This window comes from Artibeus jamaicensis, unplaced genomic scaffold, assembly GCF_021234435.1.
Source record: "Artibeus jamaicensis isolate MK-2021 breed Jamaican fruit bat unplaced genomic scaffold, CSHL_Jam_final scaffold_1019, whole genome shotgun sequence".
Classification (NCBI taxonomy): Eukaryota; Metazoa; Chordata; class Mammalia; order Chiroptera; family Phyllostomidae; genus Artibeus; species Artibeus jamaicensis.
Genome location: NW_026522025.1, coordinates 35,749,841 through 36,038,198, shown reverse-complemented (window position 1 = coordinate 36,038,198; position 288,358 = coordinate 35,749,841). Strand labels below are relative to the sequence as shown.

The 288,358-nt window shown below is 38.9% G+C and overlaps 1 protein-coding gene, 1 non-coding gene and 2 pseudogenes across 20 annotated transcripts; 1 reads left to right on the top strand and 3 right to left on the bottom strand.

Moving 5' to 3' along the window:
• Window positions 1-13,162: 13,162 nt before the first annotated feature.
• Window positions 13,163-13,358, bottom strand: LOC119056114 (small nucleolar RNA SNORA73 family). Its single transcript, XR_005083822.2, has one exon. It is a non-coding gene; the product is annotated as a small nucleolar RNA SNORA73 family (small nucleolar RNA).
• A 53,884-nt stretch (window positions 13,359-67,242) lies between these two features.
• LOC119056108 (tubulin alpha-1C chain-like) lies at window positions 67,243-68,543 on the bottom strand (annotated as a pseudogene).
• Window positions 68,544-92,486: 23,943 nt separating this feature from the next.
• Window positions 92,487-97,981, bottom strand: LOC119056109 (activated RNA polymerase II transcriptional coactivator p15-like; annotated as a pseudogene).
• A 56,545-nt stretch (window positions 97,982-154,526) lies between these two features.
• ZNF644 (zinc finger protein 644) lies at window positions 154,527-259,930 on the top strand. 19 transcript variants are annotated; one of them, XM_053655412.1, is made up of 9 exons: window positions 154,527-154,842; window positions 155,643-156,253; window positions 170,797-171,107; window positions 188,739-188,799; window positions 236,170-239,203; window positions 239,380-239,985; window positions 241,874-241,996; window positions 257,197-257,299; window positions 258,248-259,930. In XM_053655412.1, exons 5-9 carry the CDS (start codon window positions 236,200-236,202, stop codon window positions 258,438-258,440), a joined length of 4,029 nt encoding a protein of 1,342 aa, XP_053511387.1. In that variant the 5' UTR covers window positions 154,527-154,842; window positions 155,643-156,253; window positions 170,797-171,107; window positions 188,739-188,799; window positions 236,170-236,199; the 3' UTR covers window positions 258,441-259,930. The 19 variants fall into 19 exon arrangements, with proteins under 19 accessions (XP_053511387.1, XP_053511386.1, XP_053511392.1 ...); XM_053655411.1 differs by lacking the exon at window positions 155,643-156,253; XM_053655414.1 differs by lacking the exons at window positions 154,527-154,842; window positions 155,643-156,253 and adding an exon at window positions 155,151-155,571.
• Window positions 259,931-288,358: the final 28,428 nt, after the last annotated feature.

Sequence of the window (288,358 nt, the reverse complement as noted above, 5' to 3'; positions counted from 1 at the left end):
TATGTGATCTTTTTTCATACCTCTCATCTAGGAATGTATTGTTTTGGTGAAAAGTTTGAAAGTTAAACACAAATCATCACTGAAAGTACTTGATATCATAAAAATATGACTGAACAAAGTTACTTCTGAAGTTCTACTTTTATCTTAAATTAAATTTAAAGAAAGGAAAGGGATTAGCAGTTATTATTAGATTTTTATGTTAAAAATTATTAACTTTCAATATATAAATTTCAGGTTTTTCCCAATAGGCTTTATTACTTCCTCTGATTGTCTTTTCATTTTCTTGTGCTGTCCATCAACCATTTCCTATGCTTTTGGGATTTTCCTCAATTTCTGTTTGTATTACAATGCCATACTTCTTTTATTTTAAATGATTTTAATTTCATTTCTAATATATAGTGAGAACACACCGTAATAAGTTCATTTCACTACTTTTCACTTTCAAAATAACTTTGTCTTTTGAAATGTTTGCCTCCTAAAATGAGCCAAGCATATTTAGAGTCTTCATAAAAAGACATATTGTCTTTTCTCTGAATTTTCTTTATTCATAAAAAAAATTTCTTTTATCCACGTTTTAAAAGTACAGATGTTTAGTAAAATAGAATCTGTAGTGTAACAATTATTTCTCCATTTGAATAGTAATTCCATTTACATAAAGTAAATGGAATTTACTTACATAAAGTAATATATGGCTTTATGCCTTTGGTAGAAGAAAGATTTTTTTTTTCTTTTTCTTCACAATAAAAGGGCTTCATTGGATTTTTCTGATGACAGAAGTAGCATATGTTTATTCACAATTCCTATACTATAAAAATACTTCAGCAGTTACATGCAGTAGACCAGTACCCATTGTAACATAGATCTAAAATATGCTGCCCTGGTCAGTGTGGCTTGGTTAGAGTGTCACCCATACGCCAAAAGGTTAGGGGTTCAATTCCCAGCGAGGGTACATATTTTTAGGTTGTGGGTTTGATCTCTGGTTGGGGCGCATATGGGAGGCAGCCCACAGATGTTTTTCTCTCTCCCTTCCTCTCTCTCTCTCTCAAAATTTAGTAAACATTTTTAAAATAAATAAAAAATAAATAACAAAATACTAAATGAAAACATATAAAACCAGGATATGATACTAAGTAAATTTGAAATACCTGTACAAAAATGAAAAATACATTTTATAGGAATACATACAAACTAAAAGGTTTACGTCAAGTGAATATTAGGATAGTTCTTGTGAGGGGATTGGAGTGATCTGAATGGGAAATGGGGTTAAAAGAGAAGAAAAGAACTGTCGGATAACACAGAATTGTACAGAGAAGTTAAAATCACCCTGAGTCTTGTTGTTTGGTGATAATCACAGCAAATTATGGAACATAGCCATTCAGATAAACACACATACATACCTACACACACCCATTTTTAGTGGTATTATCATCTGTTTTTTATCTTAATTTTAACAATTCATAAACAATGTTTAACAAAACATTGATACACATAATTTTTATGTAGCACATGTGTGGATATCATAACTTATTTAAACACCCCCATAATGATGCATATTTAAATTATTTCCAGTTTATAACTAATGTTGCAATGAGCATTCTTGTACATACATCTTTATATCCTTTTAGCTACAAATGTATGTTTAAATTATTGAAACAAATCATTCATTTGCCCTTCAGAAATACCATTTCTATGTTCTCATATAAAACTTTCTGATTCCTACAAGGTTCTAAAATTTAAAACACTTGTAAAACACATCAGCCAGCAAAAAAACAATTATCATTAATTCCAGGTATCTGAGTGTCCAGCTGTCAGCAATAGAGTGAATTTACTCACAGAATGTGGCGTATTCAGTGAGAGATCGAAGATTACCAAACATGGTACAATGTTCGTGCACAACAGTTTAGCACTGTCTTCACCTAATCCAAACAGCAGGGACTAAGGGAAGTGCAGCAGAGAAAGCAGAAGATGCACCTAACATCTCTCCTTTCAGTTACACATATTCACTTTAGTACATCAGCTTTTTTTTGCATATATATGCATTTGAATCCTGAAATTTTTTAAAAAGCCTTTAATTACTAATAGTGGGGCTTGCGTCCTAAGTAATTGAGTTTTCTATTTTTCAACTTCATTCCTAAACTGTCTTTTAAAAAAATATATATTTTATTTATTTATTTTTAGATGGGGGGGAAGGGAGACAGAAAGAGGAGAAACATCAATGTGTGGTTGCCCCTCATAGGCCCCCTACTGGGGACCTGGCCTGCAACCCAGTCATGTGCCCTGACTGGGAATCAAACCTGTGACCCTTTGGTTGGCAGGCCAGCACTCAATCCACTGAGCCACACCAGCCAGAGCCTAAAGTGCCTTTTAATTTTCATAGAAGTTTCTGACTTCACTGGCAACTTTAACAGCCAAATGAGTTTTCAAACACAGCTGCCAGATCAGACAGGTCCAACTCAGCAGCTCCAGCCTGGTGGGCAGTGGGACTTAGCTGCAGAGCCAGTCAGACCCCAGGCTCTGTCTAAACCCAGGCCCTCGGGGTGGTCATTGAGCACCTCTGTTTGCATCTCCTCAACTATTACACGTAGATAAGGGTTTCCACTTGGCTGTATCTTCTTTATCTAGAGCAAATATTTCAACAAATATTTGTTCGTGAGTCAACTCAAGGCAACAATTAGGAGTAATGAATGTGAAATGTCGGGAACCTAGCACATACTCATGAAGTGGTAACTATTGTCAACATTAAGACATAATATGGGGTTGTGGTTGAAGAAGAGAAGCAGAGAGCAAAAAATTTCAGGTAATCCTGGTGGTGGGTGAGAGGCTGAGGTTGGGTGTTGGGGCCTGAGTGAGTCTAAAACGTGAGGATATTGACAGGTTAGGAGAAGAGAGGAAGTTGCTCCGAATTAGGCTCAGCCTCAGGCTTACCAACCGCCTCTCTGCATGGAAAACACCCATGTATGTGGCTTTTAACAATGTGTAAATGTGAATAATCAACTCATCAAGGTAAAGTCCTTAAGCTTTTCTACCCAATATCATTGTTATACCCCAAGCCACACTGCAGAAAGAATTGCTAAAACTCATGTTTTCCTAATGCTACTGTGCGGCAGGAATTTAAGTTGATAAGCTCTTTTCGAAGCATATCTTTATTAAAAGGGAATTATTCAAAGCCATCTGAGTGGTAATTACTGTATAAAGGCTAATTGACCTAATTAATCTACTGTGGGTCAATGGCTCCATAGTACCCAAAAGAGAACATTTTCAAATGAGAAAAAAAGAAAAAGAAACTCCAAAGGAATTTCTTTAAGTGAACATCCTTAAATTTCGTTGAGTATGATTTATTTCTTGCACACAGATACTATATTGCTGCATATTATAGTGCTGGAGTGGCTGCGCTTGGATCCAAAGAGATAGAAAGACTAATTCTCTGAGGATACCGAGGAATATTCTGTTCATTACTCAGGGGAAGGCACTATATAAATTACATTATAACAATACTGCCTTTCTGATAGCGTAGCACTGAAAGAAGAATTCAACATGACAAGAAGTCAAATTTACTGTCATACTGTTTTGATTCTCTTGGTGATGTGATAAAGTGCATGCTGATACCTGCTTTTATTTGATTAACTTCAGCTTCTCTGAATGCCAGCTTGTCCCATTTGAACTATTGACTGCAAAATATAAACCGGGACAGATCATAGCTGGGCCCTATGACTGAGGAGAGAAAGTATACTCTACATCTGTGGAAGACAAAAATCAGGCCCCAAAGATGTCTACGTGTTAATTCGCAAATTTGATAGTATGTCACATAACCTGGCAAAAGGGACTTTGCAGATAATAAGCTAGGGATCTTGAAGTAGGGAGATTGCACTGCATTATCCAGGTGGGCCTGGATATGCTGGAGGTACTCACAAGGCTAAATGAAGGGGGAAGGAAGCAGGGGAGTCAGAAAAAAGATGTGAGAAGGGAAGCAAAAATCAGAGAGAGGGGGACGGATGTGAAGATGCCACACTGCTAGCTTTTTTTTAACCATTACCCAAAGATATGCTTATTAATTTGAGAGAGTGGGAGGGAGACGTGAGAGAGAGAGAGAGAGACATCAGTGTGAGAGAGAGAGACATCTATCATATCACACCCCTGTACACACCTCCTGTACATGCCCTGACCAGGTGTTGAACCTGCAACCTAGGTATGTTCCCTGACCAAGGATTGAACCCACAACCTTTTGGGGTATTGGATGATGCTCCAACCAACTGAGCCACCGACCAGGGCTATACTGCTATCTTTGAATATGAAGAAAGGGGCCACAAATCAAGGAGTATAGGCAGTTGCGGAAGGCTGGAAAAAGCAAGGCAATGGATTTCCCCCCAAGAAGCTCCGGTAGGACTGGAGCCTGAATTTTAAAATCAAGCGACCCATTAACACTGATTTCTGGATATATGACCTACACAACTCTAAGATAATTAAGTCGTGTTGTTTTAAGCCACTAAATGTGTGGTAATTTGTTATAGCAGGAATAGAAACTAATGCACCGCCTTTGGGCTCACAGCACAGAGCTCCACTGACGTCCTGTTAGTTGGATTGAAATGAGTTTCCCAAACTGTGCCTGTAATCCAAACCGAACCCTGACCATAAACAAGGGAGGCCCTGCGGCAGGAGCTCTTGCTTTGATTCTTGTCAGTCAGAAGCTCACTTTGCTATTTCTCTTCAGGTCTTTTGAGAAATCAAGTGCTGGGCTTCCTAAGGATGGGAAGAAACCAGTCCTTTTACCAGGGAACTCCCTCCTCCAGGTTTTTAAAACCCAGAGACATTTCCTAAAAAGATATTTACAGTGACAAGTGAAGTCTTTAATCAAGTTGGCCTCTGTTCTGTGCTCAAAATTAAACAAAAGTGAAGCACTTGGAGGATGAGGAGAACGTTCACAAAGCCTTTAGGAAATGGTTAGTTTTCTTCACGGGAAGTCACAAGCTCTTGGTTTGTGTTTGGACTAATAGGGGAGGCTGGGCTTGGGGCAACTGGCCAAAATCTCACATGAGACTGAGGAGGTGAATGATGGTGATATTAACAGCCACTGTGCCAAGAAGCACTTACATCACATTAAGAAGCCTATGCACTATCTTATTATCCCATCCTTACTACCCATATTTTCAATTAAGGAAATTAAAGCTTAAGAAATGGCCCCCTTCCCACTATCAGCTGTATCCAACTTGCTGTAGGTTTGACTCGCCCCAGGCCTGGGCTGTTAACCACTACTCTATGTCCCTTCTCCGTGTCCTTACAGCTGTAACTGGGAAAGCGTTCTGCGCGGCGGAGTCGTGGCAGGTTCGTTGTATTCCTGACGTTCTAAGTGGGGTACCCCAGCGAGGTCCTGCAGGTACAGGAAGGGCTTACTTAGAGGAAATGTATATGAGCACCAAACAAAATCTCTTTTTAATTGTTATCGTTTTTTCAACTACAGTTTACATTCAGTGTTACATTGAGCAAAATCCTATTGGCCAATGCAGTGAGGAAGTGGGCAGATGGCACCGCAGGCTTGGCTTTCTCAGAAGCGCAGCGGTTCTCATGGGCCCAAGGGAAAAGCTGGCCAGCTGATGTCACGACAGTGGCTCCATTAGAAGTGAGGCAAATCATGAAAATGAGTAGGTGACCTTTGGATTCTGACCATTGCAACGGGCCCACTGAGGAAGAAAAGCTGGTGGAATCAATGAGACCAGTTAGGTTGGACAGCAAGCTTTTTGATCCATAGGGATGGAAGATGAAGAGGATGGCGCACACCCACGGTCTTGGGGTCACTCGCGTATTTGAGGAAGACTAATACTCAGAACCAGGTCAACATGTTAAAGGAAATAGAAATTCAGAGTGGAAGGTGTTCTGAGAAAGGATGGGCCCCGCCTCAGCTTGAAGATAACGATGCTCGGGTGGCATGCACGCACAGTGGGGACACAGAGCCGCCCCACTCCTGTTCACTACCTTGTTCTTTCTGAGTAAGAAGACTGCTCATCAGAGTCGACTGCGAAGGGTGGAACCAATACCGACCAGAAGGAACAGGAGCTCCAACTGTTCTAAGATTCCACGTCCAAGTCTTTGCATCCCAAGGGAAGGTAATGTAATGCATTGATTGAGAAAACAGTATGGAAGTCAGATAGACCTACAGGATACTTGATCTCCTAGAAAGTTACCTGACAGCTCTAAATTTCCATTTTTCATCTCTAAAATTGGCACAGTGGTATTACCTCTTAGGGTCAGGGTAAGAAGTCGATGTGAAGCACTTGAACATACTACCTGGCACATAGTCAAGCATGCACCGTAGCTATTCCGTTTATCATTGTTATTTGTATAAGCTAAATAGCTGGAGTGACATCAGAAATCTTTAAGAAATTGTGAAGAAAGAATAACTAAATAGTTGATAAAAATAGAACTAATTACATTGAACATAGTTTTACCAGTTCCCAAAGTAAGAATAAGTCATACCAACCCCAATGCATTTTCCTTTCTCTAGGGAGCTCTTGAGGGAGAATCAGCAGAAATTTTATAGACAAAGAGAACTGTGAGTTCACCATGACTAGGAATCCCATGCTATCCCTGTGAAAGAACTGTGGCTGGTTTTTATAGGTAAGAGGATTGTTAACTTGTTGAATAATCTGAACAGTGCTAGTTAAGAAATTTAAATCCAGAGGGACGTTTCCAGGAGGAAGAACTTAGATTAGTCCCTCAGCCCTAATTGTCCAACATTCTCATCTAATACGTTTAATGCTAGCATCTGTCTGTAGCATGGTGATCAGTGAAAGGATGCTGAGTCACAAAATAAGGGTTGGAAAAAACCTCATGTGGCTGAAACAACAAACCAAACCAAACAATACAAAATATGCCCACAAAAATTCTAGTCTTTTTTTTTCTTTACTTTAGTCCAACACCAAACTTTGTAAGCAGAGTATGGGGCACATGTCTTAGCAGCTTGTATTTTTTTAAAGGTTTTATTCAAGGGCAAAGGTGGTGTAATTTGACCATGTGGCTCTGCTTCCATCCCTGGAGATGTTTAAGCAGCAAAGAGAACCACCGGACAGGCCCTCACTGAGGGGGTCCCACTGCAGGTGGAGCCAGTGCTGAGTGACCACTGAGACTGTAGGACCATTCGTTTGTCAGAGCCTGGTGAGTTGTCTCACAACTGAAACGTGGCCTGCAGATCTAAGAGGTGGTTCAGCAGAGTTCACTGTGCTGAAGGCGAGTAAAAAAGATGCATCCTAAAGGAGAGACTAAAAGGCTAGCAGTGGGACCACCCCTTCTGCAGGTCAGGAATGGAGTGGAGACATGGCACCTGCGGAATGCGGCAGGCGGCTCTGCCGTGACTCAGGCTGGCACCCTCCCGCTGCTTGGGCTGGGTGTGTGCATCTCCACCTTGCCTGGGGGCTGGTCTGGGGTGTGAGTAGGGACCAGCAGCAGTGATGACAGCAGGGAAGAGGCAGGCAGGGCTATCTGGACAGCTCCATCCCTATTTGAGTGGCCATCTGCTTGCGATAGAGTTGAGATAAACGGTCTCTTTCCTCCACTATTCTAAGTGGAGACTGGTTTGCATTTCAGTGTGAGCTGCATTTGACAAGGAGTAGTGTGTTGTTGATGGCGAACGACTTCTCTCACCCTGCGCTGAGGGGCCCTTCTTAAAACTGAATGTGCATAAGCATTATTTGGGGATCCTGTGAAAGTGCAGATCCTGATTCAGTAGGTCTGAGCTGGAGCCTGAGATTCTGAACATAAGATCTCAGGTGATGATGATGGTGACCCAAACCCACAGTGTGAAAAGTAAGAAAGTAACAGGTTTGCAAGAAAGTAAAATTGCAACTGAATGGATACGGGTTAGCGGTTACTCACTAGAATCACCAAAACACTGACGTCTGGGCCTGTAAAACTAAGGTTTGTAATTTATATATATGTATATAAATTACAAAACTTTTTAGGTACCACTATGTATGTATGAATTGTTGTAAGTGTACACATATAATTGAACATAAAAATAACTTGAGGGAGCAAATTACCATTTAATTTATACATATGAGGTCTCTCCAGAAAGTGTCCACCTATGTACTATGAAAAATAGAGACATGTATTGAAGAAGATACAAGATATAAGACACATTGTACATAGGACAATGACACCTCAGTCCCCTTCAAACTAGGCACCTTGGGACCTCACACAGTTCTTCCAGTTGCCATCAGCTGCACCAGCATATTTTCCTGAATTTTATCAACAGTCTGAAATCTTTTCCCTTTCAAAGGTGATTTTAGTTTTGGGAAAAGCCAGAGGTTACAGGGCACCAAATCTGGGCTGTAAGAAGGCTGAGTTACCTGGGTGATTTGATGTTTTGCAAAAAAACTCTGCGCAAGACGTGATGCATAAGTGGGCATGTTGTCATGATGAAGCCGTCAATCACCAGTTGCCCATAGCTGTGTCCTTCTGAATCATCCAAATAGTTTCCATGGAGGAATGTTCAAGCTTGATGCAAAATTTGATGCAGATTTGTTGCTCTATTTGCTCAGTCATTTTGAATGTGATGGCCACACAGTACATGTGCTCACTCAGTGGCATTTACCTGCCCCACTGACTAGTACAGTGAAGTCATCACTGTTCACACATGTGCATTTCACTCTCCTTGGCTGCCAGGTCATATCGATTTCCAGAAAATCACTGCTGATATACTAACAATGGCTGGACTTTTTCCAGCCATTGTTAATGTAATTTATGTTATATTTATCACATTTATATTATATTAATCATATTAATCATATTAATCATATTAATTATATTATATTATATTATATTATATTATATTATATTATATTATATTAATAACACATAAAATACAAATGTCAGAGAAGCTCTGAAATCACTCTCTGCTATCACTGTAAATACACTCAGTAAATTAGTATCTGATCTATAATTTAAAAAATAAGTCATTCCAAATATGAAATTTTTGTAGTATTAGACAGTGCTTCCTGTATATAGTATATTAAAAAATAAATCAGTTATACACCTTATGCCCATTAGGAGTGATTACTACCAAAAGAAACAGAAAAGAAGCGTTGGTGAGAGCGTGGTAAACTGGGGCCCACACGCACTGTTGGTGGGAATGTAAAGTGGTGCAGCCACTACAGAAAACACCATGGCTGTTGTTCAAAAAATTGAAAATAGAACTACTGTATGATATAGCAATTACATTTCTTGGTACATATGCAAAAGAATTCAAAGCAGACTCTCAAAGAAATATTTGTGTGCTCATGTTTATAACAGCGTTTTTCACAATAGCCAAAAGGTACAAGTAAACGAGGTGTCTATCGATGGATGAATGAATAAAAGAAACGTGATACACACACATTCATACACACTTATTCAGCCTTTAAAAAGAAAGGAAATTATTATTCATGCTGCAACATGGATGAAACTTGAGGACATCATGCTAAGTGAAATGAACCGGTACTGGAGGACAAATACTGTATGGTTGCACTTACATGAGGTCCCTAGAGGAGTTAAATTCACAGAGATGGACAGCGGAGTGGTGGGTGCGGGGGCTGGGGGGCAGGCTGAGGGGTTGCTGTTTAATGAGTACAGAGTTTCAATGATGCAAGGTGAAAACAGTGCTGCTGAGCTGTGCACTCAAAAATGGTTAAGATGGTAAATTTTATGTTCTATATATTTGATCACAATTTTTAAGTAAACCAATGTAAAATCTTAAATATACCAAGAGCAACTTTGTACAGGAAGATGGAATCTATTACTATAAGATACTTTGTATTTAGTATGTTTTAAAATTTTGATTCTCATATTATGAGATGAGCCATACAGATATGATCTCTATTTTTAAAATGAAAGGCACCCAGGATCGGAAAGCTGAGAAGAGATTCCAGGACTCCTGGCCCAAGGGCTGGGTGTCACTCCCTTCCAACTTCTCCCTGGCCACGCTTTGCTCCTAGTGGCTGGATTTTGAGGAGGGTGTGTGTGTGATTTCAGTTATCCACATTAATATTGTGCTTGGATTTTTTGAATTGATAAACATCTCAGATAGGTTGATGTGGTAGGGATGTTTGCCAAGCTGGTGACAATTTAATGATAGTGTTGCCAACCCGTGTCTTCGATGATCACGCACGTTTATCAGACAGTGCAGTCATCTCCACCAGACCAGTCGCACGCCCCGGAAGCGGAGCTCCAGGAGCAGGCTAGCACTCTGACAGGCACAACAGGTCACTGCTACCAAATCAGCAGCGCCGTGCTTTAAAAACCGACGACCCTGCTTCCCGTCATTATGTTTCATGAGTGCTTCAGGTTTGTCTTCGTACCCACGTCTTAAATGGTCTTAAATGGTAAATGGATTATTTCTGTTGACCCCTAAGTAAAAGTCTGGGTGGTTTTATAGGGACATTAATAGAAAACGGGTAGAATTGATGTTATATGCACACAAAATGCATATACTCTTTCCCTTTTCCATCTAATTATGTTGAAAAAAAATGACCAGCTAGGAAGATGGGAGTGGGAGGGAAAAAATACTATCTACTTATCACATGAATTAAGGTGAGTTTTTAATGTTCCCTTTATGCTGTTTGATCGGGCCATCAAAGTGGACAAACAGTTCCCAAAAGCCGTCTCCTCCCTGTGTCGTGTTTTAAAAGGGGAACTCAGAATTCATAAAAGGAGAAATTCCTCTCTACTTGCCCAGCAGTACCCTCTTCTTCCCCTCCTCAGACAGGACAGCCTTAGGGGGCCTGCGGGGTCTTCCTGAGGCTGGACCTGCTTGCTCTTACCATCTGGCAAAGCCGTTCCTGTACTGAGCCTGGATGAAATCAGACCCAGCCGGAGAATGGAGGATGCCACAGCTGCGATGGGAGGAGGCACCAGGGGGGACAGGAGCGTTTGTTTACTGAGAAGGGAAGGGGGAGAGCTGGCTGGGTGTGAGGAACTGTGTTTCTCTGGCAACTGAGAACCGTCCTGTTAGAGGTGGCTGCTGGCTTTCAAAACAAAAAGAAGCTTGTAACTGTAAAAGGCTACCAATGGATTTCTTGCTCCCCTACCCATTTAGAGGCGAAACCTATCTATGAGGCTTTATTAAGTGCAAATAAGTCCCTGGGCTGCATCGGAGAAACAGCAGCTGCTGAAGATGTGGTCATTTGCATATAAATGACATGATTTCAGCTCAGAAAAGAATATTGAAAAATATACATGTCGACAATGGAATCCTGATAGGTTCACACATATTAAGGTCAGATAGTGTAATTTTTAAGGCTGCTGCATGCTGATGACTGCATCATATCACACATACAATGCTATTTCGGTTATACGAGTTTTATCTTCTATGAAATGGAGAATTTTTATTGTAAATTAATTAAACTTTCCCCCCTAAACATGAGAACATTTAGGTCAATAAGCTAAATGCTCTACAAATGCATCAGCTCGACAACAGCCAAAGTTACCAACTGCAAACTTGGTTGACAAAGAGGGGTGTGTCCCCAGGGCCTCCTGGGGACAAAACTGTGGCACTTTCTCAATTTCAATCTGCCCCCTGCAGGGTCAGCCTTTTCTTAAATGGCCAAAGAAAGCCCCACTTTCCATGGTCTAAGAAGTTTTCTAACAGCCTGGCTAAAAGATTAGGAAGGCAATTACTGTAGCCCAGAAATTCCCACAGATTTGCCAAGCCCCCCCACCTTACCCTGTGGCTTGTAGCACAGCTGGCCCTGGGAGGCTCCACCCTGCCTCCTGACAAGTGTCCCCTCCCTGTCTGGAGCAAGGAGATGGGTTCTTCTGAAATCTGCCCCACATCTCGGCCCTGCATCCGTCGGGGTATTCCTGGCTCCTTCCCCCAAACAGAGCTTGTTTAGAAGCTCTTGTCATATCTGGCTGCGGGAAGGCCACAGAAACAGTAGCACCTGCCATCACCCCGCCAACCGGTCTGACTCAGCTCCCTTGGGGAGATTCCTGTAAGTGATGGCTTCGGAGTTTCTTGTACAAAAGTACTACCTTGTGTTCTGTTAAGTAACAGACTCTATTCATATCAATTCAGCATCGGATCACTGAATTATTTAAGGAACTCAGGTAACTAATTCTCAACATATTTTTAAACCCTACATACTAACACTTTCTGGATGAATAGTCTTTGGTACACACACACTTTTTAAAAAAGATCATTAGAGAGGATTAATAAATAATTAAATAGCTAGCAGCGGAGAAGAAAAATTGAGAAATTCACCATAAATACACGCGTTTTACAGAGAATTTTAGAGCCTTTAGTGAACATATAGAATTTTAAAATCTCAATGTCAATTTGCTGATGTATTCAATATATTATGGAGACATATGATACTTTAGGTTTAGCAAAGATTTTAAAACTATAAATTCTAAAAAGCTTAATCTGCCTTGGTTGGTGTGGCTCAGTGGATTGAGGGCTGGCCTGCAAACCAAAGGGTCGCCTGTTTGATTCCCAGTCAGGGCACATGCCTGGGCTGCGAGCCAGGTCCCAGTAGAAGGCATGTAAGGAGAAACCACACATTGATGTTTCTCTCCCTCTTTCTCCTTCCCATCCCCTATCTCTAAAAATAAATAAAGAAAACCCTTTAAAATTTTATTAAAAGTTTAATCCTGGTAATTGATCAAACTATGTACATAGAAGATAATTATATTATCCAAAGTTTGGAATCCCAGGATTAGAGAAGGATGATTAAACTACCCAGGGGAGAACCCAGTTATTGTGAGGCCTGAAGCTTATACAATTTGGAGGCCTCTCTTTAAGAAAAAGAATGATATAAAATTGGGTACAGAGTGAGTATTTATTTAGATTGAAAGGGAAAATCACAGCAAATTATAAATTTTTTTGACTGTCATATATTTTTAAAGACTTTTAGAGATGGGGAAAGAGAAAGAGAGGGAGAGAAACGTCCAGGCCCGAGAGATCCAACATTGATTGGTCGCTCACACGCAGCCGGGAGACTGGGCCCGCAACCCTGCCTGTGCCCTGACTGGGCATTGAATTGGCAGCCTCCTGGTTCGCAGGCTAGCACTCAGTCCACTGAGCCACACCAACCAGGGCTAAAATTAGACAATCTTAAGGGAGAAAAGGCCTGTGCCTAAAGCCAGGTTCTGAATGTTTTAAAAACTCTAGGGACACCACCAGCCGAAACTGCTGTTCTACAGATGTTTCCTGCATGGTTTGTCTCAGTCATCATCCCAAAGACTCTGAGAAGCTGTAGAATATGCAGGTGCAGACTCCAGGCCTGGCTTTCTCTCCAACACTGTGGAAAGGACACATCACAGGGCAGAGCCCTGTGCTCCCCTACGGCTCCTGGACAGAGCCAGGGGAGAGTGACCTCCCAGGGTATCCACATTGGTTAAATTATAATTTTTAAAAAATCACAAGCGATTACAAGCCTCACAAAAGCCACCCACGTAACACGCTTTGTTTGATGAACTGGCTACACACCTCTGTAACACCTTCTACAACTGACCATCTCTCAGTCTGTTCTCTAACGGGGTTGACAAAAATTTGGTTTTTATTAATGATGGTTTCAAGAAACGTATTTTATCTCCACAACTGCTATTGGTTAGACCGTGTAAAGTTCCAGGACAGTTGTCAAATTGGGGGAAACCTTCATTTCTTTTATGCGTGGGCTGTACCATTCCAGGGGGTTTTAAGTTTTCTGTGGAGTGACCGAGCCCACACACCCCACGTCTTCCTAGTGCCAGGGCCACAGGGCAGGTCGGCTCTGTGGCAGCGTGCTCATGAGCACCGTGCTTTTGGGTCCTTGGAAGTGGGGCTTATGGAAGCTTTCCCTGTATCAGGATGGCTAACAGTATCCGTGCTGTATACAGAACTGACTGCAAAACATTTAATTAATGTATTCCCAGCTCGATTTTGACATGGATGGAAGGGAAAAGTGTCTTCTTGGAATGAGCCCCCCCCGCCCCGGAACGATTTCTGGCCCTCTCTGCATTTGGACAGGCTGCCGGTTCTTACACAAATTGTCGTTGCTGAGTCCCCAGGCCCAGTGTCTGTGATGAGGGCAGGGGGGTTGTGAAAGCAGCTGGTGGCAGTTGAACAGTTTCCCTTGGGCAGCAGAAGCCCCTTCAAGTTTGGGTTGGGGGAGATGCTCTCTATCCACAGTTCAGTTCAGCCAAAGTAGGATTAAAGCCAGAAGATGCTACAAGAAATTGAAAAATAAGAGCCCCAAGTGGATGCCAGTCTCTCTGGGGTGTGATTCACTGAACACAACCAATTCTCCAGTGGATCAATGGCCAGCAGCTTCTGGAGGAGCTTTGCTAAAAGCAGCCCATCCCAGAGCTGCCAGAGATGAAATGGACACTCTGTTCTGTCCTAGAAAGAAGATGAAGCGGGTAGTTTAGATTGCCGAAAACAATTTGAGATAAGCTTGTAGTTCCATAGAAATTAATCCGTTCCTCCAGATAGCACGTAAGCCTGTTGGAAAGCTTCTTCAATTCAAGCAGTTAATAATATATCAAGTCTTGTAGCTTAAGGGATACAATTTTCAAAATTATTGTGCTGAGGGAATCATAAATTCCACCAAGAGGAAGGTTGTAGTTCAGATATTTTATTTTCGATTTCCATCTAGGGTGCATTATGACACTCCACATGAAAGTCAAATCGTCCATGTAAAATGGTTTCCAGGTGATAAGTTTACCCCAAGGGGTACAGTAAAGTAATACATTCAGAGTTATATCTGACTTTCACAATCTATAAAGACTAGTTATCAATTTTTTGAAAGATTTGATAAGCAGGAACAAAAAAATAGCTTATGGATGCTGACATTTGTCTCATTAATGGGAGCAGCATAAGAAGTACAAGCTCCTCCTGGATTTGGCTGTAAATACGCCGCTGACATACATTTTGGAAGGTTGCTGTTTTGTGCCGGTGGGAACGTGTTTGTCTAACCTTGTACTGACTGTTACCGACGTAAGGAAGCCGGGAGATTGCTGTCAGCCACATTCAGCTTTTTAAAACAGGGACGCCCGCACGGCCAATATCTGTCAGATTCCAGGCCGCTGCATATGAAAAATTATGTTCCATCAACACTGCCTGGCCTAGTGGAAGTTTTATTAGGAAATAATTCTCCTGTTGTGTTTGGGGAAGGGAAGAAAAAAGTCCCACTTCACCCAATAGGATTCAAAGGAATAATTAATGTTTCTTCCAGCCTCAGAATAGGAATGACATTGACTTCTCTGGTGTTTCATGTGGAATTCCACAACCCCACCTTGCAAGGGCAAAACTAATAAGCATGTTAGGAAAGGCAGGGGGCTCAAGTACTAATTAACCACCAGTTCGAGTGTGGCCTATCATCGCATCATTCTGTGTATTGATGCATTATTTTCCTAAGTTATTGCCTTGTTACCAGGGGAAGGGAATTAGATTCTTTTTTATTCAGGATGATAAGATTGGTGAGTTTGCTGAAGACACTTATTAAAACAATAAGAGTAATAACAAAGTGGGTACATTGGCTTTGCTTCGGTTAAATTTTCTAGTTGCAAGTGGATTCCTGGGAGGGTGCTGACTGCCCGCCTCACCATTTGAGTGCACGAGGCGAAATGCAAGGAGCGGCCACTCTATTCGTCTGTGCGGAGTTTACCACTAAACCAAAACACTCACCGTGCACTCTGTGGAGCGTGCCCACATCTCTTCCCCGCTCCTCCCTCCCCCACCCCACATGTTATTGCTTCTCTCTCTCTCCTAAGCTTCAAGGACCCTTCTTTTGTCTTTGTATCCTGTTTCCTGAACCCATGTCTTCTGCAGCTCACTTCTTCTACCTCTGTGACTTTATAAATAAACTTTCTCCTGTGGTTTGAGTCTTGGCTCTAATTATTTCTTAGCCAGGACTCAAGTATCAAGGTTGCTGAACCAAGGTCCTGTCTGACCCCACTGCCCTAACACTTGGTGCCATTCTCGCCATCAACAGTTCGACTGCCTGGGGGCCTTCCTTACTCACTGTGGGTCTGCTCCTGGCTACTGGAGGGCTAACCTGGCCAGCGGCTCGCCCTGGAACATGTGAACAGACCATTGCTGTGTCTCATAATTAAAGCAGTACCATCCAGCACCCTCTGTGCATTTTTTGTTCATCTAGCTATATAAATAAACTTGTTTATTTCTTATTATTTGGAAATGACTGAGCCAATTTCACCCGATTTGGAGGCCTGACGTTGCATGTTAACTTCTTCCGATGGTAACTTCAGGAAGACCTGGGGGCCCTCAGATGGGTGGTTCTCAGACTTGAGAGGGCATCAGCGTCACCTGAAGGGCTTGTAAAAGCACAGGTTCCCGAGCCCCACTCCCAGCGTTTCTGCTGGAGGAGACAATTTCCATGTCAGACGAGTTCCCAGGTGAAGTTGGTGCTGATGCTGATGTTGCCGGTCTGAGGAACCACACTCTGAGAACCACTGCCTCGGGTGATCCAAAGCAGGATGGCTGTTGTGAATTTGCAGGCAGCCAGTGGCACACATGTGCTGCTCTGTGGGCTAATGAGCTACCTGAGGCAGGCTGGGAGGCCAACTAGTTGCACTCAGCTGAAGCCTGCCGTTAGGAGCAAGTGATTATGTGCAACTCGATGCCTGAAAAGAATCTCACCAAGGTGAGATGTAAGGCATATTTTTTGTAGGCTTAATGCCTTCTCACACATTGCCTAGTAAATGCAAATAGCTGGAGCACCCCGGCACCATCAGTGCCTGCCCTTGTTTCCGGCTAAATCACAGTGGCTGATTAATTCAGGGTTTGAGTGGTGCTTGTGGTCTGAATTATTAGCTCCAAGGTAAAGTGAGACTCATCTACATTGTTCTTTAAAAAAAAAGACTTTGTTTATTTATTTTTAGAGAGAGGGGTAGGGAGGGAGAAAGAGAGGGAAGGAAATATTAATGTGTAGTTTCCTTTCACAAATCCCCCACTGGGAACCTGGCCCACAACCCAGGTATGTGTCCTGACTGGGAATTGAACCGGTGACCCTTTTGGTTCACAGGCCGGCACTCAGTTCACTGAGCCACACCAGCCAGGGCTCGTTTACATTGTTCCTAATTTCCCACAACATACTTAGGTTGGGAAGAAAGCAGTTTTGTAACTATTTGCAAGCCAGAAATTATGTTCATAAAACATTTAACTGAAATAATTCCAAGCCATGTCTCTAAAATCTAAATCACACGTAGTTAATTAAAATGGAAACCAGCTTTCTGAGACCTGGGCTCAAGGCCCTGGCACTGCAGGTGCAGGTGGTCCAGGGAACTCGCTCACAGGCCCAGAGACGTGAGCTATCGCTGGGGGCCAGGCTTGTCCTGCCCACGTCTGTGTGCCACCTGAAGAGAAATGTGGGGTAGTGAGGGCCCAGGGGGCCCGGGGGGCCAAAGGACAATTTTCAAATCGATTGTTTGATGTGTTGTTTTGTTGTATAACTGCTAAATGTAGGAGGAGCCCGCTGCACGCACTGTTCTGTGTTACTGGGATTCATGAGGGTCGTGGTCCCCACAGATGAGAGAATAGAGCAGCCCAGTGGGTTCTGCCGCATCTAATGGGCGTGGCTGGCCTGGGGAGGTAGCAAGTGGCAGCAAGAGAGCATAGCGCCCCCGCCCCGGGATTTCCTGAGATCCTGTGGGGAGGTCACTAGACTTCCCACAAGAACATTTGGCCCACAAGACTTGCCATGCTTTCATTTAAATAGTAAAGGAAAAGGTGACCTAGCAAGGGGACACCTACTGACAGACTTTGAGGTAATCTGAGGTTATGGAAATCAACAAGCTGGCTTGGTTTTGCCTCAGCCCTTTCTCAGGTCTTGCCAATGGTCTGGCAGAGGTAACGCCTGCTTAAGTGTGGTTGGTACGGTAATAACATAGGTGTAATAATTTATAGTTTTAATTTGCACATTTCACCTAAAATGTCATAGGGTGTGCTTGAGTGTGATGTTGTTGTTACAGAATTACATGCTTATGATTTTGTAATCATGAAGGGGCATTAGAAGGGTCTAGTCAAGGAACACGTATAGAGGACCCATGGACGTGGGCAACAGGGTGGGGACAGACAGTGGGGGTGGGGGTGGGGGCAGGGGAGAGCAAGAGGGGAAAAATTGGGACAACCGTAACTGAATAGTAATAAAATAAAATAAGGGGGGGCGTACTTGTGCGTGTATGTCCGAGGGGCTGCAGGGTGCCTGGCTGTGTTCCAGATGCTGAGCATGTCGTGATGACGACAAGGCGGGCCCTGTTCTCAAGGAGCTCGTTTTCCTCCCACGTCTCCTCGTCCTCCAAAGCCCAGTTCCGTCCCACCTGCATTCCAATCCCACCTCCATCCTTTGTTCTCTCACCACTGATCCACTCCCAAGGCTTGCACTACTCACCCATTTATCAAACAACTGTGGGCCAGGCACTGTTTGGGGCAAGGGGAACTCGGCAGTGAACAGAAGTGAAAATCCATGCCTTCTTGGAGTGGAAGGAGACAGACAACATATAGGATAAAAATTAAGCAAGCATAGTATGTAAAATATTGGTATGTTAGGCAGTGATAAAGGGGGAAGAAGGAAAAGGGAATGGAGGGTTCTGGTGTGGGGTTTAGGTGGGCTCGCCAGGGCAGGGCCTCTTTGAGAAGGTCTGAGTGCAGGAAGGTAGGGCAAGGGCAAAACCCCGGGGCAGCAAGCTCATTCCTGGCAGCACACAGAAGAACTCAGAGGCTGCTGTGGCTGGAGCAGAGTGCAGGAGGAAGAGCCAGAGGCCGAGCTGAAAAACCCACCAGGTAGGCCTTGCAGAGCTAAGCTGGGACTTGGCTTTTTCTGTGTGATGTCATAGGAGGGTTTCAAGCTGAGGGTGACCTGGCCTGTCTTAGTGTTAGCAGAGTCACCCTGGCTCCTGTGTGGGGAATGGGCTGAAGGTGAGCAAGAGAGAATAATTTGGAGGCTACTGCGAGTCCAGGTAAGAGGTGATGGGTACCCGGACCAGGATGTGATGGTGAAAAGTAGTCAAACCAGATAAGTTTTTAAGGTAGAGCCAACAGGATTTGTTGACAGACTATAAAGATATAAGAGAAAGAAAGGACCTAGAGAACTTCACTGGACATTTTTCCAAAGAAGACAAACAAATGGCCAGCCGGCACATGAAAAGGTGCTCAATATCACTAATCATCTGGAAAAGGCAAATCAAAACCACAGTGAAATATCATCTCACACCTGTTAGAATATAACTATCATCAAGAAGGCAAGAGATGGCTGTAGATGAGGATGTTGAGAAAAATGAACCGTTGTGTACTATTGGTGTATTGGTGGTAATATAAATCGGTACAGCCACTATAGAAAACAGTATGGAGTTTCAGGAAATTAGAGATAGACCTCCCATCTGACCCAGCAATCCCGCTTCTGAGTGTGTTTATGTGAAGGAAATGAACTCGCTGTCTCGAAGAGGCACCCGCACTCCCACGGGCACTGCGGCAGGATTCACAACAGCCGAGACACAACCAAAACCTGAGTATCCATGGACAGATGAGAGCATAAAAGATGGAAGTTTATTTCATCACAGGAAAGGCAGAAATCCTGCCATCTGCAATAGCATGGATGGAGCCTGAGGACCTTATGCTACATGAAATAGGTCAGACAAAGTCAAGTACTAATGACCTCATAAAAGAACAAAAAAGCCAACCTGTACACACGGAGAATAGGCGGGAGGTTGCGGGGTGCTGGGGAGTGGGGGGAATGGTGGGGGCGGTCAGGGCACCCACTTCCAGCTGTGAGATGGATTCGGTCCTGGGATCCGATGTACAGCACGGTGGCTGTGTTAGCAACACTGTGTTTACTGTGCACTTCGAAGTTGCTAAGAGAGTCAATATTAAAAGTTCTTACCACACACACGAATGGTAATTATGTGAGGAGACATGTGTTAACTCACCTTATTGTGGCAATCATTTCACAATATATACCTGTATAAATCATCATGCTATACAACCTTAAACATACACAATGTTATATTGCAATTGTATCTCAGTGAATTGCAATATTGAGGGGTGGGAGATGCAACAAGTGTTTTGACCTGAGCAATTGCAAGAAAGGGCCTCATTTACTAAAACAGAGGAGACTGCAGAAGGATCAGATGGGAATGACCAGAAGCTTGATTTTGGACCGGAGTTTGAGAAGTCTGTTAGACACCCATGTGGAGATGTCAGGTAGATGTCAGCCAGGTATCTGCTACTAGCTCAGAAGCCTGGACTTGAGATGTAAATTTAGAAGTAATTATAATGGTTGACCATGAACTTAAGTTGGGAAAAGAGAATATGAGGGGGCTGAGGGACAGTGAAAGGGGTAATGGACCAATGAGTGGGGTATGGGGGCACTACCAAAATAGGGCCACAGGGATTTTACTGATGACCGATGGCGTATTCCAGACAGCACAGGGGAAGAGTTTCAAAAGAAAAGCAGAGGTGGGCGATGTGGTCAGGAAATGTGATATACTGAATTGCATGTGTGCCAAGTGTCCAGGGATGAGGACTGACCTTTGAGCTCAGAGAAAGACACAAACAGGGAAAAATGGCATGAGAGGCCCCGGGGGACAGAGTGACCCTGACTGTGCGCCTGCGTGCCGGAGGGGCGTGCCAGGGAACTTCCCCACCAGGCTCCTGGGTCCCCTCCGCGTTCTCTTTGCAGCCTTGGCGCTCGGTCGTGACAGTTTGCTTCACTGCATGTCAGCCTCCTGTCCGGGCTCTTTCTCTGCTGGACAGATTAACAGCGGGCTCCCCACAGGCTCTGGCGCGAGCTGGGGTCCCTCTTTTGTGCTGCTTTAGAAACGCCAACGCTTAGGGTGGGTCCTTCTTTGAGCAGACACTGCGCCCACCTTCTTCAAGTTCCTGAAAGTAGAAACTCATTTGGGACTCCAGGAATTGCCAGTGTGTGCCCGGAGGGGCTCGTCTTTCACAAACCGCCACATGTCCCCAACGTCTTTATTTCTATTTCTTTTCCCATATATCCACCCTTTAGCCAGCCATAAATGAAGCCGGACCCTTAAAAATAAGTGTTTTAGTATAGTGGTTACCAGAGGGGAAGGAGGGTGGGAGGAGGAGGTCGAAGCAGGAAAGGGCGTCAAATATGTGATGACGGAGCGAGACCTGACTTTGGGTGGTGAGCGCACGATGCAGTATACAGACGATGCGTTGTAGGACTGACACTTGAAACACGTAATCTCATTAACCAGTGTCACCCCAATAAACTTAATACAACAGAGTGAAACAAAAATAAAAGCATATAGTCACCAAGTTTTAAAAAATCCAGTATTTTGCATTCCTTATTTTGAATTTTTAGCTGATTTGATTTTATTTTTTCCCGTCACCATTTATCACCCCATAACCTCTTCTATCTTCACCCACACCTTTCCCCTGCCCCCACCCCATAATTACCACTCTGTGGTTGTGTCCATGAGTTCTGTCTGTCTGTCTCTCTTCCCTAAATAATTCCTCCTTTAACTATAAGATTGGTAGCCTTCTGCCCCTTGGAAGTATTTGTTTTCCAACAGAATCTTGCTGGGGAACTTCTATCTGGGGACAGTGGTCTGGCCACAGCATTTCTCTTGCTTGGGGTTTGTCTGGGCGCCTCTTCCTCACCTCCAACTTGGCACTGGCTCTCCAGGACCCCATCTATCTTTGAGCAACACCAGATGCAAAAAGAGTCACCTGGCAGAAGATGGAAATGGAATGATGGTGTTTCGTTTACTACCCACCCAAGAATGAGCACAAACAGAAAAGGCTCATTACACAGTTGCCGTCAGATCAAAAATACAAGGGCGATTTGAAGGAGAAGAAGCCCCTCTTGCAGCCTGGTTATTCTCTCTAAAGATGCAATCTTTTCTAGCTATTTTTTGCAGATGTGCCGATGGTTTTCCCGTCAAAGATCCCAGGGCAGAATAAAACTAATCACCATTAAATGTTCATTAACACCGAGTTGGATGAAAGCAAGTGATTGCTGAGTTCTGGCTTTTACATTTTTTTCCAACACAAGCACACAGAATTTGGTCATCCTCCCTGGCAGGCAGGCAACTGGGCCCACACCCTGCTTCCAGGCTCTTCAGCACAGGCTTCTAAAGATCGGGGAGAAATACATCTCCCATGATGCACCGCGCATTAACTGCTTCAGTGTTTTCTCACATTAGACAGGTCCCCTTCCTAAGTATGACCACAACCCGAAGCTTGACGCACTTTGGAAAGTCACCCATCTGCTTCTGTGTGTGTGTGTACATGTGCTGTGTGTGCGTGTTCTCCTAGGAAAGAAAAGTCATCACTTGCTGTTTGAAGTATTTTGTCTTGCTACTCCTTTAAGAAAATAACCTGGGTGATAGGCAAGGGAGCTGGTTATACTTAAAGGTTTCTGAATATATAAAATGAAAATGTATATAAAATGTAGTTGACAAAGTAGATTAAAACAGAGCTTAAATTGTTTTAATTAACATTTATTGTCTACTAAATGTTGCAGGCACTTCGGATACAAGAGCTTGCTATGACAGCCCCAGTGTTAGGCATTGTTAACCCCACTTCACACAGAAGGTGAAGTAACCTGCTGAAGAATAATGCGGTTAAACAGAGGTTTGAACCCCACTCTCTCTTATTCTAAAGTCCATATTTATGTCCCTGCATCCTGATGAATTTTGAAGAGACCAATTGGCCTGTGTATAAGGTGAAAATGTCCTTTGCCTCTCAAGTAAGCAAGAAACGTTTACTAACTACTGACTGGGTGGGTAGCACTTGGCACATTCAAATGGGATAGAAGTTAATGCTCCTGAGTAACAGCTGAAAGAGTGGCTTGTCTGATACTATACCAAACTTGCTTCTCAGGTAGCAAGAGATAAAACTGTTGATGTTTTTCTGAAGGCTGCAGAAAAGAACTAGGCATACTCCGCATGAGGAAAGAGCAAATTGGGGTGTATATCCGCACTGAAATAAATTGTCCTATGACCTGAAACTGTTTTAGGCTCTGCTCAGAGGGCAATGCTAGATGAACTGTATTCTGCTGGGAACACAATTTCCTTGCCCCTCACCAGTGCGAACTGGAGCAGGCGGCGAGGCCTCCAAGGGTCCCAGGAGTGCAGCCCTGCCCTGCGTCTGGGGCCAGCCGTTCCCGTCTTCTGCCCGACAGTTTGAGAGAGCCACCGCCACACCAGTCAGGGCAACTGGCTTTTCCCACAGGGAGCCTTCCTTGGAATATTTTCTCTCCTGCAGAATCTACTAGATTCAATATACCCTCAAAACAGATACTATATATACATTTATATCAATATTCCATATAGATATAGATACAGATATGAATAAAAATATAAATATAGGTATGTGTGTATATATATATATATATCCTCACTCCTTCATTGTTTCCAATAATATAACTTAATGTGGAAATACTTCTTGTTTAGGATACAACATCTAAATAACTGTACTATATCTATAACTCTATCTACATACCTATACCTATATCTATACACTCCTCTCTTGCAAGGCACCAGCCTCCTCTCCTGCTGGGCCCTGCTGGCAAACACTTTGTCTTCATGCACTGGGTGCATAAAGGACACTCACAGCCTCGACCCCATTGTTCTTGCAGGGCCCAGGCAAGACCGTGGGGAACCTGAGCTGTTTCACGTGCCAGATACCTTGCCAAGGCCACTGCCACTGAATGTCTTTGGGCAGCAACCCCAAACAACAAACCAAAAATACAGGGTGGCAACTCAGAGGCAGAGAAAACACATGCCAAGATCCTAGAATTTGTCCTGTTATTAACCATAGTTCCCTGAAAGCAGCCGCCAGAGCATTTAAAATTCAAACAAAAGAGGGGCCATGGGCACACAGACCCCACACCTCAGGGTCCTGGAAAAGAGGCCCCAAGAGGAAAATAAAATTTAGGAGGTTGTTGAACCCACTGTAGAGCTGATCCAGAATTTAAATTGATTCCATAATTTATTGCATTTTAATTAGCAATCACAAGAGACCAAGTATTGTTTACTCTCTTGTTAGGAGCTGGAGCTGGAAATAAATACCAGTGAGTCTTAATAAGGATGAGTTATATTTACTGTTTTCCATTTTACAGTCTTGTTATAATCATCACAAGAAGAGATTCATTTAGTGCTCATCTGTTCTTGGTGTGACATTTGTTGACCACCAGGGTGACATAAAATCAGAACAAACCCCATACGCCAAGGAAAAACCCCTCCCCCTGCCCCACGCCGTGCTCACTCCTTCATTGTTTGCAATAATATAATATAATGTGGAAATACTTCTGGCTTAGGTTAGAGGACATGCGTTCCCATGTGTCAATGTCACCCAAAATGTATTTAAATGACTGCGGGCAGTCATTTATTTAGAGCCGAATAATGCTACAAACAGCAGACAACCGAGCTGACGTGCACCGCCCGACACGGAAACACCGGCCGCCTGGGATGGTGGGGAAACCGGGAAGCCCTCCCTGGGCCTCAGTGTGCGCCCTGGCTGCTCAGGCCGCTCCTCCCAGGGGTCATTGCGCTTGTTTCGTTTCATTCTGTATTTTTGTTTGGAGGTTAATAGAATATCAGTTCTCTATAATGACATTTCCGCAGGGCCAGAGTTTGTGCAGTTTCCAAACAGCTCTTGCTATTATTTCTCGAGCAGGAAGAACCCTGAACTTGTCCTTGTGGGGCCGGACTCCGTGGGACAATGCGTTTCCCTGGGAGCACTCTGGCCCTGGCTCCTCGCTGGGAACGTTGTAAAGTCCTTTGTAAACACCACTGCGTATCATTGCGGTGATTCCCAGGGGCCATCTCAGCTCTGCCACCGGATTGGGCGTCGCGGCTGGTGATCGAGCCCATCAGCTCACTCTAAGGGACGGTTCATTAAATGCGGCAGGAGGACCTGACTCTGAAAGGCCACCTTCAAAAAAGGGATGTTTTGTGTAACCAGAATACACATACCCTTTTGAGGCTTTTCATTCAAAATGGTCTTTTTCCCCCTAAAAGTAGATAAAGTAGGTGTCATTGTTTATTTACTTCTTTTTTCTTTTTTTTAACCCAGTTTTTCCACACAACTACAGAGGCACCAATCTGATGCTCAAGTTTTAATTAAACCTTGCTTCCTGTTAAAAAGCTCCTATTGTTCTTTTCATTTCAATAAGATCCTCCTTAAATCTTTAACAAGACCACAAAGGAGTAATAAATCTAAGTAATTGTCCTTATTAGAAAAAGATTATTCTCATAAGATTGTAACAGTCACCAAAGTAACCAAACCCCTGTCTGCACAGCACTTCCAGTATCCTCCTCCTTCCCCAATACAGAGAGGCCTCGTTAGTCACTTTCTTTGCAGCCCAAATTAAATTAGATGGCATTCTGTTTATTTTTCATATCATTGGCTAACAGAAGGGAATTTTCCCTTTGATGATATCCATCAGGAAACCTCAAGTTCCATCATACCAAGTTCACAAAATAGAGATGACTCTTCCTGCCTTCCTTGGCCGATTCTGGCTTCCCACTATGCCAGGCCCTCTGCCAGGCAGCAGTGGTTCAAAGGTGAAGGGCATAGTCCCCTGGATGGGATATTGCCCACTCATCTAATACTTACTAAGCATCTTCCATGTGCGAGTCACTGTAGTAGGGGCTGAGTTTTCAGAGGGGGAAAAAATCCAGACACAGTCCCTGCAGTTTTGGTACTTGAAATGTTGCAGGAATATAGACCTGAAGCCAGTAATTGCATAATTAATTAACTTCAACCACAGCAATAGTTATGAAAGAGAAGAACATGCTCCCAATCACCATGTGAGTGCGTTCTAGGAAGCTGGAAACAGTCCCCTCAGAGGTACCCACTCAGTGTATTACAGATGATCAGACCTCCGCTTCCCTAAACCAAAAACTGCCAGAGGAGCTTTCTCATTCCCCCAGTTCTTATGCAGGCAGTGTTTCCTGATGTGCTCAGTTTTCTTGAAAACTCATGTTCTACACTAGCCTCCCTTGCTTAGACAAAGCTAAGCTAACGTGCACAGAATAGAGATGACAAAGAAGTAGATGGCTAAGCTTTATTTATTTCAGTGCGTACACATGTGTGCATGTATGTGTACACGAGAGCCTGACAAGAAGCAGATGCCCAAGGAGCTTGGGGAGGGAGCTTCATGCCAACAGGGAGAAAATATGGGTTGCCAGCCTGCTTGGCCCCAGCCTCTGTTTTCAGATCTTGAGGACACAGCTTGTATCAGCTCAGCTCTTATACACGCTCCATGTGGGAGTGCTGTGATTTCTTGTTTGGGAATTGCTAATAAAAACTAATAAGTTTGTGGCTTCCAGAGTTGCCAGTAACATAGAAATTGTGGGTGCTACTTGCAAAATTTATTCTTGGCACACGAAAGGGAAGCAACCTAGAGCTGTGTGAGATGAGGCTTGAAAGTTTGCCACTAGGAATGGAAAATATCCATCACATGACAGTAGGGAAAATGAGCTGCATTTCACCCACCCAACAGATGAAAAAGTTTTCTTGACAAGCAAGATCAGCAGTCCGTCTGCTGGGAAGCCTTGACTTGCGGTCATCACTACCTGTGTGGATGCCCATGGGCTGGTCTGGACTGCATCCCAGCAGATGCCGCACTTTAATCATCCGCTACAAGCAGACCCATTTTTGGTGGCAGAGACTCATCAGCCAAGTGGTGAGACTGAAGGGTAAAAGCAATGTGCCAGGGCACTAATTGGCAACGACAAGTAACTGTCAGAGGGACCACATGCTCACAAGTCTACAGATGAACACATTCTTTCTCTGCAGGCGGGCTGTACGTCATGACCAGAAGATCATTTGTAGAGCAGAGAGAGGATTATGGAATCAGAGCTAGAGTGTTAGATGATGTGAATAGTCAGTGAAATCAAACTGATATAGACTGATGCTTCCATCTGGCAAGTGGAGCTCAAAGTTTAGAATTCAATTGGCCTTGACCCCCTGCATTTATCTCCACATTACAGAAGTGTTTGACAGTGGGGTCTAGTGGCTCAGGTTGTTGAGTTAGATCCCCTTTAAACTGTGAATCTTCCCCAAATAGTGCTCTGCTATTCACAATAAAGAAATTGAAAGATAGAAAATAGATGGGGGGGTTTGAATATTTGGGGGGGGGGGGGTTTATAAGAATTGAAAGAGCAGCCTCCCAAGAGCCTTTTTAAGATATGAAATATAAGACCACTTCCTCTTTCCCAAGGGATAATCATTTAGGAAAAATCTTCATCTTACAGTTGAGTATGTATGGTCAACATTTATAATTAACTTAAGAATCAATGATTATGTTCCATAACCATGACCTCTATAGGGTAAGATTCCTTTCCATAGCTTCCTATTGCATTTGAAAAGCTTGGTTTTAGGTTTTTGTTTTGTTTTAAAGAAACAAGATAATACAGTATTGTTTGACTGGGGAAAATGGAGGGGAGGGGCCCTAAAATAGTTGAAAAAAATAAAAGAGGGGGGCAGGGGGCACAGAAAGATAGAGGAAGAGGAGCGAGAACAGAAGGGCACTGAAGTCAAATGCACCAGCTTCATCCCTTTGGGATCCAGTCCCAATCCCATTGTCTCCAAGACGCTTGGCTCATGTCATTGGCACACGTCCAGATTCTCTCCTTTCTCCAGCTTCCAGGGCTGACCATCTCTTCTTCGAGGGGACATTTCTTCTTTTAGACATGTTACACATTCGCTGCATTGCTAGTGGAGGTCTCCTCTAAGTGACTTTGCTTCTCCTTGATGTTGACCGTAGTGTTCGGCTCTCGAAGGGCAATCTGAGAGCCTGGTCCCTGAACAAGTGGGGTGAGGTGGGGGAGCAGCATTCTGAAGTCCCAAGTACACAAATAAAGGCGCTATCATCACAGCATATTTTCGACTTTGGCAGGTATCAGAATGTGTGTGGAAACATACACTGACACTTCTCCTTCTGTCATCTTTATGTTGAAACTGTTCAGAGATCCTCTGAAGTAACAAAGGGAAACTTTTGCATTTTCTCTTAGCTTCATAGGGTTCATTCTTATAACTTTGTCTAGGACAACTTAGTGTAATGAATTTTCAGTGACAATATTTGCCAGTAATGATCAGAAAACTACGTGGTGCTTCAGATCTAACCATATATTTCCGGTTAAAAAGAGAATGATGTTTTTAAAAGTTAAGATTTACCTGCAATTCAGGATACAGTACACATTCTGTGCTTATTTTGGGGCACCCAGGAAACAGAGGGTGTATTAATCTTTCTAACACTTCCCTTTACAGAATTTTTGCTGCATGTTGTTGAATTTCTTGGGTTATTAGATTTATTTCTTGACCAGCAAAGAGGCTGTCGTCCATTTTTTACCCCGTCCTAATACACAGAGCTTTCCTGGGAAGAAGATGGGCAAATCAGAACACCTGTGTTATAAGGCCTCTGGCTGAGCCCTGGTCGGTTGGCTCAGTTGGTTGGAGCGTCACCCCGCACAGCAAAGGTTGCAAGATTGATGCCCCGTCAGGGCGCGTATGGGAGGCAACCAACTGATGTCTCTCGTATCAATGTTTATTTCTCTCTCTCTCTCCCTGTCTTTCCCTATCTAAAAATAAATAAACATATCCCTGGGTGAGAATTTTTTTTAAGTCTCTGGTTTAATGACCATGGATATATAAGAAAAATAGCCTGGTAGATGAAATAGGAAAATTCCAGAAAGAATTGAAAATGACATTTTAGTTTTAAAATTGTCCCCAGTGGAAGTGACTCCCCTACTGTGTGTGGTAGAGACTGTTGGTGCTCATTCGGACCCACAGGCGTGTATGCATATCAGGGCCTAGCCCCTAAAATGTCCAGCAAGACCTTCCATGGTCCCTCGCTTTGCTATCTCCACGCCTGCAGCAAAGGACTCTGATATGTCAGAGCCATGCACAGTATCAGGAGCTGAAACCCTGAACTCATGACTTAGGGTTGCCCAACCAGTGACATTCACATTGGACTGTATGGGAATGAAGAACAACTTTCCTTGTGTTAAGCTGCTGAGATTTTGCAGTTGTCTGGTGCCATACCTGACCCAGCCTGGCCTGGCTGTGGGAAGCAGGCGAGCCCAGTGAGTGAGACGCTGCCGATACCTCATGGGTTTCATCCTCAGGCACGTCTGTCCTCTTCGTCCTGATGCATGAACATGGGAATGCACCTACCACCCAGGACACATTTTCCTCTGGGAATCCAGCCAGCTCACTGTTCTCTAGCACATTTGTAAATAATTTTTCTTATTAAATAAATATTTCAGATAGAAGGGCCCATCAACTCTAATTTGTACCTCAAGTTAGCTGGGGTCTGCTCATAGTAGACTCTATTTTTAAGGCTGGCTTTGAGCCAAGCTTGAAGCCAGTGTAACGTGGTGCCTGGTACATATCAGATTCTCTACAAACATTGACTGAGCCTTCAGATCCTGAGGGACATGCAAGAGACAAAGTCAGGAGTTCAGACCTGGCAGAAAGTGTAGTGGGGCAGGAAGGAGCAGGCGCAGAAGGGAGGGCTGGCAGGGCCGTGCCACTTGCATGGATGGGGAAGGGCTGAGTGGTGTACCGAGTGGCCCGAGGTACATGTTCAAAAGCCCAGTTTGGTTCACAGCAAAATCAGGCAGACAGTACGGACAGTCCCTCTATGCCCCATACTCCCACACATGCATAGACTCCCCATTACCAGCCTCCCCCACCAGAGTGATGCATTTGTTACAACAGGACCTAGATGACCCAACATCATCACCCAAAGTCCATAGTATGCATTACTGTGGACCCTTGAGGTGGCACATTCTATATGTTTTGACAAATGAATAACAGCATGTGTCCACCATTATAGTATCAAATAGAATAGCTTTGCTGCCCTAAAAATCAGAAGTACATTTTTACAGTAGGCACAAATAAACAACTTTGTCCACAGCTTTCTCTTAGGAGGCATTTTCCCAGCTCACAGCCAAAAGACCCTGAGAATTCTTCAGACACCCACATGGGAAAGAAAAGCCCATCCAGGTTCCTGGCCATTGTGAATGGAGCCTGTGGCTCCACTCCCAGCATTCTCTGGAGTTTAGCTTGAGAAAATAATAAGAATCCTATAGGATCAGTGATCTCAATCATTTGGACTACAGTAAATCTCTTCTATATTACTGCTCAGCCTCTGAGGATATTATATTGGGTCTCATTTTATTAAAGAATGTTGTGCATACCCAGAAGTCGCTATTTAATTTTTAGCTGCAAGACACAATTTTGAAAAAACCATTATCTAGAAAGTGCAATAATCAAACAATGTAATCAGGAATGTTAAACCTTCCTGGAATATTATTTTAAATGCTTGCCAGCTGGAAGCAAAAGTTGACAAGGAAGTGTGTGACTTGGTCGGCTTTCTAATTTGTCAAAGCATCTACACTTTCCAACAAGATATATTTGTGAAAATATGGTTTTTCTCTGCATGATTGTTTTGAAATGATCAAAAAATGCAAGATCCTTAAACAAAAAAGATAGATTTGCATTTTCTATTTGTTCCAGCCTAAGATTTAGGATGAAATCACTGTGAGAGATGCAATTGAATCCTTTCTCAGAGGAGCCAGACGGTCCACATACATCACCAATTGCCTTTCTGGCTGCTCTGTGAGATCAGACTCGTAAATTTTGTGACATATGGAAAATATCAGAAAACCACAGCATACATACATTTTAAAGGGGCCTAGAAAGCAGGACTCACGCTGTCGTGAAACACCTTTGGTAATTCACCCATTCTTTTCCTCACCAGCCCATGAATCTCTACGGAAAGGGCCAGCTGGGTATTCAGCCAGCGACTGGGACTTCCGGGGGCGTGATTCGGCTGTTTGGGAAGATGTGCAGCCCTGTCTGCCCACAGGAGATCCGGCAAAGCTGTGGCTCGCGGTGCAGTGCCACAGGAAGGGTGTCCTTCTCTATGACTCCGGGTTTGGGCACGTACAGCACCTGCCATTTGCAATACCCTTCTGTCTTGGTGAATTTCCCATCCCGTTCCCACACACTTCCTACTCACCCCTCTCCCAGCACTTGTTTTATCCTACTGTAACTTACATGTCTGTCTTCACTATGGGATACTGAACTTATGGAAGCCAAGAATAAATGTGCCCACTTGCCTGAGGAGCCAAGGAGAGCAGGGAGTGGTCTTAGCTCCGGCTTCTCTTATTCACACAAGCTTCGTGGCCTAACCTTTCTATGTCTATTTCCTCATCTATAAAATGGGAATGATAATGGTGCTTCCCTCACAAGATGTGACTATTGAATGATTTATATAAGTAGGTACTATATTTTCAATGATATCTTGCAATTGATCAATCTTAGCTAACAATACGAGCTCTCAAAAAATGTGAGCTGTCTCCTTATCAGTCAAAACAATGTCATTCCAAATGGCCAACCTGCATTAACTTCCCACATTCAAGAATTCTGGGGCCTTTTCACCCTGGCAGACCAGCTAAGAAGCTGGGAAGAAAACACATTAGAAATCTCTGAAAAAGTGAACATTTCTTCCCAGGGAGGGGGAGATGGGGAGATGGCAGACCACAGGTACCTTGTATGATTCATCAGAGCAAACTGCGTCTGTCCCCTGACCATCAATCTGGCTCCCTGGAGGGGGAGGCTCAGCTCCTCCGTCATCTCAGATCAGTGAGACCAGCTCTCTCCTGCCCGTCCAATGCTCCTCCAGTGAAGAATCACACACTGTTAGGCTGAAAGGGACCCTAGAAGATCACTCAGGTCAGTAGGTGGGTTGGAATTCCTGGGAAGAAAGACATTTGACTGAGGAAGTCCTGTTTCTGAGGGAAAAGACACTATGTGCCTCCTGAGGCCAAATGCAGAGCAGAAAATAGGCCCCTGTGCTGTTGAGGGATTGACAGTATATTCCAACCGTTCCATAAACACTCCTTGAGCATCTACTACAGCCCCATGCCATCGAGAATGTCACAGTTTAGTAGAGGGAGGCACATGGTGAGCAAGTCATGGCATGATGTGGTTGGAACCATGTTGTCAGCGCTTATGGGGTGCTGTGAACGCTGAGGGTGAGGGCACCGGACAGCAGGGGGGCAACTGAGGAGGGTGCTTTGGAAGAGTTGGTGATGCTCGAGCTACCTTTAGAAGGGGAGAAAGGAGTAGCTCAGGGATGGATGGAAAGAAGCTCCCATCAGAATGAAGAGAATGAATGAACAAGCAGGGGCTAAAGTGTCTGCTTCCAAACATAGTGGAAGCAGGCAAGGCCTGAGAGATGGGACCCAAAGTGGGCAGGGCCTCGTGTACGGAGGTAAGGACTTGAGCTTGGGGAACGGGAGGCATCAATAAAATGCTGAGCAGAGGAGCTGTGCAAATCAAATGTGCCATCTGGAGAAGCCACCGAGGGGCTGCTGGGTGGAGGACAGATGGAGGCAGGCAGGCCTGGAGGAGCTTGTCCTGTTAAAGCTCCCTCTGTGTTATCAGATGCGTTTCCCTAGTTCCTTGGTGAGCAGCAGGACTTCCCAGAGACCTAGGTCACCAGTGTCACACAGACAGTCCACATGTGGCCAACAAACACATTCCATGTTAACTGTTCTTAATCACCCCGGTATTCCCCGCACTCCCACAGAGCCCATTGTACTACAGGAGAAACTCCATTGCTCTCCTGAGGCAGGAAGCTTAGGCTGCAGGGAATGAGCCCAGCTCCACCTCCCTGGTCACACTGTTTGCTTTAGGAACGGGCAAGGGATTCCCTTCAGGCTGCTGAGACCCAAGGCAGCATTTCTGGGGGATTCAGAGAAAAATGTGCAGATATGAGGCCAGAACATGAGGAACAGCCACCCTAGGACACAGCTGGACAGCAGAAAGCATCAGAAAAACAGACCCAAGGCTTTGATTATGGGGTCAAACCAGATCAAACCAGATCTAAGGCATGCATCCCTCTCCCCAGAGCAAACTTCTGGACTTTTCAGTTACACCAGCCAAAAAATTCCCTTTGTTTATAAACTTTTTTTGTCTTGGTTTTAAAAGCTCAGAGACCAGGGGCAATAATCTAGGGCACAGTGGCCAGAACTGATATAAAATATTTAAAAAATCATGAGGAGGTTTTCCGGACACCATTTTAGAACACTTAGAAACTGTTTTAAATTAAAACCATTTTGCAAAGCTCCCTGCTAGCTGGGCCTTGCCTCCCAAAGCCACGCTATCTGAGTCCCACTAAAGCAGTGGTGTGCCGCCACCTGCTGGTCACCAAGCAGAATGTGCCCAGAAAGTAAATTTAGTGTTAAGATGGAAAAGGCCTTTAGGATCAGCGTGTGAAATAGAAAACAGAAATTCATTCTATGCTAACATATATTGGTGAGCTGTTTGAATTTGGGTTAGCATGTGTTATTTTTATAATAAGAAAAAATATATATACTCACTTTGGGAAATGATTATACTTCGCTGTTTTCACCAACACCTGCCGTTTCCTTGCAAAACAAACTACAGCAATGACACCACAATAAAAACGCTTCCTATTTTCTTTCTCTGCACATCTACACACACACACACACACACACACACACACACGCTGCCCCTAATCTGGAGCAGCTGCCGCTTCATTATTCCTGCTTCCAGGGCAGGCAGTTCTATCCAGTCTGTTGGATCTTCTAGGCAGAAGTCAGACCCCAGTCCAGTGTCTCTCTATTCAAGAAACACTTACCAAGTTCTCCGAGTATTCTCCTTAGAGTGTCTCCCTGGGTTTGAAACACAGAGCAGACCCCCACCCCCAATTCTAGGAGGGATGGGACTTGAGAGCAGCTCACTCTAAAAGTTCTCTTTTTTTCCCTAGTGGCTAAGGAATTTAAGAGTAGTTCTTGATACTACTTTGAAATTTCTGCACAGTGGTCCTTTTGGAATTTAACACCTACTATGTTCATGCCTCAACCAAACTAAGATGGTAAGAACCGCTTTACAAATCTGCTGCGAACTCCCTCCCCGCCTCCATTTGCAGTGGCCCCGAGCAGGACCCGGAGACTAGCAGCAGCCTCAGCCCACCGGCAGGTGGCGTCCCAGTCAGCCCTATTGCTTGGGCTCTACCCAAGATCCAGCGTGTTGTCGGTGCTCTCCCACCGCCACCTTCCCCGCAAACCCTCCCTCTCCTCCAGCCCCCCTCCAGTCTGCCAACAGATCCACCTAGATGTTACCTGGGCTTTGGCTTCAATTCTGCAGTAAGTCGTGAGACTCACAGGGGCCTTGACATTGCTCTGCTCCTATAGACTACCCCCTTCCCCAGAGATTTTTCCGTTACTCGGACCCCAAGCCCCACCACCTGGCAGGGGTGACTGGGCTGGGCATTGCCCTCATGAGCTTCCACAGCTATCTTCTGCTCCGCATTACAGCACCTGAATTACCACGCCCTCTGTAACAAGCCAGAATTTTCTAGGTCCATTAGGACTTGGCATCCTGGACAATCACCCTTGTAGAAGAAGTTCATTATGGCCAAACTGGTTCTTTCCTGGCCCCTTTCTAGCTGATCCAGGAGCCTCTTTCTCTCTTGAGGCAGTGAGGAGGCCACTCCCCCATATCCCTAACACATGTTCATTTATCGCCTGGAGCCTGCAAGGGCCAATGTGATCTGCGCCCATTCAGCCTCATGCCTTACCCTTCTTTCCCCACTGACGGCGCTGACTTTCCTCTTTCCTCAAAGAGATATGTTCCAAGTTGCAGAAAACCATTCTCACACCTGCCTCAGGGCCTTTGTACTGTCCTTCCCTCTGCCTTCCGCACTCCAGCTCGTGCACAACCCTATCTTTGCAATCAGGTCTCAGCTCAAATGTCACGTCCTGACTATTCTCTCTAGACTAGACTGTCAGCCACCACCACAGTTGGTGCTCCTCCCCTATTTTCTACAAATACTTGACACTCTCTGAAATTGTCTTACATACTTTTTACTCACTTGTATATTATCTAGACAGATAATAAACTGTACCTAAGACATAAAGCTCCATGAGGATGGAGACCTTGTCTATCTTGTTCACTGCAAAATCCTCAACGTCTAAAACAGAGCGGGGTATTAGTGGGGACTCAGTCAGTACTTGTTCATGAGTGAATGAGTGAAGTGTGCCCCAGGCCACCTGGCCTGAATGTCACATCCTCAGCACCTTCAGTTCAGTTCATCTGCATAAAACATTGCTACATCATCTGAATCCAATTACCTTTCTTAGTCTCTGCCCTGTGCTTATTGGTAGAAACTCCGGTTGCCCTTGGAAACCAACCTTTCCACTATTTCAAGAGTCTTCAGCTTGAACCTGCTCAGCTGCCAGCTGGTACCTGACATTTTCTCTAGTCCAGTTCTACGCGTGGTGTCTGATGCTCAGGTTGCTGAGGCCCGCAGGCCCCTGAAGGTACCCAGGCCTTGCCATAGCTGCCATCCCCCTCAGATGTGCACCCATGTCAGGTGATGTTGCCCCCCGTGGCATCACGACTCTGGGCACTGAGAGCTCAATGCCATGGGCAGGCCCCCCGACCCCCCGCCTTGTGCTAACCAAAGTGTCTTCCCCAGCTTATCCACCTCTCATCCTTTAGGTGTTGGCATTAATGACTGCTGTGGGCTGAACGTTATGCCCACCCTCCCCTCCCCCAATTTATGTGTTGAAATTCTACCCCCCAAAGCCACGGTATTGGTAGGTGGAGCCTTTAGAAGGTGATTAGGTCACGAAGGTGGGGCAACCTCACGAATGGGAGTAGTGCTCTTGGAAACGTGCCCTGGGTGGAGAGCATGATCCCACAGCGCTCCCTGGCCCTTTCTGCCATCTGAGGACAGGACAAGGGGTCTGCCACCTGCAGAGGGTTCTCGCCCAGCCTTCAGAACCGTGAGCAATGAATCTCTGTTTATAAGCCACCCAGTCTGTGGTATTTTGTTATAGCAGCTCAAATGGACTAAAACAATGACCTCTGTGAAACAGCCCTTGTGTTGGCAGGCATGTTCAATTGCACTGGGTGTGTTGCACCTTCACCTTGACTCCGAGTTCCTCTTGCTCAGCCTCCTCACTGCTCCTGCCTCCTAATCCCCACGTTGATCTCTGCTGGCTGGTTCTACCAGGGCCCTTGGAATCTCTCTGCTGTAGGGTGGGATGAAGGGCACCTGTGTCCAAAAGCAGGCTTCTCCGATCACAAGCACCATGAGATCTAAGGCAAGCAACCAAACCTCCCCGAGCCTCTTCTGTAAAAGGAGGTTGATGACAGCCCCACAGGGGAGCCACGAGGCTCAAATGTGGCAGACAGTGCACATCAAGTACCCACTCAGGGGCCCGGCACGGAGGTAGCCTCTCTTCAACAGCAGCGATCATCAACACAAACCCTAGGCTGCACCCTACATGTCTCTCATCTCCAGATGGAAGCTCCCTTTGAAGACAACTGCTTTTCCTCACTTTTCTATTCCCAGCACTTAGGAGCATGCTTGATACACAGTTGGTGCTCAAATGTTGTTTTTTAATTTTATTGATTTTGTAGTGAGAGAGGAAGGTGGGGATAGAAAGAGAGATTAAGCGAGAGAAAGCTTGATTTGTTGTTCCACTTATTTAAGCATTCATTGGTTGCTTCTTGTATGCACTCTGACTGGGAATTGAACCCACAACCTTGGTGTATTGAGATCACTGAGCTACTGGGCCAGGGCTCAAGTATTTGTTGAGTTGAAGAATTTGATAGCACAAAGTTCTTTCCTCTCATTTGGACTTTATGTTTTTTAAGGATAAAAATACTGTGTTGGTTTGGGTTTTGTTTTGTTTTTTTACAGCACGACTTATTTATTGCGGTACAATATACATAACCATTAAATTGACCATTTTAACTGCTTTTAACGTGCAGTCAGTGGCAGTAAGTACACCCACGGTTGTGCAACCACGTGCTATTTCTTTTAAAATTCCTAACAGCAGCAGGCAACCGGAGCCAGCAGCGGAGCCTCCACAGACTTAGTGGATGTGAATCGAGACCCTCCACAGCATGTTGGCCTTGCTCAGGGGCACGGGGACTATGCCCGTGGCTCAGCGCTGCTCCTTGACAGGGTGGGTCAGTAGGTGCTCAATTAATGTAAAAAGAGCCACCAAGAGACGTTGCAAGCTCGCAGGATAACCGGACAGGGCCTTAAGACACGTTGTTTGGGGCCCATGACAGGTTTTGTTTAGTCGGTTTTAGTGTTTAACAAGTTGTTTTGAATAAGCCACAATCACACACACACACAAATCTACGTTGTGGAGTGAAAGACTGGCTGCTTTGGACCTGCGCTGTGGGGCGGCAGGACCCTGCTTCTGCTGAGTCCCGCTGCCCCTGCGGGCGGCGTGCGTGCTCTGGATCCAGGCCACGGTCGTCCTTTCCATCGCTGCCCTGGTCCTCGGGCATTTGAGTTTCGAACCCTACGTTGGAGTCAGATGAACTGGGCTTGCCGTCCTCCCCAACTTCCTAGTCAGTCAGCCCGCCTGGCAAGTGTCTTCATGAGCTTTCAGTGGAGAGTGTTATAAACAACACGCCTGCAAGTGTACAAGAAAATGTCACAGCCGCTATATAAACACTCACCCTATGCCACCGGCCTGCTGCTCCGTCCTTCGCCTGCTTGCGCAGAGGAGTATGGATTCGCCTGCGGTTTAGCACGTGCAGGTTTTGTACATCAAATACTGGCCTGGAGAGACGCCAGCGTCTGGTCAGCACATGGCAGCCGACAGCTACACCCATCGCCTGTCACTCTGCTTAGGGCCATGGCAAAGGCTCTGCCTGTGCCTGGGGCGGTCAATAGTGAGTCCCCCAGGCACGGGCTGCTGCCCCGCCCCTTCCATCTGTGGCCCTTCCACACGCTGGACAGCAGCCGAATGGGCCTTTGGCTCCACCTTGTGCATCAGTGCAGAGGTAAACTACAAATGTGCCACATTTAAAATCTGCTCCTAGGACTTTTTTTTTGAATCCTCACCTGAGGACACACTGTTAGAGAAAGGCAAGGGAGAGAGGAAGTGAGAAAGAGAAACGTTTATGCTAGACAGAAATAACAACTGGCTGCCTCCCCCATGCACCTGGACCTGGGATCAAACCCACAACCCAGGCATGGGCCCTGACCAGAACCGAGCCCCTGACCCTTCAGTCACCGGACGACATTCCAAATGCTGAAGCACAACGGCCTGGGTTAGGACTGGGGTGTTGGCATTTGGGTGCCTCCCATGTCCCCCTGCCTCCCCTCTCTTCAGAGCTGACACAGTTTCTGTGATAACTTTTCTGCTTCAGAGGCTGGAGGAAATCAGGGCTCTTTCCTAGTCCTTTTTACAAACTCCTTTCTCACAATTCACCTCAAAACTCAGGTCAACTGTATTTCATTAGTAGCATCTCGATACTAAAAAAGAATTCAAGAGAGGCAATAAATAGAAAGGTAAGTCAGGTGATACGGTTTTGAAATGAAACAAGTTTGTATAGTAACTGGTTCCAGATTGCCTTACAGTCTTGCTTGGCAGGTAGAGATTTATTCCTGATAGTGAACCAGATGTCACGCTTGCTCTTCTAAGGCATTTGCTTTTATCTCCAGCAGTTCCTGATGGAACAGATACAAAGAAAAGAGCAGAGCCTTGTTTAAGCAGGGAGTACTGTGTTTGCATCCTGACACCGGAGAGGATCTGATCATCTGAGAGCTTCCAATCTAGGTCTTAACAGCTTTCAAAAATCAAACATGTCAAAACAAAACAAAACAACATAAAACCTGAGTAAAAACCAAAAAGTACAGAGAGGCAGTCACACACTTTGCAATCATGTGTAAGACAAAATGTGCCCGTGACATAAAAACCACCTACAGCTTTGGTTCTTTTAGAAGAGCAGGGTCTCCAAAAGTCAGCTAATGGTTTTATGGAAGACAACCAGTCACTTGACAACGTTTTGTTGTAACAGTGAACCCAGAACTCCTCTGAGACTCCTTTCAGCCAGAGTGGCAGCCTGCGGCCCTTACAGCCCTTAGCAGCATCCTGCCCTGGGCCTTTCCTGCCCCTTCCTTCCTCCTTCTCTCCACAGCGCAGTCCTGCTCGGCCTTTGTGAGTCAGCAAATGTAAGTGCTCAGGCTCTTGGGTGAGTCACGAAAACCCACTGCAAACTGGTATTTAAAAAAAATCACAGTCCTCAATGAAAACCCCAGTAGCACTGATCCACGGACCTTGTCTCCAGACCTCCGTCATTAACAGCCCTTGGTGGTTAAGGGCCCCCAGCCCCAGGCCCCAGTGTCTCTTAGCTCAAAATGTTGAGAGACGGTTTGCTCTGGCATGGCTCACATGTCCATTCTGTTCCAGGCAGCTCTGGCCAGCTGGGAGGGTCGCACGGCAACATGGGTGTCAAGGCTCATCCCGAAGTTGGGGGAGTGCTGGCAGAGTAGGTCGTGGGCTGGCAGATGCTCCGGGAGGAATCTGCCACGTTTCGGGACTTGGCTTTGATTTGTGGTTGTGGCCTGGGCAGAGGAAGTTCCGTGGAGAGTGACTGGCAGAGAAAGGCATTACCGTATTTTGCCATGTATAATTCGTACCCACATTTTTGTGTACATTATACATGGGATTATTATACCCATTTTTATATGCCTATGGTATGTAATCATTATATCCATGTATAGTGCACATCCTTATTTTTCCCTCAAAAATTTGGTCCAAAAAGTGTGCGTTATACACAGCAAACTGTTTATGGAGAATGAGGGGTTGTCGTGGGGATAGGTTATATAAGTTTTTCTATTATTATTATTTTTTTTAATGGAAGGAGACTTCCTTTTTAAAAAATATTTTATTTATTTATTTTTAGAGAGGAGGGAAGGGAAGGAGAAAGAGTAGGAGAGAAACATCAATGTGTGGTTGCCTCTCATGTGTCCCCTACTGGGGACCTGGCCTACAACCCAGGCATGTGCCCTGACTGGGAATCTAACCGGCGACCCTTTGCTTCACAGGCCTGTGCTCAATCCACTGAGCCAGCCAGGGCAGTTTTATATTATTGAGATAACAAATTACCACAAAATCAGAGACTTAGAACGGCACAAATGTTTTCCTACGGTTCTGTATTGAAGAAGTCTGACAGATCTCACTGGGCGGTGAGTCAGGAACCAGCAGGGTCTTTCTGGAGGCTCTCAGGGAGCATCTGTGTCCTGTGGCCTTTCAAGGCCAGGCAGGTTCACACAAGATTCAGGCAGACGGAAGAAAATTCGTGGAGCCGTGGGGATGCCTGACACGCCTTTATTCAGGGGTGGGGCGATCCACACACACCACAAGTTACGTGTCCCACTGTGAAAAGTTCCAATTCCCTTATATATCAAATGCACACAAAGCCGGCAGTGTGCCAAGTGATTACAACACAGAGTGTGATTCTGTGCATGCGGGCCCAGACTCACAGTTACATGAATACTGCTGAGTCATAGTTGCCAGGACATCTGGGTGAAGGAGCCTGACTAACTCCATTTTTCCCACAATCTGTTACTTCATCTTTTCTGGCTTTGGAGGCCACCAGTATTTTCTTGACTTGTCACACCTTCCTCCATGTTCACAGCCAGCAGTACTGCCCTTCCTGGTGCCTCTTGTGTCATCATAACTCTCTCACTGACCACAAAAGGGAAAGGTTCTCCACTTTATGGGTCCTGCGATTAGATTGGGCCCAACTGGATAATTCAGGGTAGTCTCTGCACTCATGGGTCCTAACTTTAATTTTATCTGCAGAGTTCCTTGTTTTGGTTGGATTGTGTCCCTCCCGCCCCATAGTCATATGCTAAAGCCCTAACGAAACCCCAGAATGTAGACTGACTTAGAAACAGGGTAATTGCAGATGTAATCATGTAAGTCCTTAAGATGGGCCTTAACCCAATACAACTGAAGTCCTTATTAAAAGGGGGAAAGACACAGACACGTGTAAAGGGAGGATGCTATCGAGAGAAGGAGAAGATCGCCGTCCACGAGCTAAGGAGGGAAGCCTGGAATGTATCTTTCCCTTACATCCCTCAGAGGGAACGAAGTCTGTTGACACCCTGATTTTCACTATGAGAGAATAAATTTCTTTGTTTAAGCCTCCCCGTTTTCAAGACTTTGTTAGAGCAGCCCTAGCAAACGAATATATCTCTTTTGCCCTGGAAAGTAAATATTTGCTGGTTCTGGGGATTAGGACATAGACATCTTTGGAAAGCCGTATTCTACTTACCGCAGGTTTGGCCAGTGGCTCTCAGTCGATTGTTATTTACTTGACTTTGTCTTGGAACTGCGCCCCATAGCTTGTATACCATAAGTGAAAGTATGTGCTGGACCACAGGCATGTTGCTCACAAACACCCTGAAAGTAAGTGAGCAGACGCAAAGCATTTGGTCCTTGCATGGGAACATGGGACAGCTTTGGGCACACTGGCATCTGTAAACCACAATGCGAAGGTGCTGGCATTTATTACCATTTTTTGAGGGGGAGACATTGTGTTTGCAGAATCCAGTAAGCTACTATCCAGTTAGCTACTTAATTAGAACAAGAAAAACATGGGAGTGATGTTAGCAAAATGTCAGAAGGGGAGTTTTCTACTGTAACCCCCCCCCCCCCCCAGGAACAGCAACTCTGACAACCACCCGGGATGAGAGTGGCAGCCTGAGGGTTCAGTGAGAACTTCTTGGACACCGATGAAGAAAACAAGTCTGAGATTGGACACATTGAAGAGGATGAGGACCAGTTTAACCTTACGAGTTCACCCCTCCCCCAAGGTAGCACAGTTCAATGACAAGAGAGACCTTCTGGATTTTTTATTGCTTTCCTGGGGGGAAGTGAGAGCATTGAGTGAGCACCTGGCTTCCTGCAGCTGAGCAGAACACTGCGGGAGACCCACTTCTTTCTCGCCCTGCCCGGGATGCCCAGGTGGGATGCACCACTATGGGATGGAAAGGAGTTGGGAGCACAGACAGGCCTCTTGGAGGGCCTCAAGGGACATGGATCCTACTAACTGCTTTGTGGAGCCATCGAAAGCCCCCCAACGAGATGCTCGATATGTCTTACCTCCACCCTGTGGCTGCCACCCTTTGTGCCCCAAGAGTGGCGAGTGCGAACCTTTGCAGATGGCTAGCACGCATGGGCAGAAAGCTGAAGGACTGGGGGAAAGCACACTGCCTTAAGCATTCAATGTCACTCTAAGGAAAACAAACAGGAGGCTGTTGGCAATGGGCCTGGCTTTACAGAATCGAGAAAAGTGTACAATGTGAAGAATTCCCCCCTAAAGAGGGAATGAGAAATGGGGAGCAGGGGAGTTCACAGAAAAGGTCTGAGAAAGCCTCAGAATCCCCAGCAGGACTGACAGATGGTCCTTCTCTCCCAAAGCCGAGCAGTGAAGGTACTTCTGTCTTCAAATACAAAGACAGCAATGCAGGCTTCAAGGCACGTCACAAATGAAGGAAACATGAGACCACCAAAGGAACACAATAATTTTCCTGTAACTGACCCTAAAGAAATGGAGACCTGTGGTCCTGAGTGTTCTCAGCACACACACAACGAGGTGAGTCTGTGAGGAATGGACATGTTTACTAACCTGACCGTGGTAATCGCTTCACAAAGTATGCGTGTGTCAGCTCATCAGGTGGTACGCTTTAACTACATACAATTTTATTTGTCCATTATACCTCAGAAAGCTGAAAAATGTTATCAAAATCTTGAAACTGCAAAATCTGAGCCACTGGTTTTAAATATTCACTACTATCTTCTCTGTTTTGCGTGTTTACAAAAAAAAAATGTGGAATGTACTGAGTGGTGAGAGATGAGGGGGGAAAGAAGGCTGGGCCCACCTGGAGTCGGCTTAAGTGCCAGTGAGGAACTTGGACTTTGTAAGTAATGGGGAACCACTGAGAGCAGGTGAATGATACTATCGACATTCAGGATGCAAGGAGTCTGGAACCTTCACTGCTACAGGGAGAGAGAGGTGAAGAAGCCGGGTTGGCGGAGGGGGGGGGGCAGGTTAGAGATACACTTGCAGCCGAAAGAGCCCATGAGTGTTGTGTTACCCTCCACTGTGAGAGAAGTTGACCCTCCTATGCTACAGTGAGCAAGTGGCCCTCATAGCCCTGCGGACCCACCCCACTGCCCACACGAGGACGAGGCTGAACTCACAAGGTCCCTCTCTCCTGTGGTCCCTGGGGCTGCTGGTGGGTTTAGGCCAAATGCTGGAGAGCAGCAACTGATGTAAAAGAACTGTCAGTAAGACATGAAAACCAACATACATTAACCATAAGAGCAAATCTACAACTAATAATAAAATAGCAGATTCACGTTCCCAGCTGCCTGCCTCCCCGCCCCCCGAAATAAGTGTTCAGGTCGCTCCGTCTCTCCACCACCACCTTAAGCACATTCTTATCCTCTCTTATTTGGACCATGCAGCACTCCTACTTGGTTTCCCTGCTTTTAGTCTCCCTCTTCTTGCTTTTCATCCTCTAGCTGCTGCACTGTCATCAGCAAACAGAAAAATAAAACACAGACATGCGCAGAGACACGTACACGCAGATCTGATCGTGCCATTCACCTGCTTAGGCTTGAAAGCACTCAGTGGCTTCCCATTGCTTGTAAAGCCCGAGTTTCTAACCTTGTGATCCAGAGCCCGCTCCAGGTGGGCCCGGGGTTCTCTTCTCAGCTCAACTCCCAATGCTTCTCACATCGACAAAATAGAGACAACTGTGTCGAACAACAGTAAAAAATAAAAGTAAAAACAAAAAAGAATCTATTCCACCGTTTCTCAAAGTATGGCCCCTGAGCATTGGAGTTGGCCTTCTGGGGTGCTTGTGAAAATCCCAGTCTCACGAGTCTGAGTGTTTTAACAAGCTTTGCAGCCACTTTGATGCACACATTGCTGGGGGCTGTTCATCCAGAGTCATGGGGCTCTTCCTCTGCCTCACGTGCCCTTTTCCTTTTCCACTCCATTGTTTTCCACTCCAGACCTTGTTCACATAGCATCTTCTCCTCATGGGCCAAATAAATTGTTCCCCTATATCCATTTTCTTAGTACTCTATACAGACTCTCACAATACAGCGTCATTTTTACAGATGCTTGCTACAGACCTGTCTCGTCTGTTGGGTTATGAATTTCTTGCCGTTAGGAATCACATCCTATTCACCTCCCACCCCCCCAAGTGACTAAACAGTTTCTCTGTTTCTACGACGAGAAATTTGCAGCTGACCATGTTTCCTGCTCCTCTTAGCCACCTACTGTGCTTAGAATCAAATTCACAGCTCAGGCATCACCACGATAAAGGCTGCCACGGAAGGAAGAACGATAAACTGTGTCCTCTTTTCTTCCTCAACATGACCTGTCTCAATTTATATTTTCCTTGTCCAGAATATTCAAAACCTTTACTTGGCCATTTTATTTTATATGTTTCTGCTACAAGCTGCCTCAGATCATTTCTCGAACAAGGTGAGAGAGATAAACTCATTACTTATCTCAGTATTCCTACCACCCAGCACAGCGTCTGGCAGACAGAAAATACTCATTAACTGTTTGTTAAATTTAATCAAGAGAAGAAAGTTATGTGGATTCCATGACAGCTATTTTACTCATCGCTTAGAAGACTTTAGTTACTCCTGGTTTTGATCACAGTGTCCAAGAACTAGAGCTGCTGGAAGGATGCCTGATGGATAAGTGCCTGTTACTACACAAACTTCACTTGATTTCAGCTACATAATTGTCTTAATTTTCCACCTTGACCCCTGTGCAAGCCATCTTAGGGACTCAGGCTACTCATGAACTTTGTAATCTGTGATTAATCTTTCTTTAAAAAAAGATTAAAAAATTTTTTTTCAAATTTAAAAAAATCTTCTAAGTTTTTTAAATTAAAAAATCTTTTAAATTGAAAAAAATTAATCGATGTGTGGTTGCCTCTCGTGTATCCTCTACTGGGGACCTGGCCTGCAACCCAGGCATGTGCCCTCACTGGGAATCGAACCAGCGACGCTCAGGTTCACAGGCTCATGCTCAATCCACTGAACTACACCAGCCAGGCTATGACTAGTCTTAAAAGATGGTGAACGGGTAGATTTCTGCCAAGAACTGAGGAGGGGAACAAGGATAATGCATTCAGGTGAGCAGGGAGAGCAGTGTTCAAATGAGATTGCACAAGGCAAGCGCCAAGGACAGAACACGGGGAGGAAGGAATGTCACATGGGGAGGTGGCAGCAGACCAAGCGTCGAAGCCCAATGGTAGATGCAAGACTTCTGTCTGCCGAAGACACAGCATTGTAATGTCTCTGTGTGATGCCGGAAAGATGAGGGTGTTCAGGCACATGGTTAAAGATGGCAACAGCAAACCACTGCAAAATAAAACTACAAAAAGTTAAGAGAAAAATCTTGAGAGAGGGAAAAAACTATTCTTCAATTTACATCTACCATTTCATCAAGAAAAGCCATCTTTTCCACCCCTATGTATTATATCTGAAGAAATAACAGCAGCACCCAAGTCTCTTTAAATCGGAGATATTTTTTCTTAGGAAACACATGAGCATGTGTAGTCTTGACTTTCAGTTGTCACCTCAGCTTTCTAAACAAGTCCTTCACGCTTCCAGTGAGCAATTCTCGAAGCATCATTGGAATTTTTTTTTCCTTTGAAGAAAAATAAAATGATGCTACGCTACCAATTGTTACACATAACCAACTACATGTAAAACCACATGTCTAATTTAAATTTTCTTCCAACATCTTTGTTTCAATCAAAAATATCAATTCTGCCCTGGCTGGTGTAGCTCAGTGGATTGAGTGTGGGCCTGAGAACCAAAGGATCGCAGTTCAATTCCTAGCCGGGGCCCATGCCTGGGTTGCAGGCCAGTTCCCAGCAGGGGATGCATGAGAGGCAGCCATACCTTGATATTTCTCTCCCTCTTTCCTTCCCTTCCCCTCTAAAAATAAATAAATAAAATCTTTAAAAAAATTCGTGTGCTTTCTCCATGAAAACCTAGAGAATATAGGATAATCTTTGAACATAAAAAGGTGTTAATATTAAATAGATTATGGTAGAAAGTTTGTAGAAATTAATTTGTTCACGTTTCATGTTACATATGATGTGACAAAAATCCTGATCTGTTAAAATGAAACAGCCCTTTACCCCAAAAGAAACAGAGGAACTGCCACTTACAAGTTGGCATATCTGGCCCATTTATGTTGTCCAGGGTCAGCGGGCTCTTAGTACTGACTGAGAGTTTGGTCTGGGCCTCAAAGGATTTCATGTCAATGGCGGGGCAGTCACCAAGCCAGCTGAGGCAAGGAGGCCTGGTTCACCTGTGATGTGAGGACCAACTGGCAGGTTATGTGAGAATGAGATCAGGGTCAGAGGTTACGTGCCAGCCCCCCTATGGCAGAGGGCCCTTGGTCAGCTGTAGCTGAGCTGAGAGTCAAGCGAATCTCCACTTTGTCACCCCTAGTCGTAGCCCATGGGCCAATACACTCTAACTTGCAGGCCTGGCTTTCCCACACTGTGAACCCAGTTAGTGTCTCAGTTTTCTTTGAACCTTTCTTCAATCCCCCAATTCCTGAAATCTTAGAACTGCTTCTGTTTCCTTTGTAACACTCTAGTTTCCTTTCTGGGACCTCAGCTCCTTTAATGGAAGTCCTGACACCTCATTGGAGTTCAGCCAGTCCAGTCCCTGCTCGCCCCCGACCCCCGGCCAGCACAGAGCCTGCACCCTGACTTGTTGAAAAACTCTTAAGTAATAGAGACAAGACTCAAATCCAGGACTGAAAAAGGACAAAGTCTGACTCTCTATCGCTAGCAATGAATTACAAACAAAGAGACCATAGAAGCAAGCTAGAATCTTAAAGCCGTTTCATTGACATGGTTTGGTGTATTGTACATGCCCATGTACCGCTCCAAATACCTGTAGCCCTACCTCTTCCTCCAGCCACTGAAAAAACAACCAGTTCTGTGCAGGCTTTAATCAGCTTCATGCACAAGCAGCCTGGCAGTGTCTTACTTCAGCCTGTGTCTCATCTTCTCACTTCCCTCTTCACAGCTTCTCTGAGGTTACACCGTGGGACAGCATGGCAAAGCATCCCCACATGGACAGCCCAAAACGCAGAGGAGTTATCACCTGAGGCCTCTGGCCACTAGGAGCAGATAAGAATTGACACATAAATGTTTCCTTCTTTCATGCCCCATGGACATTCTGAAATATATTTCATATAGATCCTTAGAAAGTTCCTCAGGGTCAAGTCCTAGATGCCCATGCTGTGGTCATTTCAACAACACATGCTTATGTTGGATTTCCTTTCACCTCTGTTGCTTTTCCCTTACTGCTACCCCTGGGACTACATTCCCACGTAAACTACCTGTGCTCCCGAGACAGACTACCATTGCCCCAGGCTCTGCTTTTAGAGGAGTCCAGGCAGGTGGACGGAGAAATTACCTTTTCACAAGAAAGCCAGTCCAATCACTCACATATTACTCTCTGCTAGTGAGCACAGTGATTTTTCTCTCCAATTCTCTCTGATTGTTTTCATCCTGGGCACATGATGGCATCCCAAACCTCCTTCCTTTTCAAAAGTCACTACTGATTGAAATGCCCTGGAAGAGATTAGGACGAAGATCTGACCATAGCTGAGTGCAGCCAACAGTCCTGAGCCAAAGCCATAGCAAGGGCAGGGCTTCCACAAGGCAGATAAACAATGTGAATCTAGACAGAAGATAAAAGCTTTTCGCACTACAAAGATAAAATCAGTGTTCTGGGAAGAAGATGGTCAAACACCTTTGCTTATCACACAAATGCAGGCATCTGGATTAGGGCGGCTGATCTATCTCCACAACTCTGTCCCTGCAGCAGGCAAGGTTCCAGCCCCCTTGTTTCCTTAGACCTTCGCTCCTTTCCGTCAATGTTGCCTCTTCTACATTTACACTGTCAATGGGGAGGTCAGTGCCATCACTGTCCGCCTGAAGAAGTTCTGAGGGAAATCAGAAGGATGCAGCAAATCAAGAGAAGCCCCACTGCAGCCACACTTCTCGTGGTGCCCGGGCAGCAGAGGCGAGCAGTGAAGGTCCCTGAAAGCCCTGCTTGAAGTCCTTCCATCTTTGTGAGCACAGGCAGAACTGAGGAGTGCACCTCCCCCTTGCCCAGCCCTGAAATGAGGTTATTCCTTTTCCCAGATATTTATTTAGAGCTGATATTTTATGGAGACTTTCTGCTAAAATAAGCTTTACCTTTTCAATTATTTTCATTCTGGTGATGCTTATTTGCTTTTAGATGCCATCATTTATTCTCTTACTCTTATGTAGATGCAACCATTTATTCTCATGGTACCTATAATACATTGCACAAAGAAATGGCACTTCCTCTTTTTGCTAAATCTAATAATATTCTAATGATTACCTACTAGTATCCTAAACCTCTGAGCAATAATGATCTCAATGGCCATTATCTTGCAGGCTCTGTCCCAGGGCTATAGCCCTCTAGGGCATATGGAGCTAATATGAGAGATGATTAAATCTCTTTGATGATCTCTCTTTTGTGTGTCAAGCATTATTTGTGGTCTAAATATTTAATACCTATTGCACACATATGTATGACTTTTTAGAATTGTTTGTACATGCTGCTGTGATTAGTGAAATGCAAACCCATTGATTTACTTTTTAGCTTAACAAATATAGTGGTGAGGCTAGTCTTTAAAAATATTTTAAATCGAAGTCCTAGTGCCCCCAAATATTGGGCAATCAGTGTCATGGAAAGAAGTCCCAAGACAGGAGCCACAAAGACTCAGGCTCCTGTCCTACCTCGGCTGTTGACAGGCTCTGAAGACTTAAGCAAGGTGCTGCCCTTGGTAAACCTCAGCTTCTTCTTCCATGAGAAGATTACCAAGCCAACATCATGGAACCGTTATTAGAAATATAAATTGGATTGCGTTGTTCTTTTTCAAGCTTTTAAAAATATGTCTTCCCCCAAAGGTTTTGATTCAAAAGTCATATTGGTATCCAGGATTCTGTATTTAAAAGATCTTTAGTTATTATCCTGGCCAGGTAGCTCAGATGGTTAGAGCATCATCCCAATATGCTAAGGTTGTGGGTTTGATCCCCAGTCAGGACACATAAGATATTGGTTGATATAAGAATCAACCAATAAATACATAAATAAGTGGAAAAAACAAATAGGTGTTTCTATTTCCCTTTCTCTCTTCCTCTCTCTCTAATCAATAAATTTAAAAAATTAAAAAGATCTTTAGCTAATTCTGATATAAACTACTTTTGACATATTCTGAAAACTAATAAAATATAAGTTAAATTCCTTGGAGTTATAAACTGCAATGAAAATAGAAAATATTATTACTAATAAGTAGGAAAACTTGAAAAATCTCATGAAACTAATATTTAAGGACTAGTCTTCCAGCAAAAGACCCTGTAGTGTCATGACCAGTAGGCTGTGTTTGAGATAAGTATTTCAGTGCCCCAGGTCTGTGCTCTTTGTCCAAGTGTGTAGAAAGTGAGGAAAAAATGGCTATGTTAGAATCAAGCACAGAGACAAACCACACCAAAGCACGATCATGATCAAATTTCTGTAAACTAGTGATTAAGAGACAATATTAAAAGTAGCCAGAGATGTAGAGTGGGAAGAGGGGTTGGGAAAAAAAAAACTAAATGTAGAGGAACAAAAATAATAATTATAGCAGACTTCTCATCAGAAGTCTTTAATGGATTAAAGCAAGCCAGAAGGCCAGGGAGCTTTAATGTACTAAAATAAAAATGATCAATCTAGTAATCTATACCCAGAAAGATTGTTTTTCTGAAATGAAGAAAAAAATGTGGGTTTTTTTCCCCGAGAAATGAAGCTATTAGAACTAACTTTTAGCAAGGGTGTAGAATACAAGGTCAACACACATAAACCAACTGTTTTTCTCTATACTAGCAATGAACTATCAAAAATTAAAACTAACAAAATAATGTCATTTAGTATGTCATCAAAATGATGAAACACTTAGATATAAATTTAACAGACGACATGCAAGATGAAATAAATAAAAACTATATATCACTGTTGAGATAAATTTTAAAAACAAATAAATGAGAACTACAGCACATTAATGGATTAAAAGACTTAATATTGCACATTCTGCCCAAATTAATCTATGGATTTAATGTAATCTCATTCAAAAGGTCATTATCTGTGCCCTGGCTGGGTTACTCAGTTAGTTAGAGCATTGTCCTGGTATGCCAGGGTCACCGGGTTGATCCCTGGTAAAGGCCAATACAAGAATCAACCAATGAATGTATAAATAAGTAGAACAACAAAATTCATGTTTCTCTCTCTCTCCCACTTCCTCTCTCTCTAAAATCAACAAAAAAATTTTTTTTAAATACTATTGTCCTCTTCTGTAGAAAGTGACAAACTGATTCTTACTCATTTGTATTAAAAATACAAATGAATAATTTCTCATTCTTTGTGTTAAAAATACAAAGATTTATAATAGCCGAAACAATTTTGAAAAAGAACAAAGCTGAAAGATTCCATTACCTGTTTTTAAAATTTATGATGAAGCTATAATTATCAAGAAAATATGGTATTGGCATAAAAATAGACATACACATGCCTTGGCCAGATAGCTCAGTTCATTAGCGCATTGTCCTGATGAGCCAAGGTTGTGGGTTTGATCCTGGTCAGAGCACATACAAGAATCAACCAATGAATGCATGAATAAGTGGAACAATAAATCAATGTTTCTCTCTTCCTCTCTGTTTTTAAAATCAATAAATATTTTTTTAAGTACACATACAGATCCAGAGGAGAGTGGGGAGGGGAGTAATGGGGGAAAGAAGGGGAAGTGTCAAGTCAAGGAACATGTATAAAGAACCCACGAGCAAGGACATTGGGGAGGGGGAGGACTGAATGTGGGAGGAGGGGGTGGGTAGGGCAGGGGAGAGTAATGGTGGGAATGGGGACAACTATAATTGAACAACAATAAAAATAAATTAAAAAATAAAAAAATACACACACACATCTATGCAATAGAACAAATAGTCTAGAAATAGACCTACAAATAAGGGTCAGCTGATTTCTGATGGACATGCCAACACTATTCAATAAAGAAAAAATGATGTTTTTAATAAGTGGTACTGAAACAACTGGATAGAAATACCATGTAAAAAAAGATAAAACACTTTGATCCTATACAATATAAAAAACCTTGAAATGGATAACAGACCTAAATTTAAGAAGTAAAACTATAAAAATTCTAAGAAACAAAAATAGAAAACATAAGGTAAAATCTTAATTTGGGTTTGTAAAATACTTTTTAAATATGACTAAAAATTCACAACATATAACAGGAAAAAATCAATAATTTGGACTTCACCAAAATTAAAAATGTTTGCTTTTCAAACAGCAAGAAAATGAAAAGGCAAGTCATAGACTAAGAGAAGTATTTGAAAGACATATGTCCAACAAGAAATATCTATTATATGAATATATAAAGAACTACAGTAGTACCTTAGTCTACTTGAAGTTCCCAAACAAAACACTGTACACTGGGTGGTTTCAACAACAGAAATTCATTTTCTCACATTTAGAGGTTAAAAGCCCAAGACTGAAGTGCAAACACAGTTGGGTTTTGGTGAGGGTGCTCTTCCTGGCTTGCAGATGGTTGTCTTCTTGTGTCTTCTCCCAGCAGAGAGAGATACTAAACTCTCTGATGTTATCTTCTTATAAGGGCACTAATCCCATCATAAGGGCACCACCTAAATGACCTTGTCAAACCTAATTACTTTCCAAAGTCCCATATCCAAATACTATTGCATTGGGAGTTAAGGTTTCAACACATGAACTTTGTAGGGGGCACAATTCAGTCTGTATCAAGTAGGAAGACAACCCAATTAAAATGGGGAAAAGGTTTAAACAGTCACTCCAGCAAGAAGATAAAGAGATGGCAAATGAGGACCTGACAAGATGTTTTACATCATATTACGACTAACATTAGACACAACTACACAGTCACTACACTGACTAACTTTTTTAGAGACAATACCAAGTGCTGGAAGATGTGGAGAAACTGGAACATTCATACATTACTGGTAGGAATGTAAAATGACACAGCCAATTTGGAAAACAGGCAGTTTCTCAAAATGTTAAGCATTGACTTACCACGTGGGCCAGCAGTTTCACCCCTAGTTATCCACCAAAGAGAAATGAAAACATGCCCACCCAGAGACTTGTTCATTAACGCTCAGAGAAGTATTATTCATAGTAGCCCCAAACTAGAAACAACCAAGTGTTCATAAACTTGTGAATGGATAAACACATTGTGGTATAGGTATTCATACATTTAAATACCATCTAGCAATCACAAGGAACAAGCTATTGATAAATGAAAGACATGAGTGAGTGTCAGAAGCATTATGTTAAATGAAAGGAATGAGATACAACAGACAACATATGTTTAATTCTAATTGCATGAACTTGTTGAACCTGATAGAGGGTTGTTGCCAGGGCATAGGGAGTGTTGACAGACTTTTCTGGGGTAATGAGACTCTTCTATACCATGTTTGTGGTGACTGATTACTTACATGACTATGTTTGTGAGAAGTTATCAAATTACACAGTTACAGTTTCTTATATGTAAATTATACATCAATAAGTCTGGCAGAAGAAGGAGGAGAAAGCGGGAAGGAGAAGGGGCCCTGTCACCGCCACCACCCCTGAGTAGTAGAGTTACCTTTGAGTTCAAGACTTTCTATAAACTTGTGGCAATGAAAACAGTGTGGCATTGGTGCAAAGAGACCTGGAGACCAAAGAAACATTGCCTGGCTCCCAGGAGCTCATCCCCACGATGCCTGTGAACGGTGGTGGACACGTTAAGGACCACTGAGCACTATCTGTTCATTTCGTTTCTCTTTTTAAAATGGAGAATAGGAGACCTAACCATCATACTACCAGTGGAGACAAAGGTCAACAAACTCTTCTTGGCTAGAATGACACACAGATGATAGTAACTATCTTGTTTACTATGCAAGGGCCCTGCATGTCTGGAGCTGCTAGAGAGGAGTATACAATGTGCAGACTGTTCCTGAGAATGGGAAGCCGATTCACAGGGATGCAGAGCTAAGAAATGGAGGGAGGGACAATTTCGTCTGCTATATTGGTCATATTGAGCTTCTACATCTAGATATGCCTGAAACCACATCTCCTTAGACTTCCTAATTATTTGAACTAATAAATTTCCTTTTCTGTCTAATCAAATTTGAACTTGGTTTCTGTCTCTCATAACAGAGGGTCCTGAATAATGCACGTGTGTACTCCGGGGTGGTATTAGAGGAGACTGGCTTACTCACAGATTGAGTGGTTTCTCTTAGGCAGGTCTTTTAAAGGCTCTGAGCTCAGGTTTCTCATCTCTTAGCAGAAGTGGTTGGATGGGAACAACAGTTTCTGAGAAGAGCTGCACGGAGCCGAGGCACCACGGGGACCTCAGGAAGAAGTGAGACAGGCACAGCGAAGGACCCCAGCCGCTGCCTGGACTAAACTAGAAGTCGCCTGCCTTTTAAAATTCTGTTTTACATATTAGAATTACACATAAAATTCGATTGAACGGAAATAATTTCCTTTGTTAAAAAAAAAGGCTCTGTGATTTCTTCCAATTCCAGAAATTCTAGCAGTCTCCGATGATTTCTGAGAAGCAGTGTGACATTGGCCATTGTGTTACGGACGGCCTGGTGACCGAATCCAGCTCCACCCCTTACTAATAGTGTGGCTTCGAGCAAGTTTCTTTGTTGGTTGGTGTCTTCATCGGTACAATAAGAGGATAATAGTGCCTGCTTCACAAGGCAGTTACGAGGGTTAACTGACAGTGTATGTGAAACCCTTCCAACAGTGTCTGACACCTGGTGTGGGTGTGCTCCATAGCTGCCCGCTGTGCGGATGAGGATGATAGGCCTGGGAGATCTCAGTGGCTCTGGTTTGCTGTTGTCAATTCCCTTAAGGAGTGAGCTGGAAAAAAATCAGGTCACCGCTCGTTCCCTGTAATTGTGTCAGTGTGTTGGGGGCAGTGAAAACTTTGGTCTCTGTTTTTTGTTTTCAGAATATAATCATTCTTTCAACTAATGACTAGTCAAAATGGTCATTTTGTGTGTGTGTGGTTTAAATGAAACTTTTTCTGATTATATAAATAGTACATATGCAATGATAAAATTTTGAAAAATTAATTTAAAAATATGATAGCACTTGTAATCTTACTATCAAAATATAAATGTTATTAACATTTTGATTATTGTATGTTTCAGTTTGGAGTGTTTTCTTCTGGACTTTCTTTTATAACATTAAAAATAATATATAGGCCCTGGCCGGTGTAGATCAGTGGATTGAGTGCGGGCCTGCGAACCAGACAATTGTGATTTGATTCCCAGTCAGGGCACGTGCCTGGGCTGCAGGCCAGTTCCCAGCAGGGGACCCACAATGTATCAACCATACATTGATATTTCTCTCCCTCTCTCCTTCCCTTCCCCTCTAAAATAAATAAATAAAATATTTAATAAAAAATATAAATACATACAAAAAAACTTCATAAATATATACGTATGTTTGTATGTATAGTTTTTTTTTTTTAAAGATTTTATTTATTTATCGTTAGAGGGGAAGGGAAGGAGAGAGGGAGATATGTCTGGGGGATGTCTGGTGAGCACACCAGCCAGGGTTTTTTTTTTTTTTTTTTTTGTGTGTATAGTTTTATGTCCTTCTTTTCACAAATAAGGTTGTATTGTAAGTAACACTCCATGACATTAAATATTCTTTAAAAACAACATTTATATGACATCTTAATAATTTATCATTGTATGGCTCTACCATGATTTGTTTGACAAGTTCCCTATAATTGGAATTTTAGTTTTTAGTTTAGATCCAGTATATAAATAATTCTGTACAAACATCCTCCGATATCAATCTTGAAATATATCTGACCAGGATCCTATACCTTGAGAAATCTCTGAGCCACCAAAATATGGCCATTTATACGGCTTGTGATACATGTTATAAAATAGTCTTCCAGTAAGCTTGCACCAACTTAAACATTGACCAGCATTATGGTAAATATCTGTAAACAGCAATTGTTAGAAATTATAAATGCTGGTTTTCATTATAAGAACTACCTTGGAAAAGCAAACTGTTGAAAGTATTGCCTTTGTTTGAGAAATTTGACTAAATTTAAAGTTTACAAAACTAGGCTTTCAAGGCCCAATACAGAACACATATTTCTTTCTAGAGCCCTTAAAGTTTACAAAATTCATTGTAAAAATCATTCCTCTTGGACCACAAAGTGAAAAATCCTTCACATCACACAGTGATGCAGAGTCTTTTTAATTTAGGCTATGATATTTACTAACCAGAAAATAAAGAAGTTGTGGTGGTGGTGGTCATCATTTTGATTGTAACTATTTCCCAGACCTCTCACACCATGCTTCGTGAAGGAGCAACATCCAATCACATGAATAGTACAGTTAAAGGGATTCCCCACATCACACTAATGCTGACTTCACTGGGGCCCTTGAACAATTAATTAATGCTCTCTGGGTTAGATTAGTGGCCCGTGGTTCATTAAACATGAACATTGGAATTTAAATGTGAAAGACAATATGAAAATATTCCTTACACGTTTTTCATTCAAGCCCTGGAAACTTTAAGTAGGAAAATGTTCCAAGGGGCAATGCTGTGACTAGAATACTGAGTTGTGAAAAGCAAGATGGCATCATCCAGAATTTAAAATAGTTTTCTTTAAAGGCCTCACAATGTCACTTCCCTAGAGCTGCGGCTGTGTTCTGACTGACATTCTGCTTCTCCATGAGACCCAAACGCGCAGCTCATGTAATTGGTTCTTGGCCGCCTTTTTCTCAGTCAGTCTGAGTAGTATTAACTGCATTTGTAGCCTGAAAGAAACTAACAGAGAAATGAACCTTGTCCAAATGCCAGCATGACAAACAGATTGCTAATAATCTGTACTCTACTCTTTCAACTCTGCCATCCTCCCTCATCCTTCTTGCTAGTCACATTGTTCTTTCTGCCATTGTCTGGACCACCTTGACCTTTGGGACCTGGACTGACTGTGTCCTCTAGAAGAGTCTTCGTCCCTGTGCAACCTGGTAAGTTTCACTCATCTAATCAGATTTCTGCACACATCTCCAATCAAAGATGCTAAGACCAAGATTCACACTTTGTTAGGCTGTATTGGTTCTAAGAAATATAAATCTCTTCAAGTTACTTCAAGTAGCAGGGGTTTGTGATGAACATGTCTGATACAGGGGGGTCACAGACAGGCAAAGACTCTCAAGGAAACTGAGAAGCAGCTCCTATTCAAGATCCAAGACAGGCCTAGAGTACAAGTGGTTTTATACTCTCTTCAGTTATAAAAGTCAAAGATCTCCATTCTGGTGCTCTGTTGTTATGGTGACTTCTACTCTCACAGGCCCTGTGCCTCTTTGTGTGTTAGCTCATTCCGAGACCGTCCCCCCTACCCCCTACCCCGGGCTCTCTGCACCTACACCAGTCTCTGTGCCACCTCATTCAAATGTACTTGAAGTCATTTCCTGGGTGGGGCTTTTCAGACAAGACCATCTCAGAGGCAGGGATCCATCCCCTGGAAGGCTGCGTTTGGCAGGTTCCCCAGCCTGCTCCAGTCCAGTGGCCACTTTTGCTTCAACCCCAGCCTAAGGCTCTGCAGTTGCCCTTAAAAAGAGAGAAAGGGCAAGTTGGGCATCTTGCTAGATATGTCTGACACACCAAATTCCTGACTTTGAACCTAGGAATATTACTTTTGTGGATAAAAGATCTAGTATCATAGTGCTAATTTGCTTCCTCTGTTGTAAAGGAGAGGACTGATTGTCATCCACCAAGCACTGTCCTGGATCCGTATCAGAGAGAGATTTTTTGAAAATTTGTCTTGCCTATTCCTAGGACAACAAACTGTCACCCAGTGCCCATCATTCCCTAGCCTGTAAATGAGGCTTGTCCACTTGCACAGGAAGCCCATGCAAAGCAGCCTTAGGCTACAACACCACTATCAACTCTTCAGCCACTCCGACCTTGAGTACCTTCAATATCTGGTGCCTTGGCTTCTTTGTCTAGCTCCCTCTGTCAGCCTCTGGCTGTCCTCCTCCTTCCCAGGATCCACTCTGCTCACATCTTCCCATGGGGGTAAGAGAACCTCTGCCAACAGTGATTCACCAGCATCCTCGCTCTCTCTTTCCCCACCCCCTATTCCATCCCTTCCCCTCAACCCTCAAAAGAAAAGATTCCTAATTCAGGGCAAAGTCGGGGATTGCCTTTAATGAGCTTTTGGTTTGGACTATGGCTAAAGAACCAGCATATTCTACTTACCTCAGACATTTGTACTAAGGACTAAATGAGATCACACATGTCAAGTGCTTTGAATAGCATTGACAATTCTTATTACACCTTAGTATTTGGAATCCTCTTGGCTGTTTCCTCAGTTGCTCATCCTTTCAGAGTAGGATCTGCTCTGTGGCACAGTCCAATTTATGCAGAGCAAGTATATTCCCATGTGAAGGTGCTGAAGCATTTCAATTAGAAAAAGCCTAGACAACTGTGGTAGTATTTAGTATTTATTGAGAGCTTATTAAGTATCAGACCCTACACTTAGCGCTTTGCAATTTTTATATAATTTATCTCTCATGAAGTACCATCATCATCCCCACTTTGTTCATGAGAAAACTAAGGCACAGAGAGTTTAAGTAATTTAACCCAAGGTCATAAGTATCAAAGTCAGTATTCAAACTAGTAGTCTCTTCTAGAGTTTGAACTTTCTGCCATTAAAGCATGCTGTCTCCAATTAGAATGGCGACTGTTTAAGCAGAAAAATGGCCTTGGTAATGATCTTGCCTCTACCCTCTCATTTTACAATTGGAAACAAAGGTCTAGGCAAAAGAGCTGATTTCCTCGAGATTGCAAATCTTGTTAGAGGCTAGAACCCATAACAGCTTTCACTTAAGTGATTTTTCCTACTGCTCCAATTCATGTTAATATTTTTCTGGACTAATTTTATGAGCATCTACAGAAATGCTATCTTCAGATTAATTTTGCTTTGAAGGAGTTAGTTCTTCCCATTTATCAAAACAAGCTTCCATATTCTGATGTGGTCGCCAAACTTGGAGGTATTACATGATTTCTTAGGAATTAGTTTCTTAGGATATTTTGTGTGGTAGTTGAGTTAGATGAGTGGTTTCTAGATTTGGGATTTCAGGGAACAGCAAATTTTAAAAAAAACTTAGGGACCAGGATATAATTGCCAATTTATTTTTTATAGGCAAGGATTTTAGAAACACAGGTGCAAAAGAGAAAAAACAAACTACCATCTAAAATACTATCACCATTCTGTAAAATAAAGAATATTTCAACCAAAAAGTTAGGAAGACCATCTTAGAATTAAGAATCAGTCATTTCAAATGAGTAACATTAATTGCATAGAAAGACTCAAAAATTGGCCTGAGTGTCTTCATTCATCACGGACCTTGACAATTTAATCATGGATCAGCATCTGAGAATCTGAGTTAGATAACCTTTGAAGTTCTCTCTAGCTTTTAAATTCTGTGATTTTGACTATCACTTCCCCTTTTACAATATTTTAGAGGTTTCTCGAAGTTAGGTCTTTATAACTAATCCTTCTTAAGCTTATCCTAAAAGCTTTTTTACACTGTGTATGGAATGACTATTAGAGATTTCACCATCAGAATAGTAAAGCAGCGAAGTATAATTATCAGTCCCCGTGTTAACACCCTTCAAGGCTTCCAGTTTCGTCCTCTTCTACCCTGGGGAAACAGAGCGATGATTTTTTAAAAATCTCTTTATCCTTTTTATTGAATCTATTGGGATGACACTGGTTAATAAAATTCTACAGGTTTCAGGTGCACAGTTCCACAACATAGCACCTGTATCTGTATTGTGTGTTCTCCTCCCCAAGAGCAGTGATTCTTGACACTGACCTCTCCCTTCTCCCCAGGCTCCTTTAGACCAAAGGAGTCAGGCTGAAGCTGCAGCTGGATATTTGCTTTTTCTTCTGACTGAGAGTCCTCTGAGATTTGACTACTGCCCAGGGTCTAACCAGGGAGTTTTGCCAAGCCTTGGACTAAGAGGGAGAAATTCTTTAAGGAAGGAATAACTGTCTCCATGTTAACAGCCTAGGGGAGGAGCAGAAATCTGGTCCCAGATACCCCTTTAAATTTGCCCCTTTGAAGATTCAGTTCTTTGTTTCCTACTTCATATTGCCATGTTATACCTATGTGTGTGTTCAGGGTGAGGGGGAGGGTTAGGAGGAAGTCAGAGTACACCAGGACTAGAGCGTATGTACACTGAGGGCAGAGATATGTCCCCCACATCTGCCTCTGCACTCCTAGCAATTTGCCTGGCCATAGTAAAGACTCAGCAAATGTTTGTCAAATGCTCCAAGTCTTAAGCACACTAATTTAATGGCAACAACCTTTTATTGTGTAACTACTAGTGTCTGGAACTATAATTGATGCTTTCAGAAAATTACTTTGAATGCTTACTAGAACTATTTTTATTAGCAGGTGAATTATTATTCCCATTGCATGGCTAAGGAAACTGAGGCACAAAGTGGTTAACAGGCTTGGCCAAGGTCATAGAATTAGTTTAAGTGACGGAGCCAGGTAGGCTGCAATGTGCCAAGCTGCAGTGCCTGCACATCATCAAGCTCCAGGGAGAGCAGGGGAAAGGCAGCTGGCATCGCCTTCCAAGGGCTTAGCAGAGGCCTTTCCTGGCCAAGTCTCTGCATCGGCAGAGAGCCAGTTCTGTCATCATCAGAGAGGAAGGAATCACTGACCTTCTTTTTAGACTCTCAATCTCTGAGACCATTAAGGTCTATCAGGAAGTGAGGGGTAGAGCCTAGTCCAGGACCAGCTCTCCTGACTCCCTATCTGTTCCTTTACCCACCATGCAGGCACCAGCAAAACCCAGAAAAGCCCCTTGTACCCATCAGGGTAGGCAAACTCTTACCACAAGTAGCAGTAGCTTGAGAAAACAAGAATTTATTTCTAATTTATGTCACAGTCCAATGTAGGTAGGAGAGGGCCTCCCCTTATTTACTCTGGGTTGGCTGTGCCCTTGGTGTTCTCTGCATTCAGCCAGCAAATAAACAAAGACAGCACGGATTGTACCTGTGAGGGTTTAACAGGCCAGGCCTGGAAGAGACCCACCTCACTTCCCAGATCCAGACTTCAATCCGGTGGCCGCATCTAACTGTAACAGAGGCTGGGAAATGTAGTCTGACGTGTGCTCAGGAAGCAGAGCACTCACAGACACCCACAAGTGCAGGAGCCTCTTCTGAGAGCAGCAGCTGTCACGGGGCCTGACCGCAGTGTGCACTTTTGTCCTTAATTTACTGTGGGCACTTGAACTTTAGGCTCCTATAACATATTTATTTAAATATAGGTTTGTTTGCTTGCTTGTCTTTTAGGTCACTGCAGCTAGCATTCTTGCAAATAAGGGTGGAATGGAAGGGAGCAGTGGCAGTGTTAAGCAGCTAAAAAATTGAACATGATCCTTCAGAGTTTCCTCTTTTGTCTTTATTGTTTGCTTGATTGGGTTTTGTTCTGTCTTGCTTTGTTTTGCTAACAGGTGTTGTATTCTTACTAGGTGTTATCTTTGTACATCTTCATAGCAGTCCTGGAAGGTAGGTGCTATCATCATCCCCATTTTCCAGATGTGAACATGAAAGCCTACCGAGGCTGAGAGAGACACTGACCAAGGTGAGGGAGCTGAGGTTGTAACCTGAGCCTCTCCCTTTGCAGATCACATGCCATCCATGCCATTGTCCTCTGGCTGGCAAGCATCAGGCCAGAGCTGGAGCCCAAACTGAGCACGGGACAGTTCTCTGAAGTCTGCATACCTCTGATACACGACTTCCATTGCTTGGCACTTTGACGTCACCACATGTCCCCTCTGTGGATGGAAACATGCTGACCACGTGAAGACATGTCAGTGTTGCAGTGACTCTTCCTTGCGTATAAAACAAGGTCTTTCACGTGCATACATTTTTGGTTCACATTTTAGAGACTAATTCCATCCTGAATAAATTAATTTATGCTCAGCGTCCTGTCTCCTAAATACTTTTTTATTCGGTGAGATATTTCAAAAGGAATACTGTAGCAGCTCTCTTAAACCACCATGGTTACAGACTAGTCGGATCATTTTCTATGTGCTTTTAAACACTTGGAATGCCCTGGGAGTGAAGCACTGGATCAATTAGGGCAAACTGATGAAAGGTTAATTTAACAGAGCCCTGAGCAGATGCTCTGCCTGTCCTTGCAGCTCCATGGTCTAACAAGCTGAGCTACTCTGACTGTGTAAACACCATTAAAAGCATAACTTGACCTGGGTCGGGTACCCACCCCACCATTAGAGAGTAGTTTAAAGAACCCTATCAGAAAGAAACTGTTGGGTGGGAGTGTGGGGAGCAGAAGCAGGAGGAAGGAGTTGTTGAGCTATTGAACTCTAATTGAACTATAAACAAGGGCTTATTATAAGCACTGCTCCCAGCACTCTCAGCGTGTGACCCCCTCCGGGAGTTTCATTGTAAGCAGAATTTAATCACACACCTGTCTTTCTAGGGTATTACGTCCCTCTACTTGCCTCTAGTTCAAGTAACTGAAAGGCGTGAACAACAGATTTTGAGATCAAGTTAGATTATGGCAGGAGCACTCAAGCAGCGCAAGGCTGAGACCACTCAGAGGTGGTCCCATGGCTCAGGAAGCAGGAGTGGAACTGGTTCCAATCCCATGCACTCTTCTCTGGCCCTGACAGCCATCGTTGTGACTGGCAGCCATATGTCAATTTCTCAGGGACATATTACCTGGTTTTCAAGTATTCCTGCATGAACAACTGAGTCCCCTACTCCTAATCTACCCAAAGGTTCTGTGTTCTGGCTGTGTATCAGAACTGCCTGGGCACTTTTTAAAATACTGATGCCTGGAGTTCTCTCCGAGAGAGTGCCTTTTTGGCAAGCTTTCTGGGAGGACCTAATGTGCCTCCTGGGCTAAAACCATGGGTGTTGCCCCCACCCTTCGCCAGCAGGGAGGAGTGCTTTGGTTCTGGACTCCTTGGATACAGTAAGTAAGAGGGAGGTGGGCGTGAGAGCTGCTTTCTATGGCCACCAGCAGCCATCGGGTGGGCTGGCTGTGCCTAAATGACACAGGGAAAACGGAGGGGCTGTAAATCCTGGGTGGTCAGCTCCCAACGCAAGCCCTCAGCCTTTCCTTTTTCCTGCCACATCTCCTTACTTCTTGCCACATGACAACTTAACAAACATTTATCAAATGTGCTGGGCTAGGCACTACAGAGAGAAGAAGAGGAAGAGAGAGACATGGTCCTTATCCTCAAAGAGCTTACCAGCTTTTGCCAGGGAAGCAGAGGCCAGTATGGACATCAGTTTCCTACTTATTAATGGCTCTTATTAAAAGTTCCATGGGATGAGATAAAAACATAGACTTTTATAACATTATCAGGGCTTATTGGTGCTTTTGCCCATTATAGAGATAATTAAGAACTGTCGATGTCAAGTCCCTCTCTCTCTCACACACACACACGTACACATGTACACACTTGTGCACACCTTCCTCAGAAACAGGAAAGAACTAAACACAGGTATTTTAGATACCACTCGTGAGCATGCTACCTTTTTTATATCTGGAACCTGTTTGTGAGTTTCATCAAGGCCCCAGACTCCTCCTGGTGAATCCCAAATCAGTAAGTGCACTAATCTAAGCTCACTGGGCCTTTTGCACATGGCTTCTTCAGACCCCCACATTCATTCAGTCAACTAAGACTTGAGACCTTTAATGGATCAGACAGCACACCAAACACCAAAATCTAATGAGCCAAAAGGCCGTTCCTGTTCTACCAGTGCTTAAAATCTATCAAGGAAGACAGATATCAATGTAAAATTACTATTGCGATACGTGAAGATAAATGTATATGAGCTATGTGAGAATATTAACTTGGAAACAAACCTGGGGAGTCAAGGAAGGACTCCTGAAAACTTGGTCAGGAACCTGGGCATCACATCTACAATGCGATGGCCTGGTGAAGAGGTTTGGGGGTAGGGGTGGTCTTGTTCAAGCCAGAAAGAAAAGTATGAGTCAGTTAGTGAGAATGGGCTGGATTGGTGGTTCTCAAAGTGTGGTCTTCAGACCACTGTGGGTACCAGAGATGCTTTCAGGGGTTCTGAGAGGTCAAAACTATTTTCATAATTACATATTACTGAGATTTTATTGCCCCCTTTCACTGTATTGATATTTGCAGTAATGATATAAAAACACGAGTGAGTAAAATTGTGGGGGCCTTAGCACAAAGCAAGTCAGTGGCCCTGGACTGTATTCGTAGCCACTGTGTTCTTACTCCGTGCACTTGCAGGGGGAGAAAGAGCCCGCTCCACTTAGACATGACTTTGATCGAGCAGGTGAAGTTATTTCTTTTATTAAATCAATACCCTTCAGTACACATCTTCTTACTATTCTGTGTGGCAAATAGGAAGTATGCATAAAACACATCTACTGTATACAGAAGGATAATGGTTGTCTTGAGGAAAAACACTTGTTTGATTTTTCAAATTGTGAATAGAACTAGCTGCTTTTACCGTGGAACACAGTTTTTACTTTTAAAAAAAGCTACTGAACAATTATGGTTTTTCAAACTTAGGTTCTTGGCAGACTTTTAAAAAAAAGTTTTTAGACGGAGTATCATGAACCTGTCACTTCAAGAAAAATCATTGGCAGTGTTTGTTGCCAAATATAAAATTGAAGCTTCAAGCAAAAATTAGAGGTTTAGAAAACTAGTAGCCACTACCATGAGCTTGACAGATTCCTAATACTTAAAGATTCCAACAAGATGGATGCTGATAGCGATTAATGCAATTTTTATTTACATTGTATGATGAAGTACGTCAACATTTGGAAGACCTGTATAACTCAGTGAACCAATCTTTTCCAAATAACCAGCACACAAGGTGACAAAACCACGTGTAGGTAAGAGATCCACTCAAAGTGCAAGATTGCCTAATGGATTTTCAAGTAACAGAGCATGAAAAGTTCATTAACGTGGCTCCAGGTTACAAATCATAACTAACTTTTAAGAAACTACCACTCTTCAAGTTTTTATGCAGTATCCAAAAAGAACATCCACAGTCATCAAAAAAGACTATTAAAATACTCCCCTATGTAACTACATTTCTGTGTGAGGCCAAATTTTCTTCTTGCACCTCAACAACAGCAACAAAACAGATTGTGGCTGATTAAATGCAGAAGCCGAAATGAGAATCCAGCTGTCTTCAATTAATCCAGAGATTTGGAAAAATGTAAAATACTGTCATTCTCACTAGTTTATTTTAGAAGCTAGCTGTTTTTTCCCTAAAAATATGTTATTTATGTTAACATGGAATGGTTTAATTATATTTTTGAAATTAACTAAGATATATACACTTTTAAAATTTCCCAGTTTTAATCTCTGATATGGAAATGTTGCTAGATCAGATCCAGATAAACAAAAGCTCTTTGGGATCATCAATACTTTTTAATTTTAAAGGGGTCCTGAGACCCAAATGTTTGAGAACTACTGGGCTAAATTACTGTTTTCTCAGTAACGAACTTGTCTGGACTCTCAGCCGCTACACAGAACAAATGTTTGTTTCCCTCTTGTGCCCAGACAAATCAGGCAGCTCTCTGAAGACAGCTGACTCAGCAGCCAAGTCACCCCCATCTTGTGGTTCTGCTGTCTCAACACATGGCCTCCACAATTGCAGCTGCAGGAGAGAAAACTGGAAGATAGCACATCAGCTCTTAAATCTTCTGCTGTGTGTCACTTCTACTCACAGCTCACTCAGCAGAACTCATCACGTGGCCCCACCCAATGGCAAGTGGCCTGGGGAATGTGGGAAAGTTTCTGAATATTTGGTAAGCAGTGGCAAATGGCGCTATCCACTGTAGAACAAAGAACTTGTGTGAAGAACTTCTGGTGAGAAACTGAAGTTTTGTGCAAAGAGCTGACAGGGTGCGGATAGTGACGTGGAGCAGAATGCAAGAAAAGGTCAGGGAGATCTGTAGGGGCCAGACTGTGTATGCTGGCCTCAGAAGCCATGGCAAAGATTGTGGTCCTTTTCAGAGCAATAGGAAGACACTGGGTGGTTTAAACAACCAGTGACAATGGTCAGCTTTACCTGTTGATGGACCACTGCATCTGTGGGAAGAAATAAATGTAGGGGGACAGAAGTGGAAATAGTGAAGGACAATGCCAATAAATCAGATCTTCAGGAAAAATAAAAGTCTCAATCTGTGGCACTTACCAATTTCTGCAGTGTAAATACTCCCACCATGGACGATTTCAAGCTGATCAGTTCGATACCACTTGAATGCAGAGTTAGGAAAAAACATCCACAGTCAATTCTTGTGAGCCAGCAGAGCAGGCTTTTGATGACATTGAGGCAAGACAGCTAGTAAGGAGGCTAATGCAGACAAAAGATGATGGTTGTTTAAATTTCCCTCTTGGAACACACAGCTGCAGCTAACCCACAGTCTACGCATGTCAGTGACTGAAAACCCCTACCTTCACACCAAATGTCACCAAGATTTTTCAATTATTATGGCACACGAGGGTGAGGGATATGGGTCTCTTTCCCATCTATCCATGGGCTCACCTCCAGTATAAAGATCTATGGGCCTAGATCTTTTAAGAGAAAGCAAAGAACTATCTCCTCCACCTTTAGCTCATTGACCCAGATCCAGGTTTGCAACCATCCTCAGATATTCTGGCAGAACAATCTTCCCCAACTGTTCCAAGGACGAGACAGCCCAGAAAGTTGCCAAAAAGGCCCAGGGTGGGTTTTCAGCCTCCTCTGATTTACGTGAAGATTCACAAGAATCAAACAGTTACAGTCCACAACTGTAGGTTACAAAAAAAGGCTTTGCAAGCTTGTCAACGAGGTAAAAACCTTGGCTTTGGCTGGTGGGCTCAGCACTGACCTAGATGACTGAGGAGGCTGAGGAACGGAGTGAGGATTTCTACCCCAGGGCACTCTCGCCCGCATGGCCAGTTACCTGAGGCTTGCAGCCTCCTCTACTCAAACCAGGCTTTAGCTAGTTCGCCAGCCTCTTTTCCCCTCTCCATTCCCCCCTGCTCAAGTTTCTGGAGCAGAATCACAGTTCATGAGTACCGGAAGTGGTACCTGGGGTGCTGCTATTTAAATAGCTCTGCCCCAAAATACAATAGGTGCCGCTCACCATCTAGCTCCCAAATTTTAAGGATTTTTTTCCTCCAGAGGAATATATGAATTTTTTATTTAAAGACCTTGCCTGGCTCAGATAATCATCCCCTTCTTCCTTTCCTTCCCTCTTTTTCTCCCTCCCTTTCTACCTTCCTTTTTGCCTCTTACTTTCTCTTTTACATATAAAACCATAGGCTGAAGTGTTTCTCAGCATCATCACCCACCTGTCCTGCTGGTCCTGAAATTTTCTGACCTTTGAGCCCGGCTTGCTGGCTCCAAAGTTTCCTTTTGCTGGCTTTGCCTGCTGGACAAACCTCTAAAACAGGAGCGAGAGACTCCACCCAGGTTCAGTCATAATATCTGTGTCCCTAGTAAAGGTTTTATATAGCCCAAGTCACCAGACACTGGACTATTCAAAGAAAGGTGACAAAGATAGGCATGTTAGGCAGATGGGGAAGAAAATGCCACAAAAAAATTAGATGTTGCCAAATGCTAACACTCCCTCTTGGGACAAATTAGAAGTATGAGACTAACAATAAAATTTTATGTTTTAGAAATTTCAGGTTTTATACCTAAATTCACAGAAACCACTGACCGAACAGAAGATCTGAAAGCAAAAGAGGGTATACCTCTTTACTTCGCTGGAGTTACTTAATCGAGACATTTTTGCCTGTGCAGGCACAAATCCTGAGTGACTAGATTAAGAGACTGACTTCTTACACAGCTAAATAAGGACATTTAAAAAAAGATATCCTATTACCATAATTTAATATATACTTGTTATCCTCATCCAAAGACATGTTTATTGATTTTAGAGAGAAGGGAAGGGAAAGAGAAAGAGAGAGGGAGGGAGAGAAACATTCATGTGAGAGACATCGATTGGTTGTCTCTCATACAAGCCCCAACCAGGGACCAAACCCACAACTCTGGTCAGGCATGTGCTCTGACCAGGAATCAAACCCACGACCTTTTGGTTTATGGAAACACACTCCAACTGAGCCACACTGGCCAGAGTTCCGTAAGTTGATATTTTAACATTAAATATTTCAGTGAGTTTCGTATAATGAAAACTTACTACATTGTCCTTTTTACCTAGCAGTAGACTAATAGAAATTATAGTCTACCTAACAGCATTTGAGAATCTGAATCTCAGTGCACCCAACACGATCTAAGAGAAGAAATACCCACATTTCCTGGGTATCCTCACTGAATCTATAGACAAATGAAGTTTCAGAAGGTTAAACAACTTGCTCCAAATCTCATAGCTAATAACATCAGAGCTAAAATTCAAACCCAAGACAAGCCCAGGCTGGGTATCTCAGTTGTTTGGAACATGGCCCTCATATGCTAAGGTTGTGGGTTTGATCCCTAGTCAAGGTGTATATGAGAATCAACCAATGAATGCATAAATAAGTGGAACAACAAATCAGTGTTTCTCTCCCACCACCTGGCTGACTCAAAGCACGTACTAGTGACCCTTGCTACAAAAAGCTGTTCATCATAGGCTTTCTCAAGAGAGATGAGCGGGGTATATGTGGCCAGAGGAAAGTTAATGCAGAGTTAGGGCATCTGGAATTTGTTCAGATCTACATTCAGGGCTCCATCAAATCTGAGGGAAGCAGTGATAGAACACAGTCTGGCTAATGGGGTGTTTAAGGCTAGTGTAGGTTGGGCACTCAGTACAGGGTGGAGCAAAAGGAAGTCTACAGGTTTGAGTATGTGAAACACAGAGTTTATTCTTGCACTTTTGTTTATTAATTATTGCATTATTTTCGTATGAACAACTGTAAATCTACTTTTACCCCACCCTGTATTGAGGTTTCCATGACAGATGTCATACATGGCCTCATTGTCAACCATGAAGGCACAATTAGAGTGCTCCATGGTGGTGTGGGTGGTAAGGATGGAGTTGTAGGGCTCAACTACCGCTATGGAAACCTGGGGGGTTGGGTAAATGGAAAACTCCACCTTGGATTTCTTGCCGTAATCGACAAATAGACATTCCATCAGCAGGGAGGTGAACCCAGAACAAGTTTCCCCACCAAAGACATGGAAAACGAAGAAGCCCTGAAGACCTGTGTATCGGTCAGCAAGTTTCCAAATTTGGTCCAAAACGAGGTAAAAGATGTCCTTGCCAGTTGTGTAGTGCCTGCAGGTATAGTTTTTAGCAGCATTCTTCTTGCTTGTGATAAGCTACTCCAGGTGGAAGAGCTGGAGGCAGTTACCAGTGCAAACTTTATCAATGACTTTAGGTTTCAGTCCTACAAACACTGCCCTGGCACATGCTTGCCAGTACCTTACTGAAGAAGGTGTTGAAGAAATCATCTCCTCCCAGTGGTCTTGTCGCTTGTCAGTAGAGCTCCCAGCAGGCTTTGCCAATCCGGACATCAGCCTGGCCAACATGGATGGAGATGCACTCACACATGGCTATGGGTTAGCAGGTTGAGGTAGACAACAGGAGTAGACACCAGGCCCTGATTACTGTTCCCGACAAGTTAAGAGTCAAGGTAAGTAATGCACTCAAAGCTATTTCACCTTGAGGAGTTCTCAGGCATGACTGAAAGGTAATTCATGTAGCTAGATAGAGCACGGTGCCCTACAGCAAGCACTAAGTGGTAACATTATCATAGATCTATATCTACTGCCTGATCACCTTCATTCATGTAGGAGTGTAACCTCAGCCCACGACCTGACAATGTCCCTAGGAGGGGCATGTTTCACACTAAATTAGTCAGCTATCATTACCACATTGCCTCAGATCTTTTCCTCCTCTTGTGTCCCAAGGACTCAGGTCTCGAGGTGAACTCTGTCAATCAGGAGAGTGCCAGTGTTCCCAGTGGGGGTGAACTTTGGGTGCTCCCAGGGCTCCCAGTCCCCGCACTGAACAAGGCAGAGGAGAGGGGAGGGGCCCACCTCAAACCAGCTTGGCTGGGGTCCAGGGTCTCACCCAGTGCCTCTCCAATAGTTATATCACCTTGGCCTTTATCCTTGTGTCTGCAGAGGGAGCCAGTAGGTAGCAGATGCCATTCATTCCATCACCGCCACCCTGTTCTGCCTCCCTGTCCCTTACCCTGTGGAGGCTTCCCCTATATCCTGCTCTCAAGATTTGGTGGGTGGGCACAGGTCAAGTTCATACCCCCCTCCTATATTACTAGTGTTGGAGTAGTGACCAGTTCCATGGGAAGGGAACTAAAGGATAAGGGAAAGAAGAAGAATTATTTTTCACTATACACCCATTTTACAGTTTGAATGTTATACTAAGATCATAAAATGCCTGTTTAGGCCCTAACTAGTGTAGCTCAGTGGATTGAGTGTGAGCCTGTGAACCAAAGGATCATGGTTCAATTCCCCATCTGGACACATTTGCTCCCTCTCTCCTTCCCTTCACCTCTAAAAATAAATAAATAAAATCTTTTTTAGAAAATTCCTGTTGAGTAAATAAGTTTTTAAAAACAAAATTTAAATAACTTTAAAAATCATCCCAAGGAACCTACTGAACTGCCCAACCCTTAGAGATTCTTTTTTCTTTGAATGTGTATTAGACACCATTGGCAAGATTCTGGTCAAAATTGTTCTTTCTGTACCTGTCTATAGTCACTGTGGGTGGTCTGCTCTGAAGCCACTGAGCATGTCAAAGGAGAAGAGAGTTGGACAGTGGGAGAGAGGACAGGATTTAGAGCAGGGTGTTCACCCCACGGCCTGCAGGCTGCCTGGGACCCAGGGTGGCTGTGAATGGGGGCCAGCACAAAATCGTAAGTTTAATCAAAACACCATGAAGGGTTTTAATCAAAACACCATGAAGGGTTTTTTTTGTGATTATATGTCTCAATGTCACATAAAATAAATGTATGTACAATAATGTTTTTTTACTTAGGCATGTACATTTTCTATATTAGTGATCACAAACTTGGGACCTGTTCAGTGATTTTAAAAGATTATTGAAAGGGCTGCTACATAATTAGGGTTGTTATATGAGGAGCTTTTTGCTTATCTGTTGTGGTGGATATCACAAAAATTATGCACAGACCTTTTTTTTTTTGCTCGTTTTCCTTAGTGTTTGTGTATTCAGTGTGTGGCCCAAGACGACTCTTCTTCCAGTGTGGCCCAGAGATGCCAAAAGATTGGATGCCCCTGATTTAAAGTCAAGCCCACTTAAGTTTGAGTCCTGGCTCTAGCACTTACTGGCTTGAGCAGGATTCTTTTTTCTTTTTTTTAAAAAGATTTTATTTATTTATTTTTATAGAGAGAGGAAGGTAGGGAAAACTAGAGGGAGAGAAACATCGATGTGTGGTTGCCTCTCACATGCCCCCTACTGAAGACCTGGCCTGCAACCCAGGCTTGTGCCCTGACTGGGAATTGAACTGGTAATCCTTTGGTTTGCAGGCCAGCACTCAATCCACTGAGCCACACCAGCCAGGGCAAGTTGTGGATTTTAAATGAGATGATACATAGGTAGTCCTCACAAAGTAACCTGCATAGGAAAATAGTTACTAAATTGTGTCTCTATCATGTTTTGTGTGTGTGTGTGTGTGTGTGTGTGTGTGTGTGTGTGTGAGAGAGAGAGAGAGAGAGAGAATAAAAGAAGATAAAGTGCCTGGTGCTCAAAAATATTCATGTGCATTTTTAATATTACTTTTCCTCTAGGATCTTTTTCTTCCTGGAGAGATTCTTTATGGGGAACTCTCTCCTTTCTGGCCTTTTTAACTGCTCTCTGAATCATATAATCCACTCCTTTCTTTCTGGTCATTATAACAGTCTTATATGAAGAAATCAACCAGAATAGCAAAAAAGTGAGGACTCAAAACTTCTCTAAAGTTGGAAGATTCTTCGAAGTTTCATTAATCCATCCATCCATCCATCCATCCATCCATCCATCCATCCATCCATCCATCCATCTATCCATCCTTCCACTGAAAATGCTTGGTTCTGAAATTGTACAATGGACCAGCACAAATGTGGTACTTCCTCTCAGGGAGCTTCCAGTCAAATGTAGGAAGGCATGAACCCAAGTCTGTGTTGGGCTAAAACTTCTTTGCATTCCCAGACCCAGAAGTTTATAAGAAGTCTGCATTTGTGCTCACCAAATACCGCTATGTCTGAGCTGATTGTCCCCAGTATAGACTCCAGTTGAATGAATTACAGTTCTACAGACAACTGTGGGAGGGATAGCCCCTTTAATGCTGTACATTTAGGAATCAATCTTAATCTGTGGGAAATGATGCAATTCCTCAGAGTATGTATAATGTATAGCAAATTACTGGTTTCCTTATCGGAAGCTTTTTCAGGCTTCTTTACTCTCAGGCAAATGTTCACCCTACAGGTATACTAAAGGCTGAATGTAGCCAAGCAAGTGAATACATTTGGAAATAGCAAGGGGCCATCTGAATATGGGGCATGATAGCCACCGCTGCCGAGGGTGGGAAGGAGACCAAGCTCCTTTAGTGGCTTTAGTGTGGGTTTCTATGACTGAAGCTAGATGAAGGTACATCTCATCCACTCAGCCAATTGATAGTGACAGAGCACCCCTCAATGCCAGGTGCTGGGACCCATGCCTGAATTAGAGAGACAAGTCTCTCCAGCCAGAAAGAAAGGGCTCTATGAGCAATTACACAGGGCATGCTGGCAAAGCAGAGGACCTTCACCTATGTTGCCTGAATTTACCCAAAGTGGACTTAGACAGGGTGTTCTTTGTCTATAGCTATGGTGCTCTAATTGTCCACAGCGTTGGTCAGAAAGGCAGCATGATGGAAAGGGGGCACAAGGAGTCGGAAACACATGGGGTCCAGTCAGAGCACCTGATGACACATCATTGCGCCTCTCTTAATCTCAGACTTTTCAGTATTAAAGGAAGGATTTAAAAAAGGAAAAAAGGATATCTAAGAATGCACCAGTAGAAGCTCTGATCTAGGAGTCAGAGAACTGTCTTGGCCATGTGGGCCCTCCTGCACTCTGAGGTTTCCTTGGCTGGCTCTTACACACACACACACACACACACACACACACACACAATTGCCCCAATGTCCTCAAAGAGAGGACACAGCAGTCACTTTCTTCCAGTCCTGTCTGACAGCCCAGTGTTACTAGATGTCAGCTAGGGATCTCCTTGACCCTCAAAATCCAGGTAAAATGGTCTAGCATCTGTCCATAAATCATGTTCCAATTCCCATAAGCTGTGGAAGCTGGAAGCCCTCCTGAATATTTCTTAGAACCCAGGGGAGTGGTGGAGCAATGTCCTTCTTCTCAGCCCTCTGGCTCCTAAACTCTGAGGTACCGGGCAGGGGACCCCCATTTCCTAAGTTTTTCATTGCCACTGCAAATGCCACATCCTAATACACGTGCCCATGAGTGCTTCTATCACCTGGACTCCAGAGCAAGAGACTGTGTCATATTTGTTTTCCTAACCCTAGTACAAATACACCTGGTACGTAGTAGGTGTTCCATATTATTAGGTGAACAAATAAAAGGAAGAAAGAAATAATGTCAAAGGTGTCACTGAGATTACATTGAAGGCAGGTCAAGGCTAGCTAAGGAGAAAAATATATTAAAGTCAATAAACGTTGCTTCTCATCCAGGATCATTCCTGCCATGCCTGCTCTGGTCTCCTTTGGGGCTGTAAGGACACAACTACAGGCTGTTAAGACACTAACCGGCAACGACATTGTTAATTCATAGTTCAACACATTTGCTCCCCTGGCTCAGCCTATTTGCTTTAAGAGGCTTTCTGCACCTCTGCCCCACCTTCCCAACTGGATGGAATAATGTAAGTCCTTCCCACCTGGCTACTCCTCAGTTTGCCAGCCCCAAAACTGATTGCACAGCTCTCTAGCTGGACTAAAGACCTTTGTATAAAACCTGGTTCCAGAAACATAGGAAGAGTCAGTAAATGTTTGCAAAATGAATAAACAATGAAAAAATAGAGTGCGGGTGCAGTAATTTTGAAGATCAATGAGCAAAAATGGTAGAAATGCTTATAAGCAAATGAAAGGGGAAAGTAAAAAAATTTTAACAGAAGGAAAGGTGGAATGTGAATGTTCAGCAGTATTAGATAGATAACTCATTTGGCAAAGCATGCTGAGGAAGAACTGGGTTTTCTAACCACAAACCCATGGTGCCTTTATCATCTCCGTCACATTATTTTTGTTTATGTTTTTCAGCCCGTTGGGAATTACAACATCAGTTCATTGTTTGCTGGGTTTCATAAATCTCACTTGCCATCAAGAACATTCCATGAGGAACATATAATAATTGCTTTTTATATATCCAAGAATTTAAATTATATTTTGTTTTGCAAATTTTATGACATCCCTTAGAGATAACTGGAAACACCTGGGGATGTTGCGAAACTAGGCTTAAGAATGGCCAATCTTCACCATGTGCTCAGCTGGGCGCTGCTGTTAAGAAAGAACATGTAGTTCCTACTTCCCTGCTGGTGGTGTTCTTTGCTTGTGCTTCAGCTCCGGTGCTTAAATTCTGAGTCAACTCAGCTGGAACCTGAGGACAAATGGCGGGATGGTCGAAATTATTAAGGAGTCAAAAAACTATGCAGAAGTAAGTCCTTTTTTCAGAGTTGTCCATTAATTTAGGTGAAGAGTTTTGACTTCAGTTATCAAACTTTTTTTTTATTCTATACTTGGCTGTGCATAGACCTGCGGCATCCAAAACTGGAATTACCAGTCACTTACAGCTACTGAGCACTTGAAATGTGGCTCCTGCTGATCTTGAAGACTTAGTAAAAAATAAAAACCAAACAAAAAACCTCATTACTAGTTTTAACATTGATCACATTAAAACAATACTTTACTAATATATTGATTAAATATACTATATTGTAAAAATTAATTTCACCTGTTTCCTTTTACTTTTTTAATGTGGCTACTAGAAAAATTTATATGACATATGTGGTTTGCATTATATGTCTGTTGGGCAGCTCTGGTGGAGATAGTGCCTCTATACATTCAGTAGACGAAAAGCGTAAAGGTTGGATCGCTGACAGTGAAAGGAGATTTTATTCTGGGGGGAAAAGATAGTTTATTTCAGATGAAAGCAAAACTTTGCTTGAATTATAAATTCTGCCATAATTTCCATTTGACAGTGAAATCTACTAATGAGCAAATGCTCAGAGTTTATAATGATGAAAATCACTTCTGTATTACAGCATTATTGGGTGCAGTAAATGTATCAAGCTGTCTTTTCCTCCTGAATGAAACACTACACCTAAACCTTTGGATTATCATGATTGCCTTAAATATGTTCCTCCATCATCTCTGGACTGTGAGCTCGGTGGGGACAGAGACATTGTGTTAATCATCTGTTAAAATGACTAGCCATCCTGGTTTTCCCAGGACATGGGACTTTCAGTGCTAAAACCAGGATGGTTCCTAACAGGATCTGATTGGTCACCCTAGTGGTGAAAAAATACTACAAACACTTCAATATTCCCTGTGCTTGACATGTAATAAGTATTCACTCAATAAAAGCTAGTTAAACTTGTACTAAATACAGTGAACTTGTGCTAAATTTTTTCCCATTTGTTTACAGACCTTCCTGATTGAACTAACCAAAGTGTCTTCTAAATCAAAGAAGGATTAGTATGAGGTGTATTTTGGTTTTTTTTATTTCTGTTCTTTGGGGGAATTCTGTATTTTTAATGTATATTTTGATTATGCTATTACAGTTGTCCTATTTATTTTCCCTTTGCCCTCTCTACCCAGAGAGGGCAAAATTCCCTCCAGCATTCCCCCTTCCTTAGTTCATGCCCATGGGTTGTACATAAAAGTTTTTTGGCTTTTTCATTTCCTATAGTATTCTTAACCTCCTCCTGTCTGTTTTGGACCTACCACTTATGCTACTTATTTCTTGTACCTTTTCCCCCATTCTCCCCTCTCCCTGTTCCCCACTGAAAACCTGCACGTGATCTCCATTTCTGTGACTCTGTTCCTGTTCTAGTTGTTTGCTTAGTTCATTTTTGTTTTTGTTTTTTTTAGGTTCAGTTGTTGATAGTTGTGATTTCGTTATTATTTTACTGTTCATAGTGTTGATCTTCTTTTTCTTAGGTAAGTCTTTTTAATATTTCATTTAATAAGAGCTTGGTGATGATGAACTCCCTTAACTTGACCTCATCTGAGTAGCACTTTGTCTGCCCTTCCATTCTAAATGAAAGCTTTGCTGGATAGAGCAATCTTGGATGTAGGTCCTTGCCTTTCATGACTTGGAATACTTCTTTCCAGCCCCTTCTCACCTGCAAGGTTTCTTTTGAGAAATCAGCTGATAGACTTATGGGAACTCCTTTGTAGGTAACTCTCTTCTTTTCTCTTGCTGCTTTTAAGATTCTCTCCTTATCTTTAACCTTGGGTAATTTAATTATGATGTGCCTTGGTGTGGCCCTCTTTGGGCCCAATTTGTTTGGAATTCTCTGTGCTTCCTGGACTTGTATGTCTATTTTCTTCACCAAATTGGGAATGTTTTCTTTCTTTCTTTTTTTTCAAATAAATTTTGAATGTCTTGCTCTTCCTCTTCCTCTTCTCCTTCTGGCACCCCTATGTCCCAGAGGTTGCTAAGCTGCTCATTTTTAAAAATTCTTATTTCTTCTTTCTGTTCCGGGTGAATGTTTTTTTTCTTTCTTATATTCCAAATTGTTGATCTGAGTCCCAGCTTCCTTCCCTTCACTGTTGGTTCCCTGTATGTTTTTTTTTTAATTTCACTTTGTATAGCCTTCACTTCTTCCTTTACTCTGTAGATGTACTCAATCATTTCTCTGAGCATCCTCATTACCATTGTTTTGAACTCTGCATTCAACAAGTTGGCTATCTCCTTGTCACTTAGTTCTTTTTCTGGAGTTTTTTTTCCATTGTCTTATTTACCTCTTTATTTAAATTTGTATTTTATTGTATTTTTGCCATCACCATTTCTTTTTTTCTTAAAAGACGTATTTATTTATTTATCTTTAGAGAGGGAGGAGAGAGGGAGAGAAACATCAATGTATGGTTGCCTCTAGTGCGTCCCCTGCTGGGAACTGGCCTACAACCCAGGCATGTGCCCTGACTGGGAATCGAATCAAGATACTCTTGTTCGCAGGCCCGTGCTCAATCCACTGAGCTACACCAGCCAGGGCTTCTTTTTAAAAAATATATTTTATTGATTATGCCATTACAGTTCTATTTCCCCCCTTCATTCTCCTCCACCCTGCACACCCCTCCCCCACCATTTCCCCCTTTAGTTTATGACCACGTGTCTCACGTTTTTTAGATTCTATATTTCCCATACTATTCTTGCCTTTCCCCTATCTATTTTCTATCTACAGTCTATGCTACTTATTTTCTGCACCTTTCCCCACTTCTCCTTCTCCCATTCCCCTGTTGCTAACCCTCCATGTGATCTTCATTTCTATGGTTCTGCTCCTGATCTAGCCATCCTCTTAGTTTGTTTTTGTTTTAGGTGTGGTTCTTAATAACTATGAGTTTGCTGTCCTTTTACTGTTCATGTTTTTTATCTTCTCGTAGAAACTCATTTCTATGTTTCTACTCCTGATCTAGCTGTCCTTTTAGTTTACTTTTGTTTTAGATGTGGTTGTTAATAACTGTGAGTTTGCTGTCCTTTCACTGTTAATCTTTTTATCTTCTTTTTCTTCGGTAAGTTCCTTTAACATTTCATATAGTAAGGGCTTGGTGATGATGAAGTCCTTCAATTTGATCTTATCTGAGAAGCACTTTATCTGTCCTTCCATTCTAAATGAAAGCTTTGCTGGATAGAGCAATCTTGGTTGTAGGTCTTTGGATTTCATGACTTAGAATACTTCTTTCCAGCCCCTTCTTGCCTGTAAGGTCTCTTTTGAGAAATCAGCTGACAGTCTGATGGGGACTCCTTTGTAGGTGACTGTCCCCTTATCTCTTGCTGCTTCTAGAATTCTCTCCTTCATTTTAATCTTGGCTAATATAATTATGATGTGCCTTGGTGTGTTTCTTCTTGTGTCCAACTTCTTTGGGACTCTCTGAGCTTCCTGGATTTCCTTGAAGTCTATTTCCTTTGCCAGATTGGGGAAATTCTTCTTTATTATTTGTTCAAATAAGTTTTCCACTGGTGGCTGTTCCTCTCCCCCTTCTGGTACCCCTATAATTCGGATGTTGGAACGTTTAAAGATGTCCTAGAGGTTCCTAAGCCTCTCCTTATTTTTTTGAATTCTTGTTTCTTCATCCTTTTCTGTTTAGTCATTTTTTCCTCTTTCTCGTCCACTCCTTTGATTTGAGTCGCAGTTTCCTTTCTATTACTATTGGTTTCCTATGCATTTCCCTTCATTTCAATTAGTTTAGCCTTCATTTGTTCCTCTAATTTGTGACTAAAATCAACCAGTTCTGTGAGCATCCTGATGACCAGTGTTTTGAACTGCACATCTGAAAGTTTGGCTATTTCTTCATGGCTTAGATTTATGGGCTCTGGGGCTCTGAGTTGTTCTTGAGCCATAGTTTGATCTGTTTGTGTCTGTTATGTACAAGGAGGTGTTCACCAGGGCGGGGCTACCCAGGTCGCTAGTTTGTGATGCTGTATGTGGGGGTGAGGTCAGAGAAGGACAATGGTGGTCCCCTCTGCCACTTTCTGCCACTGGGGCCTGCACAGTCTGTCTCACCACTTCTCTCCTTCACAGGTTTATCTGCACTCGAATGTGTGACCACGATCAGCCCTCAGTGGGTCCGCCCACTACTTCACACCTGGGATCTGCCCACTGCTGCTGCGTGCCTGGGTTGTGTGCCTGGGTTGGTCTGGTGGATCTTTTCTGCCCCACCCCGCTCTGCTGCTGGCTCTGCCCCTCTTACCGGTTTGGCTGAAGGGTTCGTTATTGTCAGACTTCCAGATAGTTCAATTTTCTGTGGTTTGGCTGCGTTTTTGTTGCTAAAACTTTGTTGTTTTTAAACTTGGTTGTGTGAGAAGGTGCAGTGCTTCCACCTACACCTCCATCTTGGAGGAAGTCCTCTTTTTCTGGAGTTTTGATCTGCTCTTTCATTTGGGCTGTATTTCTTTGTCTCCTCAATTTGTCGGTGCACCTGTTACATTGTAAGGGCAGAACCTTAGGTATTCATCAGGGTGGGGCAACCTGCTTCGCTGTGGCAGTCTATGTGGGGGTGGGGTCAGGGAGGGAACAATGCCCCTTGCTCAGCACTAGCCCAGCTTGCTCAGCACTAGCCCCACTTTCAGTAGCTTCCTCAGCTTCCCACAAGTGATTGGCACCCTTCCAATCACTTCCAGTAGTAGTTGCCCTGCTACTGATTTTCTGAGAGGGTACATTTGTATACACTCTATGGTCCCTGGGCCCCTCCAACAGACTCTCCTGTGAGATGGCAGATTCTCCCACCACTGCAACTCCCACAGGTTTTTACAGCCAGAGGTTATAAGACTTTATTCCTGACACTGGAGCCCTGGGTTGCACCATCTGCCTTGAGGCTGGGATTACTCACTCCCCTGTTGTCCCTCCTGGTTTTTATCTGCACACAGATGTGGGACCACCCATTCTGCCAGCCACCACTGCCTCACCACTATGTGTCCTTTCCACCTCAGCTGCCCATCTCCACCCTTCCTACCAGTCCAGAGAAATGTTTCTTCTTTAACTCTTTGGTTGTCAGACTTCCATACAGTTAGATTTTTCTGGCAGTTCTGTTGTTTTGGTTGTTTTTAGATTTTGTTGTTATCCTTCTTATGGTTATACAAGCAAGTGAAGCATTTCTACCTATGCCTCCATTTTTGTCAGAGTTTTTTTGTTTTTGTTTTTTAAATAACATAACAATTGACAAGAAACTAGTATAATTGGTATTCCCTTCCCAGGCATCAGCACTGAGAGAACTATCTTTTGTCTCTGTCAATGGACCTTCATCTCTTCCCCTTGGCCCACCCCACCAATTCCACCAAGCTCCAACCTGCTCCTGATGACTTAAGGGGCCCCAGCCATTGCCAGGGACCATACTCATGTCCCCTTTACTACTCCTGGCCAGGGGCGACAGCTAGTTGTTTGGACTGAAGGAGTTCTAATATACGTATATTTGTCAAGCAAAAACAATACATTTGTGTGTTTGAGGTGGGGGAGGAGCTGGGAGAATATGGGAAAGACTGGGGAGTTAAAGGTAAGAAAGAAAAATTTCCTGATTGACTACTGGAGTATATATATTTATTTATATATTTATATGTCTCTCTCTACATATATAATTTATATGTATTAGTATACATGGTACCTAGATTCTATGAGATCAGTTCAGAAACTTTTCCACAATAGAGACAATTTCACGAGTGGTTAAAGAGCCTGGGCTTCAGAATCAGTCTTAGGTTTATTTTCTATTTTTTTAATCTTAACTTTTAAAATATTTTATTTATTTAATTTTTTAGAGAGAGGGTATTGGAGGGAGAAAGAGAGGGAAAGAAACATCCATTAGTTGCTTCTTGAATGCATCTAGACCAGGCTCAGGCCCACAACCCAGGCCTGATTGGGAATTAAATCAGCGACCTTTCACTTTTCAGGATAATGCCCAACCGGCTAAACCACACCAACAAGGGCTCTGTCCTAGGTCTAAATCCTGGCTCTGTAAGTTGCTGAACTTCTCTGTAAGTGGTAACAAAAGTGCTTACCTCATAGGCTTATTCTGAAGAGTAAATGAGCTGATGGATGTAAAGTGCTTTGTGCAGTTCCTGGCACATAGGAAGTAATGGATGTAAGCGTCAACCACAATTATACTGCCACTCAAGGGCAATAGAAAGAGTTGATACAAGGAAAGAACATGAACTTTGGAGTCAAACCTGGAAATATTTCTGTTCAGATCCATACAATTGTGGTCTCAGACAAGTAATTTAATCTCTCTGTGATTGGTAAGGTAGAACTCTGCCCTGTAGGATTGCTATGAAAATTAAATGGGACATATAAGTATAGTGTCCAGCACATGGAAATCAATCAAGATAATTGGAAAGATCCTTTCTGTGTTCAGCTCATCTTTTTCTCCAATCTAAGCCTGAGAGGCCAGCAAATTTCCTGTTACCCAGCACATCCCCACCCCCGCCCCCTGCAACCCATGTCTACTACCTCTGAAATGTTAAAATACTGCCTAGCACTCAAGATCTAGCCAGAGGCCACCTTCTCAAATGTCCTTTCCGGCAGAGAAGGTAGCTCTCTCCTTAACCAATTATCCCCTCAATTAATCCATTCTAATGCATCTAATTGCATTGCTCATGTATAAATTCATCGTTCTACATCAGTAGTTCTTCAAAATGGCAACAGAGAAAAATGATAATACAGTGAGTTTCATAAACCAATGCATATATTTCTTCTCCTTTTTGAAATTAGTGCTAAAAGTTCCTTGTTCTACACAAGTATGGTGATAATAAGTGCTACTTACTAAGTTTCAATGTCCTTACTTGGCAAAATAAAAAGTAGGCAGTTCTATGCTGATCACCAAAATGTTTTTGGTTTTATTTATTTTTTGTTATTTTACTGATTGGACAAAAAAAATACACACACACCCATACCATCTAGGAACTACTTTATAGTGTACAGTAGAGAGAAAGGAAATGGAGAAGGAGAGGTACAAAAGGGGCTGGTCAGAATCTGAGTCTCCATGTGATCACCTTCTGCTGGTTGAACGGGGGCCCCAATGAGTCTATCCAGATGCTCACCAGGCACTCACATAAAACAGGCTACAGTTAAAAGTACATTCATTTGCTAGAATCAGTGAATGATCATGTCTTTCTAATTCCAAGTGACAACAGGTAAGACTGGCTCCACCAGTTTTAAAGCAATGATTTCCAAACTTCAATGTTTGAAGTTAGTTAAACTCTGGAGTCTGTGGCCCACCCCCAGGGGCTCTGAGTTAGTCCATCTGGGGCATCTGCATTTTAAATTAGCTTCCTGGGAATTGCTAATGCAGGTGGTCCTCAGGCCAGCCAGACACTGCAAACACCAATACTGACCATTCTGCTCTCTCCTGCATATCTAAAAGCTCACCCTCCCCTCACTTCTATCCTCTTCCCTAATATTGCATCTGCTTTCACATCTGTGCCACTCTCAGGTGTCCATATGATTTTTTCCTTCTTGGAACCTTAGTGGTGATAGGGTCTGAGGTGGGTAAATTCCCCTGAATCACAGTGAACTCTTATTTCAGTTTTTGACAGCCTATTCAAAAGTCACAAATATTGTTTGTCCCTAGGTCCTGAGACAAAGCAGCATGCCTTCTACCTCCCCCATCACATCTTCCAGTTCACTTCCTGTGAGAGGCAACTGCATTTCCTTTGCACCAGTGGTGCTATGTGAGAAGCAGTAGCATTCTGTTCCTTAGGGTAGGTGCTTACGAGTTTGTTGATGATCAACTATCTGAATTCAGTACAACCAGGTTTCCAGATGCCACAGGAAAAAAAAAATGTGGCTAAGAGAATCTACCTAATCTAGTTAATTTAGAAAAAGCAGAGAGAAGCTTATGTGGAAAATGGCTCTTTTGTTTTATCAAAATCACTAATTGCACTGACTTCATCTTCAGCCCACATCCATGACATTTATGCACTTTCTTGTTTTAATCACCACTTAGTGTTGCAGTCAGATTTTAATCATCTCTCCAAAACTTTTGTCCACTATTCAGGCAAAGAGTCCCCAAAGAAAGAGAAAATAACGTTGAGTGTGTGTGTGTGTTGGGGTGGGGAGGGGCTTTGGCAGCATGCATCCTGGTGTTTATTCAGAATGGCAAAGACTTTTGAATAGAATTCACAGGTGGAAAAATCTCTCAAAGGGGTTGATATACCAAATGCCAGCTAGGGCCCAGCCTCACTCCTAATGGACTTCAGTTTCTGGAGAAGTGAATTTTAAGGTCCTAGGAACAAAGCCAGATTTGGTAAGCTTAAGGATAGTTAAAGCAAAGAAGAATTGCTTTGCACACAGAAGAATTGAGAGAGGAAGCATGCGAGTGAGGAGCGTGGGGGAAGGGTGTTTATTCCTGTTTGAAAGAACAGAAAAGGACCATATTTTGCTTTTTAATTTTTTTCTTTTTTTTTAAATTTTGGTGTAAGGCAGATGGACTGTTGATTGACACTAAGTAAATCCTTGAATAAATGAGTCTCGCTTGCACTGGTGAGGGGATGGTGAGGAGGGAGCAAGGGATGGTGGGAAGTGGCTCGTGCATATGGAACAGATAACTTTTTAAAGAAAGGGGGATTAAAAGCAAGAACCCAGGGCATTTAATAACTGGCATTTTATTTTTGCCTCATGTGGATTATTGGGGATTATCAGCTAAAAGCAAGAGCTGAGTCTGGTGTAACTGTTTGACTCACCCTTTCTGTCCTCTCATTTAGAACCTTCTGTCTCTTCCATGGCTTGCACTTGGTTAACAACAGACAGATCTGGAGTGCGAAAAAAGTTTTCCTATAAATGGAAGGCTCTCCACAACCAACCTTTCCTAAAGAACAGGGATGGGTTTTAGGGTCAAATTCAACCTCTATAAAATCATAAAGCGCAATTGAAAGGATTAAAAAGTAGATCCATAAAAGACTTTTGCAGCAACTGCAGTGGCCTAAAGCTCCAAGCTGTGGAAGCTCAGGAGAGCCGGTCAGTGGCAGACTGCGGGCTGCAACCCGGGCCTCTGCAGAGAGTTCCAGGTCGTCGCTGCACCATGTCCTCTCTGTAGGTCGTCAGTGACTCCTGCTTATGAATCAGGCAAATGCTTATGCTTTGCCTCAAACATTACATATCATCTGACAGAGAAGCTATATTTCAAAAGGAAAGGTCTTTCCTTGGCCTTTGTGGAACCAAAAGGAAAGGACATTCTAAACTGAAGACCAGCATGGGGAAGTTTTAGCCTCCTAAGAAGTTTAGTCTGGTTAACAAAACAAACAAGCGAGCAAAACAGAACCAGAGACACGGAAATAAAGGGCAAACTGACAGTAACCAGCAGGGAGGAGGATAAAGGGAGAAAGAAGGGGAAGGGTCATCAAGGAACAGGTATAAAGGACCCACAGACAAAGACAGCGGGGTTGGGGGGAGGATTGAATGTGGGTGGTGGGGGTGGGTAGGGCAGGAGAGAGTAATGGAGGGAAAATGAGGACAACTGTAATTGAACAACAATAAAAAAAGCTTAGTTTGAGATTATCTGAGGTTAAAAATATCACAGTAGTCTCAGGAATGATGACCTCATGGAAAATAGTGATGGGCTTTGGAGCTAATTCCAAAGTGTGGATTCTAGTCCTGATTCAGCTACTCAAGGGTAGTTTGACCTGAAACAAAGTATTTAAGTCCTCTAAATCTAGTATTTTTATTTATACAACAGGAATAACAACATCTCTCTCGGGGTGTGAGTACTTACGGCATAATACACTGAAATCTCCTTCCTGCAGTATATAAATGTTCAATAAATATTATTTTTATTTCCTGCTCCCTGTACTTTTCTTCCACCCACCCACCACCAAACTCCTTACCCACAGAAACTTCTCGCTGCTGCTGTGCCTTGATGCCTCAGGAGGTTATTTCAGCATCACAGGAGAGTAATTTGGTGAAACCCACTCACATCAAGGGATGTTAACAAACACATTGGCAAGGCCTGCAAGCTCTGAGGGCAACTGTTCAGGTGGTAAGCGTGATTTGCACTTAGTCTGAAGTATATCATCACCAGAGAAACTGCCTCCCAGTCTTGGTTTAGGTCCAGCTAGAAACAAGAGAGAATGTGTCCCCAGGGAGTCTGTAGTCAGAGGGTAGAGAGCTGGTCAAGAGAAAGCAGCAAATGAGATGAAGGCGGGGTGGGGGTGGGGTAGAGCCTGGAGGAGGCAGAGAGTTAAGTCGGGAAGGCATCCAGGCCAAGGGATGAGCCAGCGGGGAGGACGAGGAGGAAGTTTTGATTCCAGAGGTAGAGTGAAGTCAGAGGAGGGGCAGGACTCTATGGGTGTCTCCAGGAGTTCTGTGGCAGGGACATGGGGACAGCAATCTTGCTAAAAGTGTGTTTTAAAGCTATGTTTATATAGCACTGTGTATTGATAAAGTTAATTCCTAACCTGAGACCCCCAAAATGGAGGTCACCCCAGTGGCCCAGCCCCATTACAAATCTAAACCCAAGACAGCCTGAACTGAAGGGAAATACCTCACTGTCAACTTCGCTTTAGCTAGCACGCCTCACCCTAGAAAACAGTAGCTGCTAGCCTTATTGGAAAGCTCTGACCTTGCAGCCAGCCAAGCCGAGTCTCCCGATGACTTCTGCTCACTCTGGGCCCAAAATCCTGCAGGAAGAGTGTGCTTTGCTGCTTGCGAGACACTGTCCCCCCAACCCATGCATTGTTTTCCCCTTGAATAAAAGACATCAAACTTGACTAAATTATTTTTGTTTGGTCATTTCTGACAGTATAAAAGTGGGAAAAATTGTCAATTAAACCTAACAAAGATGATGAGAGAAGTAATGGCGAAGTTTAAGGAGGAAAATGAGGGGCAGGGTAGCAAGTCCAGTGATGCTGAGACAGGAGATGGGAAAATGAGCCAGCTCAGTAGGAGAGAGGTGGAACAGGGGTCGGGGCCTTGAGCACAAGGAGGAATTTGGCCTGAGAATCTGTATTTTTTTTAAAGCTTCCCCAAGGATTCGGTCTGGGAGCTTGTCCATGAGTGGTGTCATGTTCTGCATGACTGTGAGCCAGCAGCGCCATCCGCCAGGTCTCTGGCTTTTTCTCTCATTGTTATGTAAGCCCATGCCCTGCTCACAGTTTTCTCTTCTGCAGGGACATGGCTGGAAAGTAGGAAAAGAAAATTTGCAAAATTAAAATGCATAAATTTTAAAAATTGTTATTCTATTACAGTTGTCCCTATTTTACCCCTTTGTCCTTCTCCACCCAGCCTACCGCCCCCCACAGTCAATTCCCACACTGTTGTCCATATCTATATTCATGCATGTTCGTCGACTAGTCCCTTCCCCTTCTTTCCACCATTACCTTCCTCCCCCCTCCCCCACTCTGGCCAATGTCAGTCTGTTCCATGCTTCCATGTCTCTGGTTCTGTTTTGCTGGTTAGTTTATTTTGTTCATTAGATTCCTGTTATAGTCGAAATTATATGGTATTTGTCTTTCACCAACTGGCTTTTTTCACTTAGCATAATATTTTCCAGTTCCACCCATGCCATCAAAAAAGGTAGGAATTTTTTTCTTTCTGCTGCATAGTATTCCATTATGTAAATGTACCACAGTTTTTTGATCCAGTCATCTACTGATGGGCACTTAGGCTGTTTCTAGCACTTGGCTATTGTAAATAATACTGCGATAAATATTGGGGTGTATAAGTTCACTTGAATTGGTGTTTCAGGATACTTAGGGTATATTCCCAGCAGTGGAATTGCTGGGTTGAAAAGTAGGTCCATTTTTAATTTTTTGAGGAAATTTCATACTGTTTTCCACAGTGGCTGCACCAGTCTGCAATCCCAGCAACAGTGCACTAGGGCTCCCTTTTCTTCACAATCTCACTGGCACTTGTGGTTTGTTGGTTTATTAATGAGGGCCATTCTGACAGGTGACATCTCATTGTGGTCTTAATTTGCATCTCTCTGCAAATTAACATAGACAAAAGATAAAAGATGCTGTTGAGCATCTTTTCATATGTCTATGGGCTATCTGTATGCTTAACTTTATGTCAGATATGACTCAGCTCATATTTTGTTATATATAAGTTATAGTCAAGTATTTAAAATTCTGTTCTTCAGTTTTCATCAATACAATGGGCATATAATAATAGTATTATACTTTTTGCATAGGTAATTCTTTAATCTATGCTTGACATTATTGGGAATAAATATAATGTTATATGTAAAGAACTACATAAGGGCCCTGGCTCACAGTATGACAATATAATGTTATGAATGATGTTTTTAATGATAATGAAGATGAAGACAATGACCGTGACAGCATACATTTCCCAAGTAATAGATTGAAGATTTCTCTGTATACTAAGCACTTATGACATTGATACTCTTCTCTCTAAAGTACAGTGGCATGTCATTCCCAAGCCAAACCACAGCTCTTTGTAAATAGTCTCCTACCTGTATGGCCTGGTGTGACTGGGGAGGATGCGTCATGTGCTCTCAAATCACAAAGTACACCAAGAGCTTTCACACCCATAATCTTCCAGGTAGGCAGTGAAGGCAGAGCAATGTAATGAAGAGTACCAGAGGAGTAAGGCTTGAGTCCCTGTGATTTCCAACAAGTTTTTTAACCTTTTTAAGGCTCAGTTTGCTCATCAGTGAGTCAGGAGAGAATTCCTGCTTTGTGGAACCCACAGTCTTATGGGAACCAAAAAGAGACTTGTATGTCCAAGTGCTAAACCACAATGCCCGCAAACAAGTATCTGATCTGCCCTTATTTTTGGAGCTAAGGAAACTAACATTGACAGAAATGACCCGACATGTCCACACTCTCTCAGTTTACAAGAGGGAGAAGCAGGACAGGAAATTGGGTAAGTGTGCCTTTCTTCACACAGCATAGCTTCCTGAACTGCTAACATTCCCTGCAGGCCCTTCACCCCACAGGCAAAGTAAGGAAAGACTCAGGTCACACAGACCCCTGTGGTCAGGGCTTTGTAAAGCAGATTCCACCAATAGATCACTGCATTCTGGGACCCATAGGTCAGGCTATCACCTCCCTGTGGGAAGTGTGGCTTCCTCTATCAGCCTCTGTGCCAAGCCAAAGCTATAGGGGCTATTTCCCTCTTTGCTACATTCCAATTTATACTAAGGCAGTGAGGTGCAGTGGGGCCTAAGGTTCCTTTTGATGCTCTTAAAGCCTGTATGACTTGGATAATTTATTTCTGTTTGAATTCAAGATACCAATAGCTATTATTCTTGAGTGTTTCATATTGGTACTTTACAACCATGTTATCTCATTCAGTTCACACTACAGCTCTCTGAGGCTGTAGGTGCTATTATTATCCCCATCCTTTGGATGAGAAAAATTAGGCCCTCACATGTTAGCCTACTCTGCCAAGGTCATGCACCTTCCTATGTAGGCTGTCTCAGAAGCCACTGCTCTTAATCACCCCATTGTTTCTTGAGAAATGGCCTTAAGACCACATATATCAAAATCACCTGATGTTCATTTCCTCCCCCAACCTACAGAATTGGATGGGGGTGAGTGGAAATAGTGGGAGCCCACGAATTTGCATTTCAATAAAGTCCACAGTTGATTCTCATGGACCTCCAAATTTGAGAACCCCAGCTGCACTGTCTAGCCTTCCAGATGCACTCTGTCAAAAGACAGGCAAGGAAGGGAGCAAGCTGACCTTTAATACTGAAGGAGCACATCTTTGGCGTCATTGTACAAAAACAAGCCATGTCCGTTTTCCCTCACATTTAGTGAATAACCTACATAGCTTCTCTTTAGTGGGTCTGGGTGGGACAAGGTTGTTCCTGTTGATTGACAGGATTTTAACATGAATATTTGATGGGCAGGGCAGCGGGTACACTTGTCTAATGTAATATTTCAAGCTCCACTTTCATACTGAAGGGATTTGCTCTCCCTTAATGCATGTCTACATCCTGAGCCAGTCCTGCCAACAGTGTTTTCCATACAGATAATGCCAGTTCAGGGAGCCCCTTTTTCACAGCTCTCAGTTTCAGATACCACTCACTCTTATCTTGAAATAAAGTTTTTTTTCCTGCAGAGGAAATGCCACTGGGCATTGTGTAGATTTTTATTGTCTATTTTTATTTCCTACCCAGGCCTTCCCTCTATGCCTTCTTGGTTAAAACCCATTGGCAGAATTAGCTTGGTTGATGTCATTCAGATGAATCATTCACACTTTACCTTTCTGTCTCTATCTCTGTTTCTATATTTCTCCTTACAGCCTCTGATGTTTCCCAACTTGCAAAATATTTGGGTCAAATATTGTACTTGGGGTTTATTTAAACCAATCAGAGGAACAAAGGACTCTGCCATCAAGATATACAATCTCGTTTGCTGTATTTCTGAAAATTCTTAAACAGTGATTTCATACAGCTAACATTATGCATAATGGCAAAAGATGAAATACTTTCCCCCTAAGATCAGGAGCAAGGCAAAAATGTCTCTGCTTGACCATTCTGTAAAGCAAATAAACAAATGCATTAAGATTGCAAAGGAGGAACTAGTATAAAGGACACGTGGACAAAAACTAAGGGGGGTGGAAATGGGAGGGAGGTGGGGAGCACTGGAGGGGTGGGCTGGGATGGGAGTAAAAGAAAATCGTACTTGAACAGCAATTAAATAAGTAAATTTAATTTAAAAAAGATTGCAAAGGAACAGGTAAGACTGTCTTCATTCACAAATGACACAATATTGTATGCAGAAAATTCCAAAGATGCTACAACAAAATACTAGAACTAATAAACAGGTTATGTTGTAAGATATGAAAAACATACCCATTATTATTATACAATTACTGCTAATAAAACAACCACACACTGTAAAATCTTTTCTATTATCTGAGCATTTTATTGCCATTACATAATTAACTATTTTTTAAACCAACAAAAAGAACAATGTATTGACGCTGTCATAGAGACAGTGACAGCATGCTGTGGGAGAATTGAACAGGAGTCACACCGTGTTAAACCAACTTCAAAGTTTGAAGGCACGGTCCTAAGCCTGGATTCATCAACTTCAAGTTTGGAGGTTCTCCAAATCACCCTTAAGTTCTATATTTCTTAGAGTGAATTTGAACTCACAGACAGCTATTCTCATGGTTACAGTTTAATTACAGGCAAAGGATATGGATAAAAGTCAACAACAACAAAAAGACACATAGAGCAGAGTCTGAGAGAGTTTCATGGGAGAAGCTTCCATCATCCCTCATCTGTGGAGCCAGGATGTGCTATTTGCCCAGCATCAGTGCATGGCAGTAACATGGAGTAGGTACCACACGCCAGGGCAGTTCACTTGAGCTTTGGCGTCCAGAGTTTTCACTGGGACTTTATTACATAGGCACAGCTGGCTGAAAGATTGATGATTGATTGATCGCATGTGGGTGCACTCAGTCTTCAGTGGCACTGCAGGATCCCAAGTTCTATGGACAGTTTTGCTTATGCCACCAGCCCTCACCCAAGACTGTCAGACGTGGTCAGCCTTTTCTTAAAATCTGGTGTGGCCAGCCCCTACCCTAAACTAAGTTACTCCTATGACAAAGTACCTCCCAGAAGCTGAGGACGATGGCCAGACCTTCTTTTGGGATGAAGCCAAATTCTTTAGTACACAGGACCTAACCCAGATTTGGAAGGCAGCTAAGGTTTACAGTTAGGGTTGAGATAAGTTGAAATCTTAATGAATCTGTAGAAGAAGCTGGCAAAAGCCACACTGGGCTGATTTGTTATTATTATTTTATATGTTTTTAGAGGGAATAATGTTCTTGAATATTTGAATATTAATGAAAATATTTTTTAGCCTTAGACTTTTGTGTGTCCACTTCTTTCTTCTTTTCCTGTTACCTCCTCATGGATATTTCATGTTTTCCTAAAATTAGAATGTTTTTAAGGGTTGTAAGAAAAACTGAAATGAGGTTTAAACACGCACATTTTACTTGGGAAAAAAAGTAAAAAAAAGTCCAAAATCAGATTTGGGATTTTATCTGTTTTCAGTATTCTATGCTTTAGTCTACTCATATATTGCTGTAGGTAATTGAAAGTTTTCTGCGATTGGTTTTTGTAAATGCTTAATTGTACCTGATTTTTACAAGGTAGTCACTTAGCAAAAGAAGTGTCTGAATAATTCCTCATTTCAGCAGTAACAGGCAAGAAAAGAAGAGCTAATCCTTGAACTATTTACTTAGATGAACAGAAATACCCTTTTTTTGAAGCAATGGATATGCAAGATTTAGCCACTAAAGGGTTAGTGTAAAAGAAAAATCCTCTCAGTAAGAGTTGAAATCTGAGAAAATCTTCCAAGGAAATTAAACACTTGATCAAAAAGAGAAAAGGGCTATTGGTGAGAGCTGAGATTAAACAGCAGGGTTGTCTGAGAAGAGGCCTCAATTGTAAGAACCAGGCAGTTAATAATATCCTCTCCAGGATCTGCTTTTCCTCAAGATATCTCTTTGGGGAAATACGATAGTTTCATTTTCTCTTTGCTAATATAGGAAAAAATGTCTCACCCTTAAAAAATGTGAAGAAAACTTCAAAATTTTGAAAAAATCAAACCAAGAAGAAAAAATTTAGAAGTGTATTTCCAGTACAAGAGAAAGTACCACTCCCAATCAGGATCTAAGACATTTAAAAAATAGCCCTAGCTAGTATGGGTCAATGGGTTGAATGCCAGCCTGTGAACCAAAAGGTGGCCAGTCGGATTCCTGGTCAGGGCACATGCCTGGGTTGCAGGCCAGGCCCCCAGTTGGGGATGTGCAAGAGGCAACTGATCCATGTATCTCTCACACATTGATGCATCTCTCCCTCTCTTTCTCCCTCCCTTCCCCTCTCTCTAATAAATAAGTAAAAAAATTTTTAATTTATAAACAAAACAAAACAAAAAAAGACATTAAAAATATATTTCCATTAAATTTTACTTATTTAAATGGAAGTATACTTTCATTTAAATAAAGCAAATAATAGCGATTCACACTTCTTGCGTGAAATTCAGCACTTTCGAGTACTTTGGCTCCTAGGAACACACAAATCCCCGAAATGGTCACTTATTTGAATCCTATCTTATTAACTCATCACATGAACTTGAGGAGAAAGAACTACTTTCCCATGGTGTATTTATCTATGAAAAAGAATGAGAATAATATAGTCAAAATAATACCATCATTATCATCACAACTACCACATATTAAGTGGCAACCATCTGCAAGCATTATACCTATACTTTCCATACTTAATTTAATTCTTATTAGAGCACCAAAGGTGAAAGTATTATTATACTTGCTTCATAGAAAAATCTACCACTCAGAATTCACAGATTTAGTAAACAGCAAAGTTAAAACTAGTTCTGCAGGGCTTTAGATGCCCCTACTCTTTCACCCTGCCCCTGCAGTTCACTTGTTTAGCGTTTCCTACGAGTAATTGTGTCTGTACTGCAGCCTGTGTTTAGGGCTGACACTCTCCTTGCCTGTGCTCAGGGTCAGCTCAGTGCCTGGAAAGACAACAAGGGCCCTGCTGTGTCCCAAGGCCTCAGGTTAACAGAGGATGGGTTCCCACAACTTGATGGGGAATGGGCTGCATGAAGTAGATCATCTTAACTTGGTTATGAAGATAATTCTGATTTACCTGGGTCCCAGGAGCAAGTTGACTAATCCCTGAGCTGGGTTAAATGAACCACTTGGTTCTGGTCCAATTCCCTTTCACACTCTATTCTAACACTGTATGTTGGTAATAGGTACTTAATACTTTATAATATTTGAAGTTCTAATATTATTTCGAGCCCAGCATGATTTCTTTCTATTACAACATACTTCTTTTCAGGTAAGTATACAAACAGAAAATATTTCATTTATATATTTAGTCAGAACTCTTTGGTTGAATGATACAAAACCCCAATTTTTGCTTAAGAAAACAAATCTGTTGACCCACACAGTGAAATTCTGAGAAGGGCCAGATGGAGCTGGTCCGAGGAGAGACCGCTTCCAAAGTCTCCACACTGTCAGGATGGTCTGTTTCCTCAAGGGCAGCACTGGTGGCAGGCTCCGGGCTCACACCTTCAGAGGACAGCAATCGGAAAGGAGAAACTGTATGTGAATCTCTATGGCTCCACTCTGGCAAATCCTGGGAGAGAGCTGTGATATTATCGCTTGGATCATGTGCCAATATCTTGGGCAATCACTGGGACCAGGGAAGCAGGCATATGAGAAGATGGCCATCCCCATTTAGACCACAGCGTTAAAGTGCAGGAAAGACGGCTTATTCCCGTAAAGAAGGGGATGATACCCATGTGGACAGCAGGAGAATTACTGGCAGCCTCCCCAGTCCTAGACCCCGAAGGGTCATATCTGAAGCAGGCCCTAGGTTTTAAAGTCAGCTGGAAGGTGCAACATCTTATGTCTTAAAATCATCCTGCACAATTATCTAAAATGAGTATAGAGCTTTAATTTTTAGTCATAGAAGGACTGAAAAACTGAGCTTGATGAAATAAAAGTACAAAATAAAGGTCTACAAGCTGATGTTTGAACATTCAAATGAGCTTTTTTTTTTTAAGATTGTATTACTAGATTTTGTTTTACACTAGATGGTGGATGCAAAGCCATCCTCCTTAATAAAGTTGACGATTAGCTTCACTCAGAACATTTTCAATGATGCACATTTAAAAAAGTATTCTTACAAATTGTTCTGCAATCCAACTATGCAATAGCTTGCAAAACAACATTCAGATAACAAAAGCCAATGTAAAAAGACAGGTTTAAGTGCCTTTGAACAGTACAAGTTTTTGTATGGCTCTGATTTTACAGTTTTCTTACTGCATCATCAATGTCAGAAATCTGTTCCTTCAACTGGCTCCATTGCTCGAGATTTCAAGAAATACCTTTTCTTCCTGGTTTCATTTCATCTCTGGATCCAGCCAATATTCTCTAACATCAGTTAGGTCTTTTTCTTTAATGTCCCAAAGGTTGACGTACCTCATTTTCTCAATCTGAAACATGCTATCATTTCTGCAGCTGCTGCTCTGCTTAGAAAATGACAAGGCTCTTGAAGTTTTACCAGTCTTTTGCTTCTTTACAGGTATTTCTGAAGTAACTTGTTTTTTCCTCTTTAACTTTTTGTCAACTTTACTGTCAGAATCGCTGCCAGAAGAGCTTGAAGAAACACGTTCTTTTGATTTAGGTATTTGCTCCACACCAGCTCCCGAACGGCCCTGTGCTCACTCACTCACAACCCACCCAGATGAGCTGGCTTTTAAGGTAGTAATCATATCCCTTTCCCAAGAAGAGGAGACACAGACAAAATTCTAAGTGTCCCTTTTTAAGCATCAGATATCATTCACTTAAAAAATTATTTGTTTTTGATTTGAGAGAAAGAAAGAGAGAGAGAGAGATTTTGTTGTTCCACTTATTCACCTACCATTCCTTGGTTGCTTCTTGTATGTGCCCCAGGGGTCAAACCTTGGCATATCAGGGCAACACCCCAACAAACTGAGCTACCTGGTTGGGGTGGGTACAATTCAGTTTTTTTTAATATGACACTTTTATTACCTTAGTGCGTATTAATAGAATCGTTTGTTTTGACAACAGTAATGTGAAAGTATATAGCACAGGGTCTGATCATAGAAAGTCCTCAATAAATGTCTGCTAGATTTAAATCCAAATATTCTATGAAAGCAAAAAGAAGGTTTTTGTTTGGGTTGGCATTTCCTGTGTGGCCCCTCCAAACAGCAACCATTTCCTGCTAATTTGGGCTTGGTCTCCCAACCACGATGGAATCACAGGGGGCAGAAGTTTCTTACAGCATGGGTTTTTGTGCCAGGAGAGGCAGCTGGAGTGGTATGAAACACACTAAGATAGTTTCAGGAGCCTGAGGTCTCTACAGAAATTAGCCATGAAACTTGGGCAAATCTTTTTATTTCTCTGGCTTCAATTTCCTCATCGGCAAAACCCGGATGCTAATATGTCCCTATCAATAAAGATGTTGAAGGGAGATTAGATTAGAGATAGCACACAGCTAACAAGCTAGCTCACATCAAGCACCAAAGTCATGGAATTTCTTTCCTTTCTGGGAAAAGATTACATTGTGCCAGACCTCAGGACAGCAACACCTGAAGAGAAGGTACAGCAGCCGCTGACTCAGCTGGCATGAACTAGTTAAAGCAACAACTGACTCAGAAAGAGAAAGGTGGGATGCAGTTCTTCACTGCCCTTTTTTTAGGCAACACAGCTAGCTTCTCCCTGCTTCCATCAAGTTGCCAAATTATTATTTTCAAGTACGTTGAGTTGTGCCTACTAAAAAAAAATCACTTTTTCAAAATTTGGACTTATATGTGTACATGTGATGAGATGCTGGTGAAGATAGTCAGCTATTGAGCTAGGAAAGCCTGTGCTTTTAAAAAGCATTCTGAACACATTGCTTACTGTTACATATATTCATTCATTCATTTATTTATACTTTACCACTTGTCCTAGTAATTTTTTAATATTTCACTGTTGGTAGTTGAATTTCTCCCTTTTCCAACACTGGCATTAGCCCCTTTAATCTTTCTTTATTGATTGCTCCAAAATAATTTACTGTTGTCCATTATATTGTAGCTCACATTATATGTTTAATGCATATTATGATTATGAGTACCCCTTCTGGCCCATAGAAACCCAGATAAAGCACTATATTCATAACACATGGTCCTTGCAAAATACCTGGCCTGAAGATTAAGCCAACATGGGAATAATTTGATGTAGTTCAATGTCTTGGAAACAATGTCTAATATAATTGCCTTAATATTATATTACTAATTGGTTAATTTGGATAAAAATAATTTTTGATACATGTAAATGAGACTCCTGTACGTATTTTATAGGAGAGATTAGGTTATTTATTTCAATTTAATGGCCTTTCAGAACCCCAGGTCTATTGTTGGTGAAATACAGAGCTGCCCAGTAATTTGACACCCAGTATTAATGAGTTTCTTGGGGAAATTATTACATATTGTTAGGCATAGACCTGACGAGCAACCCTGATTTTAAAAACATGTATCATGTGATATTTATTATCTTGGGCCGTGCACTCCCTATCATTGCACGTCATCTCTGAGGCACACATTCTCTAGAACAAACAGAACATTCACGATCATTAGGTATGTTAAAACACCTATGCACTGGAGCAAGGTCCAGCATGGCTCTCCAACCTGTACCAAGATCTTATCACAGTGTTAAGTGAGAATTGCTGTGTTGTTAATTTTTTGAGGAACTTCCATACTGCTTTCCATAGTGGCTGAACCAAATTACATTCCTTATGCCAACAGTGCATAAGGGTTTTCTGTTCTCCACATCCTCGCCAATACTTTATTTTTTATTTACAGTTTGCATTCAGTATTATTTTATATTAGTTTCAGCTATACAGTATAGTGGGTACAATGTGATCCCCCCCAATATTTCTACTACCCACCAGGCAACATACATAGTTATTTTTAAAAAGATTTTATTTATTTATTTTTAGAGAGAAGGGAAGGGAAGGAGAAAGAGAGGAAGAGAAACATCGATGTGTGGGAGACACATTCACCAGTTGCCTCTAACATGCCCCTAACTGGGGACCTGGCCCACAACCCAGGCATCTGTCCTAACAGGGAATTGAACTGCTGACTTTTGGTTCACAGGCCAGCACTCAAATCCACTGAGCCACATTGGCAAGGGGCTATCTTTGACAATTTCTTTTACTAAAAGTCTTTCATCAATTTCTTTGCATAATTTCCAGTGCACAAGTCTTTCGCTTCCTTGATTAAATTTATATCTAAATATTTTATTCTTTTTAATGCTATTTTGAATGAGACCATTTTATTTCTTTTTCTGCTATTTTACTGTTCAGGCCTGGCCCAGCTACGAAAGCCACGACAGCGTACCCGTTTTGCCAGTAGCATTCACGTGGTCACGCCTGCTTCTGACTGCGTCCTTCTGCTTTCTGTCAGCAAACCATGGGAAAGGCCTGCAGTTCTGACTCTTCCAAGAAAGCTGCCTTTTTAAACTACAGACATCACACTACCCCTTTATTTGTTTCTCTCCCTTTCCTTTCATAGCAGAACATTAAGAAATTATCCAATTGGTAGAAGAAAGAATTGCTACATTTTTAAAAACACAAATATCAGTTTCCTACAAAGGTTCACAAAGATGCTTTCACTATTAAGTCTTGAATGGGGAAAATAAAATCATTTGTGCAGAGTTTTCTCATAAATTAAATGTACTCTTTTTTAAACAGCTGTATTTTATTCAAAAATTATTTTCTTACTATTTTTCTGAATTTAAAATAGCTTTCTTTTATAAAATGGTGTTGACAGTAACTGGTAATTTCTCTTTAATGCCCTGTCTTGCCAACTGTGATGTTTGCCTTGCCCATAAACCCCACCCCCAACTTCTCACCTCCCTGCATAATTTTACCTTTCTGGAAACTGCTGCGCTAACATATCCCTTTTTCTTCTTATTGTTAATAAATTTGCTTATTCCCCCCCTAGATTCTCCTCTTTTGCTTGTTACTATTTATAAAACCTGATCAAATATAATAAAATCTCCAAATGTCCTTAGAATTGCAACCATAGCCTAACCAGGCAGGATTTTTACAAGCAGGGAAATACTGACAATACAACCATTCTTCAAAATACTTTCCCTGGTAAGAGTAGAAATGCTGTCTGATGAGGTACCTCACACCAAATGTGATTCTGCATTTCACCCAGTCAGAATTATAAGCCAAATGACTGCCATTAATATGTTAGCTCTTTGAAGGAAGTGACTTTCCAATACTGGAAGTGTGTACTAAACAGAATTGAAACAAAATTATTCTTGTACCTTATGCAGAGACTTTAAAGAAAAAAAATTTTGTCTAGTTTATTTAGTAAGCTACTTGAAAGGAGAAACTTAAATGCAGGCCTTCATTCCTATAGTATAATTTTAGAACCAAAAAAAGCCTTCATTCCCAAAGTTATCTCCCTGCCAACCTGTAACAAAACACAGCTCAGGGAAACTTTGAACAGCAAGTCTCCCAGCTGGGTTTGCTTTTGTAGAGGTGACCTTCTTCTGACATTATGCAGAAGCCCAGGTTTCCTGCCTTGGGACTCACATTCACTCTCCCTGCTCTTCTGTGGCAGCATCCTTCTCCCAGGCTGAGGCAACCTACTCTCCCTCAGACCTGCATAGATTGCTTACATTACAGTGAGAGAAAACTCAAGGCCACAAAATAGATATAGGTGTGGTAACTACTCCAAGATGGAATTGTTTGACTTTTGGTTCATGTCCCACCTAACACCGCCCATCCTTTCCCCAGAGTCAAGCTTTTTCAATCATTTTCAGCCCCCATTCCTAGTGAACTCAGGCTTCCTCTGCCAGGCCCAGAAGAGTCCACTGCCAGGAAAGCAATCTTGTCATTTATGTCTCGGCCCCTCCCCCCAACTCTACCCAACCCCAATGTTTTTGCTACAACCAGTAACAGGCTGGAACTCGCTCATGCAGTCCCTGAGAGAGCTGACTGTACAGTTTTCAGAAATTTTGCACACTAAGTTATTAAAATAATTATTAAAAATTAAATTGTATAAACTTATGCCCTGGCTGGTGTAGCTCTGTGGATTGAGTGTGGGCCTGTGAACCAAAGGGTTGGTGGTTTGGTTCCCAATCGGGGCGCATGCCTGGGTTGCAGGCCAGGTCCCCAGTTGAGGGCATGTGAGAAACGACCACATATTGATGTTTTTCTACCTCCCTTCCCCTGTCTCTAAAAATAAATAACTAAATAATTTTTAAGAATCAAGAAAAGTTATCATTAAGAAAATTATGTAAAACAAAAAAAATAAATAATCAAAACACTTCTTAATTATTTTACTCATTTTAATATTTTCTAGGTATTTAAGGCTCTTTAAGTTTATTATGTCTGTATGGTGGGAAAACTATATAATTGTGTGCCCCTGAGTTCACTGAGTGTGCCCCTCAGTCCTAAGACTGAGTTCAGGGACATCACATTGGTGGCCTGAAGGCCATCATGGTAGGAGTACTTATACCACAGCTGCAAATCAAGGTTCCTCCCTTTGCACCCCCTAAGGCAGTTCTGAAGTACTTAGCAGCCCATCTTTGTGCAACATGATGGGGAAACCCAGCTAGTCCCTCCCCAGTGCCTGAAGAAAACCACAGAGCGGTACATACCTGTACCGGTATACATTGTTACATACCTGTAACGGCACGCATTCAGAGTGGTCAGTTTCAGCAGGGCCCTCAGCACTGCTCTGCAATCTTCTGTCTCTCTGGTCAGTTTTCCCCTCCATGCTCCAGACATTTTCTTTTTCTGAGCTTTTCCACTTCCCTCCAATGTCTAACTCTCTCCCACCTTCCTTATTCTCAGAAGACAACTTAAATTCCTACTTCACGAGAAAACACAAGCTGTCCAAGAAGGGCTTCCTCTACTTCCTGGTTCCAAATCTGTAAGTGAACCTGCCTTTTCCTGTCACCATGAAATAGGTGTCCCTCCTTCTAAGGCTTACCTGTCTACCTGAGCCCTGGTCCCAGCCTTTGCTGCCTCTTCAGAAGCTTCCCTTCTTCCATTATATCCTGTCTTCTGTATCTTGCACTTTTCCCTCTCTATTGTCTCCACCCCATCCAGTATTTTAACTTTTTTAAAAGGTTTTATTTACTTATGTTTGCAGAGAGGGGAAAGGAGGGAGGAAGAGAGGAAGAGAAATACTGATGTGTGAGAGAAACGTTGATCGGTTGCCTCTTGCACTCATCCCAGCGCCCCAACCCAGAACCGCCTGCAACCCAGGCCTGTGCCCTGGTGGGGAATTGAATCTGCGACCTTTCACTGTGCAGGACGATGCTCAGCCCACTGAGCTGTGCCAGGCCAGTCAAGGCTGATATTTTAACTTCTACAGTTTTCCCCTTGCTAACCAAACAAAACTTCCTAATCTCATGGCTTCCTAGATCTCCTGCTTATCTCTTCCCTTCCCTTCATAGCCAGACTTGCAAACATTTGTCCAGACTCCTCTGGTCTACCTCCTTTTCTCCCTCTCTCTCCTCAACCTGTTGCAAACTGGTTTCCCACCCAGTCCACTGAGATGCTGTTGCTAAGGCCACCAATAATCTCCAATTTACTAAGTCAAATGGAACATCCTACTTGATTTCTCTACAACATTTGAATCTAAAATATTTTGTTCGATGCTCTAAAGTATTTTAATAGCTCCATCTTTGAAACTCCTTTTTTCCCTTGGCCTCTAGAACATCACCCTGGAGTGCCTTTCTTCATACTGCTATGGCCGCTATTAATTTTCTTTGCAGTTTCCTTTCTTCTTTTTGACAGGGAAAGAGAAAAGATCTAGAAAACCAAATTGCCTTGATAAAGCTGGCACTGAATTTTTCGATATTTCTCTTCTTACTCTGATTATCATCAGCAACAAACAAACCACCAGCCCTTCCACACACAAACTTGATAGGAGAAGGGACAAAAAATTCTAAAATATGTCTGTATTATGAGAAAGTAATGGAATGAAGCAAGGAAGGTAAGTAACATTTATTGACATTTATTATTACATATCAGGCATTATGTTAGACATATTTGTATATTGTATTTTGTTCAATCTCCATGGTTATACTGTAAGATGAATATTATCAACTTCATTTTACAGATGATGAAATTGTCTCAATAGTCCATAAATGCCAAGCTAGTAAATAGAAGAAGTGGAATTTAAATCGACCTCTTCTGATCACTAGGACAGTGCTCTTTCCAGGGATAGCACACCTGATTTGCTCTTAGTTTATATAGATTCTGAGGAAAGCAATTAAATAGTTCCTTTAAGCATGCTAGCTTTGGGTAGAAATGTCATACAGTTGTTCAGAAGAAATGGGTTGGTGGCCTGACTTGGTGGACTCCAGGCAAGACTTAGCAGTATGGCAGTGACGCACAAAAGATTTTACCGACAGGACGTGGTTTTCAGCCCATCAGCCTGAGACACGATTCCCGCCAGAGCACCCAGAAACAAGTACTGTCTAGGGGACAAACTCATACCACTGGGCCTAAAAGACTGGTATATAAATCAGAATGCCAATTTATATAACTATCAAAATGCTGGTATTTACTCACTAATATATTCTGAGCCTGTAAAAATATCTCTGTGAGAAGTAAAATTTTAATCAGCAGGTTATTGAGCAAGAAATTGAGTAAGAAATCAGAGCCAGGTGAGTTACACTGATTATATGTATTTTAAAAAATCCTCACCAAGGATATGTTTATTGATTGGAGAGGGGAGGGTAGGAGGGAGAAGGGGGAGAGAGAGAGAGAGAGAAACATCGATCAGTTGCCTCCCACAGGTGCCTCGACCAGGGATTGAACCTGCATCCTTTTTTGGTGTACAGAATAATGCAATGACTAACTGAGCTACACTGTCAGGGTTGCTTATGTTTTCTGCTGGAGCAATTAAACTATCACCTTGCTAACCGAAGGGATGATGTGGAAACAAATGTTAGGTACCCTTTGCCCTAGTTACCCTGGCAAGTTCTCACTCTAAGACCATCCATTCTCCCTTCTGCTTACATGATATAGTAGTTTTACACTACTCAGGTGATATAAATTTGGGCTGAAAAATAGCACAAATGCCAGCTTGTGGCTATAAATTCCCATACAAGGGTCCTCCTCTTTTCCCTAACTGCTCAGAACCAGGGTAACTTTCCTTGTTTGCTCTAGCAGTGAGGGTTGGAGGAGTTGCTTCTGGGTCATCCTACCCCAGGGTCTAGCCATTTTGAGTCCCAGCTTTATAGAGGGTTGGGGTTTGCCATTAGACTCCCCGACTTGAGTGTCCATGGCCAGAACTATGAAAACTGCCCCCCGATTCTCCCTCTTTCAGCAAGCACCATTACAGTGCAAGGAGCTTTAGTTCTCAGCTGGGCTTAGGATTCCCCCCTCACTTAGATTTTGGCCTGATAATTTCTTACCTAATGTTAACATGCTTTTAAGATGCTTTTAAAAAACATATTTCATCCATCATTTTTAGTTGTTTTTAGCGAGATGATTAGTTCAAATAGTACTATAAACAACATATTATAATTGCTCAATAAAAGTCCGTGGGTATCTTATCTAAATGATAAATGCTCAGTCGAACCTGAGTGCCACAGAATTGGACTTGTTCAGTAGTGGTTTGTCAGAAGTGTGTTCTTGCACCGTCTGCACCCTTTACTAGAAATGCAGGTTCTGGAGCCTATTCTTGGCCTACTGATTAGAATTTGGGACATCAAATTAGACCTTCATTTTCATAAAGCTCTTCAGGTAATTCTTAAGTGCACTGAAGTTTAGGACAATTGAACTAAGGCATGGTTCCAAATTAGACTGCATACGTTCCCAGGGATGCCTCATTTCTAAAGCCTTCTCACATGGAATGTGCATTAGCAAAGCATTCATTTATAAGAGAGAGATGATTTCTCAGCACATCTTTTCATATTCTTCATATTTATAATACATATTCAATACTTAAATTACCATAAAAAAGTGTATAAAACCTTAAAAATCCTAAGAATACCTGACAGTATAACCTTCATAAAACTCTGGAAACTGGGAATCCAATTATCAGTTGAATGGGAGAATTTAGACCACCAACTGTACTTCAAATCACAAACCCAGTATTCCTAATCAGCATAAACCCTTTTACAGTTGCAAGAAAATAAAGCAAAAACAAAAACGACAAAAAGCAAAAGGCACCTTTTGATAGATTAAAGCATTATAGAGCATTATTTTACAGCATTAAAGCATCTATAGCTTATATTTCTCTATAATAGTATTTTCCGTTATTTATTTAATACCACAAATACACCCTTAATTTCTTTATTTGAGGTCTTATGAAGATTATATTCATATAATCTCTGATTCCAGTGGAAGTTTGACTTTGAAGAGAACTACAAAAAATGGTAATTTATTACAGCCTAAAAATATGCTCATTAGCACCTATTTTCTTCTTAGTTTGGAAATTTGTATGAGTAGATATGTGACAAAAATAGCATAGAAATATTAATAGTAGGATCTGGGAAGCCATATACAGGTATTCACTATAATGTTCTTTCAACTTTGCTTTATGTTTGAAAGTTTTCATGACCAAATTTTTACTTGTTGATAAAAGGGATCAACAGCCCCTCATAGCTAATCTATGCCTATTGGTCAGTGGTGGTTCTACCCCAAGTCCTGCCATGACACACTGCTGCCTCACCCTAGGGCATTCGTCCCCTCCCTTGCTCGCCAAACTAAAGTCTACACTACCTTCAAGACTCAATTCAAAGATCAGGACTTTTCTGGTACCCTACCTCAACACATATCTGGGCATGGTCTCTTTCTTCTGTACTGTTCCTTCTACCTCCCACATTTGTAACTCTCACCACTTTGGGTTGAGGTTAGTAATTTCTATGGCCTAGATCCCTATTTAACTATAAGCTTCCTGTGGGGAGGGACTGTGTCATTTCACCCTGTATTCCCAGGGACCAGAGCAGATCTCACCTCAACTATGATTTCCTCCGAGAGACCCTCCCTTCCTGTCCTCTTAATAGGCAAGTTGCCCATTATACACTTTTATAACATTTTGTACTTCTTCAGATCTCAGCACTGCTCACACCTTATTGTAATCTTTGGTAAGTTGTTTTTCTTTCTTATTAAACTATAAGCTTTGTGGGAGCATGAATCCTAGCTGCCATTCAACTGCAGTGTCCCACGTGAAGCATACCACAGAGTTAACCTTCCATACATAGGTACTAGGTGTACATTTGTTAATGAATCAGTGATTAAGTGTTCCTCTCTAAAAGAGATCAGGCCAGAAAATAAATGGCAAAGCCCATACTACACTAAAGGTTCCTATTTTTTAAAATATATTTTATTGATTATGCCATTACAGTTGTTCTATTCCCCCCACTTTACTCCCCTCCACCCTGCACACCCCTTCCCCACCATTCCCCCCTTTAGTTTATGACTACGTGTCTCAAGTTCTTTAGATTCTATATTTCCCCTACTATTCTTGCCCTCCCCCCTATCTACTTTCTACCTACCATCTATGCTACTTATTTTCTGTACCTTCTCCCCCCTCCTCCTCCTCCCACTCCCCTGTTGCTAACCCTCCAGGTGATCTTCATTTCTATGCTTTCCTTCCTGATCTAGCTGTCCTCTTAGTTTGCTTTTGTTTTAGGTGTGGTTGTTATAAAATGTGAGTTTGCTGTCCTTTCACCGTTCATCTTTTTTATCTTCTTTTTCTTAAGTAAGTCCCTTTAACATTTCATATAAGGGCTTAGTGATGATGAACTCTTTGAATTTGACCTTATCTGAGAAGCACTTTATCTGTCCTTCCATTCTAGATGAAAGCTTTGCTGGATAGAGTAATCTTGGTTGTAGGTCTTTGGATTTCATGACTTGGAATACCTCTTTCCAGCCCCTTTTTGCCTGTAAGATCTCTTTTGAGAAATCAGCTCACAGTATGATGGGAAGTCCTTTGTAGGAGATGGTCCCCTTATCTCTTGCTGCTTCTAGGATTCTCTCCTTCATTTAAATCTTGGCTAATATAATTATGATGTGCCTTGGTGTGTTCCTTTTTGGGTCCAACTTCTTTGGGACTCTCTGAGCTTCCTGGATTTTCTGGAAGTCTATTTCCTTTGCCAGATTGGGGAAATTCTCCTTTATTATTTGTTCAAATAAGTTTTCCACTTGCTCTCTCTCTTCCCCTTCTGGTACCCCTATAATTAGAATGTTGGAGCGTTTAAAGATGTCCTGGAGGTTCCTAAGCCTCTCCTCATTTTTTTGAATTCTTGTTTCTTCACATTTTTCTGTTTGGTCATTATTTTCTTCCTTCTGGTCCACTCACTTGATTTGAGTCCTAGTTTCCTTTCCATCACTGTTGGTTTTTTGTGTATTTCCCCTCATTTCAGTTCATTTAGCCTTCATTTGTTCCTCTAATTTGTGACTAAAATCAACCAGTTCTGTGAGCATCCTGATCACCAGTGTTTTGAACTGTGCATCTGAAAGTTTGGCTATTTCTTCATCGCTTAGAGTTATGGGCTCTGGGGCTTTGAGTTCTTCTTGAGCCATGTTTTGGTCTGTTCCCACCTGTTACGTATGAGGAGGGGAGCCTTAGGTGTTCACCAGGGTGGGGTCACCCAGGTGGCTGGGTTGTGAAGCTGTATGTGGGGGTGGGGTCAGAGAGGGGCAATAGCAGTCCACTCTGCTGCTTCTGCTACTGGGGCCTGCGGGGGTCTGTCTCACTGCTCGCTCCTTCACTGGTTTATCTGCTCACAAATGTGTGACCACAGTCAGCCTGCAGCCTCGCACCCTCAGTGGGTCCGCCCATTGCTACCCCACACCTGGGATCCGCCAACGGCTGCCTGTGCACCTGGGTCGGTCCAGGGGATCTTTCCTGCCTGACTCCGCTCCACTGCTGGCTCTGCCCCTCTTACCAGTCTGTCTGAACGGTTGGTTGTTGTTGTTGGACTTTTGTATAGTTCAATTTTCTGTGTTTTGGCTGCATTTTTTTGTTACTAAAACTTTGTTGTCTTTAAACTTGGTTGTATGAGAAGGCACAATATTTCCACCTACGCCTCCATCTTGGTGGAAGTCCTAAAGGTTCAGATTTTTTTTTAAAGTATGTAAAATAAAGAACATGTTTGTAAAATTTTCTGTTTTAAAGGAAATGAAATCATATATGGGCATCATTTATTTTTATTTTTTATTTATTGATTTTAGAGAGAGAGAGAAACAGCCATCTGTTGTTCCACTTGTGTGTGCATTCACTGGTAGACTCTTGCATGTGCCCTGACTATGAAATGAATGGAACCAGCAACCTATGCCCATAGGGATGATGCTCTAACCCCAGCCAGGATGGGGACCAGTTTTAAAGTCAAGCAATAAGAGGGGAAAGTAACTTTTAATTTCTTTTTTTTAATTTATTTTTTATTGATTATGCCATTACAGCTGTTCTATTCCCCCCCTTCATTCCCCTCCACCCTACCCCCCCCGTCCCCATCATTACCTCCCTTTAGTTTATGACCGTGTGTCTCAAGTTCTTTAGATTCTATATTTCCCATACTATTCTTACCCCCCCATCTATTTTCTATCTACAGTCTATGCTACTTATTTTCTGTACCTTCTCCCCCCATCTTCTCCTCCCACTCCCCTGTTGCTAACCCTCCTTGAGATCTTCATTTCTATGTTTCCACTCCTGATCTAGCTGTCCTTTTAGTTTGCTTTTGTTTTAGGTGTGGTTGTTAATAACTGTGAGTTTGCTGTCCTTTCACTGTTCATGTTTTTTTAACTTCTTTTTTCTTAGATAAGTCCCTTTAACATTTCATATAATAAGGGCTTGGTGATGATGAACTCCTTGAATTTGATCTTATCTGAGAAGTACTTTGTCTGTCCTTCCATGCTAAATGAAAGTTTTGTTGGATAGAGCAATCTTGGTTGTAGGTCTTTAGATTTCATGACTTAGAATACCTCTTTCCAGCCTCTTCTTGCCTGTAAGGTCTCTTTTGAGAAATCAGCTGACAGTCTGATGGGAACTTCTTTGTAGGTGACTGTCCCCTTATCTCTTGCTGCTTCTAGGATTCTCTCCTTCATTTAAATCTTGGCTAATATAATTATGATGTGCCTTGGTGTGTTTCTTCTTGGGTCCAACTTCTTTGGGACTCTCTGAGCTTCCTGGATTTCCTGGAAGTCTATTACCTTTGCCAGAATGGGGAAATTCTCCTTTATTATTTGTTCAAATAAGTTTTCCATTGGTGGCTGTTCCTTTCCCCCTTCTGGTACCCCTATAATTCGAATGTTGGAGCATTTAAAGATGTCCTGGAGGTTCCTAAGCCTCTCCTCATTTTTTTGAATTCTTCCTTCTTCACTCTTTTGTTTGGCCATTATTTGCTTTCTTCTGGTCCACTCCATTGATTTGAGTCCCAGTTTCCTTTTCATCACTATTGGTTTCCTGTGAAATTCCATTCATTTCAATTAGTTTCGCCTTCATATGTTTGTCTAATTTGTGGCTATAATCAACCAGTTCTGTGAGGATCCTGATCACCAGTGTTTTAAACTGTGCATCTGAGAGTTTTGCTATTTCTTCATCACTTAGATTTATAGGCTCTGGGGCTTTGAGATCTTCTTGAGCCATTTTTGGTCTGTTCGTGCGCGTTAAGTATGAGGAGTGGAGCCTTGGACTCCCAGGTCACTGGGTGGTGACGCTGTATGTGGAGGCGGGGTCAGAGCAGGGAAATGGCGGCCCCCTCTGCTGTTTCTCGCAGGTGGGTGAAGAGCAGAGCCTTAGGTTGTTCACCGGGGCAGGGCCACTTAGGTCGCTGGATTATGACGCTGTATGTGGAGGCAGGGTTAAAGCAGGGAAATGGTGGTGCCCACCGATGCTGCTTGCCGTTGGGGCTGCTGGCTCTCATCCAATCGCCCACTCCCTCACTTGTCTATCTGCGCACAAATGGGTGACCACAGTCAACCCGCAGCCCTGTTCCCTCGCTGTTTCCCCACGATTGCTTGCTGAGTTGCCCACCAGGTCCAACCCTGCGCCTGGGTTCCATGCACCTGACTTCGTCCGACCGAGTTTTCCTGTGCTGCCGTGCTCTGCCAGCTGCTGGTTTCGCCCCTCTTACCGGTCAGGCTGAAGAATTTGTTATCAGACTTCCGAAAAGTTCAATTTTCTGTGTTCTGGCTGTGTTTTCTGTTGCTAATATTAAGTTGTCTCTAAACTTGGTTGTGTGAGGAAGCACAGCATCTCTACCTATGCCTTCATCTTGGCGAAAGTCTAATTTCTAATGTAAGGATTTTCATATGCTGATTTTATTAGTTTCCTGTGGCTGCTCTAACAAATTACATACTTGGTGGCCTAAACCATCATACTCTGTTCTTCTACAGTTTTGAAGGTCCAAAGTCCAAAATCTGTTTCACTGAGCCAAATCAAGGTGTTGGCAGAGCTGGTTCCTCCTGGAGCCTTTGTCAAAGAACCTGTTGCCTTGCCTTTTTTCAGCCCCTGGTGGCTCCCTACATTCCTTGACTTTTGGCCTCTGTCTCATCTCCCAAAAAACATGGCTCCGAGCTCTGCTTTTAGAATCACATGGCTTTTCCTCTGTGTGGTAAAACTTTCACTTCCTTTATCTTGTAAATCTTACAAAGACACACAATTATTAAATTTAGGGCCCATACTAATAATTTAGTATATTCTCCCTATCTCAATATCTTTCATTTTAAACACATCTACAAAGTTCCATAAAAGGTAATTCACAGGTTCTAGGGATTATGATTTGGATATCTTTATTCAGCCTACCACACTGATCTTTTTGTAAAAAATAAAAATACAGGCATGGTAACTTCATTCTGAAAGTTTACAACACTCTGAATTTTTAATATTGTTTTTGATACATGTATTTGCAATATTGACAATACATACATTACAAATAATATAGATATGGACGGGATTGAATGGACATATCTATATCTCAGAATGTATTGTGAGCCTGAAAACACAGACAGAATTTTAAGATCAGGGTGTATATTAGGCCATGATGCCCTTCCCCCTCCTCTGCCCGCCTGTTGTGCTCTCTCTTTCTCTCTCTCTCTCTCTCTCTCTCTCACACACACAGTACTGTCCTCCCTTAACAGGAGTAACTCCTACAGCCACATTAAGTTTATGAGACTTTACCCACAGTTGATTAGGTGAGAAATAAACATATAAAGCAGGGCCAACCAGATTCTTTCTGTCAAGGACTACGGAATTCTCCTTTCAGAAATGTGCATACTAATCAGTCTTAGCTAATACCTGAAATCAAGTAGCAATTTCTCACCTTACATATCAAAAAGCTGAGAAAAAAAAGATCTACAAAAAGAGAAGAATGCAACAGTTGTGTATAATCATCCAACAACTCCCTCCTCTCTCCCTTCTCTTTTTTTTTCTTTTCTTCCCTTTGCCTCAACTATCTGAGTATACATCTGTTATTTGCAATGAAGAAACCCTTTATTGAGACAGGGCAGAATCTTTAGGGATGCACACGACTCTGACACTAGAACTGGGACAATGCTTGTAGAGCTATGCTTCAAAATGTAAAAATAGCTTGTGGATGGGATCTTAGCTTTCATGGAACAAACTAATTCATACTTGAAGTTTTTCATTTTTTAAGTTTTTCAATGAATTTCTAGGTAGAATTGCATTTTGAAAGAGTAAAGTAAGAATCTGAAAAGGAAAATTCTTTTCTCTACTTTTATTATTATTTCATCTTCTGATACCATATTTTGAAAATCTGAACCAAGGATATACAGGTTACGCTATTAAACTAATCCACTGGTCTACAGCTAGGTGGGTTTTTGTTTTTCTTTGCTTTAAAAAAATGAAATTAGATTTGGGAGAGACTGAATTTTGATGTTTTTCTTTTCTCTGGAGATTGTTTAGAAGTTTAGCTGTCAGTGGAAATGCTTTCTCCAAATTTTATCTCTTCATTTTGAGCAACAGAGTTTCATGAAAGATAATTTTTAAAGTTGTTTTTCTTTGGCTGATGTGGCTCAGTGGATTCAGACTGGCCTGCGAACCAAAAGGTCACCATTTGATTAGGGACACATGCCTGGGTTGCAGGCCAGGTTCCCAGTTGGGGGTGTGTGAGAGGCAACTGATGGATGTTTCTCTCCCTCTCTTCCTCTCTCCCTTCCCCTCTCTCTGAAAATTAACTTCAAAAATCTTTAAATTTGTTTCAAAAAATTGTTTTCTCCTTTGAACACTAATCAGGCACAAAGGACATCTGAATGATCTCTTCAAATATTAATCATTATATTTGTAACTTATGAAAGAATAGTTTTTCTGTCTAGAAAATAAAGTGGGGTCTCAGGTTAGTTCCATTATGTTTTACAGGTTATAAATAAGTGATAATAAACAAAACCTGAGATTTTAAAATTTCTTTATTTTTGCTATTCTGTAGGACTAGCAAATTTTTTCTATTGCAAAGGCCTACAGAGCCATTCTCAAAGGATTGTATAATGCAGAAACTCTTAAATATATTTGGTTGAATAATATAAAACTACTTACTGTCTACTATTTTTGACTTATAAAAATGGCAACTTTATATTGTTCAACCTGAAAGTTTCCTCTAGGAGTTGCATATAATCTTGGTCTGTTTGAGAAATACTTTCCATTGTTTTGTTTTATTCTATGTATCTTTTCTTGGATACTTTTTATATGATGAAATGTTGATGATCATTAAATATATTTTCTTGTTTATAATGGTAAAATGAACAAGTTGTTCTGTTTCTCCTTTACATTTATAAAATTATTTTTTGAAAAATGTAAGCTATACATGTTTGCGTAGATTATCAGCCAAAAGATTACTTTCGTTTTAAAAACCTTTCTTAAACTAGTCCTATTTTAGCTTCCTTCTCTGTGCTTGAATGAGGGACATCTGTTTCTGTTTTCAGTGCTCTCTTGTTACACAACGGAGTTGAGTACCACAGTTCTCCTCTTTCAATAAGGAAAGAATGCTTTAGTTTTGTTTTTTATTTCCTTTTATTTATTTTCACTGTTTTAAGGATTACAAAAAGGATGAATTGCTCCCTGAAAAAATCCGAACAACAGGAAATACAAAGTAAAACCTCCTCTCTCATCTGCTCTATCCCTACACCTGAGGGGCAACCACTGATGAGAGTGGGTGTGCATCCTTCCAGGCCTTGTCCTGGGCACATGTCTGTGTATGTATGAATGTATGTGTGTGTATGTCTGTATCATTAGAAATGGGGTCATATACACAGATTGTTATGCGGCTTTTCAGCCGTTAATAAATCATGAATACACTTCCAGGTTTGCATGCACAGATCTACCTTTATTGACAACTGTTGTATACTATGGCATCATTTATGCATCCTCCCTCCCCCATTCCTGGAGATTTAGGTAATTTCCAGTATTTTGCTACAACACCAAATGCTGCAGTGCACATTGAGATACATGCTTCTATTCTTTCTGCAGCACAGATTCCAAGAGATGATTTGAACTGAGTCAACAGTCTATATATTTAAACCTTTCCAAGGTGCTCCCAAATTGCACTCCAGAGAGGAAAATGTACCAATTTATACTGCTTCCAATACTGTATGAGAGAATTCTTTGCCTTTTCATTGCCTTTGCCTTGTTTTCATTAGAAATTCTCAATCTTTAATATTTTAACAAACCTAATAGGTACAAATTGATATGTCACTGTAATTTTTCTGTATTGTTTTCCTAATCACTAATGAGAGTAAGCATTTTTAAAAAAATGTGTTTGTTAATCATTTATATTTTCCCCTATAAATTTTCTGTTTATATCCGGTATTACTATCTGTTGCTGCATAACAAATTACCCCAAATTTAACGACTTAACACACATACTGATCAGCTCCTTGTTTCTTGGGTCAGAGTCTATGCATGGCTATGCTGAGTCCTCTCCTTCAAGGTCTCTCACAGGGCTATACTTTCACCTGAATCTTTATATGAGGAAGGACCCACTTCTAAGCTCAGACGGTTGTTGGTGGAATTCAGTTCCTTGAGGGCTGTCGGACTGGGGGACTCAATTCCTTACTGGCTAGGAACTGGTCATGAGCCACTCTCAATTCCTTGCCATGTGGCCTCTCCACCATAGCAGTTCCACTCATCAAAGTGTGCAAGCTGAGAAGCCATTGAGAGTCAGCTAGCAAGACAGAAGTCCCAGTCCTATGTAACCTAATCACAAAAATGACTTCTCATCAACATTGCTATATTTTATTGGTTAGAAGCAAGTCAGGTCTGCCCACACTAAAGAGGTTACTCAAGGGGTATAAATATCAGGAGATAGGGAAGACTAGATACCATTTTCCAGTCTTTCCATTACATATGGTTTGCTCATTTGTCAGTTGAGATGTTTGTCTTTGATTTGTTGATTTCCCAGAGCTCTTTATATACTATGGCTATTCAGCAATGGCCAAAAAAATATGTTTACAGTTCTGAATACACAAAACACAGTTTATTTTTGTATTATTTGTCAATTATTGTATTATTTTCCATAAGAACAATTGTAACCTACTTTTGCCTACCCCTGTAATTGTGGGGTAGTGGTGGTAGGTGTGCTTATCTATGTGTGTGTGTGTGTGTGTGTGTGTGTGAGAGAGAGAGAGAGAGAGAGAGAGAGATGGAAAGAGAGAAAGGGAAGGGATAATATTTTCTCCCATGCCTGGATATTTAATTTTAATATATTCAATCTTTTTCTTTATAGCATCTGATTCTTTAAGGTCATGTTGTGTACAATTCTTTTTTAAATTGTATTTTTAAAATTTCATTAAAGTTTTTTATTGAAAAATTCTAAGAATTTTTGGTTAGGGAAATGTTAATCAGTTGCCTCACACCCCCAACTGGGGACCTGACCTGCACCCCAACCATGTGTTCTGACTGGGCATTGAACCAGCAACCTTTTGGTTTGCAGGCTGGTGCTCAAGCCACTGAGCTACACTAGCCAGGGTAGTAAACAGTGTGTAGCAGTGCTACCTGCTCCACTGCTCCCACTTGATTCCTTCCTTTTCTTTGCACTTAGGGATTTGAGGAATATCCAATACAATTGCCTATATTTCACATGATAACAAAATGCTCAGGTTAAATATAAGGTAGGCCCCAAGGATCTGAATCCTAAATGAAATCCTTTTGAATGATCACCGAAACCCAAGCCTGTGTGGGGATAACTACATTGTCAGACAAGGGGTTCTACCATTTTGCACAACTCTGGGAAACACACCACTGACACTCTTCCATGTGCACTGGTGTTGTCCATCCCAGTGGTTCTTTAACTAGAGTATAGGTCTGGGGACAGAGTCCCATTTGTGAGAATTCTAAAACTGTAATAATGTGTTCACACAATTTTGTTCTAAAATATTATGTTGTTCTTTGAACATCATTTAACAAAACCACATTCTTGGAGAGATTCTTACACCTGGTTGGTTAACAGCTGGAACCCAAGAGACCAAGGTGCTGAGTTTAGATTCCCTCCTCTATCATTTATTATCTGTGTATCTATATGACCTTGGGCAAGTTACTTGCCTTCCTATAAAAGTCAAGAAAACAGGGTGCTAATAGTATTATATACTCTGTGATGTTTCTTGTGAAGATTAAATGAGTATATATGATAGAGGTATAAATGATTATATATACCTCTATCCCTCTCTCTATCTCTACCTATTGAGAGAGAACTATTGTATAAACAGGCACTGAGTATATATAAAGGAGAATACAGATAAACATAATTCCTCACCTCAAAGCTTACAGTCTTTTGGGAAGACAGTCATGCAACAATGCAATTATAAGACAGTATTATAATTGTTGAATCAGAGGTCTCTACACAGTACAGTTAGATCATGGGAGAAATTGCCTAAATCTAAATACCACCTATGTGCTGATAACTTCAAGTTTCACATTTTTAACTTTGACCTGTCTCCTGCTCCAGGCACATACCCACAGTTATTTGACATTTTCTCTTTGGTGCCTAACAGGCATAAATTTAATATATACGAACAAAATTCTTGATTATTTTTTACCCCCCAACTGTTCCTTCTCCCAGCTTCTCTGTCTTAGTAAATGGTACCACCCACCATCCAAACTATAACCTTGAAGCCAGCTCCAAGGAAAGGAGTCAAGAAATCAAGGAGAAGGACTGGATCTAGGGATTCTTTAGTACAGTTTATCCCCAGGCCAATCTATCAGCAATGCCCTTAATTTCACTTCCTGGATATCTGTGCAGTTGTCTGCCTTTCTCCTTACACATGACTACCACTCTCAGCCAGGCCTCCACCTACCTTCCCCCACTGTGGGGATGGCCTTTCGATGCCTCTTCATGTTCCTGTGCTTACAGTTCTACAGTCTATTCATCACAGAACAGGTGGAATGACGCCTTCACATGTCAGTCAAATCATGTCCCCATCCTGCTCAAAACCCTCCAATGGCTTTCCATGCCACTTAGCATAAAATTTAAATCCTTTCCACAGCCTGCAAGGCCTGGCACCATATGGCCCTGGCCTGTATCTCTCTGGCTTCACCTTGGTCAACAGTAACCCTCAGTGCTGCTCTCCCACTCCACTGTCAACTTTGCTTTACTTGGAACATGCCAGGTTCCAGGAGCTTTCACTCAAGGTTCCTCTCTCTGGTCTGCCTTCTCTTTAAGGGCCAACTTATTCTTGTCCTACAGACCTGCCTTCAAAGCCTTTTCTGGCTACCTAACCTAAAGTCACTTTTCCTGCATCAACACTATCACATCAACAGCCTATTGATTTCCATTTCAACACTCATCGCGATGTGAACTTAATTATGTATTTGATTGTTTATTTACTATATGTTCCCCCCTCCTCTGAACCAGCATGAAAGTTCCAGGAAACAATGGATTTTTAATGTCTTATTCACATCACCTAGAACAATGCCTGGCACATAGTAAGAGCTAAATAAGTACTTATTGAGTGAATGCAATAGAAGCTGCCTGGGAGAGTTAATGAGATCTTCACAGGGGAGGTAGCTTCTAGTCAGGACTTAAATAATAAGTTGGAGTCTGCCAGGTTGACTCTTTCAGAAAGTGAGCAAACAACTCGTATTCAGGGAATTGGGGCATAAGGAGGACAGGAGTGGGGAAGGAGGTAATGTTGGGAGAGCAAGCCAAAGGGGCAGGTTGGGAGCAGAGAATGATGACATTTTTATATCATGTTAAGGAGCTTAGATTTTATCCTTTGTGTAACTGGAGCCCCTTGTCAATTGAGCATTGAACCCTTGTGTATTAGCTTCTGTTGTTGCCATAACAAATCACCACAACTTAAAATGATACCTATAGGTTAGAAGTCCAGTGTAGGTTTCATCAGACTAAAGTTTTCAGGAGGCTCTGTTTCTTTTTTTTAAAATTTATTTAATTGTTGTTCAAGTACAGTTTTCTGTCTTTTACTCCCATCCCAGCCCACCCTCCCCAGTGCTCCCCACCTCCCTCCCATTTCTACCCCCCTTAGTTGTTGTCCATGTGTCCTTTACACCAGTTCCTGTAAATCCTTCCCCTTTTCTCCTGAAATTCTCTCCCCTCTCCCCTCTGGTCACTGTCCCCCTGTTCTCTATTTCAGTGTCTGTGTTTTTATTCTGCTTGCTTGTTTGTTTTGTTGTTTAGCTTCCTGTTAAAGGTGAGATCATATGGTATTTGTCTTTCACCACCTGGCTTATTTCACTCAGCATAATGCTTTCCAGTTCCATCCATGCTGCTGCAAAGGGTAGGAGCTCCCACTTTCTTTCTGCTGCATAGAATTCCATTGTGTATATGTAGCATAATTTTTTGATCCATTAATTTACTGACGGGCACCTAGGTTGCTTCCACCTCTTGGCTATTGTAAATTGTGCTGCTATGAACATTGGGGTGCACAGGTTCTTTTGGATTGGTGTTTTAGGGTTCTTAGGATATAATCCCAGCAGTGGAATTGCTGGATCAAAAGGCTGGATCAACCATTTTTAGTTTTTTTTTAGAAAATTCCATACTGTTTTCCATGGTGGTTGTACCAGTCTGCAATCCCACCAACAATGGATTAGGGTCCCCTTTTCTCCACAACCCCTCCAACACTTGTTGTTTGTTGCTTTGTTTATGATAGCCATTCTGACCAGTGTAAAGTGGTATCTCATTGTGGTTTTAATTTGCACCTCTGATAGCCAGCAGTGTTGAGCATCTTTTCATGTGTCTCTGGATCCTCTGTATGTCCTCCTTGGAGAAATGTCTGTTCGAGTCCTTTTCCCACTTTTTAATTTGGGTTGCTTGTCTTTTTAGAGTAAAGTCCTGTGAGTTCTTTGTGTATTTTGGAGATTAAACCCTTGTCTCAGGTATCATTGGCAAATATGTTTTCCCATACAGTTGGATCTTTTTTTATTTTAATGCTGTTTTCTTTAGCCATGCAAAAGCTTTTAATTTTGATGAGATCCCATTTGTTTATTCTTTCCTTTATGTCCCTTGCTCTGGGGGGCATAACAGTAAAAAAGTTGCTGCGTGAAATATCTGAGATTTATTCTTGCCAGTGTTCTTCTCTAGGACTTTAATGGTGTCATGGCTTATATTTAAGTCTTTTATCCACCTTGAATTTATTTTGGTGTATGGTGTAGGTTCTGGGGAAGAATCTGCTCCCAAAATTTTTCACGTTGTAGGCAGGATCCTGTCCTTTATGGTTATAGGGCAAAAGTCTCCATTTCCTTCTTGCTGTCATGGGGGCGGGGCAGGTGTTGTTCTTAGCCCCTAGAGGCCCCTCTGGTCTTGTTCACAGGCCCCTACATCTCAGAGCCACTAGCAACAAGTCAAATCCCTCTCTTACTAGATGTGTCTCTTCTTCCTCTTCCACCTTATCTCTCCGACTCCAGCTGGAGAAAGTTCTCTACTTTTAAAAGCTCATGTGATTAGATTGGTCCCACGTGGGTATTCCAGGGCAATCCTTTTATCTTAAGGTTTAAAATCTTAATTACTTTGCTATGTAGTGTAACAAATTCAGAGGTTCCAAGGATTAGGGCACTTTCCAGGGTGAGTGGGGCGCTCGTCCTCCACGTTTTCTTCTTAGATTACTTAGCAGGCTGTGTGAAGTGAACTAATTAGAATAGGAAGGGGTAAGACTAGTAGTAATCGAGTAGCTATTCCAGGTCAATGATGATGAAGGACTGAAAGAAAATAAGGAGGGCTGGAGCTAGAGTATTTAACAGACTTTTATCTTCAGGCTTTGGGAACTGATTAGCTGTAGAGCTGTGGCCAGAAGGATTCAGATATGGCTGTAAAGTAGGGCCATTTGGTGGGACAGTGTAAAAGAGCAGGCTGGAGGGGAAGCTGATAGATTTCCTAGGGTATTTCAGAGACTCCTGTACTTTGTTGAGGGTCATTTATGATTAGCAAATTACTCAAATGGCTATGCTGATAACTTTCAACATATAACCTTTATAGGGATTTTTAACATATCAAAGATTATTTAAAAGTAAAATTAACAGTATTTACTCACCCTTTCCCAATGTTCACAAACATTAGATGTACTAACGGCCTTAGTGGGGGGTTCCTTTGTTTGTTTTGCAGAAAGTTTATAAAATCATTTTTTCTAGATATTTGTAAATAGTGCTGTATAATGTTCTATTTCTATCCTCTATTTAAGAAGACAAACGATTACAATACCACAGAAATTACTGAAGAGCACCATAGGTGATATAAGAGGAAAAGGCAGTCCTTCCTGGCCTTGATCTTTGGTGTGGTCTTTCATGGGCATTACAGGCAGTTGCATTATATGGCAGCTGATTAATCAGAACATACTTAAAGCTGGTCACTGTATTTCAAAGGAAAAGCAAGACAAACCCAGAAAAAGTGCTTGATGTAAAAGTGACACTGGTGTAGAAAAAATCAGGACACATAAGTTCTAGTACAGGTTTGGTTGTTTTTAAGAATTGCTATATTTTATTGAACAGTTACTCTTAACAAAGCATCTCATTTAATTCTTATAATAAACTGGAGAAGCAGGGTTTTTACTGTTCCCATGTTCCAGAAGAGAAAAATAAGCCTAAGGAAGGCTACAAAACTTGTTCTAAATCCCATTGGTAGTAAGTAGTGGAGATAGAATTCAGAACCAGTGCCTGATAATAAACTTTATATTCTTTTCACTGAGCTCTAAGGCCTCACTCTTGGAAACCAGGGGAAAAAGGGACTTTCCAAACTACTATTTATATGGCTTCACCTTGGGGACTTTCCTTGATCTACCTGACCACAGCATTTGCTTCTTGACACAGCTGTAATTTATTTGTGTAATGAATGTCTATCTCCTCCCACTAGTCAATAAGTTCCATTGACTAGGTACCTCTTGGGTTTATGTTTACCCTCGAATTCATAGTTTGTAACTCAGGGCTCAGCACATAGTAGGTACTCAAAAATCATCTGTTCAGTAAATGTATGCATGGAAGAGAGAAAGAAAGAAAGAAAGAAAGAAAGAAAGAAAGAAAGAAAGAAAGAAAGAAAGAAAGAAAGAAAGAAAGAAAGAAAGAAAGAGAGAGAGAGAGAGAGAGAGAGAGAGAGGAAGGAAGGAAGGAAGGAAGGAAGGAAGGAAGGAAGGAAGGAAGGAAGGAAGGAAGGAAGAAAGAAAGAAAGAAAGAAAGAAAGAAAGAAAGAAAGAAAGAAAGAAAGAAAGAAAGAAAGAAAGAAAGAAAGAAAGAAAGAAAGAAAGAAAGAAAGAAAAAGAAAGTTTAACTTCACTGGACCACCAGTCTGTCATCTGTAAAATGAAGAAATCAAGACAGATTAATTCACTCATTCAAAATATTTTTGTTGACTTATGAAATAATCTGTAATTTTCTTCACAGAGACAAAATACTGTGAAAAAATCTATCTAGTAGAAATGTTATATATGTTTATATCTATCTCCTTTATGTATATAACATTTTTTTCATCTATAATTGTTCATTATTATTGGGCTATTAGGTAAATTCTTTAATGTTGAATAAATTACCAAACATGTAGAAATACCATATTTGAAGCCTATAATGTGTTCTACTATTAGTAGCATTATGGTAGTTGATTTTTTTAAATGTGTTTATTTATATTTGTGGGAATTTTATAGATTTATGGATATAGTTGGGTTAGCTTTATATCTTTTTCTTTTTTACTGCAAACTCTTTTTATATTTGCTTTGTAATTGATGCTGATAATATGAAGCATTGAATATAAGAGATATATAGTGTTTATATTTGTTGTATCTCATTTCTTATTCTGCAGTTCTGTAATTGGAGCTACAGAGTGCTACATTTTATTTTCTGTAGGCTATTTCTTGCTCTTTTTTAAAATTTACTCTGACTTAGTGTCTTAGTGCAAATGTATTTTGCTTCTTCAGATAGAAAAATTGTAAAGAAAAAAGTTTCACTCTGCATAAGGAAGGTTTGTTGTTGCTTCTGTTTCATTCATTTTACATCTAGTATTTTAAAATAAATTAATAGATAATAAATAACATTAAAAATCTTTCACTAGGTTTAAGTATTACAATTTATTTATATTTAGATTGATATTTGAGTGACATTCTTTAATGTAATTAAATGGTCTGGTTTGGATAAGAAGACTCACGTCAAGATAATTTATCAATAAAATGCAGCAAGAAAAGTCTTAAGACAAACAGTGATTTTTTAAAAACAGCAATATTTTCACATAGTATTCTTCATGTATTGAGAATGCTACATAACAATTCTTTCAAACTTTCTGGTGATTTTTCAATGACTGAAAACTATGCAGTACTTGAGTACTTATCTTCTATATGATTATATACTTATTATTAACAAAGATGAACAGATTAAAATGGTCCTTTCTTACAAGTGTCTTAAACTAGTAGAGAAGAAGCACAGCAGAGAATGATTTTGATTCATTGATTTCTGCAGCCCACTCACCACACTTCATTGTATCTCTTTTCTTCATAGTAAAAGACAGGTATCAGCCATGTTCCAAATAGCTTAGGGTACTTCACTGAGAGCAGCACTCTCATCAGCCAGTGATACTTATGTTTACCTGGAACCAGCAACTATAGGAGAAATCCACTCTCACTTAAGAATATGAACTACACCATCTTTAAGAATTGGAAGATGCCCTGACTGGTATAGTTCAGTGGAATGAGCATGGGCTGAGAATAAAACGATCTCTAGTTCAATTCCCAGTCAGGGCATATGCCTGGGATGTGGGCCGGGTCCCCAGTGGGAGCCTTGTAAGAAGCAACTACACATTGCTGTCTCTCTCCCTCTCTTCCCCTCTCTCTAAAGAGATAAATAAAAGAAATTAAATCTTTTAAAAAATAACTGGAAGACTAAATATAGTTAATTCTCTCCAAACTGATATATAGCTTTCATGTAGTCCTTAACAAAATCTCAGCAGGCTTTTTTTTTCTTTTGGTAGTAATTAAAACTGATTTTAAAATTTGTGTGAAAAGGCAAAAGAACCGAGAATAGAGAAAACATTTTTGAATAAAGAAAAAAAGGAACATCTTGGAAAACTTTTATGCCTTATTTCAGAACATACCATAAAGTATATTAACAAAAGCAATATGGTTTTGGCATAAGGTTAAACATATAGATCAATGAAACAAAAGAGGAAGTTCAGGAATAGATATAAGATATTAATAAATTTTTGTTGACAAATGTGCCAAGCTAAATCAGCAAGAAAGATTTTTTCCAAAAAAAATGCTGCTAGTATAATTGGACATATTTATGCAAACAAAACCTTGGCTCCTACACCCATGCACAAAAATTAAACTCAAATGATATATTAACTCTATAATATATGATACTCCTAAATGTAAGAGCTAAAAGTATGGAAATTTTAGAAGAAAACATGGGGAAAATCTTTGTAACTTTAGGTAAGCAAAGATTTCTTAGGTATGACAATAATAAAATTTTAAATTGATAAATTTAACTTCATCAAGAGTAAATATTTTTGTTCTTCTAAGAACACCATTTAAAAAATTAAAAGACAAGCCACAGTCTGAGAAGAAATATTTACAAGCTGTATTCCATAGAGGAGTTGTATCCAGGGTATAAAAAGAAACCCTACAACCCTACAATAAAGACAAACAATCCAATAAAAGCCATGGGCAGATTTGTTTAGTAACTTCACTCAAGAAGATCTACACATGGCAATAAGCACATGAAAAGATGCCCAGCATCACTAGTCATTAGGTAAGTGCAAATTAAAATCACAATGGGATACTACTATAGACCCATGAGAATGGCTAAAATCTAAGAGTGATAATTTCATGGATTTGGAATACCTGGAACCCTCACACATTGTTACAGCCACTTTGGAACAATTTAGCAGTTTCTTCCGAAGTTACTATATACACTGGGAAACCTACTGTTAGGTATCTACCCAAAAGATGTGAAAACATATGTCCTCACAAAACTTTTTTTACAATAGCATTATTAATAATAAGCAAATATATTCACACAATGGATAAATTAAAAACTCAGCAATAAAAGAAACAAACTATGTTTCTATATCTGACCACATAGATGAATCTCACAAATACCATGTTATATGAAAGAAGCCATATATATTGTATGATACCACTTTAAAGAAAATTTGAAGAGGACAAAACTATAAAAAGCAGATTGTAATTTTATGGAGCTGAAAGTGAAAGGGGAGGTTGAGGTAAATAGGCAGAACATTAACTTTTTGGAGCTAGAAAATTGTTCTAAAACTTGATTGTACAGATGTTTGCAAAATTATATAAATTTACTAAAACCCATTGAGTTGTGTACTCAAAGTGGTAAATTTCATGGTAGGCAAGTTACAACTCTATAAAACTATTAAAAAAATAAAGGACACAGTTAAAAGAAGTAACTTACTATGAGAAAATATTTATAATATACAATCAACAAAGGATTAATATCCATGAAATATATAAACATCTTTAAAACAATATCAAATAGAATAACTAGAATACTTAGAAATTAGATAGATCTAAGGGGGAAAATATTCTCATACTGCTATGAATATTTTATCACATTTCTTTCCAGTCTTATTTTAGTGCATACTTGAACATATTGAAATTATAATTTTGTATGTCAGATATATTTTGGGGAACCTGAAGATTTATTGGAACTATTTGGAATTGTACTGATAAAGGTAGCTGAGGATTCAGTAGTGACCAAGAAATGACAGCCTTTCAAAGTCTCTGTCCAGAAGGGAAGCCAGGCATTATACAAATAATTATAAAAAATTAAATTATGCCCTAGCTGGTATGGCTCAGTGGATTGAGCGCCAGCCTGAAAACCAAAGGGTTGCCAGTTCAATTCCAGTCAGGACACATGCCTGGGTTGTGGGCCAGGTCAGGCCCCCAGTGGGAGGCGTGCTAGAGGTGACCATACATCAGTGCTTCTCTCCCTCTCTTTCTCCTTCCCTTTCCCTCTCTCTAAAAATAAAATATAAAATATATAAAATAAATAAATAAAAATCAGTCAAACAATCAATCAAAAATGGCAACATAATCTGTGCATTTGTATAAGCAAATGCATAGAAGTCATCATGGTTCATTGTCTCCTCCCTGCTCCAAACTCCATCTGAGACCTGAATAAATAAGTAGATTAAGAGTCAGGAATATAGAGATCTATGCGTCAATTTTATTACTGTTGAAGGCCAGGTTGAAGAATATGACTTATGTATGAAGCAAAAATGATTTTCTAACTCTATACCCCAGCTTTAGAAAGATTTACCTACCCTGTCCCTGGTAACACCAGGCCACTGCAGGCCTCTCAGAAAACTTGAGCCCAATGCAGACCAAGAATACATGCTCCTTGCAGGCAGTCAGTCCTAAAGAGAAAGCAGGAAGGGCTGAGCCTTGCAAGCCCAGTTACTCTCCCAAACTCCTCAATTACATGGAAGGAGTATGAGATGAGGCAAGAAGCCAGGAATCTTTAAGGAAAATTCTCTTTATTGAAATCAGAGGGGTAGGAAGGCATCCCTTTCCCAATACAATGCAACACCAAAGCTTATTGATTTCATGTCCAAAATATCCTAGACAAATTACCTCCTCTTCTTCTATTACTGCCTCCCTGATCAAAGCCAATATCTCTCACCTAGACCTCTGCAATGGCCTTCTCACCATTTTAACTATTGGAAACATCCATTCTCACTTATTTGATCTCTGCTCTCCAAGCATCATTCACAGTGATATTTTCCCCATGCAGATCTGCTTTTCCTCTTACCAATGGCTCTTATTAGCATAAAGACCTAAATCCTTTGCAAAGCCCTCAACACCTTTCAAAGTCTGGCCCCATCTCCTACTGCGGATCTTATAGGTATCCCTTTGCTCTTTGTTCTCCAGTCACACTAGCCTTCTTTCTGTTTTTTAATGCATCTAAATCCCTCTGTCACAAGGCCTATGTATGATATGCTGTCCCTCTGCAAGAAACTACTACCTCCTTTCAACTCATGGTTAACTCCTATTCAACCTTCAGGCTCTAGATCAATCAGCATTTCCTTGGGGACACTTTTCTGTCACACCAAATCTTTTCAAAGCATCATGTACTTCTATTTCATAGAATGTTTTACAGTTATAATTTTACAATTATATGTGATTATTTGATCATTTCTGTCTCTCTCACAAGACTCTACGCTTCGCAAGAAAAGTACTATCTCTTTTTCCTCACTAAGATATATTCCTAGTTCCAGATGCAGTATCTAGCCCGCAGTGGGTTCTTGATAAACATCTATAATAGTGGAACACCTGAGTAAGAGGGGAAGTTAGAGCCAGAGCAAGGCATTGTGAAGGTGTCAACGAGGAAGCAACTTTTAAATGAGACCTGAAGGATAACTAAGACTAGTTAGGTGAAGAGAAGGAGAACAAAGCATTGTTAGCAAGGGAACAACTTGTGGGAAAACTTATGAGGCAATCAACAGACTGGGTAGTGTGTCTCAGGAAACGAAAGTTTCAGAAAGACTGGAGCTAGGAGAATAATAAGACAGCTTGGTAAAGAGTTTGGGATCTATATCCTAAGGACAATGGGAAACATTTAAAGGGTTTGAAATAAAGTACTGACATGGATAGTTTGCACTTTATGTTTCTTTAACTTCTTTTTCTTAGATAAGTCCCTTTAACATTTCATATAATAAGGGCTTGGTGATGATGAACTCCTTGAATTTGATCTTATCTGAGAAGCACCTTATCTGTCCTTCCATTCTAAATAAAAGTTTTGTTGGATAGAGCAATCTTGGTTGTAGGTCTTTGGATCTCATGACTTGGAATACCTCTTTCCAGCCCCTTCTTGCCTGTAAGGTCTCTTTTGAGAAATCAGCTGACAGTCTGATGGGGACTCCTTTGTAGGTGACTGTCCCCTTATCTCTTGCTGCTTCCAGGATTCTCTCCTTCATTTTAATCTTGGCTAATATAATTATGATGTGCCTTGGTGTGTTTCTTCTTGGGTCCAACTTCTTTGGGACTCTCTGAGCTTCCTGGATTTCCTTGAAGTCTATTTCCTTTGCCAGATTGGGGAAATTCTCCTTTATTATTTGTTCAAATAAGTTTTCCATTGGTGGCTGTGCCTTTCCCCCTTCTGGTACCCCTATAATTCGGATGTTGGAGCGTTTAAAGATGTCCTGGAGGTTCCTAAGACTCTCCTCATTTCTTTGAATTCTTGCTCCTTGACTCTTTTCTGTTTGGCCATTATTTGCTTTCTTCTGGTCCACTCCATTGATTTGATCCCAGTTTCCTTTTCATTGCTATTGGTGTCCTGTGCAATTCCATTCATTTAAATTAGTTTCGCCTTCATGTGTTTGTCTAATTTGTGGCTATAATCAACCAGTTCTTTGAGGATCCTGATCACCAGTGTTTTAAACTGTGCATCTGAGAGTTTTGCTATTTCTTCATTGCTTAGATCTATGGGCTCTGGGGCTTTGAGATCTTCTTGCGACATTTTTGGTCTGTTCGTGCCCTTTAAGTGTTTGAAGCGGCGCCTTGGACTCCCAGGTCACTGGGTTGTGACGCTGTATGTGGGGGCGTGGTCAGAGCGGGGAAATGGCGACCCCCCTCTGCTGTTTCTCCCAGCTGGGTGCGGGGGAGCAGCGCCTTAGGTGGTTCACCTGGGCCGGGCCACTCAGAGTCACTGGATTATGACGCTGTATGTGGAGGTGGGGTCAGAGCAGGGAAATGGCGGCACCCTCCACTGCCGCGTGCCGCAGGGACCTACCCGGCCCCAGTCCAACCGTCCACTCCCTCGCCTGTCTGCCCGAGCACAAATGCGAGACCACAGTCAACATGCAGCACCGCTCCCCCGCTGTCTCCCCTGCAGTCGCTTGACTGGTCGCTCACTCGGTCGCTCACTAGGTCCAACCCTGCGCCTGGATTCCGCGCCTGAGTCCGTCTGACCGAGTTTTCCTGTGCAACCCCGCTTTACCAGCTGCTGGTTTCGCCCCTTACCGGTCAGGCTGAAGAATTTGTTGTTAACGGACTTCCGAAAAGTTCAATTTTCCGTGTTCTGGCTGTGTTTTCTGTTGCTAATATTTAGTTGTCTCTAAACTTGGTTGTGTGAGAAGGCACAGCACATCCACCTATGCCTCCATCTTGGCGGAAGTCTGCACTTTATGACTTCTGTGTGGAAACTGGAATGGGTGAGAGTGAGGTAGACTAAATGTGGATAGACAATATGAAATCTAGGTGGACTATGGTGGTGACAATGAGGATAGTGAAACAAATAGACTAGAGACACCCATATCTAAGAGGTAGAAGGAACAGACTTGATGACTGATTAAATGTAGTGACTGAGGGGAGGGTGGGGTCAGAAGTGACTGCATGGCTTTTTACTTGGACAGCACTTGAGGGGATGGTGGGGCACTTATTGAGACAGGGAACACTGGAGGGAACTTTGGAAAGGAGGTAAGTTAGTTTGGGGCATTCTAATTTTGAAGTGTCCTTAAAACAACCAAGAGAAGATTTTCAATAAATATTTGGAAATAAGAATTCCTAAGAGATTTGACATGAATATAAAAATGTGGGAGTTATTTAGATGGTAATTGAAATCCCTAAGAAATTATTGGCAATGGATGAAATACCTAAGGAGAATGTGAGGAGTTAGAAAAGCATCTCAGACAATCTTGAAGAATTCTAACATATAATGAATGATAAAGGAGAAATATCCCATGAAGAAAACTGAGACGGACCTACTAGAGAAATTGGGAAAAAACCAGGAGAGCCTAGTACCGCAGAAGTCAAAGGAACATGGTGTTTTTAGGAAGAAGTAACCTCTTATATTGTAGTCAAGTCTCTACCACCTACATGTCAGTTTCTAGAATAAAATGGATCTGAAACATTTTTCATTTACTGAGCCTTCCCTGTTCCATCTTCTGAAACATTTTTCATTTACTGAGCCTTCCCTGTTCCATCTTCTGGAATATCCTCACTTCCTTTTTCTGCTTTGCAAAGGAGGGGGAACGTTTTACTCTATCACTGTTTTCTAGGGCATTTTTTTATGGCTTACTACAGTCAGTCGCTTTCCTGACTGTCTTCCCTGTTATATCATGACAGGCACAACACCTGGCATGTAGTGGGAGTTCAAGGAATGTTAGTTGGCCAAATGAGTTAATCAATTGATGTAAATAAGATTACCTATCATTTATTGAATATTTCCTACTTCTGGGAACCTGTGATAGTGCTTGATTTGTAATAACTCTTTTAAGCTTTGTCAAAACCCCATAAGGGGGCATGGTTATCCTCATCTCATAGATGAGGAAACTGAGGCTAAGAGAGAGAAGTCAGTTCCCCAAAGTTAGTAAGTTGCAGATCTGCTATTCACAAACAAGTCAGCCTGATTCCAAAGTCCATGCTTTTAAACACCACCTCTCCCAAGAGAAGTAAACATTCACATTTTCCAGACATCTGTGGAAGAGACATTTTTAAACGGGCAGCTTTCCCAATTCATCTCAAATCAGCATATAAGCAACAGCTTGCTCATGTTCCAAGAGTGCTTTATTCTGGGTCTCACTGAACCCCCACTGAGCTGCCCTCTCTACCTGCAAAATAACAGGTTTTTTTTCTTAACTCCCTCACTTAAACCTTTCTGCTGAACAAACTCTGGCTTCCTAAATAGTAGGTCTCTCTTAGGATCCATACCCTAAATTTATTCTCTTTTTCCTAATAGTCACTATCCCATGTAATTCATAGGGTTACCCAAGAATCCTTTGCTTGAAATACCAGAATAGTTTCTTACATATCAACACCTAGTGTTGACCTATAGCAAACATACTAGAATGTAAGCTTCATGAGGGCAGGAACCTTGTTGATCTTATTCACAGAACTTTGTCCAATGTGATTCTTGCACTCAGTAGGCACATGATAGATGATAGTTGACTGAATCAGTCTAATGGTGATGTAACCCCAAACTTGGCTGTCATGGCAACACAGACATGCTGTGCCCTGGTGCTTTACCGAGAGTAAAATAAAAACTCATGGCTGCCAAGTACCTATCAAAAGCTCAACTGAGAGCCTTATAACCATGGACAGAAGAAACCACTTCACCACAACATGACTGGTAAGGAGTATAGAGACGTGAGAGGGCTGGCTGGGCTCCTACAGGAAACAACTGAAGTTGCGGAGGGATATTTCAGCGGCTGGAGGTTCTTCCTGAAAAGTGTTGTGTCTAAACCCCAAGCTGGGCTCCCCAGTACCAGACTTAGAAGAGAATGCAGATAACACCAAGCTGTGAAAAGCAGCAGGTGGCCAGGGAGAGACAGCTGGAAACTCAGAGAAACTCTTAAAGGGCTAATGCATAAAATTCCATTTGCAGCCATTTACCCTGGGCTCTAGCAGAGGGAGGTCAGAGTGGACTAGAGGAACTTGAGGAGAGACTGGGGTTGGTGGCTCTGGGGAGAGAACTGAAGGAACAGTACCACAATCCCTGTGTTGAGTCATTCCCCATTTTGCAGGAGTGATCCCTCTCAAAAAGAGCACACCTCTCTTAATGGCATCAGCCTGAGGGGAAGCAAGGTCCCTGTCTCCACAGATTACTCTGCCCCACCTTGTGGTGCTTAAGCCCAGGCTGCTGATCACAGCTTGGTTAGTTTAACAACTGATCAGCTTAACAGCTGATTAAAAACAAAAATGGAAAATACAAAGAAGAAGCCAAAGTGGGAAGACAAAGAAACAGACCCCAGATGGAAGAACCAGGGAATTCTCTAGCAGAGAACTAGATGAAATGAAAGCAAGCAACTTATCAGATAGAGAGTTTAGAGTAACAGATATAATGATACTGAAAAGCATGAAAAAAGACAAACCATGAAAAGGACCAAACAGAAATAAAGAATCTGATATCTAAAATAAATAATATACTAGAAGGAATAAACAGTAGGTTAGATGAACCAAGGACTGCATCAGTCATTTGGAAGACAAGGTAGAAAAAACAGTCAGGCAGAGCATCAGAAAGAAAAAAGTATTTTAAAAAATAGGAGAGCTTAAGAAACATTTTGGACAAAATAAAGCAGAACAACATCCATATCATGGGAATACCAAAAGGAGAAGACAGTGAGCAAGGGACTGAGAATCTATCTGAAGAAATTACGACAGAAAACTTCTCTAATTTGGTGAAAGAAAAAGACACACAGTCCAGGAAGCTCAGAGAATCCCAAACAAGTCGGAACCAAAAAGGCTTACATCAAGACACATCATAATTAAAATGACGTATTACACTTAAAATTACAAGGCTTACAGCAAGGAGAGAATCCTAAAAGCCACAAAATGAAAGCAGGCGGTTACATACAAGGGAGCACCAATTAGACTGCCGCTGAAAAATTAATATTTTCAGAGCATTTCACCCCAACGCAGCAGAATATACATATGTTTCAAGTGCACATCTGACTTCTCAGCAGAAGCATTTCAGACCAGAAAAGAATAGTGTGAAATATGCAAGGTGGTGAAAAGCAAGGACCTACAACCAAGGCCATTTAAATAATAACAAGGCTATCATTTAAAATCTTAAAAGAATTAAGGAGCTTCCCAGACAAGAAAAAAACCGAAGGAATTTATTAACACAAAACCAGTACAGTAACAAATGTTAAAGGGCTTGCTTTAAGAAGAAGAAGAAGAAAAGAAAGAAAGAAAAAAACAGAGGAAAACAGTCTAACAATAAAATGGCGTTACAGACGTATCTGTCAATAATCACCTTAAATATAAATGGCTTAAATGCTCCAACTAAAAGACATAGGGTAGCTGAATGGATAAGAAAACAAGACCTATATATATATGCTGCCTCTAGGAGATACATCTCCAATTGAAAAATACACACAGCTAAAAGTAAAGGGATGGAGAAAGATATTTTATGCAAATGGAAAAGTAAAATAAGCTGGGGTGGCAGTACTTAATATCGGACAGAAAAAACTTTAAAACCAAGGTTATAGTAAGAGACAAAGAAAGACAATACAAAATGATAAAGGGAGCAATCCAACAAGAGGGATATAACACTAGTAAACATTTATACACCCAAAGTGGGTGCACCTGAATATGTAAAGCAAATCTTGATGGACATAAAGGGAAAGATCAATAGAAATACAGTCATAATCATGGATTATAATACATGATTGATTTCAATCGACAGATCTTCCAGACCAAAAATTAACAAGGAGAAAGTGACCCTAAATGACACACTAGATCAAATGAATTTAATTAATATTTTCAGAGCATTTCACCCCAAAACAGCAGAATATACATATGTTTCAAGTGCACATGGAACATTTTCTAGTATAGACCACATGTTAGGACACAAGACAAGTCTAAAAAAATTTAAGAAGACTGAAATCCTATCAAGCATCATCTCTGATCACAATGCAATGAAACTAAAAATCAATCTCAAGAAGAACACTGAAAAACTCAGCCACGGAAGCCAAGAACATGTTGTTAAATAGTGAATGGGTCGACAATGATATAAAGAAACAAATCAAAAGATACCTTGAAACAAATGAAATCAAGGACACAAAATTAGAAAATCTGTGGGAACTGGGAAAGCAAACTTAAAAAGGAAAGTCATAGCATTAGAGGCTATCTCAGAAAACAAGAAGTCCAAGGAAACAATCTAACTTCACATTTAAAGAAACTTGAAAAAAGAAAACAAACAAAGCCCAAAGTAAGTGGAAGGAAGAAAATAATAAAGATCAGAGCAAAAATAAATTAAATAGAGTCTAAATATGATATAAAAGATCGATGAATCACAGAGCTGATTATTTGAAAATCACAAAACTAAGAAACCTTTAGCCAGACTCATCAAGAAAAAAATAAAGGACCCCCAAAAATAAAATTAGAAATGAAAGAGGAGAAATAACAATTGACACCAAAGAAATACAAAGGATTGTAAGAAATATTATAAATAACTATATGCCAAAAAACTGGACAACCTGGACAAAATGGATACATTCCTAGAAACATACAACCTTCCAAAACCAAATCAAGAAGAACCAGAGAATCTGAATAAACAGATTACACCTAGTAAAATTGAAGCAGTAATCAAAAAAATTCCCAAATAACAGCCCTGGGTTGTGTAGCTCAGTGGATTGAGCACGGGCCTGCGAACCAAACAACTGCGGTTTGATTCCCAGTCAGGGCACATGCCTGGGTTGCAGGCCAGTTCCTAGGAAGGGGACTCATGAGAGGCAACCATACATTAATATTTCTCTCCCTCTCTCCTTCCCTTCCCCTCTAAAGATAAATTTTAAAAATCTTCAAAAAAACTCCAAAAACAAAAACAAAAAACCCTGCCAAATAACAAAAGCTCTGGACTAGATGGCTTCACAGGGGAGTTTTACCAAATATTCTGTTAAGAACAAATACTGTCTGCTTTTCCAACTATTTCAAAAAATTCAAGAGGAGGGAAGGCTCCCAAACTCATTTTACAGGATTTTAGGATAAGACCCACATTATCCTAATTCCAAAACCAGATAAAGGCATTACATGGAAAGAAAATTACGGGCCAATATCTTTGAAGAACATGAATGCTAAAATCCCCAAGAAAATATTAGCAAACTGAATACAGCACCAAGAATATCATACAGCATGATCAAGTGGGATTTATTTCAGGAATGCAAGGCTGGTACAACATTTGCAAGTCAGTAAATGTGATTCACCACATTAAAAAAAAGAAAGATAAAAACCACGTGACCATATCGATAGTCACAGAAAAAGCATTTGATAGAATCCAGAACCCATTTATGATAAAAAAAAAACCTCTCAGTAAAATGGGAATTGAGGGAACATACCTGAACATAATAAAGGCCATATATGAAAACCCACTGCTGGCATCATACTTAATAGGCAAAAACCACAAGGGTTTCGGTTTCCCTTAAGATCAGGAACAAGACAGGGATGTCTGCTTTTACTTCTCTTATTCAACATGGTACTGGAAGTCCTGGCCATAGCAATCAGACAACAGAAGAAATAAAAGACATTCAAATTGAAAAGGAAGTAGTAAAACTGTATTTTCAGATGACATAATTCTGTACCTGGAGAACCCCAAAGAGGCCACCAAGAGACTACTAGAACTGATAAATGAATTCAGCAAAGTAGCAGGTTATAAAATTAATACCCAGAAATTAGTTGCATTTTCATATTCCAAAAACAAATGAACAGGAAGGGAAATCAAGAAAACAATTTCATTCACAATTGCTTCAAAAAGCATAAAATACCTGGAAATAAACCTAACCAAGAATGTGAAAAACCTATACTCAGAACATTATAAGACACAGAGGAAAGAAATAGAAGGAGATACAAATATATAGAAGCACATACCGTGTTCAGGGACAGGAAGAATTAACATCATTAAAGTGCCCATACTACTCAAAGCAATCTATAGATTAAATGCAATTACTATCAAGATTCCAGTGACATACTTCACAGAACTAGAACAAATATTTCAAGCATTTATACGGAACCAAATAAGGCCTCAAAGAGCAACTGGGACCCTGAGAAAGAAGAACAGAGTTGGAAGAATCAGGTTCCCTAATACCAAACTATACTATAAGGCTATAGTAATCAAAGCTTCATGGTACTGGAATAAAATCAGACAGAAAGGTCAATGGAACAGAATAGAGAGCCAAAAAATAAACTCATAACTTTATAGTCAATCAATATTTGACAGAGGAAGCCAGCACATACAATGGGCTTAAGATAGTTTATTCAATAAATGGTGTGGGAAAATTGGACAGATACATGCAGAAACATGAAACTAAACCACCTTCTTACATCACACACAAGAATAAATTCAAAATCAAAAACTTAAATGTTACACCCAAAACCATAAAAACCATAGAAGAAAACATAGGTAGGAAAATCTCAGACATTGCTCATAGCAATTTTTCATCAGGTATATCTCCCAGGCAAGGGAAACTAAAGAAAAAGATAATAAATGGCACTACAATCAACTAAAAAGTTTTTGCACAGCAAAAGAAGACATCAATAAAATAAGCAGACAACCCACCAAATGAAAGAACCTATCTGATAGATTCTATTCTGAATGAAAGAACTGATACATCTGATAAGGTGTTAATATCCAAAATGTACAAAGTACTTACAAAACTCAACACCAAGAAAACAAAAAACAATCCAGTTTAAAAATGGGCAAAGGACCTGAATAGATGGTTCCCCAAAGAGAATACACAGATGACCATCAGACATTACTAACCATCCCAGAAATGCAAATTAAAACCACAATGAGCTATCATCTGGTCTCTGTCAGAATAGCTATCATCAATAAATCAACAAACAACAAGTGCTGGTGAGGATGTGGAGAAAAGGGAACTCTTTTGCACTGTTGGTGGGAATGCAGACTGGTGTAGCCACTGTGGAAAGCAGTATAGGAATACCTTAAAAAATTAAAAATGGATATTCCTTTTGACCCAGCGATCTCACTTCTGGGAATATGTGCAAAGGAACCCAAAAACACTAATTCAAAAGAACATAAGTGCTCCTATGTTCATTGCAGTGTTATTTACAATTGCCATGAATAAGAAGCAGCCCAAGTGCACATCAGTAGATGAGTGAACAAAACAACTATGTAGCATTTACACAATGGGTACTACTTAGCCTTAGAAAAGAAGAAAAATTTACCCTTTGCGACAGTATGGATGGACCTAGAGAATATTATGCTAATAAGCCAGTCAGAGAAAGACAAATACCATATAATTTCACTCATATGTGGAATCTAATGAACAAACTGAACTAACAAGGAAAATGGAGACAGACTCATAGATGGAGAGCAGGATGACAGCTAGTTGGGGGGAGGTTAGGCAGTGTAGGAACTGAACTAAAATGGAAAAGGACTCATGGATATGGACAACACCGTGGTAACTGAAGGGGACTAAAAGGCAATGTAAAAAATACAATAAACATTAAATTAAAAAAATAAGATAAGAGTGTAATCACAAGATAAAAAAATAAAAATGACAAGTGACAAAAAAAAAGCAGTCAACCAAGAAAAACTGTCATGATGAAGGTTTGCCTTTGCTCTGCAGGCCTGTGTGTGTGGACACACACCAGGGAGTGAGTGAGGGGACACAGAGCAAGTGGTCTTGGGAGGAGGGGGAATCCTCAACCCGTCACCATAGATAATTCATGAAATCTACTGTCTGAAACACATTTTAGAGTTATTCATATGAATATTATCTGATTATCTAAATAGAAATACTGAGAACACATTACAATATTAAGCTCTGAAAACTCCTTATCTCAATAGTTAAGGTTCCAAAAAGCTGGGAGAATTTATGAATTCCAGCGCCAATCTTCTTCATTTGGTAGGGGTAGTGCTGATCAAATTGTAGTAAATTCATGTATGTTCTCTGAATTTCTGTTACCATGTCAGCAATTTCTTCTGTCAACTATACTCATAGGAAAAATATTAAATAGTTGGCTAGATGTCACCTTTCTGCTTAATTATGAATAGTGACCATCCTGGAATCTCCAGCCAGGTTCCTTATCATGGATGGCTACATGATGAATTCATACACTGACCTGATTTGGGGAAATATCTGGCACATAAATTACTTTTTTATGTAAAATTAATTCTTATTCATAGGGACAGAGTAATAGTTTATCTCTTTATGGATATTTTAGGCAGAAACCATTTTCCCCATTTTGTTCCTTAGGAAAATTTCATTGAGACAAGAAATCTTCCCTCAGGAATTATTATAAGATCACTTTGTTTTCCTGTACTATTCAAAAAATGTTGCTTTTAGGTCCTAGTGCTGCCTTGCAACATTTTTTTCTTATTAGTCCGGTTGGCTATTACTGCTCTTTTCCAAAGTGTACTGCCAAACTCATCAATTTCTATTCCAAACCCTTAGGGATTCATTTTTCCCTTTTTAACTAAAAGAAACATCCCTTATGCATCTGTGGATATTTTTAATTTTAAGTTTTTGGATTATGACAGTAGAGGAAAGAACATGCCTATATCTTTTTATACCTTTGTTCTTCTATTATTAATATTTAGGTCTGTCTTCTGATGGTGCCCTTACAAACAGAATATTAACAGTCAGCTAGATGCGCACTGTACACTGGAGTCTGGCCAGGAACTGTAATCTCATATGGGATTTCTTAGTACTTTGAAAGAAAGACTTGTAAAGTTAGAAAGAAACTCCTACTCTTCTATCTCCCCTCAAAGCAAACATAATGTAATTTTTAATTCAGCATTCCATAAATTTAAATGCACACCCATATGAATTTGACTATTATATGTGACATCTGATGTCTCTTTTAAGAAGATAAATAATTTAATGTGTCAATTCCACTTGATGCAGTAGTGCTCTGTTATTTGATATGTAAAGGTTTCTTTCAAATCTGTTATCCAAACTGGGTGAGACAGCAGTTTAGCATTTATCTTTAAGAGACGGTCGTTTTGAAGGTTTACTGAATTTTGAGAGGAGAAAATACCTAAAGCTCTGACAGTGCACTAGGTGTCTGTGCACATTCCCTTTTGCCATTGGGTCTTCAGTTACAGAGCCTAGGAAATCAGTGTTGGCCACACACTTCTCAGCTCACAATACTCTCACTAAAAACAAGGCACATGACATGGGGCCAGTTTGAACATGGGAACATACAATGGAGCCACCTTGATCATGGGAGGCCAAGTGATCTCTAGTTCATAGGGGTCCCAAGGGTGACTGTAATTAGGAAGTGTCTGTGCTCCTGAGGTCCACAAAGGATCAGGGCATTCAGCCTGGGGAGTTAAGTTGTTTGTTTAGGCATGGAAGCCTGAAAGCACGGACCATTCTACCTAGACTACAGTGCCATTAGACACTTCACACCTGAGCTGAAGGGACTCAGTAGGTAGGTATTGGATGAAAGAATGAGTGAGAAGTTTTCTTGATGTGGCCGATGAAATGGCAGAGCAGGTGCCACAGAAAATCCAAATACTCAAAGTTTGAAGAAGCTTCTGAAAAATAAAATGTGTTCAGAGAAATGAGGAGACTGTTCCTTCACTTGCATTGCTCACTTGTGCTGTAGATTACATAATGTTTCAGAACTGGTGTCACTACAGATTCTTGGTGCCTGATATTAACAGACACATCAATGCTGCCCAAATGTTGAGGTCAGGCTCACCCACTCTCAACAGCAGCTCTTTCTAACTTGTTTCTCTGTCCTCAAGTTTTCTCCCTATCTCTTTCTGGTCACTTTGTGCTGAAAGGTTTGCCACCAACTTTACAGAGAAAATGGACAGCATCTTGCAAAAGAAATAATCTCATCCGCTAGACATGGCAAGTGGAAATATGTCAAATGGGAGTGTTAATACTTCTTCCATTATGTTTCTTTAAAAAATTTTTTTAAAGAGTCTTATAGAAGTTCTTTATTGAAAGTCTTATTGAAACAATAAACTGCACATATTTACAGTGCACAACTTGGTGAGTTTTGACATACATCTACAACTTTGAAGTCATCATTACAATCAAGATAATGAACATATCCATCACCAGCAAACATATCTTAATGTTCCTCTGCAGTCTCTTACTATCTCTTCCTCCCCTACAATAGGCTACTACTGATCTGCCTTTGGTCACCGTAGATTAGCCTGCATTTTTTAGAGTTTTATATAAAGAGCCATACAGTAAGTATTCCTTTGGGTCGTTTCCAATTTAGGCCCACTACAAATAAGGCTGCTGTAAAACATTCTTGTACAAGTCTTTGTTGGGATATATCTTTTATTTTGTGTAAATATCCAGGAGCAAAGGGGATGAATTGTATTCACTGTATGTATGTTTAACTTTTAAAAGAAACTGCCAAGCTTTCTTCAAGGTTGCTGTACCATTTTAGATTTTCGTATTTAATATGGGATTCTAGTCGCTATACATCCTGGCTAACAGTTTCATGGGCAGTCTGGTTAATTTTAGCCATTCTCATGTGATAGCTCATTGAGATTTTAATTTGGATTTCCTTAATAACTCATGAACATTTTTTTTGTGCTTATTTGGCATCAGTATATCTTCTTTAATGAAGGACTTGTATATTCTTCTATTTAAAAAAATCAGGTTATTTGTTTATTTATTGACTTTTGGGAATTCTTTATATATTATGCATATTCTGCCATATTTTGCTGAGTATAGGGCACACCCACGTTTTGGGCACAAACTTCCAGGAAAAAATCTTTTGTTTTAAATTTTTAATTCAATTATTTATTTGTTTTTATTTAGAAATAAAACTGTTTATTGTGTTCCAAGGTATCATTTTACATACAGATATTGTTATTGCTTTCTAAAGTTACACTTTTAATGCATATGCATAAATAAAAAAATTAAAACATTTACATAGTCCTAGTTGTTGTAGCTCAGTGGATTGAGTGCCAGCCTTGGAACCAAAGAGTCACCAGTTCGATTCCCAGTCAGGGTACATGCATAGGTTGCGCAGGCCAGGTCCCCAGTAGGGGGCGCATGAGAGGCAACCACACACTGATGTTTCTCTTCCTCTCCCCCTCCCTTCCCCTCTCTGTAAAAATAAATAAATAAAATCTTTGTAAAATTTAAAAAAACATTTATATAGATACAGAATTAGTACTACCCACGTATAATGCACATCCTTACTTTTACCTCAAAAATTTGGGCAAAAAGGTGGACATCATATACAGCCAAATATGGTAAATCTTTTATCAATTGAGCGATTGCAAAAAAACTTCTGGTCTGTAGATTGTCTTTTCATTCTCTTAAAAGAATCTTTCAAAGAACAAAAATTCTTAATTCTGATGAGGTTCATTTTACCAATTCTTATATAAATTGCATTTTTGGTGTCATATTTCAGAAATCTTTGCCTAACATGAGTTCATGATATTCTTCCAGAAGTTTTTCAGTTTAGGCTTTACATTAGGTCTATGATTCATTTTAAGTTATTTTTATATATGGATTAAAGTTTAATTTTTCCATATGGATGTTCAGTTTTCCGGTATCATTTATTTAAAAACCTATTCTTTCTCCACTTTTCACTTCTGCCTTTCACCTTAGCTGAAAAGTAATTGACCTTGTATTTGTGGGTCTATATCTGAACCCTTCCTTCTTTCCCACTGATCTATTTGTCTACCAGGATGCCACACTGTCTTGACTACTATTTTTTATGCCAGTTAGGTCATAGGCTACTTACCAGCCTATGAATTTATTTTTGGGGGGATCGAGTTCCCATCCATGGTCAGCTGTACCCAAGTGTTAGAGGGACCAGGCTTGCAAAGTATAAAGCAAGGCTGCTGAGGTCTATCTCTACATGTAGGCTCAGAACACGGCAGTTTCCTAGTTTACTACATGCTTTGGCTGTGCAGACACCATGCTGTATCCTGAAAACATCCCACTCTCTTCCTCAGCATCCAGTCTTACTCCCTTCAACAAAATTTTCACTCTGTAGATCTTTAAAATGCAAATTTGTTCACATAATTTCCTTTTAAAAATCTTGATGGTTACCCATTGCCTTTAGGGTAAAACCTAAATTTCTTGATATTTGAGATCTAATTTCTGCTTCCCTTCCAGTCTCTTTTCTTGTTTTTTATTTTTAATTTTCTATTTTATTTTTCTGTTACAATTTAGTCTCCTTTTACCTCCCTCCACACAATCACCACACTGTGGTCTATGTCCATAAGTCTTTTTTCCTTTTTGCTTAATCCCTCCACCCCCTTACCTCCTCCCACCCCCTTAGCTCCATCTATGAGTCTATCTCCATTTTCCTTGTTAGTTCAGTTTGTTCATTAGATTCCACATATGAGTGAAATTATATGGTATTTGTCTTTCTCTGACTGGCTTATTAGCATAATATTCTCTAGGTCCATCCATAGTGTCGCAAAGGGTAAATTTTCCTTCTTTTCTAAGGCTAAGTAGTACCCATTGTGTAAATGCTACATAGTTGTTTTGTTCACTCATCTACTGATGTGCACTTGGGCTGCTTCTTATTCATGGCAATTGTAAATAACACTGCAATGAACATAGGAGCACTTATGTTCTTTTGAATTAGTGTATTGGGTTCCTTTGCACATATTCCCAGAAGTGAGATCACTGGGTCAAAAGGAAGATCCATTTTCAATTTTTTGAGGCATCTCCATGCTATGTTCCACGGTGGCCGCACCAATCTGTATTCCCGCCAATAGTGCAAAAAGGTTCCCCTTTCTCCACATCCTCTCCAGCATTTGTTGTTTGTTAATTTATTGATGATAACCATTCTGACAGGTGCGAGGTGATTTTTTCTTATTTTTATTTATTTATTTTATTTTAATTATTGTTCAAGTACAGTTTTCTGTTATATTTTTCATTGTGGTTTTAATTTTCATTGTCCTGATGACTAGTGATGTTGAGCATCTTTTCATATGTCAATTGACTGTTTGTATGTCCTCTTTGGAAAACTGTCTATTCAGGTCCCTTGCCCATTTTTTAATTGGGTTGTTTTCTTGGTGTTGAGTTTTGTCAGTACTTTGTAAATTTTGGATATTAACCCCTTATCAGATGTATCAATGAATAGGTTCTTTCATTTTGTGAGTTGTCTGCTTATTTTATTGATGTTTTCCTTTGCTGTGCAAAAACTTTTTAGTTGATGTAGTGCCATTTGTTTATTTTCTCTTTAGTTTCTCTTGCCTGGGAGAGATACCTGGTGAAAAATTGCTATGAGCAATGTTTTCATGGTTTCAGGTGTAACATTTAAGTTTTTGATCCATTTTGAATTTATTCTTGTGTGTGATGTAAGAAGGTGGCTTAGTTTCATGTTTCTGCACATATCTGTCCAATTTTCCCACACCATTTATTGAATAAACTATCTTTAGCCCATTGTATGTGCTGGCTTCCTCTGTCAAATATTGATTGACTATAAAGTTATGGGTTTATTTCTTTGCTTTCTATTCTGTTCCATTGATCTATCTGTCTGTTTTTATTCCAGTACCATGCTGCTTTGATTACTATGGCTTCATGATATAGTTTAATGTTAGGTAACATTATTCTCGCAACTTTCTCAGGATTGCAATTGTTTTTTGGGGCCTTTTTTTGTTCCATACACATTTTTGAAATATTTGTTCTAGTTCTGTGAAGTATATCATTGGAATCTTTGTTGTCGTTTCTTTTTTATTTTATTTTATTTTAATTGTTGTTCAAGTACAGTTTTCTGTCTCTTACTCCCATCCCAGCCCACCCCTCCAGCCCTCTCCACCTCCCTCCCATTTCCACTCCCCCAGTTGTCACTGGAATCTTGATAGTAACTGCATTTAATCTATAGATTGCTTTGGGGAGCATTGGCATTTTAATGATGTTAATTTTCTTATCAATGAGCATAGTATGTGTTTCTACTTATTTGTATCTCCTTCCATTTCTTTCTTCCATGTCTTAAAATTTTCCAAGTACACCACTTTTACCTCCTTGGTAGGTTTATTCCTATGTATTCCTTCTTCTTGACTGATTGCTGTGGCTAGGCCTTCCAGCACTATGTTGAATATGAGAAGTGAAAGCAGATATTCCTCTGTTGTTCCCAATCTTAAGGGGAACACCTGTAGTTTTTTTCCATAGAGTATGATGCTGACAGTGGATTTGTCATATATGGCCTTTATTATGTTTAAGTATGCCCCCCCAATTCCCACTTTGCTGACAGTTTTTGTTATAAATGGGTCCTAGATTTTATCAAATGCTTTTTCTGTATCTATTAATATGGTCATGTGGTTTTTAGACTTCATTTTGCTTGTGTGGTGAATCACATTTATTGATTTGAGAATGTTGTACCAGCCTTGCATTTCTGGAATAAATTCCACTTGATCATGGTATATGATATTCTTTGTGCATTGCTGTATTCAGTTTGCTAATATTTTGTTGAGGATTTTAGTGTGTATGTTCATCAGGAGTATTTGCCTTTAATTTTTTTTTAGTAGTGTCTTTATCTGGTTTTGGAATTGGGATAATTCTGGACTTGTAAGATGAGTTTGAGAGCCTTCCTGCCTCTTGAGTTTTTTAAATAGTCTCAGTAAGAGAGGTGCTAGTTCTTCTCAGAATATTTGGTAAAAATCATCTGTGGAGCCATCCAGTCCAGGGCCTTTCTTTGTTGGAAGATTTTTTTATTACTGCTTCCATTTCACTAGGTATAATCTGTTTATTCAGATTTTCTGATTCTTCCTGATTTAGTTTTGAAAGATTGTATGTTTCTAGCAATTTACCCATTTCATCTAGGTTATTCAGCTTCAATTCTTACCATTCCCTAGTCTCCACTCCTGGGCTATATTCTAGTCATGTAAATCACTTGCCATTCCCCAACATGATGCAATCTCTTGCTCTCCCAGTCTTTTTTCATGTTGTTCCCTCTGCGTGGAATACTCCTCCCCCTGCAAAAAATTTCCCCAGCTAGGTTTTAGAAGTCTTTTAGGTCTCAGCTTAGATATAACATCAGTTTCCTTGAGCAAATATTTATAAAGCAACTATTAATAATATGAGTCAAGAACTATACTATAAGTAAGGGATGTGATGATATGAACATCTAACACGTCCTCGTGCAGTGTATAGTCTAGAGGCAGTGGACATTAAATAAGTAATTATAATGAAATTTGTATCTACAATGATGTAGAAAGTAAGATATAATTAAATGATGTTCCCTAGCAATGCATTTCAGCTATAATATGCCTGCCCATTAACTCATGTCAGCTGAAGTTCCTAACTTGGGATGGGCAGAGGCAAGTTTGAATGGAAGAACTGGTATTCTGCTTTCCCAGTATTCCTATCCAATTTTTCTGGGTTAGGCAGATGAAATGGATGTCAAGTAATGGATATTCCTGGGAACAGTCCTGTGATTCTGGAATTCCCAGCTAACTGTAAGACCTAGAATCATTCCTAGTATATTCAGGCTGGAGAAGCCAAGTGCCAGCAGACCACTGAGACTTCAGCGGAGACCAGGCTAGATTTTGACTGCACAGCCAGACCCTTGGAGCTGTAGCTAGCAAACTATGCCAGCTCACTCCCATCGTTTCATTACTTTCATAGTGATATAACTTTGTAATTTATGAAACTGAGTGTTTCGGCCCCATTTTTCAGTTATAGCATCGTTTACTGCACACGTGGGTGTGTGTGCAAAGGGAAAGCATAGAGCGCTGTGTGAATGAGAGGTAAAGAAGTGGGGGAAAGCCCCTCTGAGAGAGGGATATTTAACTGAGGCTTCAAGAATGAGTGGGGGTTAGCCAAGGTGAAGGAGCGGGAAGGTGCTTCCAGGCAGAGAGAACTTTCTCCAGGAACCCTTTTCTCCTCCCCCAGACTGACTTAGGACCTCCTCCTTGGTGTTTCCAAGGCCCTACTTGGTGCTTGCTCCTATCTAATACTTAACACAGGTATCACAATGGTTTTTTCCTTTGCTTATCTACCTCCATTAGATTCTAAGCTGCTTGAGTTCAGGGATGAGTTTTTAGGACCCATTAGTCATATCAATTCCCTTTATGTGAAGTAGGAAAGAGGAATTGGAGAAAGACCCTCCCTGTTTTTTTTTAATATTTATTTATTTTTAGAGAGAGGGGAAGGATGGAGAAAGAGTGGGAGAGAAACATCAATGTGTGGTTGCCTCTCATGTGTCCCCTGATGGGAACTGGCCTGCAACCCAGGCATGTGCCCTGACTTGGAATAGAACCCTGATCCCTTGATTCGCAGGCTGGCACTCAATTTACTGAGCTATACCAGCCAGGGCAAGACCCTCCCTCTTTTATCAGGTGGATTGAAAGAGTGACACTCTGTGTAGAAGAATTAGAAATAGGCTGATATAGGTCCTTGGGTACAAGGATTGCTTTTCAAGGAAAGGCAATTCTGTGGGAAGAAGATGGCATTCTTTTCTGAAGAGAACCCACAACTACACCAAGATTGTGGGTTCAATCTTTGGTCAAGGAACATATAACAATCAACCAGTGAATGCATAAGTAAGTAAAACAACAAATTGATGTTTCTCAATCTCTCTCTCTTTCTCCTCCTTCATCTCTCTCTCAAAAAAAATTAGTAAAAAAGAATCAGTCCATAGGAATAAAAACTTAGACTAGGGATCCCAGTGCTGCTTTGGTATCATGTGTATCTGAAATTGTCAGCAATGGGTATAGCAATGTCTGGCCAAAAATTGTTGCGCCATGTGAGAGGCTCCACATGGCTTCAGCAGATAGCTTGTCATATCAGGGGAGAGACACAGTAGCTGGTAGGACCTATCCCTGAGTTCACATGAGAATCCCTCAAGGAACTGTGGGAGGGGGCTTTAGGGTCCTGCAGCAGAACATAGTGTCAAAACCCAATGAAAGTTACTTTAGTTGCAAAGAAAGAACTTGGGTATGAACTATCCTTGGATATTCTGTATCCCTTGGGAACTTAGCTCAATTATAACAGCCTGATCTGAGTATAAATTGAGAGGATTAAAGCTTGACAAAATTTTGAACTTAGTAAGTAATGATATACTTGGGTGACTACCAGGTTAATGGAAGTCAATTTACCAAAACAGAAATTAGAGTAGTTTCTAAAACTGTCAGGCAGTAATTCTAAGGTATCACTGATTGAAGGATATGTTATTATTTTGTGAACTGCCTAAGGAAGAAAAAAATGCCAATTATAAATTATAATTAGTAAAACATTTTTATTTCAGAAATGTTACAATACTAAAAATAGTGTTATAGATTTAATGAAATATGGATTATAAAATACTCCTTTTTTTGGTTTTCATATACTGTTGTAGATCTTTAAAGAAAATAAAAGTTATTTTTCTGGTGAGAGTAGACTAACAGTTTAAGCTCCCTTGACAGGTACATCTTTGTGACAGTGTAAAATGCTATCAAAGTTTGAAGACACCATCTATTAAAAGCATTTTTATGCAGTACTTTGGTCATTAAGCAAGTAATTTGGCATTCCTGGCACACTTCTCTGTAGGGGAGGGAGACCATTGACCAACATGCCCCAATAGTCCATTATGTTTGCCAGTCAAAATTTTTACTCTAAGTTAATATATTAACACGTGATTTATACCTTAGTCTCTTCCACATTTCATGCATTTGAGCTTGATCAACTCTGGTCTAACTGATGCTTAACTTGCAAGCTAAGAGCCAAATTCTAGAGGAAAATGACTCTACAGCATTCTCATTACCCCATGAGACACTGGTTGAACAATAAGCTGACCTCTTTCTTTGTTAACTTTAAAAAGCAAATAGCATTTTGAGCATGTGACTTTTAATCTGTTCGACCTTAAGATATTTGAGAACTAAATGTTGGACAATGTTCTATTTACTTTCATATTGTCCAAACGCCCAATACAATGCCTGACATGTTGCAGGCACCACATGAATATTATAAGAGAGAATGAGTCTATATTTTCCATGTATCTTTCAGGTCTGAGTGGAAAAGAATTCAATTCATCAGTTGCCTGGAGACCACAGCCATTTTGTGTTGAGAATGAGGTATGACCATCAAAAGGAATCTGACAGCTCTGGCTGCTGTGGCTCAGTGGATTGAGCATGAGCCTGTGAACCAAAGGGTCACAGGTTCAATTCCCAGTCAGGGCACATGCCTGGGTTGCCAGTCAGGTCCCCAGAAGGGGTAGTGTGAGAGGCAACCACGCAGTGATGTTTTGCTCCCTCTCTCCTTCCCTTCCCCTCTAAAGATAAATAAAATCTTAAAAAAAAAAAAAAAGGAATCTGACAGTGAGTTTGTAAGAGACACTTTAGTGTCCTGGAATAAAAAGAGAAATGGATAAGAAAAATAAATATGATATTATTATGTAATATTTTTAACCTTTCTATTTCAGATTAAATGTTCCCTAAATCTGTTTTTAAAGGCTGCAACCACCATTCTGTTCCTTCTTATGACATATTGAGAAAATTGATGTAAATAATATATAATAAAGATTTTAAGTTTCAATTTGAAGACACTTAATTTCATTTACAATTAAACTAGAGCTATTGCCCTGATTGGTGTAGCTCAGTTGGTTGGACATTGTCTGGCAAAGTGAAGGGTCGCTGGTTTCATTCCTGGTCAGGGCACAGGCCTGGTTTGCAGGTTTGGTTCCCAGTCAGGGTGTGTGTGAGAGGCAACTGATTTATGTTTCTCTCTCTCTCTTTCTCCCTCCCTTCTCCTCTTTCAAAAAATAAATTTTAAAATCTTTAAAAAAACTAGAGATATCAAAGTCCAATGTCTAATTACTACCATGTAGTTAAAAGGAACGCATTTGTGCAACTATATCTCCCAATTATTGATTACAAAGGAAATTAATACATATAATGCAATGTTTTGGCTTGCTCTTTTATATTCATTTTCTTCAGAAAGCCACATGGGATGGTTGAAATTACAGATGCCCTTTTTTCCATGGATGGATCTCAACCAAATATTCTGGAACATCTGGAATTTTTCATTCCAGAAAAAATAAACAATAAAGGCATTTCTCAAGTTTAATGTGTGTGCAAGATTGAAGAAGGCCTGGTGATGGCTTTCTTCTTGCCAGGAGAAGACTGGCTGGTTAGTTGCCAAGAATCCTTAGGGAGTGGCATTCACCTAAACTCTTGATTTGTCTCTCAGCCTGCAAGTCCATTTGTATGACTTCATGTTAGGTTTCCATAGTTGATCAAACCCGGTGCTATTTCTCCTTCTTTTCATTTACTCTTGACCCCACTGCAGTGCACCACACCTTGTCCCTATCAGGGTTACCAATGATCTTGTACACCTAATAGACACCACATATCTTTCATAACCTTTTTGCTGTATTTACACAGGGTGTGCAGAGCCCCTGCTTTGTGCTCAGCAGTCCCATTTCTTTTTCTTCTAGGGCATACAGCCAAACTGCATTTCCCAGCCTTTGCCTGCAGTTAAGTGGGGTTGAGTAGCAGAAGGTGGGGAGTGACCTGTGCCACTTCTGGGCTTGTCCCCTTCAGTGTATCGTGATCATGATTCTCCATGTGTGTCCAGTAGAAGTGTGTAAGACCCCCTTGCAAAGGGTCCAGTAGAAGACTGTAAGACCTTAGGGAATGGCAAAGCCATATAATGGAAGGACCTTACATGTCTGAATAACTGCTCCCAGGCCTACCCTGTCCTTCCTACTGACTGCAGTGGAGTGTGACATGAATAAGAAGTAATGCTTTACAGTGTTAAACTATTGAGATTTGGGGCTATTTGTTACAGGAGTAAGCTGTTACTAATACTCCCTGGCTTCTGTGATGTTACACTCTTGCCCTCTGTCCCTTCATTTCTTATTTTCTTGAAAATTTTCCTACTAATTTCTTAAATAATTTTAATCTAAGTTTCCATTGCTCACTGTTTTCTTTCCCTACATGTGTTCTGTGAAAAAGCTCACATACTTTCGTAGTCTACTTCTGATATGCTGATGAATTAGAGTAATAAATGTGTTCCTAAATATTAGATGTCATTTTTATTAAACATATTTGTAGTAAATCTATTTTGTACCATGTTTTACAAGGTTTTGTTTTAACTATGATTTTGAACTCTCTATTACTTGTTTCCTCATCTTCCCCATTCCCTGGTAAGTTGAGAGTTGATATCTTTTTGTCCAGTTTTTCTATTTAACTATAAAACTTCTCATTTATTCAAATACTACTTATTAAATAAGTGCAAGGAACTGTCTTATTGCTCATTTTACTGACAGTCCCTAGCACAGTGCCTTGCATAGAGTTAATAATCAGTGAATATTGTTGAATTGAACAGAATCGTTTGTTGCATACCCAGTATATACAAGGTTCTGTGCTAGGGATAGTGTGAGACAAAAATACATATATGAGGTGTGATTCCTGTTTACTTCTTCATCTCTCTCTATGAAAAACATCCTCTTGTCCCCACCCCAATTAATAAACATATTGTAACATTTGCAGTTTTATAAATTAGACTGACTTACAGTTTTTGTACTCAGAGGTGAGTATAGAACCAGTAAGGTACTAAGATATATTTAACATCTGACTTTATTTCTAGGATAGTGGGTTAATCAATGCTTTATCTTTTTGCTTTGCCTAGAATTCATAAGTATTAGAATGTGTAAGATTACCTGTGTCTATCCAACATAAAGTTGTCATTTTTTTTATTAGGTCACTTGAGACTATATTTTACTTGTACATTTTATTGGGTCATTCCATTCACTGGAATAACTAATAAATTCATATATTGTGCTAATATTATCAGATTTTAACATATTAACAATAGCCAGGTCTTGCTTTTCCTTTCTTTCTTTCTTTTGTGTGTGTGTGTGCGTGCCTGTATGTTTAAAGATTCTTTGTTAGGTGAATTTAGCAGAGAGTACATGTGCATTGTGAATTTCCTCTCAGGGTCTAACAGTTTTTCACATCCTGATTTTCATTTTCAACTAGAATTTTATTGTAATGTCTTTAAATATTTTGGCATTGAGCCACATAACTGGCTCAATATTCAATTTTCCTGGTTTACCTGCTTTCCCCCGACTCTGCATCTCCTTATTCAAACTTTCTGCCCTTACTAAGTTTTCTCCCACTCGCTGAATTTTTTTGACATCTATTTTGTCTGTAAAGACTTTCAGAGACTATTACTACTTTTCCTATAACAACTACTACTATTACTTATACTACTACTACTATTTTGATGACATTGCAATTTAGTTGCTGACTTCTAGTATTGCACAAACAGCTTCGTTAGGGAGACAAATGCCTGGTCACAACTGAGTTGTAAGTGGTTCTATTTGCTTCTGTTGTGATCTGTCTGTATATCAGTTGGTAGTATAAATTTACAAGACAGTTTTTTTGTTGATAACTGCTTTTGTAGTAATGTAATGTACTCAGAATTCCCATAGTACACAATACTTTTACTTATTTTTAATTGTAAATCAAATAGTAATCTGAGAATGTTCAACTTAATGGATTCCATAGATGAAATGACAAAAAAGATATGCCCCCACTGATTGAAAAACATACAGATACATTTATATTTAATTCTTTACCCATTTATGTAAATGAAGAAAAAGAAACATTGCATTTTTAAAGAGCCCAAACAGCCGTGTGACTAAGGAAATTACCTAACTTCTACAACAGAAGGATGTACACCACCCATACAGAGGGCGCACCTCAAGTACCCAGCTCAGGTGATAGAGGAGGCTGTGCCACTGGACCCTGCAGGACACCTACTACATTAGGTTACTCTGCTAAGACCAGGAAACACATCAGCTCTGCCTAATACGTGGAAACAAACACAATGAGGCTGGCAAAATGGGGAGACAAAGAAACATGTCCCACATGAAAGAACAGAGCAAAACTTCAGAAAAGGAACTAAACAAAATGGAGACAAAGCAATCTACTAAAGGCATATTACAAAACACTGGTTTTAAGAGAAACCAAAATGTTGGAGGAGTGAGTGGAAGCTACGCTAACCTCCTCCCCAGATCAATCTGGAATTACAACTAAATTATAGAAAAGTCTTCTGGAATAACCAACTGAACAATAACTGAAAAAAGCCTCATAACCATGGACAGACAGAAGAAACCTCTTTACTACAATATGACTGGTATGGATTGTGGAAGAGATGAAAGAGGGATGATTGAGCTCTCACAGGTGGCAGCTAAAGGGCCAAAGGGAAATTTTAGCAATGGGGGTTTCTCCCTGAGAAGTGTGAGGTCTAAACCCCAAGCTGGGTTCCCCAGCCTACAGCACCAGAAGTAGAAAGAATCCAGATAACTTCCAGCTGTGAAAAGCAGCAAGGTTTCTGTCTGCTGGGGAGGGATGGCTGGAGACACAGAGAGCCTATTAAAGGCACAATGCACACAATTAATTTCTTTTGTAGCCACTTACACTGAGCTCCAGCAGAGGGAGGGCAGATCGGACTAGAGACACTTGAGAAGAGCCTAGTGCTAGTGGCTTTCAGGAGAGAACTGAGGGAGCAGCTGCCAGGATCCCTATGCTGAGTCATTCCCCATATTGTAGGAGAAAACTTGCTTAAGCAGAGCAGTCCCCCCTGCTCTGCTTAACAAACGGAATCAGCCTGAGGGGGAGCAATAGCCCCATCAACAGGAATTACTCTGCATCACCCTGAGTTGCTTATGCTTGACTGCTGATTACAGGTTACTACATTAAAAACTGAAGAGGACAGCCACAGACTTTGGATTGCTAATAGTCTCAAACACTGCCTAGGGCCAGACTGGAACACACCATCTGAAATCACCAAGGGCAGATCCAGAAAGAAAAGAGAGTGCACCTGTACAATACAAAATAAGACGTAGTGGACAGAGTGACTTTCGGTCACCCAAAGGGAGGGAAGGACCCACCAAAGAAGGAACCAACAACAACCAACCCAATTAAAACCAGAGAGCACATATAAATGGCATAAAGTGCATCCCAAGAGCATCAGGTTCAGGAGATCAAGGAGAATGCACCACTGAATCCCACAAGTTTCCTACCACAGAAGTCCATACCACAAAGACAGGGAGTCGAAGCAGATCAATCTAAGAAGCAGAAACAAACAAGAAGAGTCACCTAAAATGGGGAGACAAAGAAACTGCCCCCAATCAGAAGAAAAGGAGGAATCCCCAGAAAGAGTGCTAGATGAAATACAGGCAAACACACTACCAGACACTGCATTCAAAATAATGGTTATAAGGATGCTCAATGAGCTTAATGAGAACTACAAAGAACTTCAGGAAAGCTACAAGCAACTTACTGCAAACTACACCAGTATGCAAATAGATATAGAAACCATCAATAAGAGATAGGAGAAAATAAAGAATACAATATCTGAAATGAAGAACACAGTAGAAGGAATTAAAAGCAGATTAGATGAAGCAGAGGATCAAATCAGCAAGCTGGAGGACAAGGTAGAAAAAAATTCCCAGACATAGCAACAAAACCAAAAAAGACTCACAAAGAATAAAGAAGGTTTAAGGGAGCTGCAGAACAACATGAAATGTAATAATATCTGTATCATAGGGATACCAGACAGAGAAGAAGAGGAGCAAGGATAGAAAACCTGTTTGAAAAAGTCATGACGGAAAACTTCCCCAACTAGATGAGAGAAAAAAATCACATAAGTCCAGGAAGCACAGAGGGTCCCAACCAAGATAAACCCAAAGAGGCCCGCTTCAAGACTCATCAGAATTAAAATAGCAAAATTTAAAGACAAAAAAAGAATCTGAAAGGCAGCAAGGGATAAACAGGTAGTAACATACAAGGGAGCCCCGATAATGCTAGCAGCTGATTACTCAACGGAAACACTACCGGCCAGAAGAGAATGGTAAGAAATATTCCAAGTAATGACAAGCAAAGGCCTGCAAACAAGACTATTTTACTCAAAAAGGCTCTCAATTAAAATGGTAGGTGAAATAAAGAATTTCCCAGACAAAAGAAGGCTGAAAGAACACACCTCCACCAAACCAGCACTGCTAGATATGCTAAAAGGACTGCTTTAAGAAGAGGAAGGAAGGAAAAGAGCGAGAGAGAGAGGAACGCAGATACAAATGGGAGAAAATGGCAATGAAAAAGGACCTATCAATAATAACCTTAAATGTAAATTAATTAAATGCTCCAATCAAAAGACATAGGATAACTGAATGGATAAGAAAACATGACCTGCACATATGCTGCCTACAAGAGACCCACCTCAGAAAAAAAGACCTACACAGACTGAAAGTGAAAGGGATGAGAAAAAATATTCCAAGCAAATAGGCATTAAAAAAACCTGGGGTACCAATTCTTATAACAGACAAAATAGATTTCAAAACAAAGACCATAAAAAGAGACAAAGACACTACATAATACTTAAGGGAATAATCCGTCAAGAAGATATAACCCTTGTAAACATATATGAACCCAACGTAGGAGCACTGAAATATATAAGGAAAATCTTGAAGAACTTCAAGAAACATATTGACAGCAACACATCTATAGTAGGGAATTTTAATACCTCATTGGCGACAATGAATAGATCTTCCAAGCAAAGAATTGACAAGGATATTGTGGCATTGAATGACCTTCTAGATCGAATGGACTTAATTGATTATATATATATATATATATATATATATATATATATAACCTTTCATACCAAAGAAACAAAACATACATTCTTTTCAAATGCACATGGAACATTATTTTCAAAGACGGACTACATGGTAAGACACAAACAAGCCTCAAGAAATTCAGGAAAATTGAATTCATATCAAGCATCATCTTGGATCACAAGGGCCTGAAACTAGAAACCAACCTCAAGGAAAAGACTCAAAAGCATTCAAACTCATGGAGACTGAATAACATGCTATAAAATAATAAATGGGTTAACAAGGAGGATCCAGGAAGAAATTAAAAAGTTTCTGGAAACAAATGAAAATAAACACACAACGGAACAAAATCTATGGGACACAGCAAAGGCAGTCCTTAGAGGGATATTTATAGCAATAGAAGCCTACCCAAAAAGGATAGAAAAATCTCAGATAAACAACCTAACCCTACATGTATAAGAACTAGAGGAACAACAATAAACAAAGCTCAGAGCAAGCAGAAGGAAGGAAATAATCAAGATCAGAGCAGAATTAAATGACTTAGAGACTAAAAGAATAATTTAAAGGATCAATAAATCCAGGAGCTGATTCTCTTTTAAAAATATTTTATTTATTTATTTTTAGAGAGAGGGGAAGGGAAGGAGAAAGAGTGAGAAAGAAACATTAATGTGTGATTGCCTCTCATGTGTCCCCTACTGGGGACCTGGCCTGCAACCCAGGCATGTGCCCTGACTGGGAATCGAACTGGTAATCCTCCACTTCACAGGCCTGTGCTCAATCCACTGAGCTACACCAGCCAGGGCAGCGGCTGATTCTTTAAAAAAACAAACAAAATTGACAAGCCTTTAAACAGACTCACCAAGAGAAAAGAGAAAAGACCTGAATAAATAAAATCAGAAATGAAAGAGGAGAGAATATAACTGATACTACAGAAATACAAAAGATTGTAAGGAATTACTATGAACAACTATATGCCAAGAAATTTGACAACCTGGGTGAAATGGGTAAATTTCTAAAAATATATAATCTTCTAAAATTGAATCAAGAAGAAGCAGAAAACCTGAACAGATGGAAAACAGCTAGGGAAATTGAAGCACTAATCAAAAAAACTCCCAGCACACAAAAGCCCTGGACCAGAGGGCTTCACCGGAAAATTTTACCAAACATTTAGGGAAGAGCTAATCTTTATTCTTTCTTCCTAAACAACTTCAAAAAATTCAAGAAGATGGAAGACTCCCAAACTCTTTTTTATGAAGCCGGTATTATCCTAATTTGAACACCAGGTAAAGATACATCAAAGAGGGAAATTACAGGCTACTATTGCAGATCAACATAGATGCTAAAATCAACAAAATATTGGCAAACCAGATCCAGCAATACATTAAGAAGACCATACACCATGATCAACTGGGATTCATCCTAGGGATGCAAAAACAGTACGATGTTCACTAATCAATAAACATAATACACCACATAAGCAAGGAAAAATAAAAATCACATGATCACATCAATAGATGCTGAAAAAGGTTGACAAAGTAAAGTACCCACTTGTGATAAAAACAATCAGCAAAGCGGGAGTAGAGGGAGCATACCTCAGCACAATAAAGGTCATGTGCAAGAGACCTACAGCCAACATCATACTCAATGGGAAAAAATTAAAACTTTCCCCCTATGATCAGGAACAAGACAAGAATGTCCACTTTTACTACTTTTATGCAACACAGTATTGGAAGTTCTAGCCACAGCAATCAGACAAGAAAAAGAAATAGAAAGCATCTAAATTGGAAGGGAGGAAGTAAAACTGTAATTATTTGCAGATGACATCATAGTGTACATAGAAAACCCTACAGAATCCACCAAAAAATGACTCAACCTAATATGTAAATCTAGCAAAATACTGAGATACAAAGTCAATATTCAGAAATTGAAAGCATTTTTGTACACCAACAATGAAATATCAGAAACTGAAACTAGGGAATAAAATCCCATTTACTATTGCGACAAGAAACATAAAGCACCTAGGAATAAACTTAACCAAAGAAGTAAAAGACCTACACTCAGAAAACTACAGAACACTGAAGAAAGAAACTAAGGAAGATACAAATAAGTGGAAGTCTATACTGTGTTCATGGATTGAAAGAACTGACATCATCAAAGTTTCCATACTACCCAAAGCAATCTATAGATTCAATGCAACCTGCATTAAAATACCAATGACATATTTCACAGATTTAGAACAAATATTTCAAAAATTTGTATGGAACCAAAAATGATCCCAAATAGCCTACCAATCTTGAGAAAGAATAACAAAGTAGGAGGGATCATAATACCTGATATCAAACTACATTTTAAGGCCACTATAATCAAAACAGTCTGGTACTGGCATAAGAATAGACACATAGATCAGTGGAACAGAATAGAGAACCCAGAAATAAACCCATGTCTCTATGGTCACTTAATATTTGGCAAAGAGGGCATGAACGTCCAATGGAGTAAAAATAGCCTTTTTAATAAATGGTTCTGGGAGAACTCAAATGGTACATACAAAAAGATGAAACTAGACCTCCAAGTTACAACATACACCAGACTAAACTCAAAACGGATGAGACTTAAACATAAGCCATGACATCATAAAAGTCCTAAAGGAAAACATAGGCAGAAAATATCACATATTCCATGAAGCAATATTTCTGCTGATATATCCATAGGGCAAGGGAAATCAAGGAAAGAATAAACAAATGGGACTACATCAAATTAAAAAGCTTCTGCATGGCTAAAGAAAACATCATCAAAATAGAAAGGGAACCAACCGTGTGAGAAAATATATTTGCCAATGATACCTCAGATAAGGATTGATCTCCAAAATAGATTGAGAACTCACATGACTCAACACTCACATGACTCAAGACAAACAATCTAATTAAAAAATGGACAAAGGACCTGAACAGACTCTTCTCCAAAGAGGACATATAGAGGGCGCATAGGCATATGAAAGGATGCTCAACATCACTTGCCGTCAGACAGATGCAAATGAAAACCACAATGAGGTAGCAGTTCACAGCTGTTAGAATTGCCATTACAAACAAATAAACAAACAACAAGTGCTGGCAAGGTTGTAGAGAAAAGGGAACCCTAATGCTACATGGGTGGGAATGCAGACTGGCACAGCCACTATGGAAAACAGTACGGAACTTCCTCAAAAAACTAAAAATGGAACTGTCTTTTGATCCAGCATTTCCACTGATGGGATTATACATCAATAATCCTAAAACATCAATTCAAAAGAACCTAAGCACACCTATGTTCACAGCAGCATTATTTACAACAGCCAAATGCAGGAAACAGCCTAAGTGCCCATCAGCAAATGAGTGGATCAAAAAACAATAGTACATTTACACAAAGAAACACTGTGCAGCAGAAGGAAAGAAGGAACTCCTACCTTTTGAGACAGCATGGATGGAAATAATAAGTATTAGGCTAAGTGAAATAAGCCAGGCCATGAAAGAGAAATACCATATGATCTCACCTATAAGAGGAACCTAATAAACAAAACAAACAAACAAACAAACAAACAAACAAGCAAAATAGAACCAGAGGCATGGAAACAAGGAACAGACTGACAGTGGCCAGAAGGGAGTGGGGAAAGGAATAAGAAAGGAAAGGTTTTGTCAAGGAACAGGTATAAATGATCCATGGACACGAACGACAGGGTGGAGATTGACTGTGGGAGTTGGGGGTGGTTGGGGCAGGAGAGAGCAATGAGGGAAAATTGGGACAATGGTAATAGAACAGCAATAAAAACAGCTTAAAAACAAAAACAAAGAAAAACACCCCACTGGTTATAACCCCACTAGTTATAATGACCTTAATGAGAACATTTGCATCATAAAAAAGACCAGTCAAAAATGAAGCAAGTATTAACAGAAATGAAGAATAATTTACAGGGAATCAACAACAGAATAAATAAAGCCAAGATCAAGTCAGTGATTTGGCATATAAGGAAGCATAAAGCACCCAACCAGAACAGCAAGGAGTAAAAAAAAAAATTTTAAATATGGATAGTGTAAGGGGTTCCTGGAACAACTTCAAGCATACCAACATTCACATCATGGGGGTGCTGGAAGGAAAAGAGAGCAAGAAACTGAAAACCTATTTGAAAAAATAGTGAGAGAAAACTTCCCTAACTTGGTAAAGGAAATATACATACAAGCCCGGGATGCAGAGAGTCCTAAACAAGATGAACCTAAAGACACATCATAATTAAAATGCAAAAGTTAAAGACAGAGAATCTTATAAACAGTACGAGAAAAGTAGTTAGTTATCTACAAGGGAACTTCCATAAGACTTCCAGGTGATTTCTGAACAGAAACTTTGCAGGCCAGAAGGGACTGGCGAGAAATATTTATGGTAACAACAAGCAGCGACCTACAACCAATATTATCCATCAAAGCTATCATTTAGAAGTGAAGGATAAAGAGCTTCCCAGACAAAAAAAAAGCTGAAGTTCATTACCACCAAACCAGTATTATATGAAATATTACAGGGTTTTCTTGAAGAAGACGATGACAAAAAATATGAATAAAATGGCAATAAATACCCACCTATTAACAATTGAATCTAAAAAAATATAAATGAGCAAGCAGAACAGAACAGACTCATAGGTACAGAGAGTATTTTGAAGTTGCCAGATGGAAGGAGGGTTGAGGATATGGGCAAAAAAAGTGAAGGGATTAAGAATAAACCAGTTGTTACAGAATAGTCTTGGGGATGTAAGGTACAGCATAGGGAATGTAGTCAATAATATGCCAATAACCATGTCTTATGTCAGATTGGTGAAAGATTTATCAGGATGATCAGTTATATAACGTTTAATCAGTAGGGTGGACACCTGCAACTAATACAATAATGTATGTCAACTATAATTGAAAATAAAAATGATTAAAAAGAAAATTACCTAATCTCTCTTTGCCTCATTAGGCTGTGGAACTAAATGAGTTAAACATTGCTTGGTACAAAGTAAGTGCTCCAAAGTGCTAGCTATTATTATCTACCGTAACAAGTATAAACATCTGTTGTTTGGTATCTATTTTTGCTAATAATGATGGTGAAGTCACCATCCTATGGGAAAGAGAATGCTTTTCATTCTTCTCAAGTAAGTGCAATTACAGTGTATTCCTCTAAACGCTAATAACATCTTGAGGATCTGGAGGAACACATGATTGCTGCTAAACTAAAAAAAAAAAACTTTTTTTTTTAAATGGGAGAACAAATTCAGAAAAGCCAAAGAATTTATTAAGGCAGGACTAGTAGATTCCACAGGAACTTTTGGTGCATGTCAAACATGTTACCAACTTTTGTTTGTTCAGTTCAAAGACAAAGACAATGATCAGTGTTTCTCAATGTGTGAAGCTCTGCCCTCAGACTTCTGCTGTGGATCCTTGGTAAAAAGGAAGACTTTCAGAACTCACCTGGGAGCTACTGATTCTTTTAAGGGTTAACCAATCTCAGGTGCTTCTTATATAACTTTAATTTGGAGACTCATGGGACCTACAGTAATGCCGGGAGAAAGTGTCGTCACAAAACCAATTGGACCAAACCCAGGGCACCTTTTAGGGTAGGCTGTTCTGCTAATTGGGATGCCACATTTGATGCTTTCCATGGCCATCATCTCTCAAATTTGGTCTCCTTCGGATTCAAAAACTTTCCTCAGCGTTTACTCTACACTTGTAACTGGCAAACTTGAGTTCTTCAGCTGTTTTCCTCAACAGTAGGAAAGGAAAAGGAATCTTGGCACGTTAGTAATTGTGGAAATCAAATATTGGTCTGTTCCACCTTAAAGGGCCTAGGCTTGCCTAAGTATTTGGGTCTTGCAGAGTTTGGGCACCACCATATTTGGAGCGTGCCTACTTTGGGGCGGGAACCTCCTTGAGAGTGATTAGGTCAGCGCTGGGGGAGGTGACCTTGTTTGCCTTCTGGCACCCGAGAACAGAGGTCCACTGTTTCTGCTGCCCTGTTTCTCTAATTGGCCCTGACGCTCCTCCACCTTGAAGCTGCCCACGAGCTTTTCGCTGGCCACCCCCGCCGCCCGCAGCTCGGTAGAGGCGGGAAAGCCGCGCGCCTGCGCCGTGGGAACCGGGGCCGGAGGCGAAAAGCGGGGAGCGGAGGGGGGGCCGTTGGAGCCGAGTAGCGTATAGAGCGGCGTGTGACGCGGGGACGCCGCGCGCTCCCAACGTCGCCCCGGTTTGACGCACACGGCACCAAACTGTGAGTTTCAGGGTTATTTGGTCGGGTTCGCTGGGACCAGAGTGGGTTTTGGGCCTTTGGGCTGTGGCGGCGGCGGGACTGAGGGTGGCGTTAGAAGTTGGGGGACGCGGCCTTTGGCGCTTGGTCCCGGGGAGCTACGCCCTAGGCTGGGTCCCAACCATCCAAAAGGACGCATTTTGCCGCACAGGCTAAGATGGCGGCTGCAGCGGAGGAGGCGGAGTTGGTGCTACACAAGGAGTCCGGGACCCGGGTTCGGGGAGGCGGCGGCCGCAGCGGCCGCGGGGGGCGGCGGAGCCTGAGGTGAGCGGAGGCCGCCGCCTCGGGGCGGGACTCGGCGAAGGCAGTGGTGGGAGGACCTTTCAACGGCGGCGTCGGAGGATCCGGTAGCGGACACAAAGGGGCTGAGCTGGGCACTAGACTTGGGGGTTTTGTTTAGTCACATGAAGCCGAGCAGCCAGTGAGCAGTAGGGGGAAGGGGCCGAGATCTGGCCTGGGCCCTGGCGGCTTGGGAAGCCTGGCGGTCGCCATTGCAACGTACTGAAGTAACGGGGCAGTCCGAGAGCAGTAGCAGCCCCTCTCTGCGGGCTGCTAGGGCTTGATCAGAAGCGCCAGCTCTGGCATTAACCGTACACATCCTTCCCTAACGTGGGACCAGGACCGCTTAGTCCTCTTCTCCCCCCATTCTGCAAGATCTTATGCCGCTAGGTGCCCGGGAAGTAACAGCAAGAGGTAAATCGCTCAAAGTGTTTGGGTTGCCAGGGGTTTGGTGGGTTTCCAGCTAAAGCTTTTTGCTTCTCCAGGTCTGATTCCCTGGCCTTTGTGTCCCTGGGAGCTTAATCTCTGCCAGAGGAAAGCAGGTGTGCTCCACTTCTCCCGTGAACCTGAAGATGAGTTGTCCCAGACCCTTCCTTCTCAGTGATTGGAAACTTAGGTGGTGGAGCTAAAGGTTTCTTGTTACGAGACTTCCGCAGACGACTCGCGTGTTGGGATCCATCCATGGTTTAGCAACATTAGTGGAAAACTTTTCTTGAACTGTTTTAAGTAATATTGCCATAAATTTAGTTGTTACAAAACTTTTTATGTTTAGACTTAAAATTTTATATGATCATTAAGAAGTACTCAAGAAGGAATAAACACAGTAGGGGGCCTAAATGATGGCCCTCTTTTACATACAAATTAATAATTTCAACAGAAATACCAAAACACCGTCTGTTCTGGCCAGTCCTGACTAATGCCAGGCTTGTTGCATCTGGATGATTGATTAGGTTTGCTTTAATAGAATATTGCCTCGCTGCCGTAGTTTACTTTTTTTATTATTGTTGTTCAACAAGAAGGAAAACATTTCAAAAAGAAAGAAACAACTCATATTGCTCAAAGAAAGGAATCTGGCAGTTTGCCTTCAGTGCTGTGTGTAAGTATCCAGGGAGCTTGATGGCTACAATATTCCTTGGTAGGTTTGGTAAGAGAAAATTAGTTTTTATAAAGAAATAATTTAGAAGTATTTTATAGGTGAAACATGAATGCTTGACTAATATTAATAAAATGATATGTGTATATTGCTGTTATGGCAGTGTAATTTAAGTTTCAGAATTTTTAACATGATTTAAAGTTATACTGCAATTATGGCTACACTGTACTTTGTATATTGGTATTAACTAATATTTGAAGTACAAAATTTGAAAACAGCTAATCTTTTGTTTTGGCCAGGTCACATTAACAAATTAAAAATGATTGAAAGGGTACTCAAACACATTGTAGTCACTAACTTGAGATCTCTGTACAAATCAAAATGCAGACTTTTCAGTTTTACCTGAAACTTTTATTTTCCTTTTCCCTCCCTTCTAGATTTTCTCCGTTAGCTTTTCTTGTAACAGAACAATCTTGTATTAATGAATAGGAATTATATTAATTTTTGCCAATGTTGGCAAAATGTATTACTGAATCATACAGTTTAGAGTAGAAGGAATCTCAGAACAATTAGTCTTCTCTTATATGCCATATTAAGGGTCAGAGATAACTTTTAGTGGCATAATGGAAAATTGCCTCTCAACTTCTTTCCCATTGCTCTTTTCTTTGGGTATGTTGCTGGGATGAGAAGGTGACAGGAACTAATAATAGTTAAAAAATAAAACAAGGGAGTGTGTTTGAAAATACCTGTTAATTAGATACCATTATATTAATGAAAACTTATGTGAGACTAAGTTAAAAACTTGTATTACATGAGATGACTTAGTTTTTAAAGTGATTTTCAGTGAAACAAATTCAGATACCAGATAACAGACATTTCAGGTATTTTGCAGGGGTGTCCAACCTTTTGGTGTCTCTGGGCCACACAGGAAGAAAAGTTGTCTTGGGCCACACATTAAATACATTGTGACATGTAATACAAAACTATCTCATAATATTTTAAGTAAATTTACGATTTTGTGTTGGATTGCATTCATAACCATCCTGGATGCATGCCACTGAACTTAAAAAGCAAACACGTAGATTGATAAAGTTTTTTTGAGAAGTTTGAAGTAGCTATCATTACTACCAGTTATTCCATAAGAAATTAGATGCTGAAAACAGTGGTGCTAGTGCCTTGTGTTTTGTAATAGCATTTTACTTGCGTAAATGGACATGCCACTTTGGCCTTAGTTAAAAAAAAACAACTTAAGACTAATTACTGCTATGAAGTGGTGGATCTGTAAGATCTGTTAGGAAATTCAACAAGTAGTGAAATCATTTATGGTGGGACACCAGAGTTACCTAACTTTGGGTATCACATTAAACAAAAACAGTTGTCTTTCAGTTTTAAACTTCTATGGTCATTTAAGGTGGTACATTTAAATTACTGACTTTTCTAAGAAAGTGGATAAGCTATTTAAAAAAATTTTTTAACCCCATGTGAGTGGATTTAATTACATGTTAGTCTCGTGATAATTGGGAATACTGCCAGATTATTTGTAATTATAAAGTGAGTTCATCACCTGCAAACCTTAACATATTTTGCATGTTTAACTTGTCATTCACGTTATACAAGGGAGAGTTTTGTTGTGCTTGAATTGAGAGTGTTGGGTAGCAGGGGGAGAAAAGAATGACTGAAAGACAGCCACTAAAGGTGATGGGGGTTACCTGCAATTTAGAGAAACTAGTTTTCAGAAAAAATCAGGTTCATCTTTTCTCTCATCCTAAATACACTATTAGTGTTTCAAGTTACTATTTAGACTCAGGTTGTGATTCCAAAGGAAAAGGCTGGGTCTTGGTCTTGTAGGAATACTTTTCTCATAACTGCTTTGCAGGCAGATCTTAAAGCAGCTGTAGTTCACCAAATGTAGAAATTGATATGTTGAATTATGTAGCTCTAATTTTTTAAATAGAACACTAATTTTAGGAGTCCTTTTAAAAAGTGTTATTAATTTTTTAAAAAATTAATAGACCTATAAAATAAAACAGAATAAAAGATGGCTACTATAATATTTTGGATATTCAAATGAGCTCTAATGTTTTTACATTTATTTATTAACCTGGTATAGTGTTTTGTATGTAGAGAATCTGTAAATACTGCACAAAGTTAATGAGATGTATCACTGACTGAAGCAGTTCTAGAAGTAGTGTCTTTTAATTCAGGTTTATTAGAGGGGAATGCTGCTTTTAATGGTATGAACCATTTATACAGTTGAATTTTGAGAGAATGGAGAATAATCAAACTGATTCTAACACTGGCTCACCCTGCTGGTTGGCTAAAGTATTTCTCTTTCTTCCCATCTTTAAAAAAAAAAAAATCCGTAAAGATCACTTGAGACTCAGAAGGTGGAACACCAAATTCAACAAATAGTCTTTCTTCAGGGAAATGGAGTCTCCATGAAAAATTGTTTTTTGTTTCAAGGGCCTCAGTTGCTCTCATGTTTAATTTTTTTCTTCGATCTGCCAAAGTTGAACTATGGAGTTATTGTCCTCTTTGAATTTACTGGGAACTCTTACATGATTATGGAGAGTTGGTATGCTTTTCTTTTAAAGTTAGGACATCCTTTGGTAATTGAGAGATGTTAGCAAGAAAAACAAAAGTCCTGTGAGTAACTTTCCAGGAGGAGAAAAGCAGAGGACTTCATGTCAGGGCAGAAGCAGCAGCAGTGCACACTTCTCTTGAATGGGGGGGGGGAGTGAGTTTGGATTAAGGTTATTGTCTCTAAGAGACTTCCTTTACACTCTCCCTCGACTAATTTTTTTCTACTCCTCTCTCTACAAGCTGTATGTAGCTTTCCCATTTCATTTGGGATTCTAGGAACTATGATCTTGTAAGTAACTTTGTGAAAAGTACAGATGTGATTTGTTTCTTGAAATTTAAGTCTGTTAAACTGAGATTGTGGTGCAGTTGAATTTGGTTGCAGAGATAAATACAGATTTTAGGTATTGCCTTTGCCTATGTATTGAAGTTGAAAAAACAGCTTCTAAGTTTCTTGTACAGAGTCTGGAAACTTAAATGTTATGAGCCAAACAGGTAATTTAAAATTTTTTTAAAAGCTAATAAAGTGTTAGGATTAAAGTAATTCATAGTCTATAAAACATAATTATCTGTATTTTATCAATTATTTATCAGATTTTTAAAAGATTAACATTTTTATCCTTTCATGGAGTTTTTTACTCAAAAGCTCAATGCATACTTTTTTCATCAGTTTCTTGAGGCAGATGTCAAATATAACTGGTACTTATAAAACACCATTTATTGGAGAGGGTTGATTCCCAATTGTTGAATGATTTGTGTATGTGGATAAAACCTTGCCAAAGTAGGAATTGCCTGTTGCTTACTTGTCACTTACCAGTATTATACACATAGACTCACAAACATACATATGTGTGGCTATACACACAGAAAATTATAGTTGCATTTATAATTAGGTATGTATAAATAAATAAACAGGATGAAATAAGGTTTAAAAGTAGAAGCCTTGAAGTAAAATTGGTGGGGCTAAAAATCTAGCTGTGTGAGTGAGCACTAAGCAAGTGGATTTAATGATAATACAATGTATATAATTCGTGTAAAGTCCTTAGCTTTCTGGTACAAAATGAATGCTGAGTAAATGTCATCTTTTAGAGTAATAGTTATTATTGTTGTTTAATTATTTTTTCTACAGTAACTTGCAGTTTTCACCCGCAAGTGATTTGAATTTGTATACTTTTGCCAATGTTTCATTTTTAGAGTCCTGTCTACAAAGGCAAGGTTGTTATAGAGGAAGTCAGAGGTAGGTATCACACTGCCTTCTCCAGTTTTAGCAATTCAGTATTTTAGGAACACATTCCCTTTTATGACCATCAGCTGATGATTAAATGCGCTGGGGAATGAGTACATTTTAGTGAAGTTATTTCCCAACCAGTGTGTCAGTTTATCTTTGTTACAACATCCTAAATTTCTTCATCCTTTAAATCTTTGAACATGAGGATGATGGTGACCATTAGTAGATAGAAAAGGGTGTGTGGCTCTGTGTATGTATATGTAACGTACATATGGATGAGAGTGAGAAGTACCTTCAATAGTAGCTAGATTGGGGAGAGAAATACTGTTTTTTCATGCTTAGTTTGAATCAGGAATTTTCTCAAACAGCATTTCCTTTTGCCATTTTCCTCTCCATGCTTTTCTTTATTTTGAATATATCTGTGCTGGTATGGTCTTAGATTTATTTCCTCCTTAATTTTCTTATATTGTCTGCCTTCCCCGCTACCAACACAAATTTTAAGTTGCTTTTTAAAAATTATAAAAGGCAGTAGTAAAAGTAATTTTAAGTTCACATGGTGGATGTGAATATGAAACACTGGTTTCATATTTACTTATTTTCAGCAGTTTGGAAAATGAAGGGGAAAATTTTACTCTAATTTTAATCTTATCACCATCATATAATCATTAGTATTAAAGGAAAAGGAGATAAAACTGACATTAATTAAGCATCTAGTGTGTTCCTCCCTGTAATACTGTGATGTATGTATATTCCCATTTTACATGAAAACAAACTCACTCAGACTCAGGTCCCAAAGATGATAAATAATAGAGTAGCTGAGTTTAAATCTAGGTGTATCTTGATTCTGCATACGAGATTTTTGTTCTACTTTCCCATCCTTTTCTGTATATCCTTTAGTCCAGGGATTTTCAACCTTTTTCATCTCATGGCACACATAAACTAATTTCTAAAATTCTGTAGCACACCAAAAAAATACGGTTTTTGCTGATCTGACAAAAATGGGTATAACTTTGATTCATTTACACTGTTCAGCTATTGTTGGATTGGCTAATACCATATTTTTTATTTGACTTAATCTAAGGGAAAAAGAGGTCAGTGCTCCTTACTAAATAGTCAGGTGTCACATGTTTTAAAAATTCTTGTGGCACACCAGTGTGCCGCTTGTGGAATGTTCCAGTGTGCCTTCTGTGACACACCATTTGAAAATTGCTATTTTAACCTAACTATAATTTATAAGTTTTATCTCTTACTTAAAAACTTAATATACTTTTTTTTTTTGCCTATCATCATTTCAAGTGGTGTCTTACTGCCCACATTGTTTATTCATACCACCATATAAAGGCTCTTTGTCTTGGCTGCTGGATGTTGGTACAGTGATATTGGTTAAAATGCAAACTGTCTTTTTTTTTTTAACTGGGTGACTAAGATGAAAAATAATCTAGCTTTATCAGAACTAATACTCTGGGATTAGAACTGCTACTGGTTTAATAATACTATCTGTCCTTTCTGGTTGGACATTTAACTCAAATTTGATATATATAAATGTAGATGACATTTTCAATTTATAGCCTATATGAAAACAGAACTTTTCTTGTATTTTTACACTTTGAAATGCCCTAAGCTTTCTTATCAAAAATCTTTCAAAAGTTATATTAAAGTTAAATAGGCACTTAAATCCTGTTTAGTTATTATTAGTAATTCTTAATTTAATCAACTGTATGAAAGGAAGTTTAATACTGAATTTTTATACTCTCATTGGGTGGATGACATATACTAAAAGATAATTTGTGGGGCATTTATAAATAGATGGATAGGTCAGCATTGCCCAAAGAGATATGTCACAAATGTGGTTTAAATTTTTCTGTATCTACATTAAAAGATAAATAGGTAAAAGTAATTCTATGAATGTATTTCACTTAACTCAGTGTATTTAAAACATTTCAATATGTTAACATGATTTGAGATATTTTACTTTCTTTTTGTCCTATACCATGTCTTCAGAATCCAGTGTATGTGTGTTTTTAAAAAAGATTTTATTTATTTCTTTTTAGAGAGAGGGGAAGGGGGGGAGAAAGAGAGGGAGAGAAACATCGATGTGAGAGAAAAACATCTATCGGCTGCCTATCGCACGCGCCCCATCCAGGGACTGGACCTGCAACTCAGGCGTGTGCCCTGACCAGGACTTGAACTGGCAACCCCTTCGCTTTGCAGGACGACACCCAACCACCTGAGCCACACCTGCCAGGGTCCAGTGTGTGTTTCTTAAGGCACACCTCAACTCAAGTGCTAGACTTCAAGTGCTTAATAGTCATACACTGTATTGAACAGTGCAAATATAGAACATTCTATACAGGAATGGAGAAAGGATTAAAAATTAGATAAAGTATAGCTGAGGAAAGAATATGCTGGAGAAGAACACTGGTATAAAATGGTGGGAATTTAAGTGAGAGATACAATTTGAAACTAGATAATAGAGTGACTTGAATCTAGTTTAGGGAATTTGGTTTGTATGGAGGTGGTGTGTGTGTGTGTGTGTGTGTGTGTGTGTGTGTGTGTGTGAGTGAGAAATGTTGGAGGGTGCCTAATTCATGTCCTGTCCATGAACACTTGAATGAATATTGAATTCATATTTGTGAATTAATAAGTACAAAATAAAAATTCTGGAATAATACTAAAAAAGCCTTGTGGATTTTCTAAAAAGAAAGTTGCTTTTAAGGGAATATTGATGGAGATGAGATTTGAGATAAAGTTTTTAGATTTGACCATTACTGGGAACTTGTTTTTTAATGTTTTATTTAGATACAATTTACATACAGAAAAGTGCACAAATTTTATGAGTACAACTCAATGAAATTTGACATATAAATACCCAGGTACCTTCTGTTCCCATTCCGATAATGTAACATTTTCTACACAGAAAAGGTGCCCTGTGCCCCCTTCTATTAATTCCCCTTTAGAAAAAGAACCACTATCCTGACCTCTATTATAAATAAGTTTGGCTTATTTTTGAACTTGCTTATGGCATATTTTGTCCTCTTTTTCCAGGGTAATGAGAATTGATTCTAATTTGTCTCTTCTGTCCTTATTTCTCATGGCGTGAATTTGGATATGAATCAGGTGATAGGTGGTTGGTACTGTCGCCCTTTTTTTTTTTCCAATGCGGTTTATGTTAAGACTAGAGAGATGTTTCTTAGTTTTCATGAACAGTAACCCTTTAGAGGTTAGCTGTATACTAGAAAATTTGTTTAGAATGTAGAGACTAAATTGCTTACACAGATAATACATTTGGCTTGCTTTTATTACAGTATTCTCTAGGCATATAGCCAAGAAGCAAGTAGAGGAGGTCTTGGATTGCCTCCTTATATAGATGTCTTTTGGAACCTCTTTAATAGTAGCTTCTAGGCATTATGTAAGTTAACTTTCAGGCATTTCAGGTTACTTAATAAGGTATTTGAGTATTTCTGACTGTGATTGTAGGAGTAGGAATAAAGTGATGTATGTATGTTTACAGGTAAGTATCCGCCCTCAACCAGAAAGACTTTGACATTTCTTATGAGTAAAGAACTAGAACGTACCTTAACGATAGTTGCATAAAAGGCTAATGTCCATGAAGGACACTATATAAAATGCAAACTGAAATGGAATTATTGATCATGATTTTTATTTCTAGTGCTTGAATCAGATTTATTTTTCAAATGGAAATAATGGTTACAGCATTGTTTTTCATAATTACTGAGGAGTGGAAGCTTTATGTTAGTGTAAAAATAAGTACTTTTGGGAGAAGGATTTTTTTTCTGAAATATGTTATTAAAAGCACATAACAATTAATATATGTATCTCTATTCCAGTATGCCTAACTTTGAAGAATAGATTTATTGTGTGGAAATGGATATGAAAATACTTCCATTAACATTTGGATTATGAATGCAAATATATAAAGAAGTTTTGTACTTTTTGAATTTGTAGTAAGTTTCTTAATATATTCTTGCTCCAAGAACTTTAATAGTCATCTTGAAGAAATAAAACCTCATCTCAGCTTTTCTTATATAGGTTTTGTATTTGACAAGTATAGAAGGCTAAAGCAAAATTGGTTAGACATTGGAAAATATGTTTGTTTATAATATATTAAGACTTTAAATACCTTTTTGGGGATGGGATTTCAAAAATTAAACCTATAAGAATGCTATTAATAGCTTTAACAGCTGGCTTTATGTAGAAAAATACACTTAAGGGTATGTTCTATGTTTTTGTGTTGTTTTGACACAAATGAGTGATATATTTGAGTTTAGTTTTGGGAGATTTGATTTATTTTTTTGTCTTCAGAAAAACTTTGTTTATCTGGTTGTATTTTCTCTAACTTTTGCAAGTTAGAGAAATTAGTTATACAAATTCATTTACTACGGTAAAAATGCAGATAAACACAGCAAAGGATATGGTTCCTGCTTCAAAGATCTCATGATCTAAGATGAGCACTCAACAGAAAACATTTAAAACACTGAGCTGATGTAAATATACATGGTATATAGTAAGACTGAATTAATAAAGCTCCTTAGCAAAAGTAGTATTTTACTTATATTTTGAAGAAGTGATCTGTCTAGATTGGTAAGAGGGAAGGGAATATCAGCTAGTGGGAGGGCACGTTGAGAATTGTGAAATGCAGGCATTTTCTTTGTTTGCAGTAGAGTCTATTTTAAATAAATTTAATGAAAATAAGGTTTATAAGATTGTGGCCTAAGCTGGAGGAATCTAAAGGAGTTTGGATTAGAAATTATAAATAAGGAGTTCTACTAAAGGTCATTGAACAGAAATTCAAGAAAAATGAGAAAATTAGCAGCCAGATATAACAAGATCGGAGAGAAGATTGAAGTGAGAAAGGCCAATTAAGGTTATTATTTTGGGGTTATGTTAAGAGTAGGATGGTAGTTCTAAAATAAAGAAGGTGAAATGTATGCCTCTTAAGTGTGTAGTGCAAAATTAAATAAGAATGGAACAGTTTATCTTTGGTTATTGAAAATAAATTTACTTGGACACAGTTTGCAAGTAAATTATTTATTTTTAAGGCTTAAAAAAGTCAATTTGAGAGGGAGAAAAGGGGAGAGAGAGAAACATCAATTGGTTGCTTACCGTTATGTGCCCCAACTAGGAATTGAACGTGTGACCTAGGTGTGTGCCCTGACCAGGGATCAAACCTGCAATCTTCTGTTGTACAGGACAATGCTCCAACCAAATGAGCCACCTGGCCAGGGCTGCAACTGTTCTTTAAAAAAACTTGATGAGTTATTTTAAGTTTGATTTGAAAACTAAGTAAAACCCAAGAAAGTCAGGACATAGTGGTGTTTTCTGAATTTCTAGTAGTTTGAATTTAAAAAAAGGTATTTGAGATGAATAGTAAGAAGAGCTTGTAACAGTAATGCAATATTTTGAGTTATAATGGTATATTTTAGCCATGGTTTTAGAGACATTCCAATTGGTGTAAGAGTCGGAAAAATGGGAGGTAATAAAAATTAGTAATCTGTACTACCAATATTTAAATGTGTTTTAAAATAGTTACTTGTTTTAAAATTTAGGAGTTATTGAAAACAGCTTTTATAGGGAGGAAAAATCACAAATATACAGTTTCTTACGGGCAGTCATATTTTTTTAACATTTATTATGTAAGATTTTTTAAAGATTTTATTTATTTATCTTTAGAGGGGAAGGGAAGGAGAGAGGGAGAGAAACATCAATCTATGGTTGCCTCTCATGTGTCCCCCGCTGGGAACTGGCCTGCAACCCAGGCATGTGCCCTGACTGGGAAGTGAACTGCAATCCTCTGGTTCGCAGGCCTTCACTCAATTCACGGAGCCACACCAGCCGGGGCTGTGTAAGATTTTTTTTTAAGTGGGGTTTTAAAAATTCTTAAATTGAATGTATAGTATTCCTTATGAGTAGTTATAAAAAATAGAAGTATTAGGAAAATATGAAAAAATTACAGAAGTAATATAATTTAAAGAATCTTTTATAATAGAGTCTTAGAATTGTAAGATAGTATGTCAGTTTTATTTTATGACAAGTTTACATTTTAACTATTCTCACAGTTAATAGGCTTCAGTTTTATAAAGAAGTTAGTGAAGTTTCTGGCAACATGGTAAAATAGGTGCATTTGTCTTTATCCAAGTTACCTGTTGAAGCAAATTAGCTAAAGCAAAAGAGAGTAAGTTGTCCCATGTTGTCACTTGGAAAACAGATTTCATCCACATCTCTGAAATTTGGAATTTTGTATACATAGTATGGGTGAGAAGGGATGACTGCACAACTATCTACTGCTCTCTGATTATCCTCATTAACTAGTGGTGTGGTGATAGGAAGCTTACCTGAAAGCCTTGCCCTGAACCTGTTTCTTAAATAGTATCCTGTTTATACATATTTGTGCTGCACACTTCCTGGAAACAGATGGATCCCCTCCTGTGTATGCTGCCTTGGGTCTCTGCTCTACAAGCTAAAATAATGAAAAATCACTACATGCATGAGGAGAGGGAGGGATTTGAAGGGGATGGGGACTAGGAAACCAAATTGACTTTCATGTACATTGATCCTGCCAAAAGAGCTTGCACAGGAGAGAGGTGAAGATGGAGATAACTTTAGTAGCTGTGGTGTAACCAATATTCTTGTGCTATATGAGTGAATGTCTTAATGGAGCATTCACCTCTGTTACTCTTGTATTACACTTGTATTACTGTTAATTCGACATTAACAGTAATACAAATGCTATTCTAAGTAGATGTCTTTTAGTGTGGTGTGGTTTGCCTAACCTATAGTTTCATCTTTTTTTTCCAGGTTCTATTCACTAACTTTCCTGTCATTTGACTACCTGGTAGTTTTTTCAGTAGGTTTTGCTTAATTTAACTGGAATTGATTTTCTTGCTCCCCTGGTCAAATTGGATTAAAAATTCTTACTGTGTGGTTTAATGAATTTTACCTAAATCAAAATGACACAAACATTGAAAATAAAAGAGTGGCAAAAATACTACTACAGCTTGCAAGTTTCACTGACATCAAGCAAAAGCTGAAACCTTTCTAGGGCAAAAGTTTAGAGTTGAAAAAAATTTTTTAAATAAAAAAATTACGGCTACTGAACAGGATCCAGCTTGAAAAATTTTTTTAAGCTATGACTGATTTTCTCTAAGGCTATTTATTTATTTATTTATTTATAGAGGTGGGGGAAGGAGAAGGAGACAAACATCACTCGGTTGCGTCTTGCACACACTCCCAAATGGGGATTGGGCTCACAACCCAGGCATGTGCCCTGACTGGGAATTGAACTGGTGACCTTTTAGTTTGCCAGACAGTGCTCAGCTAGCTGAGCTATGTTGAGTCAGGGCCCAGCTTGAACTTTTACTCGATAAACGCAAACAAATAAGTAGCATTATAACATATGAAGTAGAGTTTCTTTAGAGAAATTGATAAAACCAGTCTTTTAGGATAATTTAAGAAACTAAAAATTATGACTGAGTATTAGAGTAGCAATATGCTTTATTTAATAGACATACGTCAGACTTTGTTTCCAATAGAGAATACACGTTCTTTTCAGAGTCCTGTGAATTCTTTTGAAATTGTGCCTTGGGCTTCAGTGAGAATTTGTAACTTTAAGTTTGAGAAATCGTGTAAGCCAATATTTTTTTTAAGATTTTATTTATCTTTAGAAAGGAAGGGAAGGAGAGAACTATAAATGTATGGTTGCCTTTCGTGAGTCCCCTGCTGGGAATCGAACCGCGATGGTCCGGTTCACAGGCCCGCACTCAGTCCACTGAGCTATACCAGCCAGGGTAAGCCAATATTTTTGACTACAGTATAGGAAAATGATGTTAAAGCTAAAGTGAGTCTAACTGAATCCACAATGAATCTTAACATTAAAACTCTGTCTGCTAGATCTTGAGCTTAAATTTCATACTATTTAGAAATGAACAGCAATGAGGACATGATGCATCAAAGCTTGATAGGTGAATGAATATTCATTTAAATATGGTGGATTAAATGCCATTTAACTTTTTTTTTTTTTTTGCCATCAAATTGCTACTGGAATTTTAAAAAATAGGCACAGGGTGTCAATGGCAAAGAAAACTGAAAAGTTGACCACAGAAGTAAAATTTTAAGAGCTAAAAAGCAAAGTTATATATAAATAACTATATATAAGAAGAATTATTTGTGGGAGAAGGCCTAGAATTGGGTGTGTGTGTGTATATATATATATGTATATGTGTGTATATATATGTATATGTATATGTATATATATAATATATATAGTCTTGGGGTGCTTCAGGTATTGGTTGCTGCAGATACCCTGAAAGAATTGTCTGAATAGTCTGTAATAAGTAAGCAACACATGGTGCCAGGAAAGGGGTCTCCTCAAGCTTCTTTCCTGATGCAAAGAGGATCTGTGCTTTTGACAGCACTGGGCACAACTTGGCTTTAAGGGTCTCACACTGAAATACTGAGAGAATTGAGTAGAAATCCACATGTTGAACTGCAAATCAATCTGGCCTCTTTTCCATTACTAGTTATGAGGATACTGGATGTCAGGCTTCTAATCCCACAATATGAAATTGGAAAATTCATCCTGTTACAGTAAACAATCAGGAAAAAAGACCAAGAGAGAACAACAAATGGGGATCCACCAGGGAAATGGCCCAGACTGATCATTCTACAGTGACACCTATTGTGGAAATTTTAAGAGTTTCATTTTAAAATATGAGATTGAAGATCATCAAACATTTGAGGATAACTTCTATAAGAAAGAGAAGAAGGAAATAGAAACAGTTTAGAAAGAAAACTTTCTTAAAGTTACTGATATCTTTGGAAGTAAGGGGATAATTATGTCTTTGAAACAAGGAAAGGATGCTCTAAAAGCCAATCAGAAAACAGTGAGGTATTGGACATTTAGGACAGGAAATAGTAGGATTAGAAATAGAGAGTATGAAACGATACAAGAGTTATAAATTTAGAGTTAATTTCATGGTGGAAGGTTGGAAGATAAAATTGAGAAGATCTTCCATAAAGTAGGACAAAAAGATGTAAGTAAACGTCACATTTGGTAAGGTCAATATGTGAAAATTAAGTATAGAGTAGGAGGAAAATGAATAAATGAAGTCATTTAAGAATAATGGAACCAATACCTTGAATTTCCACCTTAAAAGGGCTCACAGAATGCTTCAAGTACATGATGGTGAAATTTCGGACACCAGAAATAGGGAAAGATTCTAAAAGCTTGAGTGTGGAGTGTGTGAAAAAGACCAAGGGTCACTAACATTGGTAGGTAATCGATAGTGAAATAGTATCTTCAAAATCCTGAAAGGAGTAGGCTAAAATGCACTGTATTGCAGGAAGTTGCTAGAAGACATGGGTTCCATGTTCCTGGAACATGGGTTCCAGTAAAAGGTGAAAGATTTATGTGATCTGAAGAGAAACCAGAGTATGAAATGTTGGGGTAAATAGTAAAGAGGATCCAGTACAGGAGAGAAGTGGCAATTTAGGTTGATGATAAAGGGAGATAGATGCAAGGAGGTTGGCTGTGCAAGCGGGTCTGAAGAGTAATCAGATTAGGAGAGGACAAAGGGATTTAGATGGTATGTCTTTAGAAACAAACACATTAATAGAATTTCTGTGAAGAATTTCTTTGACCGTACATACGGGATATTTATCTGTAGTTTCCTGTAATGTCTTTATGTAGTTTTGTTATAAGGTAACGGTCTCAAAATGAGTTAGGGAATGTTTCCCCTTTTTCTGTTTTTTGGAAGAGTTTGGGAAAGTTTGGCATGAATTCTTTAAGTCCTTGGTTTAAAGGTACATTTCACCAGAGAAGCCATCTCATCCTGTGTTACCTTATGGGAAGTTTTTTCATTACTCCCTCAATCTCTAATTGTGATAGGTATATTCATACTTTCTGTGTCGTCTTGATCAGATTCAGTACTTTTTTTTCTGGAAATTTATTTCTTTCAGGTTATCTTTTGCCACTTACAATTTATAAAATCAGTAGGACCTCCTGTTCATTCCTGTTTTTAACTATTCCCTTTTTTTCATGGTGAGCCTGGCTGAAGGTTTGTCAATTTTGTTGCTATTGTCAAATACCCAACTTAGTATCATTGATTTTTCTCTATTATTTTTTTTAAAAGTTGTTTTTGTTTAATTTATGCTATAGTCCTTATTTTATTCGTTTCTCTGCTTTGGGTGTAGTTTGCTCTTTTTCTGGTTTCTTTAGGTAGAAGTTTAGGTTACTGATTTGACTTTTAATGTAGGCATATATAACTAAATTTCCCTTTAAACATTGCTTTCATTTCATCCCATAAGTTTTGGTGTATTGTATTTTTGTGTTCATCTCAACATATTTTAAAGTATTTATTTATTTTTAAAGCGAGGGGAAGGGAGAGAGAAAGAGGGACAGTTGTCAGTGTACGGTTTCCTCGTGTGCGCCCCCAACAGGGGACATTGCCGGCAACCCAGGCATGTGCCCTGACTGGGAATTGAACTGATGACCCTTCGGTTCACAGGCCAGCACTCAAGCCACTGAACCACACCAGCCAGGGCCATATTTTATAATTTTATGTGGGGTTTTTTCTTTGACCTGTTGGTTATTTAGGGGTTGGGTTTATATAATTTCCACATATTTGTTAATTTTCCAGATTTCCTTCTTATTTATTTCTAGTCTAATTTCATTTTTGTAGAACATATTTTGTTTGATTTAATTTCTTTCAAATTTATTTAGGCTTGTTTTATGGCCTAATATATGGTCTGTGCTGGAAAATGTGCACTTGAGAAGAAAGGATCATCTGTGAAGTGGAGTGTTGCATATATGAGGTCTGTCCAGAAGATATTCAGCCATGTAATATGAAAAATAGAGGCATTTATTGAAGAAGATAGAAGATAGAAGAAGCATTGGACATAAGATAATGAAGCCTCAGTTCCCTTCACAGTAAGCACCTTGGGACCTCATACAGTTCTCCTAGTCACCGTGAGCTGCGTCGTCCTATTTTGTTGAATCTTCATTGATCATCTGAAATTTCTTCTCTTTCAAAGGTGATTTTAGTATTGGGGAAAGCCAGAGGTCTTGGGGCGCCAAATCTGGGCCTCAGAGGGGCTGGGTCGCCTGGGTGATTTGATGTTTTGCCAAAAAAAACTGCACGAGTTGTGATGCATGAGTGGGCACATGGTTGTGATGAAGCTGCCAATCACCAGTTGCCCATAGCTGTGGCCTTCTCAATTATCCAAGTAGTTTCCATGGAGGAATGTTCAAGCTTAATGCAAAATTTGATGCAGATTCATTGCTCTACTGGCTGAGTCATTTTGAATGCCATGGCCACACAGTACACGTGCTCACTCAGTGTCATTAGTGGCATCTACTGCCCCCACTGACTAGTATGGTGAAGTGTCATTGTTCACACATGTGCATTCCAGTCTACTCCTTGGTTGCCAGGTTTCATCAATGTTGCATAAGCTGTTCTCATTATAATCAATGGCTGGATGTTTTCTGGACAGGCCTCAATATTGGAGCTTTTCTAAGACTTCAGTTTTGCTTTAAAAGTTTTTTTGACCAGTTTAATTGTTTGCCTCAATTGTTATTCACTGCCTCAGTCAGCTGTAATAGTAACAATGTCCTCTGATTGCTTTTTTTTTTTTTTGAAGATTTTTTTAGACAGAGGGGAAGAGGGAGAAAGGGAGAGAAACATCAGTGTGTGGTTGCCTCTCACAGGCCCCCCGCTGCTGGTGATCTGGCCCACAACCCAGGCATGGGCCCTAACTGGAATTGAATTGGCAACCCCCTGGTTCCCAGGCCTGTGCTCAATCCACTGAGCCACACCAGCCAGGGCTTCTCTGATTGTTTTTGACAAACACCTTTAGGAAAAAGACTTTTTGCACTGGTTAAGTTCTGAGTCAGGTCAAATTAATATAGGTCTGTGTGTAGGGGCTTCTGTGACAGAACTACATTTGTCAAATAATGACAGACCTTGGGGAATGGGGTAGTGAAAGAGGTCCCACACCTCAAGTGGTTGCCAGTCTGCTGGTTTTCACAGTGCTGTTGTAGAGTGTTGGCTTTTTTACCCCTAGTTAAACAATGATTTACTTGCTTGAGTGCATAGACATTTTATGCAACCATGGCAGAAGCTGTGGATGACTCATGTTTCCATTTGGGGGCGGGGAGACACTTTTGGTCTTATATGGAGCCCAAACTGGTGAATACAGCTCTCTATCAAATCAAAGGGAATTACCTATCCTTATCCTTTCTATTCCTCTCAAGATGCTTTGATCAGCAACAGCTTTTTAAATTAAATTGCTAGAGATCCTCTGGAAGATCAGGAGCAAGTCCTTTGGACTTAAGAATTCTTGAGATTGTATTTCCTGTTCACATACTTACGAAATACCACGTGAGTCTCTAAGAATCACACCCATCTGTGAGAGAGTTAAGCACTTCCTGGCCAGTTTGTAGACCTGCTCATTTATGTCCTAAAGGTCAACTTCAGCCAGGTGGGGAAGCTGGGACAGTAGGGCAGAGCCAACTGGGACACGTGCTTCCCAAGGTTGGAGCATGCATGAAAAACAAGATGACTGCAGCAGGCAGTGAAAAAGAGTGACAGTTGGGAACTCGGCAGGAAGCCACCCAGTGCAGTGGGCAGGAAGTCGGAATGTTGGCTTTCTACACTGCTGTGGAACTGGAGTTGGAGGATGGGAATGGGATAAAAAAATAAAATGCCACAAAGTTTGCTGCTCTTACCAAGATTTCACTGTCTTTCTTGGGTAAGCTCTCCCCAGATTGCTGCAAGCCTTTGAATAATTTTAGAGTTTGGAAAAGTTGACTGGATATTTTTGCCAGTGTTCTTTTAGAGGAAGCAATTTTCAAATGTCCTTATTTTGATATTTTTGCTGATGTCTTACTGTTGAGTTTTAAGGTTTTGAAAAAATACTTTAGATATGAGCCTTTTATATATATATATATATATATATATATATATATATATATATATATATATATATACAGTTGCAAATTTTTTTCAAATCTTTCATTTTTTAATCCTTTTAACAGTGTCTTTGACAGAGTAAAAGAATTTTATCCCTTTACTTTTAGTCTGTATGATCTTTTCTTCTGAAGTGGGTCTCCTGAAGATAGCATATATTTGGGTCTTGTTTTCTTGTCCATTCAGCAGCTACCCTGTGTCTTTTGATTGGAACATTTAGGCCATAACAAATGCAGGTGTTAAACATCTCCTAAATTTCTGCCTGTTGGTTTAATTAGAGAGATCTTTAGAATTTTTCTGCTGTTATGGATTTGTCTGTCTTGTGTTGCTGTCCATTTTTGCTATATATGTCAATGAATCTGTGATATTGGGGCACACAAATTTACAATTGTTTCATGTTTCAGAAGAGTTGAATCTTTTATCATTATTGTTTTCATTATCTTTGGTAATGCTTTTTGTTTTGAAGTCTACCTTGATCAGTAATAATATAGCTACACCAGCCCTCTTATAGCTAGGGTTTGTGGTTCCTTTTTTCACCCAAACTTTTATTGAAAATTTTCTGTACCTTTATGTTTTAGAGCTGTTTTGTATATTGTGTATATACCATATGGTTTTACTTTCAGTCCCATCTAATACTTCCTTGCCTTTCAATTATAACAAAGTTTGTTTAGACTTCATATAGTTACTGAGATGAATTGGGGATTAAATATATGATCTTAATGTGCTTTCTATTTATTCTGATTTTGTATTTTTTCCTCACCTTTCTTGCCATTTTTTAGATAAAGTATTTTTATTTTAATTACTTCTTACCTTCCCCTACCTTTTTTAACACTGTTTTTGTCTGCTGCCACAAGTATAATTTTTGTTTATCTGAAAATATCCTTTTTTTTTTTTTTCACTTTCATTTTTTAAGGGTAGTATCACCAGATAGAGATGATGCTCCAATATCTCCACTTGTTTTCTGATGATGAGTCAGCCATTACTTGTATTGTCATTTCCCATATAGAACCATTCATTTTTCTCTGACTGTTCTGAAGGTTTTCTCTTTGGCCTTTAGCAACTTGAATGTGATGGGCATATAGAAGTGCTTTTTTGTGGTTATCCTGCTTGGGTTAGTTAACATTCTTGGAACTATAAGTTAATATTCTCTACCAGAGTTGAGATGTTTTGGCTATTTCTTCAACAAAAAGTATTTTTGTACCTTTTTCACTCTTTTCTCCTTCTATCTATGTTGAATGGGTTGTATCTGTGTTAGACCACCTGAGATAGACCTACTGGTCTCTGAAATTCTTAAATTTTCTCCAGTCCCTTCACTTTGTTTTTTGGTTCAGATAGTATTATTGCCTTATTTCAAAGCTTACCAATTCTTTCTTCTGCCATCTGTTATCACACTCTTCTCGTGAATTTTTTTTACCTTAGTTATTTTATTTTTCAGCTTTTCCTTTTATATATAAAGTTTCTATCAATACTTTGAATATATATTTTAAATTTTAATAACATACTTAAAATAGCTGCTTTGAATTCCTTATATGCTAACTCCAGCATCCAAGGTACTCAGAATCAATATCCATTACCTTTTTTTCCCCTGAGTATGGATTAGATTTTCCTGTTTCGTGGGGTTTTTGGTTTCTTTGTTTTTTGGATATCATATAACTTTTGTTTGAAAACTGGATATTGTGATTATGTTCTGGTGGCTCTGAGTTGCTAATGTTTCTTTGAGAATTATTGGGTGAAGTTTTAGTCAGAATTTGAATCTTTCCCTGTGATTTTCATGCTTCTGGGGATTCTTCTAATTACCAACTGTTCTGTTGTGCTTGGGTTCTCTGACACTTCAGCCTTGTAGGGCTTCAGCTTCCTGCTGCCCAAACTGCACAGTTGAATGCACCCTGTTGAAGAAGCATCAAACTCAGTACAGCTCTATTTTTCAAGTGTAGCTTTTTCTCTGGCTGGCGTTTGCCAACTTTTCCCCTTTCAACTCCTTTAGTTCTTCTTCATGCATACATAGTTTATCAGTCATCCAGTGATTTGCAAGGCAAAGTTTATACTGAGAAATTTTTTTTCACTCCTCTGTCTTTCACTGCTGTGCTACCTCCATTTAAATTTCCAGCTGCTTTTCCAGGCCTAAACTCTGAGCCTATGGTGATACTTTTTTTTTTTGCAGTAATAGTTTTTCTCCGTTTATGTTACATACGGGGTTTCCAGCAGAATGGGGTAGCCTTAATGAAATTTTAAGGATTGAGATTTTTTTATTTGGCCATCTGAATGTGTTTGGGTAGGGCTGTTGTACATGGAAAGATGGTTTACTTCTGACTCCCTAGAGTTGTCCTTTGGGATCTCAACACAAATAATGGGCAGCATTTAGTATGGTTTCCACCATTTCTGAACCTTGCACTCCCCTTTTGGTCTCCCTAGCTATGCAACGATATGAGAAATAACAATCAGTTTCTTAGCTGCCTCATCTGGATTGGCAAAAACCCCAAGGCAAAAACATCCCTGAGTGCTGGGTTTGTATCTTTAGGTTTTCATCTTGTCTTGGCGCTGGGCCTTGTCATTCTTTATTATATTAGCTCCTTAATGTCTTCAAATTGATGATTTTTAATATTTGGTTTAGCTCCTCTAGTAGGTCTCAGTGGGAGAAAGGGTTGATAGATGTTACACACTTCTGCTAGTCAATTATTTCAGGAGTGTTTGGGTCAACAAGTGCATATAATGTCATTATGATAATATCTATATCTCTTGGCTTGGATTTTTCTCTATGGTGGCCTCATTCCTAAGTACGTTATCTCCTTAAGGTAGCAAAAATGGCTGCTGGCTGCTCTGACCTATGTCATTCTCATAGCTGTTATTTCCCGTGAAGAGTGTACCTTTCCCAGTGCTTGAAAACACGCTGAGAAAGATTCCAAATGCCCCACTTTAAGCCATATTCCCATCCACGAATAAATTACAGTGGCTAGGAGTACCAGGTACTCCTCTAATCAGCCTGGGTGTCACCTGTTCAGGGCACCACTTTGATAGTTGTGTAAGAGTGTTTTCTTAAAAGGATAACCAGAGTTCCAGTAACAAATAGGAAAAGGAATATTAGGCAAGATAGGAGATTGCTCTGTAACAGCTTTTATAGATTTGGAGTATCCTGAAAAATTTCATTGTACGGTTGAAGTCAGCAAAGCTGTACAGAAATAAAATTTTACAAACAATTACAGCTGACTGTTAACTTGTAAAAATGATTTTTCTCAGTTTCTATATCTCTAAGATTGACAAACTATGACAAAATGGCTTGTAGAGTCACTGCTAATAAAAGAACAAGGAGACTTTTGTGTTTCTTTTTTCCCTTAAGAAGTTGAGACCTAGATCAATAGTTAACCTAAAATAATTCTTCTAAGCATAAGAATAATTTAATATGGTATCTCTAAGGTAGAGTTGCTATATCAGTTACTGCTGTGTAACAAATTACTTTAAAACATGGTAATTAAAAACAACCATTTGAACAAGTAAGTCTGAGTCAGCTAGGCAGTATGTGTCAGTAGTAATTGTATTTGAGAATAGGAGCTCAGGCAAGTGTAAATTAAATACATCAATCTGTTCAGTATCCAGATGACTCTAGTTATACTTGTTTCACAGGATATGTCTGATGGGATTTTGGAAGCATTGTTCATACATAGAATTACCAGTTACAGGATAACATAGTACCAGTTACAGGTGTTAAACAGTGATTCATTTGTATCTTTATTCTTTTGGTTATAAATGACAATGTTCTTTCATATTCATTATTGGCATTCTAACTTCCTTAGTTTGAGATTTGATTTTATTTTTTCTTCAAGTTTATTTTTACATTGTGATTTTAGAAAACAGATTTACTGAAGTATAGTTTATATAAAATAAATTACACATTGTAGAGTGTATATAGTTTGAACAGATTTGACCTTTGTATACACACACCCATAATGTCACCACAGTCAAGATAATGAACATGCCCTTTATCCTCAAAAGTTTCTTTGTGCTCCTTTGAAGTCCTTTTCTTATTTATTAATTGACCTTTTATGCAGCATGTAATCTTTCTGTTTACATGTTTTACTCAGCATAAGTTTTTTTAATTCACCCATGTTGCATGTATCATCAGTTCAGTCCTTATTCCATTGTAAAGATAAAATAAAAAGATTAACATATTAGACATTTTTTCCCTCAGCTTTTGGCTATTAAGGATGAGCATTTGTGTGTTAAGTCTTTGTATTAATATATGCTTCCATTTCTCTAGGTAAATACATGTAGTAGATGTGTGTTTAACATTTTAAGAAATCATGACATTTTTTCCAAAGTGTTTTTATTATTTTTCTTCCTATATGAGTTTATGAGAGTTTTATATGTGTCTCAACACACTTGGTGTGGTTTATCATATTAATTTTAGCCATTCTTATAGTTGTGATAGCTCTTTGGGGCTAATTTGTACCTCCCTAATGATAAATGGTAGTAAGTGTATTTTAAAGTACTTACTAGTCATTCATGTATTTTTGGTGAAGTGCTCCTTCAAATCTGCCCACTTAGTAATTGGGTTGTATTGTTGTAATGAGCTTTTAAATCAGCTTTTTTTTTTTAGATTTTATTTATTTATCTTTAGAGGGGAAGGAGAGAGGGAGAGAACATCAATGTATGGTTGTCTTTCGTGCGTCCCCTGCTGGGAACTGGCCTGCAGGGAACCAGCCTTCAACCCAGGCATGTGCCCTGACTGGGAATCGAAGCGCGATTATGTGGTTCGCAGGCCCACGCTCAATCCACTGAGCTACACCAGCCAGGGCATAAATGAGCTTTTAAAAGTAGATTTGTTGAGATGTAATTGACATGTAGTTCGTTACACATATTTAAAGTGCACAGTATGATAAGTATTAAGTTATGTATACACACAGGAAGCTATCACCACAAACCACTCCCAAAATATTTACCACCCCCAAAAGTCTTCTTGTGCCACTTTTTAATTTTTTCTTCCTGAGACACATTCTCATTTTGGTTCTTTATTTCAAACCACATTTAATGTAGGGTTACAGTAGTCATTGCTGCTTGAATTAAGTTTTCTACTTTGTCTGAAGGAAATAGGCATTATTTCTGGCTTCTTGTGAGGCTAGGGCAGTAATTCCTCTCATCTTTTTTGGTGGCTCTTTTTTTGGCTACCAAAAAAGTAGTTTTTTTCATACAGGCTTGTTCTAACCATGCAACTGGATACTGAAGAATATTCTTGCTCTCTGTTATTGTCTTTTCTCCAGTTCTCTTTCCTGTAATTTTTAGCTGTCTTGGCTTCTTTGGACTTCCATCTCAGTCTTAAGGAAACCACAGACTGCCTGAGTATCCTTTCCCCAGATGAGGGTTGGTACTTTCTCTATTAGAAAGTAAGTTGGGATTTTGGAGGGCTGGCCTCATTTGTTTCCCTTATTTTAGGGTTCACCATCAATGGTATACCTCTCTAATATCTGAAAACTGTCATTTCATACACATGTCTTGTTTCTGAGGCTTTTCAGGTAGGGCGCAAAGTCAATGCCTATTACTCAATTTTGACCCTTGTATTTATTTTTTTCCTCGATAATTATTTTTAAACCTGTGGTAAAACACATAACATTAAATTCACCACCTTATTTTTAAGTATACAGTATAGTGATAATAAGTATGTTTGCATTGTTGTGCAACAGGTCTTTACAACTTTTTATGTTGCAAAACTGAAACTTTATAACTGTTAAACACTAATTTTGTTTTCTCCTACCTCCAATTCTTGGCAGCCATTTTTCTAGTTTATTTTTCCTCTAATTTCAACTAAAGTACTTTAGATACTTTATGTCATTGGATTCATACAGTGTTTGTTCTTTTGTGATTGGTTATTTTACTTCATATAATGTCCCCAAGGTTTATATATTTTTTTTAATCCTCACCAAGGATATGTGTATTGATTTTAGAAAGAGAAGAAGGGGGAGAGAGAGACAGGTAGGAAGAGAGAAACATCAATTGGTTGCCTTCTGTATGTGCCCAAACCCCGACCAGAGATTGGACCCACAACCTAGGTATGTGCACTGACCAGTAATTGAACCTTTTAGTATGAAGGATGACGTTCCAACCAACTGAGCCCTGGCATGGGTAGATTTCCTTCTTTTCAAAGGCTGCATAATATTCCATTGAATATATATATATATATACATACCACATTTTCTGCATTCTAAATTTACCTGTCAATGGACATTGAAGTTGCTTCCACCTCTTGGCTATTGTAAATAATGCTGCAGTGAGCTCAGGTGTGTAAATATCTCTGAGATCCTACTTTGAATTCTTTCGGATGTATGTGTATTGAGAACTAGGATTGCTGGATCATATGGTGATTCTATTTTTAATTTTGGGGGGAACTGCCATACTGATTTTAATGATGGCTGCAAAGTTTAAGTTCCCACCAACAATGCAGAAAAGTTCCAGGCTCTGGACCCTCGTAAACACTTCTGATTTTCTGTTTTTTGGATTGTGGCCATCCTATTGGATGTGAAATGATATCATTGTGATTTTTGATTTGCACTTCTGTCATGATTCAGAAGGTTGAAGATCTTTTCATGTATTTGTTGAATATTTGTATACCTCTTTTGGATATTTGTCTGGTTGAATACTTTACCTGTTTTTTGAGGGTTTTTTGTTTCTTTAATGTTGGTTTTAGATGTTTCTTAAATATTTTGGGTATTAACCCCTTATCATATATATATTTATATATATTTTATTGATTATGCCATTACAGTTGTTCTATTCCTCCCCTTCATTCCCCTCCACCCTGCAAACCCCTCCCCCACCATTCCTCCCCTTTAGTTTATAACCACGTGTCTCAAGTTCTTTAAATTCTATATTTCCCCTACTATTCTTGCCCTCCCCCCTGTCTATTTTCTACCTACCATCTATGCTACTTATTTTCTGTACCTTCTCCCCCCTTCTCCTCCTCCCACTCCTCTGTTGCTAACCTTCCATGTGATCTCCATTTTTATGGTTCTGCTCCTGATCTAGCTGTCCTCTTAGTTTGTTTTTGTTTTAGGTGTGGTTCTTCATAACTGTGAGTTTGCTGTCCTTTCAGTGTTCATCTTTTTTATCTTCTTTTTCTTAGATAAGTCCCTTTAACATTTCATATAATAAGAGCTTAGTGATGATGAACTCCTTCAATTTGATCTTATCTGAGAAGCACTTTATCTGTCCTTCCATTCTAAATGAAAGCTTTGCTGGATGGAGCAATCTGGGTTGTAGGTCTTTGGATTTCATGACTTGGGATACTTCTTTCCAGGCCCTTCTTGCCTATAAGGTCTCTTTTGAGAAATCAGCTGACAGTCTGATGGGAAGTCCTTTGTAGGTGACTGTCCCCTTATCTCTCGCTGCTTCTAGAATTCTCTCCTTCATTTGAATCTTGGCTAATGTAATTATGATGTGCCTTTGTGTTTTCCTTCTTGGGTTCAACTTCTTTGGGACTCTCTGAGCTTCCTGGATTTCCTGGAAGTCTATTTCCTTTGCCAGATTGGGGAAGTTCTCCTTTATAATTTGTTCAAATAAGTTTTCCACTCGTGGCTGTTCCTCTCCCCCTTCTGGTACCCCTATAATTTGGATGTTGGAGTGTTTAAAGATGTCCTGGAGGTTCCTAAGACTCTCCTCATTTTTTTTGAATTCTTGCTTCTTGACTCTTTTCTGTTTGGCCATTATTTGCTTTCTTCTGGTCCACTCCATTGATTTGAGTCCCAGTTTCCTTTCCATTACTATTGGTTTCCTGTGCAATTCCCTTCATTTCAATTAGTTTAGCCTTCATTTGTTCCTCTAATTTGTGGCTAAAATCAACCAGTTCTGTGAGCATCCTGATGACCAGTGTTTTAAACTGTGCATCTGAAAGTTTGGCTATTTCTTGGTTGCTTAAGAGTTACTGGCTCTGGGGCTTTGAGTTCTTGAGCCATGTTATGAGGAGCAGAGCCTTAGGTGTTCACCAGGGCAGGTCCATGCAGGTCGCTGGTTTGTGACGCTGTATGTGGGGGCGGTGTCAAAGAAGAGCAATGGCGGTCCCCTGCTGCTGCTTCCTGCCACTGAGGTTTGTGGAGGGGTCTGTCTCACTGCTCACTCCTTCGCTGGTTTATCTGTGCACGAATGTGTGACCTGGGTCAGCCTGCCACCTTGCACCCTCACTGGGTCCGCCTGTTGCTACCCCACACCTGGGATCCACCTAAGGCTGCCCGGGTTGAGGAATCTTTCCTGCCCGACTCTGCTCCGCTGCTGGCTCCACCCTCTTACAGGTCTGGCTGAAATATTTGTTGTTGTCGGACTTCCGTATAGTTCAATATTATGTGTTGTGGCTGCGTTTTTTGTTACTAAAACTTCGTTGTCTTTAAACTTGGTTGTGCAAGAAGGCACAGTATTTCCACCTACGGCTCCATCTTGGTGGAAGTCTCCCCTTATCATATATTGTAAAAATTATCTTCCCTTGCTATAGATTGCCTTTTTCCTCTCTGTTGGTTGTTTCCTTTGATGTGCAGATTTTGATAGGCATTACATGGTATTTTAGATCACTTTGGGTAGTATGGACATTTTAGCAATGTTGAAATGAATGTGAGAAGTCTCTCTACCTGTTTGTACCTTCTTTGATTTATTTTAGTAATGTTTTATAGCTTTTTTTGTGTACAAGTCTTTTGCCTCCTTGGTTAAGTTTATTTCTAATTTTTTTGATGCTTCTTTTTAAAAAGATTTTATTTATTTATATTTAGAGGGGAAGGGAAGAAGAGAAGGAGAGAAATATCAATGTATGGTTGCCTCTTGTGTATCCCCTGCTGGGAACTGGCCTGCAACCCAAGCATGTGCCCTGACTGGGAGTCAAACCGTGATCCTTTGGTTTGCAGGCCCGTGCTCAATCCACTGAGCTACCCCAGCCAGGGCATTTTTGATGCTTTTTAAAATGAGATTGTTTTCATAATTTTTTCAGGTTGATCATTATTAGTGTATAGAAACAGCTGCTTTTCATAATGCTGATTTTGTATCCTGCAATTTTGCTGAAATCATTTACTAATTTTAACAGGTTTTTTTAAGATTCTGTGGCATTGCAACTCAACATCAGGAAGACAAACAGTCAAATTTAAAAATGGGCAAAAAATCTGAATAGACACTTTTCCAAAGAGGACATACAAATAGCCAAAAGAAATAAGAAAAAATGCTCAACATCACTAATCATCAGAGAGATGCATATTAAAACCATAATGAAATATCACCTCACATTTGCCAGAACAGCTACCATCAATAAATCATTAAATAATAATTGCTGGTAAGGATGTGGAAAAAGGGAAACCCTTTTGCACTGTTGGTGGAAATGCAGATAGGTGTAGCCACTTTGGAAAGCGACATGATGTTACTTCAAAAAACTACAAATGAAACTGCCTTCTTTGACCCAGCACTCCCATTTATGGGAATATATCCTAAGAATCCCTGAAACACCAACCAAAAAGATTATATGCACCCCTATATTCATAGCAGTGTTACTTATAATATCCAAGATCTGGAAACAGCCCAGGTGCCCATCAGATGTGTGGAAGAAAAATCTGGTACTTTACACAATGGAATACTACACAGTTGTTAAAAAGAAGGAACGCTTAACTTTGTGACAGCATGAATGGACCTAGAGATAGTCATGCTAAGCTAAATAAACCAGTCAGAGAAAGACAAGATACCATATGATCTCACTCATATGTGGAATGTAACGAAGAAAATAAACTGGTGAACAAAATAGGGCTAGAAGCATGGATACATGGAACAAATGGAGTGACAGATTTCAGAGGGGGGAGTGGTAGGGGGACTTGAAGAGATTAGCCAAAGAATATATATGCATCACCCATGGACACAGGCATTGATATGGTGAAGGCTGGGGTGATGGGCAGTAATGGTGCTGGGTGGAAGGGGTAAAGGAGGGGAATGGGGGACATCTGTAATAGTATCAACAATAAAAAAGAATCTGTAGCATTTTCTACCTAAAAGATCATGTTGTCTGCAAGCATAATTCTATTTCTCCTTTTCCAGTTTGGATGCCTTTTATTTCTTTTTCTTGTTTATTTGCTCTGGCTAGTACTTCCAGTACTGGGTTGAGTAGAAGTGGTATGTATAATAGTGTGCATTGTAACCTTTTTGATCTTAGAGAAAAATTTTTTAGCCTTTCACAATTATGATATTACCTGTGGGTATTTCCCATATAGCTTTGATTATGTTGAAGTAGTTTGCTTCTATTCTTAGTTCATTGAGTGTATATATCAGGGGTTTTTTAGCATCAATTTAGATTATTGTGATTTCTTTCCTTTATTCTGTTAATGTGGTATACTACATTGATTGATTTTTATTCGTTGAGCCATCCTTGTATTCCAGGAATAAATCCAACTTGATGTTGTGTATGATTCTTTTTTTTTAATGGTTTTATTTATTTATTATCAAAGTGAGGGAAAGGGAGGGAGAAAGAGAGGGAAAGAAACATTGTCTCCAACTGGGGATCTGGTCTGCATCCCAGGCAAGTGCCCGGACAGGGAATGGAACCCACGACCCTTTGGTTCACAGGGCCAGTGGTCAACCACTGAGCCAATCCAGCTAGGGCTAATTCTTTTATTATGCTGTTGAACCTGGTTTGCTGAGGATTTTTGCTCAGTATTCATCAATCATGTTGGATTAGGGCCCACCCTTAGGATCTCATTTAACCTGTTATTTCCTTAAAGGCCCTGTCTCCAAATACACAATCACATTGGGTGTTAGGGCTCAAAGTGAATTTTAGGAACACAGTTCAGTCCAGAACACCTTTTATATAGTGCTTCTAATTTATTTCCTAGAGAACCTACCATCTGAATATATTAGTTTCCTGTGGCTGTTCTAACAGATTACCACAAACTAGTAGTTGGCTTAAAACAGCAACAACAGAAATTTACTGTCTCATAGTTGTGGAATCCAGAAGTTTGAAATAATTACCACTGGATGGAAATTAAGTTTCCAGAAGGGTTGTTCTGTCTCTGGAAGCTCTGGAGGCGATTTACCTCGCCTCTTTTCAGTTCTGCTGACTGAGGGCATTTCTGGCTGTGGCTGCAATCCTTAAGGCCAGTGTTATCAACTCTCCGTGCTCCATCTTCACATTCCCTGTATGTAGTCAAATTTCCTGTATCCCTCTCTATAAAGATACATGTGATTGTACTTAGGGCCCCTCCAGATATTCCAAGATCTTTAATCCCTTCAGAAAAGACCTTTTCTTTTTTTTTTTTTTTTTTTTTAAGGGGAGTGGAGGATATAACATTCACAGATTCTTAGGATTAAGATTTGGATATTTTTTGTGGGGCCATTTTTCAGCTTCTCACTTTTATTACTCTCACTTTGATTTATAGTTTAGTTCATAATAGATCCCACTACCCACTTCTGGATGGGTAAAAGTTGGCAGTGAATGGCAGAGAGGAAATATTCTAATTTCTTCTAGATACTGCACAGAAAACTCTAGGTCTGTGGTTCTCAATATGTGGTCCTGGAAGTAGTGACATCAATATGACTTTGGTAACTTAGTAGCAAATTATCAGGCTCCACTCTTTCACTTACTAATCAGGAACTCTCAGTGTGGGGCCTAGCAGTATGTGTGTAACAAGCCTGGGTGATTCTGAGAATCACTTTGCTAAATTGTGGACATTATTAGTATTAAAACCATATTTGCCTTCCTGTCCAAATTTTTTCTGCTTAAGGCTAATACTTTATCAGTCTAGGATTTATAGCTCCACAAACTTTATTTTCTGTAGGGGTGCAAACATGATGATCAGTGAAATTTATGCACCCAATGAAAGGTTGTACTCAGTTGATTTTTACCGGTTGTAATTTTACTTAGATAAAGTTATTTTGTGAAGTAACATGACTGTATTCAGAAGTGATGAGAATTTTTTTTCTCTGGTCTTCGAAAATGTGAATTAAACTCTTTAGCTTGAATTTGTACTTTTTAACAATATGTATTCCTGTGAGCATTTTGGGATACAACACAAAATTTCCATAGTCTTTTGTGCGGCTTGCATTGTTATATCTTTATGATGTGCACATCCAGCGAGAGTGCCAAAATGAGATAAATGAATTCTTGGCCACACCGTAGTTCAGAATATACACAGATGGGGTTGATATAGTGCTATCACTAGTTGCTATAGCATTTGAGAAACACAAGTTTATGCAGCTGAAGAAATTGAAGGATCTGTCAGGGTGACTAAGCTAAATATTGAAAAATGACTAAAAAGGTGCTAGTAAAGTTGAAGGGAGACAGAAGGTACCTTGTGAAAAGGCATGAAAGCTGAGAGCATGGGGGCTGTTCTGGGAGTTGAAGTTTGGTATAGTAGAAACACGGAGTAAATGTGATAGTAAAGATTAGGGATAGACAAAAGTGAGAACATTGGTGATTTTATTGAAGGACTTGAAGTATAGATGTGGCATCTTGGATTGGCTAAAAAGTTTTTTCTGTACAGTGGCTCTAATAGCACATCGTCTTTAACTTCATTCAAAATAATTTGGTTAGATTGCATTCTGACAGCTGTCATGTCAGTGTGCATTGCAAAAAAGCTTACCAAAATTGGACTTTTGTATAGCCATTTTAATATTGAAGATGGAAGAAAATATTCGATATTTTTTCATATTGTGGTTTATTATTTTTTTAATTTATTTTTTATTGAATATGCTGTTACAGTTGTTCTGTTTTCCCCCCTTCATTCCCCTCCACCCTACCCCCCATCCCCACCATTACCCCCCTTTAGTTTATGACCATGTGTCTCAAGTTCTTTAGATTCTATATTTCTCATACTATTCTTGGCCCCCGATCTATTTTCTATCTACTGTCTATGCTACTTATTTTCTGTACCTTCTCCCCCCATCTCCTCCTCCCACTCCCCTGTTGCTAACCCTCCAGGTGATCTTTATTTCTATGTTTCCACTCCTGATCTAGCTGTCCTTTTAGTTTGCTTTTGTTTTAGGTGTGGTTCTTAATAACTGTGAGTTTGTTGTCCTTTCACTGTTCATGTTTTTTTAACTTCTTTTTCTTAGATAAGTCCCTTTAACATTTCATATAATAAGGGCTTGGTGATGATGAAGTCCTTCAATTTGATCTTATCTGAGAAGCACTTTATCTGTCCTTCCATTCTAAATGAAAGTTTTGCTGGATAGAGCAATCTTGGTTGTAGGTCTTTGGATTTCATGACTTGGAATACCTCTTTCCAGCCCCTTCTTGCCTGTAAGATCTCTTTTGAGAAATCCGCTGACAGTCTGATGGGGACTCCTTTGTAGGTGACTGTCCCCTTAGCTCTTGCTGCTTCTAGAATTCTCTCCTTCATTTTAATCTTGGCCAATATAATTATGATGTGCCTTGGTGTGTTCCTTCTTGGGTTCAACTTCTTTGGGACTCTCTGAGCTTCCTGGATTTCCTGGAAGTCTATTTCCTTTGCCAGATTGGGGAAATTCTCCTTTATTATTTGTTCAAATAAGTTTTCCACTGGTGGCTGTTCCTTTCCCCCTTCTGGTACCCCTATAATTCGGATGTTGGAGCGTTTAAAGATGTCCTGGAGGTTCCTAAGACTCTCCTCATTTTTTTGAATTCTTGCTTCTTGACTCTTTTCTGTTTGGCCATTATTTGCTTTCTTCTGGTCCACTCCATTGATTTGAGTCCCAGTTTCCTTTTCATCGCTATTGGTTTCCTGTGCAATTCCATTCATTTCAATTAGTTTCACCTTCATATGTTTGTCTAACTTGTGGCTATAATCAACCAGTTCTGTGAGGATCCTGATCACCAGTGTTTTAAACTGTGCGTCTGAGAGTTTTGCTATTTCTTCATCACTTAGATTTATAGGCTCTGGGGCTTTGAGATCTTCTTGAGCCATTTTTGGTCTGTTTGCGCCCGTTAAGTATGAGGAGCGGAACCTTGGACTCCCAGGTCGCTGGGTTGTGATACTGTATGTGGAGGCAGGGTCAGAGCGGGGAAGTGGCGGCCCCCTCTGCTGTTTCTCGCAGCTGGGTGAAGAGCAGAACCTTAGGTTGTTCACGGGGGCAGGGCCACTTAGGTAGCTGGATTATGACGCTGCCTGTGGAGGCGGGGTTAGAGCAGGGAAATGGCGGCGCCCTCAGCTGCTGCTGCTTGCCGCTGGGGCTGCTGGCTCTCGTCCAATGGCCCACTCCCTCGCTTGTCTATCCACACACGAATGCGGGACCACAGTCAACCCGCAGCCCTGCTCCCTCACTGTTTCCCCGCGATTGCTTGCTGAGTTGCCCACCAGGTCCAACCCTGCGCCTGGATTCCGCGTGCCTGAGTCCGTCTGACCGAGTTTTCCGTCTGACTGAGTTTTCCTGCTCTGCCAGCTGCTGGTTTCGCCCCTCTTACCAGTCAGGCTGAAGAATTTGTTGTTAACAGACTTCCGAAAAGTTCAATTTTCTGTGTTCTGGCTGTGTTTTCTGTTGCTAATATGAAGTTGTCTCTAAACTTGGTTGTGTGAGGAAGCACGGCGTCTCCACCTATGCCTCCATCTTGGCGGAAGTCTGTGCTTTATTATTTCAAGAAAGGTAAAAATATTCCTGAAATGCAAAAAAAAAAAAAAAAAAAACTTGTGTAGTGTAGGAAAAGGTGCTGGGACTGCTCAAATGTGTCAAAAGTGGTTTGTGAAGTTTCTGCTGGAGATTTCTTGCTGAGTGATACTCCAACGGTTGGGTAGACCAGTTCAAGTTGATAGTGATCAAATTGAGACATTAACTGAGAACAATCAGCATTCTACCACATGGGAGATAGATAGCCAACATACTCAACTGATATCCAAATCAGTAATGTTATTGGTGAAAATGAAAAATGTGTTTTCTATTTTATGGGAAAAACTAAACAAGTTTTTTTACAACCTGATAGTTTTGGGGAGGGATGAATTGAGATGATAGTGTAGAAATGGCAGTTACAGTAATCTAGGTATGAATAGCACCCAGTAGGTATGCTGGTGCCATCTTTAGAGAGTAAGAATTCAGAATAGTAACAAGCCTATTACAGGTAAGGGAAGGACATACTGCCTTTTCAGAATTTATAAAATGTGATACAATTAGAAGTAAGGAGATTTTTTGACAAGTACATTTTCAGCGGAGTGTTGGGGTAGATTACATACCCTAGATCGAGTATTAAATTGAGGAAGTATGTGAGTGTCAATATATGCTGTTCTGTGTAATGATGATTCCTGGCATTCAGTAAAGTACTTAATCAGTGTTAGCTGTTATTATGGCTACTATTAGTATATACTTTTATACCATCTCATTCTGTATTTTTCTTCAACTTTTTGGCCTTTTTTGGCATATTTTTGACATAAAAATAATAGTATTAGGTAAACATTGATTTAGATAGAAGTATGTTTTATAAATAAATCCTGATTTTAATTATAGCTATTGCCACACTACTAAAGTTAATGAAAACACATTTCGTGAAATTTCCCTAAAGAGAACTAGAAAGCTAATTTCTCATTTGAATAAATTATTCTTTCTGAAAATAAAAAGGTACTTAGCAAGTTTCTTGAAGGTTAAAATAATCATGTTTTAGTTGAACAGTTTTTCAGACATGTCTTAATCAAGAAAAAATAGATTTGCAGTTTTTCACTTAAAAGCATTGTGTGTCATAGATGTACTTATTCGTAGATGCAGCAAAAAACTAAAACTAATGGTTTTGCCTGTATTTCAGGTTTGATTTAATCTCAAATGTGATTGTTCTGGCAGCAAGATGTTAATACGACAAAATCTAGGTAAGTAGAAGACTACTTTTTAAACTATTACATATCAAAGTAGGAGCAATACAAAATATTTGTTTTAAAAATCTGCCTTTGAGTCCAAAATCAGTGAATTTTTAAATAAGATTTTGAAATACAAAGAGTCAACTTTTTCCCCCCCTGGCTGGCTTGGCTCAGTGGATTGAGCACGGTCCTGCGAACCAAAGGATTGTGGTTCGATTCCCAGTCAGGGCACATGCATGGGTTGCAGACCCGTTCCGAGCAGGGGATGCATGAGAGGTGAACCATACATTTATATTTCTTTCCTTCTCTCCTTCCCTTCCCCTCTAAAAATAAATAAATAAAATCTTTAAAAAAAGAATCAATTTTTTGATGCGTTTCATCCAGTGGATATGGTGGGAGAAAAGTACAACTATCAAATTGTGGAACTAAATTCTTTTCCTTTTTTTTTTTTTATGTTGAGCTTTATAATTCAAGTGTGTGGTTTCCATTAATTGTAAAACATTAAAAAACCAAATACATGCCCTGGCCAGTGAGGCTTAGTGGATTGATTGTTGGCCTGTGAACCAAAGGATCACCATTTCAGTTCCTGGTCAGGGTGTATACCTGGGTTGCAGGCCAGGTACACAGTAGGGGGCACATGAGAGGCAACCGCACATTGATGTTTCTCTCCATCTTTCCTCCTCCCTTCCCCTCTTTCTAAAAATAAATAAATAAATAAATAAAATCTTAAAAAATAGATCTGACTGGTGTGGCTCAGTGGATTGAGCATGGGCATGGGAAACCGGGGGTCACTGGTTTGATTCCCAGTCAGAGCACATGCCTGGGTTGTGGCTGGGTCCCAAGTGGGGGCGTGTGTGAGAGGCAACCACACATTGATATTTCTCTACCTCTCTTTTTTTTACCATCCCCGTAAAAAATAAATAAAATTAAAAAGAAAAGAATACCAAATTCATTGAGAGACTTGTTAGATTGCTTCACTCTTCTCTTATGGATTATAGTACTTGAGTAGTCTTTGCTTTTGTGAATTTTACTTTCTATTAATAAAGCACATCCACAAATTGGTTAAAATATACAAACTGTTACTTTTTAATATGTTCAGAATTATAAATGATTTTAAAAATATTTTTCTTGCTAATATCTCTGCTGAATGATTTTTCTAATTTAGCATTCTGATTTGCTTTAATTTCTTAAGGCTGTTGACTTTCAGAAAGTTGAACTGTGGTAATGTACTTTGGTCTGGTATGTGAAAGAATGCTTTTTAATAATATTAGCTGTTGATAGTATACATTTACTATCTATTGGTAAGTGAGCATAGCTTCAGGATATACAGAGAAAGAAGAATTCTTTGATAAAATTGCAGTTAATGTGATCTTTTTCTAATCTAACCAGATGATTCAACTGTCAGAAACTTCTTGATCTCAGAGTTCAAAGAAAAAGGCTAGTTAGGTGCTGTGATTGAGTAATGTGCAGTTAAATATTGTATTCTAAATAAATGGTTTAAGCGTAATTTGAGCAGTTTTCCTTTTATTGCTATGATATAATAATGGTAGTTTGAAGAGTATTTCTTGTCTCTGTTGTATTAAGTGCTCTTGTGCATTATTAATCTTCGTATCTCCTATGAGGTAGGTACTGCGGTATAGAAAAGTTTTGTTTTTTTGGTTTAATAGGGAACTGTTTCTTTTTATTTAGGAAGAGTACTTTGATTTTCATAGCATTATAAGGAACATTTGTCTATACATCTTTCTGAAGGAGAGAAGCAGCTAGAGTTTTGTATTTAAGGTATTACAGGGATTTTGTTTGCCAGTTGAATATACAGTGTCTATTAGAACTTTTATTCTGATTTCTTACAGGTTAGATATTACTCATGGGGTGACACTAGTTTAATTTACTCTTATCCCACCACAATTATATATGAACTTTTCCTTTCTATTACGTACTAATGTGTGTGTGGTAAATGTAGAAAATTTAAAATATAGAGCTGAATGAGTTTTTACATATGTGTTTACATGTATAACCTCCATCCGGATCAAGGTGCAGAATGTATTTATTGCCCCAGAAAGTTTCTCTTGTTCTTCTTTTTCCAGTCAATAGCCTTTCCCCCTAAAGTAAACAGCATCCTGTATTCTATCAGCATAGCCTAGTTTTGCCTTGAATTGTGTACATATAATGTACTCTTTTGTACCTGTTTTTTATTCAACATAATGTTTTTGAGTTTCCTTCATGTTGTTGTATCAGACAAGTTCATTATTATTTTTTAATTGATTTTAGAGAGAAAGAGAAACATTGATTTGCTGTTCAAGTCTTATTTATGCATTCATTGGTTGCTTCTTGTAGTACCCTTAGCTGGGGACTGAACTTGCCAACTTAGCATATCCAGTCTATGCTCTAAGCAGCTGAGCTACTTGACCAGTAACATGCCATTGTATGAACATCCTGCAGATTTTTTTATGCATTCTATGATTTTGTTCATTGGATTCTCTGAGTCTCTGATCTCACTTGCCAGCATTCTACACTGCTTTCCTTCCTCTAGATGTCCCTTTTGTTTTTCTCTATCACCTGCACGATAATAATAATGTAAGTTCTATAACATGGTGTATAATGATCTTCCTGTAGCTATTTCAGAATGCCTAGTATTATGTAAACAATATAGGATGTTTATATTCCTAGTTTTAGTCCTAAGTATATGGTATTAGTCTTCTCTAGCCCCTTACCTCCTCAATTGCCAATGTCCCTTCCTCCTTGTCAGCTCATTTCCTAACATGGTCCATCTCAAGCATCATCTTGTCTCATGAGCCAGACCTGGCCATACTGCAGTAGTTGGCTTTCTTTACTAGGCTGTGAGCTCTTTGAAGGTAGACACCATCCATGTCTTATTTATCTCAGTACAGTACTTAGTGAATGTTTGTTAGATACAGAACAGTGAATAGAGATATCTCTTCATACAAATGGAGATTCAGAATATTTGCTGGAATGGGATGGAGGCATTAATAATTCAGTTGCTGTTGGGCTATAGGAAGGAGTCTATGAAAGCAATACAGAGATAGCGTTATAGACATTTTGGGAAGAGAAATAAAATATTCTCCAAGTCTTCTTTTAATCCAGTTGGAATAAAATACCTAGTCATTGTTGATTTTGATTATTCTTTCCAAATGAAGGCATTGATCCATGTTATGGAAATTAGAGTGTCACTAATAGTATTCTCTGTGAGTTTGTACTAGTTATTTCTCTGAAGATTTTAATGCAGGGAGAAGATTGGAAAGACTTATACCATCTGTAAGAAATAAAGAAAACTGCTACTCATTTTTCTCAGGATAAAAAATCTAGTGGAGTGGAGGAAGAAATTACATCATGGTCTGGAATTGTGATAACATTTTTAATTCCTGTAGCTTAGGAAACTTGCTGTCTGCTGAAAAGGATTTTGTAAAAGTTTGTTTTATCATTGATGATCTGTAATATATATAAACAATATATTTTCTCTTTTTTTACTTTTTTATTGTATCTATTGGGGTGACATTGTTTAATAAAATCATATAGGTTTCAGGTGTACAATTCTGTAGCACATCATCTGTGTATTGTGTTGTGGGTTCATCACCCCAAGTCAAGTGTCCTTCCCCCTTACATTTTATCTATTCCCCTTACATTTTCTTAAGATATCAAACTTTTAAAAAATTTGAAAGCATTTCATACCAGTTTTCTTTTATATAAATTTGAAATTTGGCTAGTTGGGTTGGCTATCGTAGTCACCTGGGGGGGTTGTGCCTGAAGCTTGATTGCCTCCTAGCAAGTCCAAAGCAACGACAGGTTCTTACCCACTGGGATTAATTTGTTGCTTTTCCTCTGCAGCTTTTGCCATAAAGGTTGAACACAGAGTTGGACATTGACCCCATGTCATGCTGTTCCTCTACTTCCCCACAAGGATTTTCTTAGACACAGATTTCCATTGAATGTAGAACCTCATTTATATCTTTTATTTTATCCTGGATGTTAATTAAGTGTTTAGTTTTTTGTTGGCAAAATTTGAGTGTTCAGAAAAATTTAACCTCACATTTGCTTGACTTTGGGCCTTTAAAAGATTTTAGACTAGTTTTTTCCCCCCCACAGGCTGATAGGTATACCTCAGTTCCACACTTTCTCCTCATTTTGTGCTTGAATGTTTTAGTCATCTGCTACTAAGCATTTCCATTGTGCAGAATCCCTAAATCCAAGGATTTGAAGTTCTTCATGAAAGTGTCTTATATTGGCTTAATTTTCTTAATGTCCAAATTAACTCCTGTGCTTCACTTTCTTTAGTAGCATTGTGATGTGCTTCTCTTTGTTGTAATGTGAAAAACACCCTTTAATTATTAAAGTTATTTATTTTTCATTCTTGTTGAGATTGCACAGCATACATCTGACTGTTTTCAAGTATATTGCCAAACAACATTTAGTATTTTCAAATTTGTATTTTTAAATAAAAGTCACATTTTCTTATATGTGTGAACAAATAGTACAGAAATGTTTAAAATAAGAGGTAAAACTCTCTTCTCTCCCAGCATTGTACTCTGTATAACTTATCAAAAAGAGCTTGTATGTATTCTGCATGTTTCTTTTTATATTTACTGATATATCTTGAACATTTTTCATATATACATTAGGTATAATGTAACTTTTATTATTGGTGGATACTTGGGTAAATCTTGGGTTTTTTGCTTGTATAAGCAATGCTGCAATAAGTATTCTTGACTCTATCATTGGCATTGTGTGAGAGTGTGTAGGATAATTGATAGCAGTGGACTGCTGCGTCACTCTGTATGTGCCCTTTAATTTCTGATACATATTGCAAAATTGCAATGAGATCGTATCATGGCATTCTTATTAGCAGTTCTTGAGAATATGTTTTCCCAATACTGTGCTAAATGGTAGCTTGTGTTTTAATTATTGCCAGTCTAATTAGTGAAAAGTGGTATTTGTACATTTTTTAAATTATATCACAATTAAAGAAATGCACAAATTAAAGAAATTAAAGAATACACAAATTAAAGAATGCACAATTAAAGAAATGTCACTTTCATCATTAATTAATTTCTGTGGAGAAGATGTAACTTGCAAAGATGTTTCTTCATTGGTAAATCCATCAGTTAACATACCTTCACGATTTATGTACTGCATTCAGTTATTAATATTGAATAAGCAAGCTTTAATAAAAGTCACATATGCTTATGTGTGAGCAAGTAGTCTTTTTTTATTCCCTTATATTTTTTATTTAGGATAAATATTTCCTAACGATGAATTTCTTATTTATTTTTTTATCTTCACCAAAGGACATACTTACTGATTATACAGAGAGGGGAAGGGAAGAAGAAAGGAAGGGAGAGATGCAGCGATGTGAGAGAGAAACATGGATCGGTTGCCTATTTTGTATACACCCCAACCTGGACTGAACCCGCAACCTAGGCATGTGCCCTGACCAGGAATCAAACTCTGCAGGTCAATGCCCAACCAACTGAGCTGCACTGGCTAGGGCAAAGAATTTCTTTATAATTTAACGTAAACTAATGTTAGCATAGTCTGTAAGTAAAAAGAAAATTAAAGTCATTACTTAAGTGCCTATTAGATTTGTTAGTTCTATATTAACAGCATCTGACTCAGGCTCTGTTTTCTCTTGCAGCTAAAGTGTTAGAAAACTTTATTTCTTTGTGGTTATGTCTTTGCTGCCTTTAGCATTTATGGTAAGATATGATCCAGCTTTAAGTCAATGAACACCTTTTTTCAAATTCTTTAATTCTAGAAACTACTAAATTTAAGACCATAAAGAAGAGAGGCAAGAAAATCCTTGACCTACATAGTTTTCTGAGTTATTTTTTAAGATTTTATTTATTTATTTTTAGAGAGAGGGAAAGGGAGGGAGAAAGGGAGAGAAACATCAGTGTGTGTTTGCCTCTCATGCGCCCCCTGCTAGGGACCTGGCCTGCAGCCCAGGCATGTGCCCTGACTGGGAATCAAACTCGCAACCCTTTGGTTCAGAGACCTGTGCTCAATCCACTGAGTTACAGTAGCCAGGGCTCTCTGAGTTATTTATAAAGGTTAAGATATTACCTTCTTTGGGGGCTTATCTTTTTTTTTTTTTTAACAGTATTTCCCATGTGATACCTTTACTCTTAGATATGTTTGTATTTCTCTTGGTCTTTCACTGTGTTTCATTTGTTGAGAGGCTTAGGTAGGCTGCATTGATATGTTTTTAAGCTGAATGGTCAATATAATTTTTTCATAGAAAGCTTCATCCATGCCTATACTTAGTGTTTTTAAAAATTATTTCTTTTCTTTTCCAAATAATTACATGCTCCAAGCTGTAAGTAAAGGTTGTTTTTTTTTTTTTAATCATTATTCTATAGTTGTCCCAGTTTTTTCCCTTTGCTCTCCCCTGTCCTGCCACCACCCATTCCCATAGTCAATCCCCACCCTGTTGTCCATGTGCACAGGTCATTTATACTTGTTCTTTGACTTGACCCTTCCTTGTTATTCCCGAAATATGCCCCTCTCCCCTCCCCTCTGGTCCCGTCATTCTGTTCTTGTTTCCATACCTCTGGTTCTATTTTGCTTGTTTGTTTTGTTCATTAAGTTCCTCGTATAGGTGAGATCACATGATATTTGTCTTTTGCCACTTGGCTTATTTTACTTGGCGTAATACTCTCCAGTTCTATTTATGCTGTTGTGAAAGGTAGAAGTTTATTCTTTCTTTCTGCTGCATAGTATTCCATTGTGTAAATATACCACAGTTTTTTGATCCACTCATTTACTGATGGGCGGTTAGGCTGTTTGCAAAACTTGGTTATTGTAAATAGTACTGCTATGAACATTGGGCTGCATAGATTCTTTTGAATTGATGTTTCAGGATTCTTAGGGTACATTCCCAGCAGTGGAATTGCCTACTGAAAAGGCAGTTCCATTTTTAGTTTTCTGAGGAAATTCCATACTGTTTTCCACAGTGGCTGTACCAGTCGGGATTCCTACTAACAGTGTACTAGGGTTCCATTTTCTCCACAACCTTGCCAACATGTGTTGATTTGTTAATGATGGCTATTCTGACTGGTGTGAGATGGTATCTCATTGTGGTTTTAATTTGCATCTTTTAGATGAGTAGTGATGAGTATCCTTTCATATGTCTGTGGGCTCTCTATATGTCCTCTCTGGAGAAGTGTCTGTTCAGGTCTTTTGCCCAATTTTTAACTGGATTGTTTGTTGACTGGATCCTGATGTTGAGTCATATATATGAGTTCTTGATATATTTTGGAGGTCAATCCCTTGTCTGAGGTATCATTGGCAAATATATTTTCCCATACGGTTGGTTCCCTTTCTCTTTTGATGATGTTTTCTTTAGCCATGGAGAAGCTTTTTAATTTGATGTAGTCCCATTTGTTTATTCCTTCCTTGATTTTCCCTTGTCTTGCTTGTAGGGATATATTGGCAAAAATATTGCTGCATGGGATATCTGATATTTTACTGCCTATGTTTTCTTGTAGGACTTTTTATGGTGTCATAGCTTATGTTTAAGTCTTTTATCCATTATGAGTTTATTCTGGTGTTTGGTGTAAGTTGTTGATCTAGTTTCATTTTTTTGCATGTACCATTTCAGTTCTCCCAGAACCAGTTATTGAAGAGGCTGTTATTACTCCATTGTATGCTCCCGTCCCCTTTGTCAAATACTAATTGACTGTAAAGACATGGGTTCATTTCTGGGCTCTCTGTTCTGTTCCATTGATCTATGTGTCTGTTCTTATGCCACTACAAGACTGTTTTGATGACAGTGGCCTTGTAATATAGTTTGATATCATGTATTGTGATCTCCTACTTTGTTCTTCTTTCTGAAGATTGCTGTGCCTTTTTTGGTTCTATATAAATGTTTGAAATATTCTCAATCTGTGAAATATGTCATTGGTATTTTAATAGGGATTTCTTTGAATATATAGATTGCTTTCCATCCTCACTCTTCCCCATTCCTGCTGATAACCTTCCAGATGATCTCCATATCTATGATCCTGTTTCTGTTCTAGTTGTTTGCTTAGTTTGTTTTTTGTTTTTCAGATTCAGTTGCTGATAGCTGTGAGTTTATTGTTATCCTAATGTTCATAGTTTTCATCATCTTTTTCTTAAATAAGCCCTTTTATCATTTCATGTAATGATTGTTTGGTAATGATAAACTCTTAACTTTACCTTGTCTGGGAAGTACTTTATCTCCCTTTCCATTCTAAATGATAGCTATACTGGGTAGAGTAATCTTGGTTGTAGGCTGTTACTCTTCTTTATTTCGAATACTTTATTAGTCCCTTTTTGCCTGCATGGTTTTTCTTGAGAAATCAGCTGATGGTCTTATGGGAACTCTTTTGTTGGTAACTCTCTGCTTTTCTCCCGCTGCTGGGAGAAAAGATTCTCTTTTCATCTTTAACCTTTGACATTTTAATTATGATGTGTCTTGATATGGTCTTCTTCGGGCCCATCTTCTTTGGGAGTCTATGCTTCCTGGACCTTCATATCTAATTCCTTCGCTGAATTATGGAAGTTTTCTTTTATTTATTTTTTCAAATAAGTTTTCAGTTTCTTGCTCTTCCTCTTCTTTTGGCCTCCCTGTTATTCAGATATTGGTACTTTTGGAGATGTCCCAGTGTCATCTTATTTTCTTCTTGTTTTTTTAAAATTCTTTTTTTTCTGTTCTAGTTGACTGTTGATTTCTTCCTATGTTTCAAATTGTTGATTTGAATCCTGGCTTTCTTCCCTTCACTATTGATTCCATGTAGATTTTTCTTTATTTCACTTATTATAGTCTTAATTTCTTCCCTTACGCTTTTATCATACTCAGTCACTTCTCTGAGCATCCTGATTACCAGTGTTTTGATCTCTGCATCTGATAGGTAGGCTATCTCCATTTTGCGTAATTGTTTTTTTTTTTTTTCCTGTTCTTTCACTTGGGCCATATTTCTTTGTCTCCTCAATTTGGCAGCCTCCCTTTGTTTCTGTGTATTAGGTAGAACTGCTTTGACTCCCTATCTCAGCACACTTGTTAAGTTTTATGGGGTGGAGCCTTAGGTCCTTGCCAGGGCAGGGCAACCCGCTTTACTGCTTTGAGGCTTTTTATGTGGCGGAGGGGGTCAGAGAGGGGAGAATGCCACTACCTGGCTGCTGGAGGCTTGCTTGGTATTCTCCCTGTTTCCAGTCACTTCACCCCATTCCTGTATGTGACTGGCACCCCTGTGGATGCTGCCTTGGTGGTGGTTCCCAGAGTGGGTGGGTTTGCATGCATTCTAGGACAATACAGGCCCTTTAAACAGACCCTCTGAAGAGACTGGCAGTTTCTTCCACTGCACCAACCCCCACTGGTTTTTACAGCCAGAAGTTAGAAGGCTTCATTTCCCAGTGCTATGCTAGAACCCTGGACTGTGTGGTCTGTTATGGTGCTGGGATCACTCTTTCCCAAGGTGTTCTCCCCAACTTTTATCTACCACACGTGAATGTGGGACTGCCTGTTCCACCAGCTGCCACCTCCACTTCTCCACCTGCACACCATGTCCTCTCTACCCCAGCTCCCTGTCTCTTCCACTCCTACCTATCTGGATGAATATGGCTTTTTTAAATCTTTGGTTGTCAGACTTCCTTGCAGTCTGATTTTCTGGCAGTTGTAGGTGTTTTTTGTTTTTGAGGTTAATTGTGATCCTTCTTATGGTTGTACAAGGAGGTAAAGCATGTCTTAACTATACCTCCATTTTGACCGCAAGTCATAGCTGTACTTATAAAAATTTCTACCCAAATCTGAAATGGTTTTCAACTTATTAAAGGCTAAGTGGCAAATATCATTCCAATATGTGACAGAAAACCATAAAACTGCCCTGTCAGACACAAAATTTTGCTGTTGCTATATAGTTGAACCTTTTACGGTAGGTCTAAAGTATAAATGAAGGTGCTAAATAAAACAAGGTATTAAATAAGACTTTACTAAAGCTTGTTCTATACACTATGCTTTGTGTTAAGTATTCATTGATAATTAGAAATCTCTGTGCTATATAATGAATTATGTTAGGTGACAAACATAATACTGTCAGGTATGTAAAGGGAAGTATAGTAGGAGCACAGAGGGACTTTTGAAGGATGAGATCAAGAAATGTTTCATAGAAGGAAGGTAACATTTGAGTTGGACCCTAAAGAAAAGAACAGAATTTTGATTGTAGGATGACCTGGGACAGATCATATGTGAACTAAGTTTTAGTTTCCAGAAATCATTTTCTAAGTTTCATTTATCTTGATGTCCATATTGTCTACGTTACTGACATTTTAAGTGTACTAAAGTTTAGACTTTACTAAAGCTTAGGAATTTATTGCTTGAACTGTTCCCTTTTTCTGAGTTTTCAAACTTTTGTAACAATTCTGATTGTAAACTCACCAAGGAATGAATTATACTGTTAAAGTCTCCATGCTTATCATTAATTTATGTATTATAATATTACAGTTAAGGGTATAAGGTTCATAAATAATAAAAGAATGGCTTGAGGTCAGGTATAATAAAAATCTAAATTCTCTGACCTCTCATTTGCTGTTCTTTTGAGATGACCATTAAAGCAAATATTTGAAACCTTTTAGGTTTTTCTAGTCATGCTAAGCACTGTGGGCCTACCTGTCACATGACTGATGCTCAGTAAATACTTGTTTAACGTTTTATTTTTTCCCCTCAGTGTTTTATGAATTGATTATTTTAGTTAAATTGTTTTTCACTCATACTTGATACTAGTTACTAGTGTAAGGAGAAGAGATGACTAAATGTGTAATTAGAATAAAGTATGATTAGCGTTATGATAGTCTGTGCTCCTGGATGACCAGGACCATGATTGTTTTATTTATTAATATATGAGCACTTAGGACAACACTTTACTTGTAGGGGGCATTTAATAAAGATTTATTGAGTGACTGAATGGAAATATGGCAAGGCCTCCCAAAAGTGTCATTTTAACTAAAACTTGAGGGAACTGTTGGTAATTTATCTAGGTAAAAAGTTGGGGAACAGTTGTTTTCTTTTTTTTTAAATATATTTTATTGATTATGCCATTACAGTTGTTCTATTCCCCCCCTTATTCCCCTCCACCCTGCACAACCCCTCCCCCACCATTCCTCTCCTTTAGTTTATGACCACGTGTCTCAAGTTCTTTCAGTCCTATATTTCCCCTACTATTCTTGCCCTCCCCCTATCTATTTTCTACCTACCGTCTATGCTACTTATTTTCTGTACCTTCTCCCCCCTTCTCCTCCTTCTACTCCCCTGTTGCTAACCCTTCATGTGATCTCCATTTCTGTGGTTCTGCTCCTGATCTAGCTGTCCTCTTAGTTTGCTTTTGTTTTAGGTGTGGTTCTTCATAACTGTGAGTTTGCTGTCCTTTCACCGTTCATCTTTTTTATCTTCTTTTTCTTAGATAAGTCCCTTTAACATTTCATATAATAAGAGCTTGGTGATGATGAACTCCTTCAATTTGACCTTATCTGAGAAGCACTTTATCTGTCCTTCCATTCTAAATGAAAACTTTGCTGGGTAGAGCAATCTTGGTTGTAGATCTTTGGTTTTCATGACTTGGAATACCTCTTTCCAGCCCCTTCTTGCCTGTAAGGTCTCTTTTGAGAAATCAGCTGACAGTCTGATGGGAACTCCTTTGTAGGTGACTGTCCCCTTAGCTCTTGCTGCTTCTAGGATTCTCTCCTTCATTTGAATCTTGGCTGATGTAATTATGATGTGCTTTAGTGTGTTCCTTCTTGGGTCCAACTTCTTTGGGACTCTCTTGAGTTTCCTGGATTTTCTGGAAGTCTGTTTTCTTTGCCAGATTGGGGAAGTTCTCCTTTATAATTTGTTCAAATAAGTTTTCCACTCGTGGCTGTTCCTCTCCCCCTTCTGGTACCCCTATAATTTGGATGTTGGAGCGTTTAAAGATGTCCTGGAGGTTCCTAAGCCTCTCCTCTTTTTTTTTTTTTTTTTTGAATTTTTGTTTCTTCATATTTTTCTGTTTGGTCATTTTTTTCTTTCTTCTGGTCCACTCCTTTGATTTGAGTCCCAGTTTCTTTTCCATCACTATTGGTTTCCTGTTCATTTCCCTTCATTTCAATTAGGTTAGCCTTCATTTGTTCCTCTAATTTGTGGCTAAAATCAACCAGTTCTGTGAGCATCCCGATGACCAGTGTTTTAAACTGTGCATCTGAAAGTTTGGCTATATCTTGGTCGCTTAAGAGTTATGGGCTCTGGGGCTTTGAGTTTTCCTTGAGCCATAATGTTTTGATCTGTTCGTTATGTATGAGGGGCAGGGCCCTAGTTGTTTACCAGGAAGGGGCCACGCAGGTCGCTGGGTTGTGACGCTGCATGTGGGGGCGGGGTCAGAGAAGGGCATTGGTGGTCCCCTCTGCTGCTTCCGGTTTCTGGGGCCTGTGCAGTTCTCTCACTGCTCTCTCCTTCACTGGTTTATTTGCACACGAATGTGTGACCTGAGTCAGCCTGCCGCCTTGGGCCCTCACTGGGTCTGCCCATTGCACCCCCACCTGAGGATCTGCCAACTGCCGCTACACCTGAGTTAGTCCAGCTGAGTTTTCTTATGCAGCCCTGCTCCGCCAGCCGCTGGCTCCGCCCCTCTTACAGGTCTGGCTGAATAGTTCATTGTTGGACTTTCGTATAGTTCGATTTTCTGTGTTTTAGTCGCATTTTTGTTACTAAAACTTTGTTGTCTTTAAACTTGGTTGTGCAAGGAGGTACAATGTTTCCACTTACACCTCCATCTTGGCTGAAAGTCCCCTTTTTCTTTTTTTTTTTTCCTATTTTTTGTTTGCTATTTTGTTTATCTTTGCTGTAATCCTTATTTTCTTCCTTCTCCTGGATTTGGGTTTAGTGTTCTTTTCTAATTTCCAGAGTTATAAACTTAGATTGTTGATTTAAGATTTTTCTTATTTTTAAAAAGTATTTATAGCTATTAGCCTTCCAGCATTGCTTCACTGCACCTCACCAAATTTTGATATGTTGTGTTTTCATTTTTATATGTCTCAGGTATTTTCTAATTTCTTCTTTTTTTCTTTATTTGACCCATTGGCTATTTAAAAGTGTGTTTTTAAATTTCCACATATTTGTGTATTTTTTAGTTTTCTCTATGCTGTTGATTTCTAATTTTATTCCATTGTGATCGCAAATGGTATTTCTAGCATTTTAATCTACTTGAAATTGTTACAACCTCTTTTGTGGCCTAACATGTAGTTTATACTAGAAAATGTTTTATATGCTCTTGTGAAGAATGCATATTGTCATTGTTGGGTATTTTGCGTATGTCTGTTAGGTCCAATTGGTACAGTATTCAAATTCTCTTTTTCCTTATTAATACTATGGTTGTTCTATCCATAACTGCTTTCTTTTGTGTTTAATTGGTTTGTTCCATCATTTTAATTTTCTTCTCATTTTTTTTGTATTGATTTCCCAGTTATTTTCTTATGTTTACTTTAGTAATTACAGTTAATATTTTTAGCTTATACTAAGCTAAAAATTTATTTATACTAAGTTAACTTGAATAACGTAAAATGATGTTTCAATAGTGTAAAATCTGCTGTGACATAGCTTCATCCCTCCTGTTTTATTGTTACTGTTGCAGTTTACATCTTTATACAATAAAACTGGCTTTCATATATACCTGTGTACTTGCCTTTATATTGTTCTTTATTTCCTTTTATAGCATTGTTACTATATAGTATCTTTTTATTCCAGCCTGAAGGACTTTCTTTAATATTTCTTATGAACAATTCTGCTAGTGGTTAACTTTCTCAGCTTTTGTTTATTTGGGGCCATCACTTTCATTTTCGAAGCGTAATTTTGCTGCGTGCAGAATTCTTGGTTGTCAGGTTTTTTTCTCTTTCACAATTTATAAATATCATATAAATACCTTCTGGCCTCCATAGTTTCTGGTGAAGAATTAACTTTAATATTATTAAGGGTCTTTGTGCATGTTTGTGAAAGGTTGTTTCTGTATTTCTGCTTTTATTATTTATTCTTTGTCTTTGGATTTTAACAGTTTTATATTAACTGTGACTTAGTTTATATCTCTGCATTTATCCTATTTGGAGTTTGTTGAGTTTCTTGGATGTTTAGATTTATATCTTTTTCTTAAATTTTGGGTGTTTCTGGCCATTATTTTTTGAAATATTGTTTCTGCCTCTTGCTCTTTTTTTTTTCATCTCATTAAAAATATATTGGTACATTTGATGAATGTACATTTGGCACATAGAGAACTCTATGCAATTCTTATTTATGCGGAAATGACTGTAAAAGTAGTTTTTCAAGTGGCTCTTTTCACACAGTCAAACCTGCCACAGGAGACCAAGTGCATTAAAACTACAACTTAAGGAAATATTTCTGATTTCTCCCATTGGCTCTTTTTGAAGACCTTTACCCCAATAGTGTCTCTGTAGTTCACTACCTGTTATACCTACAGTGATGATGTTGACAAGGATTTGTTTCTGGGTACATACATGGGCTGGAGGGATGTTTGGTCTTGGAAATATTGGAATTTCTGGAATATTACAACTTTCTTAAGAGTGTAAAGCAAAATATATGAAAAATTGGGGAGTTTTATGGAGTCTTCATTACATAGACATGATCTGTTACTAACTCAAGGTTTAGTCCTCTTTCCTCTGCCAGAGGATTACTGTGATAGTGAGCTAAAAAGTTTGAAGCTTCTAACTATGCCTTAGTCTTTCTGGTGAACAGCCCCCACCCAGGAGCTCATTAAGAGTAAATTGAGTAGAACAAAAGATACTTTTATCTCGAAGGAAGTTCCAAGGGATTTAGGATCTGTATAAGATTTTCCTTTCATTCAGGAAATTGTAAGGTAAGTTTTAGGAGCACTTTGTTAGGAACTAGGGGCAGAGACCAGGTATACATTTATTATGTGTCACAGAATTCTTTATATATTCAGAGTATTAACCTTTTATTAGCTATATGGTTAACTAATATGTTGTCCATTCCATACTTTGCCTTTTCCCTCTTATGTCCTTTGATTCAAAGATGTTTTGAAGTTTGATGTAGTCCCATTTATCTATTTTTACTTTTGTTTTCTGTACTTTTAGTGTCGTATCCCAGAAATCATTGCCAAATCCAGTGTCATGAAACTTTTCCTGTATTATTTTTCCACTTGAAAAACAACTGTTTTACAGTCATTTCAGCATAGATAAGAATTGCGTAGAGTAGAATTCTCTTCCAGGCATTCTTTTCTTTCTTCCATTTCCTAATAATTCACTTACAACTAGTTAGGCATTTTCTAAGAGACTGGAAGGAATGGACGAAACAAGCCAGTCAGGTTTTTATTTAAAGTGTATTATAATGGGAGCCATGCAAGAGAAGGGGAAAGGTAAGGAACACAATGGGGACACGGGAACATGATGACATGGCCAGGGCCACAGCCTCTATCTACCTTTGGAGAGAGGGATGAAAAGAAAAGGTGAGAACTGGATAAGAATTATACAATTTTAGCTCTAATGTGTAGGTCTTTGATCCATTTTGAGTTGATTTTGTATATGGTATAACATATAGTCTATTTGGGCTAGTATAGCAAAATAGCACACACTAGGCTTATAAATAACACAGAAACTTCTTTTTCACAATTCTGCAGGATAGAAGTACCCAGATCAAGGTGCCAGCATGATCAAATATGCCCAAGACCCTTCTGTAGATTGTAGACTTCTTGTTGTGTTCTTACATGGCAGATGGGGCATGACCTCTCTAGAGCTTCTTTTATGAAGGTACTAATCTCAGTGATGAGGATTCTTTCCCCCTGATCTAATCACCCCAAAAACCCCACCTCCTAATGCCATCATCACATTGAGCATTAGGATTTCAACATACGAATTTTGGAGGAGCACTAACATTCAGACCATAGCATGGTACAAGCTAAAAACCCAGCTTCATTGTTTGAATGTTTTTATTCAGTTTTCCCAGCATCATTTGGTGAAGGACTGTTCATTTCCTATCTGATGATCTTGGCATCCTTGCCAAAAACCATTTGACCACATATGCAAGGGTACATTTTTGGGCTGTCCATTGTATTCCATTAGTCTGTACGCCTGTCACACTGTTTTAATTATTGTAGCTTTGTAATACATTTGAAATAAGAAATTGTAAGACCCGCAACTTTGTTCTTTTTCAGGATTGTTTTAGCTATTTGGGGGTCTCTTGTGATTCCATATGAACTTGAGGATTGAGGATTTACTCTAGGAACAACTTTGTATGTTATCTAGCAATGCTAATTAGAATTATCATGTTGTACATTACATCCCTAGTACTCATTTATTTTATGATTGGAAGTTTGTACTTTTTTTTTTTTTAAGATTTTATTTATCTTTAGAGGGGAAGGGAAGGAGAGAGGGAGAGAAACATCAATGTATGGCTGCCTCTTGTGCGTCCCCTGCTGGGAACTAGCCTGCAACCCAGGCATGTGCCCTGACTGGGAATCGAACCACAGTTGTTTGGTTGACAGGCCCACACTCAATCCACTGAGCTATGCCAGCCAGGGCGGAAGTTTGTACTTCTTGACCACCTTCCTTTAATATCCCTTTCCCCAACCCCCTGCCTTTGGTAACTATAAATCTGATTTCTTTGTTTATGAGTTTGGGGTTTGTGAGTATGTGTGTTTCAAGATTCCACATATAAGTAAGATCATACAGCATGTGTCTTTCTCTGTCTGGCTTATTTTACTTAGTATAATTTACTCAAGGCCCATCCATGTTGTTGCAAATGGTAGGACTGCCTATTTTTTTCCCCATATTTCATTTAATTATTTTTAGATGCTCCGGCCCGCGGAGCAATCAACTGGGGCTCGACCACCTACCTAGAACAAATGAGTTGGGGGGACAAGAGGCGTGAAGAATGACAGCAAGACAAAAGATTCTGATCAAGCTGCAAACTTTATTTTTCCGAACTGGGTATATATATAGGGGGGGAGGGAGAGGAAGGAGATTAGGTTGCTTGCTATTGGCTAGCTTGAGACAAAGAAGGGCCCGCTTATTGATTACTTGGGTGCAACTGGTACTCATGGACACCTCATGTGCCTGTAGCCGATTGGCTTGGGGAGCGCATGCACACCTCATGTACCTGTAGCCAATTGGCTTGGGGAGCGCATGCACACCTCATTTACCTGTAGCCGATTGGCTTTGTGGAGCGCACAGGTTCCTGTAATCAATGCAATGTTTTTAGCTAGAAGCCAGGTGTAAGGTTCCCAACATTTAGAGAGAGAGGAAAGGAGGGAAAAAGAGAGGGAAATGCCATTGCATGGTTGCCTCTCATGGGCCCCCCTCCCCCAGCCAGGGCAATATTTCTTATTTCTTGTGTTGAATAATATTACATCCTATCACATAGACACACACCCACCACATCTTTATCCATTAGTAGATCTTTAAGTTGTAAGTATGTCTTGGCTATTGTAAATAATGCTGCTATGAACATGAGGGTGCAGATATCTTTTTGAGTTAATGTTTTCATTTTCTTCAGATAAATACCTTAAAGTGGAATTGCTGGATCATAAGGCAGTTCTATTTTTAATATTTTTGAGGACACTGAATACCATTTTTTGTAGTAGTTGCACCAATTTATATTTCACCAACCATTCCCTTTTCTCTACATCCTTGCCAATATTTGTTCCCTTTTATCTTTTTGATGATAGCCATGCTCACAGGTTTGAGAGGGTATATTATTGTAGTTTTGATTTGCGCTTTTCTAATTACTAGTGATATTGAGCATCTTTTCATTACTTCTTGGCTATTGGATATCTCCTTTGACAAAAATGTCTATTCGGGTTGTGTAGACATGGTGAACTACGTGCACACAGTCAGAAGTACACGTCTGTGGGTAAAACTTGAACTCAAAAATTTCAGCATAGCATGCACATATACTGCTGCAGTTTTGCCCATTTTTAAATTGCCGTTTTTGTATTGACTTATATGAGTTCTTCATATATTTTGTGTATTAACTCCGTATTGAATGTATAATTTACAAATATTTTTCTTTTCTTTAAGATTTATTTTTATTTATTTTATTTTAAGGACTTTATTATTCATTTTTAAAGAGAGAGAGAAAGAAGGGAGAAAGAGAGGGAGAGAAGAACCAGTGTGTGCTTGCCTCTTGTGTGCCCCCAACTGGGGACTTGGCCTGCAACCCAGGCATGTGCCCTGACTACTAATCAAACTGACCACCCTTTGCTTCACAGTGGAGCTCAATCCACTGAGCCACACCACCCAGGACTGTTTATTTATTTTTAGAGAGAGGGGACGGGAAGGAGAAAGAAATATCAAATGTGTGGTTGCCTCTTGTGTGCCCCCAACTTGGAATCGGGCCCACAACCCAGGTATGTGCCTTGACTGGGAATCAAACCAACCACCCTTTGATTCCTAGGCCTGTGTTCAATCCACAAAGCTGCACTAGCCAGGGTGTTTTTTTCCCATTGCATAGATTGTCTTTTCACTTGGTTGCTTGTTTTCTTTGTTTTTTTCCTCTGTAGAAACTTTTTAGTTTGATGTAGTTTATTTTTTATTTTGGTGTTTGTTCTTTAGGTGTCATGTCCAAAATATAATTGCCAATACCCATGTCAAGGAGCTTTTTTTTCTTATGTTTTCTTCTAGGAGGTTCATTTAAGTTTTTAATCCATTTCACGTTAATTTTTGTGATTGATATAAGATAGGGGACGGATTGATTTTTCTATGCTGCAACTTTGCTACTTATAGGATTGTCATCTGAGAACAAAGGTGACTTTATTTCTTTCAAAATTGGATGCCTTATATTTCTTTGTCCTGTCTAGTTGCTCTGGTAGGACTTCTTGCACTATGTTTAAATAGAATCAGTGAAAATAGGCATCCTTGTCTTGTTCTTGATCTTAGAGTAAAACTTTTTGTCTTTTTGCCCCTTAGTGTGATATTAATAGTGGGTGTTTCATATGTTGCCTTTATTATGTTGAGGTAGTTTGTTTGTATGCCTATTTATTTTTAAATACATTCTATTGATTAGGTTATTACAGTTGTCCCATTTCCCCCCTTTATTCCCCACTGCCTGCACCTCCCTCCCACCTGCATTCCTCTGCCCCCATTAGTTCATGTCTGTGGGTCATACATATAAGTTCTTTGATTTCTCCATTTCCCATACAATTCTAAACCTCCCCCTGTCTATTTTATACCTACCATTTATGCTACTTATTCCCTGTACCTTTTCCTCTATTCCCCCTCCTCTCCTTCCCTGCTGCTAACCCTCCATGTGATCTCCATTTCTGTGATTCTCTTCCTGTTCTAGTTGTTTGCTTAGTTTTTTTGGTTTTGGTTTTGGTTCTATTAATAGCTGTGAATTTGTTGTCGTTTTCTGTTCATATTTTTAATATTCTTTTTCTTCGATAATTCCCTTTAATACTTAACATAATAAGGGCTTGGAGATGATGAACTTCTTTAATTTGACCTTATCTGGGAAGCACTTTATCTGCCCTTCCATTCTAAATGATAGAGCAATTTCTGGATAGAGCAATCTATCCTTTTTGCTGGATAGAGCAATCTTGGATATAGGTCCTTGCCTTTCACGATTTATAGTACTTCCTTCCAGCCCCTTCTTGCCTGCAAGGTTTCTTTGGAGAAATTAGCTGACAGTCTTATGTGAACTCCTTCATAGGTAACTGTCTCCTTTTCTCTTGCTGCTTTTAAGATTTCCTCCTTTTCTTTCATCTTGGGTAATGTAATTATGATGTACCTTGGTGTGTTCCTCCTTGAGTCCAACTTCTTTGGGACTCTCTGAGCTTCCTGGACTTCCTGGAAGTTTATTTCCTTTGCCATATTAGGGAAGTTCTCCTTCATTATTTATTCAAATAAGTTTTTAATTTCTTGCTCTTTCTCGTCTTCTTCTGGCACCCCTATGACTCAGATGTTGGAACATTAAAAGTTGTCCCTTAGGTTCCTAGGCTTCTCATATTTTTGAAATCTTGTTTCTTAATTTTGTTCTGGTTAAATGTTTATGTCTTCCTTCTGCTCCAGATCATTGCTTTGGTTCCTGGTTTCCTTACCTTCACTATTGGTTCCCTGTACATTTCTCTTTATTTCACTTTGCATAGCCTTCACTTTTTCCTCTGTGTTGCAACTATACTCAGCCATTTATGTGAGCATCCTGATTACCAGTGTTTGATCTGTGTATCTGATAGGCTGGCTATCTGTTCATCACTTTAGTTCTGTTTTTGCAACTTGGATCTGTTCTTTCATTAGGGTCATAATTTTTTTTGTCTCAGTGCAGCTGTTATGTTGTAAGGGGCAGAGCCTTAGGTGTTTGCAGGGTGGAGCAACCCACGTCATTGTGTTGTGGCACTGTGTGTGGAGAAAGGGTCCAAGAGGGAACAATATCACTTTCTGGACTCTCTGCCGGCTTTCAGTCACTTCTGCTACCCACAAGCAAACTGGGCCCTTCTGATGGTGATTCCCGGGTGGGTGGGAGGTTATGTGTACATTCTGGGACTCAGTAGGTCTTTCCAGCGAACTCTCCTGGGAGGCTGGGAATTTCTCTTGCCACCACAATCTCCACAGGTTTTTATGCCAGAGGTTTTGAGACTTTATTTCTTCACACTGGAACCCTGGGTTGCGTGGTCTGTCTCGGTCTCCAGTTGTTCCTCCCAGTTTATCCACATGCAAATATGGGACTGTGTGGTCTGCCAGCTGCTGTTTTGCTATGCGTCCTCTCTGCCTCAGCTGCCCTGCCCATTTCTCTGCCCCTCCTGTCAGTCTGAATGAAAGTTTCTTTAACTCATTGATTGTTGGACTTCCATGTAGTTTGATTTTCTGGCAGTTTTGGTTATTTTTGTTTGTAAACATGTTGTTGTCCTTCGTTTGGTTGTGCAAGGAGGCAAAGTATATTTACCTATGTCTCCATCTTGGCCAGAAGTTCTGTTCTTAATGTGTTCCTATTTGTTGAGTGGTTTTTTTAAAATCCTAAAATGATGTTGAATTTTGTCAAATTTTTTTGTATCAATTGAGATGGTTATGCTTTTTGTCCTTCCTTTTGTTAATGTGGTATATTATATTAATTGTCCTATATATTACATATATAAGGCTATCTTTGCATTCCAGGAATAAATCCTACTTAGTCATGTTGTACGATCTTTTGAGTATGTTGTTGAATTCTGTTTGGTAGTATTTTGTTGAGGGTCTCATTCCCTTTTGCATTTGGATAATTAAAGGCTCACAGATGCCTTTAAAAGTGTAGCCGTACTGCATTGTATACTATACTTTCCATTGTCTTTACTTCTAAGGAAAATATGTTGAACAGAATGTGATAATATATTTTTAATAGCTAATCATTCATACTCATAGATATGCATATTTGGTTGCACATACCTCATTAATACCAGCATAAAATAATCGTGATGCCTGGATTCTAGACCACGGTTTTCAATCATGGCTGCACATTTAGCTCCCTAAGAGATTTGAAAAATATATATATTCCTTTTATATATAATATATAATATTTTAGGATATATTTTAAAATAATAGTGCCAGAACCACATTTCCAAATTCTTCAGAGGGAGACTGAGCATTCTTTTTTTTTTTTTCTTTAAGATCCCCAAGTGCAGACATGTTTGGAAAACCTGTTGTAGATTATCCTGACTGTGTATTAAGAGTTGTATCAGTGTAATTAAGAAAGCCTTAGACCTTAGCAAAATTGGATCAGACATTTCAGGGAAGAAGTTCTGCAGTCTGTTTTTGAAAAGACTTAAGTTTTTCTGGGGCACAGCTAGGTTTCTGACCACTAATCCACAATTTTCTCAGCCATAGAAAGGGACACTTGGCAAACTATTTTAATTACAGTTATCTGCAAGTGCCCCAAATGTTATGGTCTGAAACGAGATACATATGTTTTATATACCAGGTAAGTAGTAGCTAAGTTATTCTCTTCTTACCAGTGATGAAATTGACATGGGCATCTATCCAGGTAGAGATCTATTTCATTGCTTCACAGGGTTGCAGTAGTATGTGTGGGCAAGATTAAAATTTTTTCTTAGGCATACCTGCTCATACACCCAAACAGATTTTAGTATTTAGCATATGTCACAATAGACTAGAACCTTCATATGTAATATAATATAAAACATCTCATTGGTTCTGTCAGGGTAAGTATATTAGTCTGTAAGGGCTGCCATAAGAAAATACCATAGACTATGTGGCTTAAACAACAGAAATTCATTTTTGTTTTCTTACAATTCTGAAGGCTAAAAAAGTTAGGGCAGTTTTGCTTTTTTCTGAAGCCTTTCTCATTGGCTTACATATACATGATCACTTTTTTTGTTGTCTTTACACAGTCTTGTTTTCTGTGAGCATGCATCATTGGTGTCTTTGTAGGTCCTGATCTCTCCTTATAAAGTCATTGGTCTAATTGGATTAGAGCCCACCCTGTTAGCTTCATTTTAACTTAGTTACCTTTTTAAAGACCTTGTCTCCAAATACAGCTATCTTTTGAGGTACTAGGAATTAAGGCTGTAGCTCATTCATTCTATAAACATTGAGTTCAAAATGTTTTGTAACTGAGTGAACTAATGAGTTGAATAAATTACTTGTAACTTTTTAAATGAATGTTTAATCATACTTTTAGAACATAATAGCAAGATATAATGCATTATCAGATCTGTAATTTTTGGTTTACCATGGCAGGCAGATAATGAATGCACTTGTGTTATTCTAAAAGTTATACTAAAGTATTTAGGAAAAAATGTTATAAATCTGAGAGGGAGTTAGAGCCTTATCTTTATGTCATTTATGATATGAATTTGTTTTAAAAATTCATCTTGACTAATTTTAATTATAATAACAAAGTTTATACTATATATCAAAATTGAACAGTTCATTCTGGAGATGGTTGCTGTTTAGGCCAATGGAAGTTAATGATAGAACAATAAATGTACAAGAGACTTATCATATTCTTATTTTTCTATTAGTGACAATATTAAATAACCTTTTATCTTTCGTGCACACACGTAAGGCTAGTGAAAATCTACCCAGAAACCTGCAGTGTGTCTGGATAAAAAAATTGATAAAAAGAAAGTGTGCTGCCCTGGCTGGTATGGCTCATTGGATTGAGGGTCGCCCTATGAACCAAAGGGTCCCCAGTTCGATTCCCAGTCAGGGCACATGCCTGGGTTGCAGGCCAGGTCCCCAGTAGGGTGCACGCAAGAGGCAACCACACATTGATGTTTCTCTCCCTCTCTTCCGCCCTTCCCCCCTCTCTAAAAAAATGAATAAAATCTTTTTAAAAAAGTGTGCTTTGTTTAATTCCCATAATTGACTGATTATAAGCTTTATTATCCTTTATAGTTATCCTGCATTTTGTGTCTTCATTTAGATATTTGCACACCTACTAGTTGTTTAAAACAGTGTATGAGGTCTGTACAGAAGATATCCAGCCATGTAATCTAGATACATTTATATCTAGATACATTTATTGAAGAAGATACAATATATAAGAAACATTGTACATAGGACAATGGCATCTCAGTACCCTTCAGGATAGGCATCTTGAGGCCTCACACAGTTCTCCCAGTCACCATCAGCTGTCCCATTGAATTTTCCTGAATCTCATTGATGGTCTGGGATCTCTCCCCTTTACAAAGTGTTTTAGTTTGGGGAAAAGCCAGAAGTCACGAGGCGCCAAGTCTAGGCTGTAGCGGGGCTGAGTCACCTGGGTGATTTGATGTTTCACCAAAAAGCGATGCACAATATGTGATGAGTGAGTGGGCACATTGTTGTGATGAAGCTGCCAATCACCAGGTGCTCATAGCTGCGGCATTATGAATTAAGTAGTTTTTATGGAGGAGTGTTCAATCTTACTGTAAAATTTGATGTGGATTTGTTGCTCTACTCACTCAGTCATTTTGAATGCCATGTCCACCACAGTACACATGCTTATTCAGCAGCATCTAGCACCCCCACTGACTAGTACAGTGAAGTCGTCATTGTTCATGTACGTGCATTCCAGTCCACTCCTTTTCTGCCAGGTTACATCAGTATCCCACAAACTGTTCTCATTATATTAACAATGGCTGGACTTTTCCTGGAAAGACCTTATACAACAAGAGATATTCCCTTCTCTTGAAATTTTGGTTCATTGGAAAAAAAGAGATTAATCAGCAGTTACAGTCAGTTGAATATTTGAAAGGCATTAAAACTCTAAAAGGGACAGTTCTTCAAAGCATGTGTAAAAGGCCCTGGCTAGTATAGCTCAGTGGATTGAGCATGGACCTGTGAACCAAAGCGTTGCTGGTTCAGTTCCCAGTCAGGGTACCTGCCTGGGTTGCAGGCCAGTTCCCAGTAGAGACAGGTTGCACTAGAGGCAACCACACATTGATGTTTCACTCCCCATCTTTATCCCTCCCTTCTTTGTCTAAAAATAATCTTTTTTAGAAAAGCACATGAAAAAAGTATTTGAAATGTAGAGTGTTCAAGGAAGGCTTCTCAGAGTAAATGATGTTTAGAGCTATGATTTGAAGGAAGTTTTGAGTTAAAATTAACTAAGCTTATGTGATGGAGGGCTGGAGAGGAGAGCAGGATTCCAGACCACAGAAACTACATATACAGAGGCCCCGTGATAAGAAGAATTGTGTTGGAAAATTTGAGAAAGGGCCAGTGTGGTTGAATTCCTGAATACTGTTTGGAATAAAGTATGAAGCTAGACTGGGGCAGGGCCCATTCAAGCCATTTTAGCTATGTTTAAGAGTTGGAGCTATGTCCTCAGAGAGAAAAACGTTGTGTTCCACAGAGTTCCACAGAGTTCATTATTCTGACTATAGGTATGAAGAACTGATTAGAAAGGAACCGATAGAGCCGCTTAGAAGACAATTTGGAGAAATGGGAAGATGATCTATAAGTGAAGAAAAGGCCTGAAACAGATCTTTTTCTACTCTCCTCAGTCACTGTACTTAGAGTGACATTGTTATTAAACCCATAAGTCTTTTACTCTGTGTTTTTCATTAATTTCTAAAGCAACTTAAAGTCTTTTAAGAAAATATGGAATTCAAAAACAACAAGCAAGAAAAAGGAAGCATTAAAGCATTATATTCAGAGTCCCTTGCTTCCTAAGAAAAATTTAACATTGAAACTTTAAGTCCATCATAGCAATACATACTTTTTGCACAAAAGATTGACCTCTTTTGTTCTGTTTTTAAACTTTTGTACCAAGATATTTTACATTCTTATTTACCTAATTTATTGAAAGATTGATTTCTTTCCATTCCAATGTTGTATTCCAGTATAACTTTTTCTGTTGCTTCAGTGGTATTTTGGAAAAAGAATTTCCTACCACTTGGTGGCACTGCTTGGCTTAAAAATGAATCAGAATATCTTAACTGTGCTGTTCTACATAAATGATTAAGTTGAGATGGAACGTATTTGATATTAAGCAGCCTAACATTACAAATGTTTCGTTCTGATTTTGCATATGAAATATTAATTGGTGGTATAAAGTCGAGTTTTATTGAACTGTAGTGGAATATAAAAATATAAGTCAAGACTTAGTTTAGGGAGGGAAGCAAATTTTTGATACAACTCATTTATATTTTTTCTTAATCCTCTGTTTCTAAATGTTGGGGAAAATACTTTTAATATTAGAAACAAAATCTTCAATATTCTTTTAATATTAACATTTTCTGAGATCTGTGTTTTGTTTTACATAAAGCTAATTTTTTTTCAGGTGATAAATGGAGCATATAGGAAGACAGAAAATTTAAATTAATTATGTATTACTGCAGCATTCTGAAAACTCAGTCCTTTTAAGATATTTTATTTACTTTGTTTAATTGGACAAAGGATCCCGAACTGTAAGATGTGGAAAATTATTATGTCCCCAGACATGATTTTAATAGCTGAAGTATTTGTAACTATTGATTTCTAGGTTTCATATACAGCATATAAAATCTTTTTTTTTTAAGAATATAGTAAGTATAGGGAAGTACACAGAGTGTAAGTGTAGACTTCAGTGACATGCCAAAGTAAACACCCCATGACCACCACACATCAAGAAATAGAATACTGCCAGAAACCCCATTTCTTTTCCCAGCCACTCTTTTTCCTGTATCCTGGAGTGACCATGGGCCTGGCTTCAAAGGACATTTGGATTGAATAATGCTGTCATGAAGATTCTTGTACATATTACTTGAGGCATATGCATGACACTTATTTTAAGTATATGGCATCTGTCCAGAAGGTATTCAGCTATGTAATATGAAAAATAAAGACATTTATTGAAGAAGGTATAAGAAACATTGTAGATAGGATAATGACACCTCAGTCCCCTTCAAAGTAGGCACCTTAGGCCCTCACACAGTTTTCTCAGTCACCATCAGCTGCCCTGTTGAATTTTCCTGAATGTCGTCAATGGTCTGGAATCTCTACCCTTTCAAAATTGATTTTATTTTTGGGAAAAGCCAGAAGTCATGGGGTGTCAAATCTGGGCTGTAGCGGGGCTGAGTCACCTGGGTGATTTGATGTTTCACAAAAAAACTGCACTGGATGTGATGCATGAGTGGGCATATTGTGGTGAAGCTGCCAATCATCAGTTGCGCATAGATGAGGGCCTTCTGACTCATCTGAATAATTTCTGTGGAGGAATGTTCAAGCTTAATGCAAGAGTTGATGTAGATTTGTTGCTCCACTCACTCAGTTATTTTGAATGCCATGTCCATAAAGTATGCATGCTCACTCAACAGTATTTACCACGCCCACTGACTAGTACAGTGAAGTAGTCTTTGTTCACACATGCTCATTGCAGTCCACTCTCCTTGGCTGCTAGGTTATATCTATGTTGCACAGACCTTGTTATATTAACAATAGGTGGGATTTTTCCAGACAGACCCCGTATACAAGGAGTAAAATAGCTAGGTCATTAGTGTATTATATATTGAAATTTAGAATATAACATAAGAATTGTTTTCACAGTGGTTGTACCTTTCCCATTAACAGGATATGAGGGCTCCTGTTGTTCCATATTCTCACTAACATTTGGTATTAATAGCTTCTTTAATTTTAGTCCTTCTGTAGGATGCATTCCCTTGATTTCCAATGAGATTTAGTGCTTTTTCATAAATTTATCGACTTTTGGGTATCCTCTTGTGAAGTCTCTTCTCCCCACCCTTGCCATTTTGTTATTACTACTGAACTTTCTGTGTTAGTGATTTAAAGGAATTATATATTTTATGGATATGAGCCCCTCTTTTCTATTGGAGTTTCTGTCCTTTTTATTTTGTTTTTAGGAGATTTTGTGTATGGTAGATACAAACCCTTTGTTTAGTTACATTTGTTGAAAAAACATATCCCATTTTTACCTCATTTTTTGATGAAAGGAAGACCTTCATTTAGAAAAATTTGTTTGTTTTTAGAGATAGGGGAAGGGAAAAAGAGGAAAGAAACATCAATCATACCTCTGGAATGCCCCGAACCCAAAGACCTGGATGGTATTTCATGCATGTGCCCCGATGGAAATCAAACTGGCGACCTTTCTGTTTGCAAGATAACACCCAACCCACTGAGGGTCTTAATTTTGAATGTAGTTTGATTTATCATTGTTTTCCTTCAAAGTCAGTGCTTCTTGTGCTCTATTGAAGAAGTCTATTCCTGCTCCAACAATACGAAGATACTCTTTTATGTTATTTTCTATAACTGATTTTCAATCTTTTCTATCTCATGGCACACCAAAAAATTATTGCTGATCTGACAAAAAAATAGGTCAAGTCACACCAGATAGCCATCGTTGTGTTGGCTGTTGTCATTTTTTTATTTGACAATCTTTTTTTTAATCCTCACCTGAGGACATTTTTTTTTTCATTGCTTTTAGAGTGGAAGGGAGAGAGGAAGGGAGAGAAACATCGATGTGAGAGTGAAACATTGATTGGTTGCCTCCCATACACACCTGGACCGTGGATCAGACCCACCACCTGGTCTGTACCCTGACTGGGAATCAAACCTGCAATTCTTCAGTTTTAGGACGATGCTCCAAGGGTCTGGGACTACTGGCCTCGGCAAATCTGTTGGGATATCACAAGTCATATTCTTGGCGACTTCATTATACATTTGTAGGAGAATTAGAGTGAAAAAGGCAAATATAAAATACAGTCTTAGTATTATTATGAAAATAGTTGTGATTTTGAGGAGTCCTCTAATAGGATCTTGGGAACTCTCAGGTGCTCTGCACATTGCACTTTTGGGAACTGCTTTGCACCATATATCCTTGACCTCCAAGAGTCTTAATATTACTTCATATTTTCCAGACAATGCAAAGAACCTAAACACTTTAATTCTATTAATTCTGCCCCTTACCCTTTGTTCAGTGTATTTGCTATAATGCTCATGTATTTTTAACTTCATATGTGTTTTAATTTCCATAAGATACTATTTTATGTCATTATTTTAAATTTACCCACAGACTTACTGTTTCATAACTTTTTATTCCTTCCTGTATCTTCAGTTCTCCATCTGTGATTTTTTTAAGAGCACCTTTTAGTATACCATTTGTTGTAGATTGGTACTGAAAAAAATTGTCTTAGTTTTTGTTGTCTGGCTATGGGCTTTATTTCATATTTACTTTTGAATGATAATTTTCTCCAGATTAGAATTCTTGATTGGCAGTTCTTTTCTTTTTGGCTTTGCAGTAGGTTTTTATGTTTTTTTACTTTTCAATTACTGTTGACATCCAGTATTTTATTAGTTTCTGGTGTACAGCATTTTCTTTTAACAAGAATATTATCCCTTTGTGTTCTGTCTTCTTTTGCTTCTGTTAGGAAATTAGTTGTTAGTTTTGTTGATGCCTTCCAGCCAAAAAGACCAGGAAGAACACCTATAGCTGGACAAGTTTAGGTGTTGCACAGGGATTCCACACACAGTAGGGAACCTTTGTCTCTGTAAGAGGGTATTAGAAAGAACCTATTACAGAATTTGGACTTCAGTTGGGTAATTTTAGAGAGGGTCTGAGAAAGTAGAAGTTGGCTTTAAATTGAATGTCATCAGAATATAGGGTCATTTTATGATGCTCTCTTCCCTTTTTTACTTGTGAAATTCATATACATTCATCATTTTAATTGTACAATTCAGCGGTATTTATATGTTTACAGTATTGTGCAGCGGCCGGTTTTTTGATTTAAAAACTATGTATCCATTAAGTAATTACTTCTAGTTCCCCTGCCCCTTTCTACTACCACCTGGTGGTAACCCAGTACTTACTGTCTCTATGGATTTGCCTATTTTGATATTTCATGCTATAAGAACCATAAAATAGATGACTTTTATGTTCTTTCTTTTAGCATCATGTTTTCAAGGCTCATCCAAGTTATAGCATGTACTTTGTTTCTTTTTTTGGCTATTATGAATAATGATCCTATAAACATTCATATATAGGTTTTCGTATACATATGTCTTCAGTTCTCTGGGGTGTATATATTCTAGGATTTGAATAACTGGGTCATATATAATTCTATGTTACCTTTGTTAGGAAACACCAAACTTTTCCACAATGTCACCAGCAATGTTTAAGGGTCTCTGTTTCTGCACATTCTTATATTCTCAGTAACACATGTTAACACATATTATTTTTCTTTTTTAATTAAAGCTTTTTTTATATTTTAATTAAAGCTTTTTTTATATTTTATTTATTTATTTTTAGAGAGCGAGGGGAAGGGAAGGAGAAAGAGTGGGAGAGAAACATCAATGTGTAGTTGCCTCTCATGTATCCCCTACTGGGTACCTGGCATGTGTGCCCTGACTGGGAATCGAACTGTCAACCCTTTGCTTTACAGGCCCGTGCTCAATCCACTGAGCTACACCAGCCAGGGCTAATTAAAGCTGTCTAATGGGGGTAAAATAGTATGTCGTTGTGGTTTTCATTAGGATTTTCTTAATGACCAAGATGTTGAATATCTTTTCTTGAGCTTGTTGGCCATTTATATATCTTTCAAGAAATGTCTATTCAGGGCCTTTGCCTGTTTTTAAAATTGGGTTGCTTATCTCTTTGTTGTTAAGTTGTTTAATACATTCTGGACATTAAACCCTTAAAAAGTATATCTTGATAATGTCCTTTAGTGCACACGTTTTTTATTAATGTTGTCCAAATTATCTATTTTTTTGCTCTGTTTTTTGCTCTCAGATCTAATCATCCATTACCAAATTTGGCATCATAAAGATCCATCTCTAGACTTTAAGAGCTTTATAGATTTAGTTATATTTTATATTGTTGATACATTTTTATTTAATTTCTGTACATGATATGAGGCAGTGGTCCAACTTTATTCCCTTGCATGTGATTGTCCATTTTTTTCAGCAACATTTATTGAAAAGATATTTTTCCCCATTTGAATGGTCTTGGCACCTTTGTTAAAAATCAGTTGGCCACAGATGTTTCTGTTTATTTCTGGATTCTCAAATCTTCTATTCCATTGGGCTCTATATTTCTACCCTTATGCCAGTAACACGTTGATTATAATAGCTTTGTAGTAAGTTCTTATAAATCAAGTGAGTCTTCCTACTTTATTTCTTTTTCAGTATTGTTTTTTATCCTTAGGGTTCCTTGCAGTTTGATAATAAATTTGAGGATCAGCTTATCTATTTCTGGAAAAAAAATGGCCATTAGCATTTTGATAGGAATTGCATTGAGTCTGTAGATGCAATTTGGGAAGTTTTGCCATCTTAAAAATATTCAAAATTCACTTTTGAATTCATGAACACAGGTGTCTTTCCATTTATTTAAGCCTTCTTTCATTTCTTTCAGCAATATTTTATAGTTTTTAGTGTACAAGTCTTCTGCTGCATTGGTTACATTTAGTCCTAACTATTTTATTGTTGGATGATTTTGTAAATGAAATTATTTTCTTAAATTTTTTTTGTTCACTCATTGCTGGCATAGAAAAACAAGTGATTTTTTGTATGTGGTATTACACCTGCAGGTTTACTTTGTTGATGATATTAACTCTAGTGGGGGGGGGGGCGTGTGTATAGTCTGTGGGATTTCCTGTATTTGGAATCATGTCATCTGCAAATAGAGATGGTTTTATTTCTTCAATCCCAATTTGGTTTGTTAAATAAACACTTTTATTTTTCTTGCATAATTGCTATGCCTGGGATTTTCCAGTACAATGTTGAATAGCAGTGGTGAAAGCATACAGTCTTGTCTTGTTACTGATTTTTTTCTTTGTTACTGGTTTTATAGAGGAAAGTTTTCACCATTAATGTGTATGTTAGCTGTGGGGTTTTCAAGGATGTTTTTTATCCTGTTATGGAAATTCCTTTACATTCCTAGTTTGTTGGATGTTTTTATCATGAAACAATGTTGGATTTTTGTAGTGTTCTTTATGTGTCTGTTGAGATCAAGTATTTTTTCTTTGTTTTATTAATATGTATTACATTGATTGATTTTCTTTATTGAAACACGGTTGCATTCGTGGAATAAATCTCACTTGGTTATGATATATAATCCTTTTAATGTGCTGTTGGATTCAATTTGGTAGTATTTTGTTGAGAATTTTTGCATCCATATTCATAAGGGTCTTTGTTTTACTTTTGGTATCTTTGTTCTAGTGCAGCAATTTTCAACCTTCTTCATCTCATAGCACTAGTTACTAGTTTAGTAACATAAACTAGTTACTAAAATTCTACAGCACATCAAAAAATGTATTTTTTGCTGATCTGATAAAAAATAGGTATAAATTTGATTCATTTGATTCATTTGCTGCTGTTGTTTTTTTTATTTGACAATCTAAGGGGAAAGAGGTCAATATTCCTGACTAAACAGTCAGGTATTGCATGTTTTAAAAATTCTTGTTGCACACCAGTGTACCTCATTATAGCACACTAGTTGAAAATCTGTTTTCAGTTAATGCTGACCTCATAGAATATGTTAGGAAGTGGTCCATCTTATAATTTTGGAAGAGTTTGTGAAAGATTGGTGTTAATTCTCTAAATGGTAAAATTAGCAGTGAAACTGTCTAGTCCTGAACTTCTCCTTCTTGGAAGGTTTTTGATTATCAATTCAATTACTTTACCTGTTACAAGTCTGTTTAGATTTTCTATTTTCTCTTGAGTTAGGTTTTATAATATGTGTGTTTGTAGGAATTTGTTCATCACAATTATCTAATTTGTTGGCATCTAATAGTTCATAGCATTTTGTGACAATTTCTCTTAAGGTCTGTGTAATGTTCCTACATTTGTTTCCCATTTTCAGTTATTTGCATCTTTTCTCTTTTTTCCCTAGTTGGTTTCTTTGTCAGTTTTATTGATCTTTTTGAAAGTCAACTTTTGATTTGATTCTCTCTATTATCTCTTATCTGTACTCTAACGTATTTCCTTTCATCTGCTGGCTTTACATTTAATTTGCTCCATTTCTAATTCTTTAAAGTATAAAACTAGGTTATTGATTTGTAACTTTTTAATGTAGGCATTTGTAGTATAAATTTCCCTCTGCATACTGCTTTGTCGTGTTTCATATTTTGGTATGTTTTTGTTTGCATTCATTTGAAGATTGCCTTCTTAATAAATTTCATCTGTAGGGAAGGCAGACTAATGCTAGGATGAGCTTCTCATTTGATAAAACGTCAACTCATTTAGTGAAAGAAAGCAGTTTGTGTCACCCAATGACCTTGTCTAAAGGGAATATTTGTGAGATATTTTTATGTTCAACAGGAGTACAGTATGATTTAGCTGAAACTATTAGATTAGTTCTTCAGCATCAGGAGCTGCTTTTTTTTTAGTCTAATTACTGTCCCTTTGTAGACATTCTTTTTTTTCCTCTAACTACAAGTACTTTTAAGATTTTCTCACTGTCTTTCATTGTCATTAGTTTTACTGTGATGTATCCAGGTATAGTTTTCCTTTTAATTATCCATCTTAGAGTTCTTGGTGCTTCTGGAAACATGACTTGATGTCCTTTGTCAATTTTAGAAAATTCTCAGCCATTATCTCTTCCAAATTTTTATTCTATCCCATTTTCTTCTTCTAGGATTTCCATTAAATATGTGTTAGATCTTTCCACTGTATCTTTTGGGGGGCTTCTTTTCTCCATTTTCCATCCCTTTGTTTCTCTTTGCTCATTCTAGATATTTTGTTCTGACGTTTCTCTAGTTCACGAATTAACTCTTTTTGTTTTATTTCAGTAGGTTTTTTCCCAGTTTTATTGATATACAATTGACATGCTATAAGTAACCGTTTAATTGTGTGTAGTCTTTAGTTTGTTGCATGGTGGCCAGAGAATATTATCTACATGATTTCTATCCCTGTTAGAAATTTTTCTATGGTCATTAGAATAAATAGTCAAGTTTTGTAAATGTTCTAGTTGTTTTTAAATATGAATGCCTATTTCCCTTTAATTTTTTAAATTTATTGATTTTAAAGGGAAGTGGGGAGAGAGGGGAAGAGACATTGAGTTGTTGTTCCACTTATGGTATGCACTCATTTGTTTATTCTTCTGTGTGCCCCAGCAAGGAATTGAACCTGCAACCTTGGCGTATTGGGATGATGTTCTAACTAACTGAGCTACCTGGCCAAGGCGAAAAATGTCTGTATAGAGGTCAGTTTCTTATATAGAGCTCTCTGTGTATTTGATTGGTATCTTTAAATATTTTTCCGTGCCCCCTAAAAGAATTTTGAAAAAGAGGGAGCCATTGAAGTGTTCTGAGGAACATTATATGTCTTAGGTTTTGAAAACTATCCCTCTGGTTGTTGTATCAAGAAAAGATAAGGGTAGATGCACTAAGACCAGATTAGGAAGGTGTTGAAATTAAACATAGGAGAGATAATAGTGGACCTGGGTGTAGCAATAGTGAGAAGTGATTGGTTCTACATGTAATTTGAAAGTAGTAAAAATAGGATTTCCTGATGGTTTGGATATGAAGTAGGAATAAAAGAGAGTAAGGAAGACTTCTTGGTGTAACTGACCTGCACAGTTGCTGGTGATGCAGAAATTTGCAGATTTGTGTTAGAGAACCTTTCTTTTATAATGTGAGAGAAAAGTGTTCTTACAAGAGATGAGTAAGGAAAACTAGAATTTTTTTCCTTGATCTGTTGACTTTTGTGGAGAAGTGTTTATTAAAGCCTCCCTGTGAAACTGTCAATTTCTCCTAATACTTCTATAAGTCTATAATTATATATTTGCAGCCATTTTGTTGTATGCAAAGGAATTAATGAGTATTTTATCTTCTTAGTAGATCTTATTATATATTATATTAATTAGTATACTTTATTAGTATATAATTTTCATCCTTATTAGGCTTATTTTTGCCTTAAATTTCATTTGATTTTTGATAATAGATATATATTTCTTTTTATTAACATTTGCCTATTTATCTTTTCATAATCTTATTTTTAATTTCTGTATTTCTTTTATAAACAACATACTGCATCCTTAAAAACAAGACAATACAAATATGAATGCCTTTTTCTTAATACATTCACAATAAATGTAAAAACTGATGTGTTTGGAATTTTTATGCTTTGTTATCTTTATTTTTCCTTTGTTGTTTTCCATCATTGCATTTTGTTTTTATTAAATCAGATTTTTTCATTTTTTAATTCTAAAGATTTGAAGTAATATATCTTACTTCACCATTTTAGTTACTTACAACATTTTAACTGACTTTCAAAAAGATTTCCTTCTAATCAGTGTCCACTAGTCTAACTTCCCATGTTAAAGTCTATTTGGGACCTTAATTCCCAATTTCTCGTGTTATTAAATATTATGTACTTTTCATTTCATAAGAATTCATTTTGAACAATTATCCACAGTTATTAGATTTAATTACATGTTTTAGTGGTTTAATTGTTCACTAATTGTATTGATTCTTATGTCTTCGATTTAAATATATTCTCTTCTCTCTGTGCCTGAATGTTTCACTGAATAATTCTTTCATCTGTTGATAGTAACCTTTTGGAATTTTTGCTTGTTCAAAAATGTCAATGTTTTGTCGTTATACTTGAATGCTAGCTTTAGCTAGTTATAGAATTCTGGGTTGAAAACTTTTCAGGTCTTGCAGCATGATAACTGGCGACAATTATGATTGTGAAGAAACAGACATTCTTATATTGGAGGTAGACATGCATTTTGTTAGAAATTTGGGGAAATGATTTGGAAATGTACATTAAACTAAAAAATACACTTACAGTTCTAAAGAACTTATGTTGAAATAAAACATTAAGGCTGCCTATACAAGGATATTTATTGTTGCATGTGTACACTATAATCTTATTTCTGTAAAGAAAAAACAAATGTGCACACACACAAATGCACAAAAAGTAGAGGGATGCATGTGACTATGATTTTGGTAATTGCAGTGGCAAAGAGTGGAAAAAGTATGAATAAGAAAAAAAGGGAAGAATACACTTGGGTATTACATTGGTAATTGAAGTAGGTGCGAGAGTGGAAAAGGCACAGGAGATTGCAACAGATATGTTCTACTTCCGTAATTTTTTCAGGCAGATTTGATTTTAAAAATTCATTTTCCCTTAGAAGTCTGACAACACAGCTGATGATGAATTGTGTGTGCTCGTTCTTTTGTTTCTTTACAGGTACTCTAGTTTTTGTGTTGTTTTCTGAAAAATGAATAAAATTCTTTTTTATTCCTAGAGTTCTGAAATTTCCCAGGACTTGCCTTGGTGACATGTCCTTTTCTTCATTTATTGAGCACTGATTGAGCCCTGTTAATCTGAAGTTTTCTGTGTCTCGGGCTCTGAGTTTTATTCTGTTGTGTCCTCCATTCCCCTGGTTTCTTCTATAATTCCTACATGAAATACTGTATGGATTTAGACTTTGTGTCCCCTAACTTTTATTTTTTAGCCTCTTCTTGCTCCTTAAAAACATGTGTTCTGGGGAGCTATCCCATTTCCTTAGCTGTAACCACTCTGCTCTTCCACTCACTTATTGAGGGTTGTTTTTGTTTTCTTGGAAGTTTTGTTTTTAACTTTTTTATTTTGAAGTTTTTTGTCAGCTTACCACTGAAAGCATATCATACTTTTTTATTTGAACCACAGTAGTTTTAGAATTTGAGGATATTACGTATATCAAATGTATTTACTTCCTCTTTTTATTCTAGCAATTAACCTTACAATGTTAAGAAGCAAATTATAATTTTAGTCACTATTAATAACAGTATATAGCCTCATTATTGTATAAAATAATAAAAATTATACTTAACACACTAACTTTAGCCATTTTCAGATCCCCACACATTAAACCCTTTGGAAAATTTCTTCTGAGATCTTAGGTAAGTGGTAACTTTGAGAAGCTGTGTGTCCTCACGTTGGAATATTATATTGAGTTAGCCAAAAACTGTTCAGTATTTTTCATAAAATAAAAGACACCTTTTCATTTTCACCAATAACTGTATCGACTTGGGTGTTTTGAGTATGTCAGCTATCTCCTGCTATTGGCTTCTATGCTAGTGGATAGAGGCCAGGGGGGCTGCTAAACATCTTCCAGTGCATAAGACAGCCTCACAGGAAAGAGAATTATTGGGCCAAAATGTCAACAGTACCAAGAAACTTCGCAACCATGTTTGATCAGTCCCAGCACCTTCTCCTGTGCTGCACAACTCTTTTTTTTCCCCATTTCAGTTGTGTTTTTACCTTTCTGGAAATAATAAAGTATAATATGTTATATATTTTCTTCCATCTTTAATATTAAAATGGCTGCACAAAAAGTTCACCAGTTTTGAAAAAATTTTAATGCATGCTGATCGGACAGCTGTCACACAATACAATCTAACAAAATTGTTTAGAATAAAGTTAAAGACAACTAAGCACTGTTAGGGCCAGAAAACACTAAACAACTTTTTGGCTGACCCAATATAATATGTCTCTGTATAGGATCTATAGTCAAAATAATTTTACTCCGAACTCTGTGAAATTAGTACCCCATTGACTTAAACCATTTAGTTTTTACAGAATATGCTACTCTCACTCATATTGTGTATAAAACCTGTTTTTAGTTTTCTTATTTGAAATTATCATTTCATTCTTTCCAGCAGTCTGTGCCAGTGATTGTTGTAGTTTATGGCATTATACACCTTTGTATGTCTCTCTTTTAGTCCATCTGCTTTGATTTCTTTGGCATGTTACGGGAGAGGAAAGATGAATTCATATCCTTGATAGACCCTAAGGAATCAGAAACTCTTAAATCCTGAGTGGCTACTTTATGGGGGGGTTTTTTGTATCTTTTTTTAAAAATAAAGGATTTTATTTATTCATTTTTAGAGAGAGGGGAAGGGAAGGAGAAGGGGAAAGAAACATTGATGTGTGAGAGGAACATTACTTGGCTGCCTCCTGCACACCCCCAGCTGGGGACGCAGCTAGCAACCTAGGCTTGTGCCCTGACTGGGAATCAAACTGGCGACCTTTCAGTTTGCAGGCTGGTGCTTACTACACTGAGCCACACCGGCCAGGGCTCATGTCCTTTTTCTTTGGAGTATTGGGTAAAGCACTGTAATTCCCCTGTTCGTTGCTGTATTAAATATTACTTCATTGAAGCTCTGCTTTATCCCCACAGGAGTGTTATTATTCTAGCCCCAGAAACTCTTAAGATAAGCTGCTTCTTCTGACTTTTTACCTTCTCATTTATCCAGTTTATTATACCCTGGGAGTAGCACAAAGTCCCAGGTATCTCCTCTTAGAATCAATTTCTGCTTGTAAGGACCTCTGTCACTAGGATCAGTGCACAAAATACCTGTCATCACTACGCAAATGAAATAAGTTAATGGCAGGCGTCATAGGGAATTAACATTTAATGAGTAATTACTGAATGCCAGGCTCTATGCTACATATTTTATGTATGTTGTTTTATTTAGTCCTCACAATCCAAAAATATGTTTTATCCTTATTTTATTGATAAAGCCAAGGAAGTTTAAGTAAAGTGAAGTAATTTTGCCCCAAGCTAAAAGTTGTGGAGCCAGTTTTCAAACCCAGACATGTCTGTCTCCAAAGAGTCTCCTGGTACTGAAGTATAAAATTTAGCCCAAGCCCTCTCTTTTCTGTGAGGCATTTCTTAGCCATGGTATTTTATAGTACCTTCCACCTCTTCTCAACTTTAGAATGTGTAATTAGCATGACTCACTGGGAATATAATGTTTTACTTTTTGATAGAAGTTTTGCGTATATATGTATCCCTGTATGGTCTTCCACAGTTAGATACCAGTACAGTGATTAGAAAACAAACAAAAACCAGCAATAACATTTGATTAATTAATGTTAAGAATAAGATTTTCCTGAAATCATCTCAACTTTAAATGTGCTTTAGTTACCTTTTATAAAACAGTAAGGCACTATTGATAACATTTGAGTGTTATGGATTGGGTGAACTGTAAATCATACATTCTGTAGGTCTCTTATGCTTCAGAATTGCTATCTCTTCATTCTCTCTTCATATGAATAAACCTGAAAGAAATTCTTTTAAATCATAATTGCTTGAATAGAGCTATACATTTGATAATTAATAAGTACTTGCATTTTCTAAATACTATGTAGTATCTTTTGTAACATTTTGGTAAAATTTTGTAATTATTAAAATTCACAATGAAAATGTTGCTGGTTTTATAAATGAAACTACAGAATTGAACATGTAATAAGTAAAAACTTGTTAGCAACTCATGTGCTAAATCAGAGAAAAAGTAGTGACTGTACTCTGTTTCAAGGAAAGCAAATTTTTTTGTATTTAATTTTTTACCATCCTAAATGAACATAATTGTAGAATAGTGGTTACTTTGGAATATTTTCTTAGAAGATGATTGGATTTGAGGGGGCTGATTTTAGAGAAAGGAAAAAATTGAGTAAATGGTAATGTCACTTAGAGTCAGTAACAATATTTTACTAAAAATATTGTTATACAGAAAATAACATTTCTGCCTTGACCATTGTGGCTCAGTCAGTTGGGCGCTGTCCTGCAAAGTGCTAGGTCACCAGTTTGATTCTGATTTCCGGTCAGGGCACATGCCTGAGTTGCTGGTTTGGTCTTGGTCTGGGCACGTGCAAGAGGCAACCAATCAATGTTTCTCTCACACATTGATATTTCCCTTATTCTCTTTCTCCTTCCCTTTCTCATTTCTAAAAATAAATAAATAAAATCTTCTTAAAAATGAATAAAATTTCTGTTTTTGTTTTGTGCTAGTTTTTAATGATACTTGCACATTTTCCCATCTACATATACATAAATATGAATTTACAAATTTACTTAAAAATGAATAAAATTTCTGGTTTTGTTTTGCGCTACTTTTTAATGATACTTGCACGATTTCCCATCTACATATACATAAATTTGAATTTATAAATGTGTATAATACAGATAAAAGGTTAAGTCGTCATTATAGATTATTACAGAATTAAAGATTTGTTTTTACATTCTGAACCCTTTCTATAAAATTGTCATAATTCAATAAAATAATTTACTCTTTGGGTATCATAATCTCCCAAGTTTACTTTCCATTTTAGACTATAAACAATTTTGTGTTTTCTAAATGTGATTAATATGTGATTGACAAATGAATTAATATAATCTTTATAATGAATTTTACTTTATTAAAATATACAAAGTTTTAAAAGGTGTATATATAGTTGAATATGTGAAGTTTTGAATTTGGAATTGTTTCAGAATACTGAAACAATGAAAATTGTTTTGTATTTTAAGAAATAGCATAACATTTGTTGTATTCCAGCCACTCCATTAAGGAACAGATGATCTCTTCAGCTGTTGTAAGAACTTTCTTAGAAGCTGTAATTGTTTACATTTACAGTCATGCCACTAAATTTGAAATGTACACTCTTATGGACCTTGATCCTGTGTAATCATGCATGGTTGGAGAAGTTTCATCAGCAGTACTAAGAGCATTGCTGTCTTTTAAGTTCTTAAACAAATTTCTAGACTTTCCCGAATAACCATTAGGTAGATAGACATCTGACATTGAAGTTGATTCTGTACTTAAAAGCTTACTTTGTCACATTTTCTTCTCTTTTGCTGATTACTGCCAAATGAATGGGCACAATATTTTAAAGCCCTTTTTATATTTTCAGTTTTTAAATTTTTTAAATTCAGTTTTATTTATTTGTTTATTTATTTATTTATTGTGGCACTATGTTTTTTAATGGTGAAATTCTGTTCACCCTTCTGAATTATTTCAACTTTTAAGCAGTTCATGCTGTATGCACACAAGGTCTGTCCAGAAAAGGTCCAGCTATTGTTAATATAAAAAGAATGGTTCATATGACATCCATGTAACGTGGCAGCCAAGGAGAGTGGACTGGAGTGCTCATACTGAACAATGACAACTTCACTGTACTAGTCAGTGGGGGCGGTAGACACCATTGAGTGAACATGTGTACTGTGTGGCCACTGCATTCAGAATGACTGAGTAGAGCAATGAATATGCATCGAATTTTGTGTTAAGCTTGAACAATTCTCCACGGAAACTATTCAGATGATTCAGAAGGCCACAGCTATGGGCACCTGGTGATTGGCAACTTCATCACAACAATGTGTCTGCTTGTGCATCAAATCTCATGCAGAGATTTTTTGTGAAACATCAAATCACCCAGGTAACTCAGCCCCCTACAGCCTAGATTAGGTGCCCTGAAACTTCTGGCTTTCCCCAAAACTAAAACCACCTTTGAAAGGGAACAGATTTCAGGCCATTGATGAGATTCAGGAAAATGCGATGGGGCAGCTAGCTGACAGTGAGTGTGAGAACCGTGCGAGGTCCCAAGGTGCTTATTTTGAAGGGGACTGAGGCATCATTGTCCTGTGTACAGTGTTTCTCGTCTTGTATCTTCTTCAATCAATGTCTCTGTTTTATACCTTCTGGAGAGACCTCATATATAATATTTATCTTACTACTTTTGTCATTTTTTAATGATCTCTGTTTTCATGTCTAATACGATTTTATGTTTTGTCTCTCTCGGACTTTTTTTTAGAGAGAGGGTAAGGGAGGGAGAAGGATGGGGAGAGAAACATCCATTGGTTGCCTCTTGCATGCCCTCAACCTGGGACCTGACCTGCAGCCCAGGCATGTGCCCACACCAGGAATCAAATTAGGAACCTTGCAGTTTGAGGTACAATGCCCAACCCACTGAGCAAAACCAATCCGGGCTCCCTAGGACATTTGACATATTTCTTTTACACTTATTGGGCATGATGGGTTAATGCTTTTAAAATATCTCAAAACTAAGCACAAAGTGCAAATTCATTATAGACTGAAGAATGAAAGACTAGAAGTAACATAACAATTCATGGCATTTAATACTAAGTCTCTGTTGGTGGAGGACAAAGTTGAACAACTGTACTTCTGGAGTGTGAAATTGACTTGTGTTAATTATACAATTGTGGCTGAAAGTTTGATTGGTTTGGAAAACATACAAAGAAGTTACCACTTATTTTAATTTAAAAAATATTTTATTTATTTTTTTTAGAGCGAAGGGAAGGGAAGGAGAAAGAGTGGGAGAGAAATATCAATGTGTGGTTGCCTCTCATGTGTCCTCTACTGGGGACCTGGCCTGCAACCCAGGCATGTGCCCTGACTGGGAATCGAACCACGATCTGGTTTGCAGACCCGCACTCAATCCACTGAGCTACACCAGCCAGGGCTAATTTTTTTTTCCAAGCATGACTTGTTCTGGTTAGAACCATGTGTATATGTGTATCATGTACCCTATCAAAACTGAGATCATCACTTCAGTTGTTTTGTCTCTATGAAAGCATAAACAACCCAACAAGCAGCCATTTTATGCTGAATTTTACTTAGCATGCTTCTTTGGTTGCAACTGTAATTTGTCCTGACTCTTTCAGTTGCACAATCGTTCATTAGAAATTAACCTTTGATTAGCGAATATCCATATTTTTTTCACTGCTGTTGCTTCTCATTTATTTTTCCAGGTTGTTAAAGATATATGCCTCTGTAGTCCTCCTACCCCCTTTTCTTTTTTCCTCCTTTTAGTTACCTGCTTCAGTTTACCATACAGCAGCTCCTAGAGATATGTCAGATTAATATTTAGTATACTGTGCAGTAAGGATCATTTTGTGTTACTAAGTGATTATGATCTAGGACCTCAGTATTTGTAACATCTTTCTATTAAATAATGATTATATGTAGTATCAGGAATAAAACTCTTCAGGTGCATTGTAATTTGGTGGTAGGTGGTAAAATCATGTAGATCATTACTTTATCATGGCAGTGCCACAAGCTGTTTGCAAGAAGCATTATGTGCCCAGTGTATTTTATTTTTTCTTTATTTTTGTGCTTATGATTGGTGTATTTTTTGAATGTTCAAACTCTGACAAATTTTTGGGGGGTACTACCAATAGAAAAAACCTTTGTACGTAATGAATATTAACTCTGTGGCCTCAATCTGTTAGTCATTTGTTCAAGAATCAGCTTATCAATAAACTCGAAGTTAAATAAAGGATTATTTCAGGTAATTTTGAATTTAGAGAATGTTTTTAAAGTCCAATAGTGTATTTTACTTTTGTTTTTAATTTATTATTTCAAATGGTATTAAATGTTAATAATGTAATAAGCAAACATTAAACATATATACTATTTTTGAGGAGATAGGACCTAAAAATTATTTTATCCAATTTCCAGTGCCATATTCCCTTCTGCATTGTTCCTAACAAATAGTTCAACGTGCTAAGTCATTCAGTTCACTACCTTTTGCAGTGTTGAATTATTCCTGTTTATCTAGTTTTTCTTCTTGAGAGGAAGTCTACATCTTTACGACTCAAACACATTGTGTATTTTTCTTTTATACTACAAAGCTTTAAACATTTGAAGATTGTTAATTGTATTGATTGTTTATTAGGCTAAACATACTAAGTTTTCTTTTTATTTCATTATGTGGCATGTTGGAATTCTTTTGAATGTTCTGTATCTTTTTAGTGTTTCCTCTCAACGTGACATCCAGAGTAAGATACTACCTGGATGATATGGATGTATAGTGTACTCTTCTTCACTTGCACTGTTAACTAGATGAGATTTGGGTATATATGTTTGTATATTGTGTATAGTATATATAGGCCTAAATACTACAATAATCTTAGGTGTAGCATTTCAGTTGAGATTTGTTTTGCAGTTACAATGACAGTGGTGAATGGTTTTCTCTTCTTAACCCAATTGCATATATGACTAACTGGAGTTGTCATGTGTTCTCAAGGATAATTTAAATGAACAACATAGGGTTTGTGAAAATTTGACAGATTCTAACTGTAACTCAGCTAGTGGGCAATGTGATAATTTATTTAGGGCTGTGTAATGTAGTTATTCATGAACTAATGTAGAACAAGGCCAAATTTTACTATATTTTTATGGGAAATTATACTGCATGACAAAGGTTAGCATTCTGTAATAAGTACCCACAAAATATTAACTTACTTGCAATAAATATAATTATATACAGTTAATGTACATAAAAGAATGAAATTAAGCTTTCTATCAAAAAAGAGTTATACGTGAACAGAAAGTGGACAGCATAGATTTGATGACAGGCAGATTGCATATAATCTGAATTACTGAGTGACCTAGGAAGCTTGCTCAGAGGGATTGCAGAATAATTATGTTAATATGCAATTATCACCTCATTTCTTCTGTAGTAACCTCAAGATGTAGTGCAGTGAGGGTGTTATAGCAAGTGCTGATAGTTTGCAAAAATACTGATGTTTGAGATTTCTGAGACAATAAATCTAGCTTGAGGCATATAAGTGATGATCTGTCATCTTGAAGACAGATCTGACCTTTGTACTTTTTTTTTAATGCTCACAGTATATAACTACAGGCAGTTACAGCTGTAGAACTCATTATGATTTTCTAGAAAGTGAAATATATTTTATGTAGATTTAAAATTTCATTTGCAGCTTTTTATAAAGTGCGTTAATTTTCTGCAAGAACATTTTAAAATTCAATTAAAAGAAAAATTCTGTGGTTATGATTACATGAAGGACATAGTAATGTCTAAATATTTTATAAAAATATCCTAATTGATATGACAAATTCATTGAAATTTAGGGATTCTAAGCAATATAACATTAGTTTGTTTTTAAATTTATTAGTTTCCCTTTTTTAAACCTAATAAATAACGCCTTTCTTCAAATATATTCCCTACTTGGTTATATTAACATGAAATGGTGTTGGTGGCTGTTACATATATATTTGACTGTATAAAGATACTTGGAAAAGCTATATGAGACAATGTGAAATTAGCCTACAGGTCAAATGCTTTCTTGCCTGGATGCCATATAATAAACCATGACTGTAGAGAGATGATATTTGATGTAAGAATTCTAGGTCCATCATTCGGTGCAGTGTATTTTGTTGACCCATTGTTGTATCCTGTATCTTGATGCAACAGCTATGAGTCTTGAATACTATTGAAAATGTATTTTGAATATTTTTCAGTTAAAATATGTTCTGAAATTTAAAACAGGAAAAAAATTTTTTTGCTAAAATACCAGTTTAGTGAGTCAATTTCTTATAGCTTATTTTTTAACTGATGATTTTTAATATGCATGTGCTAATAAGATATTCAGAAAAAGAGTAACTTCCCAGTTTTTGCGTAGAGATAACCATTAAATGTTTGGGGGCAAATAGGGCATACTTCATTATGTAGGTGTGAAGGAAAATTTTGATTGTTAAAGATTTTATTTTTTAACAATATTTAATTTAATCTTTTTTCTTTTTTGCTAGATAACATTTTGTAGAAGAAAGATCCTTATTATGCATATATATTCTTGATATGTTTTTGAGCAAAACAGTTTGGTATCTTCAGAATATGAACTTTCCTAAAGCTCTCAGAAAGCCACTCTGGTAATGAGGATGCAGTCTCCAAGCCGTCATGATCATAGTTTGTCACCCTGCTGTTCAGGGGTTACCAATGAAGTTGCTTTAAATGGGAAGCGTCTGTTCTATCTCTGAACCTCTAACACCAGAACAGATGGGTAGAACATGGAACATGGAAGGTTTTACCTCTGAGGTGGTAACAGTGAAGCCACTCATTAACACTGAATTTACCACTTCGTTAGCAACGTTGCTTCCTGTTGAGAAAAGCTAATATAGGCTTTCAAATTGACTTGAGCATATATTTGTCTACCTCTGTGATTATAATAAGTAGGGACAGAAAGTGTCTTTCAGTCTAGTTTTTAAAAAATTCTGTCATTTATTTCAGGCTTATATGAGATTATTCCTGTCTGGGCATTTTAGTTTTTATACCAGAGTTAATGAGAACTATCAGGAATGAATAATAGTGAATAATAGTGCATCAGTGTTTGCTTTTCTATTCACTGACATTTGCACACTCTTTCCTAACACATGTTTATGTGCTGCCCATTTTTAACTTCTGTGTATGTGAGGAAGAGAGTCCTGCTGGGTGCTGCATTAGCACCATTTTGGGGTGAGATCATTGAATATGATCTTATTGGAAGTCTATTTTTATTAGTTTGGAAGTTTGCCAACCTCAGAACAGAATTCTAAGACCTATGAGGGGCAGAAAAATTATTGTTGGTATAAATAGTAATGCCAAAGATATTAGTAATGTATGTTGCATCGAAGAACATATCTGGTAATAAGATAAGGTCATATTTATAAGTGCTTGTTCTAAGTTGAGAAATAAGAAAATAATTAGAAACAACTTTTTTACTCTCAAATTAGACTTAATGTTTTCCAAAGCATGTAATTGGTAACCTAGAAGATATTAGAAATGACACCCTTTATTGAAAATGTTTAATTTCTAACTATTGGATTGTAAATTTCTGTTGTCCTAAAATGGTATTATTCACTAAACAAATTTCAAATACCATAAAAATAGAAAACTTTGTTCTGAGAGCAGAAAGTTAGTCTCTCTTGTGTATAACTGTATACTTAATAATAGAGCATTGCTTGGCACATAGTAAAGGCGCAATAAACATTTGGGGAGTGAGTGATCACTGTAGAAGAGGAAAAGAAATATGGAATTTTATGCTGGTATTTCAAATTAATATCTAGGGTTGTCAAATAGTAGGTTCTTTACATTGTACTTGAGGTTTATTGGATATTTTGAATGTCTTGCCCTAATAGGTAAGTCAAGAAATCAGGACTGTGATGGAATTTGCATTATTTTAATAGGCAAGCCAGATTTCATAGGAAAAAACTGTTTCTTCCTATACTTTGGGGCATTTATTTTGATTTTGCAGTTGTGTTTTATTCAGTCAACACTTTATTCCGTTATTCAACAAATATTGCCTGTGCACCTATGCCAGGTGCTATGTTAGGTTCCAGGGATATGAAGATCACTAGGTCACAGTCTCTGCCTTCCAAGATCTTACATTCTTCCAAAGAGAGGCAATTCTTGTACAATGTGGGCATTTTCTAAGAGCAGGGTAAGAACAGCGTGCAAGGAAATTCTTTATAGTAGAGGCAGTAATTATAACCATGATGTATATGTATGTACTTATGTCTCTGAAACTTTTAGCAGTCTTTTAAAAAGTATTCTGTCATCTCATAAAGTTTAAATATATTGTCAAAAGTACCTAGAAAAAATTTTTATCTACATTTTAATGTGAAGTAACGTAAAAATATGACATATTTATGATGTTTCAGAGTAAAAAGTTATAGGCCAGTACTGTACACTGTCAGGTGATAAATGGTATAACTGTCTTTAGGCAATGCCTAGAATTTGGGACTCAGGTTATGAAAATTTAAAGTTACATGTAATACATTAATTTTAACTTCACTAATTTAGAACTAAGTAATGTACATAAGAAATGAATGAAACTGTGAATAAAACATTTTTTGAATTAGAATTTTAGGAGAATGTAAAATTGACAGCAAAGCAGTCTTAAATTTTTATATAATTAAAAAATGTTACATACATTATCCATTGATACTGATAGCAAGTAAGGTTTATTACCAAATGGAGTGTTGTTAACTTCTTCCAGGAATGAACTTTTAAGTGACAAAACTTAACTTCTCTGCAATGTTTAACAATTTACATTATTCTCTATTAGAGTGAGTATCCTTAAATCTACTTAAGTGAGATAATTTAATTTTTATTAGCCATCTTATATATGAGATTTTAAAGTTTTTTCTTCATCTGTGGCATATTTATTTATATCATATGTGTCTCTGTTTATCTTTTTGTGTTGCTTTTTCTTAGGGGTTTGTGTATATATGGTTTTGGGTTGTTGTTGCCAAGCACAAAGAAAAATTAATCTTTGAGACACTTAAAGTTTTTCAGTTGTTTTAAGTTTCTTTATTCTTAGGAAATTATTAGGATCTCAATATAAAGAGGATAATTAAGCTAATAAAAATGTACTTCAACTCTCCATACATTCTAATAGTATTCTTTCTTTCATGCAAATCTAAATTTTTCTTTTCCATTTTCTAGACTAAATGTGTTAAATGGCTTGCCAACAATATGGACGATTTGAAGATAAACACCGACATTACTGGTGCTAAAGAAGAACTCCTAGATGACAGCAATTTTATCTCAGATAAAGAGAGTAGAGTTCATAAACCAAAAGATTGTCAGACATTTCAGAATAGTAGTACGTTCACTCTGCCTGAAGAACTGTCAAAGGACAAATCTGAAAAAGCCTTAAGTGGAGGCCAGTCTACTGTATTTATACATGCTGGTGCTCCTACTGTTTCTAGTGAAAACTTTATCTTGCCTCAAGGAGCTGCTGTTAATGGACCAGTTTCACACTCCTCCTTAACTAAGACTTCCAGTATGAATAAAGGCAGTGTTTCCTTAACCTCTGGACAGCCTGTGGATCAGCCAACAACAGAATCTTGTTCAACTTCAAAAGTGGCAGCTGATCTTCAGCTGTCTACACCACAGAAAGCAAGTCAACACCAAGTTTTGTTTTTGTTATCAGATGTAGCACATGCTAAGAATCCACCCCATTCCATTAAAAAACTACCTACCTCTGCTTCAGTTGGTTGTGACATTCAGAATTCAGTAGGGAGTAGTGTAAAGTCAGATAGCACTTTAATAAATCAAGTGGAGGTGGGTGAGGATAGTGAAGATTTATTGGTAAAAGATGATTGTGTCAATACATTAACAGGCATTTCCTCAGGTACAGATGAATTTAAGTCAGAAAATGATACCAACTGGGACCCCCAAAAAGAGTTCATTCAATTTCTTATGACTAATGAAGAGACAGTGGATAAAGCTCCAGTTCATGCTAAAGTAGGTCTAGAAAAAAAGAGAAAGCGAAAAATGGATGTAAGCAAGATAACTCGTTATACTGAAGATTGTTTAAGTGATTCTAATTGTATACCCAGTAAATCAAAGATGCTAGAAGTAGACTTTCTGGAACAGAATGAAGAACTACAAGCAGTAGACTCACAGACTTATGCATTATCAAAAGTGAAGCCTGAATCAGCTGATGAAGACTTGGAATCTATGGATGCTTTTCAACATATAATTTATAATCCAGATAAGTGTGGAGAAGACAGTTCCCCTGTTCATACTAGCACTTTTCTTTCAAATACCTTAAAAAAAAAATGTGAAGAAAGTGATTCTGAGTCACCCGCTACTTTCAGCACCGAAGAGCCATCATTCTACCCCTGTACAAAGTGCAATGTGAATTTTAGGGAGAAAAAACACCTCCACAGGCATATGATGTATCATTTAGATGGGAATAGTCACTTTCGCCATCTTAATGTCCCAAGGCCATATGCTTGTAGGGAATGTGGGCGGACATTTAGAGATCGAAACTCACTTCTAAAGCATATGATTATTCATCAAGAAAGAAGACAGAAATTGATGGAGGAAATTCGTGAGTTGAAAGAACTTCAAGATGAAGGAAGAAGTGCACGATTACAGTGCCCTCAGTGTGTGTTTGGTACCAATTGCCCTAAAACATTTGTGCAACATGCTAAAACCCATGAGAAAGATAAAAGGTACTACTGCTGCGAGGAATGTAACTTCATGGCAGTGACAGAAAATGAATTGGAATGTCATCGAGGAATTGCCCATGGAGCAGTGGTAAAATGCCCTATTGTCAGTTCTGATGTAGCCCAGAGAAAAACGCAAAAAAAGTCTTTCATGAAAGACTCTGTTACAGGCTCATCCAAAAAATCAGCTACCTACATATGTAAAATGTGTCCTTTTACTACTTCAGCCAGAAGTATTTTGAAAAAACACATGGAATACTTGCATTCATCATCATGCATTGATTCATTTGGTAGTGCTCTTGGACTTGGTAAAAAAAAAGGTAACATCCTTGAAGAACCTCTGGGTAATGATAGCACTAAACCATTAACTAAGCAACAATCAACAACATTTCCAAAGAATTCTGCTGTAAAACAAGATGTAAAGCGAACATATGGATCATCCTCACAATCAAATAATTTTTCAAAATTCCATAAGCGGCCACACAGAATACAAAAAGCTCGGAAAAGCATTGCCCAGTCAGGTGTTGTAAACGTGTGCAATCAAAACAATTCTCATAAGACTGTAATGATTAAAAGTGGCATTGACCAAAAAGCAAAGTATTTCCATCAAGCAACAAAAGAAAAATCTAATTCCAAGGCAAATAGCAACTATTTATATAGACACAAATATGCAAACTACAGGATGATTAAAAAATCAGATGAATCCTATCCTCTGCATTTCAAAAAAGAAGCTGATTCATTAAATTCTGTACATCTGTTTTCATCATCAAGTAATTCTCACACCAATAGTTTTATTTTAGACTCTCACAACTCTGACACCAAAAGGCCAGAAAGCTTCAGAGACCATAGGCGTGTATCTATAAAGAGAGTGGTTAAGGAATCTAAGAAGGAAAATTCTGCTGGAGGAGAGGACTTGGATAGCTATCCAGATTTCTTGCATAAAATGACTGTTGTTGTCTTGCAGAAACTTAATTCTGCTGAAAAGAAAGACAGCTATGAAACAGAAGATGAAAGTTCCTGGGATAATGTTGAGCTAAGTGACTACACTACACAGGCTATAGAAGATGAAACATACAATGATATTAATCAAGAACATGTAAACTTATTCCCTTTATTTAAAAGCAAAGTGGAAGGTGAAGAGCCTGGAGAAAATACTACCCTTAGTTATGATCAAAATGATGGCTTTTATTTTGAATATTATGAAGATGCTGGAACCAATAACTTTTTGCATGACATACATGATCCTCAGCATTTAGAAAGTACAGAAACTTCATTGACAAAGCATAGTTCTGTTTTTCATTGGACTGATTTGTCCCTTGAGAAGAAATCATGTCCTTACTGCCCAGCAACATTTGAAACAGGTGTTGGGTTGTCGAATCATGTCCGGGGACATCTTCACAGAGCAGGATTAAGCTATGAAGCCCGTCATGTTGTATCACCGGAACAAATAGCCACAAGTGACAAAATGCAACATTTCAAAAGAACTGGCACAGGGACACCTGTTAAGCGAGTTAGAAAAGGTAAGTTTTCCTGTAGATACTTTGGCTAATATGTCTGTACTCAAATTCAGAGGATTTGAAAGTTTTGCTCAAATTCAGTCTTTACTAGCATCACATAATTTCATATTTCAGAGTTGATTGGCTTTAAGATGGTCAATTTATAAAAAATTCTGATATCTTAAAAAAATTTTTTTTAGCTATAGAGAAGTCTGAAACCACTTCTGAACACACTTGTCAGCTCTGTGGTGGTTGGTTTGATACTAAAATTGGATTATCAAATCATGTTAGAGGCCACCTGAAAAGACTTGGAAAGACGAAGTGGGATGCTCACAAATCTCCAATTTGTGTTCTGAATGAGATGATGCAAAATGAAGAAAAATATGAAAAAATCCTAAAGGCATTGAACAGTCGTCGTATTATTCCCAGACCATTTGTAGCTCAAAAACTTTCGTCAAGTGATGACTTTCTATCTCAAAATGTTATACCTCTTGAAGCATACCGTAATGGCCTAAAGACTGAAGCTATATCAGTGTCTGCATCAGAGGAAGAAGGGCTGAGTTTCTTAAATGAATATGATGAAACCAAACCAGAACTGCCCAGTGGAAAAAAGAACCAATCTCTTACATTGATAGAACTGCTTAAAAATAAAAGGATGGGAGAAGAAAGGAATTCTTCTATTTTTCCTCAAAAGATCCATAATCAAACTGCAAGAAAGAGATTTGTTCAGAAATGTGTTCTTCCATTAAATGAAGATAGTTCATTAATGTACCAACCACAAAAAATGGACTTCACTATGCACTCAGGTAAGAGAACATTTATGACTATCTTCCATAACAATTTAGTTATACTTATTTTATTGGAATATTTGTAGAAAATACAAATTTTAGAATCCTTTCAAGCTGCTTTTTTTTTTTTTTTTTTTTTTACAGAGCAGTAATTGGTTATACTGTCATTTCTATAAAAATCATTAGGTGATACTCACCACTGAATTCTCTATGCCTCATTTCTTGGTAAAAAGTAAGGTGAGAACAAAAGCAAAAACAAACAAAAAAATTGATATGTAAAAATAAAATTTGCTGTGACCAGGGGATGGGTTCTGTGGATGGGAGGTTGACATTGTTCAAAAGCATAGCATTACCAGAAAGGCAAAACTTCTGTCATACTTTCGCCAGTGCTCCAAGTGCTCCAGGGTGATAATGTTTTCAGTAATTAGCTGTTGGTTTTCCTACTGCTTAGGTAAAACAAAACAAACTCTTTAAACTGAATGGATTGGTGTCTGTTGTATGTTGTGATTGCCTTAAAGAAACTTCTCCCTTTCCAATTCCTCATCGTATTGTTTTGGAGAACTGTTGTGAGTATGAAACATTTGTTTGGGGTTTTAGTTTTTACAGTAGTGTTCTAACGGAACAGTACAGATGGTTTGGTTTAGTTTAGTGCTTGTGCACCAATAGTTATTCCTTTTCAAAGGAGTATTTTGTATGTGTTGGCAAATGATGTGATGGATAAAGTAACCAAACTTTACGTGGTATTGCTGAGTCCGGTTTTTACTTTCAGACTAGAACAGTTTTAAGTGTCTTTATTGGTTTCTTTTGAAAGTTAAGAATGTTGAAGATTAACTTAGATGGTCTCAGAATTTCAGCCCTGAGTTGAATGTGTCTAAGGTAAAAGTTGGTCAGTGGATTAATACTGAATAAAATTACTGTAATAGTGGTTTACTTTGGATGGACATTGGGAGATCCCAAATATTTTTAAGGCAGTTTTGATTTAAGGAAAGATTACCTTGCACTGTAAGTGGTCAGAAAAACAGTTTATCTTCATGGGCTTCTGGTTAATTGGGCTCTTTCTTTTGTGCGAAGTCTTTCCAAGTCAAATTTTCAGCATTTTTCAGAAGAATAAAATGTACGAAAGCTGTGTTAGCTGTGTTGAGCAGGGTGTGTCTCTACTTCAGAGAGAGGAAGCATGTTTGTGGCTATCACAATAATGTTGAAGACACCAGCTGAAACGTGTTGGGGGAATGAGGGTTGTCTGAGAAGTTAGAGGTTTCTTATTGTTCCAACATGTTTTCTTTCCTGTGATGACAAAGATGTTAGTTTGTTGATCATTTATTTAACACAAAAGATTTTAGCAAAAACTTCGAATCATTAACTTTCACTATTGATTGCGCAGAGCAATGAACATATTATGCCCTGAAAAAAAATGTTGTGTCTAACAGCTGTTCAGTGGTGTGTTTTACCACTTTTTCACCCAGCCTTCATCAGAAAGCCTAATTTAGTATTGAGCCTTTTACGGTTTTGTGGGTAAAACACTTTAATTACCACTTTGTTAACTAGACTTAAAAAATTTTTTATTGATAATGCGAGCTTTGAAACTTCTCAACAGTTATGCTATCCAAATCACAGGATTATATTTTAGGTTTAGGAAATGATCTGCATAACGCAGAAACCTGCAAGATACTGATTATAGGTGTTAAATCTAGAGGAGCTCCAAGGTTCAAGACACTTCTTTTCCACCTTTCCTAAGAGCATGGGTTGGCTCTAAATACTAACTATAAACTAACAATAATGAACTGAATTCCTCCTTACTTTAACTTAAGCTAATTCAATGAACGTTTTTTAAACCATCTTTATTGTGGTACTTTTCTTCACGCCTTTAGAAGTGAGAACTGGATTATAGTTTTCTTTTGAATGATAGGTATGCCTGTGAAGCTTAGAACATGTGTGCATTGCAATACGACGTTTACAAGTGCTGTTAGCCTGTCCAACCACTTACGCGCTTATGCACGAAAGAAGAGTGCTGGACTTGTGACTGGTACAGGTATGTTTGAACAGATAACACAGCAAGCCTGTTTGATACAATACACTTTTTTTCTCACCATAGTGGTGCTAATTCAGATGATATGTAGGCTTTCTTTGCTAAGCAGCATTTGAGTCTGAATACACATGAAATTTCAGCAACTTGTAAACTGTTAAGATATAATTTTAAACAAGTTTTTATTTTTCATTTGACTCTAATTTACTTGGGAAAAACAATAACTCAGTAGAGGTATGGAACTTTTGAGTCTACGTTATTCCCATTGATTTTTAAATTATACTATTTTTGACTTTTAAATTTATTTTTGCTAGATTCCAATAAGACAATACTCTGGTTAAAAAAAGAAAAGATTGTAGTTTTAGTTTGGAGAAATGCATCATTAGGTAAGAAAGGAAATTATTGTGAAGTTTCATCTATATATAGTTTCATTAGAAAACTAAGCAATCTAATGAGTTTTCATTAGTCTATAGATAAAGTCTTTAAAGGGGCAGGTCTTAATATTGGCCCATGCTGACAACTGAATAGATTTTTCTTTTAATGCCCCTACACTATATTTAGGATAAATAGTATAGCTATTGATATAAATGTTAACATGCACATTCTGTGTTATTTGTGGTTGGTTAGCCCAACCTTGGAGGTAGCTCTTCATACTGCTAGTCTGTGAAAATTTTATTAGCTTACTCATGTATAATACTGCTTCTTACTCAACAAAATGTGTTGCTCTTTTCGTTGGTAGCCTTTTAAGCTACCCAGCTTTAGCAGTTCTCATTTCTGTCACATCTTAAAATATACTCTCTTTATTAAATAGATATACATATATCCTTTTGCCTAAAATTTTCCTTCTAATCTTTTTATTTTCTTGCTCTTTTAGATCACTGCCTTCTGCTTTCTTGTTATTTTCCCAACTTTTTTCATGTCTTCCTATGGCTTATATCCAATATGTTCTTGCTACCAAAGAAATACTTATACTCATACTAATTTCTTTTTTTGCCTGTGCTTTGCCTTTTGACTTTATATACAAATGACCAGGGATGACTGTTGACCAGGTATAGAGTGAGTTTTACTTTACTGGATTAGTTCTTCTCCTGGGGTTTTGGTTTTTGTATTATTCCCATCTTCATCAAGCTTGAAAGGTGACTACAGACAGTAGAGTCAGGAAGGCAGTGAGAATAAAAGACTGTGAAACAGAAAGTCATCATTGTTATCATAGTCACTAACTTTTATTGACCACTTATTATGTCAGGCGCTGTGCTTTGCAGCTTATATGTATAACATTGATCTTCATAACCACCATGAGTTTTAGATACTGTAATTATTTAAAAACTTTCAGGGCTTAGAGAACTTAAGTTGCCCGAACTTACGTAGCTATTGATAGCAAATTTTAAATCCAAATCAAGGCTGTCTTACCCTAGACCTTTGTTTTAATCACTATTATCTAAACTATACAGAATGAAGCTATTTGAAAATCCTAAAATAAAGTTGGGTTTAAGGTGGGGTGCATTGTGGTGAAGACCAAATAAATGAGAGCCTAATTAGAAAGAGCAGGGATCCAAGAAATGAGTAGGCCTGGATTAGCTTTTCGGAGGACTTCAGAAAATGTTCTGTTCTGTCAATTTCGGAACCTTACTCAGATATTCAACAAGGCAGGTTTATTAGTACAAACTTTGTAGTCCATTAAATGCTTTTTCCTCATGCGAAAACCTATCAAAATGTAGGACCGTCTATAAATAACTGATAGTAACCTTTCATTGACCAAGGGTGCATTCTAATGAGCACATTGTCATCTAAACAATTTCATTATTATTGAAAAATAATACAGGATGAATGAGAATACATATCTTTGAGCATCAAGAAAAAAGGGGGACATTATTTTTTAAATACCATTAAATACTAACTAAAATGTCGCAAATGTTAGAAAATATTAAGTTGGCCAAAAAGTTCATTTGTTTTTTTCCATAAAATAAAAGGCACATTTTTCATTTTCACCAGTAACTTTATTGATTTGGGTATTTCAAGTATGTCAGCTATCTCCCACATGGTATAATGTTGATAGTTTTAATTAATATCTCAATGTGATCACTGTCAACTTCAACTGGTCTACCTGACCCTGGAGCATCATCCAGCAAGAAATCTCCAGCACAAAACTTCACAAACCACTTCTGATACATTCAGTCAGTCGCGGCGCCTCCTCTATACACTGCACAACTCTTGTTTTGCATTTCAGTTGTGTTTTTACCTTTCTTTGAATAATAAAGTATAATGTGCCGAACACTTGCATGTTTTCTTCTATCTTCAGTATTAAAATGACTACACAAAAAATCACCAATTTGATGTTTTTTAAATGCACACTGACATGACAGTTGTTGCAATACAACCTAACAAACTTGTTTTAAATGAAGTTAAAGACAACTAAGTGCTACTAGAACCATCTGACCAAAAAAAAAAAACGCAAACTTTTAGACCAACCCAATATAATGTTTGGCAGTCCTAGGGCAAAGAGAAGAGAAATGAAAAGCTAAAGAAAGTCTAGGGTGGTATTTTTTATAGCCCTTACTTTTAAGAGAAAGAAAAAACTCATACTTCATTTTCTTGGAAATTCTGAAATTTTCCCTCAGATTTTTAAAATCTTCCTAACCAGTAGAGCTATACAGATGATGTCTTCACTGCTTACGCCAAGTAAGTTTTTTTTTAAACAGCTTTAATAATGTTTCTGTTTTCCCAATAGAGAATTCTTTATTGTAGTTAAACTTCACATGCCTAATCTCTTCCTCCATAATAGTTTCACTGGTGTAAAGCAGAGGCCCCAGCCTGTGGTCCTGGAGAGTTCCACTGGGTCATTACAAACAGAACTATACAGAAAATGTCTTATAAGGGTTTCATCAATTCATATGAGTAAAAAGCATAATTTTTTAAGAATATATACTGTTTTGAGAAATAAAATACAAAATCATTTTTTAAAAATCTTACCTGAATCCCAGTAGATCACAAACCTGCAACAATGTAAAAGGAAAATAGACGGGACTAAAGCTTCTATAATTGTCTAGAATCTGTGTTTCTTACACAGTTTTCATTTGTGTAGATTCCGAAACTAAATACTCTAAACACACCTGCTTGGTTACCTGTGATTAGAATCAAGTCCTAAGCCTTCTTAGAAGCCACCAACTCCTGGTCTCTTTTTTGGGAACTGGTGGCTTTTTGAGGTGGGAGAAATATTTTAGCTGGCCTGAAAAGCCTCTCGTTTCCTCAAATAGTTATTTGCTGATGACTCAAATACATCTAATGTGATGGTTCTCAATTTTGGGGGGGGGAGTTATTGACCCCTTTGAGAATTTTATAAGTTAAAAGGTCCCATCCCACAACCGTGCACTTAACTTACTCATCCACAGGAAAAAAATGTTTTTATGTATAGGTTTTGCATATCCTTTGAAAGTTATCGTTCATGAACCCTAAAACTGAGAAAGGGAACGGCTCAAAAAATGAAGTGGAAAGGAACACAGAACTGGGAATCAAGAACTCTAAGAAAGCTTTATTTTATTTATTTACTTTTTTTTTTTTTTAGGTAAAAGATACTAGAAATGCAGGACTGTGTAACATCAAAAGTAACTTATGTAGTCACAAATATAAATTAAAATGTAACATTCTTCCTAATTTTAGTAAAAGGAAATTATGAAGAAAGTAGGAAAACTTTGGCATTGAAGAGATGGAAGAGGTAGCCATTCTTGGGACAAAGTTAATTTGTCAAAAAAAGAATAAACTTCACACATTAAAATTTTGCCCAGAACTGACACAGTTTATCATCCATTGGGTAGGTTCAAATACATTGTTTAATAATTTCCATGTGTCTTCATTGTGAATAATTATTTAAGAAGCTATTTTACTTCGTAAATGGATTTTTGTCTAAAGAGACAAAAGGGTACCAGAGGGTTTGCTTTATATTCTGTATTGTAATTTCAAGGCATACTTCTTATTCAAGAATTTATTCTAGTTAATATAGACTACATTATAAACTTCTTTTTCAGGTTTTGCTCTGTGTAATGTTTTACCTGCTCATACAAATTGGTTCCTGGTTAATTCCTTAAAGAGTCTAATAAGAACATTTTATTTTCATTGCAAATTAAAAGTTTCATATAGTTCATATTAAATGCTTTTGGACCTTTTAACTATTAGCTTTTTTGTGTTTAATTTTTTAAGTGATATCGTATATACTGGCAGTATTGAGAACACAGTATTATTACTAAGTTATTAACAGAATGACTATACACACTGGTTTAGTCCTGTTTTTCCAACCAAATTATAGTATTTTCATAAGTGTCCTGGATTGGACAATTTTATATATGTATATAATTATATATGTGTATATACAATTATATGTGGTCGCCCTGGTTATTAAAATTTCTAAAGTATTTCAAATTTAAGGCAAAGTATATTCTATCAACTTAATCTGCAATCAGGAACCAAAAGAAATTTGAGCTCAAAGTACAAGTGAAGAAAGGGAAATAAGGTCTGAATAGAGGGAATCTTGTGAAAGGAAATATATCAGTAAGGTGAATGCATGTTTGCCTGGTCTGTTATCTCTTGAAAAAAGAATGAAATATAACATTTATGTTCAACATTTTTTTTAAAGACTTTATTTACTTTTGGAGAAGGGGAGGGAGGGAGAAAGAGGAGAGAAACATCAGTGTGTGGTTGCTACTTGAGCGCCTCCTACTGCAGACCTGGCCTGCAACCCAGGCGTGTGCCCTGGCTGGGAATCAAACCGGTGACCCTTTGGTTCACAGTCCAGCATTCAAACCACTGAGCAACACCACCCAGAGCTCAACTTTTTTTTTGGAACTCCATTTTACATCTTGACCCTTTATTCAAACTTAGTCATACACCTATTCATTCACTCACCTGAATTGACTGATGCACTCTAGTGTTTTCTTTTTTTTTTTTTTTTTTCTCATTAAAAGTTAATGCTGGTCATGACCCAGTAAATTGATTTTCTACCCACAAAGAAGTCACTACCCACAGACTAAAAACATTCACCTACTCTTTTAGGAACTTATATGGGTGAAAATCAGTAATGTTTCAAAGATTTTATTATTTTCAAAGAGGGGAAGAGAGGTAGAAAGAAAAATGTCCATGTGGGAGAGATACTTGGATCTGTTGCCTCTTGCATGCCCCAGCTACGGACCTGGCCTGCAACCCAGGCCTGTGCCCTAACTGGTAATCAAACCAGTGACCTTTTGATTTATAGTCCTTTTGACTCAGTCTACTGCGCCACACCAGCCAGGGCAAGAATTAGTAATATTTGAGAAGTCAAAACACTTTTATGGCAGCAAATTGATTTTTCTCTGTTCATTGGATTTAAATTTATCTGTATATCATATTTTTAAACCAAATGCTGATCTTTTGGTTTTTAAAGTAAATTAGAAATTTCTGTTTACTTAAAATTAATGTAAGAAAATTATTTTATATGCAAGTACAGATGGGGGAAAGGCTTTATTTCATTATTCTCAAGACACTTCCATGATAACATTTCGGAAGTAAAGCATGATTGTTGCTATGCTCCAACAAAAGACTCACCAACATAATTAAAGAATGACTTTGTAGTGAGAAAAATACATAATTAAAATTGGTACTAGAGCCTTTTAGTCAATATAGTACCACTAAGGTACTATATCTACATTTTTTAGTAGAGCCAGTGTTTTATTCTTCATAACATTAACTTTTATGTGGAATAATAGACTGCATTGTTACCTAATAGGATCTTTTGCTTATTTTCAGCTGTAATGACATAATTGGTCACAGTGGCCTGCAACAAGTGCTCATGAACATGTAGTACAGTGCAAGGTGCTGAGTTGGCTGTGTAAGCCACCAGAAAAGTAATTCTTATAGTATGGAAAGTGCTGTAGGAACATTTTCTGCTGTGATGGAAAGGGGAAAAAAAGTATTGTGAAAGCTTCTCAAGGTTCATTAAATTACTTTTCCTTTCTATTCTATGAATGTCTCTGCAGTGTCTTTTAAAATATTATTAAAATACTGCATTTTTAAGTTCCATGCTTTTATGATTCATTTAGCCCGAGAATACAAGTAGAAAGTTTTTATTGTGATTAAACTCTAAGAGAGCAAACTAGCCTCTAGTTCAATCAAACACCTTGATAATTCCTCCAGACTAGGCTGAGGGGTAATATATGAGAAGACTGAGAACCTACCCTTATCGTCAAAGAATTTAGCAAAGCATTGTTGGCTACATGTAGCAAACTATCACTTTACAAAACTGTACAAGATAGTAGACAGACAAATGATATATTGGATGTAAATGTAGGAGTTCAAAGTGTTTTAGTCTAGGCCTTTATAGGGGAATTTGGAATTAAATATTTAGTGTTCCTTTCTTTCCTTTTGCCTTTAGTGTTTGTCTCACTGTTAAATAGAGTCTAAAAAGGAAAAAAAAGCTAGTTCATGCTGGTGTGTTTCTTACTATGTTTAAAATGAAAGAGAAAAATAAAACCAGTGGTCATGATTTTCATTCATTCAGCAGAAGTTTTAGTTATTGTTTTGTACCAAGACTGTGCTAGCTTTGAGGTTATAACAACCTTGCACTTCAGCTGCATAAACGTAATCATGATCCAGCGGGATGAGGACAAGGGTACTATTACAGAAAGCTTTATAATGGTTCAGCTAGGCCCCGAACTGGAAGGATGAGTCGTTTTAGGAAAAAGAGATCAATTAGACCATTCCAGGAAGAGAGAAGAACATAGCGTGATACAAAGGGATGAAATTTGGAGTTGCTGGGAGATATAGGTGTTTGGGGAGATGGGGATGTCAGAAAGGTAGGGTTGATACTTTGAATGGATGCTAAAAATTTTAGGAAGTCATTGAAGGACTTTTTAAAATAAGGGGGGGAAACAAGAAAATAAGGGAATGATATGTTCAAACTTGTATTTTAGAAAGCTATCCCTAATATAGTGAAAGATAGTTTCCTTGTGTTTTGGGCTATAACTTATCTCTGTAGTACTGATTTTGCATTAAGACATATATCTGTATATATTTATCTGCACAGTAATGTATTATTTACTCAAATTAGCAAGGTAATGAATTGTTCAAGTTGAGTAAATTTTCCAGGTACTAGAAGACTAGTTTTAAACTTGATTTTTTTCATAACCATTTTGATGTTAATGTTTCTAAAATATCTTTATTTCTGTCTTGTGAAACAGTATACTGCATATAATTTAAGCATTGGAGTATTTAGAGCCAACCTTATGGGTACTAATTATTTTATTATGCCAGAAAGAATTGAGCTAATTTCCCTATACTAAAGTGACTGACTGATTTATTCGCTTAATTCAATGAGAATGTTTTCTTTTGCTCTTACTGTGGTTTGTGCATTGTGCTAAGTACTGCAGAGATAAATTGGATCTTAAAATATACTAGAAGCACATAGATACATAACTGTAATGCAGGACAAATTATAAGTGTCGTTAGAGATATGCTCATGAAATACGGTGGAAAATGGGAGGAAGAAGTTACTTTCAGCTAGATCAGAACCCAGCAAGGCTTTTGGAAGTAGCATTCAATTTGGACCCTCAAGGGCAGCTGATTGAGAAAGAAGTGGAGTCTGGGACAGGTGAGGAGCGTGCCTGTGGGAGGGAGCAACTCGAGACAATATAGGAAGTTTATTGAAAATACTAGGCAGTGGGAGATGAAAGAATAGAGGTAGACAGGTACAGGACATAAACTGCTAGAATGCTAATCTGTGAGTGTTGGAATTAATTTTGTAAAGGACTAGTAAAGATCTTTTTTTTTTTTTTTTAAGAATTTGCTTTAAATAATTTTTTAAAAGAATTTGTAAAGGATTTGGTGGGGAGTTGGAGAAATTGTAGATAAAGTAATTTTAGGAGTCCTGAACCAGGACAGTGACAATAGGAATGTAAAGGGGCCATGATAGATGTCCAGATGACAATATGGAAGTAAAAGTAAGCAAAATTTGGCAGATTAGTTAGAGGTAGAAGACTAGGAGTTAAAGTGAAAGAGATGGCTCAAAGTTTCCATCTTTGTTACTGGGAGGATGACTATACCAGTACAGTTAATGCATCAGCTTCCGTGGTGTCGGGTGAGAGAAGGGTAGACTTCATTACCTCACTGGCTGTCACTTGTCTAATAAGACTTCATCATCCAGCTGTCCACTGTAACAAAGCAAATAATCACACTCCCTGAATCATTAAGTTTGGAGCCTAAGAGTTTTCTACCATTGTGGCATATGTTTTTATTTTATGATGCCTGCTTTTGCTGGTCATTGGTTATAAAATTTAGGAGTTTTGTTTGATTGACAGTCTTTTGACCAACATCTTGTTCTCCATAAAAGTCTTAACTACTAGTCCCCTAGCATTCCTATTGTATCTGTTCCTAATTTTCTGAATTTTGCTTTTTATATCTTGTTTTGTTTTTTAACAGTTGACTTAACCTGGATTTTTGTGTGTTTGGATTTTTTAATGTGTCTAATATCTTTATATCCTCAGTTGTAATGTTGTGTTTCTAACATTAATTGCTTACATGCTATTTATAATCTGGATTAGGATACAGTTAGGCCTTACAGTAATAAGGTATTTTCCTGACCAGAGCTAAACTCGTAAGGATTCTCCTTTAAATGAAGTTATGGGAATAAAATAGTACACAGTTGTTCTCTTTTGAATGTTAGAAGCAGGAGGATAGCTTTGTAGAGGTTGGTGGTCCCTCGTGGATCTACGAAGTCGGAAAGTAAGGTTTACTACTTCTTTGTTGTGTCTGGAGTTGGAGGAATGAGGTTAATTCTTGGTATCCAGCATTTAGAATATATATTTAATTGTAGCCTTAGCTAGAAATTAACTCAGACAGAAGATACCTGGTCAGCACTGTGTTTGATTATCGATTGAATTTTGGCTGGAATGTCTAAAGTCCTTCAAAATGATAAAAAGTCAAATCAGATCCATGTGACATTTAGATTTACTATTATTGTGAGCCCTACTGATTTTTAAAGTTGAATGTGATTTTATTAAAGACAATTTGACAGAACTTTTAAAGTAAGGTGTTTTCCTTTCTTAGCCAATTTTGTAATTGAACAATTATTTAATCCTACTAAATATGAAATTTTGGAAATATCAAGCATTTTAGAAGGCAGTGAGTGTGATTATTTATATTCAGCTAATACACAACAGTGATTTAAAGCAGATTTGTCATTTTGTATTTTAATATGCCAATTTTAGATGTGTCTTAGAAAAAGTGTTTGAGTGCCTATTATGGTTAATAAAACAGCACACAAATTCAACCAATCTCAAAGAGAAATTTTAAGTATTTTTTCATAACTGGTCACCACAGAAATGATCCATTTACTATCCTAACCAGTTAAGCAACTTGTAGGTGGGGTATTGTTAGCTTGTAGCAAGCTGGAAAAACTAGTCAATCTCCAGTTTCTCTGATAAAAATGTGTGATAAAGTATCATCTTTGTTTTACTTTTCCCTTTACATCTTGAAAATACCTGCTCAGAATATTCTTTTACTAGTCATCCCCTCTGCTTTGAATTAGCAGAGGTTTCTGCAAATTGAATTGTACATTTTCTTCTCCCAGGGAGACCCAAGTTTAAATAAAGGCTGCTTTCATAAGGCTGTTGCTCCCCTTAATACAACCTCCTACTTTATAGGGCAAAGTCAAGCTAGCTACCTGTCTCTTTTAGACTAGTATTGTTCAGCCAAAAACCTCAGACTTAAGGCAAAGGAAATCTGCTTTTTAAATATTTTTTATTCATCCTATTCCAGGTAAAATGTTAAGACATGCATAATGTAATTAATTTTGACCTTATTGCTCTGTGATTCTAGGGTTAATGATTTTTTTTAAGTTATTGATCATGCAGACTCTAAAAATCAATGAAAGTAACTTGGGGTACTAAAAAAATCCAATTTTGGAGTAAAAATATCAAGGTAAAAATAGCAAAAAATATACTTCTGAGGTTGCTGATTGTGGATCTATATATGTGTATCATTTTGATTGGAAGGGAACATTGCTCTTCGTAACAATAAACCACTTAAACTGCTTTACGTATACACCTTGGGAATAATGACTGGTTTGATTATGGCAGTGTATGGCTAGAAGCAAAGAATTGGTATTGGGAGTAGGGAAGTCTTTTCCAATTTTAATGGACTATAAGAGAGTGGGATTCAATAATTGTTCCTAATAGGTTTTTTTTAAAGATTTTATTTCTTTATTTTTAGAGAGAGGGAAAAGGAGGTAGAAAGAGAGAGAAACATTGATTGGTTGCCTCTTGCAGGACCCTGACCAGGGACTGAACCTGCAACCCAGGTTTGTGCCCTGACCAGGAATCAAACCAGCAACCCATCTTGGCTAGTAGATTTTGTTTTAATGGGTTAAGAGATGAAGAGGTGGAACTAAGGCCTAATTGCTTTTCTCATTTAGAGTGGTGGGTACTCAGTACCCAGAATTGTCAACATAATTTGCAAGGTCCAGTGCAAAGTGAAAATATAGCTCCCTGTGTTCAAAAATTACTAAGAATTTCAGGCTTGAGACAGTATGGCGTTAAATGAAGTGTAGAACCCAATGCAACATACACCTTTGAACTGTGTCTTTTTAGGCACTTTATTCAAGGACAGAAGTGTACACTGAAGAAATAAGAATTTCCATTTTAAACAAATGGCTTTTCCCCCATCTCTATGTTAACTGACCCAACGCACTAAAATTTCTGCTTCTTTTTCAGTTGAGGCTGAGGGAAAGAAAATGCTACTTGCACAGTCTATACATGTTCGGAGCTTATGAACCTTGAACAATTAATGGCACCAACTGGATTTTTTAATTTATCCACATCACACCATGCACCTCTTGGGGCTTATGCTTCATCCTCTTTTCCTCCTCACCACTGGCACTATCACCTCCACCACCAGCTTGTTAATGGTAGTGGAATGATGGCTTACCTATTCATGTCATTTTTCTCCCTACTTTTCTTCCTCAATGAATTTATAGCATCTATTACCTACCTACCTTATATAGTCCTTAGATGAAGAAGAAATTTTCCTCCCTCTAGTAAAGCCATTTCATGTCTCTTATTTTGGAGATACATACACACACAGATTTGCTATATATATATATCAAACATACATACATACATACATATATATGAGATATAAAAAACCTGGCCTATAATTATATTAAGTTCTACTTCACCCCAGAGATGCCAACCATCTGTTAAGAACAAAATAGATGAAATGGGGGCTTATAACTAAATGGGTAGGAGAGAATGATTGTGGATAAGAATATCCAGTGGTGAATGTTAATTTAGTTATGCTAAGCTTTTTTTTTACCACAGATGTTTTTAAGAAATAAATCCTCATTCTATGAGGTCATTTGTGTAGTAAATTAAAAAGAAAAATTTATTGAAACAATTATTGTATATAATGGGCAGAAAGGTGGAACAGGCCAAAGGACTTATTTAATAATGTTATAACCCAAAGCAAATTCTTTTTCTTCTATGTATAAGACTAAATAATGTTTTAGAAAAAGTATTGAATTTATTGTATTATTTATTAATTTTGCTTTTCACCGACCCAGTTTGGTGCTTTATACCACATATATGTTGCTGCTGTTGTTGTACTTTATAGCATAGAAATGTGGTTTTTTGAGGGCTCATAAGTAAGTCACTTTTCTCATTCTTACTTGATCAAAGCAGCTATTTTACTGAAAGGTATATTCTAAAACTTTGTGTGTGTGACCGTATAGCTCAGTTCATTTTCTCTACATGTAAAATATTCCCAGTAACTATTTAGATCCTTAATAAATCAGATAACTATAATATTTTTATAGTCTCCTAGTTAAAACTAATCACTTAAACATTTTCTGCCACCCTGAATAGGAACCTTGGGAATGTTCGAGTGACTGGGTTTGTTTCTTTATAAAGAAGCAATTATCCTCGAGAAGAAAATTAAGATATTTTAAAACTAATCTCTTATTTTTTAAATAAATTTCAATTATAGAAACAATGTTAGATTTAAAATACTTTGTGCAGAAAAAAGGTGTATATATGTTTTGGTTTTATACACTATCAAGTGCAAATAAAGGCTTTGAACAAAGTTATCTATTTGGCAGAATACCAATGTATACGACTTTGTTAAACCTTTGGCTGTTTATCACAAATACTATACTAAAACTGAATGTATTAGTGATAGTCTTTTTAAAAAATGTTCTAGTGACTCCTGGTATAGTCCAGAATAAAATTGCTGTTCTCTCTATATATAATAAAGCGTGTTAAATGAGAACGTTTGTGTAATAGATATATTTGTACATCATCCTTTTAATTTAATGGAACATTTTGTGTGAAGCATCATTTTCATGTAGAGGAAACCATATAATTGTCCCTTTTGTGTGCATATTAATGGTATGTTATTCATTTCTTTACAGATTTTTCTGAATTGTTTAGGCAATATTGCGAGGGTAAAGGTTGGATATTGGTATTAGAAAAAATTATTCTTGTAAAATGTATTCATGTTTTACTCTCTAATTAAATAAGTGACATTTCAGGGGCTAAGACATTTTGAAATGATCATGGAAATAGTAGTAGGATACCAAAATATATGTGTGTAATTACCAGGGATCCCAGGTTTTTAATATCCTTACTTTATGGACAAGTTTCCAAGGATTCCCAAGGTATCTGGTTCTCTAAACTTAAATGGAATCCTGAATACTGGAGATAATCATATGCTGGCAGAGTTGTCCCATTTTCCAAGGTCATAATACTTCAAGTATTAATTACTACAAAATCTGTGGCATGCTCATTTAAAATTTAGAGTTGATCATTCATAAAATAGCCTAAAATTCAGGATTTCTAGAGTCCACATAACATCAAAAGTCAGAAAAATTCTTTTTTTCCTCTTAGAGTCAAAACATGTTTTTATTTCAGAGTAAACATGTCCAGTTCATTTTAAAAGTACCATGGCATCTGAATGTGATATGGATACTTTGTAACTGATAAAACATTCTTTTGCATACTTCCTCATCTCCCTCTGCCCTTCTCCCTCAATTTGTTTTACACACCTAACATTAGCATTCCGCGGACAGTGTTTAAAGGATTGCTATAATGTATTCTATTTCTACCCTATAGTAATTTATTTACATTTTAAAGGGAATTTGAATACAGTGGCAATTTTGACAACCAGTAAGCTCATGAAAGTAAGATTCTACCTATAATCTCATGATATACCAAATACCTGCTCTGTTCTATTTAACAGAGACGGATTGTGTGTGGTTTACCTTATAAAAAGGATTTAAAGGGTAGCTGACATGTAGCTTTTGAGTGTCCTAAAATCTTTACTTCTAATGTATCAATTGCTTTAAAATTCACTTAATTTCACATTGCTTCCAAGTGCAACTAGGAAAAAGGTGTTGATTACAAAGTACATAAATAATACCTCACTCTTCCTACTAGTTATGAAGAACTTATACTTTCTATACATAAGCTAGACTGATTAGTGCAAAATTTAAGTATGATGTTAGCAACATATTCATTTAAAAATTATGCACACTTATTCTACATGAATGTTAATTTATATTACATGTTGACAACAAATTTTCATTTATATGCTGTATAAATGTCAGGGGTTAAATTATTGGGCTTTCCTTTGTGTTTTGTTTTTTTTTTTTGTGTTTTTTTTTTTGCTTCAGAAGTATGGTACTTGTTGAGTTCCTACCATGTGCCAGGCTCTTTCTTGACTGACATAAGTAATGAGAACCTTACACGATTTTTCTACTCCAGGTTTTTGCTGAAGCTTTGAATTAGCCATTCTTTAATATTTAGTTGACTTCCTGTATGTAGTTCTTTACTTATGAGATTCTTCTTCTGAGGTTAAGCAGAGAAAGACTGTGAACCCTAGGTTTTACCTTTAAAGAGGCAGTTGACAGGAAGCAAAAACCAGTGGCTTGATTGAGACTTGGGCTTCTCATGGTTTTCAATTTTCTGTATGACATTTGTAAGGCATTGTATGTTTACTGGTTTTGTAATTGTAGCATCTGTTCTTTTGGAATCTGGACTTTGAACAACTCATTGCACAAAATCATTGAATAGCCAGTTTCTGTTCTCTCTTACCTATAATTTTTCCAGGGGATTTCACATGGCAGGTGAACCAAAGAAAAGCCATTTGTGTAACTCTTCTGTTACAATATGTTTTCCTCCCCCTTGGATCCTTAGTTACAAAACTCTTACCTTCTCTTCCTGCTAATTGACCGGTAGCACCCTGTAATATTATCATCCCTTTGTCCAGAGGAATGGTGTAGTTGTATTTAAAGACAAAATGTAATGTCTTGGCTGTTCCTACCTATAAATATATCTTTTTTCTTTATTAAGTTATATTTTGTGAAATAACTGAAGGAAAAGCAATAGAAAAATTTCAAGAACAATTAGCACTACAATTTTGATTTCCTTTTTAATTACATTTTTTAAATAGTTATGGAAGAAAATGTAGAATGAAAACATGTAAAGAATAGTTAACATTAAATTCCCAGTCTATTTGTAAACTTAACATGAAATAATCTGGATCTGTATTTATTTTCCAGAAAATAAAACTTACGTGATTGTGCGTGTCATATAGATTGAGTTTAAAAAACTGAAAATTGAGCTTTTTTTGCCCTTTCAAATGTAGGGCCATCATAATAATTTTAAGAGCTCTTTATTATAGAATTAAGAGTGAGTTGCTATAAATAAAATTCTTTTATTGAACTTCTTATTACATTGTTATTTCTTTACTAAGTTTTTAAAACTTACAAGATCTACCTAATGGAATAGTGATCAAATACTAACTTAAATAAAAGATTATAAGTTTCCTGGAAATAAGGAAGATTTAACCAGATGTTAAATGTATATATAATCTTAAGAGAAAAGATTACTATTATTATTGTAATAACTGACCAGTTTAGTAATTTCGAGTTATTTAGTTACATCTCTTGGTTTGGTATGGTAAAGCATTTGAAAAAGCAGCACAGGAGGAGTGTACATAGATATGTTACTACTGTTAAGAGAACCAGCTGCAACTCAGTGCATGCTTTAGAGAATACAAATTAATATGGACTTTTGTAACTTCATTTAGATGGTCTGGCCTCTCTAGAAATACATGTATGTCTGTGTATGTGTTTATGTATATTTTGGAATATATAAGAAATGTTCAGTCTTTCTCTTTTCCCCTTTTTTTAGCCTTAGATTGTAAGCAAAAGAAATCAAGGTCAAGATCCGGAAGCAAGAAGAAAATGCTAACATTACCTCATGGTGCTGATGAGGTTTACATTCTCAGATGCAGGTATGTGTCTGTTCTATTGCCAGATCTGCTTAGTTTCTTCAGATTTTGCATTGAGAGATGTTAGCTATTTTATTAGGGACTTTTAAAAATTCATTTATCTTTAGAGGGGAGGAAAAGGAGAGAGGGAGAGAAATATCAGTGTATGGTTGCCCTCTTGTGTGTCCCCTGCTGGGAACTGGCCTGCAACCCAGGCATGTGCCCTGACTGGGAATTGAACCGTGATCCCTTAGTTCATAGGCCTGCGCTCAATCCACTGAGCTACACCAGCCAAAGCTTATTAGGGACTTTTAATTTGTGGCAAAAGTTGCAAAATCCACAGTTAAATTATAATGAACTTTTGGAGACAATCTTAAAATCTTAACTCAGTTCATAAATGCTATACCTCATTAACTGATGGATCTACTTTTTTGTATTTGCTAAGAGTCTATGTGAATTATAAAAGTATCGTTTTTATTTGCTTTGTTTTATTTGATTTTTTTAAACATTGTCTTTAGTTTCTGCTTATTGGGAACATATTTAGTTTCTGCATAGTAGGAAGATACGCTTGTAAGTATAGCTACGCAAATTATTTACACCTCCCTTCCATATTCACTCTCAGGCAGTTTAAGGAATTCTGAATTGAGTAAGGGTCCTTTTAAAAGACTGGTACATTTTGGAAATACAGTTGTTTCGAGTGTAGGTATTAAAACCTTTTATTTAATATTAACCAAATAATCATGTTCTCATTTCTACAGATATTACTGGAGTTATTATAGCTGTTAAATACATGAATTGGCAGTTTTGATATTGTATTAAATCACTTTTGCTTTATGTGTATTTAGAAACTATTGTCAAGAATTCTTTCCAGTGTATTGTAAAGTTTAATTTTGTTGATGGATTTTATGGGAATTGGTTTTAAATAAAGGGAATTGGTCATATTAAGACAACTGTCATCAACTTCGTCTGCAGGTTTTGTGGTTTAGTCTTTCGTGGACCATTGTCTGTTCAGGAAGACTGGATTAAGCACTTACAACGACACATCGTAAACGCTAATCTTCCAAGGACTGGAGCTGGCATGGTAGAAGTCACGTCACTATTTAAAAAGCCTGCCTCCATTACAGAAACTTCATTTTCTCTACTAATGGCAGAAGCAGCTTCATAGAACAAGGAAACCTTTTAAATAGCAAATATGAATTGGATGTAAATTTGAAATTCTTTGTGTTTTTTTAAAGCCACATTAAATTATCCGTTTATAAATACTAAAGCAAGAAAATGGGGGGAAGTGAATTACAGTGACATCAGAACAAATTGAGTACTTCAAACAGTAAGTAGTCTATATATTTTATAGGATGGAAGAGGTGTTTTAAGGTTTACTGGGTTTTGTCAGTTAACTATTCACTCAGTAAAAGATCAGTACATGTAAGCAGTCATTAATAAACTGTTGCACATGGAGAAAGACGGACTTATTGGAAAATTATGTTTTCTGCAGTGTTACCAGAATCAAGGTTCTGTTTATTTCCCGCAAGACTTGCATTGAAAAATAAGATATTATATTTTGTTTGTATGTAATTAGTGTTTTGTATAATACCTGGAACTGCTAACTAAATTTACTCAACTTAGGGCATTAAATATCATGTACTTCATAGATTGAGACTGTTCACTCAAATAGGGCAGAGTACTATTCTATCTAGATGTGTAAGTGTTTTTTTTAAATCACATTGAAAGGTTTTTTTTATACTAAAAATTGGAGGGAGATTTGTTTAAACAAGTATTTCTAAAAGAAATATGTACATAGTCCTGGAAATTATTTGTGGTAAGGAAATATTCTTTACTCCAATTGCATTTCTCAGACAATAAAGTGGTGCATCCATGCTACCTCCTATTTTGTCAACAAAGATGCTATTTACCCTTTACATTTTGTATCATAATAGATTTTAAAAATCTAATGTTCTTTATTGCAAGGCATCCTTTTGTTAACGGATTTGTTTCTTTTTAATGTTTTACCTAAAATCTGACATGCTTACAGGACAGGTTTGCCTCTTACTTTATTTAACATTGTAGAAATGTAATTAATAAACAGCTACACAATTTAGAATAGGCTTCCTCATTTATATTCTCTTCCAAATTGATCAGTAGCAAAACGTAATACACCAATTGAAATATTTCTACATATGATGAGAATGTTTACAATTTAAATTTTAGAACTTGTTTTGGATGTGATTATATGTACGAAAATCGTGTAACACTATGCTTATGCTAAGAACCGACATAACAGAATTGCTGAAATAAATGTGCTGTGAGGAATGGAAAAAATGGTGCAGATGTCTTGGTCATGATAAATTGTGATTATTCTTTTAAACTTTTTCCAAAAACAAATTAGTTCATTTAATCTGAAATCAGATTTCTTTACAAATAACAGTTTTTGTATGCAAGCACCATTTTAATTTTATTTCATGTAGTATGGCTAATACTATAGTTGAAGCAAGGATATGCATTGATACTTTTTTGTATATAAATAAACTTAAAAACATTAAAATAAGGAGTATTTTGGTAGAGTATATACATACCTCACTGCCAGTGAAATTGCTTTCCTATGGTATATCTCCTTACCAGAAAAATCTCTAAATAAAAAAAAAGACTTAAAGAAAATTATGTGTATAGTGTGAAGCATTTCTTAATTTATCACTGGTGGAAATAGTCCACTTGAGGTTGCATTTCATTTGACTTAAATTGTCAATACTTAGCAGATTACCTCATTAACATGTCTTATATATGAAATGAGAAAGTTGGACTAAATGGATCATTCAAGGCTCTCTTGATTCCTGGGGTGTACTAGATAATGCAAAAGTACTTGTAAGTTATTTTTATTTTTTAAAATGCCCAATAGAAATTGTGTACTTTTTATAAAAATGAGACTAAAATATCAATTACCTTTGAGTAAAAATATATCACATCTCTATATACTAGTTGTCTCTTACTGAGCAAGTTTCATTGGCAGTTGTATGGTGTTTTTTTTTTTAACTGGAAGACATACTACTTAGCAAGTAGAGTTCAGAAGTTTGTGGGTTTGTTTTTGGTTGTTTTGGGGTTTTTTTGTAGATTTTTGGTAGGAAGACTAGCAATCACTAGAATCCCTCTTAGCTCTAGTTTTTCTGGTTCTATGATTTAATCTTACTAAGCCAACTATCAAGATAGAGGAAAACAAGAAAAATAGGTGAACTACAGATTTCATGAACAAACCTAGATTAAACTTTTTATGTCAACTATAATGTAAACAGAATTCAAATTCAAATTCGAAACAGTAAACTAGCGGGAGTCCTGAAAAATAAATTTAAAAACATTTTTTCGTCAGGGCACATGCCTGGGAGAGCGAGGGGGCAAAAGGTCATTGATGTTTCTCTCCCTCTCTCCTTCCCTTCCCCTCTAGATTTTTTCATTTTTCATTGTAGTTACTTGGGTTACAAAATTTTTTTTTAATTTTAGGAAAAAAATTTCTCTTTTATTGGGCAACTAGAACATCAGTGATATATTTTCATTTGGCTTTCACATATAAAAATTTGTCTCAAGTTTTCCTTTCACTGTTCATCTTTTTTATCTTCTTCTTCTTAGGTAATCCCTTTAACATTTCATATAATAAGGGCTTGGTGATGATGAACTCCTTGAATTTGACCTTATCTGAGAAGCACTTTATCTGCCCTTCCATTCTAAATGAAAGCTTTGCTGGATAGAGCAATCTTGGTTGTAGGTCTTTGGATTTCATGACTTGGAATACTTCTTTCCAGCCCCTTCTTGCCTGTAAAGTCTCTTTTGAGAAATCCGCTGACAGTCTGATGGGAAGTCCTTTGTACGTGACTGTCCCCTTATCTCCCCTTATCTCTTGCTGCTTCTAGGATTCTCTCCTTCATTTTAATCTTGGCTAATGTAATTATGATGTGCCTTGGTGTGTTCCTTCTTGGGTCCAACTTCTTTGGGACTCTCTGAGCTTCCTGGATTTCCTGGAAGATGAACAGTGAAAGGACAGCAAACTCACAGGTATTAACAAGCACACCTAAAACAAAAGCAAACTAAGAGGACAGCTAGATCAGGAGCAGAACTATAGAAATGAAGATCACATGGAGGGTTAGCAATAGGGGAGTGGGAGAAGGAGAAGGGGGGAGAAGGTACAGAAAATAAGTAGTGTAGATGGTAGGTAGAAAATGGGGGGAGGGCAAGAATATATTTTTTAAAAATTTGTCTCAAGTTAGACTTTCATGTCAAAATGTGGCTTGATTCAGTATTCAGTATTGCTTCACTTTTTTAAAAAATTATGTTTAGAGAGAGCAGAAGGGAGGAACAAAGAGAGGGAGAAAAAGATTGATGTGTGAGAGAAAAATTGATCGGTTACCTCTGGTACACACCCCAACCAGGGACTGGGCCTGAAATCCAAGCTTGTGCCCTGACCTTGAATCGAACTGGCTATCCTTTCACTTTGCAGGACGACACTCAACCATCTGAGCTATGCCAGCCAGAGCAAATATTGCCTAATTTCCTTTTAATTCTTTTACCATTGCCCAAGATTTTTTTTTTTTTTTTCATTTAAAATCTGGTTAGAAGTGTTGATTTATTTAATAGCATCAAGACAGATGGAGGGAGTGGACAAAGAGGGGGGAATGGGGACATCTGTAGTGTAAACAAAAATAAAGTAAAAAATAACAAAAGACAAATGCTTCTTTAAAATATATCAGAACTGTGGCATAACTACAATCTATTAACATCTTTAATTTAGATTAAGCATATTAAGTATGGGTTAAGAGCTAGTTTTAGTAGTAATTTCATAGACAAACTTCTTAAAGTAATACACATAACTTCTCAAAAATTAAAACATTAATTCAAAAGATAGCTTTGATTTTTTTCTCACAGGAAAGTACATATTCATTTTAGAAGTATTAGGAAAATTAAAAAGTAAAAACTAGGGAAAATCACCTTTGCTATCAAAGACATTTATTTTTAAACAGCCTTTACATTTTCTCTTACTGTTTCAATATAATTATGATTATAATGTATTAATGTATCTCATTTTCCCAAGTTTACTTTTCAGTTTGAGTGCTACATTGTATAGACTAACCTTTGAATTGTGGCTCTAAAGCATTTTCCAACACCAGCTGGTTCTCGGGCTCTCTCCATACACCAACTGGCAGACTAACAATTCAGTTCTGACGCTACCTACGGTTCGTATTTGAAAGGGGTTAGTCCCAAAAGACTGCCCACATTTCAGATGCCAGTAGTATCAGGTCATCTGTACTTCTAGCCAACCAGCTATTAATTGAGGATTCTCACAAACCTCTTCTTCGGGTTCACTAATTTGCTAGAATGACTCAGAACTCAGGAAACTACTTGACTTTGCCAGTGCATTATAGGATATAACTCAGGAACAGCCAAATAGAAGAGAAATGCACAGAGCAAAGTATTTGGAGAAGGGAGTGTTATGGAATGCTACATCCTCTCAACGTCTTGATGTGTTTGTTCACCATCCTGGGAACTCTCTGAACCCCATCGCTTTGGGGATTATTATGGAGATTTCCTTAGAAAGGCAAAATTGATTAAATGACTGGCCATTGGTGATTTTTATCAACTCTGTTTCTAGCTCTTTTTCCCTCCACAGAGCTCTGGTAGTTGGTGAAGCTGAGTTCCAACCCTCTAATGATGCCTTGGTCTTTCTGGTAACTAGCTTCTATCCTGAGGCTATTAGAGGGTCCCCAGCCACAGGCCAACTCATTAGCATATAAAAGACACTCATCACCCTGGAGATTTCAGGGGCTTTTTAGGAGCTGTGTACAAGCAGCAGGAACAAAGACCAAATACTTATTTTTTATTATAAATAGTTAACACTTGGGTGTGACAAAAATCAGCCACAATCAGTGATATTTCAGATCATGAACCAGAATTAGCATTTACCCCGTCTGTAGAAGGTGGCTGTCAAAAGTTTTTTCAAACTTTTTTCAAAGACTTTAATAAAGTCTTTGAAAAAAACTTTAAAGTCTTTTTCAAAACTTTAATTTCTTGGTCTCTGGCCTACATTATAGACATAGATACAACCTTGAATTTTCCTGATTATTGTAAATAATTGAATAGTACTTTTAATTGCTTAGGTAAACAACAGTGGTAAATAAAACTTATAAATTCATATCTCCTTTTTCAAGCTATTCATTAGGTCAGAAGATAAGATTTTAAAAAGTAAATATCATTTATTAACTTACTGGAGTTTTTCCTTGTTATAAAAATTTTAGACAAAAGAAAAAACAAATACATGAAATTCTGCCACATTAAAAATTTGTCTTATTTTTATTAGTCTTGCTTTTTGATGTATTTTCTTTTTAAAATGTGAGATTAGGCTTTGTAGAAGTTGACTCTTTATTCTCTTAGAAGTAGATTCAAAAACAATTTCTTTTTAAAAATTCTATTTTATTGATTATGTTATTAACAGTTGTCCTGATTTTCCCCCTTTCCCCACCTCCACTCAGCAGCCCCTACTCCCTCAACCATCCCTACTCCTTGTTCATGTCCATGGGTCATGCATTTAAGCTGTTTGGCTACTCCATGTTCTGTATCGTATTTTACATCCCTGTGGTTATTTTGTTACTACCTATTTGCACTTCTTAATCCCCTCACTTCTTCATCCATCCCCCACATCCTCTTCCCATGTGGCAAGCATCAAAATGCTCTCATATGCATGATTCTATCTTTGTTCTTTTGTTTGTTTAGTTTGTCCTTTAGGTTCAGTTGTTGATAGGTAAGTACTTTTGCCATTTTATTATTTGTAGATTTGATTTTTTTCTTAAGTCCCTTTAACATTTCATATAATAATGGTTTGATGATGAACTCCTTTAGTTTTTTCTTTCTGGGAAGCTCTTTATCTGCCCTTTGATTCTAAATTATATCTTTGCTGGGTAGACCAATCTTGGCTGTAGGTTCCTGCTTCTCATGACTTTGAATATTTCTTGCCAATCCCTTCTAGCCTGCAGAGTTTCTTTTGAGAATTCAGTTAGCAGTCTTACAGGAATTCCCCTGTAGGTACTTAACTGCTTAACTACTTTCTCTTGCTGCTTTTAAGATTCTCTCTTTACCTTTAAGCTTTGGCACTTTGTTTGTTTATTTATTTTTATATTTATATTTTTTATTGACTATGCTATTACAGTTTTCCCACTTTTTCCTCCTTATACCTTCTCTGCCCTGCCCTCCAGCATTCTCCCGTTAGTTCATGTCCATGGGTTGGTTGTACATATAAGTTCTTTGAGTCCTCTGTTTCCTATACCATTTTTTATCTCTCCCCGTCTACCTTATGCCTACTAACCAGTTTCTTCTTACCTGTACCTCCCCCCCCATTCTTCCCTTCCCCCTCCCCACTGAAATCCCTCCCATGTGATGTTCATTTCTCTGATTTTGGTCCTGTTTTGGTTGTTTGCTTAGTTTTTGTTTTCATTGTTTTTCTTTTGTCTTAGGTTCATTTGTTGATAGTTGTCAGTTGTCATTTCACTGTTCATATTTTTTATATTCTTTTTCTTAGGTAAGTCTCTAACATTTCATATAATAAGGGCTTGGTGACGATGAACTCCTTTAACTTGACCGTATCTGGGAAGCACTTTATCTGCCCTTCCATTCTAAATGATAGCTTTGCTGGATAGAGTAATCTTGGATATAGGTCCTTGCCTTTTATGACTTTGAATACTTCTTTCCAGCCCCTTTTTGCCTGTAAGGTTTCTTTTGAGAAATCAGCTGATAGTCTGATAGGAACTCCTTTATTGGTAACTCCTTTCCTCTGGTTTCTTTTAGGATTCTGTCTTTATATTTAATCTTGGGTGACTTAATGGTGATATATCTTGGTGTGTCCCTCTTTGGGTTCAATTTCTTTGGGACTCTCTGGGCTTCCTGGACTTCCTGGAAGTCTATTTCCTTCACCGCATTGGGGGTGTTTTCCTTCATTATTTGTTCAAATAAGTTTTCCATTTCTTGGTCTTTCTCTTCTCCTTCTGGCACTCCTATAATTCAGATATAGGAATATATCAGGTTGTTCCCAGAGGTTTGTAAGAGTCTCTTCACTTTTTTGAATTCTTGTTTCTTCATTTTGTTCTGGATGGATGTTTATTTTTTCCTTTTGTTCCAAATCATTGCTTTGAGTCCTGGTTTCCTTACTGTCACTGTTGGTTCCCTGGACATGAGACTGGGAGCTTCTCCTAACGTCACAACCACAGTACCCCACAGCTGCATCTGAGTCCACCTAAGTCTGCCCCTCCCACGCTGCCCGCCAAGCTGGGCAGCCAGCCCTGCCCCCAAGGTCTATCACATCGCCACAGTTTTTCTGAGTTGGCCAGAGTGGTCTACCTCTTACTGATCTGGTTGCTTTGGTTAATAAGCTTCAATAATGAAGCTCCTTCTACCAGTCTGGATGGATGTGGTTTCTTTAATTCTATAGTTGTCAGACTTCCATTCAGCTTGATTTTTGACTGTTCTGAGTGATAGCTGTTCTATAGTTTAGTTGTATTTTTTATGTGCTTGTGTGAGGAGGTGAGCTGTGTTTAACTGTGCCTCTCTATCTTGACTGAAAGTTCCCACAGCCTCTTCTTTTTGTTACCTGCAATTTGGCTTGCATATTATTTTTAAAATTTATTATTTGTATTACATCCTGACACTTAAGTACACATCTCTTTAATATTCTTATGTGAAAAGTGCATAAAGTACTTCTGCACACTAAAGTACAGTGGTTACCTCAAAGAAAAGCACTTGTATCCCTGATCAGTGTGGCTCATTGTATCATCCCTCAAAGTGAAGGGTCGTCTATATGATTCCCAGGCAGGGTACATGCCCGGTTGGCTGGTTCAGTCCCCAGTTGGGGTACGTGCAGGAGGCAACCAATCAATCTTTCTCTCACATGTCTGTTTTTCTGTTCTTTGTCCTAGCTGTCCCCTCTCTAAAAAGATTTTTAAAAAAAAAAGCAGCTGTATATAATTGAGTTCCAAGTTGGACTGGTTGCTTTTTTCATGCAACATTTCTTAAAATTGAAGTAAATGGGTATAAAATTAGCCATTTTAAATTGAACAGTTTATTTTTTCCATAAAATTTTTGTGGAAGTTTTAATATTCTTATTTATGATATTCTGAAAGTTCAACATGATGTGTCTTTATTCTCTCCAGTCTTTTGTGGACCCTCATTTTTAAGAACTTACATCTATTTTCAATTCTGGGGATATTTACTATTATTATTTCTTTTCTCATTTCTTTTCATTCTTTCTGTTATATCCATGTGGAACTTCTTTAGAGTGGATATGAGAACTCCGGATCTGTCTTTCATGTCCCTTACTTTTTTCTTTTATACTTTTTATCTCTATGTCTTTTGCATAGAGAATTTCTTAGCTCAAACTTCTAAATACTATTTAACTCTAATGCTGTGTTCATTCATCCAATAAGTCTATCTGACAAACTGTTTGGGGGTTTGGTGTTTTGCCTGGTTTGTTTTTTGGTACTAACTCTTTTAATTTCTAAGATCTTTATTCTTAATAGCCTATTTTGTTTCACAGATGTGATTTCCTCTTGGTCATCTTATGATATTAATTGTATGTGTTTTTAAGTCTCCTTTTTGCTCTATTAATTGTTTTTCTCAGGAATTAGTTTCTCCGGAAAGAGGTCTTAAGGTCTGGGCAGTTCTTACTAAATGATACTATTTTTACTAAATGTTAAAATGTAGCACAGTATTTTGCAAACACAGCTGTAAATAGTTTAAGCTCGGCAGGAACCCAACTAGATAAGTATAGCCAACTGCTAAAAAAAAAAAAAATCAGCATGTTGTGTATATAAACCATGGCTAAGCCTCACTTTGGGAAGGCAGAAATTTGGATACAAATCTTGCAAGTAAGACTATCTCAAACTACCTAAATACAACCCTATGAGGTCTACCCAGAAAGTATCCAGCCATGTACTGTGAAAAATAGAGACATTTATTGAAGAAGATACAAGAAACATTGTACATGGGACAAAGACACCTCAGTCCCCTTCAAAGTAGGCACCTTGGGACTTCACATAGTTCCCTCAGTCACCATCAGGTGTCCTGTTGTATTTTGCTGAATTTCATCAAAGCTCTGAAATCTCTTCCCTTTCAAAGGTGATTTTAGTTTGGAGAAAAGCCAGAGGTCACAGGACACCAAATCTGGGCTTTAGCAGGGCTTTAGCAGTCACCTGGGTGATGTGATGTTCCACCAAGAATCTCTGCATAAGATGTGATGTGTGAGTGGGCATATTGTCATGATGAAACTGCCAATCACCAGTTGCCCAAAGCTGTGGTCTTCTGAATCATCTAAGTAGTTTCTGTGGGGGAAAGTTCGAGCTTAATCCAAAATTAGATGCAGATTCATTGCTCTGCTCACTCAATATCATCTACCATCCCCACTGACTAGTACAGTGAAGTTATCGTTATTCACTCATGCTCATTCCAGTCCACTTTCCTTGGCTGCCAGGTTGCACTGATGTCATGCAAACTTTTTAATAATATATTTTATTGATTATGCTACTACAGTTATCCTATTTCCCCCCTTTATTCTCCTCCCCCCTACACATCCCCTCCCACCCATATCCTCCCCACCCTTTAGTTCATATCCATGAGTCCAACGTATAAGTTCTTTGGCTTCTACATTTCTTATAGTATTCTTAGCCTCCCCCTGTCTATTTTATGCCTACCATTTATACTACTTATTCTCTGTACCTTTTCCCCCCCTTCCCCTTCCCATTCCCCTGCTAATAGCCCTCCATGTGGTGTCTATTTCTGTGATTTTGTTCCTGTTCTAATTATTTGCTCAGTTTTTTGTTTTAGGTGTGTTTGTTAATAACTGTGAGTTTGTTGTCATTTTATGGTTCATATTTTTTATCTTTTTCTTAGATAAGTCCATTTAACATTTCATATAATAAAGGCTTGGTAGTGATGAATTTCTTTACCTTGACCTTGTCTGAGAAGCACTTTATCTGCCCTTTGATTCTAAATGAAAGCTTTGCTGGATAGAGGAATCTTGGATGTTGGTCCTTGCCTTTCATGACTTCAAATACTTCTTTCCAGCCCCTTCTTGCCTGCAAGGTTTTTTTGAGAAATCAGCCAACAGTCTTATGGGAACTCCTTTGTAGGTAACTGTCTCCTTTTCTCTTGCTGCTTCTAAGATTCTCTCCTTATCTTCAATCTTGGCTAATTAAATTATGATGTGCCTTGGTGTGTTCCTCCTTGGATCCAACTTGTTTGGGACTCTCTAAGCTCCTAGACTTCCCGGAAGTCTATTTCCCTTGCCAGAATGGGGAGGTTCTCCTTTATTATTAGTTTAAATAACTTTTCCACTTGTTGCTCTTCCTCTTCCCCTTCTGGTACCCCTATAATTCAGATGTTGGAACATTTAAAGATGTCCTGAAGGTTCCTAAGCCTCTCCTCATTTTTAAATTTTTGTTTCTTCATTCTTTTCTGGTTGAATGTTTCTTTCTTCCTTGTGGTCCACACCGTTGATTTCAGTCCCAATTTCCTTCCCATCACTGTTGGTTCCCTGTACATTTTCTTCTATTTCACTCAACATAGCCTTCATTTTTTCATCTAATTTGCGACCATATTCAGCCAATTCTGTGAGCATCCTGATTACCAATGTTTTGAACTGTGCATCTTATAGGCTGGCTATCTCTCTTTGTTGCTTAGTTGTATGTTTTTCTGGAGCTTTAATCTGTTCTTTCATTTGGGCCTTTTTTTTTTTTTTTTGTCTTCGAGTGCCTGAGCCATGGAAGGTTAAGTGCCTAAGGCAGGTTCTGCTGCAGGGACCCAAATATCTCGGAACGTGCAGGTAAAAATGCTGGAATAACTCATCCCAGTGTAAAAAGTCTACCTGCAACCACACACCTGCAGTTCCTTAGACGAAACTATGAAACTATGTTGTTGATAAAAGGGATCACAGCTCTTTTCTTTCCAAGTTTTCCACCTGCCACATTCCTTCCCTCCCAAACTGTTGTGTTAACAATGGCTGGACTTCTTCCAGACAGACTTGTATAATCCCTGAGTTTCATAACAATCTTGTTGTTGTTGAGTTTGATACCTTTGGTTCATGGTGTTGGCTTTCTCAAATATTTGATGTGACTGCTTATTTTTTCATCTTATATTTCAAGTTTTTTCTTAGCCTTTCTGTACATGTTCTTTTAATTTAGCCTGTATCTAGTGATTATAGGGAAAGAGTACAACCAATATGGAGTCTTCTAGAAGTATAGACTTTATCCCTTTTTTTGTATTGTCAAGCAACACTATACTTCTTCCATGGCCAAACTGAAGGCATCTCGAGCTCTGGAGCCTGCCTCACATTTTGGAGTTGTTTTCCCTGCATAGTTTGGAGTAAGATTTCCTCCTTCAGTCAGATCCCATTTATCTTCTGGGATGTGTTTTAGGGATTATTCATAATTTCTGATTAATTGAAACATTTTTTTTCTTTCCCAAATTGTTAAAGACTTTTAAATTTTTTCTTTATGTCCGATTCTGATTTTAAGTATCCTAACTATATATATATATATATATATATATATATATATATATATATATATATATGCTCAGTCCAGATCTTGGTCTAAACTTCAGAAGCTAATTCATAAATTATTGTGAGTTTATAACCTTACTGATTCCCCCAATCACTTGTCCAGTGATTTAGTAGTCATTGCTAAACTTTCCCATATGATAATATGAAGACATACTTTTACATGAAAGCCTCACATTGATTGATAGAAGTTTGTGTAAATGGGCACGTCATGACCTTTATGAAGTCATGTTATGAGAAAGACATATCGATGCTTCAGAGCAGTGTTCTTTTTAGCTCCTCAGATTCTTATTTTTCACGTAATTTACATCAATCCTTTTAGAGTATCTGATCAGTGCTTTCTACTCACTGTAATCACTAGATATGTATTTCATGATAGTGATAGATAAGAAATGAAAGTGTGGGGGGGGGTTTTGAAGAACATAGATAATTACAATGAGTAAATTTTTACCCTCTGGTTTAAATCTTGCATTTTGCTTTTTTATGTGGTTGGTTTTAGGTGATGTTTATTGTTACTCAGTTCTCTTTAAGTTCCAGGTAACCAAGCTGCCAATTTAAAATGTCTGTAATGACATCATTTCAGAACCAAAACATGATTTTCTGGAGGTGAAAATACTATGCTGATATGGTGGGTCAAGAGCCCTGCTATTAGTTATTTAGTATTTTCAAGCTCTTTGAGAGGTCCATGGATCATAGATAATAGCTTATGAAATCTCTAAGTACTTCAGGATATTCACTGGGAATGTGGAAGAAACTATGTTCTCTCATGTGTAACTTTAATCATCCATTTCTCTCTACTAGATATCTGCTGCTGTTGTAATTTCTCTTCCAACCCAGCAGACAAATGCCTTTTCCCTAAGACTAAAGCGAACATGACTGTTGGAACTGATGATCAGGAACTCGAGTTAAGAGTACGCAGCCCACTTTGTGTTACTGGGCCCACACCATTTAAAAGCAAGTCAGTTCCCCACATAACAGCTGCCAAAATCAAAGTGTTGTAAGTGGTAATACTGGCAGAACAGTAAATTTTCTTTTGTTTTCATGTCTCATTCATGGACATTTCTTTTGATCTACTGAATTGCCTAAAAACACAAGCAAAATGAAGTGCAATTGACAGCGAACAAATCCAGCAAGGATTCACTTTATGTAGGATCTACCAACAACCTTATAAATTGTATAACCCTTCAGAGGAAAGAAATGTCCAATCCTATATGTTCTTCATTGGTACTTCTAGCCTCTTCTCCTCTTTCCTCTCTAAAAATCTTAAGCTTTGAGGTGCATGCTATTAGACTATATAACAGTTCCCCAGTGCACCACAGCCTGGAAGGTTTTTAGCTCCTAGTCAGTCTCTGAAACACTACCATGTCCTAAATCTTGAAGATTTCATTGTCTGTGCGAAAGTGCCATTAGAGCAAACTGCTGAAGAAGATGAGCTAGTCATGTAATTACCTTGGGCGAAAGTGTAATGGGCCAAGCAACAGGTGCCAAGACTGAAGCAGAGCACACTTGATGTACTGAAGGAAGAGCGAAAAGGCAAATGCGGCTATAGAAAAATAAGGTGGAAAGTAGATGACGTCAGAGAGATGGTGTGGAGTTAGCTCACGTAGGGCCTGTCTACCACTGTAGGGCATGTAAGATTGTAAGCTCTCTAACAAATTTGTCCCTCACCCTCCTTTATAGTCTCTTGCTCTCGTGATCACGCCCCAAAACCTTGTCTGTATCCATAATTGCATCTTTTCTCAGTTTTAATATTTCCACTCTGAATTACCACATCCTGGCCTTCCAGTTTTATTTTCTCTTTAACTGACTCCAGTAATTCTTCATCCTTGTTGATCTTACCACTCGGGACTCATACTCAAATACCCCAGCCCTTCTTGTTCTCCCTTACTCTCTTAAACCACATTTATTCATCAGCCCATCGAGATGACTCTCTTGTAATCGCTCATCACTTGTTCTCTCACTTTGGGTACTTTCTTGGCAAAATCCCAACCCCCAGTTAAACCAGCTCTGCACACTCAGGATGTTTTTTTTTTCTCCCATCCTAAAACAAAACCCCCTTTTTTGCCACTCCCACCCCCACTAGTCTCTCCAGCTACCACCCATTTTTGTTTGTTTTCTTTTAAGGCAAAATTATTTGTCAGAGCGCATACATAGTAATCATGGTAACACATAGTAGTAGGTAACATTTACTGAGCACTTGCTAAGTGCCAGGCACTGTTCCAAATTTTTCACATATATTAATCCTAATGGATTCTCATAGCAACCCAGTGAAGTAGAAAATACCATATTTTGTGATGGGAAGGCGGCATGGAGAGCGTACTTTCCAAACAGCTGGCAAATAGTGTTAGAACCTTCCTATGCTTTTAACTGTTATGACTAAAGCAAAGTACGTTCTAAATCTCTATTCCCATTTGCATAGTGGCACACTCCCGTCTCCAGGAGTGAGTAAACTCTACCTTAATCCTCATTCCTCATGAGTGCCAGTACCATAGGGTCTGCCTGCTGGGCTGTGGTATTACAAGATGAAATTTTTCATTTTACCAGGTTAGAAGTGATATTGCCGGAGGACTCTGTCTTGTAATTTTTTGACTTTAGCTCTTTTGAGGTTCCTTGTGCTTTACATTTCTCTCTTGCATCTTACAAAGTTCATTGGTAAGGGGCTTATGGCTGCTTTTTTTCTCTGGTACCTCATAGTATGCTAAACAGGAACCAGAGTGAGGTGCAGGGAAAAGGAGTTACAGAAAAGAATTTTCTCACCTTGATCTGTAGCCCACAAAAGAACCCCTGGGCTCTGGCTGGTGTGGCTCAGTGCATTGAGTGCTGCCTTCGAACCAAAGGGCCCGCAGTTCTATTACCAGTCAGGGTACTTGCCTGGGTTGCGGGCCAGTTCCCCAGTAGGGGGCGTGCGAGAGGCAACCACAATTGATGTTTCTCTCCCTCTTTTTCTCTCTCCCTTCCCCTTTGTCTAAAAATGAATAAAATCTTTTAAAAAAATTATACCTTAAAAAAATCCCTGAGCTGAATTAGATTAGTAATAAACAAAACTTTTTTTGTCTGAATTGTACCCCTGCAGTTGCTGCTTTGGAATTTGATGGCAATAGATGGTAGATTTTTTAAAGATTTTTATTTTACTTTATTTTTTAAAGAGGAAGGGAAGGAGAGAGGGAGAGAAACACCAGTATGTGGCTGCCTCCCGCACGCCCCCAACCAGGGACCTGACCTGCAACCCAGGCATGTGCCCTGACTGGGAATTGAACCGGTGACCCCTTGATTCACAGGCCGGCACTCAACCACTGAGCCACACCAGCCAGGGCTTTTTCCATGTTTTAAAAACTAAAATGGGCCCTGGCCGGTGTAGCTCAGTGGATTGAGTGCGGGCCTGTGAACCACACGATCGCGGTTCGATTCCCAGTCAGGGCACATGCCTGGGTTGCAGGCCGGTTCCCCGCAGGCCAGTTCCCAGCAGGGGACGCACAAAAGGCAACCATACATTGATGTTTCTCTCCCTCTCTCCTTCCCCCCCTTCCCCTCTAAAGATAAATAAATAATAAAATATTTTTTAAAAAAAGATTTAAAAACTAAAATGGGCCCTTGCCCAGGGTTGTCAGTGACATGGGCTATGAAAGAATTCGCAAAGAGAAGAAAGTGCAGAGAGAGAAGTTTTTATTTTACTTTCCAAAGAGGAAAAGGGGCTAGGTGCGGAGATACACACCACCTTGTAGCAAAGCAGGGTGTTTGCTGCAACTAGTTTTGACGTTATATTTGGGTGCAGGGGCTGGTCGTTGCAGTCTGGCATGTTCTGGCTCGTCCTGTTTCATAAGTTACCGAAGCCTTTGTGTCTTTCAGGGCACTTCCAGTAACTTTTCCAGCCCTGAGGATAACGGCTCATAAAATAATTAGGGTCAGTCATGCTTTATGGGATCCAGCTAGCTCTGGCAAAGAGAGCCTGAAAAAGAAGCTTTTGTCCTATTGCTGGTGCAGCTTAGATGGTTGGGCGTCGGCTGGCGAACAAAAAGGTGGCGGGTTCGATTGCTGCGCTGGGTACAGATTCAGTCCCCGGTGGGGCCTGTTAGAGAAGCACCTGGTCAGTGTTTCTCGTTCATCGTTCATCGATGTTTCTCTTCTCTCCCTCCTCTTTCTGCCTCCCTCCTCTTCTCTCTGGAATCAAAAGAAAAACAAAACAAAATGGATGGCATTTCCCACTGTGACCAGTTGAGAGGGTGATGAAGTGATGACGGTGATGGTGACAAGTCATATTTGGAGTCTAGTGGCTGTTGGGGGAAGACAGTTGGGAGTAGGAGGAAGAACACTAAGCCAAGTGTCAGATCTTGATTTTTTTAAGCCTGGGTTGTCCCTATTTTAACCAAACACAAGACCCTGAATTCATCATTGCCTTTGGTTTTCCTACCACAAGAAAGGTGACTACATGACCCCTTGTCCTTCTGCCTCTACAATTCCGTAACGACAACAGGAAGTGTCCATGCCAACCCTAATAATCAAGCCTGAACAGTATCAAGACTATAAAAAAGAGCACGTAGAGTAAGGTGTCCTTTTAATTAACTTCATGCTGAATTATAGTCGGTTTATGTAACAATTTCATTCCTGGAATCTCTACCTCAGCAATGGCTGCAGAGTTCATTTTAGCAGAGATAAAAAGCAGAATGGGTAACACATCATATTGCCACATGGAGGCTAGCAATCAGACATAAAGCCAGACAAAATCACAAGGAGAGCCATAAATAAAAGAGAATCTTAATGAGATTTAAATACCGTGACTGAGTTGCATTCAGTGTCAGCCTGGTCACCAAGTCCAATGCCACATCATCCTCTATAGAGATGTATTCTAGCACGAGGCTCGTGCGTCCACCATCTGGCCCTGACTCGGGGACACAGCTCACTGAATGGCACGCAACCCAGTGGGATGCTCCACGTTTGCCTAAACATGAGCACATCCTCTTCTCCTAACAAAGGCTGCTCATGACCCTGATTTCATATTCTGCACACTATGTTCTGGAAATTATTAAAACAGCAGTCTTCCGGGTAGGCCTGCAAACACTTACTGATCTTGTTTCCTTTGTCAAAGACACAATTTCAAAAACTAGTGTGCATTTCAGCTTACATTGAGAAACCAACTATTCGCACTTTAAGTATTCGTTCCTCATGTGGTGGACTAGAACTAAACCGTGTGTGACTAGGTAATCTGACCTTCCAGGCCCGGCAGCATGCGCAGAGAGTTCCCCAAACTAGAGCTTCTCCTCCCCGTCACAACCTCCTGGGTAGTGTGTCAAGTGAACAGTACATGAGAAAAATTTCTGTAAGATTTTGACTTTTTAATTTATACCTTAAACTATGATTTCAGACATGTCCCAGTCTAAAGGCAAGCACATCCAGTCTTTCTAGTCTCTGGGAGACAGTCCACTGAGCTGCTTCCAGTCTATATTTGGAAACATTTGACACTTCAGGAAGAATGCTATTGTTGCCTAAGTGGAAAGTATTTTTCTTTTAAGTAAATCATTGACATTCCTCTGACTGCTAAATATTTTATTGTCTGTTGGGAAGGAAGGAGGCTCTATTACAGTCTTTTCTATTATTTAAAAAGCACCCCAAATGTCCAGATCACTAGTTTAAATACTCATGACTGTTTGATGGTCTGCGGTGCCTTTTCCGACACAGATAAATGCTGAAAAAAGGAGTAATATGTGGAAATTGGGGTAACATTTAAAATAACTTTTCTTCACAGTTATATAAACTATAATCTTTTGTTGAAATAAGACGAGAAAACGTTATTCAAGGACTGAGCTGCTTGCTTTTAATAAGAATTTAAAAATAGAAACAGCATCTTTTGTACCTCATAAACTCAAAGAGGAAGGGAAATAGTCTCATAAAGGAGAAACAAAAAGTTAAAAATGATTTGAGAAAGAAGAAATATTAATAAATGTTAATGCCAATTTCATGTAATCTATTAATTAGAAACTAGAGTAGAAATGTAGCATGTGACTACAAGGTAAATAATACGAAGTTCTGGGGGAGCCAGAATTTAAAAGCTGGGCTTCAGGTTTGCAGTGTGGATAACATCTCATGTTTCAAGAATTGACCTCAAATATTACAGAGCCAGTGGATAGTGCAGCTGCAGTTGTGAAGGGTGATGAGCTCAGTGAAGACTCCAGAAGGGCATCATAATGCTGACATTTTTAAATGTCTAGTCACTTGGACCTCCTTGTCTGGACGACCACTGAAATTACTCTAGAGGGGGAAAAAACACCTTAATTCATTCAAAAGACCAGTAGACTGGATACTACCAGTTTTAACGTTTTAAAGGAAAAGGCTATTCAGCCAGTCTCACAGTAGGCCCTCAGTTTCTGCCTTGAATGTCAGCCCCACCCCATTGTTGAGGGCTGTTACGTGGAAGAGCTTGACCAGTTGTTCGCTTTCTCCCCTGAGTTCCAAGCAATAAGAAATGGCCGTAGGCTTCAGTGTGCAGGATTTGGGCAAAGAATGAAGAATATTGTTAGTCGTAGTGGGTAGTGAGTGAATCTTACTGTGTGGAAGCCTTTTAAAAAGTCATTGCTATCACCCTAAACATTTGTAGTCTGTGACCTGGGTAACCTTATTGAAAGATGCGGTGAATCCCACAGGTCTCTGAGCTGAGGAATAATCGGCATAAACACCAAATAACACAAGAAAGCATGAGGACTTCTGGCCAAGATGGAGGCGTAGGTAGATACACTGTGTCTCCTGGAACAACCAACATAAGGACAACAACAATTCAGAAACAAAGTAGCTACCAAAACTGAAAGAAAATTGAACTGTATGGAAGTCCTACAACCAAGGAGTTAAAATAGACACATATATCCAGACCAGTAGGTGGGCAGAGTCTGGCGGCCGAGTGGAGAGGGGTCACTGCACAGGAAGTGGTGACACCAGGCACGCAAGGCGGCACTGGGGAAGACCCTGGGCACCTAGGTGGTGGCTGGCAGACCCTGGGTATGGGGTGGCAACGGGCAGACCCAGCAAGGCAGTGACTGAGAAGCAGGGCACCATGCGCAAGGTGGCTGGCTGACCAGGCAGCAGTCCCACATTTGCGCGCAGATAACTGGGAGCAAGACAGATAACACAACCCAGGGTCCTAGCACTGGGAAATAAAGCCTCAAAACACCAATTGGAAACACTTGTGGGGGTTAAGGTGCAGGGAGAGATTCCCACCCTCACAGGAAAGTTCATTGGAGAAATCCACAGGGTCCTAGAATGCACACAAGCCCACCCACATGGGAATCAGCACCAGAAAGGCTGTTTGCTTGGGTGAAGCAGCAAAATGGACTGAGGTGCAACAGAAAGCGGAGCAAAACAGCATTTTTTTCCCTCTCGGACCCCACCCCCATATACAGCATCACAACTTGGGTTGCCCCACCCTGGTGAACACCTAAGGCTCTGCGCCTCATACGTAACAGGTGTAAACAAACCAAAACATCATGGCTCAAGCAGAAGAACAAATCAAAGCCCCAGAGCCAATACTTCTAAGCGATCAAGAGATAACCAACCTATCAGATGCACAGTTCAAAGCACTGGTGATCAGGATGCTCACAGAACTGGTTGATTTTAGTCACAAATTAGCTGAAGAAATGAAGGCTAAACTAAGTGAAATGAAGGGAAATGTACAGGGAACCAATAGTGATGGGAAGGAAACTGGGACTCAAATCAAGGGAGTGAACCAGAAGGAAGACAGAAATATTCAACCACAACAGAATGAAACAAGAATTCAAAAAAATTAGGAGAGGCTTAGGAACCTCAAGGACATCTTTAAACAAGTGGAAAAGTTATTTGAACAAATAAAGGAGAACTTCCCCAATCTGGCAAAGGAAATAGACTTCCAAGAATTTCAGGAAGCTCAGAGAGTCCCAAAGAAGTTGGACCCAAAGAGGAATACACTAAGGCACACCATAATTACATTAGCCAAGATTAAAATGAAGGAGAGAATCCTAGAAGCAACAAGAGATAAGGGGACAGTCACCTACAAAGGAGTTCCCATCAGACTGTCAGCTGAATTCTCAAAAGAGACCTTACAGGCAAGAAGGGGCTGGAAAGTATTCCAAGTCATGAAATCCAAAGACCTACATCCAAGATTGATCTATCCAGCAAAGCTTTCATTTAGAATGGAAGGGCAGATAAAGCGCTTCCCAGATAAGGTCAAGTTCAAGGAGTTCATCATCACCAAGCCCTTATTACATGAAATGTTAAAGGGACTTATCTAAGAAAAAGAAGATAAAAAATGTGAACAGTGAAAGGACAGCAAACTCAGTTATTAACAACCACACCTAAAATAAGAGCAAACTAAGGAAACAACTAGAACAGGAACAGAACCACAGAAATGGAGATCACATGGAAGGTTAGCAACAGGGGAGTGGGAGGAGAAGAGAGGGGGAAAAGGTACAGAGAATAAGTAGCATAAATGATAGGTAGAAAATAGGGGAGGGCAAGAATAGTATGGGAAATGTAAAAGCTAAAGAACTTAAGACACATGGACATGAACTAAAGGGGGGAATGTGGGAGGGAGAGGGTGTGCAGGGTGGAGGGGAATGTAGGGGGGAAATGGGACAACTGTAATAACAATAAAATATATTAAAAAGCATGAAAATACATAAGCACAAAAATGAGAAATGGTGGCATATAGATCAGCATAATGACAGTTTTTCACTAGCATAACTGGAAATGTTCTAACTGCTTTTGGATAGCAAAGGAATCTTCATTTTTAGCTTTGTCAATTGACACAATTTTCAACTGAGTGATTCTCATTGCTGTCTCTGATTTGTATACAGTTTCTGGAGAAAATTTTCAACCAAACATTTGGCGTTAATAATATTTTGTTTCCAACTTGTCAGTGTTTTTCATAGTGCTGCCTTTGACTTCCAGAAGAGTCAAGCCTCTGAGAACCCTGGGGCGTGAGGCCGATGCCAGGTGTGTCACACCGAGAGCTTGGACCCCGGTGAGCTAGAATCCTGAGAACCAGGAGACCCGACTGAGACTGAACTGTTTCTGCTGGTATTGAAGGTACAGGAAGATCGTGGCATTGTAGATTAGGATTTTTAGCCTTCCTTCGAACAACCCATTGCAAACCTGTCCTGCCCGTGCCAGGTGGCTCCGTGAATTGGAGCGCCGTCCTGCAGGTGTGCTCCCCAGGTGGGGAGTGTATGGGAGCAACTGATCAGTGTTGCTCTCTCATACTGGGTTCTCTCTCTCCCTCTCTTTCTGTGTCTCTCTAGTCAATAAAAACATATCCTTAGGTGAGGATTAAAAAATATATATCCTCTTGTACCTGTGGAATCACAGGTTCAACATATGTGATAACATTCAAGAAGTTTTAGTCCTGTGCAGTGATGTGCTAGTAATATTTAATAAGTTTTTCTAGGCGAAGAATGTGTCAAGGGGGATGGGAGGGCATGTGGGGAGGGGCGCACGGCTACCTGCCTTATAGCCCTTGCTGATGTCTGTGATGTAAATGCCCTCATCTTGGCCAGCTGCAAGTTACCAAAATGACATCACTGAAGGCAGAGTTGGGCAGAGATGCATGTGCAGAAGCCCGCTGTCGGGGGTACATAAAGCACCGAAGCTACCGCTGTCATCAAGTGGGACTTCTCCCACCTGTGACAGATACTCTAAATGCAAAACCAGCACATGCCTTCTTCTCTGAGAAGTGTGGTTTTTAAAATCCTGAAGACGTCATTATGTAAAAGAAGATTCCCCATGACACTACTTTTGTTGTAATATCACCCAATCTCTTGTATGTTCTGACTGCCATAAACAGAAAATAAAATAAATGTTTATAGGTTAACAACTGATTCTTAGGAGCAGTAAGCACAACCTTCAGGATAGAAAAATATTTTGGAGGCTTGTTTTATTCTGGATTTGGGGATTTGGGGTTTTTTTTGGGGGGGGGCTTGGTGTCTAAAGGACTGGTAACACTGAGAGATACTATTTACCATTCAGTAAAACAAATGGTTGGAAACAAACATAGCAGCAGTTCCAGAATGTCTCCAGAATTTGCTCTGTTTGTTTGTTTTGAACAGGAGAACTATTACATCAACTTCCTGGCCCACCTGTCTTTGCTTCCAAACCTGCATGTATCTTTGTAACCCCAGAACACACATATCTCATGTCTTCAATTTCTCTGTAAAAGACTTTTTAGAAAACAAAAAATGGCATTAACTTTTTCACTGCCAGAATTCCCAAATTGCTTGAGTTCCTGCCCATAAAAAATCTCTGGTAAGGACTGTAATACCTATACTTCTACATTTACTTACATATTTAAAAGACAAAATGATTTGGCAACTTGCCAAAAACCTCTCCAGAACCTTAGGAGAGAAAGTAAATCATTCTTAGGACATAGTCATTCCAATCACAGTGTGGTCGATGCCCATTCTAAACAACTGATAATGTTCATAGCACTTACATTGCCATTTACATTGAACTTTCATGTGCGTGTCCTTCCCACTACAATTACTGAATAACAGCGGAAACAAAACTTCATCCAGTCTCAGGACCTGTACCAATGATTTGTATGCATTTACTCAATAAATAGGTGAAAGGTGCTTTCCATGGTGAGGCATTGTGGAGTCTGTCAAGACCAATTAAACCAACCCACTAGTATTCTACCAGTGAGAGAGAATTCAGGCTCAAACAGGTCATCACCATGGCCCTAATAAAGTCGTGAGGTTTGGTTGGTTGACTGTTGGTTTTCTTTTGGGTTAGTTATTTAAATGAAAGTGATAATCAGTTCATGAACACATCTGTAAGTCAATGAATTTTATATATTGCACATCTAAGGTTACACTCAAGGTTTATTTCTTTGCTGAATTTCTCCCTGATAGTAACAGTTAATGGCATGTGACCCAGTCATCTCAATTGCTGAGTTAGCACCACTATTCTGCGTTGCTTTTGGCCAGTGAATTAGAGTCATTGCCTGGTTCTGATGTGACTGATGTGAATGTCGCTGACAATGTAACAGCACAAAGGAGGACGGGAAGGAGGAGGAAGAAAGCAGACTTGAATCAGCACACCAAGATCACAGTCTGTGCACAAGGACGAAATGAAACACACAGGGGCCTCCTGATCTTTTACCTTGTCACATTTGGATTCTCTGTTATTTTAAAAAAATTATAGTAGAAAATGAGCCATGAATGATGTTCTGAAGCTTCACAGTAAGGCTTTCTGCAAATCTTACATTAAGACCTCCAGCTCAGTTCTGGTAGTAGGTACTAGAAAACAGCTAAGGTAATTTTGACATGTAGAGTTGTAAGCTCCTTACAAGGATGAAACAAATCACTAGGGTGGGAGGCGGGTCTTAAACTGCTTTTTATGGGGGCTGATGAAAGAGCTCCCTGATTTAAGATACATTGTCACCAATAAACTAGAAATTTCATGCACAATGAAGCAGTGGCTTTCCTTGGTGGCAAGGGATATTTTGACAATACCTAAAAGTGCTTAGGTATTCCTCTGGGACATCTTTCTCCTGCATATGTTTAGCAGATGTTAGGAAGTGAAGAGTTGTTTAAAGGAATGAACAGAAATCTGCCCATTATCAAGACCTCACAACCCCCAAACAGGAGACTTTCCAAGACAAATCCTTTCCCTCAAATTCTGGAAGGCACGGCCCACCCTGGGCCACTGCCAGGGTGTGTGGGTGTGGGTAGGATTTCCAAACACCAGGAGAGCCAGATCTGGAGCCACAATTCTGTATTCTCTTCCGTGTGCCTTTATAAACGGAAACCAGAGCGAGAAGCATGGTTTGTGTGCGGAACCACCAGGCGACAGGATAGAGAAGGCAGTAGAGAAGGAAAGAGCATTTACATCCTCTGGAAAGCGGATGCTAATGTGCCATCTCAGTTTATGAAGGACTTTCTTAAACATCTAAGCCCAATAATTAAGAAGGAAAAAAGAAGACAACTGCTTACTTCCAGTTGTGGAGATAGATGGCCTTTTTACTGTGATATGGTGACCTTTCTGAAACTAACGGAAGCCCATTTATAAACCTTCTAGGAGAGAGTGGGATAATTGTTAAGTAACATGGGGTGAGTAAGAGACAAGGAGATCTTGATAAAAATGAAGTATTACGTTGGGGAGGACCAAGGAAAAAGCGTCAGAAGGTATGTAGAAACACAGGTGTAAATTGGGTGTTTCCACCAAGTGCTCATCCATTTCTCTAAGGACAGAGCACCAATTCTCATTCACAAGGTAATTGTGTGCAACCATATGAAATTGCTGATATTCAACCATCTCTGACCTACAAAAATAGTCATGGCTTGTGGTTCAACCTAACAAAACTAGAAACTATTAAAACCAAGGTAAGTTTGTAAAATATGCAAAAGACTAAATTGTGGCTTACCTATAGTAAAAGTGCAAGAAACACAATAATCCAAAATTATTTCTTTAAAAACCCTATAGTCAACTCCTTAACCTCAAATATCTGTGGACTTTTAATCCAAAATACTCTGCAAATGCCCATGAAGAGAAAACTGCAGGTTTGCAAGGTCTTATTTATTTATTTTGGAGGGGAAGCACATCAAATTGTTAAGCAGGCATTTTCTATTAGCTCCAAAGGAATTTAACACCAAGCTGTGTTTTTACCTTTAAAGAAGCTGGAGGATTCTAACTGCAGAAAAGATTAAGGATGGTCACATGCTGCTGGTATGAGTCTTTCTGTACTGATGGTGCAAAGCCTGCTCAGCTGTGGAGTCTCCCACCGACTGCGACCTTGACCTGTGACGCCATCCACAGGTCCCCCGCTGCACAACAGCAGGAGAGCCCGTGGGTGTCCGCCAGCGTGTTGGGCGTGGCTGCGCCGCCGTGCACTGGCCCACCGCCCTGGGCGGGATGGGGCCTCTGAGTAGAACCGCCACTGTGTCGCTCCTGCCTCCCCCCATTCCTGCTGTCTGGGTCATCTGAGACCAGCATTCTGTATCTGCTGACAGATCTTAAGAGGCCATAGAATGTAGTAAAGAGTACTTTCTGATTGTAAATACAGGAGGAAGGCAGGCTTAGTATTTGAAAGGAATGTTAAATAAAAATAGTTTTTCTCTATATAGTGAATTTAAGAATAATCTGATGGTGTAAAGGGAGGGAAACTGTCTTTATAGCATTTTTATGGGGTAAAAAGCAAAAGTAAATATATCAAAATGTCCCAGAAGTATAGAGCACTGTGTAAACAAACCAGTTCCTCAGCACAGTTTGGGTAAGGACGAGGAGAAGGGACTTCACGGTTTCCGGGTCCTCAGGCACAGTCCTCCTTGCGCACTCCTCCAATGCCTGTCGTTTTCGGATTTCACAGAGTGAGGAACAGGCATTCCTGGAATTCAGTGACCTCTCCAGAGTCACAGCAAGTGTGCTGAAGAGGCAAGTTTCAAATCCAGGTTTTGCTGACGTTTAACGCATGGAGGAAGGAAAGGTCTGTGCTTTGGTATTATAAACACTAAAGCACAGACCTTGGGTTTGGTGCCTGGTACTGTGTCTTATTGTCTTACCTTATTTCTTGACTTATTCTCAAGCTGACTCCTTCAGTTCCATCATCTGCAAAATGACAGTGATGACCCCTCCTTTAGAAAGTCATTATGAAGATTGAAAGTAACATATCTAAAGTGCATAGGACATTGTAGGTACTCGAAAATGGTAACTAGTTTCCATTTATATATGAGTGCAAAATTCTACCAATCCTTCCTTCTTAGTAGAGCTTCAAAACTGAGTGAAGGAAATCTAATTCAACATCACAACACCTGTTAATAACAGAATCAAACTATATGAAACCATGGAGTCTAGAGCTGCACTGTCCAATGTGATAGTCACTAGCCACATGTGGCTATTTAAATGTAATGAAAATTAAAAAATTTTAAGTGCTTCCATCACACTAACTCTGATCTAGAGTGTAAACCCTTCAGTTCCAGTTTTAAAAAAGTGAGGCCTTCTTAAATATATTCAGCTCAATGATCCTGTCCATCCCTACCCCAGTCACTACCAATTCACTTTCTAAATTTGCTACAATGTTTTTTTGTTTTGTTTTTTGTTAATGGCAGAAGTAGTTCAAGTCTAAATACCCTAAGTTATCTGCTACGCATCTGGCAGTTAATACATAGGGTAGGATTGTTTGCTGAATGTTACCTGGGATGCCTCAGAACATGCAAACATCGAAAAAGAGAGAACCAGGTAGAAACGCTCGTCTTTTCTAGCCTGGCCGAGGAAGTTACTCTTACATCAGGATTATGTCATACTCTGTTCATTAGAAGTGAGTCACTAAAGCGACCTGTAATCAAGGGGAGAGGAGGAACGTGTAAGGATCTGCCAACATGTAAAGCCACCACAGTCTGTCACAAATTCCTAACGTTCCTACCCATGCCAAACACGTTCATCTTTCTACAAAGTCCCCCAAAACTCATCAATTACAATATCAGGATTGGGTTCAGGGTAAGGATTTCATTGTCTAAACAGATCCAGAGGCAGACGAGGCTCCTCCTTGGATCAGAAGACCTAGGAACTACAAAGAAAAGCGGTCCTCTCCCACCGGGTCGAACATACAGCGATGGTGCAGGCTGCCTGCGGTAGACCTTCCCATTCCAAAAGGGGAAACGGGGCACGTGGAACTCACTGCCTGGAACCATCCTGAAATCTAACAGGACACATGTTGCCAGCTCCTGGATTAGAGTTAGTGCTCATACCTGGGAATGAGTCTCCACAGTTCTTGGTTCTTCCTTCTGGGCCTTTCCCATATTTTCTTGAATTTTAGAGTCATACTTCCTTGCATATAAGAAATGGTCGGTAATGCAGCTGAAAAGATTTCTCAGCCTGCCTCCTGCTCTTACTGGTTCAAGGCCCCAAAAGTCTGTAATGCCTCTGTATCTTTCCATTCCAGCCAGCAGTGTTCCTCTTGGTACAGTTTTCATAAATGTTTTATGGGTTTCTTATGAATCTTACTGAGATTCAATCAGTTAGACAAAAACACTCACAAATCTTGTCACAAAAAGTTCTTATCTTCCTTGGGCTTCTTAATCAGACTGCTGGGGGAAATGACTGTAAAATCCTTAGAAGACCTACTGTGTAACGGAGAGGCTGTATGAGGCCCAGGCTTAGAATCCCTAAAGGGACTTTTGTCTCTCTGAGGCACCACCTTAAAGCATTGTGAAGTTTGATCAAAAGTCTTCGGTCATATGCTGGGCTGCATTTTTAAACCACGTTTTCCTGACAGCACCCTGTGTTTGAACTCTGCCCAGAGGCCATTTCCTCGTTTTTACCAACATTTGCCATCTAGAAAAGCTGGAAATGAAAAACAGTTTTATTCCCCAAACAACAAGCCCTTGTTACTTTATATTTAAGAGTAATTCTTTAGCTTTTCTCTCTTTCCACTTTTACAAAACAATCCAAACAACATTTTGAATACTTTGCCCTGAAATCTTAGCTACAACATTCAGTTCATCATGTATATTTCCTAGTTTTCCCATAGCTGAGAGCAACAGTGTAGCCAAACTTTCACCACCACCTAACAAGGGCGCCCACCTCTCCAGTTTCCAGTAACTTTACTGTTATTCAAGGCCACATCACAGCTTGTTACAGGGCCGTCAAGTTTCCATTAAAAACGTCTTTAAGACCATTCTACCTTTCACTAACACTCCTCTTTCAGCTTCCACCCAAAGCCACCACATGTAATTTAGATTTTTGGTTCCAACAGCCACACCTCTTTTAGGTACCTGAATCTATTCCAAATATCTATTACTGGGTGACAAATCACTCAAAAAGTTAATTATTTAAAACAATAATATTGATTATACAACTCAATAGTGGAAAGGAAAAATGAAAAATGTCAAAGGACCTGAGTAGACATTTATCGAAATAAGACAAATGGTCAATAGGTACATGAAAAGGTGCCCCATATCCCTAATCATTAGGAAAATGCAAACAAAAACCACAATGATATACTACTTCACACTTCTCAAAATGTCCGTTATCAAAGGGACAAAGGATAAAAAATGAGGATATAGCAAAAGGGAACTTCGTACACCATTGGTGAGAATGTAAATTGGTACATCCATTATGGAAAACAGTATGGAGGTTCCTTTAAAATTTGAAGTAGAGGATGGAATTAGTATCATAAAGAGGCAGCTGCACTCCCATGTTTACTACAGTATTATTCACAACAGCCAAGATATGGGAACAACATTCGGGTCGGATGATAAAGATTTTATGTGGATGATAGATGGATAGATGGATGGATAGATGGATGGATGGATGGATAGATATTCCGGCCTTACAAAGAAGGAGGTTCTACCATTTGCAACGACATGGATGAACCTAGAGGACATTATACTAACGGGGGGAAAGCCAGATATAGAAAGAAAAATAATGCATGATCTCATATGCGGAAACTAAGAATGTTGAATACATAGACGCAGAGAATAGAATGTTTACCTGGTGAGGGAAATTGGAAAACATGGGTGAAAGGGTCCAAAGCTGCAGTCGTGTTGGATGAATAAGTATAGAGATCTAATGCGCTGTGTGATGACTATAATTACTTTATTGAGTACTGGAAATTTGCTAAGAAATATTTCAGGTGCTCTGACCATTTTTTAAAAAGACAACTATATGAGAGATGACTATGTTAATTAGCTTGACTTTAATAGTCATTACACTATGTGTATCAAAATCCAGTCATACACCTCAAATATATACAATTTCTATTAAATAACAAACAATAACATTGTTTTTAGCTTGACAGTAATTTGAGCAGTGGGGGAACACTCATTCCTCCTCCATTAGCTGGCGCTGCTCATGGTGAATTTACTGGAAGCCTATTCATCATGTGTCTGGTAGTTAACACTAGCTGTCAGCGTGGACTCCATGGCCGGGCTGTTGCCTGGAACACAGTCACGTAGCCTCACTCTGTATTCTTCCAAAATGGTGGTTCTCACCATTTATCACTCATTCCAAGGATAAGAGTCTCAAGAAAGCCAGGTGGAAAATGCATCACCTTTGCTGGTCTAGCCTTGGAAGACACTTGGCATAACTTCTGCTGCATTTATTCATTAAAAGGTTGGAAGCAGCCCAGGTGCCCAGCAATAGATGTGTGGATAAAAGGCTCTGGTACATTTACACAATGGAATACTACTCGGCCACTAAAAAGAAAGAAATCTTACCTTGTGTGACAGTATGGTTGGACCTGGAGAGTATTATGCTAAGTAAAATAAGCCAGTCGGAGAAAAACAAATACCATGTGATTTCACTTATATGTAGAATTTATTGAACAAAATAAACTAACAAAATAGAAACAGGTTCATAGATACAGAGAGCAGACTGTCAACTTTAAGGGGTGAAAAAGGTTAAGGACCAAGCAGAAAAAAAAAACCCTTGTAGACCCAAGCAACAGTATGGGGGTTAGGTCACCAGAGGGAAGTGGGGGGGCGGGTAGAGGAGGGTAGATGGGGGATAAACGGTGATGGAAGGAGACTTGGCTCGGGGTGCTGAGCATACAATATGATATACGGATGATATAGAATTGTACACTTGAAACCTATGTAGTGTAACTTTATTAAGCAATGTCAACCCAATAAAAATAAAATTTTTAAATAAAATTAAAATTTAAAAAAGGAGTCACTAAGGAGTAATGTCAATGAAAACAGCAAACTGAGAAATGGAAAATCCACCCCTTTATAAAAGCAGAGTAAAAGCTGGCCAAAAAACACACAACTGTCTCAACTTTTTTTCAGAGTTCTGAAAAGTGAAACCAAGGCTTTCAACAACTGGGGAAGGACTATGAAGGAAACAGTCACATCAAAGTAATAACAGTGAGCTTGGTGACACAAGTGTGCCTTGTCCTCTCCCTCCTCCTTGGCTCAGCAGGAGCTTTGAAAATTACGGTGCAGATTTCAGGAGCTTTGGGGAGCAGAACTGTCTCCTTTTGCAAAGAATTGTCATTATTTGAACTGTTGGGTTATGGAAGAACAAATAGAAGCTTTTACCTATGTAACCTGACTCAGAATTGTGTGCCTGCTAAAGGTGGTACACAGGCAGTGTTTGTTGAAATATTTACAGGAGAATGTTTCAGTGGCTGCCAGCGGTGGGGAAAACGATGTATCAGTGGAAAAGCTAAGGAGAAGAGACTAGGGAATGCAATGTTGCTGAAGACTTTGAAAAGCTCTTGACATATTTCTGGAAACCTAGAAGGCCACACACACACGGACAGGGCTGTGTGAATGCTCCAGAAGACCCCCAAAAGTCCTAGGCTGTCACCTCTGGCTGTCCTGGAGGCTCTGTCCTCGAAGCGTAAAGTGAAGGCTAAGACACAATTGCAAGCCTCCTATTGAGTGCTGGTGGTGGGCTGCAACATACACAGAAAGCCCCTCAGCACAGGTTGATATTTTATGGCTCCAGTCACTTAAGGAAATCGCAGTGTAATTATTAGCTGACCATTAAGCCAACTAAACAGAAACTGAAATTGTCTCACACAAGAAAGAATGCAGCTTTATAGAATTTGTTCAGAAAAA

Excerpts from the sequence above, each read along its gene's own strand:
- ZNF644 (XM_053655410.1), top strand. The coding sequence starts at position 229,324 with ATGCAGAGATTTTTTGTGAAACATCAAATCACCCAG. Across the intron at positions 229,360-236,169 it reads TGAAACATCAAATCACCCAG|ACTAAATGTGTTAAATGGCT; the intron begins GTAACTCAGCCC and ends TCCATTTTCTAG. Across the intron at positions 239,986-241,873 it reads GGACTTCACTATGCACTCAG|GTATGCCTGTGAAGCTTAGA; the intron begins GTAAGAGAACAT and ends TTTGAATGATAG.